General features: G+C 37.5%; 3 protein-coding genes, 1 long non-coding RNA gene, 1 other non-coding gene and 1 pseudogene across 13 annotated transcripts in view; 4 read left to right on the top strand and 2 right to left on the bottom strand.

Moving 5' to 3' along the window:
* Positions 1 to 41,633, bottom strand: part of EXOC1 (exocyst complex component 1) — a 68,281-nt gene extending 26,648 nt beyond the window's left edge. The window contains exons 1-13 of one of the 8 annotated variants that reach the window (XM_081795514.1): positions 41,492 to 41,633; positions 36,913 to 37,046; positions 30,337 to 30,467; positions 27,357 to 27,516; positions 24,469 to 24,489; positions 22,758 to 22,945; positions 20,019 to 20,246; positions 19,668 to 19,800; positions 18,703 to 18,812; positions 17,901 to 17,954; positions 10,430 to 10,579; positions 4,880 to 4,985; positions 512 to 556 (exon numbers count right to left, since the gene is read on the bottom strand). In XM_081795514.1, the coding sequence (XP_081651640.1) occupies positions 512 to 556; positions 4,880 to 4,985; positions 10,430 to 10,579; positions 17,901 to 17,954; positions 18,703 to 18,812; positions 19,668 to 19,800; positions 20,019 to 20,246; positions 22,758 to 22,945; positions 24,469 to 24,489; positions 27,357 to 27,516; positions 30,337 to 30,467; positions 36,913 to 37,036 (1,450 nt within the window). In that variant the 5' untranslated portion in view covers positions 37,037 to 37,046; positions 41,492 to 41,633. The other 7 variants (XM_081795515.1, XM_081795517.1, XM_081795518.1 and 4 more) reach the window with 7 other exon arrangements.
* A 13,648-nt stretch (positions 41,634 to 55,281) lies between these two features.
* LOC132692489 (large ribosomal subunit protein eL8 pseudogene) lies at positions 55,282 to 56,452 on the top strand (annotated as a pseudogene).
* Positions 56,453 to 64,077: 7,625 nt separating this feature from the next.
* On the bottom strand, positions 64,078 to 80,818 carry EXOC1L (exocyst complex component 1 like). Its single transcript, XM_078445130.1, has 3 exons — positions 80,279 to 80,818; positions 70,453 to 70,583; positions 64,078 to 64,344 (listed from the first exon to the last, which is right to left on the bottom strand). Exons 1-3 carry the CDS (start codon positions 80,397 to 80,399, stop codon positions 64,078 to 64,080), a joined length of 519 nt encoding a protein of 172 aa, XP_078301256.1. The 5' UTR covers positions 80,400 to 80,818.
* A 26,190-nt stretch (positions 80,819 to 107,008) lies between these two features.
* On the top strand, positions 107,009 to 249,546 carry LOC144616074 (uncharacterized). 2 transcript variants are annotated; one of them, XR_014137584.1, is made up of 8 exons: positions 107,009 to 107,178; positions 121,889 to 121,975; positions 174,817 to 174,877; positions 189,467 to 189,535; positions 190,264 to 190,310; positions 241,916 to 242,022; positions 245,906 to 246,023; positions 249,103 to 249,546. It is a non-coding gene; the product is annotated as an uncharacterized LOC144616074 (long non-coding RNA). The 2 variants fall into 2 exon arrangements; XR_014137583.1 differs by lacking the exon at positions 249,103 to 249,546 and adding an exon at positions 248,090 to 248,305.
* Positions 149,146 to 149,254, top strand: LOC132693418 (U6 spliceosomal RNA). The gene has a single exon (XR_009616803.1). It is a non-coding gene; the product is annotated as a U6 spliceosomal RNA (small nuclear RNA).
* A 42-nt stretch (positions 249,547 to 249,588) lies between the features above and the next one.
* On the top strand, positions 249,589 to 286,814 carry NMU (neuromedin U). Its single transcript, XM_060654988.3, has 10 exons — positions 249,589 to 249,955; positions 256,469 to 256,527; positions 270,065 to 270,112; positions 273,777 to 273,836; positions 275,333 to 275,362; positions 275,450 to 275,500; positions 277,084 to 277,158; positions 281,218 to 281,271; positions 282,578 to 282,617; positions 286,678 to 286,814. Exons 1-9 carry the CDS (start codon positions 249,844 to 249,846, stop codon positions 282,611 to 282,613), a joined length of 525 nt encoding a protein of 174 aa, XP_060510971.3. The 5' UTR covers positions 249,589 to 249,843; the 3' UTR covers positions 282,614 to 282,617; positions 286,678 to 286,814.
* Positions 286,815 to 288,358: the final 1,544 nt, after the last annotated feature.

Here is a 288,358-nt window from a genome sequence, read left to right as displayed (position 1 = left end):
ATGTGGCTGGACAACATTCTACATACATCGAGGCATTAAAGGCTTACATTTTTATAAGAAAATGTAATATTTTTATTCAGAATTGAATATAAATAAATAATTCTTTTTAATCTTCTAAAATATTTCTCAGTTAACCTGTATTATTTACTGATGGTCAGAAGGGACAGATAAAGATACAAAAAGGACAATTAAAGACATAAACTTCAGTTTCATTATGCAAAATCTGACCACATCTGTAAGAATTTTTATAGTTTTTAAACACAGCCTGAAAACAGAAGTTGAATGGTTAAGCCTTTCACAAATTCCTGACTGCCCACCATATATTTTTAACTATATTTCTTGAATGTAGCCATACCACTACCATCATGTTGTTTTTCTTTCACCAATCAATACCTGGCAACTCAGAGCAATTAATATTTTTGGTGTAACTTTTGTCAAGACAAAAAACTAATTTCTAGACATTAAACAACCATGCATTGAGAATACCTACTAATACACTAAGCATACTCACTCTCTGTTTCCTGTTTGACAGCACTTTCTTTTCGAGGCAGTGTAGCTGTGATGGATTAGGTTGCAAGCATCAAAGACAAAGACAAGTTAATAAACTGCAATTTGCACAAACCATGCACAAGAGGAAGTTAAAGCTCTAGTTTAAAAGACACATGCAAAGAACCATGAGCATCAAGTAACAAGAGGTGCAACATATGTTTAGTTGGGTCAGCTACTGGTTGACAAATTCTGAGAGAAAAAAACTTTACTAGTCTAATGTATTGTTCTTATTCAAATATTCAGGTAAAAAAAATCTGCATTTGTCAGCCCCCACTCCCAACACTTTTAAATGATTTTTTTTTTAAGTTTATGCAGCTAGTATATTTAAATTTAAAAGACTACATTTGTAAGTTTTGGTTTTAGGAAAAAAAAACACAGTTCAAGTAAAAGTGGGTTTTTTTTTTTATTTTGTAAAAATCATTTTATTTTATTTCATCATAGTAAGTATACTCTTTAATCCCCATCCCCTATTTCACCCATCCCCCTATCACCTCCCCTCTGGTAACCCATCAGTTTGTTCTCTTTAATCAAGAGTCTCTTTCTTGGTTTGTCTTTTTCCCTTGCTTGTTTGTTTTGTTTCTTAAATTCTACGTATGAGTGAGATCATATGGTTGGGTAAAAGTTTAATACAATGGAAATTTATTAGAATGAAGTTGCAGACTTAGACATTAAGAGCCTATCTTGCTCCCTGAAAACTCCTGAGTCTCCATGGTACTAAATAATGTTATACTACATCTGATAAAAAATTACCTGAGTGGGGCTTTAAAATTATTTGAAAATATAAAGCTGAACTACTTAGTAGCTGGCTTTGTGAACACCTAGGATGAAAAGTATTTATCAAAATACTAATTATCAGGAGATGGGAGGATGGAAAGGTAAAGCCAAAGGGACAGGTTTAATATAGGAATTTGAGTTCCTTTAGGGTCATTTGGCATTTCTTTTATTCTAAAACTTCTCTCTATATAATATTTATTATATCAGTTGTAGAGATCTTGTGAAAAATTCTAAACTCAAATTTGAAGTTAATGTGAAAGGCAAAGAAAGAAATTATAGAATGAAAGAGAAAATTAAAAGAATATAACTATAACCTAGAAATATTTCAAAAACAGAGAATAATGTGTCAACTGTCACTATCCCTGCCAAACTTCAAGGCAAAAGCCTGAGTAAAAACAACTACCTTGTCATACCAGGGATATATATATCGTTCCAGCCCTAGCTGCATAAGCTCAAGGGAGTATGAAATAACAAGGCTGGACACTAAAGTGGCAAGCAGGGGTTTTGCTGGAGCTGCTAGCTGGTCAATCAGAACAGTACCTTCTGGTGGCCTTAAGGTGTGACTATACTAAGTTCACCAGTTTCAGAGCAAAGCCTGACACTTCATACACTTTTTTTTTTGGTAGCCAATAAATTATGTAGTTACTAGTAAGGCCACTTAATTATAATTTGGGGTTCACAAAAGCCTACATTATTTATCAGCAAAAAAGCAACAATATTCAAGTAACCTTTTAAATATCTTTAAATAATCCCCACTAGACTGTAAACTTCACGAAGGTAGGGTCTTTGCTTATTGCTGCATTCTCAGTACCTAGCAGTGCTTATTACATAATGGGTAATTAATATTTATTATTTTCTAGCCAGCACTGAATTCAGCCTTGTATTCGAGACTCCTTTAGGAATCAACAAGATTCTTAGCTTAGTGGAGAAACAGAATGAAAAATAATTTTGACATACCACTTCTAAGATTTTGGAAGATTAAATACAAGGGAGGCAGTAATTATACAAATGTATATGTCCAATGGACTAAAATAATATGTATGTGTGTTATCTTAGCTATAGAAAAAAAAACCTGGTAATTTAAAAAATAATTACTAAATTTCCTTTGCCTGCCATTGCATTAAGTACATTTGTAGAATACAAAGGGGAGAAAACCCCACCAAAATATCATTCTTGGGGGAAAATTCCATGCGTCTGAGTTTTATCAAAGTAAACCTATTAATCAAAAAAGGCAATGACCTACATAAAAACCTATCACAAAGAAAAGATATTTACTGGTATTTTAACATTATTCTGAATTATCTGAATTAAAGTGATGTTAAAGTTGAGTTAAGAGTGGTTCAAAGAGTATTCCCCTGAATCTTTAGGACTATATTGACTATACTTTCCTCTTGTAAAGTACGTTCAGTCTTTCTATTCTGACCCAGCAGTTTCAGAACAAGTAAAAAACAAAAATATTTAAATTTTATTTATAATTACTTTTGATTCATGTAAAAGTTATCATTCCCAAACTACAGGTTTCTATTTTAATTATAATTACTATGAAAAATTGATTTAAACTGGGGCGCCTGGGTGGCTCAGTCGGTTAAGTGTCCGACTTCGGCTCGGGTCATGGTCTCACGATCCGTGAGTTCGAGCCCTGCGCCGGGCTCTGTGCTGACAGCTCGGAGCCTGGAGCCCATTTCAGATTCTGTGTCTCTCTCTCTCTCTGCCCCTCCCCTGTTCATGCTCTGTCTCTCGCTGTTTCAAAAATAAATAAACGTTAAAAAAAAAATTTAAAAAAAATTGATTTAAACATAATTTGAATCATTGAAAAGGCACTTTAAAAAATTTCATTCTACCTTATTTAGAATTTCTTAAGTCATCTGTATTTAACTTGTCATCTGAATTATTTATTATTTAGTTTATCTTCTCTTGTAGCTAATGATATCAAAATCACTGAAACTAATTTTCTGGTACCATCAACCATCACAAATTACTCTCCTGTTATAATTTGATACATAAGAAGAGATATAATTGTAATGATGTTTTAAAATTATAAAAGTGCCTTCTAAACTTCTAATTTAAAAATATTTTAAACAAGATAATTTAAGAACTTCTTAGGAGTAAAAAAAAATTAATTTTCAAGTTAATGCAATGAAACCATTAAGATACTATTATACTTGATTTAAATTATATTTTTATTATGTCATTTATTTCAGTGTGAATCTTAGGCTTTATAAACTATTATGATACTGGGATTAATGACCTCCTAAAGAGATAATTTTAGAAAGATTTCCCTTTTGCCTCCTGTTTTCATATAACTGTAGAAGAATTCTCTCAAAATAAAATGGTTCACTAACAAGTGGTGACAAATATACTAAATGAAAACATTAAACATGTAACTGAATTAATATGCTGCTTACTAAAAAAAAAAGCATAACATATCCACAGTGAAACATTAACAAGGATATAAACACACTGCTGTTTAAGAACAATTAACCTTTAGGATGAGTTAGCATTTCTGTTTCCAAAAGCCTATTGTCCCAAGATTCTCATCAGTATCTTTACCTAAGTATAACATATTTGTACACAGATTCAAAACATTTCAAAAGTCTGGACTAGTATAATCAATATATTAGTGTTAAAAACAACAACAATGAACTACCAGATAATTACCCACTAAAGACAGTCTTCTCTGTCCTAAAGAAAAGAATGGAAAGATGTGCTATCAATTTCAATCCTGTCTCCTGTTTACCAGAAGTTGCTTAGGGCATAGGCTCCTTTCAACAAGCAAATGCTAAACTCATTATTCTAAAGGGGAACTATGCAGACACACTGAGTACACATTGTAGCCATTTAAGGCCAGGTTTTGACTTGAATAGGCACAGAACTCCATCCAAAAGGAACTCCAGAGATGGGTACATGCAAGAGCAGAATGTGGCCTCAGCAAATCACCTTCCTCGCAACTTGATACTTTCACTGGTTATCCTTTCAAACATGTTTCTGTCCACTTAACATATTTAGAAGCAACAAAAAACAACATGCTTGAGAAATATCTCTTTGGGAAAATAAGGTATAACCATAGGAGAAATTTGAGTAAGGTTTTATAGCCCCTTGATGGGGGGAGAAAACAAACTTTCTTTTTGATTCAAAATAGCCAGTGAGAAGTAAGAAGCCAGGAATCACTTTCATTTCCCTGTAAAGAGCAATGACTTAGAGATCAATGATTTGCCCCAACTGTTACAAAAGGTCTTTTAGGAAGTAAGAAACTGAACTCTCAAGGTGTGTCTCTTAGCCTCCTACTTTCTCTACCAGATCACACTTCATTTTCTGGTCAACTGCTATCTATGAATAGAAGCTTTCATTTATGGCATGAATACACAAATGCTGTCAGTCATATACTACAGAATTTTAGTAAAAACCATATTTACAGATATAAATATTTGTTCTGTGAAATATCTATAAATCAAACCAACACATTAGACTTACTTTTTCGTCAATTCTACCATATCTTCTTTCACTATGCTCAAAAAGTCTTATAATTATTTGTCATAAATAAAACACTTTAGCTTACCAAACTTCTTGCTTTCTTTAGTTGTGCCAGTCATCTTGATCTTTGCAACTTCAAAGAAATCTTTAATTTCTCTCTCATACAGTCGTGATAAATAATCCATGTAATTCTTAAAATAAAAGTAACAGGTACTTCTTATTAAAAAAATATATGTATATACACATACATAATTAATTTAATTATAAATTAAAATATTTATAAATAATTTTTAATTATAATAATTATAATTATTATAATAAATTATAAATTATAAAAATTATAATAAGTATAAATTAAATATAACTAATTTAATTCTAATTAGCACATGTTATAGTTTTCACAAAAAATTTATTTTTTAAAAACAAATTTGATTTATTCTAGCTCAAATGGAAACATCTATAATTTAGCATTCAAACTCATTTCTTCATATCTGCTTATTAGGATATAAGAATATTTTAGGCTTTCAGGAAGGATTCTTCAACAGTGGGAGACCATATATTTTCCAAGTCCTAAATTAAATGCATATACAGTGGACTAAATTTAAATAAATCCATGGCAGAAAATCTATACTTGGCTATTCTTTTAAATTTATCAGGGAATCTAAGCTTCAGCTTCCTTTATTATTTCAAATTAATACATTCAGTTTTAGAGTAGGTTTACATTGCTTATAAAATATTATAAGCTTATATTATCCTTATAAAATAGTATTTGGATGAAACATAGTATATAGATCCTGCTTTTTTCAATTTGTAGGCCATATATATTTCTCACAAAGTCTCTGCACTAAAACTTAGTCAAATGGGCAAGTCTTTCCCATGATCTTTGCATAAATTTAAAAACAAATGTAAACTGGGGCACCTGGGTGGCTCTGTCAGTTAAGTGTCCAACTCTTGATTTCAGGTCATGATCCCAGCGTCACAGGATCAAGCCCCACATCAGCTCTGTGTTGCTGAGCATGGAGCCTGCCTGAGATTCTCTCTCTCCCTCTCCTCTGCCCATGCTCGCTCTCTCTCTCTCTCTCTCTCTCTCTCAAATAAATAAAGCTTTAAAAAATAAAAAAAAAATTAAAAATGTAAATTAAAATATACCTAAAATTAATTCCTATTTCATTGGGCTGTCACACTTTTTCAATGTCTCATTTTTTTCAATTTTAAATTCTCATAAAAATCTTGATCACTGCAAATCAGTAAATAGTTGACAAATGGGAAATTAGCTTCACACAATTTGTAAAATCTTCATCAGTGGCTTCTACTTAAATAACTCAACATAACAGACTGCATTCCAATATCCAAATTGCTTAAAGTACACATTACTACCCAAGCAATTTAAACAATTTCAAAACAGCTCCTCTGGTATCTAGAAAATAGTGACAAGAACAGACTATTGAAAATCATCCCCTTTCCTAATGCAACTCTAATGACTCGATACCTTTTTTCCAAGTATGTAACAGAACTCATTGGTGGGAAAGGCCACAGACAGGTGTGACCATCAGTTCATTCATTTACCAAATTCTGAAGGAAGTCTCTCGTGAGGTGCCTCTTAGCACCTTAAAGTTAACTGTCATGAGTTTAAATACTGTTGTCTCAGGCAGTCTCTTCAACTTTATGTTGTGCTGACTGTAGTCTTACAGAGGTCTCTATATTTTACCTTCTCTTTACACCAAAAGGTAAATTCCACAAATGTAGAACGGAGGTTGAGAGAAGATGTCTGAGGATCTTCAAGACTGACTGTGAACCCCAGGAGATTATTAGGAGAGCAGAGCTCATTTCCTACCCAAGCATGGATAGACCATCTCTAATATTAATCGCCCCACATGAATAACTCAGAGCCACAGATAGGGGCCAGAGTCCTGGGGAGGAAGGAATCCGAGCAGCTGAGATAGTTTCCATAAGCTCTAATTATGTATACCAAAAATCAGGGCTATCCTTAGACTCAGTCATAAGTAGAGCTGGGGCAGTGCCTTGTGATTCTTATCCCTTAAAGAATGTGAAACAGGCTTTTTTTGTTCCTGCCAAAAAGTGTGAGCTGCGGACACCCAACCAAGTGCAAACAGTATCTGGATTTAATTATTATTTCTTATTAAAGAAGCACTGGTTTGTCTGTTTCCTTCTTTCTCTCCCTCCTTCTTTCATTCCTCTCTTCCTTCTTCCTTTTTAATAAAATCCTGGTTGCGATAACCCTTCAGCAACCGAATTAGATTATGAGGTAAAATACAGTCTGTCAAAAGTTCAAACCACAGGATCAAATAACATTCCTGGGAAATAAGTCAATTTCATTTAAAAAAGCTCATTAATATTGTCAATCAAAAATATACTGTGAGGAGAGAATGATTCCATAAATCATTGCCAGGTTGGCTATTGTCTTGTTTCTTCATTTAAATTACATTCATGAATACTACATTATATATAAAGATAGGGCAATAATACTCACTGAGAACACAATTAGGCAAAAAGCTTATTGATTACTTTACTTATTTGAATATTGACTAGGGGACAAAGCACTTGTTGGCACAAAACTCTTAAGGAGATATAATAATGTTTAATTATTCAAAATATTAATCCTCCTAAAACTTCAAAAGGCAAAGAATTCCAGTACTGTAAATACTTTTCTTTAAGATATCTCCAAATCAGAATTCTGTTGAATGAAAACAAAACAAAACAAAATATAACACAACAGTAGAGTTGCAGAACACTTAAAAGACTAATTCTGAGGAACAAAAATAATCTTACCTAAAATAGCTAGCCAGATAAGATGTACATACATACCTTAGAATATTCATAGTCTCTTTGAAAAGCATTTTTAAAACTATAGTTTAAAAGTATTATTTTTTTTTTTTACCAAGGTTTATGTCCCCTTTCTTATGATCTCAGTTTAGAAGGGGAGTCAGATCTTACTTTAAATGAGCAAAGGCACTTTGAAGAGAAAATACATAAAGACTGATTTACAAGAATGTCCTATTGCCAAATGTGTTCATACTGATATACTGGTAGGACTGTACCAACTGCTTTTTTCTTATCATCATAGTTCTAATCAATTTTTACCTACTCCACTGCCTTCTCACAAAGCATGAACCTGAGACTAGAGGAAGTTGTAATAATTATTTCAGTAAGTAGGAAGATAAAATGGGTTTGTGTATAAATATTAATTTCCTAAGAAAGAATAAACTTCATTATAAAACACTCTAAAAGAGAGCACCACTTTTTGAATAAAACTAGGAAAAATTTCTGCAAGCAAAACTAGCAAAAATAAGATGATTTTGCTAGCTAACTTCTGTTAGGAAATGTTTGGTCGTAAGCACATGGGTTGAGGGGAAGAGACTTTATATGAACAATCTCAATATTTTTGTTTTCACTTCAAGAAACAACACATTACTCTTTCCAACTCAAGAACATCTTTTAAGATCATGTTGTCCACATAATTAAATTATTACTAACTATTAAAATAGCTTCTACCTTACTTAAATTTATTGTTTTGAACTCCAAATTCATAAAAACATATAAAATATTTTACTTGTTTTTCAAGGTATTTTTAGAATTTTAGGTAAACTGCTATTATATCTGACATATAAATATGGCTATTTATATATTTGAATTAGGTAGCAATTTTTTAGCTCCCTAAGTCACATGGTTAATTTCAATACTAAAGGTCACAGCAGAAATGCCAGAAAAGTATTGCATCCATGGCTTCCTGCCACAATGGCCATTTATTAAAGTTAAATTAGATCATGTATTTCTACTGCTCAAAGCCCACCCAAAGTCCCTCCCCCATCTCCTGCATAGTAAAAGCCAAATCCTTACCAATGTACACAGTCCCTTCCTGATCTGTCCCGTCTGTCCCACCCTGCTTTACCTCTCTCCATTCTTCTTCTAAGGTCCTGTCTCTGGCCCTTTGTACTCCAACTATACTGGCCTCCTCATTGCTCCTCCAGTATATCAGGCATGCTCTTACCATAGGATACCTGTACTGTGCCTGGAAAGCCTTCCTCAAGAAACTCCCACTATTCACCCCTGCTTATTTTTTTTTTAAAGAGTTTTAAAATAATCTCTACACCCAACACGGGGCTTGAACAACCCTGAGATCAATAGTCTTATGCTGCACTGACTGAGACAGCCAGGTGCCAGGCGCCCCTCACCCTTGCTTTTTTTTTTTTTAATTAAAAAAAAAAATTTTTTTTTAAAGTAGGCTCCATGCCTAGCGTCAAGCCCAATGTGGGGTTGAACTCATGAACCTGACATCAAGACCTGAGCTGACATCAAGAGTCAGACGCCTAATTGACTGAGCCACCCAGGTGCCACTCACCCTTGCTTATTTTTAAAATCTATGCTCAAATATCACCTTCTTGATGCCTTATTTAAAACTACACCTGCCCCAGTCCCGGCATTCCCTGCTTTATTTTCTCCAGAACACTCAACGGTACCTTCTAATATACAACTAGCTTTTTTGCCAGTCTTTCTCTACCAGAACATGCGCTATGAGAAGGCAAACATTTGCCTGGTTCCTTCAGTGCTGTATCTCTAGCACTTACTTAACAAAAAAGCAGGTGCTCAATTCATATGTGAATGAAGTGACTCATCTTCTCCAATTGCTGAGGTTAATAGTATTGTTCTTTCAGTTTCCAAACCTAGAAAAGTTTGGCATCATCCTGTTTCTTCCAACCTTGGAGTCTTTCTTTTGGTTTATATTCTCTATTCCTACCACTATCTTCCTGATTTGGATTTCATCTGAATTATTACATTAGGTTCTTAATTAATTTGCCTCACCTAGTCTTTCCCCATGTATGAGGAATGCTGTTAGGACTTATGTCTCATGGCTTATCTTTTTCAACATAATTTCTCTCTGCCCCAGAATATGAAATTTCTACTTCAGATGGGCTTGCATCCTCATTGCCCTAAAAAAGTCCTATTTTCCCACCTTTGTCTGCATGCTCCCTGTCCCTGGAATGCCCTTCCTCTTTTTTTTTGGTTTATCTAATTCCACTCACTATTTAAAAACTCAATTCAAATCCAGTATCTGCCGTGAAGTTTTCCTCCACGGCTTTAGGACACGGATTTCTCTTCTCTAAACTCATTTTCAGTTTGGCACTTAATTTTTGGCTGATTGTTTTAAGTATAATTGCTCTTCCCAGTCAGATACACGGTTCTTCAGAAGTAGGGCTTGCTGGTTAGGCCCTGTGTGCCTGGAATAGTGATACGCTTGCTTCATAAAGAGGCAACCTGCACTTGCTTAATCAAACACATTATCAACTCCTAGAGGGCAATGCCACACTTAGACATCTTCATATTCTCTATATTGCATATAAAGACACTCAGGAAATAATTACTGTATTTAACTAAACTGAAATTTAAGGCCACAGTACCACATACTACTATATTAAACTGGAGTTAGAAATTTAGCTCTTCTTTACCCAAGAAATGAAATAAATGTTCTGCCTTGTCAAATGAGCACTCAGAAATTCAATTATTTTCTGTTTCACGACTAATACTTCAAATGTCACGTGGGGAGCTGAATACATGACCTCTTGATTCTAGAAGATTATGCTCCCTAATCGGTGAGTAATTGATATCAAATTCATACCTTTGTTAGTCCCTCATATTTTCCATAATCTGTACTCTTCAGCCACTCCATCAACTTGGCGTATCGAAGCAAGTCTCTATGAAATGGATGATGATTGGGTAAAGCCAGTTCAACAGAGTGCTGAGCAAGAGTTGAACTCTGATCGTGACCCTAGAGTGAGTAAATAAGTAAATAAATATATTGGCAGTACAAAGAAACATATTGTAATTGAAAATTCTAAAAAATGACCAAATGTAGCCAAAGAAAAGCAAAGGAAGATAGAAAGCAAGATAAAAACCAAGTACTTACTTGTCTTTTATTATCATCCTGTGTAAGCTTACTGAACACTATCACCATAAATAGTCATAAACATGCAAGAATGGCACTCTGATAAACTACTCATGTCATCTTCTAAAGAATTGACAATAAATGTTTTAATCAAGCTCTTCTCTCCCATACCATCTCATTTTACAATTTACCAAGCAAATAAACTTCACAATACAACTGTATTGAGAAACACAATAAATAGGGAAGTCATTCAAAACAAATTGTCAACATCTATGGTATTTCTATTAGAAATATACAATATTAAAAACAGTAGTTAAAACATAGAGGATACAGAATTTTAGAACTAGGAAGCACCACAGATGATGATATCCTAGGCTTTCCTGGATAATCCTTAATAATAGTATAATTTTAATCTTTCTAGTAATTAAATAAATACACCATGATTTTATTTTAAGACCTTGACAACCCTTTTATATAAATAAATTAGTAAGCTATCAAACAGTCTTAGATGATGCATCCTGACTTTGTTTTGAAAAATACAGACCTGGAAGATAATCAGATCCAACAGCCTTATTTTCTAGAAGAGGAAATTGAAACTTAAAGAGTTACGTGATTTGCTCAGGTTGCAAGGAAGGAAAGCAAGAATTGGAACCTTAGTCATGTGAGTCTCACTTTCATTTTCTTTTAAAAACATATCTAAAAAATCATTTTAAGCAGACTCAAAAATTGCAAATGCCGATTATTTACTGGTATCTAAAATATAAAACAAAACAATAAAAATCTCTCCAGCCCTCTTTTGAAACAATCTAGCTCTCTTTCTCTATTATTGGATCAATATTTGTCATGGAATTCAAAGCCAGGGTCTAAGAGATGGGGAGCTGAAAGATTAAAGGAGTTGATTCCCCTTGAAAATATTAGTTCCCAAGAAAAAGGAAAGGGGAAAAAAAGACAGATTTATTTGACATCATTCTGACTTGATCTAATTTGCCTTGTTAGAAGTTATTTGTTATCATTCTGTTAAAATGACACAGTGACTGAGTTCTAGATTGGTTAACTCATTTCCTAGTAAAGTTACCTAAACCTAATTATGTGTGTTTTATACTAGCTGACATAAACTGGCTGAATTTAAATTCTTTTAAAAGAGATTTCTTCTATCTAATTTATTTCCTTTACTATATACATAAAATAAGAACTTAGTGGTTATGGACTTTTTAAAACAACTTCTTTTAAATACACAGTATCCAGAAAGAATTCCCGGATGAGGGAAACAAAGAATTCTCTAGTAATTGAGAAGTACCTTTAGAATAAGAAAGATAGGAGTATAAGACACATCAATAAAATATCATTATCTGAGTTCCTTCTTCATTAAAGCTTTCAAATCAGTCTGTTGGAGAATTTTCTTCTTGTGAGATTATATCCCCAACTTACAATGGAAATAAATATAAGGACCCATTATATAGAAATTACATATAAAACTACATAGATCAATATATTTCTTTAAAAATTTTTTTTAATGTTTATTTTTGAGAGAGAGAGAGGCAGAATGTGAGCGGGGGAAGGACAGAGACTGAGGGAGACACAGAATCCAAAGCAGGCTCCAGGCTCCGAGCTGTGAGCACAGTGCCTGATGCAGGGCTGGAACTCACCAACTGTGAGATCATGACCTGAGCGGAAGTTGGCTGCTTAACCAACTGAGCCACCCAGGTGCCCCTATGTATTTCTAAGATTAATCTTATTGATATCTACCTTAGGAAATTGGACCAGAGATAGCAGAAAAGTTATCAGAAAACTAGATGACCAATTCAAAATAAGAACCAGAAAGGGTGAGACAATACAAGTTCACAGCTATCACAGACATTATATACAAGGTATACTGTGTATATAGGTCCACGATCCCTTTCTGTAATTCTAAAATACAAAAAGCTTGGAAAACTCAGTGTAAATTTGGTGTCAAATCTATTTTGATGGCAAAACCTGACCTGAAATGACATGAGGCAGTTTATACTGTTTAGAATAACTATTCATATTTTTTGGTGTTGGACTATTGTGTCCCTAATCACAGAGCCCAGCTCCAGACCCTCCTGGAGTGGTTATGTAATATACAGTATATATACTATATTACTTTCCTAAAATCTGAAAAATTCTAAAAAAACAGTTGACCCCAATAGTTTTGGATAAGGGATCATGGACCTGTGTGAACCTTCTTTTTTGAATGGCTGACTGAATATAAAACAATCACATTTTCCAAAAGAATCATTGTGGACTAAGAGCTACAGTGTTGAAAAATGGAACTATTCTATATATTTGGAATGCCTGGTCATCTACATGTTTTCTGTGAAGTAAAGACTTAATAATAAATATGAACAAAATTAATAATATTAAATAAAATATACAGTTATTATCACTGGACTATACTTCATCTCTCATCACAGTTGCCATAGGTTTATTTTTAAAATTCTTTATTAATAACAATATTAGACATCTCTTATCATCCAAAACAATCTTTTTCATTAATTTTTCTCAGTGATTCAAGACTCAAAATTATTGTTTTTGTTTAAAAAAAATTTTTTTTAGTTTATTTTATTTTGAGGCAGTATGAGTCTGGGAGGGACAAAGACAAAGGGAGAGAAAGAGAATCCCAAGCATCCCAAGCAGGCTCCCTGCTGTCAGCGCAGCACCCAAGATAGGGCTTGAATTCACGAAACCATAAGATCATGACCTGAGCTGAAACCAAGAGTCAGAGACTTAACTGACTGAGCCACCAAGATGCCCCAAAACCATTGTTTACGTTCTCCTAAAACTGTTCACTTAGGCTATTACATGTTACATTATATTATCTAATCTAGAGTCAGGAAAAGTTCTTCAATTAAAAACCTTCTCCTCCCTGGGGCGCCTGGGTGGCTCAGTCAGTTAAGCATCCGTCTTTGGCCCAGGTCATGATCTTGTGGTTCATGGGTTTGAGCCCCATGTCAGGCTCAGTGATGACAGCTCAAAGCCTGGAGCCTGCTTCAGATTCTGTGTCTCCCTCTGTCTCTGCCCATCCCCACTCACCCTCAGTCTCTTTCTCAAAACTAAACATTAAAAAATATTTTTAAAAACCTTCCCCTCCCCTAAAAATGGAGAATTATTAATGTTTGTAGAGGATTTTACAGTTTACAAAGCTCTTTCACATATTACTATTCACAGCTTTCTTTTGCAAACAGCATTTTAAGATCACCATCACCTGAAAATTTCCCTTCTACTATGAAGACAACATCATTACCTTCAAAACTATTACTATTAAGATAGATTAAATGTGATTAGTGAGTGCTAATGGAAGATTTAACTTTAGAGAAAATGGTTCTAAAATAACTACAGAAAATAGGTAAATTAAAATTTTAAACTGTTCAATTCAATCAGTAATACAGGTAACTGTCACTTCTAGAACTCTCATGTGTGTACCACTTTATTCTTAAAACAAAAACAAAAACAAAAAAGAATGGGAGGTAGGAAGGCTCTGCTTTGCCCTATGCTTTTAGTGGTGCAGCATTTTGGATATTCCCATACAAATAAACCAGTGATTTATTTCTTAAAATATATAAATAAAAATACAATTTCAAACAAACAAAAAATATTCTTTATACAGTAAAAAATGAAGACAGTGTTAAAAATTGCTTATTTTAAGTAATAATAAGTTAGTAACAATAACAATTTATTGAATGCCTGTCACCACGCTAGTTTCTATCCCTCTCTCTCTCCCTGTCTCTCTCTCTACATATATATACACAAATTCTGATGTTCATAATAACCTTGCAAAGTACTTTTCTCCTCATTTAAAAATACCAAAACTCTATTATAAACAAAATTTTAAAATAATATGGTAGGCTTTATCCAAATTAATCTAAGACAAACATATTTTCTAAAAACCTAGCACATCATAAATTTTCATTAGTGTATATGTTACTGGAATTTGTGGCACAAAGAGGTTAATTTTTTTTTTTAAATTTTTTTTTTTTTCAACGTTTTTTTATTTATTTTTGGGACAGAGAGAGACAGAGCATGAACGGGGGAGGGTCAGAGAGAGAGGGAGACACAGAATCGGAAACAGGCTCCAGGCTCCGAGCCATCAGCCCAGAGCCTGACGCGGGGCTCGAACTCACGGACTGCGAGATCGTGACCTGGCTGAAGTCGGACGCTTAACCGACTGCGCCACCCAGGCGCCCCAACAAAGAGGTTAATTAACTTGCCCAAGGTCAGCCCACTAGGAGGTAGCAAAGTCAGGGTTTTGAATATAGAAAGTTTGGCTCCACCGTCCTCCTCTTAACCACTTACTATACTGACTTTCAAACAGAAATGATACACTCAAGTTAAGTGTTGAATAAATTTTCAAGATTTGGGAACTCTTTCTTTCTGTGTTATGGCATGTTTATTTTTGTTTTCTCAAAGAAAAAAAAATCTGAACAAAGTTCCAACAAATACCACAAAAACTGATCTTAAATAATCATAATTCTTTCTAAGCTTTTAACTATAGATCATTAACCCATGTTTAGAAAATTGAGAAGAAACATGTTTAAGGGAACAATTTTTATGAAATGAATTGAATATTGGTGATATATTTTACAGGCTTTATTTTAGCATTATGATGTTTCTAGAAATACATGTTGGAAGAAAAATTCCCAAACTTAAGCATATAGCAAACCCCTCACAACTTCAGTTTTTCTGGTTGTACTTATAAAATTTTTTTTTAAGTTTATTTATTTACTTTTAGAGAGGTGAGAGAGAGAGAGAGAGCACAAGCGGGAGAGAGGCAGAGAGAAAGAAAGAACCCCAACCAGGCTCCACACCGTCAGTGCAGAGCCCAATGCAGGGCTCAAACTCACGAACCATGAGATCATGATCTGAGCAGAGATCTGAGCCTAACCGACTGTGCCACCAGGAGCCTCTTTCCTGATTGTACTTTTAGTTCAGTGCATAATCATTTCTCACCCTATTGCAAAAGACAATGTACACAATTATGAGGTCTCTGTGGACCCAAAGGGGACAAAGAAGAGCAGAGAGCACTTATCCTTTCAAGCCAAATATTTCAAAAAACAACCAAAAGAATTTTTTAAAGGACATACATTTGATGCAACTATTTCCTCAATTTCACTAGCCTTAATTTGATTGCCTGTTTTTCAATATCAAAATCCTAATTAGTGTAACTGACCTAATTCGCTAGTTGAATATCTTAATACACAAATCCCTAGTAAATGTAAAAATTATGGGTAAGAGTCTATAATTTCAATGGAAGCTGAGTGTGTAAGATCTAGAAGAGCCAAAAGAATCTAGTTAGTTGTTAAAAATATGACTATATATGTATATATAGTAAGAAGAGAATAACATTTCAAGTTTCATTAAAATACAGCCATGTGGATAGTACTAATACGAAAGTTGCATCACAGATAGAATCCTCTGGATCAATGATTCCCAGATGCGCAGATGCTTTTCACTGGCCTACAACACTAAGAAACAAAAGGATAGAAGAGAGTTTCTCATAAAGGGAAATGTATTCATTTTAGAAGTCTGAAATCATAGTCTTTTTTTTAGTGCCAAGATAAAAAGATAGTGAAAGTGGGTGTCAGGATTTCTTTTTAAAAGTATTTACTTGGTAAAATTAAAAATCGGTGACTTGATAAATCTCCAAGTTTTATTTTTTTAAATTTTACTGATGCATGAATTTTAAAAAGACTGGAAATCAATGATCTTATATTACTGTCATGTGATCAACAGATTATTGTATTCTTCTGTACAGAAGTTACACATGTTGAATATATACACATTTGCCAAAAACTTCACTGCACAGACTCTGTTCAAGTGTTATCTTATCCATGATGTCATATCTGACTAAATTCTCAGTAACCTCACTTTTGATTAAACCTTTAGCACACGTATATATATATATATATGTATATATATATATATATGCACACACATATATACATATATATATACATATGTATATATACACACAGACACACACACATACACAAACTATGTATATGTAGTCATACAATTAGCAATTTAATATACGCATTGCTATAGAGCTTTAAGTACATTAGTCTTAATGACTCCTTATAAACATCTCGAGTTTAGGAGCCATTTCTTATTCTTACATGTGGACTTCAGCAAGTATTTAATAGGCACATAGTGAAAACCTGGTGATTGACAAAGAAATGTACTATAATATGGTAATCAAATTTTCCCAGTTAGTTTGTTCTACAACTAGGAATAGAGATACCCACTTCCCAACTCTTTTGCTAGGTGACCTGATGCACTGAATTCAACACACAGAAAGTCTCTTTTCTATACTTGGGACATCCTCCTCCTCCACTTTCTTCAGCATATCCCAGGTGGTTGCAACATTCTGTTTTTTTCAACATGCATCACTCACATATAACAATACACATTAGATTTTCAGAACTGGAAGCATTCATATTAAACAAAGCCATTAGTTTATAAGGCAAGGAGGCAAAATCATAAATAACTGCATGTTACAACAAACAATTAAGGGTGTAGAAAGGACTACTGTTTACCTACTGGTATTTCCAATACCATCTACAAATGTGGATAACATCACTATCAACAATGTCATTTTTAAAAACTATGGAATTGTGCAGAAATAGGTATTACTGAAATACTAATGTAAGAAAAATGTGATTAGTATTTACTATGTGACTTCTGGATTTACTTTTTTCTTGATACTTTTCAGGTCAAATGAAATGTTAAGAGAGTCTTCCCCAATATTTCCCTCACATGCTTAGCTAGGAGGTCTTCCTTTATGTTTGCATATGTTACTGCTATGAGGACATTTACCCTACCTGAGTATATGTGTATCTCCCTTCCCTAGACTGTGAGCTACTCTGGGACAGGATTAGCCTCTCGTCTATCCCAAGTAGATGCCTGGTATGCATCCCAATCACCTGGTAAATGATTTCTAAATAAATGAAGGAGTGAATGAGTGAAAGAATGACAGGAAGAAAGGCAAGCAGAATGAGATTAAATGCCTTTTTGGCCAAAATAAACTTTTGACTGTGGGACATGAAAAACCTGCTATAAATATGGTTAACAGGCAGCTTAAGTCAGTAAAGTTATAATCTATAAAGATTCTGCTGCTGTTAAGTTTAGCAAACTTTAGAGGAAAAAAAAAAAGAATCAGAGAAGCTTGAGCCAAATTTGATGTACTCACAGGCACCGAAAGAAAGTAGGACCTGTTATAGAGTTGAAGGAGGGCCTGAGTAAACTAAGTGGAAATAAAATATAGTAAATACAATTGTTTTAGAATACTGCAAAGTGAAAACAAAATAAGAATACAATGTTTCAGACAGCATTTCTTGACAAACAAAATTTCTCTAATTTTTTTTTTGTCTAATAACCCTAATAAGAGATGAAAAACATAAGAAACCTATTTTATTATGGCAGATTAAAATACCCTCTGTTCAAATCCCTTTAAGGTACTCTTAATATTATTAAAAGTAGTATTATTGCCACAACCTTAATTATAACCTCCTTTTTCATATAAAAATTATATCAAATGGAATTTACAACTGAGCTATAGTCATTTTCCTCATATATATAAATACATAGAGCCAATGAAACATTTAAACTACCAAATCAAGTCCTGGTTCTCACCTCAAAATATTGAAAAATAAAATAGGCCAAGCAGTAAACATATAAGTTTGGACTTATTTTTATAAATAAGAACATTTAAATGTATATGTAACAAGTAAGCATTGTCATTTGATTTCTAGAATCAGAAAGTTTTAGCTGAAGGAACTAGACTGTCTACCTAAGGAGGCAGTTGAGGCCCAATGTACTTCTATGAGCAAATACTTAAAAGTCTTATTTAAAAATCTTAAATCAAATAAAACTGTGAAGGATTATACTGTGATCCCAATTAAACACATTATATTTTTGTGGAAATTTAAGTTTAAGGTAATATATTAAGTAGCTACAGAAACATGCCAGTTTTAATAATAAAATAAAATTACCTGTTGAACAAAAACATTGTTGAGGTGACTGGCCAGTCTCCGGGCAAAATGCTCTCGCAAATCACTGAAACGCTGCTGTTGCTGTTTGACTGCCAGGAGCATGTCATGGCCTGAAATCAGAATATTTCTTGACTGATTTAATGTGTAAAAAGATTTCTCTGATCTTCAATGAATACATTTTTTAAAAATTTTCTTAAAAAATTTTTTTTTATTTTAGAGAGAGAGAAAGAGAGACAGCTCAAGTGTGAGCTGGGGAGAGGGGCAGAGGGAAAGAGAGAGAATCTTAGGTAGGCTCCATGCTTGGTGCAGAGCCCGACATGGGGCCTGATCTCATGACTCTGGAATCATGACATGAGCCCAAAGAGTGGGACGCTCAACCAACTGAGCCCCAGGTGCCCCATCAATGAACACATTTATAATAGTATCTGAATTGCAGTTTTGAAGAACCCAAAGTTTTATTGGTTTATTTGTATGCTTTATAAAGAAAAGCAAGAGAAAAAAATATAACACAGTGGTTCTCCAAGCATCATCGGGGAACTGTTGGAAATGTGGAATCTAGGGCTTTCGCCGAGACTTACTGAATCTGGGGGTGAGGCCTGGTAATATGTGTTTTAACAAGCCCTCTCCATGATTCTGAGGCAAACTGAAGTTTTGGAGCCACTGGTTTAGCAAAACCTCATGCTCTCTGGTCTAATCAAAGTATCTACTTTGTGCTAGCTTCTACAGACTGTACTAAAGAAAAATCATGTGTTAACTAGAGTCCTTGATGGTCAGAGGAACTGAAATGAAAAAGTTTTTCGTACCAACAGAAACATATTTGGAAATAAGGGAAGCTTGTTTGAGGAGCTAATACTAAAGTCACCCTAAACCACTTGCCTCGTGTATTTCTTGTCAAAACTTTATACCAAGTTACAGGCTTAGTCTCAGATTCTTGGTCAGATTTTGTCATTTCTAATGAACATTACCTGGTCGAAGAGCTACATTCATGCACTGTAGAAGGGCATCTGCGGCATTGGTGCAGGCCTCAATGCCTCTGGAGGAAGCAAGATCTCCTTCCTGAAGGGCCTTTATATGACCTTTGGCCAAGTCCATGTGGTTCTGGAATATATGTAAATGTACCATCTGCACATGTAATTTTGGGAAATTTATAGGTAAGATGCTATTCAATCCTATCATAAAGTCTTTGGAATTATTTTAAATCCTATTCTCATAAGGAAATTAGAAATTAGAAATTAGAAAATTTTTACAAATGGGTTTTATATATTATCATTAGATTTTTTGTTTTGTTGGTGGTGGCAATCTACAAACATACTTACCACCAGAAACTCTATTTCAGACAGGAGTTTTACATTATTAGTGTTACTAAGATGAATTAGGTGGTTGCTTTCAGAGATCTGATCCATTTGTTCTTTTACGCTTTGGAGCATTTCCTCATAACTGCTCAGTTTCAATTCAATCTGATCTACCTCCTTTAAAGCCTCATCCAGCAACTTCATCAGGATGTTCACTTGCTTTTCAGAGGCCATGATTGATTGGATGTTAGCCTACAAAGTGAAAAACAAAAGTAACTCTTATTATTTGAACGTATAAAAGAAGCGTTAAGATGAAATATTTCTAAATCCCTTTGACAACTGAGTAACACAGATTGGTATATATCTATGCATTTATTTTAGTTTATCACTTTAAGTTTATGTTCTACGTTTTACACAGTATTTCAAGAAGATACACTTGCCTCTCTATCAAGGTTAGGAACCATGCCTCAGTATTTTATATTTCCCCAGATTTCACAAGTAGGGTTCTGTCCCACAATGTATCATCAGTGCTGATATATTCCCAGTTCTGACACTTCTTCCAATTCCACTAGCTAAATTTTTTATACTTCTTAACATTTTTGTAAAATGCTAAAAAAAAAAAAGCATAATCACCTGTGTAATACCTTGGTCAAGAGGGTAGCAGTGGTATACCAGTCTTTGGAGGATACACAGAACTAATCTATAACTATAGTACAATTAGTACTTACAGAATGTGGAAGAGCCACAACCATAAGACCACATGACCAGAGACTATATATCCATAAGATAGCTCCTTCTATCGTCTTTCTTTTCTCTTTCTTTTTTTTTTTAATTTTTTAAAAATGTTTATTTATTTTTGAGAGAGACAGAGAGCCAGAGAGCAAGCAGGGGAGGGGCAGAGAGAGAGAGGGAGACACAGAATCGGAAGCAGGCTCCAGGCTCTGAGGTGTCAGCACAGAGCCCAACGTGGGGCTTGAACTCACGAGCCTTCGAGCTGTGAGATCATGACCTGAGCTGAAGTGGGCTGCTTGACTGACTGAGCCACCCAGGCGCCCCTCTTTTCTCTTTCATTTGCAACTACTGTATATTTTTTTCCCTGGGCAAAACAATAACAAACCACCATCCCCTTATCATTGTTTTCTAAGTGATTCTGACTAATCGATTCTAAATTTCTTGAAATATGGAAGCTGTCAAATCCAAAATAAAATTGGAAACAATATGATAACTTGGAACATATATGCAATATTAATTAGAAAATAAAACCCAGGGGCGCCTGGGTGGCTCTGTCAGTTTAAGCGTCCAACTTCGGCTCAGGTCATAATCTCACGGCTTGTGAGTTTGAGCCCTGCGTTGGGCTCTGTGCTGACAGCTCAGAGACTGGAGCCTGCTTCGGATTCTGTGTCTCCCTCTCTCTCTCTGCCCCTTCCCCACTCATGTTCTGTCTCTCAAAAATAAACAAACATTACAAAAAGAAAAAAAAAGAAAAAACATAAACCACCAAGCCACATTAAGAAAGCAGGTAACATGGTATGAGCAAAAAACTTGGACAAGGATGAAAAGAATTTCATTCCACAGTTGATATGTTGTAATTTCACACATATTATTTTATAAGCTATTCATAATAATTCAACTATAAGTACAGCCCAACTGTAAGAGTCAGCAGAGTACAGAGCCATCGAATATATCTCTTAAGTAGCAGACCTGGGGCTTGAACCTGTCCAGGACAATTTCCACTTTAACATCTTGAAGTTTCTTCTAGGCTTTGCTTCAAGTGAATTTTATAAACTTGGACTATTCATGTAATCTCATAAATTTTGTACCTTTCATATATAAAATGCCCAAATTCTTTAAGCTTTTAAAATATTCCTCATTCTCTGAGGGTTTTTCTTAAATGCTTACTTTGTGTACACAAAACAAAAAATACCACATGGTCTTCTGTTAGATTTTTCTCACATTAGTGGTGTTATTTTTAGCTATATCTTTTAGCTCCTTACTTTCTAAAGATGCGCATTTAGTTTATTGACTCAGAAACCATGCATGCAAATTAAAAAGAGCCATCCTAAAACATTTTAGCAGAGCAGCCAAACACCCTTTTTCCCTGGCTCTCTTGTTTTCACTACACTTATTCTGCTCCTTTTGGGTAAATGAAATGATTTATCTTAACCTAATTTTTCTATTTTTTTTTTAATGTTTATTTATTTTTGAGAGAGAACATGAGTGGCAGCAGAGACACAGAATCCAAAGCAGGCTCCATCCAGGCTCTGAGCTGTCAGCACAGAGCCTGATGCGAGGCTTGAACTCGTGAACTGTGAGATCATGACCTGAGCTGAAGTCCGATGCTCAACCGACTGAGCCACCCATGTGCCCCTAATTTTTCTATTTCTAATTTGTACCTATTTTTTTTCCAAACCACAAAAATGCTACTCTTTTGCACTGGACTGTTCTGTGGTGTTTCAGAGACTGGGGGGAAGCAACCCCCAAGTTGTTTCTGGTTGGCTACTTTTTACTTCCATCACTTCATGTCAAGAGCCACCCCCAAATCCTGAACCTCAGCCAACTACCTTCACTAGCCTGACTAATAGGAATGCTTCTGTCTTTTGAACAAGAACAGTGAGACACATGGCATCTGGTAATGGGCTTACAGAGAAAGATGGCAATAATCACATTATAAAGGCTTAAGTACTAAGGCAGTAGAATTTGAACATCCCCAGTCTTCTCAATCCACTACACATCATTCACTCACAGACTGTAAAAAAGTCTTACCCCATCTAGCACCTGTAGCTCTCTGGACAACCTTTCTGCAAAGGCCTCAGCATTAGAGATTGCACATTCACAGCCTTCCATCATTATTTCAATATCCTGCTCTTCTCTTGCATTTAACTCTTGGTAAACATCTACTACTTCTTCATCACCTCCTGTCACACTCTGATTTTCTCCACTTGGAACAGATTCTTTAAAAGGGTAAAAATAAAAAATTAAGTAGTAAAAAAGTAGGAAGGACAGTAACATGGTACTTATAGTCAGTTATAAGCACAGGTCACATTTAATGGCTGAAAAATAGGAAAAAATGATTTAGAATATTAAAAAAAAACCTCTTATTTTTATGAAAGACTGCATATGTTAATATAATGTTTACTATAACAATTATTATAACAAATACAAAGCATGCAGTCTAATTCACTCACTTGTAAGTGTTAGAACAGGCTTTAGTACAATTTCCCCAAATATAATTAAACTAAAAAAAATAAATACAAAACCAGAAACAAAACATGTGCCCAATCTATTTTTCCTATGTGAGGTGGTTGTTGCACTAATAAAACAATGATTATGAATATAGGACACATAAAAAAAAATTTTCCTTTCCTTTTTTTCCCCTGGGTAACATTTTTCTTCTGTTCTTTTTGTCCTTATTATGTTTTTTTTTTTTTCAAATAAATTTTAATTGAAATGAAAAATGCATTCACATTTTGGGTATTGAAAATATTAACTGAATTTTCCTTTTCTTTGTTTAAAAAATTTTCATATGCATTGATAAAATTTCTAAAGATCAGGTATAAAAACATTCTCAACAAGTCTGTAGGAACAAGAGCAACAATAATATGGCTATTTGAAATTACAAAAATTTAAATGGTCTTCATGTCTTAACAAAAGACCAAGAGGTGAAATGTGAGATGTCTTCTGGATAAATGTTCTAATTCAATTTTTTGACAAAATACAGTCAGCTAGTGGAATTTTATGTAAAGCTTGAGGTCAGGAGAGGTAAAGTGAAAAAAAATTTTTTTTTTACTTCTCAAATAAAACTCTAAATAAAGCTACTGATTTTCATAAACTTAACGGGACACAATTTAAATCACAACCTCTGGACACTTTAAATATTCATTATTTTGTATGAAAATGAATATTTATATTCAGCATGACTTGGCATATGTTAATTTGTTCTAGAAAAAAACAACCAATTCAAAGTAATAAATGATTTACTCCTAAGAAAAATAATTTGGCAGACTTAGATAATGTCCCAGAAAAAAAAAAAGGAGGGGAATAAAACTTTTGGTACAGGCAATTACAGATTACAGTATATAAGTTCTTCAGACAGGCATCACTTAGCTCCTTGTCCTCTGAACAAGTCCATTTTAGTTCACTGTAGAAATGCTAAATTGTCATATCTGACAGTTTATTAGCCACTAGGGGGCAGGAACTGCCCAAATCATTCTGTACAGCTCCTTACACAAGTGGATATTTAAAATAAACAAATATTTTAAGTGATCATAACGGCTTCAGAAGCATTTTTCTCTTCCATGAAATAGTCCTTTGGAGGTCAATAATGAATCCTATCATTAATTTTATTACTATATGGATTTTGTGGTAATAAACTTGTCCCTATGCACAATTTCATAAAATATGCAAACAACAGTACATAACAATGGCAAGTAGTAAAAATATATGGAATAGAATAAGAAGAAAAGGTGTTACGCACCTTCTGTAACTTTAGGCAGTTCTGGAGAGTAAAAAGGTATGAAAAAAGCAGAGGAAAGTAAGCAAAGAATATTAGCTGGGTAGAAAAGTATACAGGTTTAAAATTTTTAAATACTACCCATATTTCATTTGAACTTCTGATACCTTGAAGTTTAAAAGACAATGTCCAAATCAACTACAAAGTGAAAAGATCCATAGAAGCTAAATTTCCAGAGTTAATTCCCTCATTATTTTTCTGATATTGACTAAAAATAAATTTATCTTTCTATTTTCTCTCTTTTAAGACATAGCACTGACTAGTCCTTGGAGAAAACTGGGAAATAGATCATTTCCTGGGAATTATTTTTAGGTCAGCTGTGACTCATGCATTTAGTCTAGTTATTTTCACTCAAGGCCCAAAAACTTTACCCAGACATTCCCTCACAATAGATTAGTCATAAAACACTGTTAGAAAAGACGAGATTAGAACAATTTTTTAAAAAACCACATGAGATATCAGTTCAAACTGGCTTTTCAGGATTCAAGTCAAAGATTTTTTTAAAAAATCTGGTTATAATAATGAAAAAGAAAAAGCCAACAAAAACTTGACTCTACTTCAACTGCTAACAAAATCCTCCTTTAAAAACCTTCTGCTGAGAAGCCCCACTTACTAGCATAAACGTTCAATTGTCACCAATAAAAAAACCACTAAAGTCAACACTGCTAGAATTCACAATGAAATCTTACTTGGATGATTATTTATCTCTTAAAAGTAGATGGTGATAATTTCTTATTTGTTTTCTAATATCATCCAAAGCTTAGACACGTTTATTATTTTAATGGGAATCAACGGCTATGATTTAAAAATTCTTTAAAACATTAAAACAAGTGTGCAAACATTAATAAAAGATATTTTCTGAACTCCACTAAACCAAAGCAACAGTTAATTGGTTTACAGGAAATGATTTTCAAAATGAGATCCTTAAGGATCTTCACAGTATTCCTAAAACTGATCTGAATTAGGGATAACTTTTATAAATATGAAAATGTCTACACTGTTTTAGGCCCTAAAAAATTAAACGCCTTTTTTTTTTAAAAAGCTAGACACTTCGTTCTAAAAAACAGCAATATTCTTCTCACTGATTATGGTAATATTTCTTAATAAGGGAAACCAGGTAGCATACATATTTTCCCATACCATTGCCTCAATGAAATGTATTGGTTTAAAACACATCGTAGGCAATGAATAACTTCTGGAGATACACAACAATTAAAAACAGAATAGAAATCATTCCCTCATCAAATTGTTCAACCTGAAATGGCTAAATAAATAAATAAATGCCACTCAAAACAAATTAAACCACTATTCAAGGAATGAAAAATTACCATCTATTTCTTGATGGTCATTCCCTCAACATACTCAACTGCCAAGACACTGGGGTCTAATGTTGGTGAGATGCCAGCCCTGCCGGCTCCTACACAGGGGCCCTACTGGTGGGCGTAGCACAAGACCTAACAGATGTGACTTGCCTCTGCCAGTTTCAAGCATCAAACCTGAAACCAGTAACGGGCTTACTAATTACTAAGTGTTGGGAAAGAATACAGTACTATATTTCAGAGGAAATATCCACAGTCAAACAGAAAAGGAAGAAGTAAAACAGAATAGGGAAAAGACAGAGGCAAGTGGCTAAGTAAATGAACAGTTTGAAGCATCTGAAGCTGCTGTTTTTAATAGGTCAAAATGGTTGAATATTGGCTACTTCAGATGTTTCAACCAAACAGAATGAAGGTCCTATTTTAAAATGCTAATATATAGCTTAGGACAAATCTAAATATTCTTTCTAATATATATTATGCAGGACAAATCTGTTTTTTCATCAATAAAGAGGAGAAACAACTTTGACCTGCATACTGGCTGTTATTTCAACTGCTTTCTTTGAGATAAAGAATACAACACAAATTGTATCCCCAAAGCATAGAGAACCATGTTCTTACAATGTTTATGTCTTTATGAAAGAAATTTTAAAATAATAAAATCTTACTGTACACTTTTAATACGTAACAGTAGAGTTTTTGTCTTATAACACAAAATAATCCATAGTAACATCCCTGAAGAAACACTGATCAAAAATATCCTATTTAACTCATGTCTAAGAATTTTACCCTGATAATATAATAATAATAATAGCTACTATTTATTGAGCACTTACTATATACCTCACATTGTTCTCATCATGTTCATATGTTAAGTCACTCAGTCCTCACAACAACACTACAGGGAGGATACTATTACTATCTCTATTTCTGAGATAAAGAAAATTGAAACATAGAATAACCTAAGGTCACATAATTGGTAAGTAACAAAACCAGGATTTAAGCCCAGTCTGACTCAAGTTGTGTTCTTGATTACTATAAGTACACTCTGCACAAAAATACAGCTACAAGGATATTCATGTCAAAGCTGTTTAAAGTAAGCAAAATTTGGAAATTTTAAAATAAATGATTAAATAAATTATGGTATATCCATGAAATGGAATACTATGGTACCACTAAAAATAATGTATTTAATAACATGAAAAATGTTCATTATAAAAAAAAGTATGTTAGAAAACAGAATGTGAATTTCCTTATTTTAAAAGTGTTTTTAAACATGCATAGAAAAAACATTAGAAGACTAACAAAACGCTAACAGCAGTTATCTCTGAGGATTAAGTTTATAAGTGATTTTTATTTAGTTAATGTATCAATTTCTATAATGAATAAGTATCACTTATGCAATAAGAAAAGTTATTTTTCATTTCCTTCGCAATATAAGGTAAATCAGTGTTCTAATAATTTTGAGTAATGTCAAATTATATATACACTTGTAGATATACTTGATTTTACATATACATTTTTATTTCACTTTACCTTCCAAGAGCTGTGAGCTAACATTGACAAAATCAATTTTCTTCCGGAGATATCGCTGATTCAATTTCCAAATGCATGAAATAAATGCATTCTTTTCAGCAGTGCTGCTGGCAACCCATTTATATATTTTTTCAAAATGTAAATCAAATTCAGGATTTTCCTGAAATAAAAATATACAAAAGATATTGTTTTTTGGTCATATCCCTTTTTCATTATTATAAAATTGACATTCAATAAAATGAAAAGCTGAAGCTGTTCTTAAAGAAAAAAAATCACCATTAAAAATCAGCCAAATGACTTACAGAGAATGATTCAGAGAATTCAATTTATAGGAAAAACTTTGTTTACCTCCCAAAAGAAGCTGGATAAAAAAAACAACAGTGTTTTAGTAATTTCCTTCCTATGCCCCTGAAGTATATGAGTGGAAGTTTAAGATGGTAAAGCTCTGTGTCCCAGCTTCCTAGTCTATGAGGTGACAATGGTCTCCAATTTTGATGTGGTCATAATTTTTCTTTTTAAATTGCCTATGGGGTTTTAGAGTCATACCTATGCTTTGATAATGCACTATTATTCATAACTGTAATTTGACACTAAATCCTTCGTAAAGAAAGTATCTTCTATATACACAACATGTGAGAAAAAGTACAATCTACATCCCAGTGTGGTTTCCGAGAACAAATGAGATGAAAAGCATGGACTGATTCAGTTCTCAATTTTGAAAACAGAGAATAATTAAAGGTGCCTCAAAAATAGAAAGTTCTGGTTAGCCTGGAAGTTCTTTCGAATGACAAAGAAACTCAACTCTTGTGAGAGAAGTGCACCATGCTCTCTCTATTTCTTAAGCCTCATTGCAGCAGTGACTTCATACCAGCCTACTATTTCTCCCTTGAATGTAGAATCACCTGTCATATAAAAGATGAAAACATATGGATGTATGCTGTTCTTCACATCCAAGGAATTAAAAAATAGATTCAAATGTTCTTAATGTTCTACGAGAAGATAATAAAATATTCAATTAATTCAAAGTGTTACTTACGAAAGGACAAAATGTAAATAAATGCCTAAAAGGTAAGTGAAGTTATATCAGAGTTTCACTGTGAAAACTTGGGATAATTTAGGTATCAGGACTTGAGCTGGTACAACAATAGCATTATGGAAGCATGGAACTACTAATTAGATCAATAAGCAGAATTGGAGCATCAAAAGATAAAAAATTGGCATTTATAATGAAGAGGTAATTGCATTATTACTTATAAAAAAACCTAAGAGTATTGGCAACTAATCCAAAACTTGATGGGAAATGATCTCTTCCCTGGGAATATTTCCCATAATGCCATAAAAGAAGCTGAGTGCTCCAGTGGCAACACTCACACAAATCAATGTGTGACACTAAATGGCTAATGTTAGGCTATGTATAAAAATTTTATGTTTTATATCCATATATAGTGTACACACGCCAAGGTGCCTACATAAAATGAAAAAAAAAAAATCCATTAAGAAAGCGAGCAATGAGGCATCAGCTGTGAGAAAGCATTCAAATAAGCATCAGCAATGTTAGTGAATTATGCAAGTCAATGGGGTTATAAAGTGCAAAACTATTGAAGGAAAAAGCCTCTTTAATAAAGACGCATTTCTAAAAAGCCCTTACAGTATTTTCTCTTAACCAGAAACCTACCAAAAAAGTCTCTACTCTTGATCTTTTCCCATGGTAACAGAATTTATTAAATAGTTTATTGAAGTGTTTTGGGTGCCCCTTAGGGATAAAGCAATGGCCCACTGTGCCTAAAATACTTATAGAAAGGCATTCTCTACATATGTTAGAAATCTGAATTCTGAATTGCATATTTTAGATACATGAAGCTCCCCTGAAATTGTTTTTGCTTCATTTAAAAAGTATTTTGCACCTGACTCAACTGCCTGTCATTTTGTCCAGCTTTTAGTTCCCCAGAAGTCTGTCCCAGGATAAGGACAAAGTCAGACTTTTATTTTATTGGATTACTCTACGGAGGTAGCTTTTATATCTCTGGACCTTTTAAAAATAAATGTGTGAGACTGGAAGGGTTAAATCAAAGGGCATCTGAAATTACATTAATGTAAGCCTTGCTATCAGCCCATCACAAAACATTTCCCAGATCCCTGGAGGTGCCTTTGGTTGCAGAGGAAGATGAGGGGCAAGGTTAGAGAGGCTGAGGAGGAAGGAAAACCTAACTTAACCAGAAGAGCTCCGCTTGGTTTTTTTGAAAAAAGGGTATTGCTGTGAAAAGCCTTGACTTGTCGGAAATAAATGTGGTCCTTTCACATGACTGTCACCTTATTCAACTTTCTTAAAGTTTGAGTGTGGCTTAAGTGAGAAGTGTAATATTTACATTCTTATATCTTAGTCTTTAAGTTCCTTAAAATAAGGTGTTTAACTCACTATTGCTTCCTTTACTTGAGCCACAAATATGAAAACATGGTCTCAAAAGGCCAGCCTGGTTGCCTCAGATGATGATTTTACATTAATTTGTGAAGACTAAGAAAGATTCACTTTGGTTATAGTATTACACACCATTTTGAACTAAGTTTTACCAAAACAATGAAGGTTTTTAAAAACCCACTCACACGACACTTTAAAAGGTGTACTTATATATGGACTTTATACTAAATATATAATCTATATAAATCTATATAAATCTATAATCTAATCTAAATATAGAAACACCTAGTTATTTTGCTCCAGTTTACATAACTTGTGCACAAACATAATTGTAGCTCAAAAAAAGTAAAAACAATGAAACATACATACGTTTTTATTTAGTTGCTTGAGACTGAGGTGTGGGAAATGAAAGATTTAATGATACATTTTAAACTAATTCCGGCTTAGTTGGTAGAGCAGAGGGTCACAAAACAAGAAATGTAGGTCATCTTAGAAGACATAATACTATGTTATAAGATGAAAGACACTTTTTGAACACAGGTCAAAGAACTAAGAAAAACGTACTTTAATAGCATCCTTGGCATCTACCACAGCAAGGTCTCGAAGGGCCCAAGCAATCTGCCTTTTGTAGAAATCGCCTTTGTCAGATTTCTTGACTTTGACCATCTTCACCTGCACGGGGCGTTCAGTTGTCACTGTTGAGTAAAACATACTTTCACTAGAAATAGTCACTCACTTATTCTTCATCCATTCATTTACTCATTGCAAATACAGTTGTCAGGTGCCTGTACATGATACTAAACCAGTATTATATATTATGTTAAACGAGTTAGGAGTAGTATTTCCTAACACACGCTATGACTGAGGGATGCACAAAGTATCAAAGGAACATCTAAATCTCAGACGACAGGGTCAGAGAGAGGCAGATTCCTTGAGAAGTAAAGCTTCAGACCAGTTTTGAAGGAAGAGTATGAGGTAGATAAAAAGAGTCCTAGTGGTGCCTGGGTGGCTCAGTCAGTTAAGCATCCGACACTTGATTTCGGCTCAGGTCATGATCTCACAGTTTATGAGTTCGAGTCCCACATCGGGCTCCATGCTGATAGTGCAGAGCCTGCTTGGGATTCTCTCTCTTTCTCTCTCTCTTTCTGCCCCTCCTGAACACATGTGCTCACTCTCTCTCTTTCAAAATAAATGAATAAACTTTTTAAAGAAAAAAAGCTCTAAAGAATGACTGCCATACATAAAGCCAAAGGGGCTTGAAAGAGCATAACACCAATTCAGAGAACAATAAGTAGTTCATACGGATTATACATGTAATAAAGTGGATGGAAACAAAGTTACCAAAAAAGATGAAAGTTCAGATCACAAAGGACCTTTATCTGAGGTTGTAGGGGTGCTCTTAGAGGATTTTAATTGGGGAAATGACCTGCTCTAACTTGTTTCTAAAAATTACTCTAGCAGCAGAATACTGGATGGATTGGAGTGAATACCAATACATTAAAAAATTTAGATGAAGTGGTTAAATCTCTAAAAAATGTAAATTACCAAAAATGACTTAAGAATAGAAAATCTACAACCACTAAAGAAAGTGAAGTGAAAAATCTCTCCCCCAAAACTTAGTCTAACACAGTTTTACTGGTATCTTTTGCCAAGCTTTCCAAGGAAACATTCCAAATGCACATAACTATTCCACTGTACAAAAAACAAGGGAACACTCCCGACTTACCTTATGACTTTGGTTGCAAGGCCAAAGACAGTATACAAAAGAAAATTACAAGACCATGTCACTAATGAACATGGGTGAAAAATCTTATAACTACAAATGTACAAATAATTATGAATAAATACTGCATTGGCAAACTTAATCCAGGGGCATATACAAAAAATAATATTTTACCAAGTGTGAGATGTACATTTTTTCCCACATTTTAACATCTCTGAAATCAGAATATGTCTTAACAATCGAAGTAATATTGCAGCATTTTTTAGTGGTGCATAAAAAAATAATATATGCTATAATAGATGGCATATAGTACATCATCACTGAGTTAGGTTACTCCAATAACTCAATTTATTATTTGAAAAACCAAGTACCATTACTCACCACACTAACAAATTAAGGAAGAAAAGTATATGATAATCTCAATGATTTGAAAAAGCATTTGATAAAACTGAACATCCATTCATGATAAAAAATCAAAAAGAAAAAAAGTAAGAAGTCAGGAATAGAAGGGAACTTCCCTAGTACCGTCAAGGATAGCTACAAAAAAACCGCAATTATCATATATGATAATCCCTTTGAGATCACTGTATTGATGGTCCTAACCAGCAGACAAAAGTAACAAAAATAAATAAAAAATATAAAGACTATAGAGGAAGGAAGAAAATATCACTATTTACAAAGAGTCTATGGACAAATTATTAGAATTAATAAGAAAGTTTAGCAAGATTGATAGATATAGAAATCCACATAAAGAACCAATTATTTCTAGATGCTAACAATAAATGATTTTTAAAATGTATTAATGTTTGGGGCGCCTGGGTGGCTCAGTCGGTTGGGCGGCCGACTTCGGCTCAGGTCATGATCTCGCGGTCCGTGAGTTCGAGCCCCGCGTCGGGCTCCGTGCTGACAGCTCGGAGCCTGGAGCCTGTTTCAGATTCTGTGTCTCCCTCTCTCTGACCCTCCCCCGTTCATGCTCTGTCTCTCTCTGTCTCAAAAATAAATAAATGTTAAAAAAAAAAAAAATTAAAAAAATAAAAATAAAAATAAAATGTATTAATGTTCAATAAAATTAAAAGCTTCTGCTCTGCAAAAGACAACATCAAGATAATTAGAAGACAAGCCACAGACTGCAAAAAAAAAAAAAAAATTTGCCAAAGACACATCTAATAAAGGAATGTTATCCAAAATATACAAAGGAGTCTTAAAACTTGACAAGAAAACAAAACAAAAAACAGATTAAAAAATGGCCAAAGACCTTAACAGACACTTCCCCAAAGAAGATATACAGATAACTAATAAGCATATGAAAAGATACTCAACACCATATTTCATCAAGGCAATACAAATTAAAACAACGAGGTACCACTACACACCTATTAGTATGGCCAAATTCTAGAACCTGACAACACCAAATGCTGACAAAAATGTGGAACAACTTTCAAACATTGCTGGTGGGACTGCAAAACAGTACAGCCCCTTTGGTAGAGAGTTTGGTGGTTTCTTACAGAACTAAACACATTCTTACCATATGATCTAGCAATCATACTCCCTGGTATTTACCCAAAGGAGTTGAAAACTTAGGTCCATGCAAAAATCCACACATGGGTGTTTATAGTAGCTTTATTCATAATTGTCAAATTGACAGTCAAGATATCCTTCAGTAGGTGAGTAGATAAATAAACTGGTACACTCAGGAATGGAATATTATTCAGTGCTAAAAAGAAATGAGCTATCAAGCCATAAAAATACATGGAGGAAATGTAAATGCATACTACTAAGTAAAAGAAGCCAATCTGAGCAGGCTAAATAGTATCTGATTCCAACTATATGACATTCTAGAAAAGGCAAAGCCATGCAAACAGTAAAAAGAACAGTGGTTGGAAAGGGTAGGGGCTGGGGGAGAGATGACCAGGCAGAACACACAGGATTTTTAGGGCAGTGAAAATACTCTGTGACATTACAATGGTGGATACATGCCATTATACATTTGTCCAAACCCATACAATGTACATCAAGCGTGAACCCTAAGGGAAACTATGGTCTTTGAGTGATTATAATGTGTCAATGTAGCTTCATTCTTGGTAACAAATTATTGCCAATGTTGCCAGTGGTATTGATAAAGGGGGAAGCCAAACATATGTGGGGGCAGGGGGTATAGGGAAATGTGTGTACCTCCTTCCTCAATTTTGTTGTAAACCTAAAACTGCTCTAAAAAATTAAAGTCTTAAAAATGTATTAATGCTGGGGTGCCTGGGCGTCTCAGTCAGTTAAGAATCCAACTCTTGGATTTTGGCTCAGGTCATGGCCTCGTAGTTTGGGAGATCCAGCCCGGAGTTGGGGCTGACAGCATGGAGCATGCTTGGGATTCTCTCACCCTCTATCTGCCTCTTCCCTGCTCATATGTGCATGCTCACTCTCTCTCTCTCTTTCAAAATAAACTTCAAAAATATATTAATGCTAATAAATTATTATTTATGATCGTATCAAAAAATCTAGGAATAAATACAACATAGGTGAAAAACATTTAAAACTATACAACTTCTTGAAAGCCTTTTAAAACTCTAAAACTAGGGCGCCTGGGTGGCTCAGTCAGTTAAGCATCTCACTTCAGCTCAGGTCATGATCTTGCAGTTCGTGAGTTCGAGCCCTGCGTCAGGCTGTCAAGCTCAGAACCAGGAGCCTGCCTTAGATTCTGTGTCTCCCTCTCTCTGCCTCTCCCCTGTTTTCACTCTCTCTCCCTCTCAAAAATAAATAAACATTAAAAAAAGAATTTTTAAAACGCTAAAACTTATTGAAAGGCATTAAGAAGACCTAGATAAATGGAGAACTGCACCCTGTCCATTGACAAAATGACTCAATATTATGAAAGTGCAAGTTCTCTTCGAACTGAACAACATATTCAAAACAATTCTAATTACAATCCCAACAAAATCTGGAACTTATCAAATTGATTCTAAAATAAGTGGAAAAATAAACAATCAAAACAAGACAAAATAAAAACCAGATATAAAAGAGAACCCAGAAATAGGCACACTCACATTCATCACTACAAACACGGACACAGGTAAATTAAAAACTAAAACATGAGGGGCAAAATTATTAAAATTTTAATTTTTTTTTAATGTTTATGTTTGAGAGAGAGACAGAGTGTGAGCAGGGAGGGGCAGAGAGAGGGAGACACAGATCCAAAGCAGGATCCAGGCTCTGAGCTGTCAGTACAGAGCCCGACGCGGGGCTCGAACTCATCAACTGTGAAATCATGACCTAAGCTGAAGTCGGACGCTTAACCGACTGAGCCACCCAGGTGCCCCAAAATTATAAAAATCTTAAAATACAGTGTAGGAGAATACTTTTATTACTCCAGGGAAGTGTGTATGTATGTATATGTATGTATGTATGTGTATGTGTGTGTATATATACATACACACACATACACATACATACATACACACACATATATACATACACACACATACACATACATGTATATTTTAAACACTTATATTTGAGGGGCGCTTGGGTGGCTCAGTTGGTTAAGCATCCAACTTCAGCTCAGGTCATGATCTCACAGTTTCTGGGTTCAAGCCCCATGTTGGACTCTCTGCTGACAACTCAGAGCCTGGAGCCTGCTTTGGATTTTGTGTCTCCCTCTCTCTCCCCCTTCCCCCTGCCTGTGCTCTGTCTGTCTGTCTCTCTCTTTCAAAAACATTGAAAAAATTTTTAAACAAAAGCGGAAGCCATAAAGGATCAGATTGATTTGATTTTACTAAACTTAGAAATTTCATTAAAAGGCATCATAAAAGGCTAATACACAAAGCACAAACTGGAATGCATATAACCAACATAAAATCAGTAAATATATAGAACTTGTACAAATTAGTAAAAGGACAACCAACACAAGAGAGAAATGAGCAAAAGGCTTTAAGACAAATTTCTAAAACAAGGAAAGTAAGTGGCCAATAAACTCATGAAAAGATTTAATTCATCAATTCATTATTAACAGGGAAATGAAATTTCAAACCACAATGAGATATTTCACACGCTTAAGTCTGTCAAAGCCAAGTTTTGGCTAGGATGTGGGGAAAGAACACAAAATACACACTGCTTGTGGGATTGAAAGCCAGTGTAACTACTTTTGAAAAAAATCTGGTAGTACAGTAGTGTTGAGCATTCACATACCTATAATCCAACAATCACACATTTAGGTATCTACCCTAGAAACTTCTTGCCTGTATACACTAAGAGACAAGGACAAAGATGCTCACAGAAGGGCTGTCTAAACAGTAAAACCTGAAAACAAACCTAATGTTCATCACTAGTAGGATGTATAAATAAATGGTACTCTCATAGAGTAGAACACTCATAGGAGTGAAAATCAAAGAATTATGGTTATATGAAAGAACGGAAATAAAAGTCATGAACATGAACACAATGCTGAGTGGAAAAAGTCACAAAAGAATATATGCACTAGCATTCAATTCATGCAAATTTCAAAGAAACGCAAAACTAAACAATATGTTATCTGAGATTACAAACAAATACAGACAGATAGTAAAATGATAAAGAAAAGCAAGGAAAGACTAAACCAAAATTCAGGATACCAGTTACCTCTTAATAAGTGAGGAAAGGGAATGGGATTAGGAAAAGGCACACAGGGGATGCTTGGGTGGCTCAGTCGATTAAGCATTGGATTCTTAGTTTCAGCTCAGGTCATAATCTCATGGTTTCATGGGTTTGAGCCCCACATTGGGCTCTGCACTGACAGCTTGGAGCCTGCTTAGGATTCTCTCCCTCTCTCTCTCTGCCCCTCTCCAGCTCATGTGCTCTCTCTCTCTCTCTCTCTCTCTCAAAAAAAAACAAAAAACAAAAAACAACTTTTTTTTTTTTTTTTTTTTTATGGAAAGGGCACACAGGACACTTCAAAGGTAATGGTAATATTCTTCTTATACTGGGTAGTGAGCACACAAGTTCACTGTATGGCTAGTCTTCACACCTTATATATATGGCATAGATTTTTTGGTATCTACTCAATATTTAATTAAAGACAATTTTTTAAAAGTTATTTATTTATTTTGGGGGGGGGGGGCAGTGAGGGGCAGCGAGGGAGGGAGGAACAGAGAGAGAGGGAGAGAGAGAATCCCAACAGGCTTGGTGTTGTCAGTGCAGAGCCCGACTCAACTCGATCTCACGAAGTGTGAGGTCATGACATGGGCCGAAATCAAGAGTCAGATGTTTAACTGACTGAACCACCTAGGCGCCCCTTAATTAAAGACAATTTAAAAAAATGAGTTTGTTGGCCCAACAGTTTTTCCAATTATAGAGACAACGAGAATTTTAAAAACAAGGAGGAAAAGTCCCCTAGGGACTAAAACAATAAAAGAATGCCAAACAAGAGCTTTTTCTTACTAAATACCCACCTGTGGCACACAGAAAACAGTTCTTTTTCTTTTTTCCTGCTTTGCAGACATTGACAATACTCAGCAGGCGTTCATCATTTGGTGTAAAAATATCTCTTTGTAACGCATGCTTGATTGCTGTCATTTTTAATCAGCTAAAAAAATTGAGAGTATAGATATTAAGCTTATTCTCAAAATCATTCTGTCCTTCATTGTCCCATTTGTAATTTAAAAAATGATCTTATTTATAGCTAGTAAGCATAGGAAGAATGATTTAATACATCAACATACCTATACCATAAAAATAAAAAGCTTTATGTTTGGAAAGGAAATTAGAGAACCAGTGTTATCAAACTTTAAAATCTTTAGAAGTGCTTAGCAAATACTATGATACAAAAAAAATTTTTTTAAGAAAAAAACCCATGCTCAATTTTTGAATATAAATTTTCTATATAAAGAGCTCTTATAACTCAACAATAAAAAAAAATAACCCAATTAAAAACTGAGCAAAGGATCTGAATAGACATTTCTCCCAAGAAAATACACAAATGGCCAATAAGCACAGGAAAAGATGCTCAGCATCATTAACCACTAGGTAAATGCAAACCAAAATCAAATATGTATCTACCCACCACTTTATACCCACCAGAATGGCTAAAATTAAAAATACAAGTGTTGGTAAAGATGTGGAGAAAAAGGAACTCTTTCGTACATTGTTGGTGATTGTAAAATGGTGCAGCCACTTCGGAAAACAGTTTGGCAGTGCCTCAAAAAGTTAAATATAAAATTACGATATGATCCAGCAATTCCACTCCTAGGTATATACTCAAGAGAACTGAAAATATACATCCACACAAAATGTTGTACATATATGTTCATAGCAGTATTATTCGCAATAGACAAAACATAGAAACAACTCAAATATCCACCAACTAATGAACTGATACAACAAAATGAATATCTACACATTGGAATGTTATTTGGTCATTAAAAAGAAATGAAATACTGATACATGCTACAACGCTGATGAAACTTGAAAATATTATGCTAAGTGCAAGAAGCCAGTTAAAAGACCACATATTTTATGATTCTGTTTGCATGAAATGTTCAGAGTAGACAAACCCATAAAGACAGAATGATTTATGGTTGCTAGGGGTAGGAGCAAGGAGAAATGGGGAGTGACTGTTAATGAGAAAGGAGTTTCTTTTGGGTGATGAAAATGTTCTTGAATTAGTACTGATGGTTATATAACCTTGTGAATATACTAAAAACTACTGAATTATATGCTTAGGTGGGTAAATTTTATGGCATATGAATTATATCTCAATAAAGCTATCATAAAGAAATAGGTTTCCACTTACCTCCTTTTTCTCACTTAACTCAATGTCTTTTTTCAAATATCAACTTAAGTTAGATATTTTTAAAAATGTCTTTTCAACTTTATTTTGAAATATATATATTTGTGTATATATTACTATTTCCAATGTAAATGTGTAATACTTCATACAGGTAAGCTTGCTTAGGAAATTAACTTCTAACACCCTTTATATGGGAAAACGAAGAAATTATGAGTTTGAAATAAATGACACAGAATGAATTTTTACAATATGATGCCATTTTTGGAAGCTAGGTTATCACCTATACTTTACTCAATCTGTGAAACTTCGATCTCTGCTCCAACTCAGAAAATTGCTTTTCTCACAAAAAATCACATTTTCCAATTTTCATTCCTTTTTCACCTCATCTTAGCCTCTAGTCTTCTGACCTACCTCTCCTTCCTGTTATCATCTACCTGGCCTCTCCAAGCTTAATTTCTTTTCCACTTAGCCTGCAGGTAGCATTCACCCACACTGTCTCCTTCAATTATCTTACTCTGTGGACTTGTTTACCATGTTTTATCAATTTCCATGAACTGTATTTTTCTTCACTTCTCATGGGATACATATACCACTCAAGAAGGCCATATGTCCATGTTCACTGCATTCATTACAAGTATCTAAATCCAGTCAAAGCTAGACTTTCAGTGTTGCTCCGCAATCCTTTAACACTTCCTTTGAGGACCCCTTCCTACTCCCCATCAGTGTGCTGCAAATCTTTATTCACCTTCTTCAATTCTCAACTCTACTGTCAGCCTCCACCCTCTCTGCAAATGATGTCACCATCTACCCTGCAGAGGCTATAGAAGCCAATTTTCCCCAATTGTTTTCTTCTCCATCTCATTACATCTTCACCCATCCTAACCTCTATTCCACCTATTACAAAAAATTTGTGTCCATGTTACTAATCACTTAATATGTTCTAGGGCCTAGACACTGCATTAAAAGCTCTACTCCACCCGATGTCCAAGATACACTGCATAACGGCCACTTTACATTTCTATCTCTGGGCTTTGTTCGTGCAATTTCCTTTTCCTGGTATTCTTTTCCCCCTAAATATTTCAACCCATTCTTCCAAGATCCTGCTAAAATGTCACCTCTTCTGTGAAATAATCACACATACAAGAAGAATAATTCCTTTTATATTTCTCAAACACTTCCCCTCTACTCAGCTAACATAGCACTTACAAACCATAATTTCTAGTTAGTTGAATTCTCTCCCACATTAAAGGTAGCTCTTTGTAGGAAAAGATCATACCTTATTCATCTGTGTATTCTTAGAACTTGGCAAAGACCTAGCAGGCATTTCAAAATTAAGCAAAATGATAGCACCAAATAACATGACAACTATAGTTTTCCTAAGATTTCCCTTTCCAACTCACATTTGTGAGCAAATGTCCAGGTTCAAAATCTGTCATATTTGATTATCCTCCTCCATTGTCAGCACGAAATCTGCTGCCACGTTCTGCTGATTTCTCATCTATATATAATTTACCCTTCCTTTCTGTTCCCACTGCTAACACACTAATCCAGGTTCACATCAACCAAGTCCATTTAACAATTCAGTATCTGGTTATCTCTTTGCAAGCTCCCGCAATCTCCAAACCCTTGATAAACAAATAATATTAAAACATAGCTTTCATCACAACATGCCACCGCTCAACATTTTCCTAAGGTTCCCATATACAAATCTTCCACTCCAAGCCCTCTGCTCAGTGCAGTCTTTAAATCTTTGCTTAGGTGCTTTTCCATGCAGGGAATATCATCTAACCAAACCCTAATTACACTTCATGGTTTATATGAAATTGATTCAATAAACATCTTAATCCAAACTGATCTCTTCTTTCAATTGTTAAGGAACTTCCCTATTTACTAAACAATCAGGCACTTGCAGTCCAATTGGTCCATGAGATCATAAGCTTAGAGATCTCAAGAACTCTCTTGAAAGAGAGAGGAAGAGGTGCTCCAGCAAGGTTCTGTCTTCTTTCTTACGTAGTCAGCAAGTACCTCTTGAGATAACCTGAACTGAATAATAAAAACTGGTCAAATGAGTGGCTGATAGTGGCCAACGTTTACCACACCATCCCTCTTTGGACAAAATCAACAACTGAGTGTAAGGTAAGTGTAAAGCAAGAGAGGACTGGTTATACCTCATAAAGGAGCTAGGCATAATGAAAAGCACTATGGCACCCTTATTTATTCAGCAAATACTGATGCCTACGAAGGGCAATGCAGTGTTCCAGATTAGAAGCGAGTATGACAGGCATGTTCACGAAGACAAGAACAGCCGTGCCTTCGTGGCATTTACATCCTAAGGGTCCAGTCTTTAGAGTATTTTCGTGTAAGTCAGGGAATAAATCACTAGAAATCCTCTAAAGCTATTTTCCAGGTTTAAGAATCCACGTCTCAGGGCACCTGGTTGGCTCAGTCAGTTGAGCTTCTGACTTCAGCTCAGGTCATGATCTCACGGTTAGTGGGTTCAAGCTCCGCATCAGGCTCTGCGCTGACAGCTCGGAGCCTGGAGCCTGCTGCTTCTGATTCTGTGCCTCACTCTCTCTCTCTGCCCCTCCCCTGCTCACGCTGTCTCTGTCTCTCAAAAATAAATAAATGTAAAAAAAAAAAAAAAAAAAAAAAGAATCCACGTCTGATCACGTTCCAGAAGCAGTCAGCCACTGCTTACTGTGTTGGTTCTTGTTTCCTTAAACTCAGTTGGACCATTACACAGCGTGACAAAGAGTTTGTCAATGTGAGTGCCCGCGTGGGTTGCGCCCCGAACGCTATCGAGACAACACAGCAAACGGAGGCATTGTCATCCAGAAAACTGTGCATAGAGACAGGGGAATGCGTCTTAAAGATTTAGAAGAAATGTGTATTTGGACAAAGAAGACACTGTTACGCCCTCCTCTCCTGGTCCACGCCAAAACACAAACGATCACGGCCGTTTTGCACAAATGAAATCTGGTTCTTATGGATGAAACCAGGAAGGGATGTGTTGAGGATTGCGGTTAGCCCGCAGGGCAGCAGGGAGTTGGTGGATGCTCCTAGCGGGCTTTGCGCCTTACCCAGACACGGGGCGAAAGGCAGGCCAGAGGAGTGAGAGGTACCCGACCCCGGACGCGGAGCCAACAGCTGGGCTGAAACGCTGCCTCAGATCTTGGCGCCCGCCTGTCTGCTAGTCTCTCCGCGCCGACGGAACTACCGGGCAGCCGCGGCCCAGGGCTTACCACAAGGCTGGACCGAGCCCGGCTGTGCCGAGGCGGGTCCTCCAAGACGGAGACAGGACAAGGCCCCGACGGCCACCGCTACTAGGATGAGCCCGTCAATTTAGCCGTGACCAGGGAGCAGCCGTTCCGCCACCACTTCCCACTTCCGGGCACGTGACAAACCACGCCGGAAGTCGACCCCGTAGAGAAGGAAGGCCAGGCGATGATGGGCGTGGTGAGGCGGGGCAAAGTCTCGCTGGAGGGGCGTATCAAGGACTGGCAGGGGCGGGGTCTCTGTCGCTCGGAGACTGACGACACTTCGGAATTTGGGATTGTGTGACATTACTTTCCTTAAAAGAGTTATTCAGGTATTCTCCGCAACTTAATTTAAGAAGAGTTCTGATTGTTTTCCTTTTTGTATATGTAAAGCTCTGTTAACTCTAGATCCTTGCTACTTATAGCATGGAGACTGTAAATAAACTAAATCAGAATTTTTGAGGGGGGCCACCTGGGTGACTTAGTCGGTTAAGCGTCTGACTTTGGCTCAGGTCATGATCTCACGGCTGGTTCCTGAGTTCGAGCCCCGCGTTGGGCTCTGTGCTGACAGCTCGGAGCCTGGAGCCTGCTTCAAGTTCTGTTTCTCCCTCTCTCTGGACCCCCGCCCTCACTTCACGCTCTGCCTGTCTCACTCTCCCTCAAAAATAAATAAACATTAAAAAAATTAAAAAAAATAATTTTTGAGGGGTGAGACCCAGACTTCAGTACTTTTTTTTTTCAGTTTTTCTTTTTTCTTTTCCTTTTCTTTCTTTCTTTCTTTCTTTCTTTCTTTCTTTCTCTCTTTCTACTTTAAATATCTTCCAAAAAGGTCCTAATATGCAACTACGGTCCAGAACCATTGATGTAGTGAGATTAATAGTCAAAGTGTGGTCCTCAGACCAGCTGCTTGGGCATCAGCTGAGGGCTTTTTAGATACTGCAGCCTCTCTGGCTCACTTCAAATCTTTTAAATTCGGATCTGCATCTTAACAAGATGACACTTGTGCACATATAAGTTTGAGAAGCACAAATGATGCCAAGGTTGCTGGTTGCAAAGCAAGTAATTCATGTTCTATGTTCCTGGCACTTATTTTATGCCAGGCACCTTGATACAGGTGCAGAAGTGATTCAGACATGAATCCTACCCTGAAGAAGTTCACAGTTTGGTAGGTACAACAAATACATATAAAATAAGACACAAAATAAGTGACCAAAGAAATGTACAGGTCAGATAAGTGTGCTGAGAATTTAAAGGTGTGATTTCTTTGCTCCTGCTCAACACAGTCCTTTGCAAGTGTTCCACAGGAATCCATTCATGCCTACATTCATCTATTTGACAAACAGTGCCACCTCTATGCCAGGCACTGTGTCAGGTGCTGGAGATCCAAAAACAGGGATCCCATTCAGAAGAGGGCACACTTTCATTGGGAAAGCAGAATTAAATACATGGATAAAGTACAGTTTGGTGAGGTAAATCCCACAACAGAGATAGAAAAATGAGACTACCGTGGAACTACAAAAAAGTGATTCACTCTGTCGACTATGGATTCATTGAGAAAGGAACAAATAAGGTGCAAAGTATCTTTCAGTGTGTATCTGAATATATAATTTGGTGGAAAAAATCAGAATTAGTAATGACCTATTTGCTACTGACATTAATATGCTCAAGTTAATGCTACTTAGAATGCTTTTCAATTTCATTGAATGATTTTCCTTCTAAGAGCAGGATCTGTCTAGTCCTATCTTTATTTTTTATTTAAAAAATTTTAAGGTTTAATTAATTAATTAATTTAGAGAGAGAGAGAGAGAGGTAGAACATGAGCAGGAGAGGGGCAGAGAGAGAGGGAGAGACAGAATCCTAAGCAGGCTCCATGCCATCAGCGCAGAGCTGGATGCGGGGCTTGATCTCGAACCATGAGATCATGACCTGAGCCAAAATCAGATGGTCAAGAGTCAGATGTTTAACCGACTGAGCCACCTGGACACCCCTAGTCCTATCTTTAAAAAGATCCATTTGGCCCTTTGTGTTCAGTACTGGAACTCTTACTGTGGCCACTATTTATATGAGAATCACATGTACTATTTTGTCCTGCAAAATATGCTTTTTTTTTTTTTTACCTGTATGTTTATGGCCCTCTTGAAAGTTGGGGAGTGAACTGCATTTCAGAAGTCTGGACTTATTCCCTAAACTCCAGATTTATGTATACTGCTTCCCCAACATTTCTACTTGCATATCTGTCAAGCATTTCAAATTTCTGGGTCCAAAAATTAAATTCTCCTCTCTCCCCTCTTGGAGTTCCCCAAAGTAGAGGCTGAAACAAAGGCTTGTGTATAGTAGTTTATTTGGGGCTTTGACCCCAGGGAGCAAGACTAAGAGAAGAGGAGGGGTAAATAAAACAAGGAAGAGGGAGAGGCAATATAATGGTGTGTTATTTAATTGGTCATCACCATACTTGAATGTTTTCTTGATCTCTTAGGACCTTCTGAGAATTTTCATGAAATGAGTCTCAAACTGTCTACTGAAGGCAAGAATGGAGCCCAAAGTGACCCAGTAATAGTGAGAGTTTCAAGTTCACTCTATTCCATGTTATGTATTCTGGTGGAAATATCCCTCTCCCAACCCCTAGAGAACTAATTATTATTATCTAGCAAAACCTAAATTTGAGATTCAAGAAACATAAATCTGTAGGTGAGTCACTGATAAAATGGACCAATCCTGCTCCAGTTCCTGGGTTTCTGGAGCCATGTCTTTAGCTGTTAGGGATACTCCTTATCGGTTGGTTTTGAGCATTTACCACATCTTGTAGGACAACACCTCAATCCCAAAAAGAACATTAACTGGATTTGTAGCAAGCTATTCCACCATTTTTATGAGCCTGGCTTCTTCTGAGTGATGAGGGATATTGCAATATCAGTGGATTCCATGGTCATGTGTATATTGTCACTTGGCGGTTTTTTGTTTTTTGGGTTTTTGTTTTTGTTTTGTTTTCTTTTGTTTGTTTGTTTTTTGTTGTTTGAGGTTTTTTTGGCCATGAAATGGATTCTTTAGTTGACATAATGTTGATCAGGAATTTTTAATAATTCTGGTGATTGTGGAATGTTGGCAGAGTCACTGCAAGCAAGACAGAAAAACCTAGACATCTGTAAAGATTTGTATTTCAGGTCATTTCTCTATATAAAGCAAACAAGGAAGAACACTCTCCTAAGTTCTGGCAGCTGGGAAGATTCTTTTGTTCTTTTGTTCTTTAGATCCATCCCTGAGTGGAGCTGTAGTGCAACAGCAGTCCAATTTTGCCTACTTACCAACATAATATGCCAACCCATCTGCGAACCAAGTTTAATTTTTTAATTCCATGTTAGGTAGTCATAGGGAACTCCCAAAAGGCCATGGGCATGAGTTGATGAACAGATGTCAGTGCTGTAGAAGTAAGTGCCAGTAGTCTGAGTTACCTAGTCATGTAGGTTCCTCTTCTCTTGGATCTGCTCAGGCTCAATCCTATACCATTTCCATACTTCATAGATAGTTGCTGTGCCCATGTGCTTGTGATTTGGTGTATCTGATACTATTCAGCTCATGATATATAGCTCTAGTTTTCCCAGTGACTAGTTCTCTGCCTCAGAAGGCATGGCCTTGCAGAACATGAGGGACGTGTACTGCAACTCTCTTATTAGGGGCTTTACAGAAATTTCACCCAGTGTCTTTATCTATCATAGATCTCTATAGCACCATTAGATCTTCCAGAACAAATGACCTGAGAGTTAGGTAACTTGTATCACAGTCCTTGTGGGAACATATCCCAGTGATGGGTACTTTAGTTTTTCAACAAGTTTATTCTGATATCCTTACTTCTAAGAAAGGTATTTTAGTGATGGTTCTTTCGTCTCATGTGGTAAAGTCATATCTGATCTTTCTGTTTCTTTGTCCTCTGATTCCTTTCTCCATACACATTCAAAATTGTTATAACATCTCATTTAGCGCAGGCCATCATCATATCAAAGCTTTAAGGGAGACATCAAGGTTGTGTATTAGAACTGACTCTGGATGTCCTTGCCAAAACATTAAATCCAGAATCATAGGTGAATAGCCCAATGTCATACATTCTCCCATATACAGCCTTATAACCTGATCCCTCTGGCTTAGCACTCTAAATATTCACTCTCACAGATATGCCTCCAGTTCATATTGGTATGTGTTAGCAGTTCTGCAACTCCTTATAATGTAGTCTAGTTCAGTAGTTCTACACTGGGGTGATTTTGACCCCTAGGGGACATTCGGTAATGTCTGGAGAAATTTTTGGTTGTCATTACTGGGAGGATTCTACTAGCATCTAGTGGGTAGATGCCAGGGATGCTGTAAACAGTGTACAACACACAGAACAGTCCTCCACAACAAAGAATTGTCCAGCCCAAATGTCATAAATGCTGAGATTGAGAAAACCTGGTCTAGTTCTTCCTAGAGCAGAGACTGCAACCCCGTACAAAGGATGTGCTGAGATCTGACTGTGGTTACAGGCTTGAGGTAATGAGGGTAGTGGTGTGGATACTGAGGGAAATAAGGTTATATTAGGAGGCACTTGCATCAGATATATTCTTTGCAGCATTTCTGGACAAGGAAAGGCTTCTCTCCTTTATCAAGAGAAAGGAGACTTTTGGCACAGAGGATAACAAAAAATCTGAAGGTTTAAGAGTATAAAGCATATCCACACAAATGTCCTCATTCTAGATCTCAGGATTCCATTATTTTCTTATTAGGGCTTTGGCTTTGACATGAGTGATGTTTTAAGGCTGTGCATTAAGACTTCTTTGTAGCTCTGCCACCCTTATGATTATATGTGGGAGCTGATGTTTAGCACGTCTGCTTTGTGGCTACACTGCCCTTGGGGCCTTGTGGCTTTCACAGTGTGCCATGATTGACTGAATACTCCCTGTCATTTTCTTTTGTTAAGATCTCCAAAGCTGTTAGCAGACATCAGCCCATCTTATAATTAGTATTGCTTTCATAATGTTGAAATACCATATCTACCACATAATCCAATGCTTCATCTTCTGTCTGCACCTTATTCCAATCTACTACAGTTGAGAGTCTTGGTAATTGTGATGTTACTATATGCCAGGGGTTATCACCACTTTAAATTTACCACCAACCACTTACTACCAGCAGGGGCCCTTATTGTCTCGTGATCAGTGATGTAGGATCAGCCTCCAAAATCCCATACTGACAGTTTCCTTTCTAGAGCCAGTTGTAGTGCCCAGGCTTCCTCTGAAAGCAGAGACTAAGACAGAGGCATCCATGCTTGTGGTTTATTTGAGAATATGAGTTCAAGGAATAGAATGAGGGCACAAGGGAAATAAAATAGAGAAAGAGGAAAAAATAGTATTATTGAGGTGACCTATACCATGGACAACTTTGATTGATCCCATGGTACCTTCTGAGCAGCCAGAAGGCACTTATGGGATGTCTTTCAGAATTCCTCACAGGAATGAAGAAGAAAGAGGAAAACATTTATCCATCACTTCCTGTCTACCATTGGTCATGATTGCACTACATGCTTCTAGTTGCACGTGGGTGTGGAGGGCTGGTTTCTTCAGGTTTCCCATAGTATAAGCAAAGAGTGAGAGAGACAAGATGTTGTTATATTGCTCTCAAGAGAAGGTGGTTGATATCTGAATAGAACTGGTTACTGCCCAATACTTAGAATAGAGGGTGAGGCTGGAAGGATTTAAAGTGATACACAAAAGCTTTCTAAACACAACTTCTCTTGGGTGCCTGGGTAGGGTAGCTCAGTCAGTTAAGTGTCTGACTTCAGCTCACGTCGTGATCTCAAGGTTCATGGGTTGGAGCCCTGCGTCGGGTTCTGTGCTGACAGTTCAGACCCTGGAGTCTGCTTCGGATTCTGTGTCTCCCTCTCTCTCTGCCCCTCCCCTGCTCATTCTCTCTCTCTCTCTCTCTCAAAAATAAATAAAAGATTAAAAAAAAAATAAACACAGCTTCTCTCTCAGTTTTCTCTATTCGGGTTAAAGGTATCTCTGCCTTTGCAGCTGTTCAGGCCAGTCCTTGACTCCTCTCTTTCTCTCACATTCCACATCCAATCTTTCAAGAAATTGTATTGGTTCTACCTTCAAAGTACATCCAGAATCTGACCACTTCTCACCATCTCCATGGCTACTCTTTCCTTGATTATTGACAGTATCATGTCTCTCCTGAATTACTGCTGTCCAAACTGTCCCTTACAGCCTCCTGTGCTCTCTGTTTTTCTACCCTTATCTCCCTACAGTCTATTCTTAACACAGCCTCCAGAGTGATCCTTTTTAAAACATGAATCAAATTGTGTTACCCTTTGCTCAGGATCATCCAGTCACTCCAGAGTAAAAACCAAAGTTCTTACAATGACCTACAAGACCTTACACTATCTGCTCCTTTCTCTGTCCACTGGGACTACTCCAGTTGATCACTTGAGTTCAGTTCCTTAGACCTCCTTGTTCCATGAAAGGTCCAGGCAAACTGGACCTTTGCACTTGCCTTTCCCTCTGCTTAGAATGATCTTCCATTAAATATCTGCATGGCTCATTACTGCATCCTTTTCAAGTCTTTGCTTAGATGTTACCTCAATGAGGGCTTCCACAATAGCCCTATTTAAAATAGCATCCCAACTTAGCATTTTTTATCTTCTATTTTTGCTTTGTTTTTCTTCATGGTTCTTACTACATCCTGGAATACTATAACATTACATCCTGACATATATGTTATTTGTTTACTTTCTCTTTCTCTAGAATGAAGCTTTATGAGGGTGAGGACTTTTATTTATTTTTTTTTGTTCACTGATGTATTTCTAGTTCCTAGAACTCATACCAATGCACTTATTATGTTCTATGTACTATTCTAAGTGCCTTACGTGTATTGATTAATTTAGTCTTTACAACAGTCCTGTGAGGTAAGAATCTTTATTATCCTCATTTTAAGACTAGAAACTGGAGGCACAGATTCATTATTTAGCCTAAGACACATCGTAAGCATGTAGTAGTAGTATTTTAATGAATATCCCTTTATGTTACTATAATCCTCTGCATCAAGCAGACCTGAGACACAACATAAACTGATGGAAATACATCATCACTGGGTCATGCACAAGTAGGTTCAAGTCTGGTCTTTACTGGTTTAATGACCACAAGGTAAATTACTTAATTCTTCTGAGCCTCAGTTTCCTCATTTGTAAATTCAAAATAATAATCCCCATCTTTTGGGACTGTCATGAAATTTGCTGAGATATTTCTTATAAAGCACTTGGCATAGTGCTTGGCACATAGTAAGCACTCAATAACTGATAGCTGTTATTCATTGATTTAGAAGATTAAATTGGGTAGATTGATGTTCTTAAAAAATGTATAGTAGTCACTCAGGCTCCGAGATCTTGCTTCCTTTTCATAGACGGACACGCATACTGACATATATCACACATGAGGCAATCAGCAATCTCATGTTTGGATAGCATGAAATAATTTTTCTATCATTAAAAAGCTCCAAGGGAAAAGTTTCTTCTAAATGGCCAAGAGTAGTGAATATTGATGATAACAATATTGGCAGGATTACTGAAGTTAATTGTTTCCTCCCTTGATACCATGCTCCGATAAAGCAGAGGTGTGAAACTTGTGGATTCTTAATGATCTCAGAGCACTCAGAGTAAGCTGCACTTATTTTCCACATTTTGGAGGCAGGAGGGAATCCCTTTCTCCATGCCTAAAATCCCTGAGGGAGGAAGAACAGAAGTGTGCTGCTGTCTCCAGGGCTCTGCCTGATGAAACACCAATGAGTGGATAGCACAACTGGCTTTGTGGACTTTGTTTAGTGAGAAACCATAGATCTCACACAAGTGAACTTTTGCATGACCCACTTGTATGGCAGTCCACCTGTCCCTTAATTTAAATCTGATTGATTTTGATTAAGTATGAGGCCAAGAGGTCTTTATATGTTTGAAGAAATCCTATGAGTTTATATAATTTCATTTTTTCCTTATTTCTAAATTTGGGGACTTTTAGTATGTCAGTTACTTGGATTTTTCTCTTTTCTTTTTTCTTAGCATTGTTTTATTATGATTCAATTATGCACATTTCTGTCTAAGGAAGCAAGAACAATTTCTCAGAGCTGTCAGGCCATTAGTATGAACACAAAGAAATCCAAGTAATTTTTTTCTCTTTTTTGGAACAATGAGAATCACTGTGCTCCACTTTCCAGATTCTTTCTTTATAAATGGCTTTAGAAGTATCAGGATGACAGAATAGTGTCTACTATTATGCACATAGTAATTGGTGTTTGTTTTAGTTTTTATTAGAAGCAGATGTAAGTATCCTCTGATAATACTTTTCATTTTTTTGCAGCTCTTTAGGAGGAAGTCATGGAGCCACTAAATGAGAATGAGAACTACCTGTATCACCATTTATTAAATAAATATCAAAAATAAATATTAGCTAGATAACAGATACACATTTGAACAACATAGGAAAATAATGTATCTGTAAGACATACAGATACAAGGAAGGCAAAGATTGGCTTGCAGAATCACATTGTGTCTCAAGCTTTTTTTTTCTTTTTATAAAGGTTTTAACATTAATTTTTTAATATTAAATATAATTTATTGTCAAATTGGTTTCCATACAACACCCAGTGCTCATCCCAACAGGTGCCCTCCTCAATGCCCATCACCCACTTTCCCCTCTCCTCCACCCCCATCAACCCTTAGTTTGTTCTCAGTATTTAAGAGTCTCTTATGGTTTGACTCCTTCCCTCTCTGTAACTTTTTTTTCCCCCTTCCCCTCCCCGCTGGTCTTCTGTTGAGTTTCTCAGAATCCACATATGAGTGAAAACATATGGTATCTTTCTCTGCCTGACTTAGTTCACTTAGCATAACACTCTCCAGTTCCATCCACATTGCTACAAGTGGCCAGATTTCATTCTTTCTCATTGCCAAGTAGTATTCCATTGTATATATAAACCACATCTTCTTTATCCATTCGTCAGTTGATGGACATTTAGGCTGTTTCCATAATTTGGCTGTTGTTGAAAGTGCTGCTATAAACATTGGGGTACAAGTGCCCCTATGCATCAGCACTCCTGTATCCCTTCTCAAGCTTTTTTAAATACAGTTGCTTTATTCAATGCACATATTGTGGGGTGATATTACAATAAAGGGCGTGGTGCTAAGTTTCCTGTACACATTCAGAGAAATTCTCTCAGAAATGCAGAGATCATCTCATCTAATTCTGAATCTCTTCTGGGAATTGGCCACCATGGACCAAAATATACATATTTTGACTTGAAGTAGAGGTAAATAATTCTTAGCATGACTTTGTTAATATACTCAGATCAGGTAATGGACATAGGATTTTTCTTCTCTCTGCACTTGGGGAACTCAGAAACAATGCCACTGGCAAGCCTAGACCTGCACCCTAGAAGCATAAGCAAATTAAGGGAAATATGAATGAGTACATGGGCTTGACCATACTCATTTTTGCTAAAAATCAGTTTTAATGTTGAATACTCCATCTGTTTCAAACTTATATCCCTCCTTTATCCCAAGACATTATTAAATTGTTTATCATTTTTATGGATTAAATTCAAAGGAAATATATATTTTCATATATACTAAGTAATAAGGCTTTATTAAAAATAGTCAATAAGTAACTTTCTAGTAAGTAGCACTTAAACTATACAAAGGTAAGACTGTTGTTACTATCATTATTCAGGGGCAGGGAGTATAGATAATTAATTTTTACCATTAATCAAGTCCCTTGAGATCAAGGACTTCCTAGAAGAGGTATGAAATGAGTCCCCAAGACTTTTTTTCCTCTTAGAAATGTATATAAAATCCAGTATTTCTATAGTAAGTTTATTACCTATTTTTTCACATTAACTTCAGTCTTCCAGGCAGAATATTTAAAATTGGTAGTGAGCAAAAAAGGGATAGTCAAACCATGAAATAGGAAAGTACAACTGTCATGAGAGATTCAGTAAATGTGGCCTGCAGGGAATTGTCCAGCCTGGAATGGTTATACAAGAACAATGTACAAAAACTTGATATTAGGACCAGCCATCAATAAAAAGTTAGCCCACCTGAAATAAGTTTCCATCAGCATGGTTGAAATAAGGGATTTGTTTCTGAAATCTATGGATGCCTACAAAATGTATTTTATATTTTCTTGACAGTAAAACAAATGGAGCTTGTCAATATCAGTACTGGTGGAGAATTACAAGTGTTTTGTTTGACTTAATATTCTTATCAGTGTTAATTATCAGGGAAGTTTATGATTTTTAAATATACAGTATATATTTTTAGTGTTTGTTTTTGAGAGAGAGCACTAGTGTGTGAGCACTAGTCGGGGAGGGGCAGAGAGAAAGCGGGAGACAAAGGATCCAGAGTGGGCTCTGCGTTGACAGCAGAGAGCCGGTTTTGAGGCTCTAACTCATGAACCATGAGATATGACCTGAGCTGAAGTCAGAGTCTTAACCAACTGAGCCACTCAGGAGCCCCAGTACAGTTTATGATTTTTATATTGTCTGGTTATTCGTTTAAGAGTTGTTTAAGGTAGGAAAAATTTTGGAAGCATAGTGGATTATTCATTTTCTTAACATTTCCAATAATGTTTTTCTTTTTTCCCCAATTTTTAAAAATTGTGATAAACTGTACCTAACATAAAATTTACCATCTTAACTATTTTAAGTGTACAGTTCAGTGGTATGAAGTACATTCATATTGTTGTGCAACCAGCACCAAGGTTCATCTCCCTAACTTTTCATCTTGCAAAACTGAAACTCTGTACCCATTAAACAATAACTCCCCCTCACCCTCTTCCCCCAGCCCCTAGCAATCTTCATTATTCTTACTGATGTTTTCTTCTAATAGGATTTTTAAAAATAGAGAATTGGATGATTAAAAATTCTACATAAGACTGAAAAAATGTGTCCCTTTAAGCATTCATACATATAATATCTGAGAAATAATTATATTAATTAATAATCTCCTGGCTCAAACTTTCCCAAGAAGGGAAAAATGGCTGCTCTCATATCATGAATGAAATATTCTCAGAGTTTGTGGAAACAAGTAGCCAAAGTGTCCACCAGTTCTCTTTTATCAGGACTTGGCTCCACTTATTCAAGAACTGAAAGTTTCCAAGTTCTTCCCACAGCTAGCCTTCAAGGGTAACAAGTTAGTGGACTTGCAAGATCATAGACTTATTTGCTACTTGCTTAAGGATAAAAAAATGTGTATCACTTGCAAATGGGAAGTATGACAAAAATAAAAAAAAGTCAAAAAAAGAAATACCTTTAAAATTTAGGTCTCCTTGTTATAAAAAATAAATCTGGTTTTCAAAATGAAATCTAACTTTTTTATTTGTAAAACAGCTGTGGGGGCAGGCCCTGTATTATGTGCCATGAGGAACCCAAAGAGGAACAGCTTTTCATCATGTCTTAAAGGACCTTGGAATGAAAACTGATGACCACTGGGCGTATCCACCTTGTGAGGCTATCACTCTCTTGCCCATGCAATGCCTTGGTATGAACTTAATAAAGCACACCTTTTAATTTTTTTAAATAAAATTTTTTAATTTTAGGTAGTATATTATTACACAACCTGAATAACTCCTCCTGAGAGAGATTTCAAGAGCCCAGGCAGACATAATGCATTCTGTGCTTCCATCCAGCCTCCCTATATCCATCTAGGTGAGGAAACAAAGCCAGAAGGACTCAGGCTTCCAACAGAAGTTTGTTAGATTGTGATATTGGTATCTATTACTCCCCTGTATTCCTATTATATACATTTATATTCTTGATATGATCTCATGGTGAATGGAGTAGACTGGCCTGCAATTTGACTTTGGACTTGGCCTAATTACTTGCTTTGACTTGATTTGCTTGATTTGACTTGATTTGACATTATATGAGCAGAACTTTGAAATGTGCTTGTGCAATTGGACATGTCTTTAAAAAAATTTTCTTTCAAAGCTTGTCTGTCTCTGACCATAAGAAGAAAAATTTTTGGGTAGTCAGTGGTCAAAGGAGGAAGAGAGATGTTGAGCAATCCTGAACTCAACCTAAAGTTGGATGCCACCCCGGTCCCGTTTAGCCAAGCCCAGCCTAGATCAGCCAAATTTCAGTAAACCTAAAAATGCATGAGAAAGAGCTGGATATTTATTGTTTTTAGGCCATTCCAATTTATAGTTGTTTGTTATATGGCATCAGTGTGAAAATAGCTGTTACCTCCTGATGCTTAGAATGTAGTCAAGGGTAGAGTGTGTGCTAGGTAACTGATTTCCATGAGTGCACATGAGGGTTTATGGAGGAGGAGCCTCCCCCACTGCTCCAGAACTCAGCTGAGTGATCCAAAATTCCCCTTTAGATGTGGTGCTCTTGTGTGGTGTGCAACGTGAATGCCCATATGGGTGACTCTGCTGGTCTTGGCAACTATGCTGTGGGAGTTTCAAACTGCTTACGGTGGCTAAGGTAAAGAGGAGTACAAGAAAACATATTTAAGAACAGAGTATAGAGAGGGGTGCCTGGGTAGCTCAATCAGTTAAGTGTTTGACTCTTGAGTTTGGCTCAGGTCATGTCCTAGGATGATGAGTTCAAACCCCATGTCTAGCTCCACCCTGAGTGTGGAGACTGCTGGAGATTCTCTCTTCTTTTTCCCCCTCCCCCATTCTCTCTCTCCCTCTCTCTCTCTCACTGTCTAAAACAAAACAAAACAAAACAAAACAGAAGGTAGAGAAATAAGACATTTAGCTTGATGAGGAATTAAACTAAAAAAAGAGTGGAAAAAAGAACACAGAAAAAGCAAAGGGGAGAGAGAGGAAACAAAATAATGCTAATGTGATCAGCTTTTTAGTAAGTACCTAAAAAGTCAGATTCCTTTATAAGAATTACATGTCAAGAAAACAAATACATAGATCTTGAGTGCCTCCTGTGTATAATCCAAAGGTGAATAAGATACTATCTTTATTCTCTTCCATAAAGACATCACTCCAATATAGGAAGTGGTCACTTTTGTTAACCACAATCTGAACTCTTTACCTGAGAAGCAAACATGTGAGCTGTATGGATCGGTTTTTATTAGTTGGAAAGGACAACATAAGACTTGGCACGGGATATATGAGATTTTTTTCCAGCATATCATCATTTGAACTGCCTGTTTTGACTAAAAGGTGTACTCAAGGTTGTACTCAGCTAGACAGTATTTCCATTTTCAATGCAACTAGGCAAGTAAGTAACTTGGTTTCAGAGAATGAGACACTACTAACTCATTTTTCCACATTTTGATGCTGTCTGTATATGATGGCCTTGTTCATCTTTTAGCTACTTCATAGAAACCAACTTATATAGGGCTTTTAAAAATTTATTTTAGAAAACATTTAGCCTTCCTGAGAAATTGCAAAGATAGTACAGGGAGCTCCACATTTTTTATCCAGCTTCCCCCAATGCTATCATCTCATATAACCATATTACAATTCTCAGAACTAAGAAATGAACCTTAGGGGCACCTGGGTGGTGGCTCAGTCAGTTGAGCATCCATCTTCTGCTCAGATCATGATCTCATGTTTGGTGGGTTTGAGCCACGCATCGGGCTCTGTGCTGACAGTTCAGAGCCTGGAGCTTGCTTCAGGTTCTGTGTCTCCCTCTCTCTCTGCCCCATCCCTGCTCACACTCTGTCTCTCTCAAAAATAAATGAACGTTAAAAAAATTAAAAAAAAAAAAAGAAAGAAATTGACCTTAGCTCTCTCTTCCAGCCATCCAAGATGCCAAAAGGAAAGAATGTCAAGGGAAAGAAGGTAGCCCTGGCCCCTGCTGTTGTGAAGAAGCAGTAGGCCAAGAAGATGGTCAATCCCCTGTTTGAGAAAAGGAGAAAAAGCCCAATAATTTTGGCATCAGACAGGACATCCAGCCCAAAAGGGACCTCACCCGCTTTGTCAAATGGCCCCACTACATCCAGCTGCAGCGGCAGTGGGCTATTCTTTATAAATGCCTAAAAGTGCCTCCTGTGATTAACCAGTTTACTCAGGCCTTGGAATGCCAAACAGCTACTCAACTGCTTAAGCTGGCCCACAGGTACATACCAGAGACAAAGCAAGAGAAGAAGCAGAGATTGTTGGCCCAGGCTGAGAAGAAAGCTGCCAGCAAAGGGGATGTCCCCACCCAGAGGCTGCCTGTCCTTCGAGCTGGGGTTAAAACCATCACCAGCTTGGTGGGAAACAAGAAGGCTTAGCTAGTAGTGATTGTACATGATTGGATCCCATTGAGCTGGTTGTCTTTCTGCCTGCCTGTGTCATCAGATGGGTGTTCCCTACTGCATCATCAAGGGGAAGGCCAGGCTGGGGCGTCTGGTCCACAGGAAGACCTGCACCACTGTTGCCTTCATACAGGTAAACTCCAAAGACAAAAGAGCTCTGGCTAAGCTGGTGGAAGCATTAGGACCAATTACAATGACAGATATGATGAGATCCACCATTGCCGGGGAGGCAATATCCTGGGTCCAAAGTCAGTGGCTCGAATTGCTAAGTTGGAAAAGGCAAAGGCTAAAGTACTGGCCACCAAACTGGGCTAAGTGGGTGCTGTTGAATTGTCTGTACATAAAAGTAATAAAAAGTTCTCTTTCAAAAAAAATTAACCTTAGTATAATATCACTAACTAAATTAGAGATCTTATTCAGATTTTGCCAGTTTTTCCACCAATATCTCTTTTCTGTTCCAGGATCCATTCTAGGATCCCACAATGCACTGAGTTGTCACATCCCCTTAAGCCATCTGTTCATCAGTGTTAGGGGTTGAATTTGTGTCTCCCCTTATACAACAAATTCATTTGTTGAAGCTCTAAGCTCCAGGCACCTCAGAATATGACCTTATTTAGAAATAGGGCCTTTTTAGAGGTAATCAAGTTAAAATGAGGTCCTTAGAATGGGCCTTAATCCAATATGTTTATTTTTTATTTTTATTTATTTTTAAATTTTTTTTTAACATTTATTTACTTTTGAGACAGGGAGAGACAGAGCATGAACAGGGGAGGGTCAGAGAGAGGGAGACACAGAATCTGAAACAGGCTCCAGGCTCTGAGCTGTCAGCACAGACCCCGATGCGGGGCTTGAACTCACGGACCGCAAGATCATGACCTGAGCCAAAGTCGGCCACTTAACCGACTGAGCCACCCAGGCACCCCGGGCCTTAATCCAATATGACTGTTGTCCTCATGAAAAGAGGTCATGTAGCCCCAGATGTGTACAGAAGGAAGATGATGTGGAGGCCCCAGGAGAAGGTGGCCATCTACAAGCCAAGGAAAGAGACCTGGAACAAATCCCTCCTTCTCAGCTCTCAGAAGGAGCCTATCCTGATGACATTTTGACCTGAGACTTCTGGCCTCCAGACCTGTGAGACAATAAATTTCTGTTGCATAAGCCCTGCCAGTTTGTGGTACTTGGTTATGGCAACCCTAGCAAACTAGTACACTCAATCTTTCCTTATCTTTCATGACCTTGATACTTTTGAAGAGCGTTACCTTATAGAATGTCTCTCAGAGAATTTGGATTTGTCTGATGTTTTCTTGTGGTTATAATAATGTTATGGATTTGGGGGAAGAATAGTACAGAGGTGATGTGCCTTTCTCTGCAACATGTCGGGCACACAACACTGATATGTCCCATTATTACTATGGGTGATGTTAACCTTGATTCCCTGGCTAAGGGGGTGTCTATGGTATCTGCCACTGTAAAATTCTTATTTTTTCCCCTTTTTAGTCAATGAATATTTTAAGGGAAACACTCTGAGGCTGTGAAAACATCCTATTTCTCTTTAAACTTTCACTCACTAATTTTAGCATTCATCTGTTGGTCTTGCCCACAGCAATTATTATTGCATGTTTTAATGGTAATTTTCTACTTGTCTTATTTTTCTATATTTATTAGTTATATATTTATTAGTTTCCCTCATTCCTTCTGCTTTTATTATTTGGAATTATACTATAATGAAAAGTCCGTTCTCCCCTCATTCATTCATTTCTATCAGTATGTGCTCATGGATACTTACTTTACCCTTTTTTTTTTTTTTTATATTTACTTTATTCTTTGGGTTGTGTTCCAATACTTCCATTATTAGTTTTGTTCAAATTGTTCCAGCCCTGGCCATTGGGATCTATTTCAAGTCTCCTGAGGCTTTTTCCCTCATCCATGGTTTTTTTTTTGTTTTTGTTTTTTTTTTTTTTTTTTTTTTTTGAGTGCTTCTTGATCCTCTGGCACCATGCAAGATGTTCTGGATTCATCTGGTATTTTCCCTGCCCAGCCCTACTCAAGGAACTCTGCCTCCTTTTATAGGACAATGGTATTTCAAAGTGATCTTCAACCTTTGTTTCAGAATGATAGATGCAAGTATTTTTAAATGTTTTATTATGAAAAATTTTAAATGTACACAAAAGTAGAGAGACTGGTATAATAAACTCCCATGGATTCATAATCCAATTTCAGTAAGACTATGCCAATCCTATATATATTTTTTCTATTTTAGAGAGAGAGAGAGAGAGTGCAAGTGGGGAAGAGGGGAAGAAGGAGAGAGAATGAGAGAGAGGGAGGGAGAGAGAATGAGACTCTTAAGTAGGCTCCACATTCAATGTGGAGTCTGACATGGGGTTCTATCCCACAACCCGGGATCCTGACCTGAGCTAAACCTGGGGTATTTGAAAATAAATCCCCACTTCATGACATTTCACCAGTAAATCTCCTAGCATATAATTATCTTATCTAATTTATAAGGACTTTTTTTCCCCTGTCACTATTTAAAACTTAAATCCAAGTTAGTTAACATATAGTATAATAATGGTTTCAGGAGTAGAACTCAGTGATTCATCACTTACACTAACACCCAGTGTTTATCCCAACAAATGCCCTCCTTAATGCCCATCACCATTTAATCCATCCCTCCACCCACCTTCCCTCCAGCAGCCCTCAGTTTGTTCTCTGTATTTAAGAGTTTCTTAGTGTTTGCCTCCCTCTCTGTTTTTATCTTATTTTTCCTTCTCTTCCCCTATGCTCATCATATAAGGACTTTTTAATAAAACATACCCACCAGATCCTTATCAGACTTAACAAAATTAACATTAATTATTAATGTCATACTCTAAAAATTCATATTTCCCTGTTTAAAAACAGTCTTTTTATACTTGGTATATTCAAATCAGGTCCAAACCAGGTCCACGTGTATTTGGATATTATATTTCTTAAGTTTCTTTTAAGAAATAAGATAATCATAAACAGTGCTCCTCCCCACTCTCCACACTTAAAAAAAATTGATTTGTTAGAGAAACCATGTCACCGGTGCTACAGAATTTCACATTCTGTATTTGGGTGTCATTTAGCTTATGCCTTCCTTCTCCCTATTTCCTTAATCCAGTGGCTAGACCTAGAAGATTGATTGGATTCAGGTTCATTTTTTAAGTAGGACTCCTCCACTGGTGGTGCTGGGTACTTCGTACTTCATCACATCATGAGTACTTGAGGCTGGCTGACTCATTTGTAGTGATACTAAGATTGCTTATTGGGTTCAGGTGGTGTCACCTTGGTTCCTTCATTACAAAGTTCCCCATAAGCTTTCCCCTGATGGTTTTAATAGTCATTGAGAATTGTTGCCTAAATCCATTATTTCATTAGAGATTGTAAAATGGCAATTTTCTAGTTCCAGCAGTCCTACTGCATTTATTATTTGGAATTCTCTTTAAATCTTCTATCACATATTACCTGAAATACAGTTCCTACAGAAAAGTCTAAATATGTGCTTGAATCTTTCCTTTATCAATTTTAGATGTTCCAATGACAATAAATGAGGTTTTTTTAGTATTATGAAATTCATATATATTTGCTGTTTCATTCTGTTATAGTCATTTTCTTTGTTATGCTCAGATTTCTTCACCCTAGGCCAGTGGGAGCTACTTCAAATTGGCTCCTGTGTCCTTTGACTGACCCCAATCAACTCTGATAGCTTCCTTTCTTCCTGGTGTATCAGGATGTCCCATGTTCACCTTGTACATTTTTTGCCCCAGGCCTAGAATCAGTAATTTCTCTAAGCAGTCTTCATTCTTTTCAGTAGGAAATAGTATTTATAGGGCACCTGGGTGGCTTAGTGGGTTAAGGGTCTGACTCTTGCTTTTGGCTCGGATCATGTTCTCATGGTTCTTGAGTTCGAGCCCCATCTCTGTGCTGATAGTGTGGAGCCTGCTTGGTTGCCTCCCTCACTCTCTGCCCCTCCCCCTGCTTGTGCACATGCTCTCGCTCGCTCTCTCTCACTCAAAAAATAAATAAACATTAAAAAAAAAAAGGAATAGTATTTATAGATGACTCCTGAATGCTAAGATGCTCATTGCTCGTGATGTCTTTGTTTCAAGGTCTGAGTGGACAAATCTAGAAAATGCGTGCTTATTTTTTAAAAGATGAGTTTCTATTAATAAGTTTATATTAATATTTGCAGCTAAATTTATTCCTTCAGGGTTTTAATTTCTTTGATTTTTATTCTTGTGTATTCTCTCTCTTAAGCTTGAAATCTCAGTTTCTAATGACATTAACATAACATATGCTTTATCTTATAATACTGAATACTCTCATAATTGTGTCAAAATAACATTACCGATATTATGACTAACAATTTAAACTTCAGAATATGGTTTAGGTTTAGTGGATTTTGACAAGCATATATAGTCATGTGACTACCACCATAATTAAGATATTTCTGAATATGGGGTGCCCATGTGGCTCAGTTGGTTGGGCTTCCGACTTTGGCTCAGGTCATGATCCCATGGCTCATGGATTTAAGCCCTGCGTAGGGCCCTGTGCTGACAGCTCAGAGCCTGGAGCCTGCTTCGGATTTTATTTTCATTTCTCTCTGCCCCTCTCCCACTCATGCTCTGTCTCTGTCTCTGTCTCTCTCTCTCAAAAATAAATAAACATTAAAAACAAAAGATATTTCTGAATATGTAAATGGGCAATGGGCAATGGCCAGGCTACATGTGGAAATAGAACTCTGACTTGCAGCAACCATCTTAGGAAGCCAACCTAGTAAGTGCAATAACCCATCTAGGAAGTCAAACTACTGTTTGTAGCAGTCAGTCTAGAAAGTCAAATAATAACCCTGTAGCAATGGGCCCCAAATGGCCTGGACTTGATTAATAATTGACAACTTCCCTTATTTTGGCCTCCACTTCTAACTTAGGACCAACTGGAGAAAGCCAAATATGTGTCTTTAGTCAATCACCTAGGATACCCTACTTTTAATTAGCCCACCTACAGCTTCCCATGCAAACAGCCCACTCAGCATGCACCTGAAACGTTCACTATTTTCTACTTTGTACTGCTGCATGATACTGTATTGTGTGTTAGTGCCATAGTTTATGCAATTCATCTTCTAGTAATGGATATTTGAGTTATTTGAAAGTTTTGTTCTTATAAACAAGGTCACATGCCTTATGCATGTGTCATTCTATATCTTTGCTAAAATATCTTTGGGATAGAGTCCTGGAGAAAAAATTAATTTGTTGGGTCAAAGAGTAAATGTATATGTAACTTCGTAAAATATTGTCAAATTCCTTTCCTATAGGATTTGTACCCTTTTGCATTTCCAACAGCAATGAATGAGAGGAACTGTTTTCCCATTTCCAGCGAAATACTGTTAAAGTTTTGGGTTTTTGCCAATCTAATAGGTGAAAAACAAGATCACATTGTAGATTTAATTTAAATTTCTCTTTTCATGGGCAAGGTTAAGCATCTTTTCATATGGTTAAATATCATTTGCAATTCTTTTTTATGAAATGTCTGTTTGTATCATTTCCTAATTTTTTAAAGTTTATTTATTTATTTTGAGAGAGAGAGAAAGAGAGGGAGAGAGAGAATCCAAGCAGGCTCTGCCCTGTCAGTATGGAGCCCAACGTGGGGCTTGAACTCACAAACTGTGAGATCATGACCTGAGCCAAAATCAAGAGTCAGACACTTAACTGAGCCACGCAGGTGCCCCTCATTTCCTAATATTTTAGCAAATTGCATTGTTGGTCTTTTTAATCCCTCAAGTTAGGAGAACTCTATTTATGAAAAATATTAGTATATTGTTATAATTTGCATTTTTCCAAATTTGTCATTTGTTATTTGATTATTTATAGTTTTTTTCATGCAAAGTCTTCTTATATGTATGTAGTTAAATTAATCACTTTTTCTTTGTTATTTCTGGATGTGAGTGACAGCTAGCAGTTTTTCCCCACTCTCAGTTCATAAAAAATTCAATCATGTTTTCTTCTTTTTTTTTTTTTTTTTTTTAAATTTTTTTTTTTCAACGTTTTTTATTTATTTTTGGGACAGAGAGAGACAGAGCATGAACGGGGGAGGGGCAGAGAGAGAGGGAGACACAGAATCCGAAACAGGCTCCAGGCTCCGAGCCATCAGCCCAGAGCCCGACGCGGGGCTCGAACTCACGGACCGCGAGATCGTGACCTGGCTGAAGTCGGACGCTTAACCGACTACGCCACCCAGGCGCCCCAATCATGTTTTCTTCTAATAGACTAAAGGTAGTCCTTTTTTTTAACAGCTTTATTGAGATATAATTTATATACAATTCATCCATTTAAAGTGTACAATTCAATGACTTGTAGCATATTACATTATTATTTTTTAAATTATGGTAAAATATATATAACATTAAATTTACCTTCTTGACCATTTTGTAATTGTACAATTCAGCATAATTACATGCACAATGTTGTACAACCATCACCACCATCTATTTCCAAACCTTTTTCTTTATCCCAAACAGAAATTCTGTAACCATTCAGCAACAACTCCCCATTTTGGGCTCTGCCCAACCCCTGGTAACCTCCTACCTACTTTCTATTTCTAAATTCCCTACTCTAGGTATTTCATATAAGTAGAATCATACAATATTTGTTTTTTTGTGTGTGTCTGATATTTCACTTAGCACATTTTCAACATGTTCCGATGTACCAGAACATCAATGCTTTTTACGGCAGAATAACATTCCACTGTATGGGTAGACCACATTTAGTGTCTCTATTCATCTGCTGATAGATACTAGGGTTGTTTCCATCTTTTGGCTGTTGCAAATAATGCTGCAGTAAACACTGGTGTATAAACATCTATTCAAGCCCCTGCTTTCAATTCCTTTGGGTATATACCTAGGAGTGAAATTACTGGGTCATTTGGTAATTTTGTGTTTACCTTTTTGAGGAAGTATAAAACTGTTTTCTACAGGGGCTGTACCATTTTACATCCCCACAAACAATGTAAACATGTACCATTTTACATTGAGGGCACCATTCCTCCACATCTTTAACAATACTTGTTTTCTGTTTTTTGTTTTGAAAGTCATCCTAGTAGGTGCGAAGTGGTATCTCATTGTGGTTTTAATTTGTATTTCCCTGTAGCTAATGATGTTGAGTATCTTTTCTTATGCTTACTGTATATCTTCTTTGGAGAAATGTCTATTTGAGCCATTTTTAAGTTGGGTTGTTTGTCTTTTTGATACTGAGTTGCAGGAGTTATTTATATACTCTGGTTATTAAACTGTTATCAGGTATATGATTTGCAAATATTTTCTCCCATTTTTTGGTTTTTCGTTTTCTTGATAATGTCCTTTGGTAAAAAACAATTTTGATGAATCCAATCAATTTTTTTCTTCTGTTACTCATACTTTTGATAGTGTAAGACCTTGCCAAATCCAAGGTCCTGAAAATTTACTCCTATATTTTCTTCTAGGCATTTTATGGTGGCAGGTGTTACATTGAAGTCTTTAACCCATTTTAGGTTGACTTTTGTGTATGCTGTAAGATAGGGGCTTCATTCCTTGCTTGGGGATATCCAGTTATCTAGCACCATTTGTTGAAGAGATTCTTCTTTCCTCTTTGAATGAATTTGACACCCTTATCAAAAATCAGTTGACCATAGATGTTTGGATTATTTTTGAATTCTCAATTCTATCCCTTTGGTCTATATGGTTATCCTTATGCGAGTTCCATAATTTTTTATTACTGTAGCTTTGTAATAAGTTTTGAAATTAGGAGGTGTGAGTCCTTCAGCTTTGTACCTCTGTTTCAAGATTGTTTGACTATTCACACCCTCTTGCAATTCTATGATTTTGAGGACTGACTTGCCCATTTCTGCTAAAAAAAAAAGCTGTTGGAATTATAATAGAGATTGCACTGAATCTGTAGTTGCTTTGGGTAGTATAGACATCTTTACAATATTAATTTTTCCTATCCATGAACATGAATGTCTTTCCATTTATTTAGGCCTTTCAAGATACTTTGATGCTTTTAGTAAAATAGAGGTATAGACAAAATCATTCAACTCTTTCCAAAGTTACCAAGCAACACACAGGCAAAAGTCCCAAATGTTGAATGATTGCATTAAAACACATCCCACTGCAATTCACAAAGCATCACTTTATTTTCATATAAATAATAGTCACTGATGAAGGGAAAAGCAAAATCATGACTATCAGTATTTATCTAGGGAATCATTTTCATAGAATACAGATGAAGGAACATAGTATATATCTTCAGAGTGGCAGGGGACACAGGGATAAGCATACTAGATTGAAAGCATAAAAGCATATTCTCATAAGAACCAAGCAATCCTTATTGTTTGAGGACCAAATGGAATCATCATTAATGTAAGTAGAATCAAAGTTCACAATCTGCAAGTCCTTCTTAAGATATGCATGATTCAGCTTATTCACAGTTCGAGCAAAGGCATATTTAGAAGCACAACTATATGCTTCCAACCTGTACACTTTCTTGAAGTGCAGATCAAAAAATGGATTGTCCTAGAGGAAAAAGAGAGATGTGATTTTGTTTGTAGCCAGGAAAGTAGTTAGATTTCCCGGGGGATTCTCTCATGTTCTCTTGTACATGCTTATTGATCATAAAGTATCAGTATCAAACATATTTCTAAAATCTACAAATGAGATTTCCAAAGCTACCTGCTTTAAACATATTTCTTCTAAAAAGAACAACAATATGAAAGATTACTCTGGAAGCATCTGTGATTTTTCAATTTTCCAAACAAAACATGTCCAAGAATGCACAGTTATCATGTCTTCCCAGGGAAGATGAGAGGATGGATAGGGATGGAAAAAGAGAATAAATCCACTTACAGCCTTCTGGGGGAAGGTGGGGGGGGTGGAGAAAAAAATTCTCCTTTTCTTTACTAGGAGGTTGGTCCCTTGTGCCATTACAATGGTAGAAGGGGGAGGGGCACCTGGGTGGCTCAGTCGGTTAAGCGTCCGACTTCGGCTCAGGTCACAATCTCGCGGTATGTGAGTTCGAGCCCCGCGTCGGGCTCTGTGCTGACTGCTCAGAGCCTGGAGCCTGTTTCAGATTCTGTGTCTCCCTCTCTCTCTGACCCTCCCCCATTCATGCTCTGTCTCTCTCTGTCTCAAAAATAAACGTTAAAAAAAAAAAAATTTAAAAAAAAAAAAAAAAGACAATGGTAGAAGGGGGAAATACAAGATGGCAAGAGTAGCCTTTGGCATGCTACAAATCACCAACTTGCTGACTTTGAAGTTAATAGCAAGGAATTACCTTAGAAGTTAATAGCAAGGATCATTAAATCATTTGACTGAAACTGTGAAATTACTCAAGACTGCCTCTGTTGATTAACTGCCTCTAGACTGTTGCTCTACTTCTAGTGGAGGTGTTTTGAGAAAAAGTGGACATCAAACCTCATCTAAGTCCTATATGTTAAAATAATAATAATTGCCACTGTTACTAATATTAGTAACAACAATACCTTGCATTTATAATGTGCTTTTCAGTTTACTAAGTGCTTTCATATTCATTACCTGCCTAACCCTTCTTTTTGAGGGCAGACATTTTGAATTATTTATCTTTGTTTTCCTGGTGCTTGGCCATGGCAACTACTAAGTTCTCAACAAATGTGTGTTGAACTGATTTGAAGTAGTCGACAAAAAGAGAAGTGGAGGTAAACAATGCCTTGAATGACAAGAAGGCAGAAAGAGACCAAAGCAGACTACTAATAATTAGTTACCATCTAGTATCTAAATATTACATACAAACAGCTTATATTTTGGCAATTTCTTTTTTAAGTAGGAAAATTCTTGCAGGAGGCAGGAGAAAGAATATGAGTTTTGAAGTTAGATAACCATTTTGAATCTGTGATGTAACCATAGACAAAGTACTTATCTGATCTGACCTGACCTTCACTTTTTTGCTCATTTAAGAAAGGGTTGCTATAAATTTTACATAAGATTAATTATATAAATTACATAATAAGGACTTTCCCTTTCCCAAACCTGCTCCCCCCACCCCAAATTGTGATACTGGTGTTAATACCACCTTGCTTTATACCATTAATTTTTTAAAACAATTTTTTAACGTTTATTTTTGAGAGAGAGAAAGAGAGACAGAGTGTGAGTGTAGGATGGGCAGAGAGAGAGGGAGACACAAAATCCAAAGAAGCTCCAGGCTCTAGCTGTCAGCACAGAGCCCGACACGGGGCTTGAACCCGTGAACTATGAGATCATGACCTGAGCCAAAGTTGGATGCTTACCCAACTGAGCCACCCAGGCATCCCTATACCATTAATTAAAACAAAAAACAAAAAACAAAGAACAAAAACCAATGCTTTTAAAAAAGAATGTACAGAAGTGCTGTAATTTTAAATGCATTGTTCTCCTTAACCACACCTTGCAAAACTTTTCCTGGCTGTCATAATTGCAGCTTGAAAGACACTTCTGCAGGAAATCTCAATAAAAGAAAATCACACCCATTCCATTATCAGATACTAATCACACTCTTTATAGTTTTCTTACTGAATTGTTTGCTCCTTATCTTGTAGAAAATATCCGTTATGCTTTTAAGATACTCAGAGGAGATTACTTTTCTCCTTTAGCTTAATAAATGAAGCCTAAGCAGGCATGTACATAGAATATAGGTCCCTCCTTCCCTCTCTTTCTCTCTCCCTCCCTTCTCTTGTTCTTTCTTTCAATAGAATCCTAGAGTCAAAAGGGGGTCTCATAGACCACTCAGTGATCTCTTGTTTATAGCTGGGATAATAGTTTCCAGAGAAGTGAAGCCCAGGTCACATGTGTAGTTGTTGGCAGAGCCAGGATAAGAACCAAGATCTCAATCAACTCAGCCCCATGTTTTATTACACCATCCTCTCTCCTGTTATACCACATCACTCTCCAAATCCCCAGTCCTTTTGATTTCTGCTTTATAAATTGACTTCAATTTCAATTCCATTCCATTTTAAAGTTGACAACTCTCTGGCTCAAAATTGTTCTATTTAAAGCTGTACCATTGCTATTGAGAAAAATATAATAACTGCTGACTCCTGAGGATTCAATTCCAAGAGAGAGAAAGTAGAAATTCCCAGAACACCTGGGATATTTTCATTTCATCTTTAAAAGAATTGCACTGTGGATATTATAGTTTTTTTTTTTTTTTTTCTGGCAGTTCAGTAGTTTGAGGTCATAAAGGGTGAGAAAATTAGAAACACTCAGCTTCTCTTTTGTATCTAGTTCACTATCAAAGATGATGATCTTCAATGGGAAAGGGAAGAATCAACAAGATTGGGATGGAATTAAGGCCAGGACATGAGGAGAAAATAGAGCACAGTGAGCTGCTTCTATGGAATCTAAGTTGACAGCCTTGCTGAATGAAACCCCAGGCACTAACCAAGCTTGTAGAAAGTCATTATGACATCAGCAATATTTGAGAATTTGAGAGAAAGGAAAGAAAAATGGGCAAAAAAATGAGGTGGGGATGGTTAATTCCTGAAACTAGATTAGTGAATTTGACATTGATTTCTGATAAAATTCAATGCAGTATAGAAATTTTGGCAAGTACATAAAGTATAAAGAAGAAACAATAATTTTAAAAATATGTAATCCTATCACACAGAGATAATTATTATTAAAGCACTGGTGTCTTTCATATATACCTATACACACACACATACATATACCTGTATGTATTTTTTGCATTCAAATTTAAAGTTCAGATTTCAGTTTTCAATAATATGCAATATTTTAGGAGTGCTGGGTGGCTCAGTCGGTTAAACGTCTGACTTTGATTAAGGTCATGATTTCACGGTTTTTTAATTCGAGCCCTGCGTTGGGCTCTGTGTTCACAGCTCAGAGCCTGGAGCCTGCTTTGGATCCTGTGTTTCCTTTTCTCTCTGCCCCTGCCCCACTTGTGCTCTGTCTCTCTCTGTCTCTCAAAAATAAACAAATGTAAGAAAAAAAGCAATATTCTAAATATGCGAAATGAGATAATAATACAAAGAAGTTTTGTAATTGGCTGACTTTTAAAAAACGTATTCAGTGGTGAATAATTGTGTTCGGAAGCATTCTTGTGGAAACATGATTTTTAATGGCTGTGTGACATTCCAGCTATTGATATGCAATAATATACTTAACTATTTCCTAAGTATTGAACTTTTAGGTAGAATGTATTATCAGAAAAATGCTATGTAAGTACTTAGGAAAAAAAGCAGTGAAATCCAGCATGCTTTCGCCAAGAAGTTACGCCAAACACACCAAATTTTTAAAATACGATTGATTCCTAGGTGATGTCAAGGTAATAACAGATAGCATATATTGATTTCAGTAAAGATCATAAGGGCAAAATTCAGGAATTCAGACTAGATAATCAAAGTAAGGAAGACAGAATTAAGTGCTTATGTCTGTCTATTTCACCACTATCTTCAAAGCCTAGCAAAGCCTGGGATAAATACAAATTCTCCATGAATGAATGAATGAATGAATGAGTGAATGAATGAGTGAATATATGAATACATAGAGACATTAAACAAGCAGTTCAAAGAAGACATGTTAATAGATTTCTGGGTAAAGTCTGACTCCACCCACAAAACACTGAATAGCTTTGTGACCTTGGGCAAGTCAATTAATCTCTTTAAGTTTCATTTTCCTCATCTAAAAATTGGATGTAATAATAGAATCCAATTCATTGGGATTTTGAGATGATTATGTGAAATTATATATGAAAAGACCTTCATGTGGTTCCTGGCATCTGGTGAGTTTACTAAGCAGTACTACAAGTGTGGTAATAGTAACCTTTCAATTACCCAGAGGTTACCCAGATGGCACTTAGCTCTGCTTGCTTCATTGTATTTATTATTGACTTGAATGAAGTCCTAAATGTTGTGCTATTAAATCTGCATTAAAATAAAAAATAAAATTAAAAAAAAAAGAGCAGAGGGACACAAGAGTAAACAAACCATTCTAACCACCATAAATTCAACTTCCGTTAGAACATTTGTTTACCTAATGAAATTTAATTGTAATTGCTTTATGACAAAAATCCCATTTAAAAAAATCTGCATCATACTACAGTGAATATTAAAAAATAAAAATATTAAAAGATTTGATAGATGGGAACAATAGGCCAAACTAAGGATATGATATTTACTAGGATTAAGAATAAAAAAGCTTAAATTCTAACACAAACTCTTATTGAGTGCTTACTATCTATCAGGCAGAATGCTATGATAAAAGATAAAAAACCAAAAACAAAAGTGATGGTCTCAGTTTTTCAGGAGGTTTCCATCCAGAGGGGACATACAGTAAGTCAACAATTGCAGTTTGTAGAATTATGTCTATAACACATTTACATCCACAATGCAATGGGGGAAGGGAAGCATGAGTAGGACTTTACCCAATGGGGAATCTGGGAATGGGGTGAAAGATGGAGGTGACTGGGCATTATAAACCTCAAGAGTCAGTGGTTAAACACTGTGGATGTATACAGTTTAAGGGGAATGACCAGAAATAAAGGGGCCAGATCATCAAGGACCCTTATTTAAATTTTATTCTATGCAAGTAGAGGGTATGGCAGATCAGGTTAAATGGTAATTCATGCACAAAAGAACTGAGATTTTAGATTAGTGTTTAATAGAAGTAAAGAATTCAGATCAAAGGAAATACAAACTAGTCACACTAATTCTAAAGTATTGTATTTAATTCTGGAAAAGCTGAAGCATTCCAGAGGAGAGAAAATAGTGTAGTGAAGGGTGTTGAAGCAATGGCATGGGGGAGTAAAAATAACAATGCTATGACCTCTTAGCATTTGTATTGTCCTGTCATATTATCTTATTTGATTTTCATATGAAAGTTATTTAAAGAATAAAATGGGTACACTTAACCTAGAAAAGAGAAAACCTGAGGGAACATTATAGTTATCTTCAAATATTGGAAAGGCTGCTACGTAAAAAGAGGATCCGATTTTTTCTACGTGGCTCCAAATGGTAAAACTAGGACTGATGGATGGATGTTAGAGTGAAGTGGATGTTGGTTAAACATAGTAGGAGATTTAAAAACAAGTATGGCAATCAGAAATTGAATGGACTTCCTCAATGGTAACACATTCCCCATCAGTGGAAGAGTTTAAGGAGAGACTGATAGGAAACCACTTATTAAGTGGTCACATGGGGAGACGGGCACATACACCATTTTCCCCCTTTTGTCTCTAAGGTTGTAGGATTTCTAAGAGTTATTGGTTTTTCTGGAGGATGAAGTGGCTAACCGACAGCAGTTTCAAGAAGATGAGAAAGGAATTCCCAAAATTTAATGGAGAAACTTGGGGTGGGGAGAGAGTGGGGTGAAACCATCAAATATTTAAAGTTTCAGGATTGACTGGCAGATTGTGTTTAACCTGTTAACAAGCCCTTGGGAAAGATGTTTTTAAATTTAATAGACAAAAATTCAAGCTTAAACTCAGAAAAACAGAACAAAAAAACCCAGTAGATTATCCCAGCCAAATAACCCAGCCACTTAAAACAATATGTCATCTTAACACTTAGTACATGCCAAGAATATGAAAGAGGATATTGAACATAAAGATTTCTGGCATATTGATCCCACATCTCCCTTACAAAACATAACACTTACAGTATCTGCTTCTTTTCCATCAATCATCTGCAGATCGTTCAAAGACCACTTTTTTGTTACTTCATATTTTTCATCTAAGCCTATTCTGTAGTGTTTCACCATAATTATTTTTACTTCTTCATTTTTGGTCACTGTAGGACAGAAAAAAACACTCGGTTTACATAAACTCTTAGAAGACAATAAATTATTCATCAAGTTATACTTTTTATACTTTTTTGGTATTTATGTATCTCCTTTTCATATAATGAGTTTGAGCCTATGTTATATCTGCACCCCAATTATGAACCCTGATGTATCTGAGCCTTCATGAGTATGCCCAATTTGTTCCATATGTTAATTTAATTTTTGCTACAATTGTGGCTACAGACTGCTGTGACTGCCAGTGGTAATATCTGTCAGATGGAGCACTGAGCTATGTGCTTTCAGCTCTGAGCTTTGTGGTGGACAATGGGGTTCGACTCCTGGCAGGAAATAAGAGGCTTTGCTTTAGCATACAGTCAGTGCCAAAGTATTTACCAGAACAAATTGGAATTTTAATTTATGACAATATGAGAGAGTGGGGAGGTCGGGAAAGCAAACAGTTCTGCTCACACAGCAACGCAGTGTTGAAGAGTGACCGTACGAGTACTACTTTGTATCTTCTCTTTTAAAGTTACAGTGAAAAAAAATGAAAAAAAAAATTGATGTGAGACTTGTGATGGAGAAGTGTGGGCATCACAGCTACCGTTGACCTGTTTGGAATTGTTTGAGATTAAAAAAAATTTTTTTTAACGTTTGTTTATTATTGACAGATAGAGACACAGCATGAGCATGGGAGGGGCAAAGAAAGAAGGAGACACAGAATCTGAAGTAGGCTCCAGGCTCTGAGCTGTCAGCACAGAGCCCAACGCAGGGCTCAAACTTGCAGGGCTCAAACTCACAAACCGCGAGATCATGACCCGAGCCGAAGTCAGATGCTTAACTGACTGAGCCACCCAGGTGCCCGTATTGTTTGAGATTTTTAGTCTTCTCTAGCATGTCTCCAAATGTTAGCATTCAAAATGTGCCATTAAGACAGAAAGTTTGAGTATTATACCTTGAAAGGTATGGGAAAGTCATTGCTTATTTAATTGTGGAAAAAAAATGAGGGAAATCCTTTCTTGGCCTTACAAACATTGTCTTTGGTCTCATAACAATATATTAGAAGAATCAACATTTGATGTTAGAACTCCTGAATTGAAAATTATCAATGAGTTAAGAAAGGAGTATTTACTGAGTACCTGCTATTTACTTGATAGAGTTATTACAGATGCCAGAGGGATACAAGTATGAGATATGGTTCCTGCCCTCTAGACTGCTAACACACATGAGGCACATAAAATATATATTATAATGGTATACAGGTATATTATTTTTTAAACTTTTTAAAAGTTTATTTATTTATTTTGAGAGATAGAGAAAGCGAGCAGGGAAGAGGCAGAGGGGGCGGGGGGAGAATCCCAAGCAGGCTCCACGCTGTCAATGCAGAGCCCAATGCCAGGCTGGAACTCATGAACTGTGAGATTATGACCTGAGCCAAAATCAAGAGTCAGACGCTTAGCCAACTGAGCCACATGAGCACCCCAAGTATACAGGTATATTACAAAGAAGTAGCTGTGGGAAATGAGTATCTATGAACTTCTTTCAAGACGGATGTCACTTAGACATCTTAGAAAGTTGCAAGCTGGTTCTGTCCTCTAAGAGTGAGACTGGAGTTTGTATTTAAGGAACTCTCTTTTGGTTCTGGAAAGTGCCACTTTGGCATGCCCTCCTAGTTAAGAAGATATAAAGCAATACATTGTGATATAATCATAATGATAGATAAGCAATGTACAGCAGACTATATATGTTCAGCAGGAGTTCTGAGAAGGGGGAGGATTGGAATAGTTAAGGGAGAAACTATAACTATATAACTATATAGTTATATAACTATATACTATATATACTATATAATTATAGTTATGGTTTATATACAAACAATAACTATAGTTATGGGAGATATAGAATTTGATACAGGATTTAAAATTGGTCCTATTTGGGAAGGCAGAGATGATACTTGAAGGTGTTTATAGGTGAAGGACAGCATGAGGAAATGAATGGACAATAGAAACTAAACATCACCAGGTAGGATTAGAGAAAGTGGAGTGTATAGATTGGTTGGTATTAGGATATGGTAAGCAATAGGATTAACTAGTCTGAGAAGATTGTGAAAATGTTTTGAAAATCTATGGATTTGAAAAGGGACAGAAACCACTGAGGACTTGCGGTATCTGAATCCTCTGCCTGGTGGAAGTGTTGTGATGCTGGCCTAGGCAGCGAGGGCTCCAGAACTGGGGCTGGGGAAGGGGGTAGTCATCCTCTGAAGGTGCAAATGATACTGAAATTAAGGGAACCAGTTGAGCTTAGAGCTGCTGAGTGAGTTCAGTCCTCTAGAGAGGGGAGTCTGAGCAGGTTAACAAATCTAAGAAGAGGGCACTCTGTCAGGTTTTCAGTGAAAGCTCATACAGTTATACACATTCATAAGTCTCTTTTCTCCTTGAACAGGAGGCTAGTACAGTGGTGCCCCCATTAAAGGAATATTTTCTGGAAGCAGCAATGCACAAGATACATTGAAGAAGAAAAGAAGGAGGGACTAGAGGTCCCTGGAAAAGGCATCAAGACTTAGTGGGCTCTGGCTTTAGATATTTTTGATGCAAATCATGATGCCACTCTTTACAGTGTGGTCTGAGTAAATGACTTCATGTCTGGAGACTGGAGAGATTAAACCTCCATTGCTCATGTTGGAAAGTAGACATCAGAGTTCTACAAACTCACAGGGTGTAACAATTTAAGATAAAGTATATAAAGGACATAGATGGATGGACATAGATGGTTTGCAGTAATTGTAATTGTTAAAAGTGCTTCATTTCATGTAAGAGACTGTTGTTGTAATCCAGGCACAGGATGTGGGTAATGGAAATAGACATGGCACACCCGAGTAAGATTTCAAACGAGGCACTGACAACACCTGATGGAAACCAAAACAGGGAAGTATGGAGAGTGAGCTGGTTGGGCAGAATAATAAGTTTAGTTTTTGACATACAGATGAGGTGTCCATAAACTATCTCAGAAAAGAAGGAGATGGAAGTTTATAGTTTAGGCAGCATATTTATTATTATTTTTTTATTTAACTTTATTTATTTTTGAGAGTGAGAGAGAGCATGCACATGAGCAGGGGAAGGGCAGAGAGAGAGGGAGAGAGAGGGAATCTCAAGCAGGCTCAGCACTGTCAGTGCAGAGCCTGACGTGGGGCTCAAACTCATGAACCCTAAGATCATGACCTGAGCTGAAATCAAGAGTCAGATGGTTAACTGACTGAGCCACCCAGGTGCTCTGGAAGTTTGTAGTTTAGGAATGGAGATACAGACTTGGAATTTTTCTGTGTGGACAGGTTTCCAAGACCAAGTTCATAGGGAAAAGAGCAAAGAAGGGAGACAGAGCAGAGAAGAAAAACGTGCCAGCAGAGAGGTCTGAGGAGATGATGTGGGAAGAGACAAGCCCAACAATGCAATGCTATGAAAATCATAAGGACAGAGAATTTAAAAAATTGGAGATCATCCCGTGAAGTCATTTTGTTGGGTAAAGCAGAGTTCAGACCTGACACAGAATCTGGTGTGGGGAATGCCATTGACTTCTTTCCTGAAGGCAGTTTCTTTGGTGAAGGCAGAGACAACTTGCAGGAATCTCCATCATGCACTAATACTAAGAGCTTACTGTGTGCCAGTTCCAGGGTTAGGTAGGATTAAAACAAGAAACAGGAAGAGACTAAAGGTTATGATTTAGGTCATATATTCCAAGAGTTTGGAAGAGTAGGGATCGTGTATTTTGGGGGACAAAGGGAGTGATTGAGGGGCATGTCCCGGAAAGGATCCAGAACAGAAGACCTGAACCTGGCATCAAAAAAACAAATGGTGTGCAAAAATTTGTGGGTTCCTGCCCATGTACATTTATCCAGCTCTAGAAAGGTCCCTTTCCACTGATCTAGACGTTAGCTTTTGGAAGAGGAAAGGCTTAGAAAAGAAGCCATTAGCATGGTGCGTTGCAGTGGAGGCAGAGTTGATTCTGTCATACTTACTAAGGACAAGATGATGGAGGCAGTTCCTTCCACCAGGAAGACATTGTGTCTTTTCAGACAAAGGCTGCACTTCAGAACCAAAGGACAATGTTCTTGTTCTGGCTAGCTGTCTCACTTGCTATTTAGAGTGTGGGAGAGGATGCTTATGTGGAGAAATAACTGGATACTATATGAAAATGTAATTTGAAGCAAATTCCGCTGCCTCATCTACATGTTTTGATAACTAGCCAATTGCCTATAGGGTCACTGATTCATCTCATTATTTTGATAAATATTTGAGTGCCCCTTTTGTGCAAAGCCCTGTGCTAGGCATGGAAAAAATGAATTCCCATAAGGCACCGTTCCTGCTGTCCCTGACATCACAGAGAGTAGGGGCTTAGAAAGAAAACACATTATCACAGTGCCGTGAATGAGACACGGACCAGGTAATACAGGAAAATCAAGAAGGGACATCTTCATCGGACTGGTGGGGTCAGGGAGAGCTTTTTGAAGGGGGTAATCTGAGTTGTACAGGGCAGTGGGAGTTAACAGAATGAAGAAAGGGGTAGAGGAAGTTTTAGAACAGTATGTGTACAAAAGCATGAAATACTTGACCCTTTTGAGTCATGGTAGATATCCAGTATGTTGGCATGAAGTGTGAGGGTGGATAGGTGGTAGGAAGCAGGTTAGGCAGGAGGGAGTTCCAGAAGGGTCTAGACTGCTAAGCTAAGGCATTCAAATGTTAATGAGAGCTCTGTGTGTGGAGGGGAAACTTGGGGGGAGGGACGTCACTGAAGGATTTTAGGTAAATAGGCTGAGCTTTAAATTCTAGAAAGTTTTCTTGGGCAGTTCTGTAAAGGATGAAAAGAGATGTTGAGAAGGTAGAATCTGTTGGTTATTAAGTTTTCTTACATTAACGGTTACTGTCCCACTAACAACAAACTAAGAAAATAAGCATCTTTAAAAGTTAACCTTTTGATACAATGATGCAGCAGAGAGACAGTACAGACTACTTAATTTGGCAAAAGTAGCCTCCTCTGGAGTCAAGGAGGCTCCAGGAACTGTGTTCAGCCAAGAGTCAAAGAAGTCTACTCAGGCTGGAGTGGACCCAATCCTTAATTTCCATACTTGTGCTCTGCTGCTGGCTAAAATTAAATGGCCATATCCACATTAATGCAGTGGCAAAGTGGAAACTTATCACATTGTCTTAAAACAGAAATGTGTTTATATAGTCAAAATGTTACAGAGTTGGTTTTAATAACATCAGAGGTGCCATTTTGTAATTATGATTTAGTGAGTAATAGCTAGAGACCAGGAGAACTTCAGAATAACTTGTTTCAATATTAATATTTTAGTTTAGCATTTTCAGAATTACGATCTTAACTTCATGCCAATCATTTATTTTCACTGTTAATTTCAAAATAAACACTTCCATGAATAACTGCCTCTATTACTATGGTAAAATAGTCACTATCATTTATAAGGCTAAATGGAAAGAACGTTGGCTAATTGAACCAATATTATTTTACAGGATAGAAGAAAAACAGTAGCTCATGATTAAGCTGCACAGAAACGCTTTAAATAAACAAATGACTGTTATTTTACAATCCTAGTATCACATAATTGTTTCCATCATTGAAATTAAGTAATACGAAAAAACTACCACAAGATAAAAGATAGAAAGTCTCAGTGAAAATGTCTCAATATATTGATGATGTCTTGGGGTTGTTGAGAATACTATTATTGATTTCATTAAAAAAGCAACTTTCAAATAATATTTTTCCTAGAAATATTTTAATAAAATCATTTTTGGGGCTCTACTGAGTACTATAGATTGAAAGTTTGTGTTCCCCCAAATTCATTTTTGAAATCCTAACCCCCAGGATGACGGTATTAGGAGACAGAAACGTTGGGAGGTGATTTGGCACTAGAACCCTTACAAAAAGACTTCAGAAAGATCCCTTGCCCTGTCCACCATGTAAGGCTACGGGGAAGATGGTGGTCTCTGAGGAAGGAGTTCCTCACCAGACACTGAATCTACTGGTGCCATGATCTTAGACTTCCCAGTTTCTAGAATTGTGAGAAATAAATGTTGTTTATATGCCACCCAGTCTCTAATATTTTGGTTTTTTTGTTAATTTATTCTTATTTAACACTCTAATTGTCACTATTCTTGTTGTCAATGGCTTGACAAAATTGTTAGATTCTCTGGTTCACAGAGAAGTTCTGTTCTAACATTAAAATGTAATATGTATAGGGAACTTATATGCACTGTTTTCATATCTAGAAAATGACATTTATTTTCAAATTAGTATTTATGAATGAAAATGTTTTTCTAAGTATATAGGAATACTTGAAATAACTTGTATCTGAATATGTATGTAATTTTTATTTATAAAATATATAATATATATTCTTCATTATATATTAAATACAATACTTATACGTGTTTAGTATGTATTTTATTTTTATTAAAGTATTTATTTATAGTATAGACTATTTATATAACTATATCTCAGCATACATTTTCACAGTAAATATATTTTTCTGTATATTTTAAAAATTTAACCTTACCTTATATTTTGTTTCTTTGGAGCATAATTTATCACGTTTGTTTTTTCCTAGTTAGGATTTAATAAGAGAGCACTATGTGCATATGTAGGTGTTATTATTTCCATTTCAGAGATGTCAACACTGAGACCAGGGAGGTTAATTATATTGCCCCGAATTTCACAGCTGGCAGGTGGGCAAAGTAGAGTCAGGTTTTATACCAGATCTGACTGACTCCAAGCATTCCAGGATCCATTCTACCACGCCCTTCCCATTCAATTATGGCAAAAGCTCTATATACTCTTTCAAGTCCTTCAGAAGTTCTTTAATTCATTTGCACTCACCATTGCACAAGTGACTTATCCCTTTCTAGTGCCTGCATATTATAGGCTCCTCCCTCCTCCATAAGAAGTGCTGCTTTTAACTGATGTGGATAATGATGTTCTAGGCTAGGGGAAGCTAATCCCAAGGAGAAATGACCTTACAAACTCTGAGGTGCCAGTAAATCCTCAATGTGAATCCTGACAAAATACAGAGAGGGAGATTTGGTTCATGACATCTGATTTTTTACACCAATTAGGTAAAAGATCAAGATAACAGTAAATCACAATCATCTGGTTGTAAGACCCCTCCAAAAGACAGATTCTGATCAGATATATAGAAAATGTAACTTTTTGGGGCGCCTGGGTGGCTCAGTCGGTTAAGCGTCCGACTTCAGCTCAGGTCATGATCTCACAGTCCGTGAGTTCGAGCCCCGCGTCAGGCTCTGTGCTGCCAGCTCAGAGGCTGGAGCCTGCTTCAGATTCTGTGTCTCCCTCTCTCTCTGACCCTCCCCCGTTCATGCTCTGTCTCTCTCTGTCTCAAAAATAAATAAACATTAAAAAAAATTAAAAAAAAGAAAATGTAACTTTTTGAAACATATCTTCTTTAGTTTGAAAAATGCATGATGGAATTCAGCTACTCTAGCCTTTGATTCTTGCAAATTTAGAACTGCTAGATTATAGGATGTAAAGAGAAAATTATAACTATAAGTGTTTCTACTCTGTGAAGGTGGCCAAGATCTGGACTTACCTGCCTCAATAATTGTGATATGACCTGTTTGATTCATATCGATAGAAATTTTCTGAGTAAAGCAGGGTCAAAGATTAAAGTCTATCAATCATCACATTGGTCTTCACTTTAAATTACCATTCCTCCTGTATGTATTTGAAATGGTCATAAATAGATATTATACTTAAGGAAAATGCTCTCAGATTGATGGATGTGATATAGAGGAGAGTTATGAAAAACTAGTGAACAAATATGACTAATAATCTTAACTTTTATGTGAAATATCACAATATTGTTTCTCTTCACATCTGAGAGGAACTTGTGGTGGGGTTTTTTTTTTTTTTCTTCTTACACAGGAGAGTCATTGAATTTTACTAATAAAAGTGATCACCTCCTCTACTTGGTCATTTGCCCGATGAGAAAATTGAACCCTAAAGAGGGTGCCTTCACCCATGTTAACAATGCTAATCCCTTGACCTTCTGATCCTTGCTAAAAGGATTCATGTCACTTATGGAGAAAAAAACAAAAAACACAAAAACCAGCAGTTAACCCCAGCCCACGGTATTTTTCCTAGAACTCAATGACAACAGAAAGAAAAGACATTATCCATTTTCAAAAGTTTAATTCTAGGGAATTTTTTTTTTCATGCCAGATTGAATAAGTTCAGTTTATTATATGGTTGCAGGGAGGAATTAAGATATATCTGGTAAGTTAGATATGTTGTTATGATTATTTTATTTTTATAAGTTTGCTTTAAAAATACGTGTATGCTAATGATACGTGATGGGTAATTAACTTTATAAAGAAGATCATAGTAGGAATACAATTACTAAATATTAATGTTGGAATAAGCATCTTCTCTAATATAGTAAGTCAAAATGCTTTAAGATATAGTGATTTCATGGGTACAATACAGTTTCTAAAATTATTTCACTTGACTTTTCTTCCATAATTTGATTTCTTTCTTTTTCCTGGCCAATTAAGTTTTTTACCTGGCTGATATGCCAAGTCCCCAAACTTTGTATTTATACAGCAAACTATGCTAAGTAAAGTGTTAGATAAATATTAGTATTCTTATTATTGAGTAAATATTGTTCTTATTAGGAATGATAGAATTAAAAAAAATTCTTAGCACTTCATTTACATCTGTTCTACTTCCCTCACAGTACTCCGTCTTGACAACTTTAGAGAGTCCTTCTGAGGCAATTATCAGGAAAAGAATTATAAGTTGTTTTCTGAAAATACTGAGGTGTGTGCCTTAAAAAAAGAAAGCCCATAATGAACACTTAGAGTTTCTGAGCTCTTTCCTCCTAAGCCCCTGAAAAGTATTAAAAGACGTGGACTGGGAAAAGGGAATGCTGTATATTAAGTTTGATAATGGCACAAGCATTTCTGTCTAAATTCAGCATAATCATTACAGGTTAAGTAATCATAATTAAGTGCAAAAGCCTATTCCCACATTTGGACAATTTTTGTGAATTTTAAAAACACAGGGGAAAAATCCATATTTTAAATAGTTAGAGAGCAGCCCCTTATCCTTACAGTTCCATCTTCATGAACTAATTTCTACGATTATTGTTTCTGTGAGCATACTTCCTAGAAGAGAAAGGATTTTTAAAAATCCTTTCAAAATAAACTACCAGGAAGAAAAATTAAGGTCTTTTTCTTTTCCTAGCATGAAAAAGGAGAATCCTAGTTGTCCAGACTGGTTGGAAATATAGCTGAATAACTCAATTCTCCAGTGTATTTAAAAATATACAGAAAGCTCTCTGTTGAATTTTTTAAGATGAGCTCTTACACATTAAGATTGCATACCATGCAAGTGAATTAAATAAAAGATTGGAGACAAAATAATCAAATCAAACCACTTTCATTCTGAACAATTAATCAAAATATTCTTGATACGATATTATTTTTCTGTCTTCCATTTTAGCACTGAAAACAAAATTCTGTGGCATCCAAATTCCTAAACTTGGCATAGTTAGTTAAGCTCTATCATCAGAAGATACACGTGCTGTTAATTTACAGGAAAACAAACACAGAAATGTCCCTCTACCACCCAGGCACCTTGGGGTTATTTACATTTTGAAGTGATCACAGAAAGAATAGATTACCTGACACACAGAGGTAATACCTGTCCTGGACGGAGAACTCTATTTCAATAAACTCGTACAGATTCTGGGAGAGTGGCTTAAACAGTTTCTTCTCCAAGTCCTCCTTTACCAATGATGACATTGCCTCCAGTTCCACTTGGCCTGATGTCTTGGCTCGAGATCACCCTTTCTCTCCTTTTGCTCCCTAGATTTCTTGTTTGGGTTTGCTCCTCCCAGCCCTCGCCCTTTAACTTCTCATTCCTGGCCAGACCCAGGCTCCACAGAACAGTCTGTGCGGTCAGACCCCTCACTGCGGTGCGTGCCCAACGACAGCGGCAGCGGCAGCTGCAGCCAAAATCCAGCAGCAACACTCGCCCCACCGTCCCTCCACAGCATCCAGGCTGAAGTAGGCTGCTCTCTGGAGCTCTCCTGTGGTTTGCTGATGGGGAACACATTTCTGAACACCAGCAGCTGTACTTGTGGAGTCCCTTGGTTATTCTCGTCTAGTAGCCTTTTCCCTTTCACATCACTCTGCAGAGGAAGACCACTGCTTCAGCTTGATTCCATTATATAAATCAGCTGTCTGGCCCTATTGATTGGGATCATCTTCCATTAAGAACTTTGCTGTCATCGGCAGGAGACAAAGCATCAGTGCTTGCTCCTGACACTTCCAACAAGTCCCTTGCCCTCCTCTCCCCTCCTGCAATTCATCCAGACCTTTGCTTCCGCGAAAGTCAGCACCAACTCCTGGGTCCAAATTATTTTTTCAATGGGCTCACTTTAATGTTGTTCATTCTCCTACTCACAAAGAAAAATGTACTAGGTATCTGCCGGGACAAAGCTTTATGTTTGTTTCTTGGGGAGGTGGATTTTCTGTCCCCAAGGAGCTCATAATCTAATTGAGATGAGTACACCAAATAATTATCATGAATGTTTAAAAGTGATAAATGGCACAGAAGAAAAAGGAACATAGAAAAGATATCTGTACCTGGAAAGTATCAGAGGAAGCTCTATGGGAGAAGATCTGGAGCTTGAAGGATGAGAGAAAAGTATTGAAATGTAGGAGGGGGAGGAGCCTATTCCACAGACTGGCCACTGTGAGCCACAGCCCTGCATCAGAATGCTCAGGGTGTGTTTGGGAGGAGGAGAAGTAGTCCAGTTTTCCTGAGAGGTAGCATGTATGAAAGTAAAAGACAAGGCTGGAAAGATAGATCGAGGCCAGATCAGGAAGGGCCTTGATTAATCCTTTGGACTTTATTCTATAGAAATAGCCTGTGAAGATTTTTTTTTAGACATTCATTCGTTCAACAAATATTTTTCAAGTGTTGATATTATGCCAGGCTCTGTTCTAGGAACTGGGAATATACAATGAAAAAAATAGGTCATTTCCTTGCTCCTGTAGAGCTTAGAGGGTTAGTTGGAATATAAAGAAATAAAGCAGTGACCATCCAGGGTGCACTCAGCTGCAAGTAACAGAACACATAACATGGAGATATAAGTAGGAAAGACTTCAAAAAATCTCTCATAATAAGAGGTCTGCAAGTAGGCAGGTTCAAGGCAAGCTCAGTGCTTATAGATGAGGGTCCCAAGTGCTTTGTGTCCTTCTAATTCTCAGCTGTTGGCTTTTTATCCTTAGGCTGCTGTTGTTCAGCTCCAAGAACAGGAAGAAAGGGGGTCAGGGGTTGGTAGCTCTTCTTGATTTCTCTTTATGTCAGAAGCAAATCTCAAAAACCAGACAGAGACTTCCCTTTACATCTTGATGGCCATAGCTGTGTCACCTGGCCATCCTTAGCAAGCAAGTATTTGTCATTTTTGTTCCTATTATGGGAAAGGGGAGTTTCTAACAAGGAAGAAGAGTCTGGGAATGACTGTAAGCATGCAGTGAATAGTGTTCCATGGCTTCCATATTTGCTGCTCTAAAGAAAAATTAATGACATGGCTGTGGCTAGGCTGAATTGTGGGATCTTGGGTGAGACACTTGTCTTTCTGAGCCTCCGTTTTCCCATCTGAAGAACAATCTCTAGGGTCCTTTCCTACTTTAATATCTCCTATTCTGTTTGTGATTTTGGAGTCTAGTAAAACACTTTGGGTAGAGTACTGAAGAACTAGTACTATGTTTTTAGATATAGAAATGGAGAAGAGGGCATGAATATAGAGACATAAGATATATTTGGATGATAATATCAATAAGCTGTGGCACCTAATTGGATATGAAAGGTGGAAGGTAGAGTCAATAGGATACAACTACTTTCCACTTCCACCTAGAGAATGAGATAATGGGCCCACATCACAGAAGGGGACTTTCAGAGAAGACATCATTTCCCTCTTTTGCACTTGAAAAATTATTTCCTGGGTGTTTTAGTCCCCTTATGGAGAACAATGACAATAACAAAAAACAAAATAAAAAAACCCCAAAAAACTGGTATGACAACCAGAACACTCATCAACAGCATTGTCATTGAAATTCAATTAGATATTTATTTATTTATGTGATTTTTAAAAATGTTTTTCTCTCCTGCTAGACTGTAAGTTTTATGAGATCAGGAACCATGTTCTTCCTGCTTGCCATACATCCAGGATATGTGATATGCAGTGTCTAGCATGTTATAGACATCCTTGCATTTATTTATTCACTCAATTTATCTGTAAATATTTACTAAAAGAACAAATAATTGTATCAGTCTTTTGTTTAAAATTTTTTAACATTTATTCATTTTTGAGAGAGAGAGAGACAGAGTGCAAGCAGAAGAGGGGCAGAGAGAGAGAGGGACACAGAATCTGAAGCAGGCTCCAGGCTCTGCGCTGTCAGTACAGAGCCCAACACAGGGCTTGAACCCACAAACCATGAGATCACGACTTGAGCTGAAGTCAGATTCTTAACCAACTGAGCCATCCAGGTGGCCCAGTTGCCCCTTCCTTCCTTCCTTCCTTCCTTCCCTCCCTCCCTCCCTCCCTCCTTCCTTCCTTCCTTCCTTCCTTCCTTTTTTGCCTAGCTGGTTTTGCAGTTATATATCCTCATAGCTGGAGTAGACAGCTATTAGTTTTACCAGTGATTTATCCTGTGTCAATATCCCTTTGTTCTTGTTGCCATGAATGCATGGACATTAGTTGTGAGAGGCTCAACTGCACTTCTGAAGGAAATACTACAACTTTCTCTGAAAGTTCTTAAAAAAAGAGTGGCTATGTTTTCCAGCATGGTTTTAAGTAATGTTGAAATTAGAGGTTCAGGAACTGACATAGTGACCTTTTAGTTCCAAACTGAAATGTTTGCTATCAGTAAGTGTGTTCAGGAATGATTTGCCATTGGTGTGAATATTCTTATTGTATTGATTTGACAGTCATAGGGAAAAATTCATACTAAAGTGCTAATAAATGTCTTTTTTAAGGTTCTAAATCATCCTATAAGACCAATCTATCAAAACATTATCTAAGTTATAAAGAATCAGAGGATTCAACCTTCAAAGAATTACAAATGGCAATTCACCAACAATGGAAATGAGGAAAATCTTTAAAGACCCTAAGTTCTTTGTCAGTTCAGAGGAATAGAGTACTAAACTTTTGGAAACTAGCATCAACAGAAGATGTTATAGAAAAGTAACAAATACAACCCCAAATGTGTTCATTATGATATTTAAGGGAGCTATAATGGGTTCCTGGCTGGCTTAGTTGGTAGAGCATGTGACTCTTGATCTCAGGGTTATGAGTTCAAGTCTCACGTTGGTCATAGGGATTACTTAAAAAAAATTTTTTTTTTTTAGATATTTAATAGAGCTGGGGCACCTGGGTGGCTCAGTCGGTTAAGGGTTCAACTTCGGCTCAGGTCATGACCTCACAGTTTGTGAGTTCAGACCCTGTGGGCCTGCCTCAGATTCTGTGTCTCCCTCTCTCTCTGCCCCTCCCCTACTCATGCTCTGTCTCTCTCTCAAAAAGAAATAAACATTAAAAAATAATTTTTAAAGACATATTTAATAGAGCTACAAAAACATTCTTTCCTCATGGTCAAAGACTATTCTAGTCTGTAAATTTATTTTCTGAAATGCTATGAAATTGTCAATGGGGATGATGATGAAGAAACCATTGGGAAAAATGGCATTTTTCTGGGAACACTTATTTTTTTTAACTCCAATATCTCCTAAATATATTTCCTACAGAGAAGGAATTTTTAGTAGCTACTGTTTCACTAATGAGGCCCAGCCAGTCCACCATCCTGGGTAAAGTAATGAAGCTTATGTCTATATAGAGATAGTCCAGTTGGTGTACAGGGAGACAGATTATTCAGAAGAAAAGGCCTTCTTGCATATAAGACTCACAGAGGAACAGAAACCTGGTTTCTACACGACCCACAACTAGAAGAGTAGACTATAAAATCTAATCTGTAAATAGTCCAGATCTATTTTATTCTTACTATTTTTTTTCCCAGAAACTAAAGAACTATTTTGCTTTCAATTTTCAGTTTTGGAATTTTGCTTTAATCACTTTCTAACCTAGTCTTTAAAATTATACATTCCCTTGCAACCATAGAATTATTTATTTGCTTAAAATAGCTAGGAGTAAGTGTTCTACCTGTCTACCTGCCCATAAGTTACAGGATAATAATGTGCACAAATGATAATATTAGTCTCCCTTTTGCATATTCACAAATTATAGGAGTGTCGGTTTGCACAGAGCTCAGGGCTCAAGTAGTTAATTGGCCCTCTGGAATTACAGAGTTTGCCGAGTTGGGAGTTTGTTTGCCAAAGTTCTGCTCTTCTCAAGGCTGCTCTCTAAGTACACGATGAAGTGGTGGTAAACACCGTGAATACAGGCTGGGCCCCAACTCTGTGTCTTCTTTCTAGACCCGTATTTCAAATCTCTTTTGCTTAAGCACAAGGCTGTGGTTGTGTATGCCCTCATATCACTAAGTCCTGGACTGCCCTCCAGGAGAGGAGGGAAAATACTATTTATCAGCACTAATCAATGCCAGACTCTGAATGTTGGCCTTTGCAATATACATTGTTTAATTTAGTCTTCCAGCAAAGCTAAGAGGTAGGCATATGATTGTCCCCATTTTCCCCATGAAGAAACAGTGTTCTGTGGAAGCATTTTAGCTCTCCTTAATGTTTGACAAAGAGGGTAATGCATCTCTGTCCCATATTTATTATTTCTACCTTTGGTAAGAATGTCATTAGTAATAAAATGTTACTATAACTGAATCTTCTCCATTATGAGAGTCTTGAACATGATGCTTTTTTATGTTTGTTTATATACAGATTGAAAAATGCCAGTTCTGGAGGGTATTATGCTAAGTGAAATAAGTCAGGCAGAGAAAGACAGATACCATATGTTTTCACTCATATGTGGATTTTGAGAAACTTAACAGAAGGCCATGGGGGAAAGGAAGGGGAAAAAATCGTTACAAACATAGAAGGAGGGAGGCAAACCACAAGAGACTCTTAAATACAGAGAACAAACAGGGTGGATAGGGGTGTGGAGGAGAGGGGAAAGTGGGTGATGGGCAGGAAGGAGGGCACTTGTTGGGATGAGCACTGGGTGTCGTATGGAAACCAATCTGGCAATAAATTAGATTTTAAAAAAAGAAAAATGCCAGTTCTAGGTTAGATTTCTTAAACTTTTATTTGTAGGAAACAGGACAATATTAGTATCAAAATATTTAATCTTTTTTACACAAAAAATTCTATTACGGTATCATATCATATCTTACTTAATCCAAGAAATATTTGTTCTTCAATCAAAGTACTTCTTGGCAATTCTAGTTTAGGAATATTTGTGTGTGTGTGTGTGTGTGTGTGTGTGTGTGTGTGTGTGTGTATACAATGGACTAGAATGTATTGAAATTCATGTGTTGAGATCCTAACTCCCCATGTGATGAAATTAAGAGGTAAGGCCTTTGAGAGTTGATTAGGTCATGGATTGAAGTCCTCATGAATGGGGTTATCTTTATAAAAGATACACTAGAGAACTCCCTTGTTCCCTCCCTGAGGAGGACACTGGGAAAAGAACCAGGAAGCAAGCCCTTACCAGACACCAAATCTGCTAGCGCCTTGATCTTGGACTTCCCAAGACTACAGAATTGTGAGAAATAAGTGTTTGGTGTTTGAGCCACCCAGTCTATGGTATTCTGTTATAGTTGCCCAAATGGACTAAGACAGTATGTGTGTGTGTGTGTGTGTGTGTGTGTGTGCGTGCGTGTACACACACACACACACACACACACACACACACACTGATAATTTAGGATACATTCCAAATAGATGTACTTTGTCTGGCATTTTGTCTTGTTTCCATTTGTTTTCTTCCAGTTATGGATGCTCCACATGGTCCCATAGCTCTGTTGTAAGAGTTATCAGAGAATACAGCCCTATCCCTGAAAGGAAAAGAAATGCAATTCCTTCTTGGGGCGCCTGGGTGGCGCAGTCGGTTAAGTGTCCGACTTCAGCCATGTCACGATCTCGCGGTCCGTGAGTTCGAGCCCCGCGTCAGGCTCTGGGCTGATGGCTCGGAGCCTGGAGCCTGTTTCTGATTCTGTGTCTCCCTCTCTCTCTGCCCCTCCCCCGTTCATGCTCTGTCTCTCTCTGTCCCAAAAATAAATAAAAAACGTTGAAAAAAAAATTAAAAAAAAAAAAAAAAAAAAAAAGAAATGCAATTCCTTCTTTTTGTGCCCATCCTTCCCCGACATTCTAACATTCACTGATGAGGATTTGCTGAGATACTTGATCCCTCAGACTTCAGTTTATCACTAATATTGCAGAATATGTCACAATAGGAAAGCTTCAGTGGTTCACAGTCAGTGCCAGAGTCCTCATTAAGGAGAGGGTTTCTCTGACTCAGCCAGAGATGGAGTACATTTCTTGCTCGGAATGTTCTAGTGTCATTTAAAAACAATGGATTTATAGAAGCAGTTTCCTTTTAAAAGCAAAAAAGAAAAGGAAATTCCAAAAGTACTCTTATAAAAAATATTATTTTGACAAGATATATACAAAAATTTATTTTCAGGGAAGAACTTGTCTTTTCATACAATTTCACAAACATTTAAAGAACAGTTATAAAGAAAATGTTTCTATTTTCATCTGTATGCTACAGAATAACACAAAGAGCAAGTTTTTGTTTGGTTTTATTTGGCTCCATAGAATATATGATTTATGTTCATAAAGAGAATGCCTCAATGTCATAAGGTAGTGAAAATAATAAAACTATTTCTATAGAATGGATGCTAATATACATATAGTAGTTAAGAAGTTTTCAAGCAAGGTTTTTTCTAATTTTGGAGATAAGGGGACTTCAAATTAGTTGAGAGAAATCACATTATACGATATCTAACTAATAATAGCCAATTCATAATAAATGCATAATAGTTGTATAGAGTTTACTATATGCCAGGTGCTGTTCTAAGGGCTTCACAGATGTTAGCTTATTTAATCTTCCCAGTACTCCGATGAGGTGGGTCTTATTGTTATACCAGTTTTACATATGAGAAAACTTTCACACAAGTTGGCAATTCCTTGCCCAATCTTACACTATAGTGGAGCTGGATGTGAATGGAGGCAGTCTTGCTCTACAATTTGTGCTCTGAACCACTGGGCAATACTGCCTTGTTCCAACTCAACCAGGAGTAGTATTTAAAAACTTTGCTACACAGTTGTAGATATATTTCTTAGGACATTTTAACCTGTAAACAAAGGTATTGTTTTCTTGTCTCAACCTTTTTTAACTGCCTTTTCATTTTTAGGCCTTTTAATTCAACCCATGTCCACAAAGATGCCAGTAGTTTGGGACTGGTAAGATGAGCTCCTCTCATAGAAGGTGCTTAATAAATGTCTCTTAAATGAATTAAAATGTAGCTATCAGTCCTAGGGAAAGGCCTTGGTTTTCCCTTTCCTATATCAACAACTCCAAATGTAACTGGACATATATAGGTCAACATACAACATACAAAGGGTATCTATTTTTTTCTCTCTGCCTAGCACTCTCCTTTCTTCTGGTAGAAGAATCCATCTTTTCCATGGAGAAGTCATTCCCTGTGTGGCAGTGGGCCTGCTCCCGCTGCCATTTGCTCGACCACTGCACAGGTATGACCACGTGACCCTGGCTTAGTTTTAGCTAATGAAAGTCTTCATTCACAGTGATTGGTTCAGGGTTGTACATATAATCCAAGCAGGAAAGTGCCTAACCATTGTCTGTCAGTTCCAAATCCATCCTTCTTTGCCTTGCTTTGTGATCTTAGAGTTGGGTTCTGTAAACATTTCTCTTCCACCCACTAGTGGAATGTTCAAGTTCATCAGTAGAGGGCAATGGAGTGACCCTGCAAGGCAATAGTAGCAGGAAGCTAATTCCCTTCCAGGTCCTAATCCTCCATTATTACTGTTATTTAGGGTGGAAGCCTAGTGGCTAGCAGGGCAATTCTACCTATATCCTCAGGCCATGCTCTCCTCCTCCGCAGCCACCCACACCCTCTGGCAACAGTTGATTTTTTTAACAGACCAGTTGCAGCTGCACTACACCCTCCCACAATGGCAAGCTGCTTCCATTGTTTGGCCCTGGCCAGCACCTGTGGCAAGTTTCTTTGACCACCAGTAAGCTTCTGGTTCCCATGCTAGCCATGCCCTCTCCAAAGAGACCTGAATCTCATTTATGATGAGGAGGGGACTCCTTTAGTCCTTAGTCTTTCACTGTTCACCCATCCTTAGTTTAAAGTTAGTAACTGCTATTTTGTACCTGCTCTCTGTTCAAGTAACCAGTGTGGCTTCTATCTCCAGACAGGATTCGGCAGTTTCGTCTGAAACTTACATAGAGATTCTGGAAAAAAAGATGGTTTCTCTCCTCTTGCTGGATCAAGCGCTGTAAGTATAAGGTAAGCTGGAGCTGCTTGAGGCCATTGTCCCCAAACAGAGAGAGGCTATTTTCAGTTGGAAAAAAAAAAAAACAAAAAACAAAGATGAGGTCATACATAGAGATAAATAGATAAGAGAGACAAATGAAGGTGGAGAGCTGCAATGACTGAAGATAGTTTTCCAGTCATATTACCAATAAATCCCCCCCACCTTTTTTTTCTTAAGCAAGTTTGAGTTGGATTTCTGTCTCTTGAAATTGAAAGGACACTAACTAGGATATAAAGTAGATTTACCACAAAAGAAATATTATTTACTTTTCATTTTTAGTTTTTAATAGTATCTTTAATTTTTAAAAGCATCATTTATTTATTTAACTTTTATTCACAATCTCCCAAGGGCAGTCTCTGAAGGCTGTCTGCCGTCCGCTCTCCTATGCTGGAAGGGGATCCGGGAGATGCATTGCAGTAAGTATCCACTGCAGGGGTGCCCAGCTTGGTCTGAGGAATCTGAACAGATCTCCCAAACAAAGTGACTACGGAGCTGATGCCCAAGGGTGTGTTAGAGCTGTCCAACTCTCATGAAGTTAGGATATGTTAACCTGATCATTAAACAGATATTTATGAAGTCTTTCCATATTGTGTGCAAAGTATTGTGGTGGATGCCAGGGATACAAAACTAAATAAACTCCCCTATTTTTAAGGAGATTGTATTAATCATGTGTTTTATTTTCTGTATTCTGATGCTTTGACATCTGGAGCCTTATTGACCCTTCAGGGGTCATACCCTCACTACCTTCCTTATCAGGCTCTCTCTTACATAGGGCCACCTGCCATAATCAACCCAAGGCCAAGTACCAGGCATCTGGGGACAGCTCCTAAATCCCAGAGCCCACTGAAATTAATCAAATGAGCCAATCCCAAACCTGCTTACCCTGCCTCATTCATTTCTCCCCATGGAAACCACAGTAAAGACTCTTGCCCATGCTTCCCCCCTCTTCCTCTGCCTCTTGACAGACCCAGGGGGGCTTCCCTGCGTGGCCCCCTGTGGTGTGGCATGCTTGGCCCTTCCCCTTGGGATCTGTGAATATAACAAACCATCTTTTTAATGGCAATTGTTTCCTGGTCTGTCAGCCTTACCGAACCTCCAATTTTTCTATGTCTAAACTATATTTTAAAACAGAGACCATATTAGGGGAACTTTAAAAAATTTTACTATTCTTAATCAATCTATAGGTCCTTGAAAACAGCAGCCACACTCACCTTATTCATGGTTGTATCCTTGTCCATAACTCTCAGTTACTATTATAATTTTCCCATGTGGATTTCCAAGCATTGTTCATCTAATATCACTTATATTTATTCCTTCTGTCTGATTTCTACCATCTCCACTCCACTTCAGGCTCTTATGACCCCTAACTAGGCTCACCCTTCGGGTCATTCCCTTCATCTTTTCTTCTTTTAGGTTTTTGTTCATGGTCAGTTCAAATGGCACGAGATCCACAAAGCCTCTCCTGACCTTTTCAACTAGGTGTAGGTTTCTATTCCTTTAAATGTCACACTGACTTGTTTCAACCTTTCATTGCACACTCTGCCTCTTGTTCTTGTTATCTCTCCCTTTATTTTATCTATCAGGTTCTCAGCCCCTTGAAGACATCTCTGTATTCTTAGCTCCTAGCATGGTGCTGGTAGGAAGTATTTTACAAGTGTTTGTTGAATGATAGAAAAATACTGGATTATAAACTTGAGGGCAGGGTACATGTTTTACTTGTCTCTGTACATCATGGAATGCCTACCATAAGATCTTGCTTATAGGTGATCTCTAAATATTTAGGAAATCGAGTAAGCCTATAGAGTAAGTAAAATAACTAGTATTAATAATCCTATTTGGCAGATAAAGAAACTGAAGCTCAGAGAAGTTAATGCTTTTCCCAAGGTTACCAATTCAGGTTACCAAGTCTATGCCCAGTATAGCTGGGTTAGAACCCAAGCACTTAGCCACCTACTCCAGAGTACATGTTTCCCCTATCTGCAAGTAGAACATTCCTGTGAAACCTTTTTTAAGCCAAATTGGTGAAAAGCAAAGAGGCAATTTTTAACTTATATGAGCACGCCCAGACCCCCAAAATAACCTCTCTTAGGCTTTCTTATACTTTGAGGCACAACTTGCTGATGGATACACAAAATAAATCAAGATAAAATATGGATGTTCACAGGCATAGTTTAAAGCCATGGAGGCTTGATGCTGAGATGCTGAGTGTACTTCCTGGGGAAGGACTTTGGTGGTTCTACTTTTGTTTCTTGGGGTGCACATTGCCTACATAATGGCTTGCTGGGAAACAAATGCTGAATGCTATTTTTTTCACCCCTTTTCATAAAAGTGAAAATATTCTTTGGATTTCTTTCAGTTAGCAAAAACAGGTAATAATGTAGGTCCTTCATAAAAAGCAAAGTGGCTTCATGCAAATTTTTGATAACCTGGGGATAACTGTATTTCCCATTACCCATTATCACAATAATAGGTGGCATGTAATACAGGTTGTTGTGGACTGAATGTTTATGTTCCAAATTTATATGTTAAATCCTAACTCTCAATGTGATGGTATTTAGAAGTGTATTTAAGTCATGAGGGTAGAGCCCTCCTGATGGGAATAGTGCCCCTACAAGGAGAGGCAAGACAGATAGCTTACTGTCTTCGCTCCATGTGAGGATACAAAGAGAAGTCTGCAATCTGCAATCTAGAAGAGGGCTCTCACCAGGACCTGACTACTGGTGCCCTGATCTCAGACTTCCAGCCTCCAGAACTGTGCAAAGTAAGTGTTTGTTGATAAGCCAACCCATTTATAGTATTTTGTTATAGTGGCCCAACTGACAAAGACATACGTTTTTGAAATCCTCTTGATTTTCATAGGATTAGAAATGTATCATGACCTTTATTGACAATAGAGACTTGGATATGTCTCCTGTATTGATTTAATAAAAGGTGAAGATTTATAATATCGTAGCTGCATAAGATGAGGAATTGGCAAGTATGAGAAATTTAGCATTATTTTCTTGAGAATGACACATCAAAAGTTGATCTGGATCTCTTTGATTTCCCAGAATTTTTACTGGCTGGGTTTATTCCACACACCTCCCCCCTACCTTGGCAATATCTCATGAGCTATTGATAAATTATTAAGCTCTGATGCAAACCCAAGTGCCAGGATTAACCATAAAATTGTGTATTCATCAGGGTCTAGTCAAGAGACAGAAAACATAACAGTTATTTTGACAGAGAAAGTTTACTATGAAGAGCTGTTGACTAGGGGAAAAGAATCTTTAACTGAAAAAGTAAAAGAAGCACTGTGTCATAGATGTAGCAGCTGCGAAAGGAAGTACCACCCTCTAGTTGTGGGGAAGTGAAGGAAAGAGGTTGAAATTATTAAAACTTAGAAACTTAGAGAAGAGGCCCCATGCAGCTGAAAGTCAGGTCTCTGAGGAGGAATGCTATTTGGCTGATGTCTTGAAAAATGTACTTGGGGATACAGGAGTGCTGATGCATAGGGGCACTTGTACCCCAATGTTTATAGGAGCACTTTCAACAATAGCCAAATTATGGAAAGAGCCTAAATGTCCATCAACTGATGAATGGATAAAGAAGTTGTGGTTTATATATACAATAGAATACTACTTGGCAATGAGAAAGAATGAAATATGGCCTTTTGTAGCAACGTGGATGGAACTGGAAAGTATTATGCTAAGTGAAATGATTCATACAGAGAAAGACAGATACTATATGTTTTCACTCTTATGTGGATCCTGAGAAACTTAACAGAAGACCATGGGGGAGGGGAAGGGAAAAAAAAGTTAGAGAGGGAGAGAGCCTAACCATAAGAGACTATTAAAGACTGAGAATAAACTGAGGGTTGATGGCGGGGGGGGGGGGGGAGGGAGGGGAGGGGGGTGGGTGATGGGCATTGAGGAGGGCACCTGTTGGAATGAGGACTGGGTGTTGTATGGAAACCAATTTGACAATAAAATTCATATTAAAAAAAAGAAAAATGTACTTAGGATTGTTTTTAATCAGACATGGTAAAACACACAGATGTATACATGATTCTCATGAAGGAAGAAAAGTTCATTTTCATAGGTCTCTGGAAAAAGGAGACAGCATTCTATGCAGGGCAACATGGGAAGCATCAGGGTGGGTCAGGAGGTGGAAGAAGGAGGAGAAAGCCTGAGTACAAGCCTTTATTGTGGTGTCTTTGAGAAAGGCAAGGCAGGGCATGTTATTAGGATTGGGTGGTTTGGGTGGTTTCTACAGGCTCTGGGCTATAGAAGCTATCTAGTACCTGGACCTGGAGTGATTTAGGGCAGGAGGAATATTGGCTTGGTGAGTGAGGGTTTGGTAAAGGAAATGATTGGGCTTTGGGCTTTGCAGTTGGTTGGTTTGCTCATGGGCTAGTTGTTTACTATCTTTAGAAATTAGCTAACCCAGGGGCATCTTGCTGGCTTAGCTGGTGGAGTGTGTGACTCTTGATCTCAGGGTTGTGAGTTTGAGCTCCATGTTGGATATAGAGATTATTTAAAAATAAAATCTTAAAAAAAAAAAAACAGTCCATAGAAATTAGCTAACCCTAGGAGGGGTAGTGTTCAAGGCCTCCGCAATGTTTAAACATTATAAAATATAGAAGATAAAAACTATGATTAATACAGGTAGGCTGGTGTTTTTGAGTTCTGACAGTTGCCAGCTGCTTCCCTGGAACTTTCTTCCCATAAGTTAAACTTTCTTTATTCTCCAGGATCAGAGGGGGTAGCTAACATTTAACTTTCAAAGGGAAGGGAGTTTCTGGCCCTTGTCATTGAACTTACCAGCAATCTGAAGAGTTCACACTAGCAATGATTGCCTAGATAGATATTCTAGATATTTTGGAAGAATATATATACCCATTTCCTCATCTCACTTGAGGACTTCAAGGTTCTCGGTTCATTAATAAATATCAAATATCTACTGACAGCAGAGACGTTTAACTGTTTTTAAACTGGAGAGAAAAGTGAGACCTGAGATGAGCATTGCCTCTACCTTCTACCTCTTCTGCTTCCTCCTGTATATCTCCTGTCCCCATTGCCAGGACTCGGAGATTTCAGAAAAAAGTGTTCATGTAAATAATTGCCAGCTGAATTTGTGAAAGGGTATTTTTAGTTTGTAAGAGTTTTACTCCTCCTCAAATTAAGCTTTTATGATATGAGTTGGATAGAAAACAGAACCTGAAACAAAGGTTCATGAGAATGTTTTATTGGGGAATGCAATCCCAGGGCAGCACAAGAGAGGGGGAAAAGAGTTTGAGGCAGAGAGGGAGGGTGGAACATTACTGCACTGGCCAAAGCTTCAAAAGAAATACAGCTTCTACTTGGTCAAATAGGGTGTCTTCATATAGGCTTAATGGAACCACTGTAAAAAGGGACAATTCATTGTAGGAAAGAAATAAAATAAATTTATCTGTTGATTGTAGGAAAGAAAGAAAGCGAATTTATCTGTTGGTTCCTTCTTGCCTTATGACTCTCACCAGTAAAAGTATGCCCCATTTTTGTTGTGTTAATTGATCCCTTTGGACAGCTGATAGGAAATCCATATTCTATGCGTCCCAGCACAGTTTCTCTTTGGATCTGTAAGACTGGATTTGGTATTGGACCTGCCATAGCTGCTGCCATTCCAAGCATGATGAAGGCCATGCCGGCCTCCAGCCTGCCCCCTTGGAGGAAGGAGAACTTCAGCAGTGTTAGGAGGAGAGGCAATGGTGAAGGTAGCCACAACTTTCCACTGAGCAAGAGGCAAGTGGCAAAGAACTAATGTGAGGTTGAGCATAAATTAGATCTGATACAGAGAGTAATGGGTAAGGAGTAAATCAGAGATCGGAAATATTTATAAAAGTGAATATCATTGGAAAAATGGAAAGTTCCAGAAGGATATGTCTGGAATATGGATTTATAGATCATGGGAGACAGAGATCTCCATCAGCACATGGAACCACAATGTGTGTGAGGTGCAGCTCTGCCTCAGGAGGCAGAAGCCCTGGTCCCACTTCCCTGTCTTCCCTTAGCTGTGGCATTTTGACATGGTCTTGGATTAGTTTCTTTTTTTAACTTTTTTTTTTAATGTTTTTTAAATTTATTTTTGAGAGAGACAGAGCATGATCAGGGGAGGGGCAGAGAGAGATGGAGACACAGAATCTGAAGCAGGCTCCAGGCTCCAAGCTGTCAGCACAGAGCCCTACGCAGGGCTCAAACTCGTGAATGGTGAGATCATGACCTGAGCCGAAATCAGACACTTAACCGACTGAGCCACCCAGCAGCCCCCAGAAGCTCAGTTTTAACCTAATATATGCACCAGTGGATCTGACAATGAGCTACTGCATCAGGCAGTCAGCCAATCTGAAGTCTAGGCCTGACTGTCAGCAGCCAGCCACATGATCATGTGTAAATCAGTTAACATCTATATCTACGTTTCATCAAAGCAGAAACTCTGGTCTCCAATCACCTTGGTTGGAGTCCCAGTGTTAGCACTGACCAGGTGTGTGATCCTGGTCACATTACTTGAACTTCTGATTCCTTTTCCTTATATGTCCAGTGGGGCTGCTGTGAGCAAATTCACATGAAATGTCTGACCTAAGTGCCCACTCAAATGTTCATTAGTATTTCCTTAATTATAAAATGAGGTAGTTAGACCCATAGATCCTTAGGACCCATTTCAGCTTTAACATTCCATGATTCCATACTCTGATCATTACTTAGCTATTATAGATGCTTAATGAGCATTTATTATGTATGTAGTCCTGTGCTATCTTGACCTCAGAAGCACACAACCTTCTTGAGACAGTCACATAGATTAGAAATTAGAAGCCATACATAGTAATCTGCAATATTGTGATAGGGAGTGCTATCTTAAAAGCATAATAAATCTCATTTAGAGTTCTAAGATTGATGGCTTGTCAAGCACATTATTCTGGGAAAATCCACTTTGTCAGTGTTGAAGAATATGCTTATGACAGGTCCTTACAGTTCTTTAAAACATTTTATAGATGCCCAGTATATGTTCAACTGATAACTAATGGAGTATTGTTGGAAGAAGTGTTCACATAGGGTTTTACTCTAAAGTCGGAAGCATGGTAAATTACATGTCATTGCTTAGTCTAACTGCTCTCTATAATGATATATTTCCAAAGGAAAAAGTAACATTAAAATTAATATTCAACTGGTGATTTGAGTTGAATTGAAATGCTTTCTGTTGCCATAAAGGTTAGGGTTGCCATGGTTAGGGTTTTAGGTTCAGTACAAAATACTGCAGACAAGAAATAAAGGACAGTGTCTTATTCATCAACAGGAAAGACTCTCCAACTGTTCAGGGAGCAACATTAAATGCCTGACTCAAAAATTCCATTCAATTGAATTAAGAAGATAGAAAAGAAAATTTGGAAAAGTATGTTACTTAAGAAGTGTGTTTGGATTAAAAAAAAGTTCATTTTTAATGAATAGTGCTAGGCAAAATGGAAACATCTGTAGTATTATTAGGCATTTAATAAAACATGAAGAAAAGTATTTAAGAGGGCTTAAGGCAGGACTCCCAGAAGTTTATTTTAGGACACTCAGGAAGATGCTATTATGGGGTGCAAGACGCTGTGGTAAGATGCTGAACTTTGATTTTAGAACATGTTAGTTCAACCTCTTAATCTGCTACTTACTGTTTTAGATCACGTTGGCCAGAGATCCTATCCACTCCATGATTTGGTTATCTATAAAATTGAGAGGCTGAAACAAAATTATTTCAAATTTATTTTGACTGTTTATAGTGTTATCAAAGTTTTACATGCACATAATTCAAAGAGATAAGTAATTTAACAAAGCTTGCTTGAAAAACAGCATCCCTTCCCCCACCATTTTCCTATGATCAGAAGAAAACACTTCAACTCTTAGAGTTACTCCTTTTAATATTTGCTTCTGTATCTCTAGGCTAAATGCTTGCATTATTAATTTAAAAATTGAACTAAAATATACATAAACATAAAATTTACCATTTTAACCATCTTAAGTATACAGTGAAGTGGTATTAAGTATATTCACTTTTTTGTGGAATCATCATTACTACCTGTCTCCAGAACTTTTTCATCATCCCAAACTGAAACTCTGTGCTCATTAAACGTTAACTCCTTATTACCACCCATCTTTAGCCCTTGGTAACCTCCATTCTGCTTTCTGTCTTTATGTATTTGACTACCCTAGGTACCTCATCTAAGTGTAGTCATACAGTATTTGTCCTTTTTGTCTGGCTTATTTCACTTAGTATCATGTTGTAGCATGTGCCAGATTGTCCTGCCTTTTTAAGGCTGAATAATATTTCGTTGCGTGTACATACAGCATTTTATTTGTCATTTGTCCATGAAGGGCATTTGGGGTGCTTTTACATTTTGACTAGAGTGAATAAAGCTGCTATAAACATGGGTGTACAAACACCTGTTTGAGTCTTTGCTTTCAAATCTTTTGGATATATACCCAGGGGTGGAATTGCTGGATCATATGGTAACTCTGTGTTTAATTTTTTGAGGAAATGCCAGACTATTTTCCCTAGTGGCTGCACCATTTTAAATTTCTACCAGCTGTGCACACATGTTCCAATTTCTCCACCTCTTCACCAGTACTTGTAGTTGTTGTTGTTGATATTGTTACTGTTATTATTATTATTTGGAATGCTTCATAAATTTGTGTGTTGTCCTTGTGAGGGGCCATGCTGATGTTCCCTGTATTTACCTATAAACACATTTAATACATGTGTTGCTGAAGGGAGCACTCTATGTGTTTTTGCTTTATACTTTGTAGAAGGTTTCTTTAATTTTATCTCCTAACACTTCTATTGAGTTTTAATTTCTACTCTTACACATGTAATTTCCAAGAACATTTGATTTTTCTGAATGTTCCTTAAAAAAATTTTTTTTAATGTTTATTTATTTTTGAGAGACAGAGCACAAGTGGGGGAGGGGCAGAGAGAGAGACACAGAATGAGAAGCAGGCTCTAGGTTCTAAGCCGTCAGCACAGAGCCCGACACGGGGCTCAAACCCATGAACCATGAGATCATGACCTGAGGTAAAGTCAGCCACTTAACCAGCTGAGCCACCCAGGGGCCCCTGAATGTTCCTTTTTTAAAAGAACATCTTATTCTTTTCTTTTTAAATGTAATTTAGTTTAATTTTTTGATAGAGAGAACATGTGAGCAGGGGAGGGAGGAAGAGGGAGACAGAAAGAGAGAGAGAGAGAGAGACAGAGAGAGAGAGAGACAGAGAGAGAGAGAGACAGACAGACAGACAGACAGAGAGTCTTAAGCAGGCTCCATGTTCATCACAGAGCCTGAGGCAGGGCTCAATCCCATGACCCTAGGATCATGACCTGAGCCAAAATCAAGAGTTGAAGCTCAACCAACTGAGCTACCCAGGTGCCCTTTATTCTTTTTTTTTTTTTTTTAAAGATTTCTTTTTTAAAATATTTTATTTTGGGGGCACCTGGGTGGCTCAGTTGGCTAATTATCCGACTATAACTCAGGTCACGATCTCACAGTTCGTGAGTTTGAGCTCCATATCGGGCTTTCCACTCTCAGTGCAGAGCCCACTTCAGATTCTCTGTCCTCCCTTTCTCTCTGCCCCTCCCCCACTCATGCTCTCTTTCTTTTGCTCTCAAAAATAAATATTTTTAAAAAAATAAAAGATTTTATTTTTTAGAGGAGTTTTAGGTCTACAACAAAATTGGGAGGGAGGTACAGACATTTCCCATATGACTCCTGCCCCCACACATGCATAGCTTTTCTCGTTATCAATACTACTCACCACAATGATACCTTTTTTTCTTTTTTACCGCAGGCGGCCCTACATGGACACATCATAATCACCTAAAGTCCATAGGTTACCTTAGAATTCACTCTGGCTGTGGTGCATTCTGTTGGTCAGAACAAATATATAATGACATATATCCATCATCATAATATCATATACAGTATTTTCACTGTATTTCACTGTTTTTAAGTATTTCACAGTATTTTCCCCCACACAGTGGGGGAAGGGCAGAGAGAAGGAGAGACAGAATTCCAAGCAAGCTCCACATCATCAGAGCAGAACCTGATGCGGAGCTTGAACTCATGAACCGTGAGACCATGACCTGAGCTGAAATCAAGAGTCAGATGCTTAACCAACTGCACCACCCAAGCAACCCATGAGATGTGTCTTTTGCAAATATTTTTGTCACAGTCTGTGGCTTGACTTTTCTTTCTCTTGATGCTGTCTTTCACAGAGCAGAAGTTTTTTTTTTTTTTTTTTTTTTTTTTTTTTTTCAACGTTTATTTATTTTTGGGACAGAGAGAGACAGAGCATGAACGGGGGAGGGACAGAGAGAGAGGGAGACACAGAATCGGAAACAGGCTCCAGGCTCTGAGCCATCAGCCCAGAGCCTGACGCGGGGCTCGAACTCACGGACCGCGAGATCGTGACCTGGCTGAAGTCGGACGCTTAACCGACTGCGCCACCCAGGCGCCCCAGAAGTTTTTAATTTTAATGAAGTCCAGCTTATCAATTATTTCTTTCATGGATTATGTCTTTGGTGATATACCTAAAAAAGCCTCTCCTTACTCAAGGTCATCTGGGTTTTCTCCAATGTTATCTTCTAGGAGTTTCACAGTTTTGTCTTTTACATTTAAGCCTATGATCAAATTTTGAATTAATTTTTGTGAAGGGTGTAAGGTCTGTATCTAGATTCCTTTTTTTTTTTTTTTTTGCATATGAATGTCCAGTTGTTGTAGACCATTGAATGACCATTTGTTGTAGAGACTATCATTGTTCCACTGTATTATCTTTGCTTCTTTGTAAAAAATCAGTTGATTGTCTATATGGGGGTCTATTTCTGGGCTCTCTGTCTTGTTTATTCTTATGCCAGTAACATATTGTCTTGATTATTATAACTTTATAGTAAGTCTTGAAGTTGGATAGTATCCTATTCTTTTTTTATGGGTAAAATAACTTTCACTATCTGAGTACATTAATTATTTAAAAATTTTTAATTTACTTTTTAGACAGAGATACAGAGAGAGATCAGGGGAGAGGCAGAGAGAGAGGGAGTGAGAATCCCAAACAGGCTCCACACTGTCAGCACGGAGCCTGATGTGCTGACAAACCGCGATATCATGACCTGTGCCAAAACCAACAGTGGGACACTTAACCGACTGAGCCACCTGGGCACCCAACATTAATAATTATTTAAGGCATTATTTTGCCTACATGGTCCTACTTCTCCAAGTTGTCTCCCCTTTCTTTGTTTTAGACAGATTCTTATGCTATGGGCTTTCTTTTAGATATCTGGTGATCCTTGGGCATCTGCTCATATTTGAGAGCTCTGAACTGATGGGAGCTCTGGGCTTTTGACTATGGGATTCACTGAAAGGTGACTTGTGAGGGAAATTTTGTGGTTATCTTTAGATATATTGATTTGGACTACTCATATTTGCTAAAGAAATATTTTCTAATTCCCTGCTTGAAAGGTATAGCCCTGGCTCACTTCATTCCAGTGCTCATTTAAAAAAAAAAAAAAGAGATTGGACAGGGGTGTGTGGAGTACAATATTCAGTATATAAATTTTCTATTAGTAGTTCTGGTTTCAGTACAATACTACGGTCCTCATCTGTGCTTAATGTTGCCTAGTTCAGAAACGCTGTTTTTTTTTTATCTCCAGAGAGTAAACTTCTAGTATTTGGAAGGGGTGGTGGAGGAACATTGGATCTGCTGTGCAGAGTGGGAGAGAGTGATCTGAGGATCTAACCACTTCTTTTTATTTATTTTGAGAGAGAGAGAGAGAGGGCGCACGAAGAGTGCATGCTCAAGCAGGGGAGTGGCAGAGAAAGAAGGAGAGAGAGAGAATCCCAAGCAGGCTCCCCACTGTCAGCACAGAGTTGGACACAGAGCTTGAACTCACGAACCAGGAGATCATGACCTGAGCAGAAACCAAGAGTCAGACACTTAACCAACTGAGCCACCCAGGTGCCTCAGGATCTAACTCCTTCTTAAATAGACATTAGTCAGTCCTTCAGTAGCTCTATGCTTGCCCCTGCTTTCTGAGGTAGATAGTGCTACTAATTCTAGATCTTTCTAGGATTCTGTAGTGGAACTGGATTGCTTCTGAGTTTCCTCTCTGCAGGGTTAGTATTTAGGTATAAGTCAACTCTGAATCAATTACCACTCATTCACTGTTCTCTACCTGCTTCTCATATCTTGTTTGCAATGTTTTCTGTCTCATTCTTTTTATCCTGTGTGTTTTAAAACAAGCTTTTCACTCTTTTCACTATTGCTTTTATAGAAATTAGTAAAATTAGATATGTGTTGGAGCTCCTGGGTGGCTCAGTTGGTTAAGTGTCTGACTCTTGATTTTGGCTCATGTCATGATCTCATGGTTCAAGGGATTGAGCCTTGAGTCAGGCTCTGAGCTGACAGCACAGAGCCTTCTTGGAATTCTCTCTCTCTCCCTTTCTCTGCCTCACTCTCTCTCAAAATAAATAAATAAACTTAAAAAATTAGATACATGTTTGCTCAACTTGCTCTTTTTCTCCAGAATGCTAATGTATTTTCTACTTCTAATAGTTTGTCTAAGGTGGATGATAAATTGTAAAAAATAAATCTAATCTCTATTATCCAAGGCTGTGTTGTGCAGGATATAGAATTTTCTTGACTATTGAGCCTTCCTATACTTGCTGCTCACTTGTTTGGCTTATGTCGCTACTATCTTGGTAGGTGAAGGCAGAAAGTGTGAAGTTCCCAATATCTTGTTTTACAACTTTTCTTGTCTTCTCTGTTTTTTTCCATTTCTTCCAGTTTATTGATATATAATTGACATATAGCATTGTATTAGTTTAAGGTGTATAACATAATGATTTGATACAAGTATTTATTGGAAATGATTACCACAATAAGTTTAGTTAACATCCATCACTTCCTCCCCTTCTTCTTCTTCTTCTTCTTCTTCTTCTTCTTCTTCTTCTTCTTCTTCTTCTTTTTTAATTTACCCTTATTTTATTTGATCCTATTTTCTGGGAATTTTTTCTTTGGAGATATTCTATTCCTTGTTTTGCTACTCCAAAGAAATGTTGCGATTTTTTTTCATTAAAAAGGAAACTTGTATCAGTTGATTCTAATTCTAGTTCTCCTTAGAAAAAGGATTTCTTTTTAACAAAGTTAAATTTTAAACAGATATTTTTGACAATAGTCAATACTTGAAAAATAATTTTGGTCCTTTCAAAATTACTAATATCTGAAACCAAAAAATGTGGTGAAATGAGTGGTTATTTTTAAAGAAACAATTTAATTGTACTGCTTAGGCCATTTATTGTTTGGACAAAAGTTTGTTATGGAAAACTCAGTATATAAAGATTGAAATTTTCCAAAATAAATATTCATTAATTTAGAAAAAATTCTCAGAGGATAGATAGCATATGTTTTCACTTATATGTGGATCTTGAGAAACTTAACAGAAGTCCATGGGGGAAGGGAAGGGGAAAAAAAAAAAGTTACAAATAGAGAGGGAGGGAGGCAAACCAGAAGAGACTCTTAAATACAGAGGACAAACTGAGAGTGGATGGGGAGGTGGGGGAAAGGGAAAATGGGTGATGGGCATTGAGGAGGGCACTTGTTGGGATGAGCACTGGGTGTTGTATGTAAGCCAAGTTGACAATAAATTGTATTTTAAAAATAAATAAACATTTAAAAATTAATAAAAAATTCTCAATATTATTTAAATAGCAATATTCGATAATGTGTTTAAAATATGAATATTTCATATTAATGAACTTATCTGTAGCAGTCAATATAGGGCTTTAGATGGATTAAAACTAGGTTGGAATTACTATAACTTCTTTTTTTTCATTTAAATCGAAGTTAGTTAACATATAGTGTATTAATAATTTCAGGAATAGAATTTAGTGATTCATCACTTACATATAACACCCAGTGTTCATCCCAACCAGTGTCCTCCTTAATGCCCTTCACCCCTTTAGTGCTTCCCCAACCCAACACCCCACCAACAACCTTCAGTTTGTTCTCTGTATCTAAGAGTCTCTTACGGTTAGTCTCCCTCTCTGTCTTTATCTTATTTTTGCTGTCCTTCCCTTACGTTCATCTGTTTTGTGTCTTTTTTGTTGTTAAATTTTTTATTCATTTTTGAGAGACAGAGAGAGATAGAGTGCAAGTGGGGGAGGGGCAGAGAGAGAGGGAGACACAGAATTCGAAGCAGGCTCCAGGTTCTGAGCTGTCAGCACAGAGCCCGGCATGGGGCTCAAGCCCATGAGCCGCAATATCATGACCTGAGCCAAAGTCGGCTGCTTAACCGACTGAGCCACCCAGGCGCCCCATCTGTTTTGTATCTTAAATTCTACATATGAGTGAAATCATTTTGCTTAGCATAATATACTCTAGTTTCATCCACATTGTTGCAAATGGCATGAGTTCAATCTTTTTGATCGCTGAGTAATATTCCATTATATATACCCCATCTTCTTTATCCATTCATCAGTCGAACATCTACCACTTCACACACAGTTGTGGTATATACATTTTCATTTTTAAAAATTTATTTATTTAAATCCAAGTTAGTTCACATATGGTGTAATATTGGTTTCAGCAGAACACAGTGATTCATCACTTGCATGCAACACACAGTGCTCATCCCAACAAGTGCCCCCCTTAATGCCCATCACCCATTTAGCCCATCCCCTATCCATCTCCCCTCCAGCAACCCTCAGTTTATTTTCTGTATTATTCTCTTATGGTTTGCTGCCCTCTGTTTTTATCTTATTTTTGTTTCCCTTCCCCTATGTTCATCTGTTGTGTTTCTTAAATTCCACATGTAAGTCAAATCATATGATATTTGTCTTTCTCTGACTTATTTTGTTTCGTAAGACACTCTAATTCTATCCATGTTGTTGCATACGGTGAGATTTCATTCTTTTTCATTGCCAAGTAGTTTTCATTGTCTTATCTAGTAAAAAGAATGCAGGAAGGAAAATGATAAGAGTCATAGCTAAAAGTGAGAGTTTGCTGTTTTACAGCTTCTGGCTTCGGCTCAGGTCATGATCTCACAGTCTGTGAGTTCAGGTCCCATGTTGTGCTCTGTGCTGACAGCTCAGAGCCTGAAGCCTGCTTCAGATTGTATGTCTCTGTCTCTCTCTGCCCCTCCCCCATTTGCACTCTGTCTGTCTCTCAAAAATAAACATTAAAAAAAATTTTTTTTAATGCTGTATCTGTTCAAAATACTTTCATGGCTATCCTATGATGATACTACTTATGCAAGTTCAGATCGAGAAACTGAGGGCTGAAAGACTAAATAACCTCCTCAAGTATATACAGCTAACGAGTATTTTGGAGGTCAGGGAAATTATAGTTTTTTCTTCCTCTCTCCACTTGATGGTGATAAGAACTCTTTTGAGAGGAGTTCAGTCTAGGGAAGACACTTTGGGACAGAATTGTTACCATTTATAACTACTATTTAGTGAGCATCTACAAATCGCTTAGCTACATACAAACGCTTTACATGCCTTGTCTTAGTAATCTTTATAGTGATCCTCTTTCTTTACAGATAGGAAACTAAGACCCAGACAGGTTAAGAAACTTGCTGAAGTACACACAACTCATAAAGGCAGGAACTGGGATTGGTACCAGGCTCGGGTTATTTATTTATTTATTTTTTACTTCTTAATTTATTTTTTAATGTTTATTTGTTTTTGAGAGAGAGAGAGAGAGAGCGCATGTGTAGGGGAGGGGCAGAGAGAGAGAGAGAGGGAGCTCCAACTCACCGTCTATAAGAGCATGACCTGAGCCAAAGTAGGATGCTCAACTGACTGAGCCACCCAGGTGCCCCTAGGGCCAGGTTCTTTACATTTGCAGCTTCCTTTTGGGCACAGGTTAATAGCTCAGTCTGGTGGTGAAATAGGGGGAAATGGGCAATTACAATACTGTATGATAGGTGCTGTGGTGAGGTTATAGTGTGATTATAAGAGCCTGTGGAGGGGAAACTACCCTGGACAAAATCATCTAATCAGAGACCTGATGGAACAGTAGAAGCCAGCCAGGGAAAAGAAGGCCAAAGACATTTCAGCCTGAGTGATTAAAGATGCATTCCTGTACCTAGAAGAAATCAGAGTGTTTTAACAAGAGCCATTGGGAAAGCGGTGTGGCAGGAGACGGAGAGGCAGGGAGGCTAAAAAGATGTGAGGCTAAAGAAGAAAGTGGAAGGAATGAGGCTAACTAAAAAGAGTCTTTAAAATCTAATGAGAGTTAGGAGTTTATCCTCACGACAATGAGGAACCATTCCTGATACAGGGCTCATAAAAGCCCTGTCAATTCTTAATGTTAAGAGCGTTAGAAGCATCTTTTTTTCTATGGAGGCGATGCTTAATAGGCTCCTACATGGCTCCTGGATGAGGGGGGGGGGTCCCCAGAAAGATGAAGCCATAATTAGAAGCTTGGAAATTTTGGGTCTGCCCACCCCCCCACCTTCTCCAGAGAAGGAGTTGATGATAATTGATTGTGCCTACATGAAGAAGCCTCCATAAAAATGCCAATAGCATGGGGTTTGGAGAGCTTCCAGAGAAGATGATGCACCCCGACTCCATGGGAACAGACTCTCCTGAGGTCAGCACCCTCCCAGTCCTCCCTCTATGTACTTCTTCATCTGGTTGTTTATCTGTATCCTTTATCATATCCTTTAGTAAGCTGGTAAACATAAGTAAGTTTTCCCTTGAGTTCTGTGAACTGTTCTAGCAGATAATCAAATCCAAGGAAGAAGATGGTGGGAATCTCCAATCTGTAGCCAAATTGGACAGAAGTTGTTGGTCACCTACTACTTGCAATTGACATCTGAAGTAGGGTGGGAGGAGTCTTGAGGGACTGAGCCCTTATCTGACACTCCGTCCACACTGACAGTGTTCAAATCAAGTGAAATTGTAGGTCTCCCAGCTAGTGTCACAGAGAATTGCTTGATGTAGAGAAAACCTTCATAAGTAAAGTGTATTTAACTTCGTTTCCTATGAAACTGAAAGCAAATGGGTTTTTTTTTTGTTGTTGTTCGTTTGTTTGCTTGTTTAAGTTGTCCCACCAAAATTATAAGCAATAACTTATAAATCGGCCCAGGAAAAGAATTTTCAGGGCCCCTTGAGCCATCAGTACCGTTTACCCTGGAGCCAAAGTACAGACCATGGCTTTCACGACAACTTCCCTCAAGTTCTGCTTATGGCTTTTTATCCCCCAAGATTTCAGTGTTTTCCATGGGGGCCCAGATACGAGATTCAGACTTTCCTGATCCAGGAGGTTGACTAGGGCCGGTCCCCGGTCCTCTGCCCACCTGCACTGGGGAGGTGGGGTAGGGTTGGCTCCAAGCGTAGGACAGGTCGAGGGCGTGTACTAGAGCCGGACCCTGAGCCCGGCCAGCCAGGCGGGAGCTCACGTTTCCAGAAAGAAGCACCCACGTACACAGAGCGCTTCTCAAACTTGCACCTCAGGGCATCTCCCTGCCAGTCACCACCCCGGACTGGAGTGGGAGTGGGGGGTCTCCCTTACTCCCGCTAAATTTATTCACAGTCACATATTATTTTAAGAACGACTGTAAATGTTACATCTACCTGTATAGCTTATCCTTAGTAATTTCCTAATAAAAATAAAAGTTCAAATTTCCCCACCTCCATGCCTGCGGCTCCTTTCCCAGCTATAGCGCCACGCTAGCGCCTCCCTCGCTATCCCCGGCTAACCCGTGGGCCTCCTATTTTGAGACGCCCAAAAAGGAGGAACCCAAAGGGTGGTTCAGCCCGGGGGCGGGGCCAGAGGCGGGTCCTCCGGCACCCTCCCCGCCCCCATCTTCGGCACCGCCCCCGCGTTTCGCCACCTAGCTGGAGTGAAGCGCCTTGCGTCCCCGGGGAGGACGACCCCCCCCGCCAGGCTCCTGGGTGGCCCTGGCCCAGTCCCCAGGCAGCGGGAGAGGGGAAGGCTCCAGCGGGCGGGCGTCGGGGATCCTGGCGCTCCCTTGTGGACTGACCCCGAGCACGAAAAGGTAACAGCCGCCCAGGCGTCTGCTCGCGGCTGCCAGGGCTGTGTCTCCCGCGCGGCTCCCTTTGGTGTGCCGGTTCCGAAAGGTAGCCGCACCGCGGGGCTCCTTCGCCAGGACCTGGGGTGAAGAAGCCTTCGCAGCGAAGCCCGCCCCCTCCTCGAATTTGCTGGCATTCCTAGACGGGCAAAATCGCTGCCATCTCTCGGCTGGGAACCCTATCCACTGGCCACTGATCATCCCACTCTCTTTAGTCAACTGTGACTAAGAGGTCAACTTAGTTTCCAACAGGAGATAGAAGAGGAGGAGGAGTCTAAATTTTCTGTATTTGCCTCTGGAGAATGCAAGGGTCAGAGATTTGGCTCCTGGGGCTGATTTTAACAGTGTCGCTCCAAGTATGGGGTGTATCTTTGTGGGAACTCTTGAGGAAAACTCTGGTCTCTCCTGATTGGGGTCACACATCTTAGATGAGAGAGGGGTTTATTTTTAGTTTTGGTTTTCCTATCAAGAACTAGACGAAGAATCCATCTAGTGAGGGTCTGCCACAGAACCAAATCTCAGCCAACATTTAGATAGTTCCCATCCCCACTCTTTTTTTTTTCCAGCTACCCCCCCCCTTTTTAAAATTGAAATGTAATTAACTTAGTGTTATATTAGTTTCAGATTCACAATATAATGATTCAACAATTCTGTACCTTACTCAGTGCTCATCAAGATAAGTGTATTCTTAATCCCTTTCACCTATTTCATTCATACCCCCCTCCTGCCTCCCCTCTGGAAACCACTAGTTTGTTCTCTGTAATTAAGAGCCTAATTTTTTGTTTGTTTGTTTGTTTGTTTGGTCTTCTTTAACTGTTCATTTTATTTCTCAAATTACACATATGAGTGAAATCATCTGGCATTATCTTTGATTCATTTCACTTAGCATTATACCCTCTTGGTCCATGCATGTTGTTGCAAAAGGCAAGATCTAATTTTTTATGGCTGAGTAATACTCTATTATATATATATATACACACACCACATCTTTATCCATTCATCATTGGATGAACACTTGGGTTGCTTCCATATCTTGGCTATTGTGAATAATGCTGCAATAAACTTAGGGGTGCATATAACTTTTGAAATTCGTGGTTTTTCCCATTTGGGTAAATATCCAGTAATGAGGTTACTGGATCATATGGTAATTCTATTTTTAAGGGTTTGAGGAACTTCCATACTATTTTTCTACAATGGCTGCACCCATTTGCATTCCTACCAACAGTGCACAAGGGTTGCTTTTCCTCCACATCCTTGCTGACATTTATTATTTCTTGTGTTTTTGATTCTACCCATTTGACAGGTGTAAGGTGATAATGCAGTGTGGTTTTGATTTTCATTTCCCTGATGATGCTGAGCATCTTTTTATGTGTCTATCGGTCATCTGTACATCTTATTTAGAAAAATGTCTGTTCAGGTCCTTTGCTCATTTTTAAAATTAGATTTGGAGGGATGTTGAGTTGTATAAGTTCTTTATATATTCTTGCAAATAACCATTCAGTAGGTTGCCTTTTTGTTTTGTTGATGGTTTCCTTTGCTATGTGAAGGCTTTTTATTTTGGTGTATTTCCAATAGTTCATTTTTGTTGTTTCCCTTGCCTGAGAAGATACGTCTAGAGAAATATTTCTATGGCCTACATCAAAGAAATGTCTGCCTATATCCTTTTCTAGGAGTTTTATGGATTCAGGTCTCACATTTAGGTCTTTAACCCATTTTGAGTTCATCTTTGTGTGTATGTAAGAAAGTGGTTCATTTCATTCCTTTGCGTACAGCTGTCCACTTATCCCATCACCATTTGTTGAACAGACTGTTTTTTCCTATTGTATGTTCTTGCCTCCTTTGTCATGGATTAATAGACCATATATGTGTGGGTTTATTTCTGGGCTGTCTATTGTGCTCCATTGTTCTCTGTTTATTTTTGTGCCAGTACCATACTGTTTTGATTACTATAGCTTTGTAGTGTATTTTGAAATCTAGGATTGTGATACCTTCAGCTTTGTTCTTTCTCAAAATTGCTTTGGCTATTTAGGTCTTTTGGGATTTCATACAAATTTTAGTATTGTTTGTTCTAGCTCTGTGAAAAATGCTGTTGATGTTTTGATAGGGGTTTCATTAAATCTGTAGATTGCTTTGAGTAGTAGTGACGTTTTAACAATATTTGTTCTCTCAATCCATGAGCATGGAATATTTTTCCATTTGTTTCTATCCTCTTCAATTTCTTTCATCAATATTTTATAATTTTGGAATATAGGTCTTTTACCTCATTAGCTAAGTTTATTCCTAGATATTTGGTTCTTTTTGGGGAAATTGTAAAGGGGATTATTTTCTTAGTTTCTTTTTCTCCCACTTTCTGCTATATTACTATATAGAAATGCAACAGATTTTGGCTTATTTGTTTTGTGTCCTGTAACTTTACTGAATTTATCAGTTCTAGTCGTTTTTTGGTGGAGTCTTTAGGATTTTCTATATATATAGCATCATATTGTCTGCAAATAGTGACACTTTTACCTACTCCTTATCAACTTGGATACCATTTATTTCTTCTTGTCTGATTGCTACAGCTAGGATTTCCAGTATTGTGTTGAATAAAAGTAGTGAAAGTAGACACCCTAGTCTTTTTCTTGATTTTAGAAGAAAAGCTGTTTTTCATACCCATCCCTACTCTTTAAAGAGAAACACAGAAAAGTTACCCTTACTTGATTATGAACTCAGAGAAAATGTCAGATAAAATTGATATGTGTATCCATCTAGAGCTGAAATCTTTAGATTGCTTTTAACTAATGTTTGAGGAAAAATCTTACTCCTGGGCACATGGATGGCACTTGGGCAATGAGGCACTTGGTGTGGGTAATTCTGAGGATACAACAACAGCAACAACAGTAACATAACATTTATTGAGCATTTACTATTTGCTATGTGTGATTCTAAGTGAATTACATATACTGTGTAATGTAAAATGTTATTCTGAGTGCTTTCACCCATTATTACTTAGTTTTGAAAAGCATGTGAAATAGCAGCTATCATTAGTTCCACTTCATGGAAGAGGAAACTGAAGCAGAGTATTTCAGGTGAGTAGGTGCCCCCATTCTTCAGCTGCTATGAATATAGGCTGCCAACAGCTCACAGCTGCACCTTCTTTCAAGAATTGCCTGAAGGGATGCCTGGGTGGCTCGGTCAGTTGGGCGTCCCACTTCGGCTCAGGTCATGATCTCACAGTTTGTGGCTTCTAGCCCCACGTCAGGCTCTGTGCTGACAGCTCAAGGCCTGGAGCCTGCTTCAGATTCTGTGTCTCCTTCTCTCTCTGCCCCTCCCCACACTGTGCACGCGTGCTCTCTCTCTCTCTCTCTCTCTGTCTCTCAGAAATAAATAAATGTAAAAAAAAAAAATTAAAAAAAAAAAAAAAAAAAAGAATTGCCTGTTAAGGAAAGTTGCTCTGCCAAGAATGCCCAGGAGGTTACATCCCAAGACTCTCAAATGTGGCCTGTAGCTAAGGGATGACTGGTACTGGGGTACCTCCTGCCTTAAGGAGGAATCCCCCCCTGCCATGTATTCCTGGTTTGCAGCTCCCTGTGGATCAGGCTGGGCTGGACTGCAGTGAGACCCACATCTTTGCCTTGCTTTTTCCCTTTCCCTTTGCTGCTTATCCCAATTATCGTTTTATTTTGGGCACACTGAGTTGGGGGTACTAGTAAGCATTCCTGTGGACGATAACAGTGGGCTTTTGGAAGTGCAGCTCTAGGGTAGCAAGACAGAGCATTTTCCAACTTCATTTGTCAGAGCAACATATAATTGTCTTCACAGTAAGTTACACATTTCACCTGGTTTTTTGAATCCATACCTTAGAGTTCTTCCCCAGATCCTAACTTGCACATGAGCCTGTATTTGTTCTACTCCAGTCAATTTATTTCCCTATGAGATTGTTTTCTTACACATTTACTCTATCAGGTAAGTACTTACACATATTTTTCTACATACTTGTATTGTCTCCTCTATCAGTACTTTGAAGAAAGTTGAACAGAAGAATGGGCACTATTTTACTTAAATAGAGAATCAATCAGCTAATAAACTACTATTCAGCATGAGCAATCATTCATTCTAAAATATAGTTTGGTTAGTTTTTTTTATCTGCACCTTAATAGCTTTGTAGTTTTAAGAATAGCAAAATCTGTAATATATTAATTTTTTTTTCTAATATAATAGTAGTGGATAGTAATCTCTCCTTTGGAAATGTGTGTGTTTTTTGTCTTTTGTTGTTAAGGTGGTAACACTCAGTGTTTCAAGGATATGAGGAAATGGACACTTTCCCATTGTTGGTGGGAATGTAAATTTCTCCAGGGATTATGGAGGGCAATTTGACAATGTATATTCAAATTCAGAATGTGCAGAGCTTTGTTTTTGCAACTCTACTTTTAGAAATTTACCCTGTAAGAGTAATTGGATAAGTGCAAACATTTGTATGTGCAGGAATGTTGATCCTATTGCAGTTTATAATTTTTAAGGGAAAGGACTTCTATTTCAACAACTATTTATTGGGTGCCTGTGTCTGCTGGGCATTGTAGTAAGTACAGGGCTTTAACAATCAGCTATAGTTGTTCCCTGCCTTCGTGTAGCTTATGGTAAAGGAAAGAAGACAGCCAATTAAACATTCATTAGCATTAGCACTGCAGTGCTAATGGTGTAGACAGTGGTTGAAATGCCTATAAAGGGAGCTGAACCCAGACTTGGTGAGGCAGTGAATAAACAGAATTTCAATAGATTTTCAGTTTTATTTATTTCTTTTTTCTTTTTTTTCTTTTTTTTTTTTGCTCAGAGTTTCGACTGCATGGGGGATTGGCAGTCCTTTTTTTTTTTTTTTTTAAACATTTATTTATTTTTGAGACAGAGACAGAGCATGAACAGGGGAGGGGCAGAGAGAGAGGGAGACACAGAATCCGAAGCAGGCTCCAGGCTCTGAGCCATCAGCCCAGAGCCCAACGCGGGGCTCGAACTCACGGACTGTGAGATCGTGACCTGAGCTAAAGTCGGACGCTCAACCCACTGAGCCACCCAGGCGCCCCAGATTTTCAGTTTTAAATGTAAATGTATCACTGATATAATCAGAAAAAAATGTTGCTTTTTAAAATTTTGGAATAAAATAAAATAATACACGTTAAGTGTAAGAAATTTGGCAGTTATAGAAAGATTATAAAGAAGAAAATAAAAATGACTAAAAATTCCATCCCTAAGATGATCAGTTGTAACAATTTGGTATATTTCCCTCCATTCTTTATATGCATATGAATGTACTGGCTGTTTTCACAATGACACCTGTTTTGTAGATCTGTTTGAAATTTTAATATAGTTAATATTAAAATAATTTGAGCTTACTATCTATATATATTCTATCACAGAGTAAAATTGAATTCTGAAAATTACAGTTTATTATGCTTCATCGAGCTAAATTCCTATATGTATTTGGAGAATATATTGACATCAAATAAAGCAATTCACTTTGTGTTTTTTAAAAAATTTGGCTCAATTAAATTGTTATATATTAATCATATCAATAATAATATTCTTCTGGTTGCTGGCATTCACATAAGATTATAGGGTTAAACCAATTAAAAGTTCCTTTTTCATGAACTTATATGAGTAAATTACTCAATTCCATTAGAACAGTGCCAGCCAAGATGGGAGTGTTAATTTGCTTCCCAATGTAGGCAGGAGGTATAGTGGAGCAAAGTTCCTTGACTTAAAGATTATGTATTGCATTATCTCTGCCATATTGCTTTGGTAGACTATGGTGCTGTTGTCACTGATTCCTTTTTTTAAAATAGCTGCCAAAAACCAGAAGAATTAAGTCAGCAAATTTTGTATGTCAGTCATAGTTATGTTAAATAACCAGGAGAGTTTCTTCCTTACATAGGAAGCCTGAAAATGTAAACTGCTTTCATGAGTTAATATATGCAAAGTGCTTGCAATATTGCCTGAAACATACTAAAGGCTCAATAAATTACTATTATTATTGTTACTATTAATAAGAGCAAACAAGTTATCAGAATAAGTCTAGGGGTATCTTAGATCTGTGTTCAGATTCTCATCATCAGGTATGGGATGTGAAGAGTAAATTGTTATCAAGATATTGGATGGAGGTCATACTTTTTTGTGTTGAGGCCTAAGACCTGGAATAAAATCTTAAAGAAACATATTCTATGGGATATTCTATTGGGATAAATAAACATATCCTATTGGGATAAATAAACTCAACCAAACTGAGTTGTATTTCACTTTCTAGCATAACTCTTAAGTCTATAACACTATTTTGAAATTGAATTCCCTAGATGAAAAAGACTGTTGATGCTCTTGTATAGGTCCATGGAGTCTTTTTGGTGAATGTGATCTCTATTTAATTGAGTTGACATGAGATTGAACTACATTCATGGGGTGACTCATAGCCATAAATCAAGAAATAGCTTGTCATCATGCAAGAAATTCTCAATTTGCTGTAATGGTTTTATTGTCTTGGTTGTAATCAAACTTGCCTATCTATAACATGACCACTGAATTCCATACTTTGTACTTCAATTCTTCTAAGTAAATCTGTTTCTTAAAGTTATTTCAATGGAGTTTATCTGTAAACTCTGTAAAGTTAAAAGTCAGGATCACATAAACATAACATGTTCCCTATGCTATAAATCTAGTCCAAATTTTTAGAAGAAATTGTGTGTGTGGGGACAGGTAGAATGTATTCCATGTAAATACACTTTGTTTTACAGAGCAAAGATTTTGAAAAGCTGAAAACACTAAGCACTTAGGTTCATTTAACCCAAGCAAAGAATCCAAGAAAATCTCAGAGAGGTAAAGAAATTAAAAAAGATTTTTTTCCTGATATATGATTATTCCAATATATGAAATATGTCATTCCAATATATTATCTGTTATGCTTTTCTATCATTTTAAGCAAATATAGGTTAACACCATAAAACATAAAGCTAAATTATTTTTCCTGTATTTCTACTCTCCTAATCCTTGTCTTAATTTTAGGGTTTTAGAAAACAAAATGGGATTAAATAAAGAGGGTTGGAGTATTTACATTTTCGTTTGGTTTGGTGAAGCTATTCTCTTCTTTCATTTATTTCATCGATTGATTAAAGAAATATTTATGATTGGGGTGCTAGTATATACTACATTTGAGCTATATATTTGAGATAATTGATTTTGAATGTAAATCAATTCGTTTAAGCCTATTAAAATGTTTTCTGTAATTTTAATTTACTAATCTTTAAACAAACTTCAGTGATCTGTTATATAGATATGGATTTCTGCCTCTAAGATTAGGTGAAACTTCTCTGCTTCTATTAAAATTTTAATAATCTCAGGTAAATTGGATTTACATTTGTCATTTTTTAGCCTTTAAAGGATGTTTTGTAAACCAGCTATAAAGTAAAAAGAGGTATTGATTTTTAAACATTTTAAGATATGAAACATTCCGGAGTATCCTAAAAAATAAAGTGCCGTATTACCAGTATTCATCATCTTTGGCATCAGACAGTTCCAAAAGTCAGTATTTTCCGTGCTTGTCAAATTGTCTTGAATCTACCTTATGCCATTTTAGCCTGGGAGGGCCTAACCCTGGTAAATATTACAGCCATGTAAATCCTTGTTACTAAGAGCTGATATTCTTGTGTAAGTACAGATAGTCCTCAACTGTGAATTTATAACTTGGAAAAAGTATAAACAAACATGATGGAAGTTAAATTTATCTTTCTCATGGAACCTATTTTAAGTAGAGAATTATGTTCCTGAAGGTATAAAAATAGACACTATATTTACTCAACTCTTTATGAATCATGTATACTATGAAGTATATAGTTTCTTGAGGATGCATACAGCAATCAAGATAGCATTAAGTTACCAAGCACTTGTAAGGTACTGGCAGAGATCACCAGAAAAGGTTTTCCAGGGTAGGAAGAAGTGCTGGGCAGATAGAGGCTGAGGATTCTGATGGCAGAGTGGCTTTTAGGGTCAAGAGCTGAGTGCAGAGTATTTTATGCAGTAAGTAACACACTGGCTTTTAGTCATTGCTGCCCCATTGAAACCCCTGTTTTCAAAGGTCTTTGCCTACTAACAAAAGTCATTTATTAATAGTTAATTTATCTCTCTGCTTTTCCAAATCAAAAATATATCTTACTATCAGTTAGCACTTTTGTTCATGCCAATTTGCCATGATTCCAGCTAAAGCAAATAAAAGTTATGGTATTCTGGGGTTGCCTGGGTGGCTCAGTTGGTTAAGGATCCAACTCTTGATCTTAGCTCCGGTCTCGATCTCAGGGTTGTGAGTTCAAGCCCTGTGCTGGGCTCCATGCTGGGTGTGGAGCCTACTTAAAAAAAAAAAAAAAAAAAGTTAGAAGTTATATTATTCTGGGCAGCTTTATAACAGGTAAATTAATGATCTCATTAAGTTTTTGGAAATATTCGAAGTTCAAAAATCCCTGCCCACCCAGAGACCCCTTTTAATTCTTTAAGTAGCTCTAGAAGTGACACATTGGAAATCCCCATTCTGGATGTTGTCAAAAAGAGACTGGTAGGGATGAACAGTTTGTACGTAATCAGATAGGAGTAACTCGGAATAAAAGGACTGTAAACCAGAGAATTTCCTCTGCATTGTCATAAAGGTAGATGTGTAAATGAATGTTATGTACATTTTAGGTAAGAAGAAAGCACTGAGGTGAACATAACTACATTCCTTATGCTTTAACCACCTTTCTACGAAGTGCCAATTACCAATTTCCATTTGCTTCATCTCACCTCAGCCACCCACCCACCAGTACTAATCTCTAGCCGTGATGCAGTGACTAGAAGAAAGGGATTCATTCTCCTCATGTACTCTGTATCTGCAGCCAGGTGTGTTGAAAAAGGACCACCTCACAGAGCAACAGTCAAACAGCTACCTCAGCCACACTCCTGGGAGATTTTAGTTTGGAGAACTTGCACATTCAAATGCACCGGTGATTAGTAATAATTGGTTACTACTGATATGTTTTTTATTTTTGGTTTGAGTCCTCTGAGATTGAGACCCACTAATTCCAAGTTACTGAGTGTAAGCCCTGTGTTTAGCTAAGGCTAAAAAATTTGTAAACTTTTTTTCTATAATTTTAGATTTATAGAAGAGCTTTGAAGATAGTACTGATAGCTCCTGTATACTTTCTACCCAACTTCCCCTAATGTTAATATCTCATGTAGTCATGGTACAATGATCAAAACTAATAAATTAAGATTGGTTCAACAAATGCGATTCACTACAGACTATGTAGATTTCCCTGGTATTCTTTCTCTTCCACGATTCAGGTCAGGATACCACACTGTCTTTAGTTGTCATGTCATGTCTCCTTTGTCTCCTGAATCTGTGACAGTTCCTTTAATTACCTTGACACTTTTGAAGAGTACAGGTTAGATGTTCTTCAGGTTGGGTTTGCCTTTTTACCACATGATTAGACTGAGGTTGTGGATTTGAGGTACATGATATCTGTCTTAGTAATGGTGATCTTACCCCTGATCGCTTGGCTTAGGTGGTGTGTTCCAGGTCTCTCCATGGTAAAGTTACAATTTTCCTCTTTCCATATTCTGTGCTGTGGGAAATAAGTTACTAAGTCTATCTAAACCACTGGAATTATAAAGTCCAGTCGAGGGGATCTATCTCCTGGAGGGAGTATTTAAGAATTGTAGACATATGTTAAAAGCACCAGAGTTATTAATATTTGATGAGAGATACTATGAGGCAGTGTGGGGTACCTTTAAAGTTTCACTCACTAATTTTAGTTCATCAGTGGATGTTGCCTGCAGGAATTGTTACTTTGGTACTGTGAAAACAAATAACAGAAACCTCATTCAAGATGGAGTCCAGAAATCCTGAAGGGGAAGCTCTCACACACTATCACTCAGACCCTCAACAGGAGAAAACTTACTTTACATATCCGAGTAGGAAGAAGGAGAATTTCTCCTTGTCCAGAAACAGCCCAGCCATTGAGAAACTGCCACACTATGCCAATGAGAAGCCATGAATTCATCTGTGAAATAGCCGCTTTCCAACTTCTTCCTTTTCACCATAAAAACAAACCCCTCTCTTCTATTCTCTGGACTTGCCTGTGGTTCTCCAAAGTTTGCTTGTCCTGTATTGCAATTCTCTGTTTTTGAATAAACTCATTTTGCTGGTAAAATGGCTGGCTTTTTAAAAAAAATTTTAAAAATGTTTATTTATTTTTGAGAGAGCTAGAGTGATAGAGTGTGAACAGGGGAGGGGCAAAGAAACACAGAATCTGAAGCAGGCTCCAGGCTCTGAGCTGTCAGCACAGAGCCCAATGCTGGGCTCAAACTCACAAACCTCGAGATCATAACCTGAGCCAAAGTCCAACACTTAACCAACTGAGCCACCCAGGTGCCACTGGTTTTTTTTGTTTTGTTTTTTAAGTCAGCAGTACTCTGCTGATGGCTTTCCATTTTCCTCATTCTTCCTGTAATTATAGTTCTTCTATAGAAAGAATAGCCTTTTTTTTTTCATTTATTCATTCATTCGTGTATTTATATCAGTGTGAACTCATGGATATTTATTGACTTATGGATATTTATTTTATTCTTTGGCTTGTAATTAGCTACTATCCGTGTTTATTGTATTGTTCAAATTATCCCAGCTCTGGCCATCGGGAGCTTTTAAGAGTTGTTTCCTGTGTTCTTTCCACAAACCCATATCTTTTTCTTTTCTTTTTTTAAGTGCTAACTTACTTTCTGGCACTGTAAGATGCTTCTTCTGGCTTATCTTGTATTTTCTGTACCCTAGCCTAAGAATCAGTAATTTTTTAAGAATCATGGATCCTTAATGGAAAATGTAAATGTAAATGTAAATATTTATTACATATAAAATGTATAAGTCTTTATTACATTTTGAGTTGATGATTGTGTATGGTGTGAGATAAAGGTCCAATTTCATTCTTTTACGTATGGATATCCAATTTTCCCAGCACTATTTGTTGAAGAGACTATTCTTTCCTCATTATATATTCTTAGTGCCCTTGCTGAGGATCAGTTGATCATATATGCATGGATTTATTTCTGGGTTTCTATTCTGTTCCACTGGTCTGTATGTCTGTCTCTATGCCAGTACCATACTATTTTAATTTCTGTAACTTTGTAATATATTTGTAAACCAGGAAGTGTGATGCCTCCAGCTCTGTTTTTCTTTGTCAAGATTGTTTTAGCTATAGAGGATCCTTTGTGGTTCCATATTTTAAGGTTGGCTTTTTTTTTTTGTTTTGTTTTAATATCTGTAAAGAATGCCTTTGGGATTTTGATAGGGATTGCATTGAATCTGTGGATCGCTTTGGGTAGTGTGGACATTTTAACAATATTAAATCTTCCAATCCATGAACATGAGATGTCTTTTCATTTGTATATATCTTCTTTAATTTCTTTCATTAATGTTTTGTAGTTTTCAGTGTACACATATTTTACTTCCTTGCTTAAGTGTATTTCTAAGTATTTAATTCTTTTTGATGCTATTGTGAATGGGATATATTCCATCATGGCATTGATCTTGGCAATTATTTCAGGTATAGGACACCAAAAGTACAGGCAACAAAAGCAAAAATAGATAGACAGGACTATATCAATCTAAAGAGCTTTTGTGTATCAAAGGAAACAATCAACAAAATAAAAAAGACAATCTATGAAATGGAAAAAAATATTTGCAAATCATTTATCTGGTAAGGGATTAATATCTAAAGTACAGAAGAAACTGTTACAATTCAATAGCAAAAAACCCAAATAACCCAATTGAAAACTGGGCAAAAACTAAACAGACATTTCTCCAAAAGCATACAAATGGCCACCAGGTATATGAGAAGATGCTTAAGCTCAGTAATTATCAGGGAAATGCAAATCAAAAGCACAATAAAATATCACTTCATACCTGTTAGAATGACTATTATCATAAAATCAAAAGACCATGAGTGTTGCTGGGGATGTGGAGAAATTAGAACTCTTGTACATTGTTCATGAGACTGTAAAATGGTACCACTGCTGTGGGAAACAGTATAAAGTCTTCTCAAAAAAATTCAAAATAGGGGCGCCTGGGTGGCTTAGTCGGTTGGGCGTCTGACTTCGGCTCAGGTCATGATCTCGCAGTCCGTGAGTTCGAGCCCCGCGTCGGGCTCTGTGCTGACAGCTCAGAGCCTGGAGCCTGTTTCAGATTCTGTGTCTCCCTCTCTCTCTGCCCCTCCCCTGTTCATGCTCTGTCTCTCTCTGTCTCAAAAATAAATAAACGTTAAAAATTTTTTTTAAAAAAATTCGAAATAGAACTACCATGTGATCCAACAATTCCACTTATGGTATTTATTTAAAAGAATTGAAATTAGTATCTTCAAGAGATGTTTGCACTCCCATGTCCATTGCAGCACTATTTACAATCATTGAGATGGGGAATAACCTAAATGTCTATGAACAGACGAATGGATAAAGCAAATGTGGCCTATCTGTACAATGTAATATTATTTAGCCTTCAAAAAGAATGAAGTTCTGATACCTGTGACAATATGGATAAAACTTGAGGATATTATGCTAAATGAAATAAGCCCATCACAGAACAATAAATATCATCTTTCCACTTATATGAAGGATCCTAAAATAGTCAAACTCATAGGAGCAGAGAATATAGTGGTTGTTGTCAGGGCCTACAGGAAAGAGAGGATGGGGGATTATTAATGGTCACAGAGTTGCTATATGGGATGATGGAAAATATTTGGAAACAGAGTGAATGATGGTTGCACAATGATATGAATGTAATTAATGCCACTGAATTGTACACTTAAAAATGGTTAAAATGGCATTAAAAAGATATGCTCATGACATGTAGCCGTTGTTACTTAAGTGTTTAAGCACCTTAACATTTCAAATCATTTAATCTAGTAGCCATTACAGAAAACTGTTACCTAGCAGGTCAGAAAATGAGAGCTTTTAGTTAGTTAAGCCTTCTTATAAATAATAAAGTCTGTACATCATAAATATTTCACAGAATTAAAATAAATTATCAACGCAAAAAACTATGCTTGTTTAGTAATTAAATGGAGTTTTAATTCTTTAGTAATGAAAAGGAAAATTTGAGGATAGTCCTTATAAATATTTTTCAACAGGTGAGTTGATAAACTGATACATGTATGCAATGAAATACAGCTGGACAATTAAAAGAAACTGTTGATTCACATGAGACAGGGAGATCTTTAAATGCATTTTGCTAAGTCAGACACAAAAAGCAATGTATTGTATGATTCTACTTACATGATAGTGTGGAAGGCACAACCAAAGGAAAGAAAACAAATGATTTTCAGTGGTTGCCAGAATTGGTAGCTGGGGAATGGATCACCTGGAAGTGGAATTTCTGGGTCATATGATCATTCTATAGCTTTTTGAGTAACTACCAAGCTGTTTTCCAAAGCAGCTGTACCATTTTATACCCCCACTAGCAATGCCCAAGGGTTCCAATTGTTCTAATTTTTCACATACTTACCAACACTTGTTGTTTTTCCCTTTTCTCTTTTTTAAATTAGAGCCATCCTGGTAGGTGTGATGTGGTAACTCCTTGTGGTTTTAATTTGCATTTCCAAAGTGACTAAGAATATTAAGCATCTTTTCAAGTATTTATTGGTCATTTGTTTACATTCTTTGGAGAAATATCTATTTAAGTCCTTCGCCCATTTTTAAATTGGCTTGTTTGTCTTGTTATTGTGTTGTAGGAATTCTTTGTCTTCTGGATATTAAACCCTTGTCAGATATATGGTTTGCAAATATTTTTTCCCACTGTATATGTCTTTTCATTTTCTTGATAATGTCCTTTGATGCAAAAAGTTTGTAATTGTGATGAAGCTCCATTTATTTTTTGTCTTGCTGCTTGTGCTTTTGGTATTCTATCTAATAGTCCATTACTACACCCAAGGTCATGAAGGTTTATCCCTATGTTTTCTGGTTTAATAGTGTTTACATCTTATATTTAGGTCATTGATCCATTTTGAGTTAATCTTTGTATATGGTATGAAGTGGTATAAGCATATCTTTGTTTTTAACCTTTTGAAAATGAAAATATTTTAAAGATTTAGTACCACATCATAGTTTTTCTTAACTATAGAAGACAGATGCAATATTTATGTATATTATAACCTAATACTTTAGAAGAGGGGAAAAATTCACCTTTGAATTTCTCACTTCTAACATCTTCCAATGAAAGACTCCCAGGCACCAATAGATTTAATTTTTTCTGGCCAATGGTTTATCCTGATTGCTCTGCTGAGCAAGCTAAGTCCTGGTGGGATTCTTACAATTCTGTCATAGAGGTGGGGTGTCTAACACTATGGAATGTTGGGGAAGACCATCTCCTACGTCTCCTATCAACTATCAACGTCTCCTACTCCTTCCCTTCCATAGGAGAAGTTTTGCTCTATTAGAATCATACCAAATTCTTATTAATCCAGATAAAGAAGATTACAACTGCCAACATCTACCACATAAAAAATGGCCAGACTTTGGAGAACACATAAAATCGACTCTTTTTTTGGTTATCAGAAACGTGAAAGGGAGCTGAGCTGATATAGAACCTCATAATCATTTAACTTTAGCCCTTCTGTAAGCTATTGTTTGTTTTCTTTCTTTTTTTAAGATTCAACTACGTCAAAAGAAGAATGTCATTTCATAGTTTTCCAAATGAAGTACAGCTCCAACTCTGCCAGACCACAATCTATCGAGAGTAAGTGACACAGAAATGTTCTATCTAGGTCTTAGCCGTCCCCTAAGGAAAACAGTGGCAGGTGGTATGTAGAGTTTAACAGAACTTCAGAGACAAAAGACATGTTACAAATTGAATATTGGCCAAAAGAAATATATAATAGTTTGGGGTTTGTGCTTTGAACTCTGTAATGTAATAATGAGTTTTCAAACCAATCTAGAGGAAACTAAAACTGAAAATAGGATGAAGACCAAAATTTATTATAAGCAAAATAAGAAAACAATAAAAAATGACTGGACTGCTAAGACACTCCATTTACTTATCTAGAATGAGAAAAAACATGGAAAATGTATTAAGTAAAGTACCCTAAATTTTGTGATAAAAATCTGAAGTTGACATTTGCAATTTGAGGTTACCCACAATCTTTTGAACACGGCTGCATTTTGAAATGGCTACATTTTTTATAGTTCTCAATAATGTAAACCCCACCATCTCAATGTAGAACATAAAACCAAACCAAAGCAATAAAACAAAACCTACCTTTTCCAGCCCCTCCCCCCCACTTGTCTTTTAGGATATGGGTTCATGATTTAGATTCTGACGGATATATTTTTATGACATTAATATGCAGAAAAGGTAGGATGGGGGCATCCATTTTGGTGGTACAGGAATTGGCAAAAACCGCATGACTCTTTGCTCAGATGTGGTGGCTCTAATTTCCTGACTGTGGTGGAAACAGTGTAGTTCTGGGGTCTGCTCAGCATCTTCACCAAGTTGTTCCTGGAAGTTTGGCCTAGAAATGATTTCACTAACCTTTCCAAAGATTCTATAAACTACCTAATACCTGTAGTAAATCCTTTCTTTCTTAAATCAATCACAGTGGATTCTGTTGTCTGCAACCCAGATCTCTGTTTAATATAAGATCCGTTGTGTATATGAGTCTTTCTTGGAAAAAGTTAAATAATGTAGCATTAATAGAAAATCTCATTTTATAAATCATGAATATGTAGACATTTTTATGGAAAGTTACTTTCATTTAGCACCAGTTCATTCAATGGAGATTGATATTAATATTTATTCAGATTTCTCCTTTTAAATGGAGAATAAAACGAATCAATGTATCTATAACTAATTAATGATGTTCATAGACTCTTCTTAGAATTCAATATACAATATACATATATAGCCGTGTGTATATTTTTGTAATCATTTTAATTTCTGAATGTGGAGGTATTAAATTTTTTTTTTCTATTCCTAACAAAAATACTCTAATTTTTGTTATTTGTTGGATTGGAGCAGTTGTATGTATAGGCTTAACAAGAAAAGTCTTAAGGAAGATGATGATTCTAGTCAAACTGTAAATATTCTCAAATGCTTCAAGTATATGCTCCGGAAGTATAAAATTAAATGTCTTTGGGGCGCCTGGGTGGCGCAGTCGGTTAAGCGTCCGACTTCAGCCAGGTCACGATCTCGCTGTCCGTGAGTTCGAGCCCCGCGTCAGGCTCTGGGCTGATGGCTTGGAGCCTGGAGCCTGTTTCCGATTCTGTGTCTCCCTCTCTCTCTGCCCCTCCCCCGTTCATGCTCTGTCTCTCTCTGTCCCAAAAATAAATAAAAAACGTTGAAAAAAAAATTAAAAAAAAAAATTAAATGTCTTAGCATGAGAAACCTATTTAGTATTGGCATTCCTTCACATCACTCAAGTAGGCTACTGAAGAATCATTCTGGAGTTACAGTATAATACAAAAGTGGAGTATAGGCCGATGTGAATATTTTATAGTTTATTGTATGCGTGGGTATTCTTAAATTTTAATGCTGCAAAAGAAATCGGTAGCCCTGGAATCCTTGTGTCAATGAGACATAGAGGAGGCTAGTGATCCAATTAGTATAATGGGCATCTGGCAGCCAAATGATGCACTTCAAAACCTGGCTGAGAATGACTGGCCCTCATCCATACTTTCACAATATAAAGGAGAGAAAACAGGATGTGGAACCCTCCTGCTCTTTCTGTGCTGCTTTAAATCCAACTGAATCTTGAAAACCAGACTTGCTATCCATATATTATTTCTCCGTTCCCCATGCCTTCTTCCTCTTCCATCACATACTTATTATTGGCTTCACTTTCATGATTCCATGGTAGTCCTAGTGACTATTCTCCTATTCTCAGTTCATAGAAACCAACCATTATTTTGAGGATATTTCTGTGATGAGGCAGTTACTTCAGGAGTTTTTCGTCATTTTTCAAGTCTACAGATTAAAGTAGTGGCTTTTAAAATGGTTATCTGTTAACAGGAACAATAGAAAGTTAGGAGTCTTCACATTTTAGTCTTGTGATCTTCTTTCCAAAGACAATGGAACGTAGAGCATGGTAAAACTTCCTTCATGCATTTTTTTCCCTTGGAATTAGAATCATAATTCTTTTATTTTTTTTATTGTATTTTACTTATTTAATTTTTTTTAAAGTAGGCTTCACGCCCAGCATGGAGCCCACTGTGGGGCTTGAACTCACAACTCTGATATCAAGATTTGAGCTGAGATCAAGAGTCTGACACTAAGGGGTGCCTGGGTGGCTCAGTTGGTTGGGTGACTGACTTCAGCTCAGGTCATGATCTCATGGTCTGTGGGTTTGAGTCCCCTGTTGGGCTCTGTGCTGACAGCTCAGAGCCTGGAGCCTGCTTCAGATTCTGTGTCTCCCTCTTTTTTTCCCCTCCCCCTTGTGTTCTGTCTATCAAAAATAAATAAACATTAAAAAAAAAAGAATCAGATGCTTAACCAACTGAGCCACCAGGCACCCCTAGAATCATATTTCTTTAAGAAAACATATAACCTTATTTAAAATTTTTCTTTATTTGTATTATTATGCCCTATATGTTGAGATACAGTCAGATATGAGCTTCTTGTGCCCTTACGTGTCTTGCTGAATGTGCCAAAATCCTGGGGCTTTGACTTTTCTCTTACCTGGGCCACTTCTCAGGATTGATAATGTAGCTGGCAATCCTGAGAAGATAATACATTGCGGTTCTTGTATTGCACCTGGTCTCCTTTCAGACAAACAGGCTTGCTTACTGCTTTTTATAAAAGCTGCAGATTCCCTAAGCTTTGGCTCTCCTCTGAGTGACTCACTCCACTGCATATGCAGGCTCCACTGGGCTCTCAACATTGCCTTGTGGGACTTGGGCACTGGTACAACCATACTGATACTCCTGTTATCCCTTTTGCTGCAACTAGTAACTTTCTTTGTCTCTGACTCAAGAGTCTCATATCTTCTGCCAGCATCCACAAAACTGTGGCAGGCTTACTTAGTTTGAATAGTTATTTCGGTGGGAGCTTTCCTGCTTCTAACTTTCTTTCGCAGCATCAAACTTATTGAAGTAGAGCAACATCCCAATATTTTATTTATAAAATATCTTCCTTTTGAACGGTTCAAATCACTGTTATATAATATGTTTTTCCCCTAAAAAGTTTTTTTTAATTTTTTTTTAATGTTTATTTATTTTTGAGAGAGACAGAGACAGGATGCAAGTGGGTTGGGGCAGAGAGAGAGGGAGGCACAGAATCTGAAGCAGGCTCCAGGCTCCAAGCTGTCAGCACAGAGCCTGATGTGGGACTCAAACTCACAAGCTGTGAGATCATGACCTGAGCCGAAGTCGGACGCTCAACCGACTGAAGCCACCCAGGTGCCCCTTCCCCTAGAAAGTTTTTATGAAGTATGTAGGTACGGGTTAATCCCATTTTATAAATGAGGAATTGGAGGTAGAGATTAAGCGATTTTCTCAAGATCATTTAATTAATTCATAGCACACAAGTGCTAGAATTCAGGTGCCTACTTCTCACTGATAACACAGGGATGGGGTGTCTGTAATATATAATACTGCCATCTTCCTTCTCACTAACATTCTCTGTAATGATACTTGTCTAATTCAGACCATAGAATTTATAACTGGTATTCTTCCAGGAAGGAAGAACTCTTGGTAGTATAATTACTAACTGAAAATCTGAAATTATTTAGACTTCCTAATATTTCGTAAAGCATGTTCTGTTCCAACATTCACAAACATTACTCATATATTAAAAAAACAAATAATGTTTGCTCTTAGCCTCAAATATAGTGTTTCTTACAGAGTAGTCCTCATCAAAATAATCTGGAGAGCTTTTTAGGAATATAGGTTGCACCCCAGACCTTTCAAATTAGAATTTCTAGAGTATAAAGAAATCTTGAGTTTTTTTTAAATCAAATGCCCAGGTAATTAAAAAAAATTTTATTAATGTTTATTTATTTTTGAGAGAGACAGACAGACAGAATGTGAGCTGGGGAAGGGCAGAGAGAGAGGGAGACACAGAATCCAAAGCAGGTTCCAGGATATGAGCTGTAAGGACAGAGCCCAATGTGGGGCTCGAACTCACAAACTGCAAGATCATGACCTGAGCTGAAGTCAGACACTTAACCAACTGAGCCACCCAGCCGCCCCATCCCAGGTAATTTTTTATGTCCATTAAAGTTTGCCATGCATTACTAACAGGGAGAGGTTGTTTCTCTAAAACAGGTGTGTGCAAACTACCTTCCTTTGGCTAAATACCTACAAATAGGGGAAAGTAGCAGATTTACAAAACCATTTCTGAATATAGTACTTATGAAAGGTCTTGATGAAAGGAATGCAAATCAACACCAAATGTATGTCTTTCAGAAAGCCAAAACTCTTTCCTTACATCATGAATTTAGCAGTAGTGGATTAAAAAATGCCTATATTTGGTGAAATAGCACACTTTAAGGAATTCATTTATATGGAGACCTTCTGTTTTGTGGTTGTGCAACACCTCCTTTTGCCTATTCATAAATCCACTTGATATGTTTTCATTGAGTGCCTACTTTCTGAGCCAAGCGCCATTCTAGGCACTGATGCTACAGTAGCGGACAAGTTGGCTGGGATCCCTGCCTTCAAGGTCTATACCAGAAGAGGATGACAATTGCTTCTTAACAAAAAGTAAGATTCTTTACAGATGAAGATAAAAGGATTTTGTTTGCCACCAAGGACTCCAAACTTGCCATTTTGCAGAAGAAATGTTTTTTTAATATTTTTTCTTTACAGATTTGAAACTGAAAGTATGGTTATAAGATAGACATATATCAAAGGAATCCTGTTTGATTCTTGCTGGACATTTAAAGGTCACGTCAACTAATACGAGCAGGAACAAAAATACCAACTCTGAAATTTTAAGTCAGTTTGAAAGAAGGTGACATCAAAGAGGTAAATATTGCCTCAATTTCTTGGTCTCCCACCATGATTTTTTATGAAAAAAAAATTTTAATTATGTGTGTCATTACATTAAAATAATTTACATAGCATGCTGTAGTATTGACCTCAAGTATGAAATATTTGAGTAATTGAAATGCTTAGAAAAAACACATTATTCCCTAGGGTAGAGCCAACAGATAGCCTAATATATATTTCATCAAATATAGGACACACAAGATTCATAAATGATTGTTATATGAATGATTAACCAGTTAAATGAGTTACAAACCATATAAATTTGGAGGCTGAGTGGCATTAAAAAATAAAGTGTACCCAAAATAGTTACTGATTACAGGAGCTCCTTTTGATTCTTTAAAGAAATTCTATCCTTGCAAAAAATCTTATGCAAAAGGGATAGGATTTAGGGCAAGAGAGCAGCTTGTGTGTAGTAATAAAATTTATTTCATAACTTTATTTAGTTGAGGACAGATTGGATTTGGAGATTCTTGAATCCAAAAGTCCCTAAGAGTAAAGGTCTTGGGAGGTGAGAACAGTTGTTAGAGTTGATTTGGGGAATGTCATTTGAGGTCAGATATGATATTGGAAACAGTGCTGAAGAATCTGGACTTCGAGCTCTTTGATAGTCTTTAAGTAGGAAGGAGATGGATCAGATTAACATTTAGATAGGTGACTGGTGTAATGATGTGGGGGCTGTATTAGCAGAGAAAGGACAACATGGATTTGGAGAACAGTTGGGAGATCAATGAGCAGATCTTGGACCAAGGCACCAGCCATGGGCATACCAATTAACAGATGGATTCAATATATTTTACTTGTAAGAAATTCAATGAGAAGGGCAAAGGAAAAAGAATAGATGTATTTCTAACAATTTTCAATAAAAATCAATCCTTATTTTTGCATGGCATTCCCACTGATGAATTAGTTATGAATCATTGTTGGGTCGAAAATTTCTTGATAGACTGAGCATTGGTCAAGGAGCTAATCAACCTGTGACTGGCTGAATATTCTCATGCTGGAGGTGTTTTGGAGGCACTCTTGGAACCTATGACTCACTGTGGACTCCAAGATCTTCCCCAGGACCAGTAACTGTTAGTGATAGATGGAGCCTTGGAGGTCAGCTAATGGATTGCTTATGTTGATACAGATGGTTAGTAGCCAAAGTGGGAGTAGAAACCTGAATTTAGTGTTCTGTTCACCATGCTGCCTCAACTATGTGTGGATCAAATAGAGTCGTTGGTTTTATCAACTAAAGGGAAGAAACTTAGATCATCTGGACTGGTGTTTCTCAAAAAGTCTGTATTCATTACGATTCTCCAGAGAAACGGAACCAATGGGAGATATATATATATATATATATGGAGTATATATATATATGGAGTATATATATATATATATATATATGGAGTATATATATATGGAGTATATATATATATGGAGTATATATATATGGAGTATATATATGTATATATATGGAGTATATATATGTACATATATGGAGTATATATATGTATATGGAGTATATATATGTATATGGAGTATATATATGTATGGAGTCTATATATATGGAGTCTATATATATGGAGTCTCTCTATGTATATGTGGAGTATATATATGGAGTATATATATTATATGGAGTGTATATATATATATGGAGTGTATATATGTATATGGAGTGTATATATGTATATGGAGTGTATATATATATATGGAGTGTGTGTATATATATATATATGGAGTGTGTATATATATATATATGGAGTATATATATAGAGAGAGTGTATATATATATATATACATATACTCCATATATATATATATATATATATATATATACATATACTCCATATATATATATATATATATATATATATATATATATGGAGAGAGAGAGAGAGATGAGAATTGACTTACACTATTATGGAGATCAAGAAGTCCCACACTCTGAATCTGCTGCTTTCAAGCTGGAGAACCAGGAAAGCCAGTGGTGTAATTCAGTCCAAGTCTAAAGGCCTAAGAACCAAGGGAGCCAATGGTATAAGTGCCAGTTGGAATCCAAAGGCCCAAGAATTGAGGGCCTGACAGTGTAAGGCCCTGTCCAAATCCAAAGGCCTGAGAATTAGGAGTGCCAAAGTCCAAGGACAGGGGAAGACGGATGTCCTGGCTCAAGCAAAGAGAGATTTTAAATTTAAAGTCATACCACCCTCCCTTCTCTAAGATAACCTCACCTTGACTTCTATTGCTACATCTTTTTCAATACCATAGTCATAAAACAGTGCTATAATTTTGTACATAGTTACACTAACACCATCCCTCCTCATTGAGCATCATGGATCTAGGTCAGCGTCTCCACTCCGAGTGGAGCCTTTGTCTTGAGAACAAAGCATCCTTTTTTCTTAGTGGTAAGTTGTTGAATGGAGCTAGGGCACAGCCCTATGCATGGTTACAGATCATGCAGCTGTTTAAGCACTTGAAATAGTCTGGACTAAAGACTTGTTTGACCTGGAGTTCTGGTTTTATACCAGAGTTGGTATAAATTAATCCTACTGGAGTTGATAGATTATCTGAATGGAAAGTCCAGGCCAATCCTTATTTATCAATTGTATAAGTTTAAGATTTATATTTTTTAATCATTTGGTTAAAATGATGCATACTTATAACTCTACAAGTTCCTAGAATTTCATTGTAAGAATAATGTCAGAACTAAAATAATTCTAAAAGAGGTGCATTTGTTTTAGTTTTCAGGAAATCTGCCTTTTAACTAATGGCAATCAGCCTACTTTGATTTTATGTAAAACAGATGTATAATTTCTGGTGCTGAGTAAAGGAGTATTTGATGATATTCATAAAAATGATTAATATTTAAAAAAAATCTTTTTGGGAAGCCTACATAAATTTCAAAGTCCCAAATATTTACATTGAGAATGAATACTAAGGAAAATTAAGTGTCTCTATTTAAATGTTAGATCTTAACACTTTGTGCTGATGGGTCATTAGTGTTAATTAGATAACAAACCATCACAGATGTAGGAGAGGCAAAATTTTCCCTCTACCCTTCTAGGATTTTTCATCTGGGGTAGAAAATGTAACTGATATATATAGCAGATTACCCAGAGAAAAGCATACACATTTATGTAAGTTTTATGTGATGTAGGAGCGCTCACCGTGACATGAAGACCCAAAGAAATAGCAAAATTGTAGAAAGTACTTTTATATGAGGTGGAACAGAGGTTAATTGTGGGAAAGTCACTAGAATATATGGGGAGGCTAAAGGAAGATAAGAAGTATTTTAACAAGTTCTGTTTGTACAGAATCTCTCAGCTTTGACTCCCTGTTGAAGCATGGTTCTTTTTTCCTGGTACAGGGAGGGCATCTTTCACATGGCAGCGTTTTTTTTTTTTTAATATTTATTTTATTTATTTTGAGAAACCGAGAGAGAGACAGAATCATAAGTAGGCTCTGTGCTGTCAGCACAGAGCCTGATGTGGGGCTTGAACCCATGAATCGTGAGATCATGACCTGAACCAGTATCAAGAGTCAGATGCTTTAACCGACTGAGTCTTCTAGGCATCCTTCACATGAGAGTTTTTAATCACGTATTTTCAGGAAGAAAAGTAGGACATTAGAATGCCCTTCTTGCACCTGCTGTTTTTTAAGTGTCCCTAGCTCGAAATAATCCTTATGCCAAAGTGGCATATTTTGGGGTGCTATGCAACCTGTCACCCACTCACAGACCATAGGGATTTTTCAAGGATTAAATTAGAAAACCCTTATAAAACTATCAGACCCATGCCTGGCAGAACAACACCCACTACACGGTAGTCTTTACTTTTGTTGCTGCTAATTATAATTAAAAATAATTACGTGCTGTTGACAGATACATACCCTTCAAATCAACTTTAAAAAATTGTGACTTTAAATGCTGTATTGCTTAGGAAAACAGTTGGCTGCTTCATTGTTATGTTTATAATTTGAAGTTAAAGTCCCTATTCTCAGGGGTGTTCTGTGATGCTCCTGAAGTTCTTGATGAGGTGGGAGCTCTGTGTACTGCTGGTTGGCAACTGAGGTATATTTTGTCACACAAGCCAGTGTCAGGTGGAAAGCAGAGTTTTTCATTTTCATTATTTTGGGGGAATGTGATTTACAAGTGTTTAACAGGGCTTATAGCAAGCTCAGGTATATATTATAATTTCCTTGTTACTTAAAACATTTCTTAGGTTAATCTGAGGAGTCACATAGCCTTAGTTACGGGGTGATGGTGATCTAACATTTGTGGCTCTAAGGTTTTTGTTTTTTTCTCAAAACAAATGGCTTTCCAAAGCTATTTAGGCCATGTGTTCCTACTCTGCCTTATAAATCTTGATGTGCCAGGTACTGGAGCGATTGCTTAGTTGATCCCTTGGGAAGCCTGAAGTGAAAGCATTGATTAGGCTCTTTTGGGCTGAGAGCCCTATTCAGCTATTCAGCTGGCAGAAAGTCTTTGTTTTTTCATTAGGCAAACTAGTGGCAGCAGAATCTTGCCTAGAGATATTCTTATTAGCATGGTCATGAGCACTGCCTACTGCCCACTCACAAGTCCTGTTGGTAAGCCATTCTGGAAGCAGAGGAATGTGCTCCAATCTGTATTTATTTAGAATTTTTAAAATGGATACATTTGTCAATGCTTATCGGATAAAGCTCATGAGATTTTCTGTGTATTTGCTAGGATAAATCATTCTGTGATATGCTGCTCAAATTCAGAGTGGAATGTACTGTAATCTGATTTGAAAGTGTCATGGGAAATTTCTTCAACGTTTTAGTATTGATGAATATCAACTTAATAGATGCATGCTGTGTACTTCTTTACTGAACTGGTGCTGTGGGAACTTGATGGACAGCAACGATTATGGCCATTGTAAGTGCCATATACTCAAATGTCCTATGAAAAAGAGCATCAGAAATACAGTGGTATGCAGGATGTGGTTTTCTTTTTAAATATTATATTTTATTTATTATTTATGGACTAAAAAAGAGAGGTGAGCTCCATTAACCCAGTGACCCTTATTTTTTCCCAAGAAGGATAATTGCATTCTAATGGATATATAGGAACAGTAGGTATTGTAAATACAACTCTCTGAAAGAGTGGGGCTGCTTTGCTTCAGTCTCTCTCTGAAAGCATCCATTGGGGCCCAGCATAAATTTATAAGCAACTCAAATTCTTTACCAAAATAGAAAAATACTGCCAAATGTGTTAGCATTGGGAAAATCGAATAATGTTCTGGTGTTAATCTTCTATTTTCTTCAAACATATCATGTTCTTTTAAAAGTCATAGTCATTGGTTTCATTCAGGACTGGAATTATAGCCTTACAGTAAGTGTCACCATGGTGTATTTTGGAGAGTGCAGTGATGTGCTCCTATTTGTGAGGGCTGTGTGCATCTTGCATGAAAATCATAAATTGAGGGCTCCCACTGGTCATTTTCCATTGACCTTCTGCGTTTTCTGACCTGATCAAGTCTTCTGGTCCTTAAGAGACTTAATTTTGAAACCTTCCTGAGATCTAGCCAGGAGAAGGATGGAGTCTCAGTTCTGCTTTTGGGCTCATGCTGTGATAGGGTCACAGAGACTCCACAGAGATGTTGTCAAGGAATCTTGAATGCCAGTTCATGCACCACTGATATTCTGTGACTGTTCTTGCCAGAGGCAAATGAGAAAGATATAGATGGTGTACATTTCTTTTCACAAAACTGAATTTATTCAGAATTTAAAAACAAGATCCTTTAGGGGTACCTGGTTGGCTCTGTAGTTTAGGCATCCAACTCTTAATTTCAGCTCAGGTCATGATCTCATGGTTTGTGAGCTCGAGCCCTTGTTGGGCTCCGTGCTGTCAGTGCTGATTCTGTCTCTCTGTCTCTCAAAATAAATAAACTTTAAAACAAACAAATAAACAAACAAAAAATAAGGTCCTTTATGTTTTAGATTATGCTTTTTTTTTTTTTTTTTTTTTTTGGTGCTTAAGTGTCATGTATTCATGAAATGATGTCCACTATCCTTGGTACTTGTTTTAATGTTCTTACTTGGCACACACAAACAAAAAAGTTGTCAGCTGTACATCATATTCCTTCACCCTTAAAATGAAAAACAATTTTTTTTGTTTTGATCTGGGACATCCTCAAATCTGGAAATCAATTACTTTGTCAAAGACTATTTGGTCTTTTTGAAGGCTCAGATCTTCGTGTTAGGAAATGCTTCCTCTAAACTTATTGTTTTATGTTGTCTCTCAAAACAACATAGCTTATTCCTTAAGACCCCAGGCGATGAACCCAAACAACTAGGATTCCAGTGTCTCTAATGCCATTTATTTTAACTTTCAGAGCCTCAGTTTTCCATCTGTGTAAATGGCAACAAAACACCAAATTATAGAAGTGCTATGACCATTAAGTGGGTTAATACATATCAAATGCTTAGCACAGTGGCTGGCATAAAAGACATATTTTGGCATATATGAATTTTGCAATTGATCGTATTTTTCTTCTTTGTTTTGCTAACAGGATATTTATAGCCAGATTTGCCTATATGTATCCCACGGTTGTCTGAGACTTGATTAGGTGAAATTCTATGGCTGGCCTGCTATTTCCCTACCTATATTCTCTCTTCCCTTTGACTTCCTCAGCTGTTTATCTTTCTCCATTGATTATATGTGCTTAAAAAACTTTTTTTTTTTTTACCAGAGGCACCTGGGTGGCTCAGTTGATTGAGCATCTGACTCTTGATTTCAGCTCAAGTTACCATCCCAGGGTTGTGGGATTGAGCCCTCCATTGGGCTCTGCACTGAGCATGGAATCTGCTTAAGATTCTCTCTCTTTCTCCCTCTGCCCCTCTCCCCAGCTTGTGCACATTCTCTCTCCCTCTAAAAAAAAAATAAAGTAATAAAAAAAATCCCATCAAGTACTAATACAGCCTCTCCTCAGAGTACAGATATGAGGATATACAAACTCAGAATTTCTGGGTTTGGGATTCAGAAATCTACTGTATAATAAGCATTCCAGGAAATACTTAGGCACACTCAAACTTGAAGATCGCTGGCTGAATAGAATATATGTAATATTTTATATTGTGAGAAATTTTTGTATAAAATACTATAAAATAAATCAGTAAGCCAAAAGTAAAAATAAATAAATAAAAATCCCATCAGTATTTGGGATTGGGGTAAGATACAAATAAATGAGTTAAATTTAGCCAATTCATGCACCAGGCCTTCACATGCCACTCCCAGCAAAGTGACTTCACAGTCTTCTGACTTCAGAACTTCTTTGATTATACAACTCACTTGGCCACTCATAGACTCCTAGAATATTGCAGCGGGAATGTAGAGGAGGTGGCTGTGACCGTGAAGCACTAGGGGACTCCAGGGAGCTGGCTGCCGAAGAGGCCATCCATTGAGCCAAGACCAAGCAAGATAGAATTAGAGGAACCAACACCATTATCGCTCATAATATCAAACTCTACCATTTAATAACACCTCTTTTTTAAAAAGTTTATTTATTTATTTTGAGAGAGGGGGAGGAGGGGCAGAAAGAGGGAGAGAATCTCAAGTAGGCTCTGCACCATTAGCGTGGAGCCCAATGCAGGGCTTGAACTCATGAACCCCAAGAGATCATGACCTAAGATGAAACCAAGAGTCAGAAGCTCAATTGACTGAGCCACCCAGATGTCCCTACCGAACACCTTTTAAAAAAAAACAAAACTGGATTTGTACTAAGTATTTTCCTTGCAGTATTTCATTTGATTATCACAATATCCATTAGTTACTATTTTATTCCCCCTTCATAGATGGAAGAAACAAACCTAGAAGATGTTAAACAAGATATTTCAGGTACCAAGACTAATATGCAGTTGAACTGGCTCTCACACCCAGAGTACCTGACTTTATAACTTCCGCTCCTGACTGCCATGGTTTCCAATCTGCTGTTATTCCCACAGAGCGAAGCAAGGAAAGGCAGAGGCCTCCTATAAAGTTCCAAAAGATTGTACTGGCATGGTTGGCAGGCTTCCTGACTTCCAGGATCATAAAAAAGGGCACTTTAGTCATTTGTGCTGAGATTTACTGTAGAGTGTCCCATCCTGTAATATGCCGTGAGAACATTTGTACAAACCCAGCCTTGGGGCCCGGCTCACCATCTTCATCACAGACTTGTGCACTCGGTGCTTACCATCTGGTTGAATCGTGGGTAGAAGTGTTTACTTGCTATTGTACATCCTTCAAATTTTCCATAGTAATAAGTGGCGCTGGGTACTGAGAAGTAAGCAGTTGGCACTCCTATGCCACCTGGCACTTGGCAGCCAAGCTCCTCTCCTGAGCGGTAAGGGAAACCTGAGGAGTGAAGGTTCATCTCAGGACAGCATCAAGCCTCACAAGCCAACAAGTGCTGTTTGTTATTCCATGGGTGCATCTGGACCCATGATGGGTGCTCTGGTCTAGCCAGGCAGTGGAGTGGTCCCAGCAGTGTTTGCCTTTTGGAGAAAACAGATACCGTGACAGAGAATGAGCAACCACGGGAAACTTGATGTCCTCATTTTGCATTTTGAGCATATGCATTACAGGCTGGCCCTCAGATGGAGCAGCAGTTCCTGGTGTGGTTGCCTGAGAAAGTTGCAGTGGACATTACAACTTCAGTTTTCTTTCACTGGGTTTGTTTTGTTTGTTGTTTGCTGGGAAACTAGGTATGTTAAAACCATTTCAGGTTTGATTGGATCGGAGTCCTAGAAAAAAAAGGGTTCTAATCAGTGAAAAATAGATGTTCCTCTGAGAAAGGTGATTAAGCCTCTCCAGCAGCACACTGCTGATTGTTCATCAAACTTGTCTCCAACAAGTTTAGCAAACTGAGCGATTGTTGGATGTATTTTATGCAGTTATTCACAGTATACTTAGAGTTTCCAGTTTTGCCCTTTTTTTTTAAATGTTTTTATTTATTTTTGAAGGAGAGAGAGAGAGAGAGAGAGAGAGAGAGAGAGAGCATGAGCAGGGGAGGGGCAGAGAGAGAGGGAGACACAGAATCCGAAGCAGGCTCCAGGCTCTAAGCTGGCAGCACAGAGCTGGATGTGGGGCTCGAACTCACAAACTGTGAGATCATAACCTGAGCCAAAGTCAGACACTCAATTGACTGAGCCACCCAGGTGCCCCGACAAGTTTTGCCTTTATTTCTTACTTGCTCAGCAGGAACAACTCATTTAATATGAGCAACTTATTCAAGAAGTTTGAAGGCACTGTAGCGTAGTAAATAGAGTTTTGCAGTCAGAAAGAGCAAAGTTCTGATCTGGCTCTGCCATTCACTTGCTGTGGACTCTGAGTAAGTGACTAAGCCTCTCTAAGCCTCAGTGGGCTCATTTTCAAATTATCATGTGGAGTGGGTGCAGTATCAATTTCAGAAAGCAACTCAATGTGATTATTGAATGCTTACATGTGCCAGGCACTGTTCTAGGTTATATGGATACAGTGGTGAACTTGAACTTTCCCTCAAGGAGCTTGTGTTCAAAAGGGAGGGCCAAGCTAACAACTTATTACAACAAATTAAGATGCAGGCTAAGACAGTGAGAAGCTTGAAGGGCCTTGGGTGTGTAAGGGGGAAAGTAAATAATTCAGTTTAGGTCAGCAGTTCTCTGCCTTGACTGTTCACTAGGATCCCCTGGAGAGTTTTGTTTTTTTTTTTTAAACTACCAATATCCTGGTCACATCATAGACTAGTTAAAATCAGAATTTCTAGGGGTAAAACTTGAGGACCAGTAATGTTTAAGTCCCCCAGGTGATTTTAATGTGAAGCCAGGTTTGAGAAACTTTAGTTTTGGCTGTGATCAGAGGGGTTATTGGAGGGAGCTGGGATCTTGAGGCTTAAGCCTAGGGCATGATCCAAAGTTGGCTACATGTAGAGAGGAGGGAACCACACGTAGAACAAGAAAAAGGGCATGTGTGTGTTTGTTTGTGTGTCTGTGTCTGTACGTGTGAAGAGCTGCAGGGGCGGAAGAATGTGATACATCCTGGGGAAATGCAGATAATTCTGTATAGATTGAACATGGAACCCAAGAGGTGTAGGGCTGGAGAGGTAAGCTGTGGCCAGAACACAAAGGTCTTTGAATTACCTTCTAAAGAAATGGCATCAGTGCTGGCACGTGATAGGCCTTCAGTAAATGATAATGATTGTTATTAGTAGTAGATGCTTGAGTTCTTGGAATCATTAACTGCTAGGGTGGCAAGGGTCATTCTAACTAGCCTTCTCAAGGGTCTCAATGGAAGATTGATCTTCAGAACATTTCAATATACCAGCCATGTGAATGGGAAGAGGAGATTGATGTGTCTGGGTTGTTAGCTTCTCTCCATTCAAGTTGTGACTTCAGAGTCTAGTGAGTAATTAATTTCTCACTGAATTTTTTTTTATTGTGGTGAAATATATATAACATAAAATTTACCACTGTAACCATTTTTAACTATACAGTTGAGTAGCATTAAGTATATTCATATTGTTGTGCAAACATCACCACTATCCATCTCCAGAACTTTTTCATCATCCCCAGATGAAACTCTGTACCCATTAAATACTAACTCCCCATTCCCTCTTCCCTCCCCTGGTCCTGGCCCCCTCTATCCTACTTTCTGTCTCAATGAATTTGATTGTTCTAGGTACCTCATATAAGTGGAATCATACAATAGTTGTCCTTTTGTATCTAGTTTATTTCACTTAGCATAATGTCCTCACTAGATTTTTAAAGTCTTAGTTTTTTTCCCTTAAGGGCTTAGGTCTTTGCTTGGACCTTAAACTCTGACATTTTAAAAGCACAGAAATAACTTTGATGTTAGGGAGTTCTTAATATGTCAACACAGTGTAATATAAGATGACAAAGTAGCATACGGTGTGTGCAAATGTCCTGCCCAGTTTCCCTGATGAAGGCATGAACATCCTGGATTATCTGTTGTGGTTTATCATGCTCTGTTCCCTCCGATAACACAAAGACAATATAAAGGTAGTTGTTCATCCACCTTTTCATGGGTTGTTGTTCTCTCTTTCTTTTCATTCAGAGACCTTCAGATGTCTCTTTTCTTCAAACTGGATAGTAAATATAAATAGGAAATTATTTTTAAATAATCTCATATATTAAACATGTTGGTTTGCAAGCTTCTTGGGAGATTCTTGGGGGTAATCGGAAACTAGCCACCATACACGAGGGCAAGGAGACTGAAGAAAAAGGCCACTCCAGATTGTCAGTTGGCAAAGGAACTTACATACAAGGCTTGTCTTGGGCGGCCACCAAATGAGATCGCCATACCTGCTTGCCAAGTGTTAAGAATTTACATAAAGGCCTTCACTGGGTTCAGTCACATAAACTCAACACCATATCATTGTCTCAAGGCTGTACCGTTGGGGCAGCTTCTGGAAGCGGGAAAGGCAAGCAGGATGCACATTCTGAAGACAGGGGACAGGTGAGGAGCCTCTGATTGCTATAGTCCAGCTCGTGGGTCATATCCTCTTAATGACCTCCCCCAACAGGGCAGGAACAACTTGAATCTTCACAGCCTCATATTATAGTAAACAGACTAGTTGCATGACTGCCATATAGTCACAGTTCTCTCTGCCTCCAAAAATTTTTATGAATAGCTTCTCAAAAAGATGGAAACCACTTGGCACAACAGTCATATGAAAAGTCATCACATCTCACTTAGTAGCTTAAACTGGAAAGAACCTGAATTCTTCCCTTGCTCCCTTTATTTCCCTTCCTTTCTTAAATTGTATTTATTAAAAAAAAAATCTCTTGAGTTCCTAATATATGTCAGGCAGTGCATTAGGGCCCACAACAAACAATAGATATGGTGTCTACTCTTATACAAACTAATGGGTTTAATATTGGTTATTGATTTATATAGTTAATTTCTGAAGCACATAATCACTAGTGCTAAATTCACAGGATATTAAGTGGATCATGTATTCTCATGTTTATTTTTACATGTTGGGGTAGAACCACTTAATGAGGGGCTAACCAACTGGCTGCCAACTTCTCCCACAAAGTGGGGTAAAATTCCTGTTGTCCAGGTCTGATGTTTGATTTGCAGTTCTAGAAATTTACATGTCAGTGCTTCATGAGCTGTCTCCTGAGACGAGAAGAGAGGACAGACTGATGTTAACTTACAGAAGAATGGTATATATCTGAGTGTCGAGTTATTTATTTTTTAAATAAATAAATTTTTAATAATTTATATATATACATATATATATTTTAAATATATAAATTATTTAATAAATAATTAATTATTTATTAATTAATATATTATATATTATATATTATATATTATGACATAATATATAATATATTATATAATATATTATATATTATATATTATGACATAATATATAATATTATGACATAATATATAATATATTATATATTATATAATAATATATTATAATTAATATATAAATTTTTAATAAATAATTTTTAATAATTTATATATATACATATAGATACATATATATATTTAATTTTTATTTATTTTTGAGAGAGGGAGAGAGAGAGAGAGAGCAAGCTGGAGAGAGGCAGAGAGAGAGGGAGACACAGAATCCGAAGCCGGCTCCAGGCTCTGAGCTGTCAGCACAGAGCCTGACGCGGGGCTCAAACTCACAAACCGTGAGATCATGACCTGAGCCGAAGTTGGATGTTTAACTGACTGAACCACCCAGGCACCCCTAATTTATTAATTTTGATGGGCAATATCACTTTTCATTCACTAAAATATTCATTTTTATCATTTCATGAATCCTTCCTGTATCAGGGTGCCTGAAAGGCTGAATTCACAGTCAAAAGGATGCTAAGTGAAGACAAAATTGAAGTAATATTATGTAAATCGTCTCAAGGGATCCTTGAGGCCGAGGAGATGCCTGGTATAAATCCGAGTCCTGTGGCAGAGAACATCTCCAGAATAAACCAGTAGTATCCCACAGATTCTGTGTTCTGAGTGATATAATCTTTCATCATATATGCCAGTATCATCAAGATTGAGTTACAGTCAGATCATGCTCTTAGCTATTCTGTCTCTTTAAAGTGATTTTGCTTATCTCTGATCTCATCCGTAATAGATTATGATGACTGGCCAAACTCTTAGTGTCCTAGGACTTTTCCTGTATCCCCGTCTAATCAAATTGTTCTCTTTGCCTCCATCTATCTATTATTGCATTCCAAAAAGTGCTCTATTTCAAAAAAAGAAACATTATCGTTAAAAAAGTCTGTGGGTTTTTCTTCAGTTAGGCCTTTCTGTTTCTTCATCCATTTAATCCATGTCTATTATATTTGTTGACTAAGTTTTGGGGATGTGCTTTGAACTGAATTCAGACCCAAGCTTTCAGAGAAAGAAAATCTAGCTATTAATCATGACCTAGACTCCAACAGGTTAGTTTGGAATAATATCCAGAGCACCTATTTTTCACTCTTTCTTTGGTTTCTCAGGGATCTCACTGTGCTCTGTGACAGGGTCTGTTTCTCCAGTTCTGGATTCTAGTATCCTGCCTTTTCACATGGGCCCATTCTAGAAGCATCTCAACTTGGCCTTTTTGAGTTGTAACCATTTTGGGCTTATGTGCCCTTTTTACGAGAGTCTTTGAAATGTGATAAGGTAAGCAGCTACCTGCTTTATCTGTACTAAGCCTTGGCCTTTGCTCAGATATATTTTTAAAATAATGCCTATTTAAACTTTCTACTTTTATATTATATCCCCAATAATCTTATATATTTTTCATAGCTGCACAGAATTGAAATTCTTTTGTTCATAGACCTCTAACGGTGACTCCATGCCCCTGGACTTCATCATTCATTTGCCACTGTGTGTTGGTAAATGTAAACTATGGACTTGAACTGTTCACACTTCCTTGCCAGGAACCTAGTTGTGTTGTTATCAACTTTGTCATCATTTTTACTATTGCTTACTTCAGGGAAATTAATGTGCTGGCTAGTGACATTTTCACTTCCCATTTTAGGACTTTTGGGTGTGATGTGTTTTTTAAAAGCCTATCCAGTATATTAATAATGGACAAGAAATGGCGTCATACAAGCACACAGGGCCTTGAAGATCAAGGTCTCGGGAGATTCAGAAGAGCAAATTATAGAGTACATTTTATGTCTTGGAAAGGGAACAGATACTATAATGAATTTTTAAGTTAGCAATTTGTTTAGTCTCCTGAGGCCCTGGCAGCTTGCTGAGGTTATAGGGGTAAAAAGCACCTGCAGAGAGGAATTTCTCAGTCAGAACCAACATTTAAAGTAGTGGTGTGTTAATGCTTAAAAAGAAGTCCTGCATACATTTTTTATAGCTTCTAGCTTTTTCAGTTGGATCTAACGGATGATGCTCTGAGAGGATGAGCCAGCTTGCCATTTTCCAGGCTCCAGTTTCCATTATTTATGTTCTTTCCAATAGAGCCTATGGCACATTCTTAAATTGAAGACAGCTTTGCTGAAAGTACAGCCTAGTGCCTGAATGGAGGCATATGGCAAATGCCATTGAGTCTCTACATTTTCTTTTTAATCCTGCTATTCTTATTTAGGAATATTCAGTGACTTAACTTAAAATTAAGTGCATTTTCAAGGATTCTGAGTTCCTGGGGCTGTTCTTTGAATAGTGAACGCTTATGTGATTAGTGTTTGATTAAATGTTCAAAGAGGACAGTTTTCATCACAATGTCAAGTGGAGATGTGTCATAAAAAATTAGATCAGAACTCAAAGGCAAATGGAAGATTCCATGAATTTTTATGATCTGAGCACAGAGTAATTTGAGTTGAAAAAGAGAAACTAAATATTTTGGCAGTCTTCAGCAAAGAAATTGTGACCTAAATTCAGATGTAGTCCTGGAGGCGATAATTTTCTATGGCACCAGAAGTGTGGAATAAGAAACATATCCTGGAGCTCCTGTGGGGCTTGAGTGCAGATCCTGTTAGCACTGTAGCCCAAATCATGGGAAATCTTGGCTCCTATTTTATCCCCTTCCTGAAACGCTTCTCCTTATCTCAGGCATCCCCAAAGTGGTGTCTGCTTGTGTTCAGAAATTTATCCACTCAGATTCTTCTCTTGTCTCCTCACCAAGCTCCTGCTGCTGCCCTGGGGATGTCGCTGGGCACAGTGCCAGTTCTATACCGCAGTCTCTCAGTCTGTTGCAGGATGGGGAGGACTTCCTCTCTGCCTCTTCAGGTTCATGGTTAGGCCTTCTCTTCATCACAATCTGAAACCAGAGACTTGATATGAAGGGTCAGACTCCATCTCATTTCATTCATCTCCTTGTCTTCCTCTTCTAGGCACCTCTGCTAATCTGGAAAAAAACCCTGCTTTTTCTTCACTCAAAAAATGATCCTTTTTGATTACAGATTCCTGCTGATCGATTTCCACAAAGATCTCTAAGTTACCGATTCTGCAAACTAGATTGCAGACAATCTAGTTTGGATACAGACACGCTTCTGCAAATGCAGTTTTACCTAAAAGACAGGAAATGTACGGAGCTACAGAAGAACCCTGGTCAGTGCAATAGTGAGTTTTCAGACGAGCTTAAATGACAAACAGGATTCATCCAAGGGACAAGAGTCCCTTTTGATTGACCTTTGAGATTTTCTAATGGCCGTGATGGATAGACCCTGATTTATTTATTTATTCCCTGTTCCTCTGTTCCACAACTGAACATGTAAAAACGATAAAGATGGAAGAAACTTAAAAGTGAAACATTCCCCTCTCAAGAAGGAATCCCTAAAAAAATTACCTATCATATGTAACTCTCTTTTTCCTGTGTGTATTTTCTTTCTGTCTCTCTCTGTACGCACACATATAATCATTCTGTATGTTTTGTACTGTATCTTTCTATTTCTCACTTTATTGGCATATATAGATATACCTCACTTTTTAACAGGTATATGGTATGATATATTACGTAGTTGTATTATAATCTCATCAACTAGCCACTGATTTGTGGACATTGGAATTACAAAATATTATATTTAGAAACAAAACAATATGCCACAAGATTATCTGTCATAAACAACAACAATGCCTGCCAATGTCATGATGCATTTCTCAACAGAAGCAAATCTGAATACTTTCTGTTCTGATAATGCTAATCAATGTTTACAGCAGAAAAGAACCCTGAATAAGTATCTTGTTTATGCTTATTCCTTCTAAGAAAATCATTTGTGTACTTTAATTCTGGATTCAGTAAGTCATTAGTGTTGAAGTATAGTCAAGAGCATAAGTTCCTTTCAAAAGCATGCTTGGGATTTTGCAATTTTACAATTCATAGCAAGAAAGACCAATTCAGTACTTTCTAATCACTAATATTTTAAATCGCTGTCCATTTAAGCAGATAAATGATTATTCTTTGTTATACAATAGAGGCAGAACTGTGATGAATTAATTTTCTAATTTTTTTATCACTCTGTTGGGCCTGTACTGCTAGCCCCTGGCTATCTGTGGACAGATGAGAAAGGCCTCAGAATCTGGCTTCCAATGCAGGCCATCACCGCTGTAGTCAGCAGGAGAGGAACGTGGTGGCCCTGTAGACCCATACTGTTTGGCATGATGTGGACACCAGGCCTCCCCAGGGCTTGTCAGAACTAATCCCATCGTGCCTCTCACATACCCACCAGAAGGCCACCTCCTTCAGGCTTCCACATCATCTGTACCCTCTGCTACTGTTCTCTACCTCCACTCATCTGACCCAATTTCCTCCTCTTCCTCAACCTCCCAAACTCTTCCCTGTGCCATTTGGACTTTATGGGCAATCACAGCAAACCCCTCACATCTGCAGCTGCTGCTTTGAATGTCCTCACCACTTGTTTGACCTAACTGAAACCCCGGTGCTGGCTATGGACATCACCTCCCCTGCAGTCTTCTCCAGTGGAAGCAGCTTAGTATCGATGTTCTGTCATCATCATTGTTATTATTCATGGTGCAAGTACCACAGGCCTTGGAGATTGTGGTGTCTTTCCAACATCAAGTTCATATCTCTTGCTTCTTCCTTCAAACACCCAGCTCCTTTGGATTTTGTGCCTTCAGACTTTACCACCCCTCTCTGTTGCTCTATCTACTGCCCCAAGACCTTCCCATTCATGGCTGGCCAGCCTGCCTCACTGTCTTCCTGTCGCACGTCCCTGGCATCTCCCGGCACCTTGGCTTCTTTGATCCAGGATTGCTCTTTCTACCTCAGCCACCACTTTGGCAGTCTTAACTTTGACCTTTCTGTTGCCCATAACTGGACTATGTCCATATCTTTACTTCAAGCATCCATTTCTCTCTCTTTTTTAAACTTTTTAGAAACATTTATTTATTTTTGAGAGAGAGAAGCAGAAAGAGGTAGACAGAGGATCTGAAGCAGGCTCCATGCTGTGAGCACAGAGCCAGATGTGGGGCTTGAACTCATGAACTGTGAGATTATGACCTGAGCTGAAATCAAGAGCTGGCTGCTTAACCGACTGAGCCACTCAGGTGCCCCAAGCATCCATCTCTTGACCAGCATCTCCCATGCTTCCAGTCCTCCCCACCCATTGGGACACCCCCATCATTGTCACCTTCCCAGCAGACAGCTTCTCTCCATGTGTAACCATTCTTTCCATTTCACTCCTGTTTCCATGGATGCAGCATTCCTCAGCCTATTGAACACCAGCCTCACCTCTTGTACTGTGGTGCCATCCCCTCTCACTTCTTGGGGACAGGGCTCATGCAGTAGTTTGCTTTAGTGGCTAAGTACACAGGCTATGAGTCAGATTTCCTGGTGTGAATCTTGGTTATGCCACCTACTAGGTGTATGACCTTAAAAGAATTATGTACCATCTCTGTGCCTCTGTTGCCCCATCTGTAAAATGTGGTGTTAATGTTGTCTACTTCACAGAGTCATGGAGACTAAAAGGGGGGATTCAGTGAACCACTTAGGACAGGGCGAGGCTCACAGTGAGGGCTGTGTCTGCATTAGCGTTGGCCCCTCCCTTCCCTGGATCCTTCCCTTGCGCATGCAGACATGCTCTAGTAATCTCATGTCTTGAAAACCAGATAGACAAAACCTTTCCTTCTCTTCACATTTCCCCAGCCCCATAACTCCCTCTTTGTTTCTCTTCTCTAAACCACAAAGCTCCTTGATTCCATCCACTTCTCTTTTCCTTCAGTTGTCTTACTTTAGTCCAAGCCTCTCTTGCCTGGATGGCTACAATGATTTTATGATCCATTCATTGTAAATCGGATAATGCCATTGAACTCTTTAAAAACCTCTCCCAGGGGAGGCTGGGTGGCTCAGTTGGTTAAGCGTCCGACTTTGGCTCAGGTCATGATCTCACGGTTTGTGAGTTCGAGCCCCACATCAGGCTGTGTGCTGACAGCTCAGAGCCTGGAGCCTGCTTCAGATCCTGTGTCTCCTTCTCTCTTTACCCCCCTCCTGCTCGCACTCGGTCTCTCTCTGTCTCTCAAAAATAAATAAACATTAAAAATAAATAAATAAATAAATAAATAAATAAATAAATAAAAATAAAAACCTCTCCCGGGAATAAAACTAATGCTTACCCTGGTGTACAAAGCCTTACAAGATTGGTATTGGTTAGATATTTCACAGTGATGCTAAGGAACAAATGACTCTAAAAAAATCTGGCTTAAAACAACCCTTTTCCTCAGGGATCTGCTAGTCAGCCAGGGCAGCTCTCCGATCCCAGCGTATTTGCTCACATGAGTGCAGCTTGGCTGGGGGATGGCTGGTGTAGGCTGCATGGACAGGGCAGTTCTGCTTCACGCTGCATATTTACATGGGGCCAGTCTGCTCCAGGGACCTCTCATTCTCCTGTTGGCACAGTCACCAACAGGCTATGGCGGCACAAGAGGGCAATTCCAAGCACTTGAGCATGCTGATATCCCATGAACCAAAGACAATTTCAGGGCAAAGTCCAGGAGTAAGGAAATCTACTTCCTCTTTGAAAGGAATTACAGAGACATGTCAAAGGAAAAAACATGGGTGTGTGTGTGTGTGTGTGTGAGAGAGAGAGACAGAGACAGAGACAGAGAGAGACAGAGAGAGAGAGAGAGAGAGAGAGAGAGAGAGAGAGAGAGAAAGGAGAGGGAGGGAGACATTGGGGCTAATAACTCAACTTACCATATCAAATCTGACATCTCACACCAGTGACCTCCTCATCCATGGTGCTCCAGCTGTATGGGGTCTTTTCTGTTCCTTGAACACAACAGATTTCTCCCCATTCTGGAGCTGTGTGTACTACATTACACTGTGCTATAAATTTACTGGCTGTTTTAGCATTAAAGTTTGCTTTCCTTTTACTCATTTTTTTATCCCTTAATTTTATTTTTGATGATGTATATACCCTTAGAGCATTCATTGACGTGAAGATAGATCTGAAAGCCTTTCAGATTCACTATCAAGTCAATAAAATACTTTTATTTTCCTCTAATACTGTGAAACTTGCCAAAAGATGAAAAACAAATTAATTTCTTCTCAATTTGCTCAACAGGAGTAATGGGTAGTAGGCAGAACTGAGGAAGAAGCAGATTCAGTGGAACTTTAGAATTGGGAAGTTGAGGTGATCCAGATTTTGTGAGCCTCTGAATTTAATAGGTGCAGTTTTCTCAGCATTTGTAAGCTAATTTTGTTTTACTTTATTCATATTACCACATATTTAGTGGTCCATTGGATGCTAGTTTGCCTAGTGCATACCAGGGCAGCTTCTTGAATGTTCCATGACTCTGGGGAGCAGAGTCCACAAGAATGGAAGGAGTGGGGTTGGGGGCTGGCCCATGAGGTGCTTCTGTAGGAGTTTCCTGGACAGAAAGGACTGTTGGAGGCAGAATTCAAGGTGTTTTACTTTATTCTTCTGAGAGAAGAAGGAAAGAGAGGGGTTTGGGCCCTTAGGGAAAGCAGCCACTTTCCTGGTGAAGAAAAAGAGAGGATTTACAGCAGTGCTTGGTGGATCCAGGCTCAATGGCAGGGTGTGTGTGTGTGTGTGTGTGTGTGTGTGTGTGTGTGTGTGTTACCTGTACAGCTGAGAAGCACATTATCATCACAATCATGATGAACATAATAGTTGCTAGCATAATTACAGGCTTTCTATAGGTCAGATAATATGATAGATGCTTTATACCTGAACCCATTTGACCCATACAATAATAATTCTTGGCAATAAATAATATTATCATTTCTATTTTATTTTACTTTTAAATGTTTGTTGATAGAGAAAGAGAGCATGAGTGGGGGAGGGACAGACAGAGATGGGGACAAAGGATCTGAAGTGGGCTCTGCACTGTCAGCACAGAGCTTGATATGGGGCTCAAACCCACAAATCATGAGATCATAACCTGAGCTGAAGTTGAACGCTCAACCAACTGAGCCATCCAGGGGCCCCTATCGCTTCTATTTAAAAAAAAAATGTTTAATGTTTATTTTTGAGAGAGAAGGAGGGAGGGGCAGAGAGAGAGGGAGACACAGAATCGGAAAGAGGCTCCAGATTCTGAGCTGTCAGCACAGAGCCCAACGCGGGACTCAAACTCATGGACCACGAGATCATGACCTGAGCCAAAGTTGGATGCCCAACCAACTGAGCCACCCAGGCACCCTGATTTCTACTTTAAAGATAAGTGAATGGAGGAGCAGAGTTTTTAAAGGACATTCGACTGTGGCAAATGATACAGTCAGATTTATGCTCAGGTCTGTCTGATGGTGGCACCTGTGTGCTTAACTACAACGGTACCACACTGCCCAGAGCAGAGGGGTGAAGAGTCCAGGACTGGGACTCACTACTGCATCATGGACAGGGAATGCAGTGTAGCACGTGCAGCTCCAGGGTGGTGGAAGCAGCCCAGTAGGAACAAAGGGACTCCATCTACAAGCTGCTAATGTCTGCCTTTCAGCCACTCGAGGAGGGAAAAGTCTTATGACCATAGTCACCAGAAGCGAGGAATCTACCTATGATTGTGGCAGAAGCAGTGAGCATGTTGACATCTGGGTCAGGAACAACCTCTGGGTCACCCAGAGCCCCTCTTGGAGACCAAAGAGCTTACAACTCTTGAAAGCCCTTGACTGAGTTTTATCAACTAGGAAGCTCTTGTCTACTACTCCTATTACCTATCACAGCATATTATTTATTAGCATTTATCCTGAAGATTTCACCTGGAACAGGCACCCTGCATTCTCACCGTATAATACATCCATCAGTCTCCAGGGACATAGCTGCACTCTGTTGGTGGCTCCGTGTCTTCAGATTGGATGACCAGGCTTCACTACCCTGGTGCCTCCTTATGTCCCCTGGCAGCTCTGTCCTGTTGGTCATTGCCCCTCTAGCCTGACCCACCCACTCAATTCCAAGGAATAGCAGAGAGTACAAGGAATTGGGAGCACTCCAAAGGTAGGCAGTAGGATGCATGAAGCTGGTGGGCATCAGAGCAATTTGGAAAGAGCCTTGATCTGGCCTTGTCCCACCCTTTGTGCTCATCCGATTGGCTGATGTTGAAGACGAGAAATTGCAGAAGCAACGAACATTGGTGGGTTGGTTCTGCTGAAATGTTTTGCAGCACACCCCCCACCTTTCCTGCACTTTGTATCACAAGGGGGTGTCATCAGGACCAAATGAAATGATGCACATGGTATTTTTAGAGCTTGTGGATGACTGTATTATTTATAAACATTCAAGGTGGAAGAATTGTTCATCTCTACCCTGTTGATACAGGCTTGGTCATGTGATTTGCTTTGGTCAATTACCTGTAAGCAGAAGTGATGTATGTCCTTTCTGGGCAGAGGCCTTAAGAATCAGTACGTAGTTCTCCATGCTCTTCTCCCCTCCTCTGACTCTGTTGGGATGGAGCCTCTGTCCGCTTAGGTTGCCAGTGATTCCAAGAGTGGGCAAAGATCATTGCTGACCCAGGATGGATATGCACGTGAGCGAGAAATAAACATTGTTGTAAACTGCTGGGAGTGCCCACTTCGGCCACACATATACTGAAATTGGAATGATACAGAGAAGATTAGTGCGGCTCCTGCGCAAAGATGACACACAAATTCGCGAAACATTCCATATTAAAAAAATCACACAATAAAAAACTGAGAGTTTTCAGGTTACTTGATACTGCAGAATATCCTGGGCTTGCCTGACAGGTACACAGCTAAACCCTGGAAGTCTCAGGGTGTTTCTGGAAATTAGCACTCAGCTGTGAAATGCAAATGCTACTATTAATAACCAAGATTGAAACACTGATAAAAAAAAGCTGAGGAAAAAACCCTTGATTTCAGTTTGAACAGAAGAGAAAGACTCCTTTTTACTCATTGTTATATTTTTTTTATTTTATTCATATCTTGTGCTTTGGTCTTTAGCTGGAATTCAGTTTTTAACTGGCATATACACATCCCAGTGTGCAAAAAATACTATATGTACAGTATATTTCTTTACCTTCAGTGCACAAATTTGGCTTTATTCCAGTGTTAGGAGATATGATAAAACTGATTATTGCCTTAAAAAAATCATTTTATACATTTGTACTCCACTGCCTTTTTATGTAGCATGGTGCAGCTTGTTGAAAAATATCATCTATGAAATAGAATAGCTTATTTGAAGGGAACTTAATAATGTCACCACTGTTTATATGACAAAAATTGTATAATTTAAAAATTAAGAAATGGTCTTTTTTAAAGTTTTTTTTTAATTAAAACTACCTGAACTATCATTTATTTTTAAGTGAAAATGGAAATAATACTTTAAAAATATTATTGCCATTGGGGTGCCTGGGTGGCTCAGTTGGTTGAACACCCAACTTTTTTTTTCTCAAGTTAGTTAACATTCAGTGTAGTGTTGGCTTCGGAGTAGATTCTAGTGATTCATCACTTACATACAACACCACGTGCTCATCCCAACAAATGCCCTCCTCAATGCCCATCACCCATTTTCCCCACCTCCCCAAACTCCCAACCCCCCACCCCACCACCCCCATCAACTCTCAGTTTGTTCTCTGTATTTAAGAGTCTCTTATTGGTTACCTGACTCTTGAATTCAGCTCAGGTCATGATCCCACAGTCTTGGGATTGAGTCCTGCATTGAGCTGTGCACTGTAAGTGCAGAGACTGCTTGGGATTCTCTCTCTCCCTCTCTCTCTCTGCCCCTCCCTGGCGCATGTACGCATGCACGTGTGCTCTACCTTTCTCTCTCAAAATAAATAAATAAACTTTAAGAAATTATTACTGCCGTGAAATTTATTTCATGAAATAAATAATGAACTATTTTTAAATAAATGTTTATTCCAGGAGAAGTATATGATATTAAAAAAAAATTAAAGGGGCGCCTGGGTGGCTCAGTCGGTTGGGCGTCCGACTTCAGCTCGGGTCACGATCTCGTGGTCCGTGGGTTCGAGCCCCGCGTCGGGCTCTGGGTGGATGGCTCAGAGCCTGGAGCCTGCTTCCGATTCTGTGTCTCCCTCTCTCTCTGCCCCTCCCCTGTTCATGTTCTGTCTCTCTCTGTCTCAAAAATAAATGAAACGTTAAAAAAAATTAAAAAAAAATAAACCTAAGGGTTTCTAACCTGCAAAATGGAAAAAAAAAAAAATTTTCCCTTGACCAGGGAAAAGCAGAACAAATGACTTTACAAGGTTGCTTCGTAAATGTGTATGTATAGTCTTCCCTGTGTGTGTATGTATAGTATATATATGTGTGTGTGTGGAAAGACTTATTCTTTTAAATTTTGTTTTTAGGCTTTTTACTGTATTCTTGCGCAGAGTACAAAAACAATATCAAGAAACATGCAGTTCTTGGGGCACCTGGGTGGCTCAGTCGGTTAAGCATCCGAATTCAGCTCAGGTCATGATCTCACAGTTTGTGGATTTGAGCCCACATTGAGCTCTGTGCTGACAGCTCAGAGCCCGGAGTCTGTTTCGGATTCTGTGTCTCCCTCTCTCTGCCCCTCCCCTGCTCACACTCTTTCTCTCTCTCAAAAATCAACATAAAAAAAAAAAAAAAAAAAGGAAACATGCAGTTCTCTAAGGTACACATTTTCTGTAGACAGTTCTTACAGTTTAAAGGAAAGTCATTAACAGATTCATTTGATATTTTTGATTTGAAATTCAGGGCAGTCTCCTATAAATGCTTACTGGGATGGAAATTAGCAGCAGTTGAAAAATACATGGGCCTTAAAGACATACAGACGTGGATCTAAATCCTAATATTATCTCTTACTACTTATATGTATTTGGGCAAGAACATATATCCCTTTTACCCTTAGTTCTTCATATATAAATGGACATATTAGTGCAGTCCTCTGTGTCATAGATTAAGACATAAGACATAAGACAATTCTGTCTTATCTCTTTTTGTTGCATCTTTTTGTTTTAATCAATACTTAAAACAGTGCCCGATACCACATATTCAAGAAATATTTGTTGAATGAATGAATGATTGAATGAATGAACAGCATAGGTCAAAATACTAAAATAGGTACATAAACTCTGTGAGTTTGCATCAATTTCTGGATCTCTTATTCTCTCTACTGCTCTGTCCATTCCTAGAATACCACCAAATCAGGCAGTGCAGTCATCTATCAAAAACTAGTAGCAGAGCATCTGGGTGGCTCAGTTTGTTAAGTGTCTGACTCTTGATTTTGGCTCAGGTCATGATCTCATGGTTTGTGAGTTTGAGCCCCATGTTGGGCTTTTTGCTGGCAGCATGGAGCCTGCTTGGGATTCTCTCTCTTCCTCTCTTCCCCTCCCCTACTCACACACTCTCTCAAAATAAATAGACATTTAAATAAATTAAAAAGAAACAGTAATGTATTTTTGTGTGCGTGCACATGTACATATGTGCTCTTTAGAATACTGTTCATTTTAAGATTTCATGATGCAAATGCATCCAATGAGGCAAAAAAATCATCATGCTTTTAATTTACATATGATTCATGTATTTACCACAACTGATATAAGTCATATGTTACATTACCTACGATTAAGTGCCTGAATTAAGCTAGGCTGTAAGACAAAAGGTAGAAACGTTTTTAAAATCAAAGATAGTAGTCACCAATGGAGAGCCATATAGCTTAGAAGCGGCTCGATTGATTTTTAAATTTCATTTGTTTTCCGTTTTGTTATAGTAATATTCTGATAGCTCATTTATGCCCATGCCTTCTTCTTATAGCCCAGACATTTATATGGGGAATAAAGGCTCAGAAGAAGAGAAGAAAAGGAAATTTGGGATACTTTGCCAGTAGGAAGTTTGTCATCTAAAAGGGGAGACCAGCCACAAAAAATGTATTGTCCAATCAGTGTTCCAAAAAGGCACTATGTAAAGGCTCAAGATGTGTAGCACAGAGAATGGGAGCATGAGAATAGAGAGCAAGGGACATAATGTGTCTAAGTGCACCAGATTCAGAAGTCAGTGTGGGGAAAATCAAGGTGAAAGGGCATTTTTAGCAGTGGCTTCACCTATCAATCTTGAGGTAAGGGCTATTGATTCTACAATGGCATACTTAGATCACAGTCTTAATAGTATCTTAGAAACAGGAAAACCACTATGTCTCTTTGCAAAAGACTATCCATACCATGATATGTAATATCAATTCCAAATGACAGAAGTGAAAAGTAAGCCATTGATGTTCTGGGTGAGTGTGAATTCTGTGTTCTTGCTTAAAGGGAACAGTGCTGTTTTAGCTTGGAAGTTTGCTCCCCAAAGTGATAGTTCTTTCCCCTTCCAGGAACTTCTTTGTGTGGGGTTCTGCTTTTGCTACTGTGGAGTCTGGGTCCCACACCTCATATTATCTTGCAAAGAGACTGGAGACCCCGGTCCAGCTGCAAGTTTAATGAAGGCGTGACAGAAGCAGTGTGGCATGTATGCAGGGAACTTGCCTTATTTCATCCTGGTGTTGCCTCTAATTAGCCCTGCAACTTGGGACTAGTTCCTGAACCTATTTAAGAGCATGTTTGGATGTAAGTGTATTAACCATGTTTCTAGTTTCTGTAAATTTGATGCTTTAACATCTGTCTGGTCTACATGCATGTGCTGAACATACCTTGTCCTGGGCAACCCAATAATAAGCCTCGGTCACCTTGTCTGGGCCTCCTGCATCCCTCATTCCCTCTCCAGCCTCCTTAGGAGGAGTCCTCCCTCTAGGGGCATGTTTTCCCAATACAGACCAACCAATGCAGAGTCCACACTCCAACCATCCCCTTTATCAGGCTTTTACACTCTGCGCCATTCACACTTGCCCTCAAGAGCCCAGGGCCAAATACCAGACAACGAGGGACAGCTCCTGTGCCCCACAGCCCGATGAAATTATTCAAATAATCCTGTGCTCATTTACCTGCCTCAACAATTCCTTCCCATGGAAGCCCACAATAGAGGCTCTTGTCCACAGTTCCTCCTTTCTGACTTCACGACCAACCCCAGTGCTTCCTCATGTGGCCCCCTCCTCTTGGGAACTGTGAGTAACAAACTATCTTCCCCGCAGCAGTTGTCTCTTGATCTGCTAGCTTCAGGTTTTCTATTAATGCACTGTATTGTTAAATCAGTAAAGAACTGATTCCACACTAAGTCTGCCTAAACTACAGTGGAGACTCAAGAGGATAAGAACTGGGAATAATGGAAAAGTCTTCCTAGGTTGCAGGAGCCTCTTGTCTTTGCTTTGCTCTGAACACCTGCTCCATTCTCCTTACTTTCTGAGGGCTGGCTTCTTTTGCTGTCTTGAATATAATTCGTCCGAGTCGCCCTCAGTGGTGCCTTGGAATGACAAGTCTGTTTAAATCCAACATCCATATCTTAATTGCCTTAGGCTTTCTCTGTCTCTCCTCTGAATTCTCGTGAGGAAAAAAAAAATCTGATGAGGCCAGTATAACCTTGAATAAGCAGCCCGTGAATCAGCTGCAGCCAGCGGGTAAGACAGACAAGGCTGCAAGTCTTGGAAGCGGGAGGAACAGGACCACTGACTAACGTCCAGCACCTGAGGGCATTTCTCAGTATTGTTTCAAAAAAGTAAAGAAAGGGATTCCATTTTAAAAACTACAACTAACTGAAAATATTACAAGTTATTCCTCAAAACCAGATTTGTTTCGTCAGGGAGCCCATTTCCCAAAGAACAAAGATACATCGAGAGGTCTGGAATGTTACTGAGCCCAGTCTCCAAGTAGAAATTATAAATTGAAGACTTCTCAGATTTCTAAAGCCATACCTGTTGTTTACATTGTAAGTAATGCCCTGGAGTTCTGTGGAAAGCTAAAACTTGGGAATTATTTAACAATAAAGGGATAATTGTTTCAGAGACTAAGTCGAGATGTTATGAGAAGCTAGTAAATATAAAAATTAAACACTGAGTGTGCTTATTAGAGTTTAAAAGGACTGTAGGTCAGGGGAAGAGGCTTAAGTAATTTGGCTAAAATAAAAAATCTCAGGTGCCTGGGGGGCTCAGTCAGTTAAGCGTCTGACTCAATTTTGGCTCAGGTCCTGATCTCACAGTTTGTGGGTTCGAGCCCAGCGTCACTCTCTGTGCGCGCATTCTCTCTCTCTCTCTCTCTCTCTCCCTCTGCTCCCCTCAATCTCTCTCTCTCTCTCAAAATAAAGTTTTTTAAAATCCAACATTAGAACTTATCATTTTTAAAAAGGAGACGTTTTACTTATTTTAGTTTCAAGATACAATGCAAATGATACAGACATACAGTACAGCTTCTTTGTTACGGTCTGAATGCTTGTGTATCTCCCACCAAATTTATATGTTGGTCCTAACCCCCAGTGCACCTGTATTTGAAGATGGGGCTTTGCAGGAAGTAAAGTTAAATCAGTTCATAAGGGTGAGGCCCTGATCCAATAGGAATAATGTCTTCCAAGAAATGACAGCAGAGGGCTTGCTTGCGCCCCCTCTCTCTCCACATGCATGCAATGAGGAAAGACCACGTAAGGGCATGGTGAGATGGTGGCTGTCCGCAAGCCAGGATGAGAGTCCTCACTGGACCCTGAATCAGCCGGCACCTTGATCTTGGACTTCTAATTTCTGACACAGTGGTGAAATAAATTTCTTTTGTTTAAGCCGCCCCATCTATGGTAGTCTGTCATGAAAGCCTGAGCAGATAGACAGACATTCTCCAAGTCTTTTTGGCCATGAAGTTTGTTATTAAAATATCACTGTTACATCCTCTGAGTTTTTCCATGTCAAAACAAAACAAAACAAAACAACAACAAAACCCTGCACTGTTTCCCAGAGAACTCTGGGAAGGAAGGTCATATTTTTCTCTTTAAAATGTGTAAATGCTGTCAGCATCTTTTCTAAGTCAATTAGCAGTAAAGTGCCTCTGGTTGCCCCAGTAGGTGTGTAGATGACGAAGCTTTGTTGTAAGGTAAGATGGCCAAAATTGGACTTAAGGTATTTTTAACTTACATATATTTTTAAATTTACACATGAATTTGTTTGCAAATGCAGTGCAAACTTCAAGCCCATAAGCCTCACAGCTGTTCTTCCCAGCTCTACTACACTGTTTCTAGTTGGAGCCCAAGTCTGAACCTCAGGTTATTTCAAGGCACACGGACAGTCATAGGGATGAAAGGCCATTTCCGGGACATCCAAACTCTCCACGAACCTGTAATCTGACTGTGTGAAGTAACAGGGGCACATGGCATGGGCTTGCTGATTGAGAGGTGGCAGCAGTGCTTAGGCATCGTAAAAGCGATTTGTTTAGGGTGTGGGGTAGATTTCAGTAAGTAAGCAGACTGCTTACTTATTCATATTCTGTCATCAAGTGAATGAAGTCCAAATTCCCAAACCTTTTTTTTTTTTTTTTTTTAATATATCTTTAGGGACATCTGGGTGGCTCAGTCAGTTAAGCGTCTGACTCTTGATTTCTGCTCAAGTCATGATCTCACGGTTTGTGGGATCAAGCCCCGAGATGGGCTCTGTGCTGACAGCATGGAGCCTGCGTGGGAGTCTCTCTCTCCTTCTCTCTGCCCCTCCCCCATTCTTGCATGCATGCTCTTTCTCTCTCTCTTAAAATAAATCAATAAACATTTAACAAATAAAATTTGTTCTAACATTCAGGTATAATCAATCTACAGTATGGTGTTAGTTTTGGGTGTACACTACAATGCTTCAACAATTCCTTAAATTACTCAGTGCTCATTGCAATAAGTGTATTCTTAATCTCCCCGCTGTCCCCTGGCCACTTCCCCTCTGGCAGCCATCAGTTTGTTCTCTGTATTTAAGGGTCTCTTTTTTGTCTCTTTTTCCTTTGTTCATTTTATTTATTCCTTAAGTTACATGTGTGAGTGAAATAATATGGTATTCTCTTTCTCTGACTTATTTCACTTAGCATTATACCCTCTAGCTCTATCCATGTTGTTGCCAACGGCAAGATTCATTCTTTCTTTATGGCTGAGTAATTGTCCTCTGTGTGTGTGTATCGCATCTTCTTTATCCATTCATCAAAGAAAATGAAAACACTAATTTGGAAAGGTATATGTACCTCCATGTTTATTGAAGCATTATTTGCAAATTCCCACAACTTTTTTTAAGGCTTCATTTTATTTATTTTGAGAGAGAGAGAGTACGTGCACATGACCAGGGAAGGGGCAGAGAGAGAGGGAGAGACAGAATTCCAAGGAAGCTCCGTGCTGTGAGCACAGAGCGCAATGTGGGGCTTGATCCCAGAAACTGAGATCATGATCTGAGCTGAAATCCAGAGTTGGACGCTTAACTGACTGATCCACCCAGGCACCCTATTGGCTTATTTTTAAAAACTGGAAGAACTGGTTGCATTAGAATAATGTATATCCTTATGGATAAGTTATGAGGTTTCCAGGTCCCCAGTCTATGACTCCTTGGTATCTCTGACCTGTCTTGTTCCACTCATTCATATTGTGGGTCATTTGAGATCAGAGACCTTTAAGAAGGTTGCTCTACACCAGTCTTCTCTTTCTCAGAAGCCATTGGCTGCTGGATCAGAATAACAGGCTAACATACTCTAAATGAGTCAACTTTTGTCATTATGTACACATAAATTATGAAAGAGGGGTTTCATTAGAATGATTGTTTCTGTGTAGATCAGTCAAACAAAAACCCCTCCTTTGGAGAAACACAAACCCCTGGGTAGAAAGATACAGTCTCTGGAAGAAAGTCCAATTTTGCAACTTCAAATATATTTGCCTTTCTACTGGAATTTTAGAAACTTCTTAGATTTTATTAAATCAAGAATAAGTAAGCAAGCTTCTTAGCCACTTGGAGGACTCAGCAATACAGAGAGGTGGCATGGACAAGCTTAAAGTGTAAACAGAGGCAGGCGAGATTGAATAGGAAATGAAAAGAAGAAGAGGGGAAAAAAAAGAATGAGAGCCAAAGCTTTTCTTTTTTTTTTTTTTTTTTTTTATTTATTTTTTTATTTTTTTTTTTTATTTATTTTTTTTATTTTTTAATATATGAAATTTACTATCAAATTGGTTTCCATACAACACCCAGTGCTCATCCCAAAAGGTGCCCTCCTTAATACCCATCACCCACCCTGCCCTCCCTCCCACCCTGCCCTCCCTCCCACCCCCCATCAACCCTCAGTTTGTTCTCAGTTTTTAACAGTCTCTAATGCTTTGGCTCTCTCCCACTCTAACCTCTTTTTTTTTTTTTTTTTTTTTTTCCTTCCCCTCCCCCATGGGTTTCTGTTATGTTTCTCAGGATCCACATAAGAGTGAAACCATATGGTATCTGTCTTTCTCTGTATGGCTTATTTCACTTAGCATCACACTCTCCAGTTCCATCCATGTTGCTACAAAAGGCCATATTTCATTTTTTCTCATTGCCACGTAGTATTCCATTGTGTATATAAACCACAATTTCTTTATCCATTCATCAGTTGATGGACATTTAGGCTCTTTCCATAATTTGAGCCAAAGCTTTTCTACAAGAAAAGAGAAGGAATGAGCATCATAGGTTCCATTACCCTTTGTTTCAGAGCCATTTTGACGGACTTTTGTTTTGGGCTGCTATTGTTAATTAATCCACCAGGTGGTGCTCTGAAATACCAAATAAACTTCAGCCTTAAATTAAAAATTTATGTTGCCTAGACCTTCCAGTGTTGACCTTTATCAAAACTGAAATGATATATGTCTGATTATTCCTTCTTGAAAATATTTCTATTATATAAATACATAAAGTATTCTTATTATAAAGATGAAATTTAGGAGAAAAATTGGAGATTCATTTAAATTATGTTATTTTCATTTTTCTTAAAAGTGTCCTTATACTTTATAAAGTATAAATTTAAAAAATCAAGAGAATTGCAATGGATATTTGTACCCCAAAATACATATGTTTACATATTCTCCTCCCAGTTTCTTAGGGTTGAAGCTGGCCCCTGTTAGAGCCATCTGTCTCTGTTATGTGTCTGTAGATACTATGGGATGCTGAGAAAAGTTCATTGAGGAGTCCAATTTCCTGAACTCCACCTGGAATCACCAAACACATTGGCTCCATGCTTCAAGTTTTGGTCTTTGCTTTTGGTCTACCTCTGTCCTCTGGGGACACCCCAGAAGCTGAGGTCTCTTTTCCTCTTGGCTACCTCCAAACACAAATTCCCAGACAGGTCTGACTCTCCTCCCCTTCTCATAGCCACTGGAGGTGAATTTAGACGATTTTTTTTTGAAGTCTCTAATTTATGGCACAATATTATTTAAAGAGGAAAAAATAAATGACAGGAGATCTGCATAGGGGGCTGTGTTCTCAAATGTTTCACATTAAATAATAATAATTATGACAAATGACAGTGTGAATATAGCAACAATATCTTTGGAGTCAGGTTGTCCAGAGTTCAGATCCTGACTACTGCCCCCTCCATGTCACCACATGATTACGACAAAACTAGTTAGCGTCTTTGAACCTCATTTTTTTCTTCTGTATAATGGAAATTATGACTCCTACTTTGGTTGATGTGGGAGTAAGTGAGATCTCAATCTTAAAGCACCTAGTTCAGTAGGCTATCAATTTCAATGCCATTTCCTTTCTCTTCCTTAGGTTATTCCTGTGTTCCAACTCAAAATTTGCTCAGTACCAATAATAGGGGCACTGCTTCACTCCCTTACTGCAGCTTGGTAATCTTTCCAAATTTTCCTGATGTAACCACTGCCTCGATCTCCACCATGTTGCTATTTCCAGTTCCTCATTGCCTCAAGCTCTGTGCTGCTGGAACTACCACCCCATGTGGCTTACTGTACCTCTTTGTGGCCTGCCTTCCTTCTAGAATGGCAGTTATCCCTAACAGCCTGCCCTCTGGGTACATCCTTCACTTCCATAGCCCAGTGAGATCCCCATTCCTGCTGCGGGGTTGACCCCCTGAATATCTGCCCTGTTGTTGAGGCCTCCTTTAAATCACTGGGCTTGATGATTTAGGAAAGGAGTTGCCCAGCTGCACTGTGCAGAGCATCTTTGCCACCTGGGCATGTGCAGAAAGGTGGTGATTTATAAATTGGACTTGGAAGATGGTCTGTCTGTCCTGACAGAAAGCGCTGGCCTCTGCTAGTACAGCTTGAGGGTCTGTAAAAGTTCCACCTGAGGTGTTGTATCATCATAAAGCCTGGGTCCTTTCAAGGCAGGAGTCCACTTAGGGGAGCCCCAGACATCAATGCCAAGGTTGTAACAGGAAGTCTGAAAGACAAAGTGAGGTCATCAACAGAAGACCAGGTAAAGAGCTCAGAAGCTGTGCATCCTCAGAACAGGTGGTTCAGGCCCAAGGCCAAATATACTGACAGAATGAGTTACAGGAGCCTATGAAACTCAAAGCTGCCCTCTGGTGCTATAGTGGCTTAGCAGGACACTCCTATTTACATATATTTAAATACCAATCCAGTTGTTCCTAGATATAACTTTCTGTCATACTTGTGAAACTGTTTTGATGCTAAAAAGTACCCTTTAGAAAGTCCATTTATCTGAATTGTTTTTTACTCTGCAAACTTGTATAATGACCACAAATACTTTTTCTGCTATGAGGAATTGACTCAACTTATATAAAATTTAGCCTCATGCAGATTTTTACATTTAACACTTAAAATCCAAGCATTTAAAATTCAGAGAGAAGTAATAAACATATTTTAATAGAAACTCTGCAGACGTGCCACTTTATTAATTGTGGAAATGGTTGTGAAAATCTGCTACTTTTCATGGGGTTCCTAATTACAGACACAGAAATATTCTAGTAATTGGTATTTGGTCAAGCTCAGGATTCTGTGAAATTAGTTCTCAATGCAAATTTTATCTCCAAAACTTTGGTCTGCTCTCCACACACAGTAACACTGTTTGAGCAAATACCGAAAATGCATGTATAGTCCCAGTGATCTGAATGTCATAGTTTTAGGGAGGCCAAAGTAAGGTGCTTCAAGTCTCCAGAGCCCTTTCTTCTTTATCTGCTCTGAAAAGTAACGCCATTGACAGGTCTGCAGTCCATTCCATGCAACCATGCTGTCTCTTTAAAACAAAACACTGATTATTCTGAATGCCCACTCCCCACTGATCCCCAGTTTTGATCATAAGGTATGTTGGTTTTATTTTAAGTTTTGCTTAACATGGAGCGCCTCAGGGGTTCAGTCAGTTAAGTGTCTGACTTCAGCTCAGGTCATGATCTTGCTGTTTGTGGGTTCCAGCCTGACGTTGGAGTCTGTGTTGACAGCTCAGAGCCTGGAGTCTGCTTCAGATTCTCTGTCTCCCTCTCTCTCTGCCCCTCCCCCACTTGTGCATACATGCATGCTCTCTCTCTCTCTCTCTCTCAAAAAAAATAAATTTTTTTAAATTAAAAAAATAGTTTTGCTTAACAGGAGCTTTAAAAATCAACGTAAAGGATAGATCTTAAGGACATGTTCAAAAAGCCAATCTCAAAGGGTTATATATTGTGTGATTATATAACATCCTCCAAATGAGAACAGACTGGTAGTTGCCTGGGGTTGCGGCTGGAGGAAGGGTGTGACATTTACGGATGGAAGTTTCTCTGTAATGATGGAACCATTCTAGATCCTGATTGAAGTGTTGATTATCTGAATCTACACATGTGATAAAACTTCATAGGCCAGAAAAAGAAAAGGAAAGGAAAAAAAGAAAAAAGTGTACATAAAATCTGTGAAATCTGAATAAGATCTATACCTGAGTTAATAATATTGAACAACATCAATATCCTGGTTTTGAAAATGTGCTAAGGTCACATAACATCTTATTGTTGGGGAAGCTGGGTGGAGGGTACATGGGTAGCTCTACGAGTTTTATAGTTTTTTATGACCCTTAAACTGTTTCAGAGATAAAGATTTTTTTTTAAATCAATGGAAAGAAGTACTTAGGTATGTGAAGGTTTTCTTTTTCTTTTTGTAATTTTTAAATGCCAGCATGTAAGTTCTTAGAATAATTGTATAAGACAGTGATACTAAATGCTTCAAGGAAAAGGAAAGGTTTGGAATAATTCATTTCAGTTTCCCAATAATGATTTCCTAAACAGTGTTTCCTTCTAGTGATAGTTTCTTCTCTCCCTCCTGTTCGTCCAATTTCTGTCCATCTCCCGTGTTCTTTTGTAACATATGAAAACTCTGTGCCTCCCTTTCTCCCATTGTCTTCTATTTTTTGTGCATAATGTAGTCTCCTAATAACCCTACAAAACCAAGACTAGGTCAATAACTTCCATTTATAGTTATGACTTTGGTCCCTAGTCTGTGTGTACTTCTGAGTATTTCTGGGGAGAGGATGAGTTATTGAAAGAATCTTGACTAGCTGGGATAGTGGGACAGAGAAGAGAATTTCTTTTTATTTAACATTTACTAAGGGTAAGAACTTCAACATTTAAACCTCTGAATTTTTTTTTTTTTTTTGCATGGCAAGAATGTGTCTAGACTAAAAAAAATATTTATTAAAACTACAAGTGAGTAAAGGTACTTCCGGCTGCCCCCAAATCTCCATGTGGTTCACTTTTAGAAATGTTCTTTAGGAGGCACCTGGGAAGGGACTGGAACAAACAAGAAATAAGATGGTAATATTTTCTGTAACATTGGTCTTGGTCAAAATGTTGACAATATAAGGTCACACTCAAAATTGCTAATTTTCTCATTCCAATGCAAAGACTTCTCCTTATTGCTGAGGTCAAAGTAGATCCAAAATTGTTTTAGGGTTCATGTTTACCTGAATCTTTAGGTCAACGTGATACCAAATCTCAAGACAATCTCTGGTATATTTTTATTCTGTCTTTAAAGGGAAAAATTGTGGATGCAGAAGTTTTCTGTTGGATATTCAAGAATGATTTTACATTGCTCAACTATATAAACAAACTTTGGAGATTCTTGGAAATGAGTTGCTAAATTCAATTTTCTTCTCCAAAGAAGTCTAAATTCTTCTCCAAAGGCTTTAGAAATTTGGGGGTCAAAGAAGGGCCAGGATAAGAATTGCAATTGCAGCTACATGGAGTGTCTGTGTGAAATGGAGAATATGACTTCTTTTATTAAATATGACACAAGAAATAATTACCAAACTGCACCCTGGTGTCTCCTGGTATATAATACAGTTTGGCATTGTGGAGTAATAGTAGTAGCAGATGAATCATGAAATTAACATCTATGAAATATCAATCAGATCCTTTCAAATATCATCAGTGTCTGCATATCCTCTCTGCCCTTCATTGATTTTGAAATAAAGGAAAAAAGTTACTCTGGTTCTAGAGAGCCCTATAAAAATGAATACACGGACCCCTGGGTGGCTCAGTCAGTTGAGTGTCTGGCTCTTGATTTCAGCTCAGGTCATGATCCCAGGGTCGTGGGATCGAGTCCCGTGTTGGGCTCTGTGCTGAGGGTAGAGCCTACTTAAGATTCTCTCTTTCCCTCTGCCCCTTCCCTCATCTCTAAAATAAAATTTAAAAATTTTTTAAAATGAAAAAAAAAATCTCTGGATGGAGTTCTGATTGACTTAAAACTTGGATAGCATTGTCATTCCTTTCTCAGAGTCTCTCTAGACATTCTAGAGATATCTTAAATGATCCTAAATATCCTGAATGATGATTTGGGAATCCCTAGAATGTAGACTTTTCAAAGACAGTGACTTTGTGTTCCATGCCATGTTTCTGGTGCTGGAACAGTGCTGGACACAAGAGCTCAATAGCTGTTTGTTGAGTTGGATTGGTAACTTAATATTGGGAAGAGAACTTTGTCTCTCTGCTCAGACTGACCTTGGTTAGGAGCCTGACATAGCCACTGGGTGACTTGGGGCAAGTTATTTCACTTCCCAGAACTTCAACTTTCTTGTGTATAAGGTGCTGTCCAGACTAGTTGCGATAGCATGCACAAAGTACAGAGCACAGAAGTTGAGAATTACTTGGTGCTTAGTGAATGATTGTTCCCTCATTAACTCACATTCATCCCATCCTTTTTCTGTTACAGCTTTCTATTTTTCAAAATGCAATTGATTCAAAAGGAAGTATTTTCAGAGAAGACTATCATGACTTCTAAGAGGAGTCTCTAGAAACCAAATTCTGAGCAGGGGAACTGATTCCTTCCTGATTTCCTTAGCTTTACTAATCCTAAATCAACTAACCACTTCCGCATTGGGTCTATGTCAATGTAAACATGGAAAACATCACATTCTAGATTTCCACCATCCTTCACATATGTTATTTTCAGGCAGGAGGGGAAATTTGGGTTTACTTATTTGTTTTATTTTATTTTCTACATATCAAGTAGATTGATACATGGACCTCTTGGAGGTCTAGGGTGACCCAAGGAGCTAAAAAATGAAGACCTTTTTTCCCTTTGACATTTCGTGGTTGATTTATTAAATTCCTCAAACAGGTCATTTCCAAGCATTCTAGTCTTTTAGGTTGATCATGAGTTCTCACTATCATTTGCTTGTGGTAAACCTTAAATCCCTCATTTACTTTATTAACTAATATTGTAATGAATTATTGATTGCTCACTGTGTATCTGTGCATTCTAGTGCTGTGAGGCATAACTAAAAATAAGAAACAAATTGAGGTTATGGGATTAGTTCTCAGGCAGAAAATAACCTTAAAATTTTTAACATGTATTTATTGTATTGTATGTTTACAAAGTGCCTTGTGTAAATACAGGTATTAAATAAGTAGTTATTAATATAATTACTAGATGTAACTAAACTGAAAAGACAAATCCTATATACATCAGACAACTAGGAAAAATTATTTGGGAATATAAGCATATGCTTGACAGTGTGGTAGACTATATTTGCATATTATTTCAAAACTTTTTATTACTGAAGTACAGTTCACACACACACACATGTATATATATATACACACACATACACACACACACACACACACACACACACACACATATATAGTTTTGAGCGTACAACATAGTGATTTGACAATTCTGTATGTTATGCAATGCTCACTACAGTAAATGCAGTTATCAGTTGTCACCATACAACATTACTACAATGTCACTGACTATATTCCCTATGCTGTACTTTTCATCTCCATGACTTACTTATTTTATAACTGAAAGTTTATACCTCTTCTCCTTTACCTATTTAGCACATCCCCCCTGCCACCTTCTCCCCTCTGGCAGCACCAGTTTGCTCTCTGTATTTATGAGTCTCTTTCTGTTTATTTATTCATTTGTTCTATTTTTGAGATTCCATATGTAAGTGCAATCATATGGTATTTGTCTTTCTCTGACTTATTTCATTTAGCATAATACTCTCTAGGTCCATTCATGTTGTCACAAATGCCAAGATCTCATTCTTTTTTACAGTTAATATTACATCATATATATATATATATATATATATATATATATATATATATATATCTCCATGTGGTCACAAATGGAAAGATCTCATTCTCTTTTTACTTTATTTATTTTATTTTTTAATGTTTATTTATTTTTGAAAGAATGAGAGAGACAGAGCATGAGTAGGGGCAGGGCAGAGAGAGAGAGGGAGACACAGAATCTGAAGCAGGCTTTAGTCTCTGAGCTGTCAGCACAGAGCCCTATGCAGGGCTTAAACTCACGAACTACAAGATCATAACCTGAGCTGAAGTCGGGCACTTAACCTACTGAGACAGCCAGGCATCCCAAGATCTCATTATTTTTTATGGCTGAGTAATATTCCATAATATATATATATAATACACACATTTTCTTTATCCATTCATCTATCAATGGACACTGGGCTGCATCCATAATTTAGCTATTGCAAATAATACTGCAGTAAACACAGGGGAATATACATCTTTTCAAATTAATGTTTTCATATTCTTTGGGTAAATTCCCAATAGTGGAATTACTGGATCATATGGTAGTTCTACTTATAAGTTTTTGAGGAACCTATATACTGTTTTGTACAGTGGCTGCACCAGTTTGTTTTCTCACCAACAGTGCCAGAGGGTTCCCTTTTCTCCACATCCTTGCCAACACCTATTGTTTCTTGGGTTGTTGATTTTAACCATTCTGACAGGTGTCAGGTGATATCTTGTTGTGGTTTTGATTTCCATTTCCTTGATGATGAGTAATGTTGAACATCTTTTCATGTGTCTGTTGGCCATCTGTCTTGTTTGGAGAAATATCTATTTATGTCTTCTGCCCATTTTTGATTGGGTTATTTGTTTTTGGATGTTGAGTTTTATATGTTCTTTATATATTTTGGATACCAGCCCCTTATCAAATATGTCATTTGCAAATGTCCTCTCCTATTCGGTAGATTTTTAGCTTTGTTGGTTGTTTACCTTTGCTGTGAAGAAGGTTTTTATTTTGATGTAGTCCCAATGGTTTATCTTTGCTTTTGTTTCCCTTGTCTGTGGAGATATATCTAGAAAAATGTTTTTATGGCTAATGTCAGAGAAATTACTACCTGTTCTCTCTTCTAGGCTTTTTGTGGTCTCACATTTAGGTCCTTAAACCATTGAGTTATTTTTTCATATGGTGTAAGAAAGTGGTCCAGTTTCATTCTTTTGCTTGTAACTGTTCCATTTTCCCAACACCATTTGTTGAAGAGATTGTCTTTTCCCATTGCATATTCTTGATACCTTTGTTGAAAATAAACTACCATATAATTGTGGGTTTATTTCTGGGCTCTCTATTCTGTTCTGTTGATCTGTGTGTTTGTTTTTGTGCCAGTACCAAACTGTTTTTGACTACTACAGCTTTGTAGTATGTCTTGAAATCTAGGTTTCTGATACCTCCATTGTTGTTCTTTTTTAAGATTGCTTTAGCTACTCAGGATTTGTGGCTCCATTCAAATTTTAATATTATTTCTTCTAGTTCTATAAAAAATGCTGTTAGTATTTTGATAGGAGTTTCATCAAATGTGTAGATTGCTTTGGGTAGTGTGGACATTTTAACAATATTTGTTCTCCCAGTCAATGAGCATGTAATGTCTTTCAATTTCTTTCATTAATGTTTTATAGTTTTCAGAATACAGGTCTTTTACCTCCTTGGTTAAGTTTATTCCTAGGTTTTTAATTATTTTTTGGTGCAGTAAAAATGGGACTGCTTTCTTAATTTCTTTTACTGGTACTTCGTTATTAGTGTATAGAAATGCAATGGATTTCTGTATATTGATTTTGTATCCTACAACCTTATTGAATTCATTTATCAGTTCTAGTAGTTTTTTGGGTGGGTCTTTAGGGTGTTCTATATATAGTATCATGTCATCTGCAAATAACTAAAGTTTTGCTTCTTCCTTACCAAATTGAATACCTTTTATTTCTTCTTCTTGGCTGATTGCTGTGGCTAGGATGTCCAGTACTATATTGAATAAAAGTGGTGAGTGGACATTCTTGTCTTTTTCCTGATTTTAGGGGAAAAGCTCTCAGGTTTTCCCCATTGGATATGATGTTAGCTGTGGGTTTTTCATACATGGCCTTTATTATATTTAGTTATGGTCCCTCTAAACCTACTTTATTGTGGGTTTTTTATGACGAATGGATGTTGTACTTTGCCAAATGCTTTTTCTGCATGTACTGAAATGATCATATGGTTTTTATCCTTTCTCTTACTGATGTGATGTATCACGTGGATTGATTTGTGAGTATTGAACCACATTTGCATCCTGGGAATAAATCCCACTTGATCATAGTGAATGATTTTTCATATATATATTGTTGGATTTGGCTTGCTAATATTTCATTGAAGATTTTTGCATCTATGTTCATCAGAGATATTGTCCTGTAGTTACCTTTTTTGATGGTATCTTTATTTGGTTTTGGTATCAGGGTAAATGCTGGCACCAAAGAATGAATTTGGAAGCTTTCCTTCCTCTTGTATTTTTTGGAATAGTTTGAGAAGAATAGGTATTAACTCTTCTTTAAATGTTTTGTAGATTAAAAAAATAATAAACGTTTTGTAGAATTCCCCTGTGAAGCCATTTGGTACTTGACCTTGTTTGTTGGGAGTTTTTTGATTACTGATTCCATTTCTTTGCTGGTAATTGGTCTGTTCAGATTTTCTATTTCTTCATGATTCAGTTTTGGGAGGTTATAAGTTTCTAGGTATTTATCCATTACTTCTAGATTATTCAATTTGCTGGCATATAATTTTTCATAGTACTGTTTTATAATCCTTTGTATTTCTGTGGTGTCAGTTGTATTTCTCCTCTTTCATTTCTGATTTTGCTTATTTGAATACTGCCTCTTTTTTTTTTCCTGATGAATCTGGCTAAAGGTTTGTCAATTTTGCTGATCTCTTCAAAGAACCAGCTCCTGGTTTCATCGATCTGTTCTTTTTTTTTTTTTTTTAGTTTCTTTTTTTAAGTTTTATTCAAATTCCATTAGTTAACATCAAGTATAATATTAGTTTCAGGTGTAAAATTTAGTGATTCAACATTTCCATACAGCATCTGGTGTTCATCACAACACGTGCATACCTTAATGCCCATCACCTATTTAACCCATTGCCCTACACACATTGCCTCTGGTAACTCTCAGGTTGTTCTCTATAGTTAAGAGTCTGTTTCTTGGTTTGTTTCTCTCTCTCCCTTTTTTCCCCTGTGCTTATTTGTTTTGTGTCTTAAATTCCATGTATAAGTGAAATTATATGGCATTTGTCTTTTTTTGACTGTCTTATTTTGTTTAGCATAATACTCTCTAGCTCTATTCACATCATTACAAATGCTAAGATTTCATTCTTTTTTAGGACTAAGTAATATTCTGTTATATATATGTGTGTGTGTGTGTGTGTGTGTGTGTGTGATATAATATATATTCTGTTATATAGAATATATATATCACATCTTCTTTATCCATTCATCAATTAATGGATGCTTGGGCTGTTTCCATAGTTTGGCTATTATAGATAATGCTGCTATAAACATTGGGGTGCATGTATTCCTTCAAATTTATTTTTGTATTCTTTGAGTAAATACCTAGTAGTGCAATTGCTGGGCTGTAGGCTAGTTCTATTTTTAACTTTTTGCAGAATCTCTGTACTGTCTTCCAGAATGGCTCTATTAGTTTGCATTCCTACCAACAGTCTTCACATCCCCACCAACACTAGTTGTTTCTTGTGTTATTAATTTTAGCCATTCTGATATGTGTGACGTGATACCTCATTGTGTTTTTTAAATATTTATTTATTTATTTTGAGAGAAAAAGAGAGAGTGGGGAAGAGGCAGAGCGAGAGGGAGAGAGAGAATCCCAAGCAGGCTCCATGCTGTCAGCACAGAGCCTGACATGGGGTTTGATCCCAAGAACCATAAAATCATGACCTGAGCTGAAATCAAGAGTCAGACACTTAACCAACTGAGCCATCCAGGTGCCCTGTCTCATTGTAGTTTTGATTTGTATTTCCCTGATGCTGGGTGAAGGTGAGCATCTTTTCATGTGTCTGTTAGCCAGCTGTATGTCTTCTTTGGAAAAGTGTCTATTCATTGGAACAAAAGTGTTGATAAGCCCTGTAGAAAGGTACTAGAAATTACCAGGTCTACAAAAGCATAGCAAACTCTAATTCAGTATTTTCCTAAATGTCAAAAATTCCTAGGGATCATCAAGGGTACTTGTTAAAAATGCATTTCCAGGCCTAACCCCAGATGTCCTGAACCAGAGCTTCCAGGAGAATGGCTTGAATTCTACATTTTTAATGAGTGCACCTGATGACTCTTTATGACTAAGTAATTTTGGAAAAGGCTGCTTTTGTGCAACCCAGTCTGGAACCAGAATTCAAATTCTCTTACCCAAGAGGTGAGACAAGGCTGGGAAACAGGGCTTTAAGATTCAGGGGGCGCTATATAAAAAGTATATCAGGAAGGGATCCTGGAAGCAAGATACAGCCTTGAGAAATAAGACTGCCATGTTCTAGATATGAGAATTAGGGCTCCAGTGAACCACACCATTAAAGGCAAGACTAGTGCTTGTGAAATCTTGAGAGACAAGCACCCTGGTCAGATAAATGTGGTCATGGCTAAAACTCCTAACCTCTTTTTAAATTTTTTTTTTAACGTTTATTTATTTTTGAGACAGAGAGAGACAGAGCATGAACAGGGGAGGGGCAGAGAGAGAGACACACACAGAATCTGAAACAGGCTCCAGGCTCTGAGCTGTCAGCACAGAGCCCGACGCGGGGCTCGAACTCACGGACCGCGAGATCATGACCTGAGCTGAAGTCGGACGCTTAACCGACTGAGCCACCCAGGTGCCCCTAAAACTCCTAACCTCTTAATGCAAATGAAAGATTCAGGCTCCTGTGGTATGCCTGTCTGACAGCCTGTGGGAGTTGTGGGTATGGCCATACCCTTGTGGATAAGCAGCAGATGATGTCTCTCTTGAGAAGGATCTTGTACTGCATGGCAGCCACTGGGGCAAATGGATGGTCCTCAGGAAACTAAAATTCACCAAGGAGTCTGCACAGGCAGTGAAGTCACTGCAGTTTTTCCTCAAGGCTTTATTCTTTGGGTCTACATGTAAAAGGGTCTGGTGAAGCTTCTTGTGAAGGTCCTTGAAGCTTCACCCTCCGGAGTTCATCAGGGTCATGGTGGCTATAAGCATGTGCCAGATCTCTGTAAGGTGTAGGCAGATCTCAGAGGACTTTGAATAGTGCTGTGAAGCCTAGGAGATCCTTCTCATAAGACGGATTTAGTTTTCTTCAGCCTCAGAGGATATCCTGAAAATGCACATTACTCTCAGGTGAGGTTTGAGTGGTCAGGTGGAGGTAAACATGAGATGTAAGGAGATGATTAATGGTTTCTATTGGACCAAGAGTAGAAACTTTTATATTGGTAAGTAGTACATTTTGACTTTTATCATTTTTATAGACTGAATGTTTGTGTCTCTCCCCTCTCTTCAAATTCATATGTTGAAACCTAATCCCTGATGTGATGGTGTGTAGAGGCCTTTGGGAAGTGATTAAGTCACGAGGGTAGAGACGTCATGGATAGAATTGGCACCCCTATAAGGTGCTCAAGAGATCAGAGTTCCCCATTCCACGCAGCAAAAACATGGCCTATGTGAACAAGGTAGTGAGTCCTCACCAAACACTGAATCTACTGGCACCTCGACCTTAGACTTTCCAGTCTCCAGAACTGTGAGAAATAATTTGTGCTGTTTATAAGGCACCCAGTCTATGATATTCTGTTATAGCAGCCTGAATAGACTAAGAAAAATCATAAGATAAATAATAGAAATTACACCCTCTTTTTAAAAATTCTCAGTCTGTTAAGTGTCTGACTTTAGCTCAGGTCACGATCTCACAGTTTGTGAGCTTAAGCCCTGCGTCAGGCTCTGTGCTGACAGCTCAGAGCCTGGAGCCTGCTTTGGATTCTGTGTGTGTGTGTGTGTGTCTCTCTCAAAAATAAATAAATAAGAAAACATTTTTTTTAATTAAAAAAAAGGAAATTCAAATAATAGGGGTGCCTGGGTGGCTCAGTCAGCTAAGTGTCCAACTCTTGGTATTGGCTCAGGTCATGATCTCACAGTTTGTGAGATCAAGCCCCGCCATGGGCTCTGTACTGATAGCACGGAGCCTGCTTGGGATTCTCTCTCCTTCTCTGGCCCTCTCCCACCCTCTCTCACAATAAATAAATAAACTTAAAAATTTTTCAAATAATAGCCTGATGTATCTTTCTAAATTGTGATAAATTTGTTTGCCTCTCTCAACAGGAATCTCTCATTATCCTCTTCTTGGCCAAAAGACAAGATAGAATTTCTGGTTCACTGTTTCTTATGCTGATACTACAGGTTATATTATGTTTTGCATCCTAAGCTTCCCTTTTAGAATCAGTAAATAACTATTTGAGTAAAATTGATTGAATGAATTAGAAGACTTGGTTCTCTTCGTCTTTCGGAATACTCTCTCTGCCAGTCACACTCCTTTGTATTCCTTATAACCATGTAAAAATCGCTTCCTCTATGAAATCTCAGACGATTCCTCTCTCTGTGTGTGACCTCTGCATCCTTTGAGACCCCATAGCACGTTGGTTTATAAGTCTTTTGTGGCACTTTGCTATTTACATTCCTCCTTTTACTTTTCAACATTTAACATGTCTCTATGTAATATTTATTGATAATCCTCCTGTCCCTTCCACAAAGGAAGCCTGTAGAAGAAATATAAGTCAGAAAATGATAATGAAAGCAAAATAAAGATAGGACTATAAGATAAAGCCAACTGTTACAAACATTTAGTGGATACTTGCCATGTCCCACATGCCAGATGGTCTCTGCTCTCCTGGAACACAGAATTGAGTCAGGGCAAGCCTGTGACTTATGGACCAGTTCAACCCTCAGAAGTACTCAGAGACTAGCTTCAAACCATTATTAGAAGTTTGGTATTAGTAGTTTAGCTCCCTACCCACCTATCTTCTCACTAATTTACCCACTCTTACTAGTGTTGTTGCTAGAAGATGAGCAACAGTGTATTCTCAACCATGCTAGGATTTTTCATTAAAGGACTTCCTTTCTAACTTCACAGATATCTCGGTAGCTCTTTACCAAGATTTCTTCAAGGTTTAAGGGTTTCTGTGCCAAGACTATAAGACCACTCATATAATTACGCTAGGAAGACGGGGTATCCCTCAATTTTTCCATGGAATTTCCATTCCAGCTTGTGAGTACTTAATATACATTATCTGGTAAAATCCCTAATGTTCTTCATTAGTTACAGCTGCCTCTGTAAAAGAAACCTCATTTATAAGCTGTTTTCTCTACATTGGCTAAATGGCAGTAAATAAGATAATGATCATCATTTTCCAAATGTCATAAGAGCAGCTGATGGCACCAACCTAGTCATTTATGGCTCCAGGGCAAACTATGGGTGGAATGTTATGACTGTACAAATATGTGAAAATGTAGATTATTACCATAGCAATGTAAAAAGCTACAGATTTTCCCCTAACTGGTACCTAGTTTCTGTATTTTAACCAAAATAATTATGGAGGAAAGTCCCTTTTAGACCGTTTTAAAGGCAAAGCATTTGCATTAGGAGCTTTTTTTAAACATAAAAATATTTACTTTAATTTTCAATTGATATCTTTATGTATGAAGCAAGAATAAGGAAAAGTATAATTTCAGTATAATTTTGTTTCTAATAGACCTTTTAAAATAGTATTTTTATTATAATAACTATCACCTCAGATAATAACTAGTAATTAGGATTTTTTCTCACAGGACTTATTTCTTCAAAAATGCTGAATTTTTGCTGCTCTACTTTCAAAATTTGGCTAAGTTGCTAATTTAAGATCATGAGTTTAAGTGCTCTTCCATGAATTAGAATTTTACTCCCAGGCAACTCTAAGCAATGTTAATTTCCTGAGTCTTTTTCCCCCTTAGGTAGTAAAGTCAGTTACTTTAACATAGCAAGAAGGTATTAGATGCTACCCCTAAAAGAGGCAGGTATATGCATTTACGTATACTAGGATATTTGCCATCATCATTTTTGGGCTTTTTCCTGAGGCCAGGGGGCATCTGGTACAGTGTGGGGTGGAAGAATGTCAAGAGGCATCCAGGCAGGCTGGGTTGATGTGGACAGCAGTGTGCAGGGTCAGCCTATGATCCAAAGGTCAGGCAGAGTCGAATCCAAGAGGTCATTAGGTGATGCTTGGAACAAATAAGGGAAACCACCAGCAAATCCAAAGGGAAATAAGTCAGGAACCTGGGAGTGACTGCTAGAGGGATCCAAATAAATTTGCAAAAAAGTTTTAGGCAAATACTGAGTAAACACCTGGCCATGTTTCCCAAGGTGTTCTGACCACAACTTAGTAAGAGCTACATTTTATATCACAGCCTAACACACATTGACACACAGCCCTCACTGTGTCAGAGTTTTACCAAGATCCTTACCCTCACCTTGGGTAGAGGCACTCAGAAATTTTCCATTTTCTTAGGTTCTATTCTATTTCATTTGAAGATGTTGATAGGAGACTTACAAAATTGCTTTCATGATCTGTTAATTGATAGAAAACCATAGCTTAAAATGTACTGTCTTGGGGACCGGGGGGGATAGAATAAAGAGAGTAAAAAAAAAAAAGGACTAAAAGGCTGGAGTACATGGTTTCTGGTTTCAAGGAGATGGAAAGTTCCTTAGGAAGTTACAATGTAACAGGTGAAACAACAAAATGACACATTTAAAGTAGAAAAAATGGAAGCAAGCAAATTAACAGGAAAATTAATATTAGTACAAGTTAGTTATAGCAGTGTCGGCTTGAGATGTGCATAGCTAAGGTCAGCAATGAGGCCCTTCATAGACGGAGTTAACATCTTACTCATCTCCATAGCCCTTTACTGCTTAACATTCTACCTTACATTGATGTTGTAAATAACTTAGCACAATGAAGATACAAGGCATTGTTGTTATTCCAGGTGTCCCTATAGGGCTGAAGTTAAAATTCTAATTTTTTTATTTAGTAGAATAGCCCTAAATTATTTCCCATGACACTTTGGTAGAAATTAGTTTATGAAATTACTGTAGTTATTTGGCCTTGGATTGGCTCCAAGGCTACGGATGGTGAATATCAAGGGGAAACCTTAGCAAAGTGCCAGGGAGCTTCAGAGACACCCAAAGAAAGGAAATACATATCAGAGCACTGAAGTCAAACTCATCTACTTAAATAATCTTACCTCAAGTTATTCTGCCTACACCACTCACTGCACATTTACTGAAATTGTATCTGGTAGTTGTCTCCTTTCATTTTTTAAATGGTGTTGTTTCCTCAATATCTCCAACACAAATAGATTTTATTGTTACTTTTCTTTTTTTTTTTAATTTTTTTAATGTTTATTTATTTTTGAGAGAGAGAAAGAGAGAGACAGAGCATGAGCAGGGGAGGAGCAGAGAGAGAGGGAGACACAGAATCTGAAACAGGTTCCAGGCTCTGAGCTGTCAGCACAGAGCCCAACACGGGGCTCAAACTCACAAACTGTGAGATCATGACCTGAGCCGAAGACAGACGCTCAACCGACTGAGCCACCCAGGCGCCCCTTATTGTTACTTTTCAAGACTAGGCACAATGGGTTCCTTCCACTTTCCCACCACCACCAAATCTACAATGTTGATACATAGACAATGTGCAAGAATTACTTGTGAGTGAAAAATACATAAAACTCTATACAATTAGAAGTTATCTCTGTCTTGCTCATTTTATCTTTAGCCTAGCACATAATAATCATTTTATATGAGTAAATAAAATTATTTTAGCAGTCTCTGAATTCCACACCCCCTTTTCTTTCAGGGCTGGAAAAACCACCATCTCTGACAACTTAAATTCTCATTTCCTTGTATTCATCACATTTGTAAGTACACAACAGAAGCATTAACTTTTTCAGTTAAAGTTCTGGCAGGGAGGGCGCCTGGGTGGCTCAGTCGGTTAAAGGTTGGACTCTTAGTTTCTGCTCAGGTCATGATCTCACAGCCTTTTGTGGGTTCGTGTCCCACGTCGGGCTCTGCACTGACAGTGCAGAGCTTGCTTGGGATTCTCTCTCTCTCGGCTTCTCCCCTACTTGCACTGTCTCTCTCTCAAATAAATAAGTACACTTAAAAAAAAATCTGTCAGGGAGCTACAATCAATGATTATACACCATAAGTGACTTTGATATTTGTGATCAGCTCTAGGGGACTAGTTGAACCTGACCACAAATTACCCAATGACATGAGATGGTTCGTAGTATCAACTCCTTTTTTGAAGTTATAAGTTAAATAATCTCTATATGTCAGTATAGAAGATGATGTATTTAAGAACTCCAAGTGTCTTTCATACTCAGTTATCCATAGTCTTTATTCAGGGTTGTTGTCAGTAATTGCTCAGATGAACTATGAGGAAATATTCATATGTTCCTGTGGTAATTTAGACAGGTTCTTCCACGCTGAAAAATGTCTATACTGTTCTTCCACCAAGTAGAACTCTTGATGTAGCTGGGAAGAAGTTTGGAAAGGAAAAATCTTTCTGTGTAATAATGTTGCACCAACACTGGAATGTATTTCTGAATTGCAACCCACCAATTCTGGGTTTCTATCCACCACATTATATTTATTTTTATTAATTACATAAAATGTTTTTCAATATACCATGAAAAAGAAAAAAAATTAAAATAGCACTTCCTTTTTAATTTACTGTCCTCCTAAAACATCATTTTAAGAAGTCCCTAGTATTCCACCTAAGGAACAGATTATAATGTAAATAAGTTTAAAATAGAATTTGCAACAACAATATATCTTATTCAAGCATCCATAGTTTTTGCCAAGATTTCATTCTCGGCTGCTAGGAAAATAACTCTCCACACAAAGAAATGTCAACTGCAGATAAGATAAATGGTTTAAATATGATCTCATTGAAAGTCTGAGTCTTTTCTAAAATATCAAGGATCTTTGTGCCGGGGAGTATAAAGACAGAGGAAGGTCTTTGTCATCTTGGCACTCACCAAGGGAGTAGCCCAAACTACTGTGTTAATTTCTTTAAGGCTTAGGTGGTACCTAGATGTCAAACTGATAATTTACTCTTTCAGGAAGTTTTTAAGACTGAGAAATCTACTCTGTGATATAAGGTACCTTAGCAAGCTAGATAAGAAAAATAGCAAGACTTTGTAGGATCTTTCTAGATTATATTTAATAACACTATTATACTTAATTTATAACTATAAATCATACTTATAAATAAATTTGTAAGTATAAATCCAGTCATTTTTAAGCAGCTACTCTTTGCTGGAATTGGGGCACAAGTATGAGTAAGACCTAATTTTCTAAGGAAGAGAGCTTTTAATCTTAATTGACAAAGTGAATCATCATTTGTAAATGCTTCTGAAGAGTATAAATTATTACAAATAACATTTGTGGGTTTTTAATTCATTGTTATACACATCTGTGGCACAGATGGCCTGGGCTGCTTCTTGCAGAGTATTATACTTCTTCTGTCTTGAGGTCCCAATTCTTGGAACTTTGGGTTGATTCCATATTTGCAAGTCCTTAGTAATAAATTATCAAAAAGAAATGTTTAATAACTATATACAGACAGTTGTATTTGATGTCCACATTGATCATCACCAGGTTTGTGCCATTTCTTAAGGTCCCATAAAAACACATGCTCTTTCAGATAAGGATTCTACCATTATATCACACTCCATAACCCACTGATAGATGTCCTATCACCTGCTCCTAAGGTTGATGGCTCCCTGTTCAAGAGAGTCTTTTGTCTTCCTGGGAGCATTAGCTACTTCTTTTTTCTTTCAATGATTTGTCAGATGTTTATTAAACACCTACTCTATGGCACTGCTGCTCTCTGCTATAATACTACATGTCTTGTGCCCAAGGCATTACCCTGCCTTTTTCAAAGTCACTGTTTTGATCATTGTTCCAGCACATGTCCTAAATACACTGGGGATTTTTCCTGGGACTTGGACTAATGGTAAAGTAAGGTAACTCAGATTTAAATGAATATAGTATGTTTTACTTGATGGAACCAATGAAAATTACAAGCATTTAAAAATTTGAATTACTTTAATAAGGGCAGAGTAACTTCCTAAATTAATTAATATATCATTTATTAACTTCCATTAAACCTTGTTAATTAAATGGAGTGGTAAAGTTAAATAAAAAGATGGATAATTTCCTAAAGGAGATGAAATTGTGATTTAAATATCTTTCTTAATTGGCTTAATAGGCAAGCACACTACCATATAATTCATCCAGGATTTGGAACTGCAGCATGATGAAAGACTCCACACAGGTAGAGCATTATGAGAGCAGGAGACACCGAGGATTATTTCCAGAGAATGACTCTACTCTGTTTTACTCTATTTCAGTGGTTATAAACTTTTTCTTGGTCAAGAACTCAATATACATACGTCAACTAATGTTTACCAATTATCTCTTGTATGCCAGGCATTGAGGGAATGGGAGCTACGGATTTATTTGAACAAAAATAGATCTCTTTGAAATTTTGGTGAAAGCTAGGGATGCCTTTCAACAGAAAAAAAAAAAAAAACATATACATGCATATTCACGCAAGATTTTGCACAGACTCTCAGGAGGAATATAGACCTTAGAAGTTCATCCATGGGCCCCCTGAGATCTGTGGATTTAATTTAAGGACTACTGCCCTGTTTGAAATTATCCAAGCTAGAAATGATGTATGTGTGTCTTCGGACAAGGCACTTAACCTCTCTAGGCTTCTTTTTTTTGTTCGTTTGTTTGTTAAGTGAGGGCTGTAGATGAGTCTTCCATTTCTAAAAATCTGTTTGTGAACAGGTGCTGCAAATATGCTTGTCTATCGATGTCATTTACCTCTCTGTTGCTCATATTTGTCTGGGGATAGGAAAGAATAATACAAAACAGAGCGTAACAAGATAGAATAGGAATCAGAGAATCTTCTGGAATTTAGAGACCATATAAACTTTTTGATGAGAAGAGGCAGTAGCAGTCCAGATGGTAAATGGCCCGTGGTGAGTGAATGTCAGAGTTAGGACCTGGCTCTGTATTTCCTGACCTCAATAATGCCACAGCTGTTTCCATAATGCCATAGCACGTATAAAGATTTATCCCCCACCAATGCCCATAAAGTGGTTACACTAGATTAATAATTGTCTTCTTAAATTAATATGCTAAATCCCAGTTGTTTGCATGCTGAATTAAGATATTTATCTTTAAGTAGAGGTAGTACTAATGGAAATATTTTATAGACTTGGCATGAAAGACACTTGGTATCAAAGACACTTATGAAATTCAAGGATATTTAGGACATCCAAAAAGCTGTATTAGTGGCAATAACCCTAGTGTTGTTGGTTGGGTTGTGTTCCCCCCAAATTTATACATTGAAGTCTTAACCCCCAGTACCTCCGAATATGACCTTATTGGGATATAGGGTCATTACAGAGGTAAGTTAAAATGAAATTTTTAGAGTGGACCCTAATCCAATATGACTGGTGTCCTTATAAAAAGGGAAAATTTAGGGTCACCTGGGTGGCTCAGTCGGTTAAGCATACGTCTTCGGCTCAGGTCATGATCTCGTGGTCCATGAGTTCGAGCCCCACATCAGGCTCTGTGCTGACAGCTCAGAGCCTGGAGCCTGTTTCAGATTCTGTGTCTCCCTCTCTCTCTGACCCTCCCCTGTTGATGCTCTGCCTCTCTCTGTCTCAAAAATAAATAAACATTAAAAAAATTTTTTTAAAAATAAAAAGGGAAATTTTAGAGACAGGCACTAACACAGGGAGAACACTATGTAAACATGAAGGCAGAGATCCAGATGATAGGTCTATGCACGAGTAAATATTTGCAGAAGGTGATAGTTGAGCCTGTTATAAAAGACTAACATGTAAGTAACTTATCCCTATCACTCATTCAATCTCACCATTGGAAATGTTGACAGTCATATAGTAATGTGATTTTATTTTATTTTATTTTATTTTATTTTTTTAACGTTTATTTATTTTTGAGACAGGGAGAGACAGCATGAATGGGGGAGGGTCAGAGAGAGAGGGAGACACAGAATCTGAAACAGGCTCCAGGCTCTGAGCTGTCAGCACAGAGCCTGATGTGGGGCTTGAACTCATGGACCGCGAGATCATGACCTGAGCCGAAGACGTATGCTTAACCGACTGAGCCACCCAGGCTCCCCGAGTAATGTGATTTTAAAAAGGTTCCATTTATTAAGTGTTACAATGTGCCAAATATTATGAGGCATACAAGTACACTATAAGCTACTTTGTTTAAATTTGTATCTTTCTGAAATTTGTTAATAATTCAATAATGATAAGTGCTATACCTTTTTTATTCCATTTAATGACTCATGCACTTACTGATGCCAACAGTATTTGAGTTAAAGCTGTTGTTCCAACATTAAATCATTCTACCACATTTCACAATGAATATTTTTAGCAAATAACTATTTTTGTAGAAAATATGTTCCAGTAACTATTTTTGTAGAAAAATAGTAAAAAAATTTCTACTCTCTGTCCTGATTTTAAAACTATTTCTGGCATCTACGGTTACATATTTTGACAGTCATCTGAATCTAATATGAACAAAACAAACTATCAGGAACAAGGGAAGATACCACAGAAAGAGATAAAATAATTGCTTTGAAGTAAATTATTATTTACTACATGGCATAATTTAAATGCATAAAATGAAAGCCTTTTCAGAACAATTATAATATCTTTTGTAAGTGTATTTTAAAAATAATTATCATTATAAATTAATGGAGAATATTCCTAGCAATGTTATAAAGTGAATTGAATATTTTAAGCTTGATATTTTTGTGGTGTGGGGTGGGGTCAAAACAGCAATTTCGGATTCTGAGGAATGGTCACTTGTGTAAATTAGTTTAACCAACACTTTTAAATTGATAAAAATAACCTATCTTATTTTCACATTCCAAATGTGTAATAATGTTTACATGTGATTCACATTTTATTACATTTAATTAAATAAAATTATTCATACAAAGCACCAAGGTCATTACCTGGCACAAAGAAAAATGTACAGGATATTAGTTGCAACCCCTCACCTCCTAATTAAATTTAACAAAGCTATTAGTTGCATACTACTATGCCCAACATTAGGCTAGATTGTCTGATTAAGAAAATATGTTTTTTGTTTAAGATATAAATGTATCACATGGTTTGAGAAAAACTTTGAATTTTTAAAAATGTTAATTTATTTATTTTGAGACAGAGAGAGAGAGAGAGAGAGAGAGAGAACGAGTATGGGAAGGGCAGAGAGAGAGGGAGACACAGAATCTGAAGCAGTCTCCAGACTCTGAGCTGGCAGCACAGAGCCCAAAGCGGGGCTCCAGCCCACAAACCACAAGTTCACAACCTGAGCCAAAATCAGACCAACTGAGCCACTCAGGTGCCCTAGTTTGAGAAAAACTTAAAAGACTATTATTCAATCCAACAAATGTAGATTGAATGTTCAAGCTAAAGCAAGTAGGGAAAAAAAAAAAAAGAAAGATTATGGCATTGTCTCTATCCTTGAGAAGTTTTGCTGCCACAATTGGAGAATAAAACCATATTTACTTATTTACATAAGTAATGTACATAATGTGCCTAATGTACATAAACGGTAGAGAGGTAGCTGTTTAGGGAAGGGCAGTAATGTGACCTGGAGCGGCCAGATAGAATGTGAACTGAATCTTAACGAATGGAGAAGGGTTGGATAGGCAGTGAAGAAAGAGAGCTTCCCGGAAGAGTACATGTTTGCTCATTCATAAACAGAGCAAGTAGTTTGTAAAACTATTTTAAAATATACTATACACATTGTGGTGTTTGCTGATGTCCTGTTAGGTTTGAGGTTATATGACCATTCCTTAATAGGTGCTTTGCTTAAGTTGTTTTCAAAATATCCTTGAGAAATTCCAAGGACTCAGAATAGCCAAAACAATCTTGAAAAAGGACAGAGTTGGTCAAAGTTTGTGCTTAAGCCTTCAAAGCCACTTAGAGGTTTAGCTTTTACCATTGGATGTGTGTGTGGCTTGGAGGCCGCTCTACTGCTCAAATTCAGGGAGTTAACTTTTGTTGTCGTTGTACCTTTTCAGCCAGGAGCTGGTAGCTTGGAGCTTCCCTCCCTGATTGCTCCTGAAAGCGGGTAGGGCAATATAATTAAAAACAAAATCTCTCAACTGAGAAAACTTCTCCACAGGTATAGTAGAGAGAGAAAATAAGTTTTGTTATATTTTTTTATGTTTATTTTATTTTTTAATGTTTATTTTTATTTTTATTTTAATGTTTAGAGAGAGAGACAGCATGAACAGGGGAGGGACAGAGAGAGAGAGAGACACAGAATCTGAAGCAGGCTCCAGGCTCTGAGCTGTCAGCACAGAGTTCAACACGGAGCTTGAACTCACAAACCGTGAGATCATGACCTGAGCCAAAGTCGGACACTTAACCAACTGAGACAGCGAGGCACCCCAACAGTTTTATTATTGAATAAGCATTAAGCCAGACTGTGATGTACATCACAGGCAATCCATTAAGGGATTGCAAAAGGCTGAAAGAGATCTCACCCTTATATGTAGTCAAGAAGATACCACAATGCACGTCTTGTCAAGTAAGAGGACTCCACAGCACCTTTAGCGCACATAATTCATACTCGTTTTAGCTGGTAATTGGAGTGACCATTTGTGTTGACTAATGGGTTTTATCCAGGAGGAAAACAAACTTCTTATCTCTTTATGACAGGATGTAGTTTTGCAACGTGGAACGAGGCCCCCCTGAATTTAGGCTCCTACTTGCCCACAGAAGCTGGGAGACAGGAGTGTTCTCTCCCTTGATATGTACATTTCAGAGATGGCTCCCATCTTGAGAAAAGACATTCTTGGGTCACAGAGTAGAAAAGGCTGATCTAGTCTCCAAAAGGATTTATATACATTTCAAAGAGAGGAGAAAGTACTCACAGTTGTAAGTTTTCTAAAGTAAATGACCTTAAAAAAAAAAAAAAGAGGAAGAAGAAGCAAGAGAGATCTCTTCCCTTGGTTTCGACAAGGAGAATTAAGCTTCTTATTTCTAGTTGTATTTGCTCTTACCGAGGATAGAACCTTTGGCAAGTACAACCTGTCAGACTGCCAAGGGATGACTGTGGTGTTATATTTAAGCCTGTTTTCCTAGGAGTTGCCCCTAAAAGCAGCTCATTGTTCAGTCTGTTTGGTCAGAGGTTATGTTGAAGACCCTTGTGCCAGTGATTTCTGCCCTGTGTTGATGAATCTGTGTCCAACTTGGGGAATGCTTTCAAGTTTGCCCTATGTCCTGATGGCTCGGAGTGGGGGGAGCCTAGTGTATATGCACAGCCTTCCCAACCCCCAGAGTTGACTCTGACCCAGGACACCTCTTGTTGGCTGCCTCTTTCCTTGATTCTCTCCATTAAACATCTAGCTGCTCTGCTGTTTTGCTACATCAAGGAGCTGCCAGCCACTTCTTAATTGCCCTCCACTAAGATCTGTATTGTTTTTCTACAATGCCCTTAGGCATGGAGTTCTTTGCTCTTAGTTCCAAATAAAGTCAGTCTTTTGAGACAGAGCTGCACAGCTCTTTGTCAACATGGCCTGCCTTTCCTCCAGGGCAGAACCCCTGTACCACTCTACCATAATTGGATGTGAGACCCTGCTTTCCCTAGAAGGACACCCTTGCTCTATGAGTATGCACTGAGATGGCAGAGGGAGAAGTTGGCAGCCTTGGTCTTCTTGGTGTGCCCCTCAAAGCATGGAACCTCCACCCTATGAGTGAACTGGGGTGGGAGTGATTGGGGACCCAGTATATTTGGCCTTCTGTGTCTGGGGTGGAGCTTCTGCCTTATGAATGGGGAGCTGGGTGGAGGAGGAGAGACCTGAACCTCTTAGCCACACCTGCCTAGAATAGAGCTTCCTAGAATAGATGAGAGACATCTGCACCCTGCCCATCCTGGGATGGAACTGTAGTTCCAGACTGGGAGCTGGCAGGGAGATGAAACTACCATTTTCTTGGCTGCACCGAATAGAGCTTCTGTAATGAAGAGCTGGGGGAATAGCAAAGTAGCCTATGGTTAAAATACTACTATTTTTACTGATATTTAGCAGATTTCCTTGAAAGAATGTTTCTCCATTTGCTGTATGCTCTTATGACAATTTCTAGAGTCTTTAAATAAATGAAAATTATTTTTCACCAGTCGAATCGTTTTGCCAGACAGTTGAGGTCCTTACTCCATCATTCCAGAAGTCCCATTTCTCACCTTCATTTTGAAATATATTTTAACTGGATATAGATTTCTGGAATTACAGGTTAACTTTAAGTTATTGTTTCTTTAAATATTTTGAAGATGTTTCTATATTGCATTTTGATTTACATAGTTTCTGACAGTCTGCGGTCATTCATATCTTTGTTCCCTGTATGTAATGCTTTTTTTTTTCTTCCTGTCTTCAATATTTTTTTTCCTTTGGCTTTTGGCCTTTTGGCTGTAATTTGATCCAGTATATTTTTTTTCCAGTTTTTCTCACTTGGAGTTCTCTGAACTTTTTGGATTTGTGTTTGTTGTTGTTATTAGTTTTGGAAAAATTCTCAGCCATTACCCCTTCAAATATTTCTGTTGAACATCCATTACATGCATATTAGACCATTCAATATCATCCCCAGAACTCCTGGATGTCCAGGGTTCTGGGTTTTTTTGTTGTTTTTGTTATTGCTGTTTGTTTTCTCCCCCATTTTGTTTTCACCTTGTGTTTAAATTGGGATAATTTCTGCTGATTTATCTTCAAGTTCACTGATTCTTTCATCTCTGCTACATTCACTTGCCTACTGGTCCACTGAAAGAATTTTTCAACTCAGATACTGTGCTTTTTTTATTTCTAGAATTTCTATTTGTTTTATATATATTCCCTCTTTGCTAAAATTCTCCATCTATTATTCAAGCTGGCTACTGTTTCTACTAGAAAATTTAACATATTAACCATAATTATTTCAGTCTCTATCCATTAGTTTTAACCTCGGTGGCATCTCTGTTTCTGCCTCTGTTGCCTGCTTTAGCTCTTGGCAATGACTTGGTTTTAGTTGCTTTTTGTGTAAAACAACATCAGAGACAAAGGTAAGAGGTAGTTACATCTGGAAATGGATGTGTTCCTTCTTCTGTCAGGTTAGTCAGTAGTTTAGCTGGGTTTATTGTTGCTGTACTTATCTTAAGTACAACATAGACTTCAAATTCCTCCATCAGAGAATTAGTGATACTTGTGGTTGGTATGGAACCTGACATGAAAAAAGGGTTGTTTTCTTAATTTTCCTGCTCTACCCTCAGCCTTCAGAGGGCCCTCCATACTTGTGCTGCAAAGAGTTCTTCTCTTCTTGCTCTTGTGCCCCCATTTCCCATAAAGTGGCATACTGTTATGGCTTGTTACTTAGTGCAATAATTATGGTGCGGACATGGGCTTTCTCAGTTCTCCTGCTCTGTTTTCAGTGATGGATAAGTGCTGTGTGCCTGGGCCTAGGCGCTAAGATTTTCTTAGCCTTTCTGCATTTTCATGGCAATACACTTTGCTTTGTGTTGGTGGGGAAGTCTGGCAGGAGCAAGTTTCTCACCTCACCTCCAACAGTTGAAGACCTTTTCTTTATATCAGCATAGGATCCTAGACCTGAGTAGGTTTTCTTCCCTGTTTCCAGCAGTATATAGCCTTTATTTCTATATCTTCCTTAGTGGTAAAGAACATGCTCCTGCAGTGTGGGAGGTTGGAAGTTTTCCTATTTCTCTTCCAAAGGCATCAGGTCTTTGTCTGGAACCATGAGGTGGAATGTTTCCTTTTCTTCTGCTGGAAGCTAATGTTTTTGCTTTTTATGAGACAAAGGTCTTTGAAGTAGATGAGTTTTGATGTAGATGCCCATGGAAATAGCTGGTGAGAAAGTTCAGACGCCTTTTGTGTATGGGGTTCCTAGAGATTCTTAAGTGTTAAGCTAGTCCACACTCAGACTTTATGAATTCTTTGAAATTTCAGCTGTTTTCTTTTTACCTGCTTTTTGGACAGCTACCTCATCCTCCCACACTCTGTCAGCTCATCTGTCTTTGGAGGGGATCTTTACCTTTTAGAATTAAGCTTACCTGGTTATCATATGACCTCAGCTCTCTAATAATGGTATATCGATCTATTGCAGTCATCACTCTTTTGGTGCCTAATTGTAACCCCTGAAATAAAATCACTTTAACTCCATATTGGTTCCTATGCCTTTGGGGATAACCCAGTAGTTTTGAAATGTTTCCTTTCTTTCTGACATAATAAGATGTCCCAGCCTCATTTTGTATCTTTCCTCCTCCAGACCTGGAGCTAGATATTTCTTCCTTTAATATATCTAGTTCCATTTGGTAAGAAATAATACCTAGAAATCACAATCTGAGAACTAAGGGTGCTCTTTGATATTGATTTATCATTGCTTCTAGGCCTTTACAGTGTAGAGAGCTAGAAAATATGTGCTTTCCTTTAACAGGAAACAATCCCATAGTTCATACTGGTATCTCTAGTTCAAGGCTAAGATTACTTAACATGTTTGATTTTATTCTTGTATTATTTTATATTACAATCAACATCTTGGTTCCTAATGACACTAACAAGATATTTATTTGTTTTATCCTACAGTATATGGAATACTTTCAAAATAATGATGCCATTATTATTACTAACAATAAGATTCCTGAATGCAATTTAAGATTACTTTGCAATTCTTTTTGTCATTAGGATATATACTAGTGAAGTACTAGGGTCCAACTCAAAATCTATTTCCTCTGTGAGGCCTTTATGCTGACCCACACTGCCCCATGCCGTTTTTCCCCTCTGAACTTTTATTATTCCAGTCTTAAATCTCACATTCTGCACCTGATTCAGATGGCCTTGAATTGCCTTTTGCTTGTTTAGATACTTAAAATATGAAAGTTGAGAATAATGCAATTAGGTCAATCCTCCTGAGAGGTCTATGGAGTTAATTTAATTTATTATCCCCACAGTAAACTCTGAAGGGTAGGTGCATGTCTTCTTTTATATATCAGAAGGAAACAGTTTCCCTTACTACATAATCAAAGTTTAATTAAATTCTTTTGGGAACTTGTTTCAGAATGACACAGACTGAACAGTTAGACCATCTTCCAGGATCACGAAGCCAGACAGGTCTCCAATATCCAATGCCAAATGACAGGTGGGATTTGGGTCCAACAAAAGCTGGGCAAGATATTTGAGGATCTGTGCCAGTCCACTGAGCCTGGATAAATGAGCATGGATGGATCTCATATTCAGAAACCTATAAATTGGAAGTCTATTTTCCTCTTGACATTTAGTAACCTATTCCTTTAAAAATGTTTACTCATCTCATATAAGGGCAGGAGTGTTTGCCAAAGAGAAACAAGGGCAGGAGTATTTCTTTGTCCATGTATGGAACACCACACTTCAGGGACTTAGACAAGATGGGAGTGATAGAAATCAGAGCAAGAGAGCCCCAGGGGTGCCTGGGTGGCTCAGTCAGTTAAGCGTCTGACTCGATTTCAGCTCAGGTCATGATCTCCAAACTCACATGGAGCCTGTTTGGGATTCTCTCTCTTCCTCTCTCTCTCTCTCTCTCTCTCAAAATAAATAAATAAACTTAAAAAGGAAAGAAAAGAAAAGGAAAGGAAAGAAAAGAAAAGAAAAGAAAAGAAAAGAAAAGAAAAGAAAAGAAAAAAGAAAAGGAAAAGAAAAAGAGAACCCCAGGAAGCAGCCACATCCAGGAAGGCAGAGTGAGAGATGTGATGTGGTCACCTCTTCCATGCTTTCAGAGCTTGGTCAGCTTGTGTTTTATGTGGGTGAGTGGCAATTCTCTCCCATGCTCCCCACTGAACCAGAGTGAAGAACAAAGGGACTATAAGATCCAAGCTCTGACTGACTCTTACTGCTTACGTAGCATCAGAATAATCCCTAGAGCCCAGCACGATACAGCAGCTGCCTCCCTTGCCAACTTCATCCCCCACTCACTTGGCCCACTCCCTGTGCTCACTGGCCAGTTTATTCTTGCCTCCACGCTGACCACTGTACTTGCTGTGTGCTCTGCCTGGATGCTCTTCCCACACACTTCATGCTGGCAGGCCCTTTCTCATTGTTCCCATCTCAGGCTCATATACCGCCTCTCAGACAGGCCCTCCCATCAAAATGACCTCTTTCCACCCAGTCTGCCACATGACTTTATCAAACCTTTCAGAGATTTTATTACTTTCTGACATTACTTGCATATCTGTTGGTTTTCTTACCATTGTCTGTGTTCCTCCCTCTGGGTTATCAGCTTCACAAGGCCAGCAACCTGGTATGTTTTGCTGGCTCCTATGTTACACTAGGCCTGGCACTTGGTAGGCACTCAATAAATATTTATTTTTAAGTTTATTTATTTATTTTTAGAGAGAGAGAAAGCAAGTGGGGGAGAGGCAGAGACAGACAGACAGATAGAGAGTCCCAAGCAGACTCCACACTGTTAATGCAGGCCTGACACAGGGCTCAAACTCATGAAATATGAGATCATGACCTGAGCCAAAGTCCAATGCTTAACTGACTAAGCCACCCAGGCACCCCCAAGAAATATTTGTTGAGTGAATTGAATGAAGGATCATGAAATGAAAGAGAAAAAGTTATATATACATGTATGAATGAGTATGTGTGTGCATGCATTTATTTATGTTTTGATTTATTTCATGAAAGGGTATGAGTGGCTTACAAGAAGCACCCAGCCTTGAATCTAGGAATCAATTAATTTTTAATTTTATTGATACTTATGCCATTTTCATTGTGATCTGCTTATTCAATTGCAAAAAGAGCATAGATTTCATTTTCTGGTCCTTGACTATATAAAATGGCTGCTGCTTTTCTTCCTGTCAGACTGTTATCATTGCTACAATTGGTAGTTATTTATCAAATCAGCCACTGATTGAAACAGCCACTGATTGAAACAGTATAAAAACCTAGGAGCAATGAAAAACAAATGGTATACTTTATCAACAAAAAGATCAATGAGTTTCCTTCAAATGTGAGAGTATTTGTCACCATTTTGTTGTTGTTCACCTACCAGGCTTATTTCCATAACATGTGAAATTTTAGTAAATTTGCATCTCTGTCATTATTCATGACCAGTGAAGACATAGAAAAAAAGAGGTTAGTTTAAAATTTTAAATAACATAATTGTCAGGCAGATTGCTGGATCCTTGTGAGAATTCCTTTTGCCATTCATGCAATATAAAAGATGTATATAATTGGTTTACTCCTTGTGTATAATTGTGTTTGGAAGGATAGCAGTCCAACATTATAGAAGGAATTAAAAGGGTGATACTGGGGTGCCTGGATGGCATCTGACTCTTGATTTTGGCTCAGGTCATGATCCCAGGGTCACAGGATCGAGCCCCACATCAGGCTCTGTGCTGAGCGTAGAGCCTGCTTGGAATTCGCTCTCTCTCTCCCTCTGCCCCTCTCTTCTACTCTCTCTCTAAAATAAAATAAAATAAAATAAAATAAAATAAAATAAAATAAAATAAAATAAAGTATGAGACTATTATTTGAGGTAGGGTCCAGGAAAACCCACTAATGTGGTTTTCAGTAAGTTGCTTATATTTTTGCTTACTTTTTGCTGCCTGTTTTCTTATCTGTAAATTTAGAGGGTTAGACCTCTAACCCTAAGCATCAACTTTGAGCTCTAAAATTCATTGACAGGTCTGCCTTCTTTCCTTCATATCCTTTGGTCATTTCAGAGGACACAGCAGACATACCCAAACTAACTTAAATTTCTTAAAATGATCTGTTATGGATATGGGGAGAGTAGAGAAGTTTCAAGCAAAAGAGCTAATGGGCAACACTGCTGACTGCTGGGAATCTTCAAGTTCATGTCACAGACTCAGCCATCTAAGCCCTCAAGTCTGACCTGCGACTCATGATCAATTTGTTGGAGACCTTGTTTAGAAGATAAATATCACAAGATATGGATTTTCCTTTTGATACTAAAAAGAATCTTCTTATTAAATTGACCATTTAGCAGCTGTATCTGGACATTCAAGCTACATGTGGGATAGTTATTTTTACTTAAATCATTTGCAATGCAGTTTATCTCAAAGTATGGTCTGTGAACTTCAAGCATCAGAACCTCCCCCTGCAGGCTTATGTGGATGGCTCAGCTGGTTGAGCTTCCCACTTCGGCTCAGGTCATGATCTCTTGGTTTGTGGGTTCTGCCCTGTGTCGGGTTCTGCACTGACAGCTCAGACAGAGCCTGGAGCCTGCTTCGGATTCTGTGTCTCCCTGTCTCTCTGCCCCTCCCCCACTTGTGTACGCTCTCTCTCTCTGTCTCTGTCTCTCTCAAAAATAAATAATTAAACATAAAAAAAAAAAAGAATCTCCCCCTGTTGACTGTAGTGTGGCTAAAATGCAAATTCCTCTGCCTCACTTTAGACCTGCTGAATCAGAATCTGGTGGAAGGAGAGGGTGCCCAGAGATGTGCAAGTTTCACAAATTCTCCAGGTGATTCTTGTTCACACTCAGGTCTGTCATGTTGTTAAGTTCGAAATAATTCCTCTCTAACTATCCTGCTGAAAAGTATAGAAGCAAGGTAGACCTAAGCAACCTAGTAGGGCAAATCCTACATCATTATACTGAAAGTAAATGAGCTTGACCTCTGTAACAGGTAGATTAGCCTTGTAATGTATAATCCTTACATAACTTCATTTGAATATTTTTCTCCTTGATTTCTATTCTTGAATTTACTTTTGAGTGATTGTGAAAACACAAAGGATTTGTGTTATTTCTGCTTATTTAAGGCTGCTATTTAATTAATGGCAATATATAAAAGAATTTTATTCCCTTCTTAATGTTCCAAAAGTACCTACTAGGTTAATTTAATGCAATGTCAAGGGGCGATATTGTATATAATATTTTCTTTATAAGCCACTACCTCCCCCCAACCAAAAAATATAGAAAAAGAAACCCTTCACACTATAAATGTTTTTACATTAATTCATTCATATGATGATCATTATTCATGTATCTCTCTACTCTATTAATTATCATCATATATTTTCTAATTGTGGTAAATATGCTTAACATAAAACTTACCATCTTAACCATTTTTAAGTGTACAGTTGTTGTAAATATATTCACATTGTTGTATAGCCAATCTCCAGAATGTTTTCATGTTATAAAACTAAGATTCTATACCCATTAAACAATTCTCCATTTCTTCCTCCCCATAGCTCCTGTGTTTCTGTTTCTCTGAATTTGACTTCTCTATATACCTCATGTAAGTGGATTTATACAGTGTTTGTCTTTTTGCAACTGCCTTATTTCACTTAAGATAATGCCCTCAAGGTTTACCCATGTTGTAGCATGTGTCAAAATTTCCTTTTTTAATAAAGGAAATGAATAATAGTTTATTGTATGGATATACCACACTTTATCTGTTCACCAATCATTGGATACTTTGACTTCTTCTACCTTTTGGCTCTTGTGAATAATGCTGCCATGGCTATGCATGTACAGCTATCTCTACAAGACCCTGCTTTCAAATTCTTTGGATGTATATCAAGAAGCAGAATTGCTGGATTATATGGTTATTATATTTTAAATTTTCTGCGGAACCACCATACTGTTTTCCACAGTGGCTGCACCATTTTACCTTCCTACCAGCATTACTCAAGGGTTCCAATTTCTCCACATCCTCAACAACACGTGTTATTTTCAAAGACCATCAATATCATCAATAAGAGTTCTGGAACAAGGTAGAATTTTTGTAATTTTCCTTAGTTGTTTATTTCAAATTCATTTCTGATTAAAGAAAAATACTTTGTATCATAGCTTTATTTATTTGAATAAATACATAGTTACATATGTTTTATCAATCACACATAGTCTATAGTAAGACTCTTTTTTTTTTTAGAGAGAGAGAGAGCAAGTGTAGGGAGGGGCAGAGGGAGAGAGGAAGAATCTCAAGCAGACTCCAAGCTAAGCGGAGAGCCAGACACTGGGCTTGATCCCATGACTCTGGAATCATGTCCTTAGCTGAAATCAAGAGTCAGACTCTCAACCTACTCAGCCATCCAGGTGCCCCTGACTTTTATTGAACTAAGAATAAAGTCAAGTATTTACATGGTGATTTATATAGTGATCTGTAGTTTACAATGGGTTTTCATATCTTTTCTTATAAAAGATTTCATTAAAATTCAGTAAAGGCACTATGTAATTTTGTTAATAAAGTCTGGATATTAATATCATCCATATCTAAGCAGTAATAATCATTTGTAAACTTTTCTTTCAAAGTTATCTCACAATTTCTTTTCTTCCATTTTTCCTATGACCATCTCAGTGGTAATGAAAATAGCATGGACATTGGACCCAGAGACATTGGCCCACTTGGCTTCTTGGGATTGACCCATCCTAGTTATATGACCTTATTCAAGTCATCTTGCCAAGTGAGCCTCAGTTTCCTTACCTATAAAATGAGAATAATGATATCCACTTCATAGCATTGCTGTGAAGGTTAAGGGAGATAATATATGCCAAGTGCCTGGCACAAGTGAGGTATACAAAACATGTCCATCCCCTCCTTACATGAATTTAGTTCATTTAAAAAAAAATAGGTCATTGTGTTTTTCAGAATGCAATGAGATCAATTCAAACAGCAAGTCTTGTCTTCCAAAGCAAACTGAAGTTCTTCCAAGGCAAAGATTCCATCTCATTCATCTTTCCTATAGTCTCTCACACATGCTAAATAAGTATTCCCCAATTGCTAATCATTTTCACCAGGCATATATATTTATAAAGTACTTTTCAGTAATTTCTATGGATTATCATTCACTCTATGCCTCAAAAGAAGAAATGCCTTTTTCTACAATGTCACCAGTGGTCACCAGGGAAGGTAGATGACTAATTATGGCCTTCCTATGATGTCACTATGCTATGTTTTTCTGGATGAGGCTAGGCAGAGAATCAGAAACAAAACTCTTTTGGCCTGACATTATAAACTCTGGGGGAATGAGGCTTACGATTAAATTATAGTTTTTTCAGAGCCTGCTATTAGAAGTCTAATATATACTGTATTTAATTTTTAGTTTGCATATATGTAATTGAAACAGTCATTCTCAAATGAATATTTACATGTTCCCTCATAGTCTAGACAGTTGTTAATTTTTAGATTGAGGATATCTGTGCTACCTCATACAAAAGGAACATCTCCCATTCATTGAGTGGCTAATACAAGGACACTACGTTAGAAGTTTCACATATGTTTTCTCATTTGGTCTTTAACAATGGCCCTATAAGTTAATTATTATACTCATTTTACAAATTAAAAACAAACAAACAAACAAACAAACGGGGCTCCATGAAGTTAAGGATTTGGCCCAGGGTCTCTTACATAGCAAATTGCAAAATTGAAAGTAAGATCTATCGATCTGATTCTAAAACTCCTACTCTTATAATGATACCAGTATTTTCCAATGAAGAGACAAAAGATAATACAGAAGCAAATAAGCTTGAATGATGTACATAAACATAAAAAAGAAAAAGGGCCATCATAGACACAGGTAGTGTGAAACATCACTGAACAAATTCAGTTATACAGTTCAGAAAAATACAATGTTTTTTTGTGAAAGAGAATTATTATAAAATTTTCTTTTTAGTGAAACCTGTATTTTGTCAGAAAAATATTTTTTAATAATTTGAAATTGTTGAAGAAGGCCAAGATATTTTAACTAATAGCTACATTAGACAAGCCAAACTGTTGTATAATGACATATACTCACACATGGAGAGGTTCTATTTTTTTCCCTCCACAAACATTTCCTTCAGAGACATTTGGAATACTTAGCTTCTGGGGGCTGGCTCTTCAAACTGGCTTGAAGATTCCTACTTATTTCAGGTATTTACTTTCCTAGGGGAAAATAGAAGCTCAGTGCTGATCAGATGTTTACCAATAAATTGTCTTGTTCTGGGTTCCATAAATTAAAAGGAATATGTAAAAATGTCTCATGCATTAAGGGATGAGAATCATGTATGGGTGGTAAATAAGACTTATGCCTATTGGTTATTAGGTAAATGGGAATTAATTTAGATCATCTTCTCTTGTGAGCAAAAACTATTCTGACCCACAAGTTCTAGCTCAAGTGTCATTATCCCCAAAGGTAATAATCATTCATTTTTGCCATTAGGAAGAATTTCTTAAAGTTACCAAAGATAGATTATCTATCTGCCTTTGATATGTTCGGTTTTAATTGGTGGCATGGCCCATTTCTTGCGAACATACGATTCTCAGCTCTATATGAATTTTAGAGTACTGTAAACATAGTTTAGATTCTCATTTTATTTGACTCCTGGAGAACCATGTGCAAGTCTATTGCTACAGTAGAATTAATACAAAATCCATGTTTCTGATTTGACTCTCCTTGTCTCCTGCTTAATTTAATTGATACAGATATGCCTTTAATTTTAGTGACTTGGGTTCTCTTACAAACTGGGGGCATGGCAGGAACAGTGGACAATTCATGGCATCTTCACTTGTTCTTGGTGAGACCATGTCTTTTTCCAAAGGGGTCTCTGAATCATTCTTACAAAAATCATATGCTTTGTCCATGTGGTCAGTTCATAGGAGCTCACAGACAAGACCGAGTTCCTAGTGACATTCCACAATGTAGAAATTCTACGAGGAGGATGAGCTCATGGGAATAAAAAACTTCAGTTTCAGAATTATTGAAGCAATTTAAGTAGAATAAAAAATTTTTTTAAATTTGCCTTGGAATTTTATTTGGTCTTGTCTTTTTTTCTTTTGTCAAGAGTAAATACCCTTTTTCATCTGCCATTTTCCATATTCTATACATATTTAGGATTTATCCTGTGTTAACTGAAGCCTTAAAAAGTCTCAGAGTTTTTTCTTACTTTGTGAGATCCACAAAAGTTTCCAAACAGTATAAAGTGAGAGCATTCAAGAAAGTTTTGAAACTCACATAACCAGAGCCTTGCGTATAGAATCCGTATAGAGTTAGTCTGCCGAACTGTTCGCTATGAGGTTGACCTCTGTCCTCTAGAGTAGGCAGTTGCAATGGAAGCATTTGTATTGTATGTAACAAAGGGAAAACTCTAGAGGAAAAGTCACTTAAATAGAGACTGCATTCCAGGCATGTCCAACCTAGAATATTCTCTTTACGTCTTTTAAAATCTTAGAGGATTGTAATTCACTCTACCATGCTACAGAAAGTATTTAAGAGGCTCTAAATTCTGATACATGGGCATTGGGCAATATTAATAATATTATTATAATATATATTATATATAATAATATATAATATAATATATTAATAATTACATTAATAATTATTTTGAGAAACACAAATTTTAAAACCAAAGGAAATAACCCTGATGGACCTTGAGGGAGACAGAAATTCTGGATAATTGAAGAGAATGAAGTCTAATTTATGAAAGTTTCTTATACACAGCACTATCCCTGGCATATATGGACCCATCTAGAACATGGAAGTGTACAATAGAAGTCAGAGGCATAGAACCTGACTCAAGAGAAAAAGGAGAAGATCTGAATTTGGACCAGAACAAAAGCACAGAGCACTATGTCCTACTGAGGAAAAATCAATAGTTAACATCAGACCCATACTCTATGCTGTTTAAAAATTGTCATTTAACTATTTATCTTATACGTGAGTTGTTTATGGTCTGTCCCATTTAGAGTTGATATTTTCTTAATTAATCATTTTATAAATAGTTCTTATACAGAATCCCTTAAGATACTGGTAAGTTGGGATATCAGGACTAGAAGGACCCAAATGACTTTTCCACCTGCCATCTAGATTCCCGGATTGGGTAGGCCAGTCATACACAGCATATCCATGTTGATTGATTAGACCCTTGGATTGAGGAGCACATTAACCCTTTAAAATGACTTTTGATCCTCAAATACATTTCCTTTGTGAATTAAACAACTAAACATCCCTCTTCTAGATTAGTGGAGTAGAATGCATTTTATTCCCCCAAATTTGTTTCTAGTGGAAGCCAGCACTGAATTCAGGAGAACTGCTTTAGATCTGTTATGTGCCTGTCCTACAGAGGAGGTCATTAAGGAGCACCTAGTCAAGCAGCAAGTATGGAGTGAGTATCAGGCCAGACTTGCAGCTCAGTAGATGAAGATAGGAAGCTGACCCACTGGCTCAGGTTACTTTAGTGATTGAAAAACACAATTAGAAGGCATTTCAGCATGCACTTAGAAGTGCCTCCGTAGAGTGCAAGGCGTGGGTTTATTTAATGTTTGCTTAAATAAATGATGCCACACCTTAACTTGCTCAAAGCTCCAACTGGTAACTTCCTCATACTGGAAAACATAATTGAAACTTGATAAGATAGATTGTTGTTTTTCATTGAATTGTGTATTTAAGAGTTAGTTAGTAAAATGGTATCACTTCACATTGGAAATTGTTCTCAGTATATTTGCTAGTGATAAAAGCAGTCTATAAAACTATGATTGATATGGTTTCAATACAGATGTACATGAATTTTTACAGCATAGTGAATGGCACAAAATTTTAATGATAATCTATGAGTGTTGTCTTTTTTTAGTGTTTTAGTTTTATTCTTTGTGTATTCTTGTATTTTCAAAAATATTTTACGTAACAGATTACTTTTTTAATCAGAAAAAAAAAATCTTTAAAAATTCCAGTTCTGCCTAGATTGATGTTTCTGTAAGATGAACTTTGCAGATTTTAAAAGACTAACCTAGTAAATTAAGAAGGGAAAGTTCCTAAAGAGAGCTTCAAGTTACATGAAACCTGGCAAAGTTAAAAATGTCACTATCATAAGACACTTGAGTAGATGCTTATTGGTGCCCCCACTTCTCATACCCTCAGCCCACCTCCAATTTCAGCAGTTAGCTCTGGCATGATGATGGCTTTCCACCTCCAGTGCCCGCTCTGGGATTGGGATTTTGTAGATAAATGCCTCAGCCTCCCAATCTTTGGTGGAAGTTTCTTGAGGTGTTCCTTAAAGGGTCTTGTGTTAGTTACATGTTGCTGTGTGATTAGTTACCAAATTGCCTCAAACTTGATTTAAAATAACAAACATTTCTTGTTTCACGGTTTCTGTAGGTTGGGAATCAGAGAGCAGCTTAGCTGGGTGGTTCTGACTCAGGATCTCTCACGAGGCTGCAATCAGCCTGTCAGCCAAGGCTGCAGTCATCTGAGGCAGGATTGACTTCCGACACATTCATGTGGCTGTTGGCAGGAGGCTTCCCTTTGCCGTGTGGACCTGTTCCTGGGTTCCTCACCACATAGCTTCCTCCAGTGTGAGTGGTCTGAAAGAATGAGGGCCAGTGCCCAAAATGGAAGCCATAGTCTTTTTTATGACCTAATCTCAGAAGTGACATACCATCACTTCTTGTGTTTGCTATTGGTTACTCAGATCAACCCTGGTAGAGTTTGGGAGGACACACACACACAGCTGTGACTATAAAGAGGTAGGTATCACCATGCATTGTTGGGCTTTTCTTCTTCCGTATGTCACCCTTCTTGTTACCTCCCTTCTGTTTCCTGAGATCACCCTCCCCCCAACCCAGACCCATCCAAAACTGACTGAAACCTAAGTCTGACTAAGATTCTCATTTTAGAGGAGCCCTACATAAGAGAAATCCTGGTCCATTATACAAAATGTCAGTCAAGGTCTTCCTTGAATTTTGTTAGTTTAGAAAAAAATGACCTCACTGCAATTTTTTAACTTTTTGTTTGGAAAGAATTTAAAACATCAAGTTGCAATGATAGTATAATGAGCCCCCATACACCTTCACCCAGATTCACCAATTTTTAATGTTTTGCCACCTTTACTTTTATTCTCAATGGCCAATATTTTAAATCTAAGTAAAATATCAAGTATCATTCATGCTTTGCTTTTATTCTATATTCAAAATGTAATTTAATTTAATTTCATTTTTATTTAATTTGTACTTTTCTCAGGGGACGCCCCTTAATCTCCTTCCATTTGGTTTTCTTGTCTGAAGTGTGAAGATAACATTTATGGGTTAGGGTTGTTATAAGGGTTGAGTGAGTCAGTACGCACAAGGCGTTCAGCACAGGGCCTGGCACACAGTAAGCATTCAACAAACACTAACCTTACATTCATTCATTTTTATTAACAAATATTTATTGAGAAAGTTGTTGCTATTGTTCTTATTATGTGTCTTTGATGACTGATAAATAATTCAATCCCAGGCAGTAAGCACCAGTAGGAGTTAAAATTGTAATATGTTGACACAGATGAAATAAACTAATGTTGGAGTTTTGCTTCAAAATAATTTGCATGAGAAGTGGGTAGGGATGTAGATGAAACAAGATTTTGAAGCTGATTGATGGGTACATGAAGTTTCATTATATTATCTTCTTTTTTGTGTATGTTTGAAATCTTCCATAATACAAAGTTAGAAAAAAAAGTACAAAGACACAGATGTACATATCAAATTAACCACTCTCAAATGCCTAGTAAATGTCACATTTTCTCCGAGTTGGGTCATTTAATGGGCTTGAAAAATAGTCAAATGAGACAATGAATCTTAAGCTTCTGTCAGCCACAGAAGTCGGCTTCCTATACCTGCACCATTAATTTGGCAGCCACTTTTCCACCTTATTTTAGTATTGAGCTTTGACACAAATTATGTCCAGACATTTTACCCATAGGCTATGAACAATAAATTGTTTATTTATGTCAGGTTTATTTCATTATATAGGCATTCATGAAATTATATTTATAAATTTATAGATTTATATGTCTTAAATCTAATCAGTGTAAGCCTTAATTAATGGGAGCCCAAACATTTTCTATGCAATGAAGCTGGTATAGTTTAAATTTGTATTAAGAATGGCTGGCTATATTCTGAGAGCCAAACAGCAAAATTTTCTTGAATTATTATTTTACTTTATTACTTTGATAGGAAGAAAGAAATATAAACAATAGAAAAGTGCTAAACTTGTATAGTTTCCAAGATAGAGGACCCTGAGCTTTTTTAGGTAACCTCTTGAATGTGGTCTTAAAATGACTTTTCAGATGAACACACATGTGTTCCACTCTTCCCACCTTCTCCAAAATCACTCCATTAACTATCTCCTCCCCAAACTGATTCTTCAATCTCCCTCCACATTCTTGCTTATTGTGGTTTTGTGGACTAATCTGATCTGGTATTTCTTATCTGAAAATACAACAACTCTCCCCAGGCACCAAAATCTTGCTGATGCACAGGAAGAGGACAAGAGTATATGGTGTAGGTAGTAAGACATTGTGGACAGAGAAAACAGTGGCTGCTCAATGTCCCAAAGGCAGAGGACATGAATAGAGGCACTGGTTTCCTTCAAGCTCCTCCTCACAAGGCCATCTTTGGGCAACATGTTCCAGGGTAAATGAGACCAGATATATGTTTAATAATAATAGAGGAGGCCCCCAAGCAACTCTGAATAGGCCAGCAAGTAAAGAATAAAATAACAAATTACACAAAGAAATATCAGCCAAGGGTTTGATTGATCCCCTTTAAGCCCAGAACCAGCTCTAGCCTCATTCTTCATGATCCGTTCTGCCTACCCCTGCTTACAGAAGAAGCTGAGAGTCTGACTTTATTCTTTCATCAGAAATACATGGTTTCAGGGTCGCCTGAGTGGCTCAGCTGGTTAAGCCTCTGACTTCAGCTCAGGTCATGATCTCCCCGTTCGTTAGTTACAGCCTGGTTATGGGCTCTGTGCTTACAGCTCAGAGCCTGGAGCCTGCTTTCAGATTCTGTGTCTCCCTCTCTCTCTCCCCATCCCCCCCTCTAAAAACTAGATAAACATTTAAAAAAATACATGGTTTCAGAACATGGAAGTGACATTTTAAGAAGCAATGGAAAAAAATAAAGACATTCTTTTTCATGGAAAAAAGCAATAGATTCTAAATGAAGGCCTTTACTGCTGGTAACATCTGGAAAAAGGGGAATTCAAATTTTTCTCATCTCCGTCCTTACATATATGAACTCTTTGGAAGGACTCAGTGAAAACAAACTCAGTTGGGTTTTTTTTCGTTTTAAAAATTTTTTGTGTGTGTGGTTTATATATACAATGGAATACTACTTGGCAGTGAGAAAGAATGAAATCTGGCCATTTGCAGCAACATGGATGGAACTGGAGGGTATTATGCTAAGTGAAATGAGTCAGGCAGAGAAAGACAGATACCATATGTTTTCACTTTTATGTGGATCCTGAGAAACTTAACAGAAGACCATGGGGGAGGGGAAGGGGGGAAAAAAGTTACAGAGAGGGAGGGAGGCAAACTGTAAGAGACTCTTAAATACTGAGAACAAACTGAGGGTTGATGGGGGGGTGGAAGAGAGGGGAAAGTGGGTAACGGGCATTGAGGAGGGCACCTGTTGGGATGAGCACTGGGTTTTGTATGGAAACCAATTTGACAATAAATTATATTTAAAAAGACAAACAAATAAAGTTTAAGATCAACTCATCAATTTTTACAAAAAAGACAGTTGTGGGGCACCTGAGTGGCTCAGTTGGTTGGGCGTCGACTTCGACTCAGGTCATGGTTTCATGGTTTGTGGGTTCAAGCCCAATCTGGCTCGGAGCTTGGAGCCTGCTTTGGTTCTGTGTCTCCCTCTCTCTCTGCCCATCCCCCACTCACTTTGGTTCTGTGTCTCCCTCTCTCTCTGCCCATCCCCCATTCAAAAATAAATGAACTTAAAAACTTTTTTTTTTTTTGACAAAAAAGCCACTTGGGATTTGACTAAGGATTATATTGACTCTGTAGATCGATTAGGGAAATATTGCTATCTTACTAGTTGTCTTCTAATCCACGAAATGAGATGTTTTCTACTTATGTAGATTAATTTCTTTCAATAGTGTGTTATAGTCTCAGAGTATATGTATTTAATTTCTTTTGTTAAATCTGTTATTTTGTGTGTATGATGCTATTGTTAATGGAATTGTTTACTCAATTTTGTTTTTGAATTGTTCATTGTTAATGTATAGAATTCCAAATGATTAAAAAAAATTTTTTTTGATGTTTGTTATTTAGAGAAAGAGAGAGAGACACAGTGTGAGTGTGTGTGTGGTGGGGGGGGGAGGGAGGACAGAGAGAGAGGTGGGCACAGAGTCCGGGACCGGCTTCAGGCTCAGAGCCTGAAGTGGGGCTCCAGCTCACAGACTGTGGGATCATGACCTGAGCCGAAGTCGGACGCTTAATTGTCTCCACCACCCAGGCACCCCCCCAAATGATTTTTTAATATTGATCTTATGTTCTCCAATTTTGCTCAACTTGTTTATTAATCCTATTTTTGTGTGTGTGTGGATTCTTCATGATTATCTATAATACAAGGTCATATGATTTGCAGAACAGAGATGGCTTTGCTGCTTCCGTTCTAATCTGAAAGTTTTTTGTTTTACTTGTCTGTTCACCCTGGATAAAACTTCCAGTGTTGAATAGAAGTTGTGAGAGCAGATATCCTTTGTGTTGTTTCTTATTTTATGGGGGAAAGCATTCAGGTTTTCACTATTAAGTATGATGTTAGCTATGGGTTTTCTGTAGATGTCCCTCAAAAGGTTCATGAAATTTCATGTATTCCTAGTTTAAGTGTTTTTTCTCAGGAAAGTAGTTGGGTTTTATCAATTGTTTTTCCTCTCTCTATTGTGGTGATCATGTGGTTTTGTTCTTCATTTTATTAATCTTATGTATTAGACTGATTTTTGGATGTTAAACCAACTTTGCATTCCTGGAATAAATCTTACTTGGCCAAAAATAATAATAATAATAATAATAATAATAATAATAATAATAAATTAATTCAAAAAATTTTTTTCAGTTTATTTGAGAGAGAAAGAGAGAGAGCAAGTGGGGGAGGGGCAGAGAGAAAGGGAGAGAGAGAGAATCCAAGCAGATTCTGCACTGTCTGTGCAGAGCCCTACACGGGGCTCGAACTCACAAACTGAGAGTTCCTGACCTGAGCTGAAACCAAAAGTCCGATGCTTAACCAACTGAGCCACCCAGGTGCCCCAGGAGGTCTTTTTTTCAAATGTGTACTCAGAAAGGTTGAATCCTTGGGATGGTTCCTCATTTTCGTTCTCACAGTTGCTTTCCACAAGATATTAGCTGAATTCTTCTTCTCTCATTCTCTGTTCATGATAGCTATGGCTTGCCAGAAATAAGTACTTCCAGTATTCGAAGTCGATAATATGCATTTTTATGAAATTATATATGACTATAGTTTGGGATGGAAACCTCGTGCTGAATGCTATTACATTTTCATTTTTTTCTGGCTTTTTTCCATTTTACTGTACTAAATGGATTTGCTTCATTTGATCACCAGACCTTAGAATCAAATGCTCCTTATACATCAGCGTAAGGATTGATTCAGTACTCTATCATGTGCACCTAACATCTGGAACAGCATATGTGCCTAGCAAATATTTGCTGAATAGCTCTATCTGGGTCCATCTTCCCACTCAGTCAGTGCAGGAATATTTTCAACCTTTTTCCTGAAGGATGGTCCTTTGTATATTCTGCTTGAACCTTTCTAGTTCCAGGGAGTCTCTTTCTTCCTCCTTCTTTCCTGCTTCCTCTCCCTCCTATTTTGGTAGATCTATGTTAAGTAAATCTATGCTGGGCACTGTGCTTGGCTCTTGAATATTAACTGAAAATATGCTACCTGCCCCTATGGAATTCACAGATGAGTAGGGGAGATACACATTTATTAAAGGGTCAAGCAAGAAAAGTAAAGATAAATGCTAAGAAGGAGAGCACAGAGAGCAAAGTGGCATCCTCCAGGAGGTCAGGAAAGATCCCATGAAGATGGGAGAACTGCGATCTGAAGGATGAATGGGAGTTTGCTTGTTCAAGACTTGGAGGTAGGGAGGAGCTTGTTGTGCCCCAGGGACTGAAAGAAGGTCAGTGTGGCTATAGCAGCTGAGAAAGCGGGGGAGTGGGAATAAGCTGGGGCTGGGACCCAAAAGGAGGGCCTTCCACAAAGGGTCTTATAAACTCTGCTAATGAACTTGGACTTCATCCTAAAAGCGCTGGGAAACCCTCCAGTGGTTTTTACAAGGGAGTGACATGATCGAGTTGACATCCCGCTCACTGCTGGATGGTGTGTGTGTGTGTGTGTGTGTGTGTGTGTGTGTGTGTGTGTTACAAAGTTCTTCCATCTATTAACTTAAAACTGCCTTCATATGACTTTATCTCACTGGGCTTTGTTCTGTCTCTTTTCTGGAGCTGTACAGAAATAAATCCACTGCCTTTTCTCAAGGATGCCTTTTCAAACTGCATTTCTGTTTCAACTTCTTACTATCCTGATCACATTCTTCTGTACTTTACAATTTTATCAATCTTCCTAATAAAATGTGGCTCATGGAGTTGAGTACAATCCTTCAGAAAGTTTTGGAGAATAAAAGATACGTTATTTTCTGTGCTCTGGCCACTATCCACCAACAGTTTTATATTATGTTTGTCATTTATCAAGCAACCTTAAGCCCCAACCTTTTGAAGTGCAAAGCTAATAAATCAGGGGGTCTCTCTCCTTCTGTTTTTTGCTCCATTTTTATAGCACAAATAAATATAATAGCTCTGGGGTTCAGCCCTGACACTGCCACCAACTTGCTGTAGAATCTTGGAAACGTCATAGATTCTCTCTGGGGCTCTGTGCTTTACAGAGGGGAGAACTTCTTTTCCCATTCCTGATGTATCTCTTTGTGTAGTAGGAACCCCATTTCTCAATGAGTCTTGGGCTCCATCCCTCTCACTCAGTTTCCCCAGAAGAGGAGTGACTTAATCTAATGGTTGAGTTTGGAAGGAGAATATGGACATCCGTAACTCCTGCCTTACACTCTCCTCTTTCTTTGGGAGCAAACTGGTCCACAAAAAGGATGTGCCCTGGCCTGTTCCCCTGTGCTGAAAGTTTTGCAAGGGATTTGAGCCCCCAGGGAGGCCTGCAGGAAGTCCAGTGGGGTTCCCTATTGGAGGCCCACTTGCCTGCAGACATAAGCCAGTTATTTCATTATCAACTTTATCAGTAATAAAGTGATAATTCTATCCCCAACTGCCTTATGTTATTATCCTATTTCTCAGTTGGTTCAGATACAGTACTATTTATTGGGCTCTCCCAAACAGTGAAAGGGTAACCAATGTTCATTTTCTAAAAGTCCTTGTCTCTAAAAACAGGACTTTGCATTTTATTCTATTAAGTGTTTTTAGGCTGGTTCCAGTCTGTTCATTACAGCCAAAATTAGCACTAATTGGTACCCAGTAGTCTGGAGGAGTTAACTCACGTCCTTAACCTATTAGCTAACTCCAACAAAGTGATGTTGACCCTGGAGTACATGCTAGAAAAAGAATGCAGCAGGCTGAAATATTGCCATAGCATTATTCTCAATGCCATATTATAATTATATGGAAGCTCCCATTAGTAAAATGCTATTTCTTTGAAAGGCTCAAAATCAGATCTGCTTTGCATTTAATTCCATTCTATTGTAACTAATGTCACAGAAGGTCCTATGCTACACATATGACATATCCTCTGAAAAGTTTGTCCATGGTTCCTGTCATGCAACAAAAGCAGAACTAATCATACACATTGGTGATGGTACTGTGTCAAATTGTTAGTAATAGTAGTTTATATTTGCCTACTTCTTTATGTAATTCAAAGAACTTTCAGCTACAGTAGTTCAGTTGGGCTTCCCAGCAGCCCTGTGCAATAGACAGGGTAAGAATTATTGTCTTCATTTTACAAATGAGGAAACAGGCTCAGAAGCATTCAATAATATGTCCCAAACTGCACAGTATATTTAGTAATGGAGTCAGAACAGAACACAGGCTTGCAAATGTTGTCTAAAATTTGCCTCTAAATCCTATGGCCACTCCAATTATGTATTATCTTCCACCCTGAAGGGGCTCTTATTTATGACCCTCATGTAGGTATGAATATCACACGTTCATCACTGGACCCACTGTTCCTAGTAAATTGCCTCTTCATGTGGTTCACTAGTGTCCATAACACAGGGCTTGCCTGCATTAGATCCAGCTCCCCCCAACTCCATCGCCCCCAGGTGCTGCTCTTTCAGCACCACGTTTAATGTGGAACGGCAAAAGCATTTTTGATTTTTTAAAGAGCATGGAGAAAATGTGTTTGATATCCACCTTCTTTGTTTCTCTTTTGACTTGGTCTTATAGATATTAATGCATAGTGGGAATGACTCTAAGACCATAGGTGTTAATAGTCTAAACAGACTATTTAGCTTCCATTCCTGGCTCTGCCAATTGCTCTTTGGTTTAGAGCAAGTTACTCAATCTACTTGCCTTATTTTGGGTTCTCCTGAAAGCAGAGACTGAAATAGGAACTTGCGTGAAGATGATTTACTTCAGAAGTGATCCCAGGAAGCAGAGGTGGGAACATTGACATTTGAAAGGAAGAAAAGCCAATAAGAAGTATATTAATGATTTGGTTGCTCTTGTGTGCAAAATGAGACCCACTTGTGCTGGGGACCTTCTGGGGACCTGTATAGAACTGTCTCATCACAAGATGGGGATACTGGTGTATTTACCCACTGATTCCTACATCCATTGGTTGAGAGTAGACCCTTAGGTCATTGTCTTCACCACCCCCCTTCTAGATTGCTGCATGGCTGAGCAGCTTCCCAAGACTTCAAGGAAACTCCTGTGGCAGCAAAGCAGAGAAATGCTGAGGCCCAGAATTGATGTGGGATCCAGCAATATGCATGGAACTCTACATCCAAGATGTGCTGAAATGAAACATACTAGGGCATGAAACATGGTCTTTCACAAGCATCTGTTACTACCCTTAGGTCTTGATTATTGTATCTATGATGAGGGGCTGCAAGATACTTCTTCATAGAGTGATAAGATGATTAAATGAGATAGTGAACAGTACCTGGCAAAGTTGATTTGTTACATATTAGTGATAATGATAATGAGATAAGTTATTTATCTTATACTAAATCTATAGTAATTAAGGTCAATAGGCAGTTCATATATTTGCCATTTGTGTGATTATATTATTGGTCAGACTATAACTAATCTGAAACTATATAGAACTAGCTATATGTGTATATATATATGTATATATGTGTATATATATATGTACACATATATACATATATATAGTTGCATTAAAGATAATTTTAGTGTGTTCTTTTAAGTTAAATAATTACGAAAAAGTAAAAATAGCAAATGATAATCCTGAATGTCTGTCACCATATAACTAAAAGGATTAAATTTATAGGAGTACAGGAATGCAAGAGGTGTGTGTGTGTGTGTGTGTGTGTGTGTGTGTGTGTGTGTGTGCTTGTGTACACATGCACACACACTTAATTTTAGTAATTCATTTAAGATTTAATCCATATTATCTTCATATTTCTTGGGTTTTATATTTCAGATCCCCAGTTATGTTAGTCTGCAGTTTGGCATTTTCTTTTTTTCTCCAACATTATTACAACAATATTGATTATATTCTCCATGCTGCACTTTTCATCCTAGTGATTTATTTATTTTATAACTGGAAGTTTGTACCACTTATACCCCTTCACCTATTTCTCCCATATTCCCAACCACCTCCCCTTTAGCAACCACCAGTTTGTTCTCTGTATTTGTTATTCTGTTTCTGTTTTGTTTGTTTGTTTGTTCTGTTTTTTAGATTCATGTAAGAGTGAAATCATATGGTATTTGTCTTTGACTGACTTATTTCACTTAGCATTATACTCTGTAGATCTATTCATGTTGTTGCAAATGGCAAGATCTCATTCTTTTTATGGCTGAATAATATTCCACTGTGTACACACACACACACACCCTACATCCTTATCCATTCTATCGATTTTGACACTTGGCTTGCTTCCATATTTTGGCTCTGATGAATAACACTGCAATAAATGTTGGGATACATATGTTTTTGAATTAGTGTTTTCATTTTCTTTGGATAAATACCTAGTCCTGGAATTACTGGATCATATGGTAATTCTATTTTTAAGTGTTTAAGGAGCATTTTCCAGAATGGCTGCACCAATTCACATTCCTACCAACAATGGACAGGGGTTCCCTTTTCTCCACATCCTCACCAATGCTTGTTATTTCTTGTCTTTTTAATATTGGCCATCCTGACAGGTATGAGGTGATATCTCATTGTGGTTTTGATTTCCATTTCCCTGGGGATGAGTGATGTTGAGCATCTTTTCATGTGTCTGTTGGCCCTCTGGATGTCTTTAGAGTATCTATTCAGGTCCTCTGCCCATTTTTTAATCAGATTGGGGTTTGGTTTTTTGTTGTAGTTGTTGTTGTTGTTGTTGGTGGTGGTGGTGGTGGTGGTGGTGGTGTGTGTGTGTGTGTGTGTGTGTGTGTTGAGTTGTATATATCCTTTATATATTTTACTTTTTTAATGAATATAATTTATTGTCAAATTGGCTTACAGACAACAGCCAGTGCTCACCCCAACAAGTGCCCTCCTCAATGCCCACCATCCATTTTCCCTCTCCCTCATCCCCCCAATCCACCCTTAGTTTGTTCTCTATATTTAATAGTCTCTTGTGGCTTATCATTTGAGGATATCTTCTCTAATTCAGTAGGGTGCCTTTTAGTTTTATTGATTGTTTCCTTCACTGTGCAGAAGCTTTTTATTTTGATGTAGTCCATGTAGTTTATTTTTGCTTTTGTTTCCCTTGCATGAGAAGACATAGAAAAATGTTGCTTAAGACTGACATCCAAAAGATTACTGCTTATGTTTTATTTAAAGAGTTTTGTGGTTCAGGTCTCACATATTAAGTGTTTAATTCATTTTGAGTTTATTTTTGTGTGGTTTAAGAAAGTGGTCAAGGGGCACCTGGGTGGCTCATTCGGTTGAGCGACCAACTTCGGCTCAGGTCATGATCTCACGGTTTGTGACTTCAAGCCCCACATCGGGCTCTGTGCTGACAGCTCAGAGCCTGGAGCCTGCTTGTAATTCTGTGTCTCCCTCTCTCTCTGACCCTCCCCTGTTCATGCTCTGCCTCTCTCTGTCTCAAAAATAAATAAACATTAAAAAATTTTTTTAAAAATCCGTGTGTATAAAAAGAAAGCCACGAGGTGCCTGTTTGCTGCCCCCACTCATGCTCTGTCTCTGTCTCAGAAATAAATAAATAAACATTAAAAAACATTAAAAAAAAGAAAGTGGTCAAGTTTCATTATTTTACATGTAACTGTCCAGTTTTCTCAATACCACTTTTTGAAGAGACTGTCTTTTTACTATTGGATATTCTTTCCTCCTTTGCCATAGATTAATTGATCATGTAAGTGTGGATTTATTTCTGGGTTTTCTATCCTGTTCCATTGATCTATGTCTCAATTTTTGTCAGTATAATACTGTTTTGATTACCAGAGCTTTGCAGTATATCTTCAGATTTGGGATTGTTATACCTCCTACTGTATTCTTTTTTCTCAAGATTTCCTTAGAAATCTTTCACTAATGCTTTATAATTTTCAGACTATAGGTCTTTCATCTCCTTGGTTAAGTTTAATCCTACGTATTAAGGAATACCTAGGTATTTTATTCTTTTGGGTGCAATTGTAAATAGAATTGTTTTCTTAATTTCTCTTTCTACTACTTTGTTATTAGTGTATAGAAATGTAGCATATTTCTGTATATTACTTTTGTATCCTGTGACTTTATTGAATTAATTTATTAGTTTGTTCTAATAAATTTAGGTGGAGTCATTAGGGTCTTCTGCATATGGTATCATATCATGTGCAAATAGTGACAATTTTACTGATTTCTTGACAATTTAGATTTTTTTTTTTTCTTTTTGTTGCCTAATTGCTTTGGCTAGGACTTCCAGTACTATGTTGAATAAAAGAGGCAAGAACAGACATCCTTGTCTTGCTCTTGATCTTAGAGGAACACCTTTTAGCTTTTCTCCATTGGGTATGATGTTAGCTTGTGAGTTTGTCATATGTCATATGTGGCCTTAATTATGTTGAGATAGGTTCTCTCTAAACCAACTTTGTTGAGATTTTTTTTATCATATCAGATACCGAATTTTGTCAAATGCTTTTTCTCCATCTATTGAGATGATCATTTTTTTTGATGTGATATATCATATTGATTGATTTGCAGATAATGAACCATTCTTACATCCCTAGAATAAATACCACTTGATCACAGTGAATGATCCTTTTAATGTATTGTTAAATTCAGTTTGCTAATGCTTCGTCGAAAATTTTTTCATCTATGTTCATCGTTTAGCCTGTCATTTTATTTTTTTATAGTGTCTTTGGATGGTTTAGAATCAGGGTAATGCTGTCATTATGGGATGAATTTGGAAGTTTTCCTTTCTCTTCTATTTTTTGGAATAGTTTGAGAATGGGTATTAACTCTTCTTTAAATGTTTGGTAGAATTAGGGGCATCTGAGTAGCTCAGTTGGTTAAGCAGCCAACTCTTGATTTCAGCTCAGGTCATGATCTCATGGTTTGTGAGTTTGAGCCCCACATTGGGTTCTGTGCTGACAGTGTGGAACCTGATTGGGATTCTCTCTGCCCCACCCCACCCCCTTGCATGCTCTCTCTCTCTCTCTTTCAAAAAAAAAATATATGTACACATTTATATATATATATATATATATATATATATATATATATAAAAGTGTGTGTGTGTGTGTGTGTGTATATATATATATATAAATGTTTGGTAGAATTCATCTGTGAGTCCATCTGATCCTGGGTGTTTGAGGGAGTTTTTTGATTACCCATTCAATTTTATAACTAGTAATCAATCTTGTTCAGATTTTTTATTTCTTCCTTCCTGATTCAGGTTTGAAAGATTGTATGTTTTTAGAAGTTTATTCATTTCTTCTAGGTTTTCAACAATTTTCTGGCATGTAATTTTTTGTAGTAGCCTCTGACAACCCTTTGTATTTCTGTGGTCTCACTTGTTACTTCTTCTCTTTCATTTCTGATTATATTTATATGAGTCTTCTCTTTTTTTTTTCTTGAATCCAGCTAAAGGTTTATCAATTTTGTTTATCTTTTCAAAGAATCAGCTCTTGGTTTCATTGATTTTTTTTTTTAGTCTCTATTTCATATATTTCTGCTCTGATTTTCTTACTCCCTTGTTTCTATTGGTTTTGGGTTTTGTTTGTTCTTCTTTTCCTAGTTTCTTTAGGCATACAGTTAGCTTGTTTATTTGTGATTTTTCTTGTTTTGTGAGGTAGGCCTGTATTACTATAAACTTCTATCTTAGAACTGCTTTTGCTGTGTCCCAAAGATTTTATGCTGTTGTGTTTTCATTTTTAATAACCTCTATGTATTTCTTCATTGGTCCATTGGTTGTTTAGTAGCATGTTGTTTAGCCTCCATATGTTTGTGTTTTTACTGTTTTTTTTTTCTTTCTTGTAATTGATTTCTACTTTCATACTGTTGTGGTCAGAAAAGATGCTTGATATGATTTCAATCTTCTTAAATTTATCAGGATTAAAAAACATTATTTTAATGTTTTATTTTATTTTTGAGAGAGAGAGAGACAGAGCGTGAGCAGGGGAGGGGCAGAGAGAGAGGAAAACACAGTATCCAAAGCAGCCTCCCAGCTCTGAGCTGTCAGCACAGATCATGATCCAAGCCAAAGTCAGACACTTAACCAACTGAGCCACCCAGGCACCCCTAAATTTATCAAGATTTATTTTGTGGCCTAACATGTGGACTATCCTGGAAAACATTCCATGTGTACTTGAAATGAATGTGTATTCTGGTTTTTTTTTTAAGTTTATTTATTTATTTTGAGAGACAGAGAGACAGCATGAGCAGGGGAGGGCAGGGGGGCGGGGGAGAATCCCAAGCAGGCTCCATATTGTCAGTGCAGAGCCTGCTGTGGGGCTCAAACTCACAAACCATGAGATCATGACCTGAACTGAAACCAAGTCAGCTGCTCAACCAACTGAGCTCCACCCAGGTGCCCCTATTCTGTTGGTTTTGGATGGAATGTTCTATATATATCTGTTAAGTCCATCTGATCCAGTGTGTCATTTAAAGCCACTGTTTCCTTATTCATTTTCTCACTGGATGATCTATTCATTGATATAAGTGGAGTGTTACATTATCCTACTATTATTGTATTACTGTCAGTTTCTCCCTTTATGTCTGTTAATATTTGCTTTATATATTTAGGTGCTCCAATGTTGGGTGCATAGATATTTATAATTTTTATATCCTTCTGTTGGATTGATCCCTTTATCATTATGTAATGCCCTTCTGTGTCTCCTCTTACAGTCTTTATTTTAAAGTTTATTTTGTCTGATATAAGTATTGCTACCTAGCTTTTTTTCCACTTCCATTTACATGGTAAATGTTTTTCCATCCCTTCACTTTCAGTCTGTATGTGTCTTTAAGTTTGAAATGAGTCTGTTGTAGGCAGCATATAGATGGGTCTTATTTTATTAACCATTCCATTACCCATGTCTTTTGATTGGAGCATTCAGACCATTTACATTTAAAGTATTTATTTATTTACTTATTTATGTAATGTTTATTTATTTTTGAGAGAGAGAGAGAGAGAGAGAGAGAGAGAGAGAGAGAGAGAGTGTGTGTGTGTGTTTGAGCAGGGGAGGGGCAGAGAGAGAGGGAGACACAGAATCTGAAGCAGGTTCCAGGCTCTGAGTTGTCAGCATAGAGCCTGACGTGGGAAATCACGAGCTTTGAGATCATGACCTGAGCTGAAGTCAGATGCCTAACTGACTTAGCCCCCCAGGTGCCCCTAAAGTAATTATTGATGGCATGTACTTACTGCCATTTTGTTCATTGTTTTCTGGTTGTTTTGTAGTTCTTCTTGCTTTCTTTCCTTGTGACTGATGCCTTTCTTTAGTTTTATGCTTGGATTCCTTTCTCTTTGGTTTTTTGTTTGTTTGTTTGTTTTGTCCATCTATTATAGATTTTTGCTACGTGGTTACTTTGAGGTTCATGTATAACATCTTAAGTATTTAGCAGTCTCTATTAAATCGATGGTCACTTAAATTTGAACACATTCTAAAAGAACTTAATTTTTTACTTCCCCCTCCATGTTTTATGTATATATTGTCATATGTTGCATCTTTTTTGATCTGTGAGTTCTCTTAACTAATTTTCTGAAGTATAACTGATTTTACAACTTTTGTCTTTTAACCTTCATACTAGCATTATAAGTGATTTACCTTTACTGTATGCTTGATTTTACTTATGAAATTTTTTCCTTCCATAATTTTCTTTTAATATAGCCTTTTCTTATCTGCTTAAAGAGGTCCCTTTAATATTGTCAGGCCAGTTTAGTGGTGATGAACTCCTTTAAACTTTTATTTGTGTGGGAAACTTTATCTCTCCTTTAATTCTGAATGAGAGCCTTGCTTGGTAGAACATTCCTGTTTGTAGATTTTTTTCCATTCAGCATATTTTGAATATATCATGCCCCCTCTTCTGGCTTGAAAAGTTTCTGCTGAAAAATCAGTTGATAGCCTTATGGGGTTTCCCTTGTATGTAACTGGTTACTCCTTTTTTACTGCTTTTAAGATTCTATCTTTATCTTTAATCTCTATATGTTAATTATTATGTGTCTTGATGTGGACCTAACTGTTAATTGTTAATTGTTTTAGAACCTAGATGTCTGAACCTAGATGTCTGTTTGCTTTCCCAGGTTAAGAAAGTTTTCAGCTATTATTTCTTCAAATAAGTTTTCTACAACTTTCTCTCTTTCTTTTACTTCTGGGACCCCAAATAAATGGGTTAAGAAGTGGGAATTAGAATGAGATCCATATTCTTAATGATGGCAGCACACTTAAGTTATAATATGCCCCTTTTTGCACTAGAAGTACTCATCCTAATTTTGGTTCTGAGATGTTGAGGGGAAGAGGGAGAGAAAGGATGTTTTCTCTCTTTTATCTGAACAATAAAGTACAAAGTTCTTACCTGTATTTTGCCTCTGACTCCTTTTTTTCTGATGCATCTCCTCCCCAGTCCTATTATGTTCTACTTCTGCCCTGTTGAAGGATCTAAGCCTACATACCCACACTTCACAGTAATCTGAGGATGACTAACATGACTTTAACAATCCCCATAGTATTTGGATTTTTTAACAGATACTTGTGAACCCAAAGGAACTGCTAATTGATAGAATTCCTGGTTAGATGACAAAGCAAATTTTACAGATCCAGATAGTGAGGGAGAAACAGTTAAGGTTTTTTAGACTTCCCTGTTGGCAGCTCCTCACTCTGTCACTGCTTGTCCCTGCTCCTTCTTTTTCTCTCCTTCCAGCCCCATAGTTTCTTAATATTGCTAAGATTTTCCCAGTTGCTTTTTGGCAACCACAGAAGAGATGTTTGGATGAGGAACAGAGGGCAGAACACAGCAATGTGGCTGCTTGTGTGGATTGGAAGTGAACTGTGTCATATTTCTGTGTATATACATGCATTTTTAAAGGCTCAAAACTGCTATCTTCAGAAGAAATTTTTCTTGCAGTCTAATTTATAATACTAATTTGCTTAGCAAATGTATCTCCTTCCCTCTGTCCCTTCCTTTCTTTTTAAAAGATGGACCCAAGTTAAATTTTACCCAGCAATTATCTTCATTACAAATGCTGAGCTAGTCTAAAATAATGAGTAATCACAGAACATGTGCAAGTTGGATAAAATTCATAATCTGCAGTTTGTTAGGTGCTATGCTTAAAGAATACGTAACAAACTGAGTCTAAGGACATGGATGGGCAAATATGCACACACTCCTGAGTGCTATTCCTTTTCTCTCCCATTTTGTCATCATACTCTCTGAATAATAAGGCCACTAGGTTCTGTTAGACTGTCTCTCATATACATCTCCTCTTCTCCAAGCCCACTGCCTGAATCAGCCCAGCAGCCCCTATCTCTGGGCTCACTTTTCTCCCATTCAGCCTCCCACACTACATTAGAGTACTCTTTCTAAAACATAGATCTTACCATGGCATCAACCCACTTGAAATTCTTGATGGCTTCACATCGCCCTCTGAATGAAGTCTGTACATCTTAGCACAGAAAGGAAAATAAAAACCAACAATAACAACTAAAAACAAAAAACAAATAACCCTCCTCCAAACCCACCCTTTATAATTTCACTGAGCTCATCTCTCCAGACTTGCCTTCACCCATTCTTCCCTGAAAATTTCTCACTGTCATTTACCTGGACATCCTGTGCACATTCTCATCATTATACTGTCTCTCCTGCTTTTTCCTCTGCTTGAAATTCCTCTTTTACTTTGCTCTCCTGAACTGATTGCACTAAGGCAGAAATAATCATTCCCTTAATTCCCTTGTACTTTATATAATTCAAAACATTAAAATCTGTTGTAACATCTAACTTACTGTGTTTATTTTTGTTTGTTTCTCTGAAAATGGGCACAATACCTGAATGATCTAGTGAACAGGGTATTGAGTCTTTCTACAAGAGAATCAGGTCGGATCCCAGCTCTGATGCTAGGATGCTTTCTAGCATCCAGCTCTGATGCTAGGATGCTCTGATGCTTTCTAGTTTCTGAAAGTGCAAGTCCAAGAAATATTTTTTAGTTTATTTGCAAAAAAATTTCCTATGCAGAGGCATGTATATAATACTCTTCAGCCTAAAAAACTTACATTGAGCACCTGCTTTGCACAAGGCAGAGTGTTGGGGGCATGGAGAATAAATGAAGTATTAATAGTAGAGGTAAGGCTTATGATGGTCTTGAAAAGCCAGAAAAATGGGATAATAGCTTTTTAGGAAGAGGCACAAGGATGAGCAAACTCAAAGGGCATTAAGTTGAATTTATGAGGAATAAGAAAAAGTCAGGCATGACCAGATTGTAAGATAAAGGGACAAAAAAGCTAAGGTGAATGACTAGGCTGGGAAAGGAGACACCAACATTAAAAAATGTTAATGTAGTGAATGTGGATCTAGAGAAGTTTTTTTAAAGTTTTTTTTAAGTCATCTCTTTTAAGTCATCTTTTAAGTCATCTCTTTTAAGTCATTGCCCATCCATGCCCATACCAAATGTGGGGCTCAAACTCACAATCCTGAGACCAAGAGTTGCATGCTACACTGACTGAGCCAGCCAGGTGCCCTGAGAAATTTTTAATCAGAGAAATTATGTTATTGGAATTGCAGGCGCCAGTATAGGTGCTAAGGAAGTTAGATTTTCTAGTACCAACCCTAGCTCCACCATTATTTTTTTTTAAGTTTATTTATTTTGAGAGAGAGAGAGAGAGAGAGAAGGAGGGAGGGAGGGAGGGGGAGTGGGAGGGAGGGAAGGAGAGAGTGTACATGGGGGAGGGACAGAGAGAGAGAGAATCCCAGGCAGGTTCTGTGCTATCAGAAGGAACTGGGCTCCATCTCAGGAACATGAGATCATGACCTGAGCCAAAATCAGGAGTCAGATACTTAACCAAGTTATCCAGGTGCCCCTCTACCATTCTTTAGGTGTAGGCTCTTAAGCAAGTTACTTTAACTTCCAAGGTCTCATTTTCCTCATTTGTGCAATGGAGTGATAATAGGGCCTAGCTTTTAACACTGCTCTAAAGATTTTATGAGTTAATGCTTACATGGAATTGAACTGAATTGTCTGATACTCAGTGTTCACTATTATGATGATTATTATGGTTATGATTTTTATTTTAGGAAGAATTTCGGGTTGAGAATGGTAAGAAGGGTGGATTGGAAATGAAAAAGCAAAGACAAAGAAAACAATATCCAGATGAGAGTTGAGGAGATCTTGAGCCACACAAATGTATTTTATGTGAGTCGTTTCCCACACAACTCTCTGCCAAGTAAATGGTGTCCCTGAGAGCTGAATAGCACTATGAAAGGAGCAGAAAGGTAATATGTCAGATTGCAGTTTTTGAGATGGTGGTGACAAGATGAGTCATACATGCTCTTCTTAGAATGTGATGGTGATGCTTCTCCCATCCAAAAGTAGGTCCCGTGTTCCCTCCCCTTAGAATTTGGTTGGGCCTGTAAATACCAGAGGTGACACTATCTGACTTCTGAACCTAGGTGATAAAGGGGATATAGCTTCCACCTGGTTCTCTTTGGACACTGATTCTTGTCGAAAGTCACCAAGCTGTGAAGAAGAGTCATCACATGGAGAGGCCACATGTAGATGATATAGTCGGTAGCCCTGGCTGAGGTATGGGTAGAGAGATGAGACAATATGTTTAGATTTTGACACATGGTATTTGAAACATCTAAGGACAGCTGCACTTAGATGTCCTGCAAGCTGTTGACTCTCAAACCCAGAGGAGTTAGAGCTACAGAGATTGTTTCAAGAGGCAACTATGTTAAGCCACAGGATGCCTAAATATTCCCTGGGAAAGAATATAAAATGAGAAGAGACCCAAAGCCAGAACTCTGGGAAGGAATGCATCTAAGAAAAAAGAATCAAAACAGACCAAAGTGTAAACAGAGAAACAGGAGGAAAACCAGAAGGAATGATTGGCATAGATACCAAGAAAGGTGTGTCAAGAGGGGCCAGTCATTGGAGCAAATGCTCTAGAGATGCAGAATGAGGTGTGACAAGAAGCTGTTGGGTTTAGCTTTTAGAAAGCCATTGGTGAACTTTGACAAAGGAATTTAGTAGAGTAGAGGAATTGGAAGTCAGGTTGCAGATAATGAGTAGTTAAGGAAGGATAACAAAAGAGAAATGCAAACTACTCTTTCCAGGGTTTGTGGCAGTGTAAAGATACAGAGCTAGAGCTAAGTGCAACAAAGTCCAGAGAATCTAGCCATGCTTGTGGGCTGTGGAAAAGGAGCCATGAGTTGGGGAGATTCATGTTGCAGTTATAAACCGTACAAAGTTGTCACTTAAGCATAGTATGATGGCCAAAGTGGGTGACTAAATAGGGAAAGGTTATTTCTTACTGCAAACTGAGGTAGAATCCTGGTAATTGTGACAGAGTTTGTTTTGTAGCCTGGAAAATGGTTCTGAGGGAAATTCCTAGGCTAAAGTTCCAAAAAAGTATTTTGAACAGGAACTTTTTTTTTTTTTTTGAAAAGAATATATAGATTTTTAGGATGAACTTGGAAGACAATGTTTATTTGTCTCTATAAGTTCTGGTGCCATGGCAGGAGCAGATACTGTAATTATTTCCTTCTGCAATGAAGGCAGAGATATGGAGTATCCTGGTATCCTCTCTCCAAAATCTGGACTCTTCATACTGTACTGGCCCTCTTTGCCTCTGTGTTTTCAGAGGTTTTTTGTATTTTTTTTCCACATTTACTGCTAATATGGGTAATACTGTCCAGTTGTCCAGTTTAAAGGTATGGAGGTCATCTGTGTGGGGGTTGATTGGCTGGTTTTCCCATCTATTGACCCTACTTCGGTGATATCACCAGCCTTCAGAGTCTGCCACTTAGCATTGTGACCCAGGAGCTTCACTTTTCCAGCCTACTAAAAAAGCCAGCTGACTCAAGTGATCTGACTTAGACTAAGAACAACACATATCAAATTATCAGTTTATGCTGGGGGCTATTCTATTACAACATGTTCACATCTCTCCTCCAGGAAGCTCTTCCTGGTTTCAAGATATCTTAAAGCCCGTGTGGACATAAATCAGTTGGTTGCTTTGGGAGCACAAAGTCAGAACAAAGGGAGGTTTATAGTATGGCCAGATATATCAGGAAGCTGGATGATTCATTTCTGACTCAGAGCAGGGTATACTTCCCTTTAGTAAGCATATCTACTTTCCTTGTGGTCACTGTTGTCTCCCCTGGACAATGTTGTTAGAAAGACACTGCCACCGTTAGCTGTTCTGATCCCCATTTTCATATTTTCATGTTATGAAATATGCTGCCACATTCTTTATTATGAGATATTAATATCACATATATCCTGTTTGGGGAATAGAATTCTTTTTCTTTTTTAATTTGGCTACCTTTTACATGTGTCGATGTTTTCAATCAACTCAGTTCTTTATTTACACTACCTGCCTATGCTGTACTGCCTATACAGATATGGCATGCTCTGAATGGAGTAAACCTGACAGCTCCATGCAAGAACTTATTTTTAAAACTCACATTTTGTTTAGTAAAATACCTGTAAGAACACTGCTGGGGAACATTAAAGAAATAACATAGCACTACTATTCCCCATAAGCTGTTATCATAGATTCCAGCCATTTATAGTTTGCTCTTATATTGGTTTGTTCTCCATAAAACTCCCTTATGAAAATCCAGAAAGATATTTAGACCACAAGCACAGTTGTGTCAGATGGTTATTCAAGTTCTTAATACTTTTTCCTTTGGAGTGTACTCTCCCAGAATCCTATCTGCTAACTCCTTTATTAACTTGATCTTTAAATGTCTTTATATTCATTTGGCTTCTATCCATGAGTAAAGGCCATGCTTTCTAGTTGCAATTTGTGCTCATTTAACTAAAGCTTTTTTTAAAAAAACATTGTGATTTATAGTGGATATTCACCTGTTCCTTGAAGTTATAACCTCATCTATAATGCAGACCTAATGCCAGTACCAATTTATATTAGATTCTACCCACTGGTTCAGCTTCATATTACTTTTAGTCTTCTAACCACCTATACTCTTTAGCTCCAAAGACAGGGAATTTGTGTTATGTTTTAGGAGTTAAGAAACCCTGCTATCAAGTGAGAATGACATGAAGCCTTCCAAAATTCTAACTCACGTTTCTCCTCCACAACCCTGGGAATTTCAGAGTGGCATTGTAGCACATGCTGTCAGTGTCTTGCCCAGATTCCTCCTTCTGCCACTTAAGCACGCTCTAGCCTGCTTCCAGCAGCTGGTATCTCCACCTCTTTGCTTGAGGGCTTTTCTGAAACAAAGTGCTCTGCCCAGATACAAAGGGGATAGGCTAGAAGGAAGGAATGGGGAATTAAAACACCTGAGCTCTGTCAACCAAGGACTGATAGGACATGGTGTACAAATACTCAACATAATCCTTCCTCTAGGGTGTACAACTTTGAAGTGTATACATTACACTATTTCCCGAAGTTCCTAGCAGCACTACGCTCCAGTTGCCCATAATGATAGGTAGTTTGATAACAGACACGTTGTTGCTCCCTTCCTTTCTTTGTCTCACTTCCTCATCTCCTACCCGGGGCTTCCTGCACTTTACATAAAAACTGCTTTCACTTGAATCATTGTCTCAGAGTTTGCTTCTGAGCCCAAACTGAGGCATGATAGAATGGAGAAAGGAGAACCCTTTAGCTGGAGGATCACTCAAATTAACTCAAATTAATATTCATAAGTCATAGCTGATGAAGTATAATGAACATAGTGCCTGGTATATAATAATAATTGTCTTATGCATACTTTTCAAACAAGTATTGCTTGTGGTCCTCCTTTCAAGGAATGTCCAATCCTTTCAGAGAGGCTCACATAAAAAGTATGAGGCTTTAATACAGTGTAGTTAGTGCTATAATGGAGATGTGAGAAACTTCCTGTGGGAGAATAGAGATGAACCAACAGTTCAGCAGGATGGAATTGGGACTGGAAGAGGGCTTTCCGAGAAAGTTTTATTGTTGGGGTGACATTAGGTAGGGAAGTTGGAAAATAGCATTTCAAGGGGAAGAACATGAACAAAGAGAGATTTGAACAAGCTGGGAGTGCTGCTATGGTGAAGGGAGTATTAGGCTGGATTTTGGGGTGTTTGGAGAACAGTGACTGGGATGAGATGGTGAGAGACCTCAAATTTCATGTTAAGGGAAGTTGGCCTCTTTATGAAGGTGATCGTGAGACATCAAAGGTTATGAAGCAAAAAGGAGCACTATCAGATCTTTGCATTAGAAAGTCTTATTTCCAGATATCTACAGAGTAACTATGGGGCTTAAGACTGTTCTTGATGCTCAGTTTACATATATGGGACAGTAGGAGGTAAGTGGTTAAACACGTGGGATGCTTTTGTTTGAATCCCAGCCCCACCATTTGCTAATAGTGTGATAAAAATAACTAACGTTTATTGATTCCACTGTATGCCTGGCACACATAGCTTTGCTAAGTTCCCTGTATGTGAGTTCAGACATTACTGAACAGCATCCCTTGTAGGCACCTGTCCCACTTGAAGACCAGGTGGGAGGATGATATGATGCAATGTCATACAGCCTTACTTTCCTTATACAGTTCTAAGAATTTTGTCCACTGAGAAAGCAGCATTCCTCCTAGACCGGTGCCTTTGGAGAGCTGTCCATTAGTGGAGGTGCTGAAGGAATGAGAAAAAGCTTTTCATTAGCCAAGGCACCTAAGCAGTGTTCTAGGTCTTGAAATCTAGATGATAAGAGAAGCATGAAATTGGAAGTGAGTTCCAGGATCAGAATCTGGAGCAGTGTCTGGTGTGTCTGAATCCAAGGAGCTTCTGCTCTATCATCTATGGAGCTGTCTGTAGACAGCTAGTGAGCAAATAGTAAGTGACCCAGCCCACGCAGAGGATTCACATGGCTTTGATTGTGAAAAGGGCTGCAGAGTTTCCTTCTGGAAGTCCTTACTCCTGAAGCTTCAAGTTCTGGTTCTAAATGTGCCAAATGAATCAGGCATGGCATCTTGAGGGACTATGGAGTGACAAATTATGAAGCTTCTTACCCAGACATCTTATGAAATTTGAAATTTCATTCATTATGAATGTGGGCTGTAGGTACTCATGACAATTTTGGATTTTAACTTGACTTTCAAATTTCTAAAGCAAATAAGATTTGCAAAAAGAGAGGTGCACTGATACAGAGATTTAATTTTTATATATTTATAAGTGGAAATAATTTCGACTTTCTTAGAAAAGCATTGCATGACCATGTTGCTTGCTTGTATGTCCTTCCTAATTTTGTCCTTTTCACTAAAAACTCTTCCACTCTGAGGCAGTAGAAGAGGTGGAACTCAACTTTCTTAATTAAACATGATGAACTTGAATCTTAAGAAATTTCATGTTCACAAGGAACTGCTGGGCCATTCCCTGGTTTCTTTAAACAATGGGAGAAAACTATCTACCCTTGATTAGGCCATTTATCTATTTTATTGGATGTGTTTATACCAATGTTTCGTTAATTTAGAACAAGGAATAATTTTATTGTTGTATCCTACTTCCTCCACATGGATTCCATGTTTTGAAAGATTTTGCCTACAAGACAAACTGCTTCTACTGAGAAAAAACAATTGTTGGATCATGAGAATTATAGTAAGGGATCCCCAAGAATTTAGAAATAGGTAAAATTAAGTTGAAATCAATGCCTAATGGATTGGAGGAAAGAGATCTAAAATGAATGAGACAAAACTGATACAATTTCAGCCAAAAGCAAATACACTTGCTATCTCATTATGGTGTATAACCCAATTGTAGGTGACGGCATAAATTCTGTAATGGAGCCCAATTGGCTAACTCACCATTCATTCTGACTTCTTTTTGTCTCTTCCCACCCTGAAGAGGCTCAGAAATTATGAACTACATTTCTAAGAGTTCCTTGCATCTAAGGATTTGGATGTGAGTTAGATTCTACCATGCAGATGCACTTTCAATACTTGAATTGGAATAGAGATAAGTAGGGAGAGAGGCAGGGTGCAGTTGTGTCCATTGGCTGGAGTGTACTGTACTAGAGAAGCATGGATCAAGCTGCCCAATTTAACAGGCAGCTCCCTGATTGTGTCAGGGCATCAGCTGCCTTGACAGCCCAGTTCCTGTGATGTGCCTTTAGGAAATGACCCAGGAATGATACTGAAGTCTGTTATTTCAGCTCTGCCAACAATTCCATGAGCCACTGAATATCCTGCTTAAACTAGCTAGAGTTGATTCTGTCTCTACAAATGGACTCTGACCTATGCAGTTTTCACTAAGAATATTGAAGTATTGAAAAGAGATCAAGAACACATGACCACCTTTTTGGATAAATCTAGGCTTTTTCCAGTTTTCAAAAAAAAAAAATAACAAAGTGGAACCCTCATTTAATCAATTTAAAATGTTTAGCACGCACACACAGGGCTAATGCTTATTTCCATATGTATGTAAAAAGTATTTATTTTATATTGGCTTCAAAATCCTTACTCTCACAAGGAAGAAAGTTGGTCATAAATATTTTCTATCTGATGTTCATGCCTCTCTCTTAGAAAGTAAAGAAGTTAATCAGCTAACAGTTTGTGTCTGTGTTGATACATTCCCCCCCCCTCCCCAGGGAATATTAAAGTATTAATTAGGGAATTTTTAAGCTTCAGAATAAAAGAAAAACATGGCAGTATAGAATTAACTGTTGGGAATTTGAAAATAATTTTGAGGTGCTAAGAGTTTGCAAAGAAGAACAATTTAAAAATCTTTAGCTTGATGACAAATGAGTTATTGTTGGGGGGAAACCCTACTACTGATTTGCTGGTGTTAACTAAGTCAGCCTTGTTGGCCAGAATATACAAATTTTTCTTGGCTTGCTAAAATAAAAAGATTACAGATCACACTATTTTCTTTAAAGTTAAATATAATATTTTCCCTTGATTATATGTTCATTGTAGAAAAAAGTTTCCACAAATTACATTATAGAAATACACAATCCCTAATCCTACCATCCATGTATAACTATTGATAATCTCAGTACATATCCTTGTCTCTTTCTTCTGTGTGTACGTTGGTATCATTTTATACATGCTGGTGTGAAACTGTTCACTTTCTTTTTTTAACAAAACATCAGATTACAAAAATACCTTTGATGTTCACCCAACTTTTAAAAAGGATATTATTTTGCAATTTTGCTTCCTTATGCCATGTAGGTAATAAATAGGATTTAATCTACATGCTGGGGGTGCCTGGGTGGCTCAGTTGGTTAAGCATCTGACTCTTGATTTCAGCTCAGGTCATGATCTCACTGTTGTAGGATTGGACCCTGAGTCAGGCTCCACACTGGGCTTGGAGGCTGCTTGGGATTCTCTCTCTCTCCCTCTATTGCTCGTTTGTTCACTCTCTCTCCCAAAATAAGTAAACTTAAAAAAATCTACATGCTGTAGTCCTACTTTTTAAATCTAAACTTTAGCATATTTTCAAAATAATGTTATAAAACACTGTTATTATTGTTTGTTTTCCTTATAACAGAGTGTAATAAAATTTACTTTTATCTACAGTGAAATTAAATCACTGTTCTTTACTATCCATTTGGTTAACATGTTTATTATTTTAGGTAAAGTCTGAAACGTTAAGCAAGTTAGGTACCAACTAAGGAAATAATATTAGCAACTTTTATCATCAATGAGGTAAGAAACATACTTTGGAATGCCTCCATCCTAAACATATCAGTGATACTAAATTACAAGAATAAAAAAGATTCCAATTATCACCACATAGCATCAGAAACCATCTGACTCTCCCTCTGCCCATCTGGAGAGCATTTTTAAATCCTATGAACAATTAGATAGAAGCAGCCTCAAAGGCCTCTAGATTAAATGCTTCTTACAAAATCTATTTAACAAGAGGTGAGCCTATGAGTTTATGCATTAAAAAAATATATTTGTGCATCCTATGACCTTGCTACTCAAAGTGTGGATTCTGGACCATTAGCATCAGTATTACCTGGGAGCTTGTTAGAAATGTAGAATCTTGGGCTCTACTCTAGATCTTCAAGTCCAAATCTGCATTTTAACAAGATCTCTGACTCATTTGTATGCACATTAAAGTTCTAAAGGCATTGCATTGGGAGGTAAAATATATACTAAAGGAATATTTTTCTCCCATCTAATTGTAGAACTTACAAATGCTCCCCAGATGGGCAAAAGAGAGAGTCAGATGGTCTCTTTTCCTTTGCCATATTGATTCTCTATGCAATGAAGTTTATACTGTCTTATGTAGAAGATATCAGACAACCTTGGGTTGAATCCTGCCTTTACCATTTGTATAACCTCTCTGTATCTCAGTCTTCCTACCTGTATAAAAGGAATAATAATAGTATCTCAAACAATTGTGAGGATTAAATGAATTGATACTTTTAAAACTCTTAGAACAATGCTTAGCACATAGTATGTGTGCTAAGATTCATTAGCAGCCTTATCAAAGTCTGAGTTTTGTAAGCCATTATCTTAAAACCGCAAGTCCTACTTTAAGGCTGTTGCGGGTGGAATAGCCCAGAGGTTGGTCAGCTCAGAGAACCTGAGATGGGCAGATTTTTCTGTAACTGAGACCACCATTTAATAGTTTAGTGCCCAAGTGTCATGACCATGGGATTTTAATTACTGACCTTTTATTCCCCCTAACTTCCATTCATTAAAAGCCACAGAAGATTTTTTAGCCAATTCCCTGAAACCTTATTTCTTACTTTGTAAGAAAATAAGCTTTTTGAGCATCATGAGAAGCCACTATTAATATATCTTATTATGTAAATTGATGTCATTGATAGAATCAATTCTGGCACCTCTCCATTCCTCTCTTTACCCCCTGCAAATAACTTAAGTAAAGATGATAGACTGAGTGAAATGAAAATGGCAGGAACCTGATTCCATCCTTCACGAAATCATCTACAAGAAAGAAATATGCCAGGCCAAGGAATACTTAACAACTGGAGATTTGGTCTCTAACCTTCATATGGAGCCCTAGAGTACTAGGAGGAATTCTATTGCCTAGGTCACAGCTTCTGAAAATATGCAAATAAGTCACCTAAATATCTTGTTAAAATGTGGGTTCTGAATAGGGGCTGAGATAGCTGGGTATGGCCTGAGATTCTGCATTTCTAACAAGCTCCCAGGTGAAGTCAATGTTGCTGGTCCATGGACCACACTTTGAGTGAGGCCTAGGCTGTAACAGGTTACATCTAAGTAAAGTCAAAAGGATTCTTATCACCTGGGATCTTGGTGTCCGCCTCCAGATGTTCTGACTTAATTGGTTTGGGGTTCATGGATGGAAGGAAGAGTCAAAAAGAGATGATTCTGAGAAAGGTTGGACTTTTTACCCTTCTGCATTAACAGTGAAATTCTCCCTTGGTACTGTAATCTAATAAAATATTCTTGCCCTTGACCCTGATCCAGATTTGAAGCAGAGAGTCAACAAGAGTGGGAACCCTTGAGCTTTTCTCAGTGAATAGTAACTGCATGCAGTCGACATGGATGTCAAACCATCTTAATACCACAACCCCAGAGTGTTTTTAAAACATGTTCTTGGGAGAAAACTAGGTTCAGGTATTCAGGAATGCTCATTTGTTTTGACTCTGGCAAAGGGACAACAAATTATGTATTCACTTGGGGGAACTGTGTGTGTGTATATATATATATATATATATATATATATATATATATATATATATATATACTTCTTTTCTTTCAGGACCTTATCCTCTAGATAGGAAATAAAGACTACATGTGTGCATTAAAGGATTAAGTCAGCAGGTTGGGTTGCTCAAACCCTGTACATTCCAAAGAAAGCCTATCTTTATAGGACTGGCCCTGGGCTAGCTCCTGGGTGACAATTTCTGAGCCTTTAGAATATCCTGCCTGTTAAGCATGTTTTTGTATGCCTGAGGCCCTGGATCATGTTGTATCAGTTTGACCTCTGAGGAGTTGGAGTCTGAGTAGTTAAGATTCATCCTATGAGCATTTCCTGCCTACCTGACTGATTTGCAGTAATAATCCTGGATACCAAGGCTTGAGTGAGTTTCTATATCTGGCAATATTTCATGTGTGTTGTCACATATCATTGTATAGAGTATGAAGTGCATCCCTATGCAACTCCATTAGGAAGAAACACCTGAAAACTTGTGCCTGATTTCTCCTCGACTTTGTCCCATGCATCATTCTCATTTACTGATTTGAATCTGGATCGTCTCACTGTAGTAACCCATAATCAGTTTTTCTGAGTTCTGTTGAGTCTTTCTTGCAAATCATCAAGCCTGAGTGTAGTCTTAGGAGCCATTGATAAACCATGTAATGGACAAGACTAATCCTGGATCTCCCCATGAGGGAGTTTATTTGGGAAGTGATCCAAAAAACAGAAGAGAAAGAAGGAAATAAAGTACATGTTATCAAGCTGATCATCTTTGTAGGTGCCTGTGGCTTGATATTCCTGGGACATTCTGAGGAGCTATAAAATATCTCTCAGAACTGTCTTCCTAAAGCATGGTGGGAGCATTTATCCACCCCACTCCTCATCAATAATACTGTTTTCAGAAGGATATTAGCTCCTTTAAATTGTGAGCATTTAGATTGTAAACTCCTGTGTATGTCTCACCCTGAGGTATCACAGAGGCTCCAGGGCAGAAAGCAAGAAGTAATTGGCAGAGCCTAGGCAGGGTGGTGTCAGAGCTGGGCAAAGCTGGTTGCCATGGTAATGGCTGGAATGAAAGATGAATGAAAGCATGTAAGGCTGAGCACAAGAAATGTTTATTATAGTCCACCCCTTGTACCACAAGATCCATTTGTTGCCCTGCATTAAGTCCAGTCCAGGACCCTCAAGATAGTGGCTGGCCACAATCTCTACAAAAGACTCAATTCAGGAAGGTTAATGGGACAAACTACAGTCACTACTGCTGCACATAGTCTCAAGGCTATAGCTGATATTTATTATCTATCTCTTCTGTCCATTCTAGATTCCTTTCACCCTAGGCCTGCAATGTAGGCCAGCAAAGTGCAAGCTGTAGGAAGTAAGCATCCAGAACATGTAAAAGGAAATATATTAAATGTGTTGGATGATTGTTAAAACTCAAACTGTCTGGCTCTGCTGGACCCCAGGCATGGGAATGGTTGCTGGTTGTACAAATAATAATTTATTTTGTTATTTGCTGTTACTGAAGGGAATAAGCTCTATCCTCAATGGGTTTTGAGGTGGAAAAAGGAGATTGAAAACTACTGAGCTAGAAAACAACTAATATTTGAAAACTTGATTTAAATTTAAAATTTTCTAGGAAGTAATCTCTTGATTAAATATGTACAACTGATCATCTGTAATTTATGAGACAAAAAAACATTTTTATGCTTACATGAGAATTATACCCTTTTCATTTTCTTAGTATCTGCTGGAATCCTAAGCAGTTTCATAACACTGGTCACTAAGACCCTTAATTTATTACAGTTGTCTAAATATATTAACAGAACAAAGTAAAAATGTAATGCCATCCCTATTTAAATAAAATCACCAGAGAGGCTTAGATTTAAGAAAAGCTCAGAAAAAAGAAACACACACACACACACACATACATGTACCCATGTATACAAAATAGCATTCTCTATTTCTAGTTGAAGTAATTTCCTATTTAAGAAGTTAAAACTCAGTTTGATGTCTAATATGCATTTATCCAAAAAATTTCATGAAGTCAAGAGTTCAGTCACATTTTCCCTGCCTTATAAATAGATAATGAGGGCAAACCTATTTAAAGAAGTTAGGAAGTATTTATATATATATATATTTTGTATATATATAATTATTTTGTAAACATTATTTTATAAAAAAGTACAATGTGAGGGGCACCTGACTGCCTCAGTTAATGGAGCATGTGACTCTTGATCTCAGGGTTGTGACTTCAAGTTCCGTGTTGGGTGTAGAGTTTACATAAAATAAATAAAATAAAATAAAATAAAATAAAATAAAATAAAATAAAATAAAATAAAATAAAATAAAATAAAATAAGTAAAATAAAATCTTAAGGAAAAAATAAGATAGGATAAACTATAGAACTCAACCTTTACTATCATTGTTATTGTTATTGTTATCCTTATTATTATTCATTATTCAGGTCTATAATTCCTTGTCTAAAACCCTTGGAACTAGATGTATATCAGTTCAGAATTTTTTAGGTTTTTATTTATTTTTTTATTTTATTTTTATTTTTTGAGGATGTGTGATTTTTATTTATTTTTTTAATTTATTTTTTTATTATGAAATTTATTGTCAAATTGGTTTCCATACAACACCCAGTGCTTATCCCAACAGGTGCCCTCCTCAGTACCCATCACACACACCCCCTCCCTCCCACCCCCCATCAACCCTCAGTTTGTTCTCAGTTTTTAAGAGTGTCTTATGTTTTGGCTCCCTCCCTCTCTAACCTTTTTTTTTTTCCTTCCCCTACCCCATGGTCTTCTGTTAAGTTTCTCAGGATCCACATGAATGAAAACATATGGTATCTGTCTTTCTCTGAATGACTTATTTCACTTAGCGTAACATTCTCCAGTTCCATCCACGTTGCTACAAAGGGCCATATTTCATTCTTTCTCATTGCCACATAGTATTCCATTGTGTATATAAACCACACTTCTTTATCCATTCATCAGTTGATGGACATTTAGGCTCTTTCCATAATTTGGCTATTGTTAAAGTGCTGCTATAAATATTGGGGTACAAGTACCCCTCTGCATCAGCACTCCTGTATCCCTTGGGTAAATTCCTAGTAGTGCTATTGCTGGGTCATAGGGTAGATTTATTTTTAATTTTTTGAGGAACCTCCACACTGTTTTCCAGAGCAGCTGCACCAGTTTGCATTCCCACCAACAGCGCAAGAGGATTCCCGTTTCTCCACATCCTCACCAGCATCTATAGTGTTCTGATTTGTTCATTTTAGCCACTCTGACTGGCATGAGGTGGTATCTGAGTGTGGTTTTGATTTGTATTTCCCTGATGAGGACCCTGATGAGCATCTTTTCATGTACCTGTTGGCCATCTGGATGTCTTCTTTAGAGAAGTGTCTATTCATGTTTTCTGCCCATTTCTTCACTGGATTATTTGTTTTTTTGGTTGTGGAGTTTGGTGAGCTCTTTATAGATTTTGGATACTAGCCCTTTGATTGTCATTTGCAAATATCTTTTCCCATTCCATTGGTTGTCTTTTAGTTTCGTTGATTGTTTCCTTTGCAGTGCAGAACCTTTTCATCTTCAAGAAGTCCCAGTAGTTCATTTTTGCTTTTAATTCCCTTGCCTTTGGGGATGTGTCAAGTAAGAAATTGCTGCAACTGAAGTCAGAGAGGTTTTTTCCTGCTTTCTCCTCTAGGGTTTTGATGGTTTCCTGTCTCACATTCAGGTTCTTTATCCATTTTTAGTTTATTTTTGTGAATGGTGTAAGAAAGTGGTCTAGTTTCATTCTTCTGCATGTTGCTATCCAGTTCTCCCAGCACCATTTGTTAAAGGGACTGTCTTTTTTCCATTGGATATTCTTTCCTGCTTTGTCAAAGATTACTTGGCCATACTTTTGTGGGTCCAATTCTGGAGTCTCTATTCTGTTCCATTGGTCTATGTGTCTGTTTTTGTGCCAATACCATGCTGTTTTGATGATGACAGCTTTGTAGTAGAGGCTAAAGTCTGGGATTGTGATGCCTTCCGCTTTGGTCTTCTTCAAAATTACTTTGGCTATTCAGGGCCTTTTGTGGTTCCATATGAATTTTAGGATTGCTTGTTCTAGCTTCGAGAAGAATGCTGGTGCAATTTTGATTGGGATTGCATTGAATGTGTAGATAGCTTTGGGTAGTATTGACATTTTAACAATATTTATTCTTCCAATCCATGAGCACAGAATATTTTTCCATTTCTTTATATCTTCTTCAATTTCCTTCATAAGCTTTCTATAGTTTTCAGCATACAGATCTTTTACATCTTTGGTTAGGTTTATTTCCTAGGTATTTTATGCTTCTTGGTGCAATTGTGAATGGGATCAGTTTCTTTATTTGTATTTCTGTTGCTTCATTATTAGTGTATAAGAATGCAACTGATTTCTGTACATTGATTTTGTATCCTGTGACTTTGCTGAATTCATGTATCAGTTCTAGCAGACTTTTGGTGGAGTCTGTCGGGTTTTCCATGTATAATATCATGTCATCTGCAAAAGTGAAAGCTTGACTTCATCTTTGCCAATTTTGATGCCTTTGATTTCCTTTTGTTGTCTGATTGCTGATGCTAGCACTTCCAACACTATGTTAAACAACAGCGGCGAGAGTGGACATCCCTGTCGTGTTCCTGATCTCAGGGGGAAAGCTCTCAGTTTTTCTCCATTGAGGATGATGTTAGCTGTGGGCTTTTCATAAGTGGCTTTTATGTTTAAGTATGTTCCTTCTATCCCGACTTTCCAGAGGGTTTTTATTAAAAAAGGATGCTGAATTTTGTCAAATGCTTTTTCTGCATGGATTGACAGGATCATGTGGTTCTTATCTTTTATTTTATTAATGTGATGTCTCACGCTGATTGATTTGCGAATGTTGAACCAGCCCTGCATCCCAGGAATGAATCCCACTTGATCATGGTGAATAATTCTTTTTATACGCTGTTGAGTTCGATTTGCTAGTATCTTATTGAGAATTTTTGCATCCATATTCATCAGGGATATTGGCCTATAGTTTGCTTTTTTTGCTGGGTCTCTGTCTGGTTTAGGAATCAAAGTAATGCTGGCTTCATAGAATGAGTCTGGAAGTTTTCCTTCCCTTTCTATTTCTTGGAATAGCTTGAGAAGGATAGGTATTATCTCTGTTTTAAATGTCTGATAGAATTCCCCTGGGAAGCCATCTGGTCCTGGACTGTTATTTGTTGGGAGATTTTTGATAGCTGATTCAATTTCTTTGCTGGTTATGGGTCTATTCAAGTTTTCTATTTCTTCCTGTTTGAGTTTTGGAAGTGTGTGGGTGCTTAGGAATTTGTCCATTTCTTCCAGGTTGTCCAGTTTGTTGGCATATAATTTTTCATAGTGTTCCCTGATATTGCTTTATTTCTGAGGGATTGGTTGTAATAATTCCATTTTCATTCATGATTTTATCTATTTGGGTCATCTCCCTTTTCTTTTGAGAACCCTGGCTAGAGATTTATCAATTTTGTTTATTTTTTCAAAAAATCAACTCTTGGTTTCCTTGATCTGCTCTACAGTTTTTTTAGATTCTATATTGTTTATTTCTGCTCTGATCTTTATTATTTCTCTTCTTCTGCTGGGTTTAGGCTGTCTTTGCTGTTCTGCTTCTATTTCCGTTAGGTGTGCTGTTAGATTTTGTATTTGGGATTTTTCTTGTTTCTTGAGATAGGCCTGGATTGCAATGTATTTTCCTCTCAGGACTGCCTTCGCTGCATCCCAAGGCATTTGGATTATTGTATTTTCATTGTCATTTGTTTCCATATATTTTTAAATTTCTTCTCTGATTGTCTGGTTGACCTATTCATTCTTTAGTAGGGTGTTCTTTAACCTCCATGCTTTTGGAGGTTTTCCAGACTTTTTCCTGTAGTTGATTTCAAGCTTCATAGCATTGTGGTCTGAAAGTGTGCATGGTATGATCTCAATTCTTTTATACTTATGAAGGGCTGTTTTGTGACCCAGTATGTGATCTCTCTTGGAGAATGTTCCATGTGCACTCGAGAAAAAAGTATATTCTGTTGCTTTGGGATGCAGAGTTCTAAATAATATCTGTCAATTCCATCTGTTCCAATGTATCATTCAGGGCCCTTGTTTCTTTATTGATCCTGTGTCTAGATGATCTATCCATTGTTGTCAGTGGAGTATTAAAGTCCCCTGCAATTACCAGATTCTTATCAATAAGGTTGCTTATGTTTGTGATTAATTGTTTTATATATTTGGGGACTTCCATGTTTGGTGCATAGACATTTATAATTGTTAGCTCTTCCTGATGGATAGACCCTGTAATTATAATAAAATGCCCTTCTTCATCTCTTGTTACAGCCTTTAATTTAAAGTCTAGTTTGTCTGGTATAGGTATGGCTATTCCAGCTTTCTTTTGACTTCCAGTAGCATGATAAATAGTTCTCCATCCCCTCACTTTCAATCTGAAGGTGTCCTCAGGTCTAAAATGAGTCTCTTGTAGACAGAAGATAGATGAGTCTTGTTTTTTATCCATTCTGATACCCTATGTCTTTTGGTTGGAGCGGTTAGTCCATTTGCATTCAGTGTTATTATTGAAAGATATGGGTTTAGAGTCATTGTGATGTCTGTAGGTTTCATGCTTGTAGTGATGTCTCTGGTACTTTGTGGTCCTTGCAGCATTTTACTCACAGAATCCCCCTTAGGATCTCTTGTAGGGCTGGTTTAGTGGTGATGAATTCCTTCAGTTTTTGTTTGTTTGGGAAGACCTTTATCTCTCTTTCTATTCTGAATGACAGACTTGCTGGATAAAGGATTCTTGGCTGCATATTTTTTTCTGTTCATCACATTGACGATTTCCTGTCATTCCTCTGGCCTGCCAAGTTTCAGTAGATAAGCCTGTCACTAGTCTTATGGGTCTCCCTTTGTATGTTAGAGCATGTTTATCCCTAGCTGCTTTCACAATTTTCTCTTTATCCTTGTATTTTGCCAGTGTCACTATATGTCGTGAAGAAAATCAATTCGAGGTATGTCTGAAGGGAGTTCTCTGTGCCTCTTGGATTTCAATGCCTTTTCCTTCCCCAGATCAAGGAAGTTCTCAGCTATGATTTGTTCAAGTACATCTTTAGCCCCTTTCTCTCTCTCTTCCTCTTCTGGAATTCCTATTATACAGATATTATTGTGTTTCATAACATCACTTAGTTCTCTAATTCTCCCCTCATACTCCTGGATTTTTTTTATCTCTTTCTCAACTTCCTCTTTTTCCATAATTTTATCTTCTAATTCACCTATTCTCTCCCCTGCCTCTTCAATCCAAACTGTGGTCGCCTCCATTTTATTTTGCACCTCATTTATAGCATTTTTTAGCCCCTCCTGACTATTTCTTAGTCCCTTGATCTCTGTAGCAATAGATTCTCTGCTGTCATCTATACTTTTTTCAAGCCCAGTGATTAATTTTATGACTATTATTCTAAATTCTTGCTCCGTTATATTGCTTAAATAGTTTTTGACCAATTTGTTAGCTGTCGCTACTTCCTGGCATTTCTTTTGAGGAGAATTCTTCCATTTCGTCATTTTGGATAGTCCCTGGGGTGGCACGGAACTACAGGGCACTTCCCCTGTGCTGTCTGGAGTAACTTGTGTTGGTGGGCAGTGCCACAGTCAGACCTGATGCCTGTCCCCAGCCCGCCGTTGGGGCCACAGTCAGACTGGTGTGTACCTTATCTTCCCCTCTCCCAGGGGCAGGACTCACTGTGGAGTGGTGTGGCCCCCGTCTGGTCTACTTGCACACTGCCAGGCTTGTGGTGCTGCTTTGATGGGATCTGCCATATTAGTCGAGGTGGATCCACAGGGTGCCTAGGGGTGGGAGGGGCAGGCTTAGCTCTCTTTGCCTCGCTTTGCCCCTGCAAGAGGGGCCCTGCAGCACCAGGAGGGAGACAGACCCGTTAGAAGGATGGATCCTCAGAAGCACTGCGTTGGGTGTTTGCCCGGTGCTAGCAAGTTCGGTGACAGGAACTGGTTCCCTTTGGGATTTTGACTGGGGGGATGGGGGAGGGAGATGGCACTTGCCAGTGCCTTTGTTTCCTGCAGAGCTGAGCTCTGTCTTCCGGGGCTCAACAACTCTCCCTCCCGTTGTCCTCTAGCCCTCCCACTCTCCGAGCAGAGCTGTTGACTTTTAACATTCCAGATGTTAAGTCCCGCTGTTTGTCAGAACTCACTCCGTCTGGCCCCTCCGCCTTTGCAAGTCAGACTCGGGGGCTCTGCCTTGCTGGGCAGGCTGCCCCTCCACCGCCCTGGCTCCCTCCCGCCAGTCCATGTAGCGCGCACCACCTCTCCGTCCTTCCTACCCTCTTCCCTGGGCCTCTTGTCTAGCTTGGCTCTGGAGAGTCTGTTCTACTAGTCTTCTGGCAGTTCTGGGTTATTTAGGCAGATGTGGGTGGAATCTAAGTGATCAGCAGGATGAGGTGAGCCCAGTGTCCTCCTATGCTGCCATCTTCCCTCAGCACCTTATCTTTTTTAGGTTTTTAAAAGTAATACCACATATTTACAATGTATTACACAACAACTGCCATTTGGTCTGGGAAAGAATCCTACAATGAATAAATAAATATTTACACCACAAAATGTTGGAAATTCACACTAAATGGTATAAATGATATAAATAAATGGCTATGAGTAGTCTTTACATTTCAGGCCAAATTTTGCTACCAAATTAATTTAGCTTATGTCAGGTTTCACTGCCAAATGAGTTATGAAAACTATCTTGAGGCTTTTTGGATTTTAAAATTGTAGTTATGAGTTTATGGACTCTTATTATTTTCATTTTATAGCTCAAGCTTGTATTAAAAAGGGCAACTATCACCCATGCCCAGAATGTTTGCTCAGTGTCAGTGCTGAAAGGCCCCACATATGGTGGAAAGGAAATGTTTTCTTCTTAGATCTGGTTTGAATCAGATTAGAGAAAGTCACCTACCTTCCCTGAACTTCACTTTTCTCATCTATAAAATAGGTATAGTAATTCTGCGGACCCTTGACATTCCACAGGATGGATTTTTGAGATCTTATAAAAACTAAAAACTTGTGAATCTCACTAGATAAAATAATTCCCTCACAAAATTTAATATGTTTTTAGTGAACCCAGTTACTTATCTACTAGCTAATCTGTTGCCACTTACAAGTAGTGAGACTGTCTAAATAGAGCTTATAAAAAAATGAATATTCAAAAAGCAGTTGGAACAAATTACCATTGTTGGTTTGTTTCACTGTCTCACAACATCTCTTAATCACTTATGTGGAGACATGCTTTATTCTTTATATGCAGCTGAATCTTGCCTTGGGCATGACACATCCGTGAGAAAAGTCCAAATACAAAAATAAAATATGAAGCTTAGCTAGGACTTTTGATGTCATGAAAAAACAGTGTTTTTGAAGGTCTCTACTTGAAAAAAAAATCTATGGAAAGTTTTGAAAAGAGTAGTCATTAAATGTAGTAATTCAATAATTTGAACTTAAAATTTTCCCAAGATATTGAGGAAAATAGTAAATAATTTTTAGATAATGACTACTGAAACAAGGGAAAGTTAAATACTTAAATCTGCAGAAAACTCATTCATAAAGCAAACTTTTAAAAACTTAACATTTGGAGGCATCTGAGTGACTCAGTGATTGAGTGTCCAACTCCTAATCTCAGTTCAGATCTTAATCTCAGGGTTGTGAGGCTCCATGCCAGGCCTGAAGCTTACTTAAAGAATAAATAATTAAATAACTAAATGAGAACTTAAAATTTTCATGTCTAAGTTATTTGTATTTCTTGTACAAAAAAGGCACTTAGAAATAGACATGTCACTGATGTTATTTTTAATATAATGCATGACAGGCAGGTAATTTCAGGTACTTTTGAGATATTTAAGAGTCCTTCATTTAAGGAGTTACAGGATTTGGGGACTGTCTAGAGCCATTTACATTTACCATAATCACTTAAAATTCAGCCAAGCTTAAGTTCAGTTCATGAATCTAGAGTTGTACAGGATAAAGTTAAATAGTTAGGAGGCCCGGAGAATGTCATTTTTGGTATATAAGATTCAAAAAGGAGTCAAGTGAATTTTAAGATTTTGCAATTAATAACGAAAAAGGCAGCACTTCAATTCTATTTCAGACTTAGGGAATTAAAATGACTCTCATGAAATCATATCCTCATGAAGTAGAAAGTCACAGAATTAATCAATCAAACCCTGGGAAGAAAAGAGACACTATCCACTTGATATCTTTATAAGTTTGAAATGAGTACTCTGTGTACCTGGAAATGAAAGTCTGGCTGTCAAACATACTAAGAGGCGACAGGACCCTTCTCTGTCCCAAGAGAATGTTAATAATTCTTAGAGATGATACTTAGAATGAATTATTTTCTCTGAGCTGTCCTCTGACATAATAAGAAAGATCAGTTATCTTGTATGACTAGGTCTAGATGATATCCTTTTTGGACTGTCCTTACTGTGGTTTTTAAAAATGGCAACCATTATAGATGAGAATGCTAATAGTTGACAGTTGTGGTATGACTAATAAATATAAAAACTAACTTCTAGCAAATAATTATAAAAACAATACTTTAGAAGTCTGTATCCAAAGATAATGTTTCTTTCTCATTTACTCATCTATTATGTGAGCAAGTTATTTAGTCTCCTTAAGAGATTGAAAATACTGCTAATGATTTAATAAAATTTGATTACAATGTCTTTACGTAGTTTTCCATATTCCTGGGATAATCAAAGTGCTCAGAGGAAAAGAAAAGTTGAGTTGTTTATGAATTCTATTTTCTCTCTGGTAGATTCTCCATTTTTTTTTAAACAGTACTACTGATAACATCAAAATCTCATAAGAATTAGTCTGGGGGCACCTGAGTGGCTCAGTCAGTTAAGCCTCCAACTTCAGCTCAGGTCATGATTTCACTGTCCGTGAGTTTGAGCCCCAAGTCAGGCTCTGTGCTGGCAGCTCAGAACCTGGAGCCTGCTTCAGATTCTGTGTCTCCCTCTCTGTCTGCCCCTTCCGCACTCCCACTCTGTCTCTCTCTCTCTCTCAAAAATAAAATAAAAACATTTAAAAAATGAATTAATCTGTATCAGAATTACCTGAGTTAGTAAATTAAAAAAAAAAGCTCTAAATGGCTAACATTTCCTCACTCTTAAGACTTATTTCTCTCTGGGATAATCAAATTATGGGACAATAAGAGAGTTATATTAGTGAGTTTAACAATGATATTCTCTACTACAAGAAGGATAGTGTTTTGTTTGCTTGTTTTTATACCACATGCATCAAGGATAGTTTTTAAGGAGAAATTGTGTATAAGACATTGATACTTTGTTATCTTTTAGGGCTGTGAGGCAGTTATTTGCTAAGTAATACCTAAGAAAGAGATTATAGTTGTGCCATAATGAAATACAATGACTGGTTCAACAGCTTAAATATTTGGTTCATTTAAAAAAAATGTACACATACATTTTTTCAACTCTTAACTTTTTTTTCCATTTTATAATGAATATTTCAAGCACACAGGATTAGAGAAAAAGTTCAATGAGCACTCAGATATTCATTTCCCAGCTACAAAACCATCAACTCATGGCCTCTTGTTTCATCTAATTCAACCTTAATTCCTGTCCCTCCCACTAACTGGATTATTATGAATTAAATTCCAGATAGTATTTAATTTCATTTATAAAAATATCTAAATATCTCTAAAATATAAGCACATTAAAAAACATATGACTCCAATGCCATTATCATCTTCATGAATAATAATTTTAGGGAAGCTAAAACAAAGAAAGATTGATACCAAAAGCTGGTGAGTGTATGGAGAACTAGAACTTTCATACATTGATGTTAGGATTATAAAATAGCATAATGACTTTGCACCTTCTTATAAAGTTAAATATATATCTACACTATAACCTAGCAAATTCATTCCCAGGAATTTACCCCCAAGAAAACAAAAACATATATGCACAAAAAAACTTGTGCAAATTCATAAGTTCTCAAACTCGAAACCATTCAACTATCCATAAACAGAAGAATAATTTTTTTAGAAAGTAGAATATTCATACAATATAATGCTACTGAGACACAAATGGGAATGAAATACTAATATACGCAACAATATTGTTGGAGTTCAACAACGTTTTGATATATGCCCATTAGAATAACTGTAATCAAAAAGACAATAACAAATGTTGGCAAGGATATGAAAAAACTAAAATCCTCATACATTGCTCGTGGGAATGTAAAATCATGTACCACTTTGGAAAATAGTTTGACTGTTTTTTTTTTTTTGTTTGTTTAATTTATTTTGAGAGGGGGGAGAGTAGAGTTGGGGAGAGGGGCAGAGAGAGAGGAGAGAGAGAATCCCCTCACAAACCATGAGATCATGACCTGAGCCAAAATCCAGTTGGGCACTTAACCAACTTAGCCACCCAGGTGCCCCAGTTTGACTGTTTCTTAAAAAGTGAAACATAAATATATCATATGATAAAGTAATTCATCTTCTACTTATCTACTCAAGATAAATGAAAACATAAGTGAAAACAAAGTCTCAAGTGTAAGTGTTCATAGCAGCATTTTTCCTGCTAGTCAAAAAATAGAAACAACCCCAAATGCTCATCAACAAATGAATGGATTGAAGAAATGAATGGATAAAATAAGGTATGTCCACACAATGGAATATTATCTAGCCAAAAAGGGAATGAGGTACAGATCTATGCTACTATATTAATGAAACTCAAAAATATTGTGCTAAGTGAAAGAAGCCAGACACAAAGGACCACATACTGTATGATTCAATTTACATTTTTTGGATTTTCGAGAAAAGGCAAATGTGTGAGATGAAAATAGATCAGTAGTTGCCTGTATCAGGTGTGGGTGTGGGAATTATATGAAAATGAGCATGAAGGATCTTATTCAGCTGATGAAAATATACTAAAACTAGATTAATGTAATTGCACATCTAGGAAAATTTACTAAAAGTCATTCAACTGTATACTCAGAGTGGGTGAATGTAATGATACGTAAAAGAAGTCATATACAAAAGAGCATTTTCATGTACGTCAAAGTCCACACAAAGTCCAAGAATAGGCAAAATTAATCAATGGTGCCAGAAGTGAGAAATTGGTTGCCCTGAGGTAAGAGTGGGGGATTATTGTCTGCAAAGGAATAGGAGGAAACTTTATGGGATGATGAGAATGTCCTACATCTACATCTACATCTACATCTACATGTTGTTTTGGGTGGTAGATATCCAAATTGTTAAAGGAGATACAATTGTTAAAATTTGACATACTGAACACTTGAGATCTATGTGTTTTGTTGTAAGTAAATTATATATTCACTAAAAATATAATAATTCCTTAATACTACCAAATATTCAGTTCTGAACCCCCTAATTGTTTATTTATATGTAAGTGATTTGGGGGTGCCTGGGTGGTTCAGTCGGTCGAGCGTCTGACTTTGTCTCAGGTCATGATCTCGCAGTCTGTGAGTTCAAGCCCCGCATCAGGCTCTGTGCTGACAGCTCAGAGACTGGAGCCTCCTTCAGATTCTGTGTCTCCTTCTCTCTCTGCCCCCACCCCTCTGCTCTCTGTCTCTGTCTCTGTCTCTCTCTCTCTCAATAAGTAAATAAATAAATAAATAAATAAATAAACATTAAAAAAGTTTAAAGGTAAGTGATTTGTTTAAATTGGTATCTAAACGGGGTGCCTGGGTGGCTCAGTTGGTTGAGCATCCAACTTCAGCTCAGGTCATGATCTCACAGCTTGTGAGTTCGAGCCCCACGTCAGGCTCTGTGCTGACGGCTCAGAGCCTGAAGCCTGCTTCAGATTCTGTGCCTCCCTCTCTCTCTGCCCCAGCCCACTCACATTCTGTCTCTGTCTCTTTCAAAAATAAACATTAAATTGGTATTTAAACAAATTCCACACATTGCCCTTAATTGGTATGTCTCTCAAGTCTTTTTTTTTTTTTTTTTTGCCTCAAAAAAAACCTAACAAAACTGATTTATTGGTAGTGTGTTTTGTACATGCATTTCATTTACTCTGTCTTTAGTACCTTTCTGAGAAATAATTTATGTATATAATAAAATGCAAAGTATTCAACATATAGCTTGATGATCTTATAATATGTACATGTATTTCCAATTATAAGAGTAATTTAACCACATTGTACAATACATGAAAGTGAGAGAAAATAAAGTAAAAACAACCAAAATCACCATTTTGGTGTATTTTATGCGACTGCCTCTTCTTCAGTGAAATAATATATGTAAAATACATTATCTAGTATTAGTGTTCGTATTCGTATTCGTATTCCACAGGCATATAATCCTGAGGAAATGGTCAAATTTGTAGCTATAAATCTTAGTAATACAACCATATTGAATTTTGAAGCCCCAAGCATACCATCTGATTCTACTCTGTCCTGGTCATACCTAAGACATAATTAGGAAAAGCATACACATGTGAGCAGGAGCTTTTGTGTACTATCACTTGTCTTCTGAGGGATTGACTTCTTTCTCTAGGGTATATGCAAACCTGCTCAAATTTTCCTGAGGACTGCAAAAATCTTTGTGTCGGTTTCACGGGGAAAGATACTTAATTATTCCACACACAGATCCATACTCACTTTCCAGTAATTTTCCAGTTAACAGAAGGATTGTACAGGTCTCTCCTTTGACATTTTCAGGTTGTAAACTGAGTATGTTTTCTTGAAAATGAAGTCATGTCCCAGCATATGTTTTGACCTACTCTTGTTGCAAGCTGACTTACTCCATGGGAGGGTTTTTTGAAAACAGTTTCCATGTACCACTTGAGGCATTGATCTTTCTGCAATCTCATTAACGCCCATGTAAATGCCAGGTCTTGCTGAGGAAGAAGAAACTATGTTAAATAATGGGAACCTTGAGGTTTGGGTATTACTTTTACAAGCAGCAATTTTTCCTGGTTTGGAAAAGGTCAGAGAATTTCTAAGTGTGCTCTTGTGGGCGGGGTGGGTTAGGACACTGCTGTTCCTTTTCCTGAAATGTAATGAGATGCAATTGATCTGTCAACAAAAATGACTTTCAGAGGCTACAAATACAATAAAATCAAATCAACACAAACCAGATTATCCTAAAGTGACTTTTGAATAAAAGTGGTTATCCTACTTTCTAAATAGCTTTGAAAATAATACCAAAAGGATGAAAACACAATCAAAGGTAACTTAATGTTCTTAAAGTTTATGAGAGCCTTTTCAAAAAATGGTGCAGGAGCAATTGGACATCCATCCATCCATCCATCCATCCAACTGGACAAAACCTTGACTTAAACCTTACACCTTATGTAAAATTTAGCTTAAAATTAATCACAGACTCAAATATAAAATATAAAACTACAAAAGTTTTAGGAAAAAACATAGGAGAAATATTCAGAACTTAGAGCTAAATGAAAACTTCCTTTCAGATGTGATACCAAAAGCATGATCCATAAAAGGAAAAATGTGATAAGTTGGACCTCATCAAAATTAAAACAAAATTAAAATTCTGTGGGGTTCCTGGCTGGCACCAGTAGAGCATGCAACTCTTGACTTTGGGGCTGTGAGTTCAAGCCCCATGTGTGGCATGGAGTTTACTTAAAATAAAATTTTTTTTTAAAAATTAAAACTTTTCCTCCATGAAAGGTCTTGTGAAGAGGATGGAAAGCCAAGCTACAGACTGAAAGGAAATATTTGTGAATTACATATTCAACATAAGACCCTGTATCTAGAATATATAAAGAACTTTTAAAACCCAACAGTAAAAAAAAAAAATCTAACTGGAAAAATGGACAAAAGACATGAATACACATTTCATTGAAGAAGATATACAGATGGCAAATAGACAAATGAAAAGATGCCCAACATCAATAGCTATTAGGGAGGTGTACGTTAAAACCACAAGAAGATATCGCTATACACCCATTAGAAATAAAAGCTAAAATAAAAGATATTGATAACACTAAATACTAGAAAAGATACAGAGAAACTATCACTCATTGCTCATGGGAAAGTAATATGGTACAGCACTTTAGAAAATAGTTTGTTAATCTCTTACAAAAATTAAAGAAGCGCTTAACAATTCTTGGGCATTCCAGAGAAGTGAAAAGTTATGTCAACACAAAAACTTGCACACAAATGTCCATAGCAGCTTTATTCATAATAATCCTAAACTGGATGTCCTTCAACAGTTGAATGGTTAAATAGAATATCATAAAAGGAACAAACTAATGATATATACACAGCTTGGATGGATCTCAAGAAAATTATTGTGTTTAAAAGATGCCATTATCCAAAGTAACATGCTATATAATTCCAATTATGTAACATGTTTAAAATAACAATATAGAGGATGAACAGATGGTTGCTAGGGTTCACAATGAGACTAAGGGATGGGTATGGCTATAAAAGTGTAGCATAGGGAGGCTTGTGGTGATGGAATTGTTCTGTTTCAATTCTGGTGGTGGTTAGATGAGTCCATGTCAAACTGGCAATATCTGAATAAGCCCTATGGATTGTACTAATGTCACTTTCCTGATTTAATATTTTACAATAGTTATGCAAGATGCTGCCTTTGGGGGAAACTAAACAAAGGACACGTAGGACTTTTGTATACTTTTTTTGTGAAAACTTGTTAATCTATAATTATTTCAAAATAAGAAGTTAAAAAAAGTTATGGGTGCTAGAGCCATGCGTTTATTGAGAAGTCTGGATGGCAAAAGACCGTTGTATTAGTTTGTCCCACATCCTTCTTCTGCCTTCCCAAAGAATTGGTGGGTCTAGGTCTTGAAAGTTTCATGGAAGGAAATGAATTCTCCTTTTTTTAAAAAAATGTCCGTTCTTCCCATTCTCAACATTGCCACCCTTCATTGTGAATTTTTTAAAAAATGGAACAAAACTTTAGAAGTTTTCAAAACCCTCTCTTCTATTTGAAGACGTCTTTTCCTCCTCTATTTGTTTATCATCACCAACACAGTAAAACTTTATTGTGCACCTATTTTGTGCCAGTCACTACTGAAATTTTTAGAAACCCAACTTAAACAAAATAAAAATGGAAAATTTTGATTTTCCTAATTCTGAACTCCAAGGGATGGACCTGGCTTCAGGTACAACTGAATGCCAGCATGTGTAACAATTCAGTCTCTTCTCTTTTTTTTCTCTCTCTCCATTTCTCATCACTACTTGGTATCATTCTAAGATAGCCTCTCTCCATGTAACTCACATGGTCTTTATATGTCAGACTCACAGAAAAAGAGGAAGCTTTTGCCGTAGACCCTGTGCTAATCCAGGGATTGACCCTTGAATTGTGAGAGATTCTCGCAGAAGAGGGAAAGGTTGGTTTTTCAAAGGAGGTGATGTTGTGCGGGCAAAAAAATTATACGCTCTTACGAATAATAAAAACTCGACCTTTCAAAGGTCAGTTGTTATCCCAGGTCTTCCAGCCAGCAGGTGGTGCTGCCGTGACTCAAAGCCAGTTTATCCACTTCACTGCTCAAGCTCTCAGTCCTGAGATCATGCTGCCTCCAAGAATTCTTGCTCTCCTGGTTAGGAATTCCGGTTCCAAACAAGATTTCTACATTTATTTTTATTTTCTACCATGTTTATTGAATTTTTTTTTTAATTCTAGGTTCTGAAGTCTCCCAAACTGAATAGAACAGAATAGGGAATAGAACCCAGGATGATTCTAAGCAATGCTTTATACAGTGCAAGATCTCTTCATCATTTCCATATAAGGTAAGGGTGTATCACCATTTACATAGTAAATATATGCTTAAAGTTGTATAATATTATAAATAAAAGTTTTATAAATCAGATTATTTCCTTTATTCATTTATATATATTTTTAGTGCCCACTATGTGCCAAGCACTCTTAACAACACCAAGAACTAGAGACAATAGAACAATATGAAAGTGAATATAAAATAAATGTTCTTCAAATGATAAAGGAGATTAAAAATCCTGACTTGGGACTCTCTTTCTTATAAAGGGAGATAACTGTAATCAAACCAGCAGCTATGCTAACAGATTATCTAGTATGGTCTGTCAGGTGGTAGTATGGTAGTAAGTGCTAAGGAGAAAAAGTAAAGCTGTGTCAAGGAGATAGGAAGTGCTGAGAGGAAGAAGAGTGCTGTTTATCATCAAGTGATCAGGGAAGGAAGACATCATCGATAAGGCAGCATCTTATCTGCCTCCAATGCTTTGCCCAGTATAGAATTAATGATGTGGAAGGACAGGACAGGAGTTGGAGGCAAGTCCTTGATATATTTTAAGAGAAAGAAAGTACAAGGGGATAGAAGAGTGAGAAAAAGAAGTTCAAGTAGGTTTTAATTGACCAATGACAATTGCCACAAATCAACCGTTGGCAATTGAGCCAATAGACATTAAACATATAGATGTCATGACAGAGAATACCAGGGGTGACCTGCTTGGAAACCTACTCAGTTAAGGTAGTGATTGCCTTACCTTTATTTTTCAGTTTTCTCTAAGAAGCAAATATATTATCTTGTCTACTGCTTTGTCCCTGTAAGCTGTTTTAAAATTCTTAAATTAGGGTTGAAACTCAGGAAGATTGAACATAGCTTCTATCTGAAATCATATTAATGGGTGACAACATAGAAAAAGGACCCATGACTAATTTTTGAGAAAAAGGGGATTTGATTACAAATGAACAAAGATGCGACATTGGCTAATTTTATTCTTTCCAGAAATGTCTTAAAATAATATCAACTAGTATTTAATGTAGAGCAGTATGATATACATATATATACAACTTTCAGCATTTCATATGTGCATGGCCCACTTAAAAATCAGAGCTAAAATTATTAGAGACACTACAGATAAAACAAGTAGTGATTACTCCTTTATGATACTGAAAGGTCACTTATTTTTATATTCAGAAACTCACTCCAGGTCTCTTATGATTATTTTAACATTTTTTAAAAGATTAAATTATACCATTTTTCCCTCTTTATTTCTTTCAATTATCTTTGACCAAATGCAATAAGATTTTTTATTTGAACATGCCTATGTAAGGAAATTGTGTATCTTTTCATAAAAGCCAGGTATCTTTAGAAAATACAATAATGGTTTGATTCATTTTTAAATAGATTGGAAACCAATCCAGTGATTCAAAAATGGTTATACAATTTGCTATGTAGAAATAATAAAATTTACTTTATCTGCCCTTTTATTTTTATAGCTATCATTTAATTTTAGGTTCTGTTTTTATAAAACCTCATATGTCTGGAAGTGTTTGTTTTTCTGCCAGCTTTGCCCTGATGTGATTCATAAATATGCCAAGAAAATCTAATAAATCTTTCATTAGTACGTATTCATATTTTAATTGCAACTTAAAGAACAAAGAAAAGATTCTGCCTTCAACTGATTGAAATTTTTGTATCATCATGTTTCAAATTACCAATAACAGTGGTGCTTTTCTGTAATGGCTTTACCTTCAGAACATCTATCATGTGAAAAATCTAGCCCGGTGGGCATTGATGTAAGTGCAAAAAGTTATTGACTTTTGCCTTTTAAAAAATTCTCTTATTACTTTTCTTGAAAGGAATTTATCTTTAAAGGCTTTAAGATAAACCTGTGCTGCTTTCAGTCTGCATGTCAACCTTCCCTGGACTGTGCTGAGAGAATTCACAGACAATATTTCCACCCACAAGTGCCTCCTGACTTCAAGAGATTGAAGAGATGAAGCTTAGCGCCTTTTGCAAAACAAAACAAAACAACTTTAAATCAATAAAACCCCAAAACATTAGCAAGAATGTTAGACATACAAAATTTTTATTGGCCATCAGTCTACATCACAGTCACCGTGGGCATTAGAAAATACCCTTAATGGGAAGGACTTTTAATAATGTTGCTTATCATTCCTGAAACTGCTCAAAATTAATTTCATCAAGTAATTAGAGAAAATAAGAAAAGCTTCCTTCTCTTATAAAAGATGTTGTATTTCTTAAAATTATGTGAGCTGCTGTGTCATTATCAAGGCAGTTAATTATCCTACAACAGAAATTCTTAAGAAATGTAGATATACTTGGTCTCTGGTCCTTTATTTCTTATATTCATTGTTCTTCTGTTGTCTTCTAGAAGAGTTTTTCCTAGAGTGGTTCCTCAGAGCAACATGGTTCATCCAAAAGTCCTTCTGAGTCAAGAGATTTTCCTGGAGGCAGAGAGGTTGATATCTACATAATTTGAAGAGATAGGTGGGTAAAGGAATAATTAGGATTATTGGAGTTACTCTAAAACTTGTGAAATATTAGTGGTCAAAGGGAAGACAAACTTGGTTATAAAATGGGAATTTGATCCAGATGCCAAAAATGTTTGTGGAGAGAGCTGAAAGTTATCCTTGTCACTAAATAATAGATGCTATCTTCTGAACCAAAAGACCACAGTCATTTGGTCACTTTTCTGCCACAAGTAGCCATCTCCTCTTGAGCCTCAGTCTGCAGCACTACAACTGGCTTCTACCCTGAATCTTACTTGGAGACCATAGGCTAAATTGGGTCTTTGGAGTCGTTGGCGTTTTTTTTCTTAATTTTTTATTTTATTTTTTTTAGTGAACTTCTCTTTTTACCTTTTAAAATTAATTAATTAATTAGCTAATTAATTAATTATTTATTTTTAAGTCAGCTCTAATGCCCAACATGGGGCTTGAACTCACCACCCCAAGATCAAGAGTCGCATGCTTTACTGACTGAGCCAGCCAGGTGATCCAGGAATTGTTGGCTTTCAGCTTCTATAACCTCAGTGGAACTTTGACTCTTGTGGTTTTAGAAACCTTTAAGCAGAACTCTTCTCTACAATTCAAATTTAAAATTAGGATGGTATTTCTAAAAAGTTCATCCCAATGAGCATAGGCAGTAAATAACAGGAGGTAAAGATGTATGACTGGATGCAGGTGGTCTTAGAAAAGACAAAACAGGACAGAGACTTCTCAGCATTTTGTGAGTCTGTAACTCTTACAGCTGACACTGGATGAATGAATGAATGAGCTCACTGAATGAATGAATGAATGAATGAGCATCCTGTAAAGCATGTAGACACAATGGGTTATCATTATTTCACAAATAGTATCCACTTTCTATGTTTTAGAAAATGATGATATTCATAGGTAACAATTGTATCAAAGTGACCATAAAGACCAAGGTTCTCCATCTGGGTGTAATGATGTATTTTCTGACCTGAAAAAAAGTAAAGCTAGTGACTATAGCATAGTCACTGATGCGACATGGCTTAGGTGAGTGTCTTCACAAAGCGGGAGAAGAGGACTTCATAGTTGACAAGAACATCCAGGAATTAAATAGCAAAACTGGGATATTTCATGCCAAAAAGAGATGAAATTTCCCTGTGCCAGATTGTAAAGACTGCCACCATGTAGTCCAACAGGTCACCGTCATCATATATGACCTGGACTACTTTCTTGTTTGAAAATTGAGATATAATTCACATACCATAAAATTAATCCTTTTAAATTAAGTAAGGAGTTCAGTGGTTTTTAGTATTTACAAGATTTTGCAACCATCACAAATGTCTAATTCCAGAACATTTTCATCACCCTGAAACAAAACCTCCTTACTTATTAGCCATCACTCCTGTCTCTCCCCAGGCCCTGGAAACCACTCGTCTATTTTCTGTCTCTATGGAGTTGCCTCATCCAATATGTAGCCTTTTGTGACAGGCTTGTATGATGTAGCAAAACGTTTTCAAGGTTCATCCAGGTTGTGGTAAGTATCAGTCCTTCATCCCTGGTCGTGGCTCTGGTGTAGACTTCTGCATGTCCTCCCACCTGGTCTCCCTGCATCTACTAGGGTCCCCGAGAGCCTGCTCACTATGGAAGCCAGAATAATCTTTTTCAAATGTAAATCACATCACCTTACTTCTTTACTCAAAATCCTCCACAGGCTTTTCATTTTACTTAGAGAAAAATTTCATCTCCTTGCCATGGCCTCTAAGAGCCTTCAATGATCAGGATTGTACCCTGTCTACTTCTCTGACCTCAACTTCCCACACTCCAGTCACCCTTTGCCAATTACTTCTGCTCCTTTAATTTTCCTGGCTTGTTTCTGCCTCAGGACCTTTGCACTTGATGATCCCTTTGCCTGGGGCTCTTCTTTCATAGTTCTTCCCATGACCATGACCACGACCATGACCAGTTTCTTCTCATCTTTAAGGCCTCCTATAGCATCTCCTCAGAGAGGGAAGCCTAGATAAACCTGTCTCAAGTGTCGTTTCCCCAACTCCCAGTCACTTTCTATTATTGCATTACCCTGTTTTAATTTCTTTATAGCATTTATTACTATCTGAAATTGTTTTGTTTTGTTTTACTGATTATTATCTGCATCTCCTTGAAAATCTGTCAACTCCATGAAGCCAGAGGCTAACTGACTTGGTCACTGCTGTATCCCAAGCTTCTACAATGGAGCCTAGAAGGTGCTCAATTAATATTTGAAGGATTGCATGACTATCTTGCCTAGAACTCCTAAGTCTTCTAGATCTTGCCCCTATTCTCAATTCCTAAAGCTTGCTCTCTTCACCTATTACTAGACTTTGCTATTGCCACCTACTGCTTGACGGATTTCTCTCTGTGGTTGACTCTTTCATTAACTGACATTCAACCCTTCCTTAATGTCCTTGATGACAACTCTTCCAGACATCTCTATCACAGGCTAGCAGGTCTTTGCTAATCTGCAGGTTCATGATCAAACTGAGCCTTCATTCCTATAGGTTGTAGGCAAAAAAAACAAAGTTCAGCTGCTCATTTGCAGTCAAGAATGCAAGAGATAATGGGTGAGAGGAATCAGCATGGTACACAGAATCAAACTTTCAGTCTTGAACACAGAAAGTAGGAATGCTTTAGATGCTGTATGTACTACACGTGGTGATATATGCTGATGTATAAGCTCAGTTTAAATGAATATGAACTTCTAGGTACAGATTGGAATTCAGTTTGTAACTGAATTGTTCAGCCTCCTCTGCAGAGATCTGGAATCTAACTTCTTTGAAATACTTGGATGAAAGGAGACCTTTGGAATCAGTTTCATTTTACTTAGTTAATTGTGGAATCCCCAATCTTTGCTCCTGGTTAAATGAAGTGCCTTTCTCCCCACATTCTCCCATCCATCTTCTCCTATCATCCAAGTCATATAATGCCTGACCATTAGGGTGCACATCTTTCCTGAAACATTTTTTCAAAAATAACTCCTATACAGAGAGTAAAGGACAAGCCACAAATAAAGAGAAAATATTTGCCAAACATTTAACCAACGAAAGTTCTAGAATACATAAAGCATTCCTATAATGGATAATAAAAAAAAAAAAAACAAAACTAACAACTCAGGAAAAATGAGAAAAAGAGACAAATGGGTATTGCACTAAAAACAATAATGGTCAATACATTTGTGTAAAGATGCTCTCATTAGTACTGGAAATTGTAAATTAAATCCACAATGAGATGCCACGCCTACCAGATTAGCAAAGCTTTTTGCAAGGAAGTACAGCAATGGAAACTTCATGCACTGCTGGTGGAATATAAATGGATTTAACACATCGGAAAACAATTTAAAGTAGAGTTTAACTAGATTTTCTCCCCTGCTGACTCTACTAAGTGTATACCTCAAAAAACTCTTGTCAACAAGGGACATGTACAAGAACATTCAGAGCAGCTAGGTTCATGCAGAAAAACACGTATAATGCATGAGTTGTTCCTTTACTGATCTGCGGGGGGTATAAGAAACATTGAGCCCACTATTTTCAGGCATCTCTGTTCTCAATGACATCTCACCCCACACAGGCTGCTGAGACCAGAGATTTTTCAGTGTGCCTCCAGCAAACACAAGGAAGACCATGGAGAATCAGAGCCACCCTTATCGGCCTACATCCTCCGTACTACCTTTTCACTACTTTGGGGATAAATCAAAGTATAAGCAATCTTGAATCAAATCTATTCTCATCAATCCTTGAATCTGAACCAGACTCTAATCTGACCTTGCTCACATGCTACCTGAATATAAAGAACTGAAAAAAGGTAGTGGTTATTTTGTTTCCGCTTCACCTGTCAGAATTGCAGTCCTGCCTCACTGTTTCTGACTATCCCAGTCTGCCTGGTAATACAGCTATTTGAATAGGAATTGGGGTCCTTTACCAAGTTCTCATTTTCTTCGGGCAAGTTCCACCTGTTTCTAAATGTCGTACTCTTTAAGGCCATGCCTTGTCTATAGTGGGTTGCACAGTGCGTGTCTAATACATTGAAGTCCCCGACTTAGAGGAAGAAACATCTTCACAGAGCGGCCTCCCTCACAGGCTGGTATTCTTGGGCAGACTGTTTAATATCTCCGAGCATCAGCAAATGAGAGTCATAATACTTTTATATCCCAGAGATGCTATGAGTGTTAAATTAAACAGCATGGGAAGATGTCCCTTAAGAAATGTTCATGTACTTCCTTTCTACCCTTCCCTCTGTGTTCCTTTCAAAAGGACCTCAAAAGGAGGCCAAATGAGATCAGTCTTTCCTCTTTCTGTAGAAGGAAATTAAAGCAGTGTCAGCCAGTGTCCTGGAGGATGCTTCCTGGACTTTTCCACTTAGGAAGTAAAGGAAAGTATATACGGAGGGGCATAGTAGCGGAGGTCCAATCACCCTAGAAACCAAAAAGCAACCGCTAGGGAGTGACAGCAGGAAAAATGCATAGAAAAAGGAGTAACCTTAGGCTTGGAAATCCATAGGACAGCCAGAGACCTTCCAGACCTATTGGAAATGTATGTGTGGTCAAATCCCAGCAATCCTTTCTTCTTGATCTTCTTTAACAGGTAACTGCATTTCCCTAAATGGTCTCAGACCTCGCAGGAGTTTGGGGAACGCCAACATCACCACTGAACCAGTATTGCTCTTTATGCACGGGGGCATTGTGCTGGAAGCTGGGGATGTCCTAGTGAGCAGGACAGAGGTGTTTCTACAGAAATGGCCCCTGGGGCTCTGGGAAAGGAGGCACGCACAGTCACAGTCGATTGGGGCAGAGAAGGCTTCCCGGGGAGAAGAAGGGGCGTCCCAGGCAGACGTGAGAAACGAGAGAGCGTCGTCACCAGCAAGCTTGAAAACCCGGATCCCATCCTCTTGGAGCCTCTTGGTTTGCCATATTCCTCTGGCTCCCACTCAAATCCTTGCCAGAAGGGAACGGACCTGCACCGCTTTCTTTCCCTGTTCCTCCCAGAGGTCCGAGGGCGGGCAGAGCGAAAATGCGCACTGTCCTGAGTCAGAACTCTGGCCGGGGGCGGGTCCCGCTACGGCTGGGGGCGTCGGGGGCGGGCAGCGGGTGGCCAGTGACGCGACGGAGGCCGGGGGCGGCGGGCTGCGAGGTGACGCGCGTGGGGACCGCGCTGGCCCAGCCCACGTGTCCGCGAGATTTAAAAGTTGGCGGCGCGCGGGGAGGTCAGCTTGGCGGCGGAGCCCCGCGAGCAGCGCGCCCGGGACGCAGAGGCACTGCCAGGGCCCCGCGTGGAGTGCTGACCCGCGCAGCTCAGGCTCCGAGCTCCGAGCCGCCAAGCGCCGAGATGCCGCGAGCAGCGAACCGCCGCCCCGGGCCGCCCGCCGGACAGGTGGCCGCCGCGTCCCGGCCCCTGCTGCTGCTGCTGCTGCTCGCCTGTTGCGCGGGCACCTGCCTTGGTAAGCGCGCCCCGCGCCTCCCGGGCTCCCCGCGCCCGCCGCTTCCCGCGCCTTTCCCCTGCCCACTCGCCGCACTCTCTTCCCTCCGTTTCTCGCCTCCACTGTTGGCTTCTGGGACTCTCTTTCCCCTCGTGCGGCGGGGCTCCCTAGCTTCTCGCCTTTGACGACCGGCGCGCGTCTCGGCCACCGGGCAGCCAGGGCGCCGGTGCCTGTGGCCCGGCTGGAGCGCGGTCCCCGCTCGTCCGAAATCCCCAGACCCCGGGCAGCCTGCAGTTGGTGGAAATCTGTAGGGCCCCCTAGCCCTGTGGATGTCCGTGGCCGGTGAAAACGTAAATAAATTAACACAGTGAAAAATGAAAATGCGTTCCCTTTCATTGCAATAACTAGAGGGACTGATGGCTGAAGCAAAAGTAGAGTTTGATACTTGACCTTCTGATGCCGGGTAAACTTGGAGCGTGCTCATCATCTTTGGTGAGTGAGCTACTGTTGTGTTCAGATAATCCTGAGCAGTGAAACAGGCCCCCTTCTAGCCGTTTAGAAGGGAAAATTAGTGGGGTTTTGTGCCTTCTAGATTTTGACGCACCAGATCAGGAAAAAGAATAGTGAAAAAAAGTGGCTTAGGAAAAAGAAGTGGGAAAAGCAAAAGCAAAGGCAGGGAGGGATGTCTGAAGCTTGGAAGACAAGATAGGGCTGAGCCCAGCGTGTTCCAATGGGGAGATCACTTCCCTATCTCCTAAAAGTTACTGTTTCCAAGTACATTGATAGATCCATCCTTTATCTCCCAGCTCCCAGAGTCCCCTCCAGGGCTAGTAAGTATCCTGCAAAACCATGAATTTTCTAACTCTGCAGCAGGTTCTTTTAGCTTCCCTCTGCTCTCCTGTCAGTGAGGTGAAGGTGGGCAGACCATCTCATCATTGTTCATAATACTGGGGACTTGAAACCATAACTGCAGGGACCTTTCAGAGTATACAGGGCAGCCCTCAATTAGAGGTGGAGAAACGGAAGCTATTCTTGCTTTCCAATGTATTTATTTTTATTGCTGACCTTTCATTGGTTTGTTTTTTTCCTTTCTTGGGGGCATTGAAGAAGGGGGTAGGGGAGGGGGTTCTCCTGCATGAAAAACGAGGGCATTTGGCTATGAAATCTAAGCAGTCAGAGGCTAGACCTGAACTTTTTCCATCATCACACAGCCAGCAATGATACAGCATAATTCATGCAAAGTACTGTTAATATTTTTTATTTTTAGAATTAGTAGTAGAATTAGTGGTAGAATTTGGATGGCAATCTTTATCTACTTTATTAGGGAAGCAGATAATTATAGTTTTAAAAGTGTCTTTTTCTCTGTAAAGCAAATGTACTTGCCATGCATGTTGCATGTTATGTGCCTGCAGTGATCTTTGCATCAGTTGGAGATAACTGCTTTTTGGGGAGGCAGGGAGTTTTCAGGCTGCTGGTGATTAAGCAGAAACTGTGGAAGGCTGCTTTCTAAAAAAGACAAGTCTTGGGTTTTATTTCCACAAAGAGTGTATCTGCTGGCTGGTCAATCATCTCAAAAACATCCCCAGTATTTCTCAATAGGGACAAGATGCCTTTTTCACTGTACAGAGACCCCCTACACTACCATTTTGTATCTTTTTTCCCCTTTAACCTGCTCTTGATATTTAAAAATGTGATGGAGGGGGGAGAGGGTAAACATAGTGTGATCTTCCCTAGTCCCAAGACCCTAAAAATGACACAGGAGGGGAAGCGTGACGTACATAACCAAAACCGAGAGATAATCTACCAAGATTAATCATTATGCAGAGAGCAAGATGATGTATCTAAAAACAACAAAACAGATGTCACAAAGCCAGAGGAAAATAAAATAGTGCCAATAAGTGGAGCATCCTTGGCAAAATGAGTTAGCAGAGCATGCAACAGCAGTGAGAATATAAAGAGCCAGCCACAGATTTGGTGGATGGAAACAGTTCGCTATTCAGAGAACATTATTAAAATCAGGAAGATTTCCTAAAGGGGGGCACATTTTGGATAACTGCATCAAACCTCGATTCGGCCTGTGACTATAAGTGATCAAAGTGCCTGAGACTAAAGAAAAAAGTGGGAGCTGGGTGGCTCAGTCAGTTAAGCATTTAACTCTTCCTTTCCGCTCAGGTCATGATCTCACGTTTCATGAGTTCGAGCCCCACATCGGGCTCCAAGCTGACAGTGTGGAGCCTGCTTGGGATTCTCTCTCTACTTCTCTCTCTGCCCCTCCCCTGCTAGCTCTCTGTCTCTCTCAAAAATGAATAAATAAACTTACCCAAAAAAAAAAAAAAAGATGTGTTTTTTCCTACTCAGATCCCTACTTATTGAATAATCCTTAAAATTAAGTCAGCAGTAACAATTTCTCACTTCAAAACCCTACGCTAGTTAAGTGCTAGCAATGAGAAAAGAAAATTAGCACCACTTTTATAATAGAGTCTATTTTTCAGAGAAAGACAAATACTGTATGATCTCACATAGATGTGGAATCTAAAATACAAAACCAAAAAACGCCAACAAAACAAAATCAAACCAAGCATGTGGATACTGAGACCAGATTGGTGGTTCACAGAGATGGGAGGTGGAGATGTATGAAATGGGTAAAGGGGGTTGAAAGGTACAAACTTCCACTTATAAAATAAGTCATGGGGATGTAATGTACAGCATGGTGACTATATGGCATATTTGAAAGTTGCTAAGAGACTAAGTCTTAAAAGTTCTCATCACAAGAAAAAAAATTCTGCAAGTATATATAGTGATGGATGTTAACTAGACTTATTGTAGTGATCATCTGACAATATATACAAATTTAGGATCATCATGTTGTACACCTGAAACTAATATGATGTTGTATGTCAGTTATACTCCAATAAAAAGGTCTGTTTTTCTTTCTCTTACAGATGCTGTATTTTACAGATGCAAAAGTTGTCTATACACACTATTTGCATTAGATTGTATAAGACTAAAGGTTTCACTTTACTAGCAGTACTTTAGTATAAATATCTCAAGGGGTGCTTGAGTGGCTCAGTCAATTAAGCATCTGACTCTTGATTTCAGCTCAGGTTATGATCTCAGGATTCGTGGGATCAAGCCCCCTATTGGGCTGTGCACAGAGAGCACAGAGCCTACTTGGGATTCTCTTCCTCTGTCTCTGCCTCTCCCCTGCTTGCACTGTCTCTCAAAATAAACAAACTTTAAAAAAGTATGAATATCTCAAAACTGATTGACTGAAAACAGTGCAGTTTTCATGATATAGAAGATAATGGCACTCTTAGTATATTTGAGAAAGTATCTAGTACTGCTATTTGACAATATAAAGCCCACATCTAGGGTATCTTGGGGAGAAAAAAAATCACTCAACTTGGGTTAGCAAACACACAAAGGGAAGAAAAATAATTCTCCCTTATGTATGGGTTTGGTAATAGGATATTAGTGGATTTCTATAAGTTAAAAACACTTTAAAATTTTGGCTTCTCTAGCCTTTTTACCCTGAGACTGTATTTACATGTTTTGTGTAAGAGCCACAAAGTACCCCTTTTTGATTATGTAAGTGCTTGGGACAAAGTTAGATATAATGGCAATTCCTGTGGGACCCATGCAAGCTTGGGGGCACAGAAGCAGGCAAGCTCTCGATTGCTGGTAAGGCAGTGTGGAGGTGGGAGTTTCCACTTCTATCGGAGGTTGGGAGACAGACAGGCGTGGAAAGGATACAAAATTGTATTCTTTAAACAGGAACACCGTGTCAAACAGAGAGGAACAGTGGTATAATGAGTGGAGAAATCAGAAGTACCTGCAGGTGACGGCTGAATCTAAAGAGTGAAAATCTCTGTGTTCTTCTCTCGCATCAAATCCATCCTGCTCTCTCCTTCCATTCCTCTTCCTTTTACCTTCCTCTTATTCAGTCTTGGTAACAGTACATAAGCCGCACATCCCAGTTGCAAGGAAAGGGCTGATGGCCTTTTAGATGGTTTTCATGAGAATATCCATATCTCCCTTTTGGAAATTTTCAGACTTGTTAAAAAGAATCTTAGACCTAAAATGTTTGTTTGAGCTGCTTATTTCTGTTGAATAAAGAGGCATCTTCTGTTTTCTTTCTACAATGCAATGCTGTATCCCCCTTGGATATTCGGTGTTGTCCATGGACCAGCAGCATCATTGTCACCAGGGAGCTTGCTATAAATGCAGACTCTTGGGCCTGTCCCTGACTGACTGAATTAGAATCTCATTTAGTAAGATCTCCAGGTGTTGTGTACGAAAAGTAGAGAAGCACAGCTTTCTCCCTTCCTGAAAACAGAATCAGCTCAGAGTAATATACACCAGACAACAGAAACTTTGAGATAAACATGTGTGCTAGGGTGAGAGCTATACAGTTGAGAAGCATGTAAGACCATTTGCCCACCTTGAACAGTTGTTCTGTGAAAGGGAATTCAATGAGGTTCTGAGATAAATCAACTATTATGGGCCACATGACCTCTGTAAGTTATTTCTAATGCTTGGTAGCACAGAAAATGTAGCTAAATTTGTACTATTATTTACATTCTAATAAAGTTAATATTATTAGAATGTAAATAATAGTATAAATTTGTATGAACTCAAGGGAAGACTTAACTTCCTACTATCTTTTTAAAAAATTATTTTCTTTAAGCTTATTTTTTTTAAGTATTTAATTTTGTTATATTTGAGATCTTAGAAAAATTTAGTCTTTTACTAACAGGATGTATTGTTGATTTTGTTAAACAAAAATGTATACATTTAAGAAAATGAGTAGTAATTACATTTAATATTAATAGATATTATCTCAAGGGGTGCCTGGGTGGCTCAGTCGGTTAAGCATCCGACTTCAGTTCAGGTCATGATCTCAGGGTTCATGAGTTCAACCCCTGCGTTGGGCTCTGTGCTGACAGCTCAGAGCCTGGAGCCTGCTTCGGATTCTGTGTCTCCCTCTCTCTCTGCACCTCCCGTGCTGGTGCTGTCTCTGTCTCTCATTAAAAATTTTTTTTGAATAATAAATATTATCTCAGTGTTTTTACAGAGATAATTTACATAGCATGAATTAGATAATTGAATCTATGAAGAAAATATTACCTTAGAGAGTGGAAGCTAATTGACATTTTACTTCAGTAATAATTAAGGGCCTAACAAGTAATTCTTTTTTTTTAATATGAAATTTATTGTCAAATTGGTTTCCATACAACACCCAGTGCTCATCCCAAAAGGTGCCCTCCTCAATACCCATCACCCACCCTACCCTCCCTCCCACCCCCCCTCAACCCTCAGTTTGTTCTCAGTTTTTAACAGTCTCTTATGCTTTGGCTCTCTCCCACTCTAACCTCTTTTTTTTTTTTTCCTTCCCCTCCCCCATGGGTTTCTGTTACGTTTCTCAAGATCCACATAAGAGTGAAACCATATGGAATCTGTCTTTCTCTGTATGACTTATTTCACTTAGCATCACACTCTCCAGTTCCATCCACGTTGCTACAAAGGGCCATATTTCATTCTTTCTCATTGCCACATAGTATTCCATTGAGTATATAAACCACAATTTCTTTATCCATTTGTCAGTTGATGGACATTTAGGCTCTTTCCATAATTTGGCTATTGTTGAAAGTGCTGCTATAAGCATTGGGGTACAAGTGCCCCTATGCATCAGCACTCCTGTATCCTTTGGGTAAATTCCTAGCAGTGCTATTGCTGGGTCATAGGGTAGATCTATTTTTAATTTTTTGAGGAACCTCCACACTGTTTTCCAGAGCAGCTGCACCAGTTTGCATTCCCACAAGTAATTCTTGTTTAAAAGACCTTCACTGAAATATACTTTATATACCACAAAATTTATGTTTTAAGTGTGCAACTCAGTGGGTTTTAAGTAGATTTCAAGACCTATGCTGCTGTCCCAACAATACAGTTTTCCATGACCCCTCCCAAAAATCTGTTATGTCTTTGCAGTCAATCTCTGTTCTTACCCCTAGCCCCAGGCAGCCACTAATCTTTCTATGATTACAGATTTGCCTTTTCTGGACATTCTATATAAATGGAATCATATATTTGGTCTTTTGCCTCTGGCTTATTTGATTTAGTGTAATATGTCTGAGATTCATCTTTGATGCAGCATGTATCAGTAGTTCATTTCTTTTTATTGCCAAATAGTATTCCATTGTGTGCAGGTACCACATTTTGCTTATCTATTCTCAGAGAATGGACATTTGGATTGTTTCCACTTGGGGGCTATTATGATAGTGCTACTATGCACATTCATGTACATGTTTTGGTGTAAACATATAAGGAATTCATTCTTAAGAGTAATGTCTTTGAAAGGCTGTTTAATAATTATGTATCCTCATACTAAGTCAAATGCTGAAATATCTAGTTGAAATAGGAGGGTAATGATGTATGGCAAAATGAAAAATATCATCCAAAAATGAGTTATATATACATGTTTAATTTTAGAAGAAATATAATAAAAATAACATGCAAGTATAACTTTAATTTCAGGTGCTCCAATATTATCTCAAGGACTACGGCCTGAACAAGAACTACAGCTGTGGAATGAGGTAAAGAATTGTCCTTATACAAATTAGTGGAAACTTTAACCCTCTTTGAAAATATCAAATGAAATAATATAATTGAGTTTTGGGACAACTATGATTTTATTAACATTCTGATATCATAATATTCAGAATTCTTTTGAAGTGAAAAAAGGAAAGATTAAAAAAATAAAACAATTACAGTAAATGACAAAGCAAGATGGCAAAATGAGCCCTAATAATAGAGTAATTACAATAATGTGAATATACTAGAATATGCCATTTAAAGACAGAAATTCTCAGATTGAATTTTTTTTAAAGATCCAGCAATATGCTGTCTATAAAAGTCTCACTTAAGACGAAAAACAAAAGAAGGCTAAGCAACAAGTATGGAAAAGGACGTACCAAAGAGCCCCAAACACCACGTGGTATAGTTTTATTTTATATATTTTTTACTTCTTTGTCTCCCATATATGGTAACATACAAACATGCAGTCTGATTAAGTGGTCTCATGTTACAGGGTCGTGAGGGATGTTATCACATACATACCTGTATAGCCAGGTTGCCTTGAAGTTTTTTTTTTCTTTCCTTAGGGAGGGGACCCTACCATATTCCCCCCTTGCTTGGGGGAATATGCTTGGACCCCAAGCATGCTTGGACCCCTCTATTTAGGGTCAAAGAGCATCATCTTGGTTTAGAGGTTTATATAGGCCATCCTCCCACATATCTAGTATAGTCCACCTGAGGCCTGCTATTTGATAGCTGCGTTGACATTGTCCCAGGTCTCTCAGAGATGAGAGAAGTTAGACAAGGGGTGAGGATCTGGCTCAAGGTGAGATGAAAGGTGAAACCCCCAACATTCGGTTTTCCAGACAGTTGAGTTATAAAATCTTTGGCTTAGGCATGTTAAGTTTTTAACAGAGACGACGATGAACTTTTTCCCCAGTAGACAAGAGAGTTTTTCCCAATAAATGCACTTTTGAAGAACCAAACCCCAGTAGTAGGACTGAGGCACTTTGTTTTACTATAAGGTTTGTGGAGATCTAATTTTCTAGTCTCTTCTGGCCATTGTTTTCCCATGTTAGTACCAATGAAGTATCCTATCCACAAAAGGAAGGTGAGTGTTCATAGAAACCTCTCATCACATTTCCAGCCGGCCAGGGAGGCCTTGGCCAATCCTGTGGCTAAGAGTAGAGCACGAATCACAATAATAGTGAGAAACTAGGTGTGACAGTGCATCACAGTAAGGAAACATATAGAAAATAAGGACAGTCTTTTGTTCCACTGGACCATCGATTCTTCCAGCTTCTGCCATGTGTAGATTAGTCAGCTTCCGGAGTGACTAAAGCAGGGCTGCAGTCTCCCAGAGCCTCTGGAGTTGCAGATTGCTTCTTCCATATGGTCAGCTTGCATGGCATTGATGGATCAGGAATGCACTCCCAGTTTCGAGATGCTGGCTTCACTCTGCTGTAGTGCATCCAGAGACCCACTTTGCCTACCTTACTGCAGTAGGGGTGGACAAAATGACAGTGAACGGGCCCCTCCAAGGAGCTTTTAGGGGGTGGACAGTTTATTTCTTTATCCATATTGCATCTCCTGGTTTAAAGGGGTGAGCCTCTGTGGTCAGATTCACAGGTAATCGCTCCCTGACCCAGTGGTGTAAGGTGGTTAGGGTAGAGCCAAGGGCCTGCATCTGTAGTCTTAGGGTTAGATTGTCTGTCTCATTTAGATCCCCCCTTATGCGCTGGATAATGGGAAGAGGGCACCCATAAAGGATTTTATAAAGGGAGAACCCCATCTGCTTCTTCAGCCTCCCACTTGCAGCTGCCTCCCTGAAGGTCCCTATCTCTCCCTGTCTAATGTTAACCCTTTCCCTATTTATTTCTCCCCTGGAGCAGGGCCTGTAACTGCTCTTAGGGAACAAGATTGATGACCACTCTGGCTTCTTCAAGCTGATAAGGACGGTGTGGGAGTACAGCAGTTAGAGTCTACCCAAGGGTCGGTCGAGTGGCCCACAGTATGGTTTTACAGGAAGGCTGGCAGGCATGAGGTGGCATAAACATTAGCAGATACAAAGAGAAAAACACAAAGTAAAGATTATACTGACCAACAAGATGCCATCTGAAGATAATGTCTACAGTTTCCAAACCTGTCAAATAATCTAGGAGAGACTCTGACTTTGTAAACAACGTATGTCAGGGGATCTTTCATAACCCAGGTGATGGAGAAGCAGGAGCAGTAAGTAATCAATGGTGGCTCTATTTCCAAGAGTTTGGCCCTAACTTAATTAAAAACACTTTTTTTTTTTTAAATCATCTAATGCTTGTGAGGTATTATTTAGAGTTTTGCTGAGTATAAGCAGACAGTTTGTTTTATTTTGAGGTGTAAAATTTTTCTAAGAGCCAGGAGTTCTACTAGAGAAAGAGTCAAGGCAGCCATTTACCATTATTAATTTGCAATTTTTTAGGTAAGCCAGATCTGGGTATTATTTCATAAAGCAGAATTTTTATTACTTTTTGTGCCTTCTCTGTCTTGTAGGGGAAGGCCTTTACCCAGTTGGTAAAAGTATTAACCCATACCAACAAATGTTGGAATTTCTTTGACCTTGGCATGAGTGAAACCTAATTGTCAGTCTTTTCTGGATAGCCTCCAGTTCGTTGATTGCCTGAGAATGAAAGTTTGTGGTTGAAAGGATTGTTTCTAAGACATACTTCACAGGCTGATACTACTTGCAGAACGGTCCTTGACAAATTTTTTTTTCCAGTAAACATCCTTTGGGCCATTTGGTAAGTTTGGTCCCTCCCTAAATGAAAGGCATGATGCTGTGTTTTAATGACCTTTTAGCTCTGTGTGCTTGATAATAGGAATTTCCCTGCTCTATTTGTAACCATCCCAAGGGCTGGAGACAGTGTCTAAGAGTAAGACCCCAGTTGTTTGTTTGTTTGTTTGTTTGTTTGTTTTGAGAGGTGGGAGGAGAGTAAATGGGATTGAGTCTCCTTTAATAATTGGTATAGTGGGCAAACTATTTTCCTGAACCCTGTTATCTATAGCCTACAATATCCAGTAATTTTCAAAAACTCACATAATTGTTTATCTGCCCTAGAGTTAGTACCACCATAGTCTCTAATTTAGTTATAATGTCTCTTTCTAACAAGGGAGTAAGGTTTTCTGGTATTATCAGGAAAGAATGAGAAAAAATTAGGTTTTCCCACATACATCCCAGGGGCTGAAAGAAAAATTTAGTTAGTTTTCTGGAGATGCCTCTAATTGTCATGCTGCGTTTGGATAGTTGGCCTGGAGTGGAAAGGAGGACAGAAAAGATAGCTCTGGTGTTAAGAAGGAAATCAACCAGTTTTCCTTCTATATTCAGAGTTACCTGAGGTTCTGGGTTTCTGATAGACAGTTGGTTTAGGGGAGCCACCATGAAGAGCCCCAGGACCTGGTTAGTCCCTTCCAGGGACACTGTTTATCTGAGCCCTCACAGATAGAGGTCCCCGAGGGCATTCAGATCTCCAGTGATTGTTTCCATACAAGGGGCATGGCTTATGGGGTTTTCATTTTGGTTGTCCCCTCTGAGGATGGTCTCATTTTAGTGCTCTGAACGGCCATATAAATGGCACTTGGTGCCAGGACCTTGGGAAGTCCAGTCTGACATAATATGTAAGGCCACAACTAAGGCCTCAGATTTCTTTTTTAAGCCTGCTTTTCTGTTTTGTTTGTAATGTACCCAATTGGCAACTAGTAAGAGCTCCTCCAGGGTCCCTTCAAGGCTAACAGCCAATTTTCACATTTTTTTTTAATATCTAGGGCTGATTGAGTGACAGATTTGTCCTTTAAAATCATCTCAGCCTTAGGGGTGTCAGGGAGATAGCCATATATTTAATGAGAGCCCCCCTCAACATCTCCAGGAAGCCCATTGGGCTCTCATTTTGTGTTTGTAAAATAGTGGCTAAGTTAGGATAGTTTAAGGGCTAAATCTTAGATTTCCTTACATTTTTAAAAAAACCATCTGTCTCATTAAGAGTCTGATTTAACAAAAGCATTATATCTTTCTAGGTCAACTCAAAAACATATGTAATACTCTGCAAAGCCTTTATATACTTATCTGATCAGAAAATTTATCTACATCTCCTTTTATCTGTCTTACACTTTGTAAAAGTTTTTTCCTTCTGGTATCCTAGCTTCTTGTAAGGGAAACATGCCTGATACATTACAGGGAGGGCCTGGATAAGGTGGGTAGCAGGGAGCAGAATTGTTTTTTGGTTGGTTTTTTTTTTTAATATATAGATTGAGGACCCTAGGAGGAGGAGGTTGAGGTAGGAGACTTCCCTTCCTCCTTCTCTAGGTCTGTTTTGGATACAGGTAAAGGGCCCTTAATTGTTTCCTCTCCTGATTGCTGGACTTTAGAAAGGGCTGCCATTAAATTAAGATCCACCTTACATTGTTTACATATATCTTGATTTTTTTTCTTAAGGCCCAAAAACAATGAACATGGGGGAATTCGCCCCATTTCCTTTCACATTTGCAAAACAAGTCCACTTGTAGGGTAGTATTGTCACTGATATTTCCCTCTGGAGGCCAGGTTCCCTCTTCCAGTTTGCACTGGGGCCAAGCCTTTGGGCAAAAGAAAATGAATCATAATGCATTCCAAAGGTGTAATGGCCTTGGTAGGGGAATTACCCATCTATAGGAAAAAGGAAGAAAGTTGTCCCTTATCTCAATTTCCTATAGCTAGCCAGGAGAAACCTCATTTCCTGGCTCTGCATTTTGGTTGGCTATGCGACTGACAGCCAAAAGCCCTGTCAGTCTCGCTGAGGTGCTGGGAGTAGTCATTTTTACCCAGGCTTGACTCTACCCCTGAGAGCGGACCTGGTCTTTACTTTTTTTTTTTTTTTTCCTTACCCCTCCATTTCCCATCTGTAGGACCTTGGGGGTATGGACGGTGACCAAGCAAAACTTTACTGGTTGTCATAGGATGCACTAATTTTGTTTTGGCCCAACAGTAACTTACATATTGATCATTGGCCATTGAGGGAGGGGTTAAAGGGCCAAGGTCAAGGTCAATTCCCCTGCCTTTTTCATCAATGCCCACATAAATATGTTTCAGCCATGTGGATATCCATTTTTGGCAAACAGTGGGCTAAGTTTAGTAAAATGGCTCTCATGTATCTTAGTAAAAGCCCTTCAGATATCATCCATTCTTCATATGGCATAGACTTCCATTCCTCTGCTAAACAGGAACAACACAAATGGGGAAGATTTGGAGACTGACACCAAGAGTATTGCCATCATTTTCCCAGCCTTTGGATCAAAGGAGGAGGAATTTTAATCTTAACCCTGGGTGCTTTTAAAATCCATTTATTTTAACCTTAGTCTGTCCTGACCATATGTAAAATTTCTTTTTAAAGATTTTCCTTCACAAACCTTCTACAACTTTTCTTTGCATTTAGATTTTGTCCCAAGCCATTTCTCTCCAAATAACCAGGCTCATTTAGGACAAACTTACTTTCTTTTACCTTCAACAAAAATATATTTCCATTTCTTATATCTTTCTTTCATATCTTTTACTTTTCTACATACAGAGTTGCTTTTCATATTGTTATTAGTTTTAACTACATTTAGCAGAATTTTAACTCTTAGAAACCTTAGTCTCTAGTGAAAAGTAAGTAGTAACCAATTGTGAACTCTATGTTACATCAGAACTTTTTAAATGGCAAATTTATGAATCCATTAAGCACAAAACATGTTTTTCTACAGTTCCAAATATCCTTCGCTTTTTTTTGCAACAAGTCAAAAGCACAGACCTGCATCTAGTAGTTAGTGCTTTAGCTTCTTATCTCGTTATATATCCAATGAATTCAATCTCAATTTATCATGCAAGCAAAACTTTAACATTCTAGATTACCAGAAGACTTTGAAAGCTATCTTAACAATTACCCATGAAAACTTTGAGACTGACAAAATTAACCATCACTTTAAGTCATCCTTTTGTTAACAAATTGGAACAGATATAACATGAGCATATTTGATCTGCAGCAAATCTAGGTAGAATAAAAGTTTGTTTTTTAATGTTGATAAACATTGTCTATCTCAAACCAACAAACTTAAATTAGCTTAAACACTGAATACATTTCATTTGGGTCCATGTAAGACAATTTGTTCCCCAGTGTTAACTTTTACCCGGACCTTTGGTGGGGAAATCTGACATCAGTGGTCTTCACTCCTCGAGCCTCAAGGGTGGGAGGAGGAGCTGATGGTGAGGCATTGAGGAGCCAGTGATGCAGGCCACCCCCCAGGTGGTGCAGAAAAGGAGGGGGAAAGGGAAGGCTGAAGAGGAGAGGTGCCAGCAGAAGGCAGAGAAAGAGATTTCCTAATTCTAAGTCTTGTCAGCTCAGACAGAGGAGCAGTCTCCAGGTTTCTTTTGTTTTGTTTTCCACCAGTGGAATTAGTCAGTCAATGTCAGTACGGAGAAGGCAAGGGATTTCCCCAAAACAAAGGAGTTTTGGCAGCTGCCTGGGAATATTCTAAGGTAGACTAACCAGAGACTGTTGGCTCTAATTATCATAGTCATTGACCCAGGAAACGAAGGAGACACAAGTCCCCATACATAGTCACATGGTGACTCCAACCTGCCGCCCAGCGCCCAACGCCTTAGAGTTGCAGCTTCATTCCTCTTCCCTTGCGGAACTACTAGGGCAACTCTGGGAGGTGATCAGGCTCCCCTTCTGCCTCTTAGGGACAGGTCTGCCAAAATAAACCCCAGGTTCTTACCAGTCTGACGGGCGCTCCCCGAGCTGGTTCCTGGGCCTCACAGGTTCTGTTGGCACACATGGGGTCCTTGCCCTGGCACACCAGGAGGGCTAATCTCCTTCCAATCAAGCGGTCCACTGGCATCAGGAGAGGCTGCTTTTCCCGGTGCCTCAAGGTTCACATCCCCGGTGGCAAAGGAGGTGGAAATGCACTATCTCTGAATCCTAGACGCAAGCCCCCAAGTAATGTAGCAGGATTCTCACACAGAGAGTTGTGACACCCAGGTTTTTCTTTCCAGGAAACAACTTTATTCCTGCCGGCACCACTCAGTTGGGTTCATATGCAAAGAACTGAGCCCCAAATGCCACGTGGTGTAGTTTTTGAAATATTTTTTACTTCTTTGTCTCCCATATATGGTAACACACAAACATTCAGTCTGGTTAAGTGGTCTCATGTTACAAGGTCGTGAGGGATGTTGTCACGTATGCTTATAGCCAGGTTGCCTTGAGGGTTTTGTTTTTTGTTTTTTGTTTTTTCCTTAAGGAGCGGACTCTACCACAGGTTTAGCATCTGACTCTTAGTCTCTGCTTGGGTCATGGTATCATGGCTCATGGGATTGAGCCCCTTGTGGGGCTCTGTGCTGACAGCAGGGAGCCTGCTTGGGATTCTTCTCTCCCTCTGTCTCTGCCCCTCTCCCCATGCGCTCTCTCTCTCTCTGTCTCAAAAATAAATAAATAAACTTTAAAAATTAAAAAAAAAAAAGAAAAATTAACAACAAAAGTATAACTTCAATATCCCATCTGTTTTGAAAATAAGTAGCATTTTGGTAAATAACCCTAGGCTAAAGAGGAAATTCCAAGATGGTTAGAATTAAATGACATAAAAATATTATAAGTCAAAATTTGGGGGTGCCTGGGTCAGGCGGTAGAGCATGTGACTCTTGATCTCGGGGTCATGAGTTCAAACCCCATGTTGAGTATCGTTGGACTGTGCTCAGGGCAGACCAGAAGTGCCTGGGAGTAAATGCACCCACCACTGAGAATACCCCTCAGTTGGTGACCCAAGGGAATTGGTGGATCAATACCTTAGCTGCTGGATCAATCCCTCAGTTGGGATACTCTGAGGTCTGTTCTGCATTGGTTCCCAGAATTCCCTAGATAGACTGATTCCAGTTACCCATGGTGGTAATCTGCTTGATGACATACACTTTATCAAATTCCTTCTCTTCCCTGTTTGTCTCCTCCACTCTTCTATGAGTGTTTTTTGGGTCATCTCCCAAATAACCTACTTGTATCCACATCCCTATCTCAAGGTCTGTTTCCAGGAAAAGCCAAACTAAGACAGAAATGCACATACACATAAATAACTCTCAATAAAAGTAACATTAAAATTCACAGGGAAAAGGACAGATTATTTGGCAAATGGAGGTTGAGAAGCTTGCTTGCTGTATGGAGAAAAATAAAACTAACACCCCATTGTACTGTATATAAATGTAATGATATACATTTTGTAATGTATATAAATATCAAACCACTGTGTTGTGCACCTGAAACTAATATAATATTTTATGTCAATTATTCATCAATTAAAAAACACCTAAGAGGTGGGCTCCAAGTGGATTAAAGATCTAAATATAAAGTGTAAAATTATAGAGTTAATAGAATCTATCTTTTCTATTAGGAAAATATCTTTGTGAACTAGGAGCCAGGAATGCCTTCTAAAACAAAATTTCAGGGGCACCTGGGTGGCTCAGTTGGTTAAGCATTCAGCTCTTAGTTTTGGCTTAGGTCATGATCTCACAGATTTGCATTAACAGTGTAGAGCCTGCTTGAGATTCTCTCTCTGCACTTCCCCCATTTACACTGTCTCTTTCTCTCTCAAATAAATAAATAAACTTTAAAAAAAACCCACAAAATTTCCAATATAAATCATAAGGCCAAAAATATGATAGTAAAGATTTCTTTCAAAAGGACTACATTTAAAAAGGAAGAACCTTTGAATGATGTTGGCTATGTCTAAAACTGACAAAGGATTAATTTCTAGACTATCTAAGAAACTCTATCAAACCAATTGGATAAAGATAAGGGTCTAAGGTAAAAGTTGTCAAAGGATAGAACAGACAATTTACAAAGAAGAAACCTAAAAGGCCAATAACCATGTAAAGAGATGCTCAGATTCACTAGTAACAATGAAATGAAAATCAAGACAACAACAAAGTGTTACTCTCTACCCATTTAGATTGGCAAAAAAAATTGAAATCTAGATAATGGCAAGTGTTAGCAAGGATGTGGGTTGTACAAACCTCATGCATTATTGGTGAGAGTATCAATTGGTGGAGACATCTGGAAAGCAACGTAGATATCCCCATGATCTAGCATTCCCTCTCCTGGGTAGATAGCCCAAAGATAACTTCAGTAGATTCATAAGTGGAGGATAAATACAAGGAGGTTGATTACAGCTTTGCTTGAATAGAATTGGAGGAAACCCAGCTGTCTATCACTGGGGAGCGGGATAGGCAATAAGCGTGTTGTAGATGCATGTGTAGATGCACATTGTAGAGTATTCTACAGCAGCTAGGAGCAACATACTAGATGTCCCCAGTAACATGGATAGATCTCAAAGTATAGTGTTAAATGGAAAAAATAAGGAAACACCATACATGCACACCAAATAGTAATACAGATTTTTCAAGAACATAAACAAATGAAGGATACACATCAAATACATAAGAAGAGTTGCCCACGAGTGGATGAAATAGGGGTAGGAAATTGAAATATAAAAGAATAAATAAATAAATAAATAAATAAAGCAGGTTCAATGATGATTGTGAACTAAGAGCTGAGGAGAATATTCTGTTCACCTAAGCCACCACTAACAAAATACATAAAGGAAGAGATAAGATGGATAGTAAGTGCCAAGTACTAAGTAATCTCTAATAGCATAAAAATTCATAAAGTCAATTATAATGTTCTCTGCCTTAGTGTATCAAAATACATGCTAGAGGCATATAAACAAGATGAAGAATAATTTTGACAACAGACATTAATGTATAATACAGAAACATTTATTTTAGCTTGGAATTATCTATATTTCTGTGGAAAATCTTTGAAAAAATATTTTAGATGAGAAAGCTGGGGGAAACCTCAAATAGAGTTGTAAAAGCACTATAGATTCTTTTATAGAAAAGATATTTAAAGAAATTAAGATGCTAAAACTTGTACTTTTCTTCTGGAGGTTTTAAAAATTACTGAGCTCTTCAGACACTAGAAACACATCCTTTTCAAACCATTTACAGAGACCTAGCCATTTTCAAACAGATTCATCAATGGATTTTGCAGAGTTCTCAAAAGCAATTAGTGGCACTTAAAACCATTAGGGCCACAAGCTGAGTAAAATGAATAAATGCTTATCCAAATGGAAAGTGGGTGAGCAATGTTGCTGTGCCTTTTAAAGAAAAGAGAACAAAGATTGAAAAGCTTTGCAATTATCTCCCAATTTGATTAATTGGTGTTTTCTTTTTCTTATTCGGATATTTTTATGCAAACAACATTGATGCACTGATTCATTAGCCCTTAGGTTCAAGAGTTTGCTGTTTTGGGACGCGGGCACCTCACCCACGCAGCAGCCTGGTCTGCGGGTGGACAGCTTTGCCTTTGAGCATGTGATATCTGCAGCTAAGTATCACAAAAATGTTACTGGAGGAACCCGTTCCTCCTACCCTCTAAGTAACTAAGCAAACTTAGCAAACTAAGTAACATTTGGAAGCGATATATTAAAGCATTGGTCACAATTCAAAGCTTTAAAAAAGGGATCTTTTTGCCTTTCCCCTTTTTGCCTTTCTCCTCAGTTGACTTCTCTTTTTATTTTGTTTTCTTTCTATAGGTTCAATGCAATTTAATTAAAGAATATTTATCAAACACTTATTCTGGGCAAGTTAGATATAGCATAACCTCCGCCCTCAAGAAGTTTATCACTGTGTGTGTGTGTTTGTAATCATGATTCCGGATTTGTATGGCATGGAAGAGGGAGGAGGTGGGTGGGCACAAGGAATGACTGGAATAGAACAATTTCCTAAATATTTGTGACATCTAGAGAAGATAGCAGGCTCTGTGAGGATAAAAGGAGAGAGACATTAAGCCTTTGCTCTTATATGATATTGTATGCCTTTGTTATTCTCTAAATTAGAGAATCATATATTTAAGTACATGTTCACTTGGAAGCAGTAAGGAGCATGAGGAATTATGACCAAAGAGTATGATTATTCCCCCTTCAGTATAGTATAATGATGGAAATTAAATTAAACTGATCAGCAAAGAATTCTGAGATGTTGACCATAAATAGGACTCAACCTAAATCATCCCAGACAGACACAAATCAGTACTGTTTTTTTCCAGTCCCATTTTAAAAGGCCAGCAAAGAAATAAATGCCATAAACTACTCCAGACATCCAGCTTAGTGTTTAACTTTTGCAGCACAGTTAGTTTAGTGATTAATATAAAGCTCTTATAGTACAGTTTAAAGTCTTTCAGTTTTTCTCTTAGAAAAAGAGATAAAGGCTGAGAACAACTGTCAACTGTAGTTCAATAAACCTTTTTTTTAATCTGTAAAGATTTCTTTATTGCGACCACAACAACTAATATTCTCTACTTCTAACTATTACTATTACAAAAATACAGCAGTATTTTATTGTATTGCCACCTCTTTTTTTCATAAAGACCATTTGATATCAGATTTTATTTATAAAATTCAAAATGTCCCTTAGTTATACAAAACACAGATGATTGTGTGGAACATCCATTTCATGGTAACTTCCATCAATGCTAGAAGTCAACTACAAACAGTATCTCCATTTAGATTTTCCTCATATATATTATATTGTCATTAATCTTCAAAGGAAAAACAGATATGCATGAATCCCACCACATGAAGAAGAGTGTCACATTATCTTTCATGCAGCAACAATCATCACATGATTTCCCACACCCACTAGGGAAAACAGGTATTTCAATGAAGTGATTTGAGAGTAGAAATACATTAAAATTTGCTAGTTACAAATGTCAAATAAGGTCAATATAAAAAAGCATGTTGTAATTAATTATACCTGTCCAAAAATCCATCCCCTTTATCTTTTGAAGCATGCTAGCAAATACAGTATCTAAGCATTTAACTTATATTCCTTCTCATACTCTGGCTTAAAGTAATGTCTGAAAGGAGTCACTGACTTACTGCTTTCTACTGTCAATCGTGACATTTATTGATATTTGATGTTCAACTAAATACTTTTCTAAATTTTTATATCTCTAAAGTTATATTCCTTTATGCACTCTGGTGTTTTCTAAGCTGTGTATTTACAACAAAGGTCTTTCCTCTTTCATCACATTTCCAGGGTTTGAATCTAGTGTGCCTTTGGGGATACCGAATAATGACTAAATTCCAGTTAAAGGCTTTGTCATTTTCTTTACATTTTATGGTTTCTCTCCTGTATGGTATCTATGATGGAGAATAAGTTGTGAATTCCAGCTAAAGACTTGCCACATTCTTTATATTTGTAAGATTTCTCCTCAGTGTGAACTCTGAAATGGTGAGTAAGGGTTGAAAAGTCCTTAAAGGTTTTACCACATTCTTTACATTTGTAAGGTTTCTCTCTAGTATGAATTCCGTAGTATTAAATAAGGTTTGAGCACTGATTAAAGGGTTTTCAAAATCTATTTTCTTTTTGAGAGAGAGAGAGAGAGAGAGAGAGAGCGTGCATGAGGGGGAGGGACAGATGGAGGGGGGGGCAGGGCGGGGGGTGGGGAGAGAGAATTCCCAAGCAGGCTCCGCACTGAGCCTAATGCGAGGCTCGATCCCACAACCCTGGGATCATGACCTGAGCTGAAATCAAGAGTCAGATGCTTAACAGACTGAGTCACCCAGGGACCCCAAGGCTCAAATAATGTTAATAAACACCTGAGGAGTCACTTTCCAGAGAACCATGATAAATGTAATAAGTGCGAGGAGATCTTTTCTGAAAGCTCAGACCTTATCATACATGAGAGTATCCATATTGGAGATAATCCTTATAAATGTAATGAATGTGGGAAAGCTTTTAATGAGTCCCCCAATCTTGCTGAACATCAGAGAATCCATGTTGGAAAAACCCATATAGATGTAATGAATCTGGAAAAGTCTTCAGTCAGTCGTCAATTCTAAATAGACATAAGACAGTCTGTACTGGAGAGACACCTTACAGATGTAAAGAATGTGGTGAAACCTTTACTGATTCCCCAATAAACCTTGATTGCAAATAGAATCCTTTCCTGATGCTGGCTTCTTGGTAGAGAACTAGTAGATTGCTGTTGTGTAAGAGTTTTTTCTGGGTGCTATGTATCAAGCTACTTTTCATTTAGCACTTCTATTATCATGTTAATTTAGATGATGTGATTAGACTTACGTGATAAAGAACCACATGATAACAGGGTGCTCCTTAATTTTGAGGCCATTCTTTCTTCATCACTCGTGTTTCTCAGGCTGAATACCCAAAGTGTGTTTCTCTCAGTATTTGAAGCATCTGTATACTCTCTGGCGATCCCTATCAACTGTCCTTGGGGACCATTTAGCCCTGTGGCTGGAGGTAAATCTTGGGGAGATCCCAATTCCAGGACTTCCTTAGAAAGTTTAAGAGGCTCTTCCTGCCCAAATCCACAGTCCTGAACTGTCTCAGAACTTAAATTAATGGTACCTAGGTAACTTGACTTTGTAAAATCTACTTCCCATTTTCTGCTCTTTTCTGTCTATTTCCAAGATGTAACTGGCATTTTTTATTTTCTACAGATAGATGATGCCTGTTCGTCTTTCCTGTCCCTTGATTCTCAGCCTCAGGTAATTCCAATTGAAGATGTTTTATAGTAACATAAGCAGTTGTCACTCCATTTCTCCCTTTGGGCCCGTCATTACTTTATGGACTTATTAAACATGTCAACACTTTAGAAATTATTACATTATCCGCAGGCAATAATCAGTTCTATGAGTTTATGTTATAAGGTCATGCTGGGGCATTTGTCTCTAAGTAAAATAGATTTGCAGATAATATGCACATATTTTGGAAATCAAAATGCTAATTTCAAAATCAAATTCTGTGTTAGATTAAAAATAATGTGCCTCTGGTTGCATTTGGAGGCTCATATCCCAACTGTCCCTCAGTTGAGTTTGAAACCCAGGCAGAGAGGAACGTGAAGTCAGACTTGGGGAGTTCAAAATAGTCAATTTGTGAATGTGGCCTCAGATCTGATGCCCAGAGTGTTTGCTAAGAATTCCCAGACTTTAACTCCAGAATTTAATTCCCAGAATTAAACTGGGGTTAGACAGTGACCTGAGGCCTCCCCACCAGTCAGGTTTTCTGGCACCGGGCAGAGACTCGACCAAAACAGCTGGCCAGACAGCTGGCTCTTTAAGAGGAGAGGGCTGAATGTGCCCAGTTTGCTCCACTCAGTCACCTCTCAGGTAACTCTGTCCCCTTCCCACAGCAAAGAGTTCAGAGAGGGTTGGGGAGTGAGGAGTGCTAGTCTAGCTCCTGCACGCGAAGCGTGAGGAGTTGAAAATAAGCGTGTCCTCCTTACACAGCATCCACTGGACTGGACACTGCTGTTCTGTCTGCAGCTCTGCTTCCAGCACAGGTGTAGCAGAGTTAGCCTCAGTGTTGGCTCTCTCTTCATCAGTGTCAACAGTTTCCTGGATGGAGAGGAGGGCTCAGGAGAGGCTCTTGGCTCATCCTCTTTCAGAACAATCAGCAATGTGCCTGGGGCATAACACCAACATGGTCTGGCTAAGGTGCCATGCTTTGTCCTTCCAGAATGTCATCACGGCCCAGGTAGAGAAATGCTGTATTTCTCCTTCCTCAATCCATTTCTCAGTTTGCAGAGGGTCACTTGCAGGGAGTTAGTGGCATTAGATGAAAAAGCAAGACCAGGATCACAAGAGATGACATTTATGGATAATTCAAATTATAGGAGAAGCACTGATGGACATATAACATATGATGGGTGTTAATTAGCATGTAAGCTTTTGCATTGTATTTAAAATTCAAGAACACCCTCAGAATCATTTCTATTTCTGCAGTACTAAAAGGATGAATTAAAAGCTCTCACTCATCTAGACACCATGAAGCTAAATGAAGCTTCTACTGGATTTGGAGACTGTGTACCTTTTGAAGAGAGCTTGGTCAATTTACTATGACATCATTTACATTCACTAATACAATTTTTTAAAAATCACTACTTTTCGGGGTACCCGGTCAGTTAAACGTCTGGCTCTTGGTTTCGGCTCAGGTCATGATCTCATGGTTTGTGGGATTGAGCCCCACATCAGACTCTGCTGACAGTGTGGAACTGCTTGGGATTCTCTCTCTCCCTCTCTCTCTGCCCCTCTACCCCTCCCCCGCTCCTGCTCTCTCTTGTCTCTCTCTCTCTCTCAAAATAAATAAACTAAAAAAAATTTAAAAATCACTTCTTTTCACATTAGTTATAATTTTATTATTTATATGATTTTCTGAACAGTGCTTCAAAACATTTTTACCAAATGGAAAATAAAGGTTCACAAATAAAAAATAAAGTATTAAAAATTTAGTGTAAGAAAAACTCTTAAAGAATAGTTGTAGCTCCAGGAATAATGGTTTCATGAGAAGGGTGGCTGGAAAAAATACAGTTTGTTTTAAAACTTTTCCCGTCAAACTTCGGTCTTGTTGCGAAGCCTCATCCGGCTTCAAAGCTGTGTTCTTGGGAGACGCTGCCTTTATTCTTTTGTGTGTTAAGAGACACATGACACCACCAGATATATATTTTTTTATTGTTTTGTATTTTATAGCATTTCTAAATGGGCCATAAAAGGAAGTTTCAGGAATCTGTTTCCGTATTTTTTATGGGGTGACCTATGTACCCAACGCTGAAGGGAAAATGTGGGAAAGAGTGTATCAGTGTTTGTACTCTTTCTCTCATCCAACTCCCCAGTCACAGGCTTCACAGTCATTGCCAGTGAAACACGGGAATACTTGCAGGTCCGACGACCCAGCTCCCAGGCCACACTCGACCAACGATTAGCCACGTGTGGTATCGAGGAAATGATAGTCTCTTAGAACCTCACTTCCTTTACATACGAGAAGAACGATTCCTGTCCTTCATAACACACAGATGCATTTTAAGGACAAAATGTGAATTAGGTGTATGAAAGTGTTTTGTAAGCTAGTGAAGCACTACAGAAATAGGAGCCATTTCATATTATTAGTAAACATCCCAACAATCTGCATGGCAGACAAGCAAATGGAAGAGAACAAAGCAGGCCTCTGATGTGCTGGGGAGGATGTTCAGAGAAGCTGATCCATGACTCCATCTGTATCCCTAACTTCAGCCCACCATGTTAAACATGCACTGTTGTTCAAAGGGTGAGAATATGGGTGACCCCAAATAATCCTTTCTGACGTATCTCCTACATGAAGAGTAACTTCAGTTGTAAATCCAGCTTTACAGGCCACACATTCTTTAATGCTATTATTGTTAACTAATTGCTATGTACCTGGCACTGTGCTAAGAGCTCTACCTACATTTAATCCTTCCAAGAACTCTCTGCTTAATGTTGTCATCCCCGATTTATAGCTGAAGATACTGAAGTTTAGAGAGGTTAGGTAACCAGCCCAAGGTGACACAGCTAATGAGTAGAAATGGAACTTGCACTGCCTTTGAGCAGTGACAGGCTGCTCAACTCCACAGCCCACGTTTTTAACTATGAATTAAATTGCTCCCCCCAACACTGTTCCAGCTCCTTGTTACTTCTAACATGCATTTATTAAGTAATCAATTGTTCATGGTTCTAGTGTGCTAAATTCTGTGCAAAGCAGGTTTCGCCCCTGCTTGTCCATTTGTGTTAGTCCTCACCACACCCAGCCGGCTCCTAACCACAGGGAGCCCTGCCCTACTTCTGTGCTCAGATGCTTTGAAAAACCTGATCCTGGGGTGTGCAGTCAGCAGCCTGGAAGGGTGGTAACTCCGATGAGGTGCACCATGTGCGGCTTCTTTCTCTCCAACTCCCATTGTTTGCAAGCACTTGCAGGATTTTCAAATTAGCCACTAATGAGTAATATTCAGTGAAGCTCACAGCTTTGGCATGTAGATTCAAACTTTGCTACAAGCTGGGAGGAATAATCCCTCTTTTGGCACTGTTCTAGTTTCTCTCAGTCATACAATTTCACGGACTCTTAGAAAGTATGAGAGAACTATGTATCTGGACCACCGTGGAAGCCTTAATCAGTGCATATATACAGTACATAACATTCCCCCCCCCCCCACCCCTGGTTAGAAGGAAGGTTTTACTTGTAGGAGCCAAGTTTTTGTCATGAAAGAAACCAAGGGATTTCTACAGAGTTTTGATGGGACACGAGAAGGAATCTATTCTGGGTGTTTGGAATATCCTTGCACTCCTAATATTCTACAGTTATATATTCTATGCAAATATTGTTAAAGCACAAGGTTGGCCTATATATCTTCATTTCCATTAGGCATCCAATGCACTGGAGGAGCTTTGCATCACAATTAGGAGGACTCTACCAAAGCCCCAGGTAAGGTTGGAATAGTGTTTTAGTTGTAGGCAAAAAAAAAAAAAAAAAAAAAGAATTGCTCAGTGATACCTTGGTATTCCTTCTGGAGGAAAATATACCCGATTTAGGAAACATTTCATGAAGAGCCAAGAAGGTCATGAGTTGGTTTTCGATAAGAAACAAAAACTTAAGTTTCTCAGGTGTCTGAGAATTTAGTGTTCACATTAATGGGGTTTACAATCATCTAATTGGAAAATCATATAGCCCTCTCATAAGATGTGCTCTAGTTCTCATGAAAGAAATTTGGGGTCATTTTGACTCCTTTTCTCATACTAGAATGGGAGAGCAGATGTATCTCAGCTTGGAGGTCAGGGCATTGTACTTTGCTAGAGAGAAGGACATTAAGAATTTATATATATAGACAGTATCAGTTTGAAAATTATATTCTTACTGTGATGTCTTGGTTTCTTATTAAAATTATTTGATTCATCTAGAAGAACTTTTTGGTCTGAAACAAGGGGAGCTGGGAACTTGAAAAATAGCTTAAGTATACCATACTTCAGATTATATTCTATATATTATAGATGAATTTATTTTAAAACTACTTTATAAGGATAAGAGAGGCAGGTCTAGAATTAGATTTTTCATTAGCAATCCTAATTTAACTATGATCATTGGTACATTCTTACTTATATACCTTTCACATACAATAATTCAAAGAAACCTTGTTATTTTGAAAGCATAAATGTTTCCTGTATATATATATATATATATATATATATATATATACACACACACACACACGTATATATATGTGTGTGTATATAGATATATATTTTGGTGTTTTTAGTGGTGTTATTTCCCAAAACATTTCATTGACTTTTCTTCCTGATTAGGATAAAAGAAGTGACAATGGTGTTTATCCATGAGTTTCTTTTCGTATTAAAAGCAAATGAGAACAAAAAGGAACAACAAAAAGGAATATGACTCATTCTTAAAAAAATAGATTTTTGAAGGGAGAGAGGACTATAGAAAAGTTTATGGAAAAAAACCCAAAAATAACTCATAATCTTATTACAAGTATTGTATTTTGATATGACTCCTTAGAGTCTTTTTCTCTGAGTACTCTATCATGAGATTGATCATACCATAATTTTCCGTTTCACCATTGTTGAACTATTAGGATGTTTCTGGTTTTTTAGTCTTATGAATAATGCTGTAGTAGAGAACTTTGTTCACACCTTTATTTGTAAACAATATCTAATTAATTTCCCATTTATTTTTAGAGCAATATATGTTTAACCAATTTCAGTATTATAGTTTATATATAGCGTGTCACATATTTTTAAAAATTATGTGATATAATTTTATAATGTTACAAATTTTATACTACATATATTATAGTATACTATAATATACTATAGTGTAGTGTAATATAATAATATAGTATTTTATGTATAATTGTATAATATGTTACATATAATAGAATGATATTTATTTCTCTCTTTTCTCAACAGGAAACAGATGAAAAAGATAATGCCAAAAGGGTAAGGTGATTTCCATAAATATATACACCAAAAAATAAAAGAAACCAGTAACCGTCTATAGTAAATCTCACTACTTTTTTTTAACAGTTCTTATTTCATTATTCGAAGACACGGAAGTTGGGCAATGCAAATGTTGTGGTAAGTTGTAGAATTACTTCATATTAGTAATCATTAGTATTTTTTAATCTGTTTTTACAGTTTATCTAATAAGCTAGATCAAAATTCATGTTTTTTACTTTAGAATTTTATATGTGGATAAACAAATGGAATTTAATATTTATTACACATTAATTTATTTTATATCTTAACTACATGTGTTTTAAATGTATTTATTCATTCATTAAATAATTATTTACTGAGTATCTATTATGTGCCAAGCACAACTCTAGGTACTAGAAATATAGCAGTGAATACAATAGAAAATTAAAAAAGAATCCCCTCCTGTCATGAAATCTACATTCTAGAGGCAAAAAAAAAAAAAAAAAAAAAAGTGCAAATGATTAAGAAAAACATATTGCTTTAGGTATCAATTAGTGCAAGGATAAAACAGATTTATTCAAAGTCATTTTAAGAATTATTTTAGAAGATGATTGCCGAAAATGTCATTAAATATAACTAGAAATACCCACTTCTATTCCTCAGGTCTCCTTATTTGTAACTAGGCTTTTAATGTGAGAATTTACTAAGATTAGCTGGATACCAGTAACTTGAATTCAGTTTACTTCTAAATTGTGCAGTTTTAGTAGTAGCTTTTCTTTTTATATGAATGGATTTTAAAAATGCTATTCTGGTGTTTTAATCTAGAGTGCTTAATAATAATTGTTTGACTATAGTATTCCTTCTGTGATTGTGACTCACTATCATGGACCAATTTAGGGAATGAGGAGCTGTGGAAAGATAACTGTAATATAAACTCAGTTTTAAATATCATATGGAATATTCTTATGTATGAGGAGTTGAAACTTAGGTTATACTGGCTTTAGGCCAAATACAGATTGAATTGATTAACAAATAACCATTATATAGGGTTTAAAGTAATCCATTTGAAAAATGAATTTAATATTTGTGAGAAGGTTCAATTCAAGCCATGCCCTTAAAATGAAACTGTTACAGGTAACTACATGTCTCGGATGTACTTTCATTTTCTTCCACTTGGCATCTTTACATTTTGAGAAAATGTATCTTAGTCACGTTTCTCACTCTCGATGACACATTTGTCACCTTTTGTGTCCCCTGTTGTCTTGTTCCGTATGTTCACTTTTAAACAAAATATATGTTTTGTAAAGGAGATGACCAGATGTGTGTACAGGAGAATCTTCCAGATGTACATTTTCATAGTGGAAAACTGATTCTCACAGAGTAGGTTTCCTCCGTCCAAATCATTTTTGCGTGAAGTCTGGAAGCAGGCAGACTCTGAGAACTGCAGGTTCTCAGAATGGTCTCCTTGCTGGCAGCTGGTGATGGAGCTGACACCCTAAGAACAGTGTTCTTCAACGTAGCATAGAGCTACCATATTTCATTCAGTGTCTTAGCTTACTCTCCAGGTTCTTTGAAGTGCTCTCCAAGGGCTGTATTACCTAACACCTTTCTCGTTCTTTTTTGGTCTGGAGCAAGTACAGTGGGTAAAAGCAAAACCAAAACCAAACAAGTAGGAAACTGTCTTTATGCTCAATGCTGAGAAGCTTTTGTGCTCATCATGTGTGTGTGTTCATGTCTCTCAGTCGTCTGTCGTGCATCCGTTACTGCAGCTTGTTCCTCACCTGCATGAGAGAAGAACGAAGAGATTCAGACTGGACGTATGTAACACAGACCGCATGCTTGCCTTGCCGCTCTTTGTGGGACCAGTAATTCCCAGTCGTGGTGGTTTGTAAGGTCCTCCTTTTCAGGCTAAGCCCAACATAAACACCCAGTTGGCCTGTGGAAGAGCGTCTGTTGGCAGAACCATTTTCACTCAGGAAGAAGAGAACTGTTCCCCCTCTCCATGTTATGTCCCTTTGGGTTCAAGCTGGGGGCCAATGAGGAAAACTGGGGTTAGATTCCCTTCCGGGGCTGTGACCCTCCCAGGGAGGAGACCTATTCTTGGTTGAAGGGAGGACACAGCAGCATGCCTAGTCGCTAGGTAGGAAATAGGAGAAAAGATGAAGGACAATTCATTGCCCTCCGTGTGTGGTTGGCAACTGGCTAGGACAGTAAGCTTTCTACCCAAGTCTTAAAATGTTAGGAAGAGTAAGGCTCGTGAAGTAAATATATCAGAAATTAAATGCAGGCACTTTGGTTTTTCAAATTAAAAATATGGCCCAAATCCAGTATCTATGTTTAAGATGAATGCAACTGACTTTTAACACATTTTTAACTAGAAATTGTGGCATTTTTATTGTCATTGAAAAGGAATCCTAACTCTCTCGATGATAAAAGTTTCTAGGTATTATTTTAAGTGATGCCTTACTTTTTTGTGATGCATTACAGTTTTAAGTCTTATATTACCTCAGTTTATTCTTTTCGCAACTCTGTTAATACACAACTCTTGTCCCCAGTTTACTAAAGGGGAAACAACTCAGAATAAAGATCTTTCCCAAGACGATGCTAGTAAGTGAGTTTAGAGATTACAGCAGAACTTTCTGACTCCTGGTCTAGGCAAATATTTTTTTTCATTATGCTGTTCTTTTTATTGTCTAATCTTGGATACTTCTTGTTTTTTTTTTTAAGATTTTATTTTAGGGGCGCCTGGGTGGCTCAGTCGGTTAAATGTCTGACTTCAGCTTAGGCCATGATCTTGTGGTTTGTGAATTTGAGACCCGCGTCTGGCTCTTACTGTCAGCGCTGAGCCTGCTTTGGATCCTCTGTCTCCCTCTCTCTTTGTCCCTCCCTCTCTCTCTCTCTGTGTCTCTCAAAAATAAATAAACATTAAAAAAATTATTAGAAAAATAAAAGACCTTATTTTTAAGTAATGTCCACACCCAACATGGGGCTCAAACTTGCAACCCCACAATCAACAATCAAAATGCTCTTTTGACAGGGCCAGCCAGGCACCCCAGATACTTCTATTATTTTATTGTTAGGTTTTCCCTTAATTTAAGTATCATGTTAATTTTATTCTTAAAATCCTACCAAAAGTCTTCAAATACTTTTAAAAATGCATATGGTTTAGGCAAAGAAATTCCTCAAAATTTATTTTTATGGTCACTACTTCCCTCCTAAATCTTCACATTCTTAAACTAAGCTTCCATCAAGGAAGACAATGCTGTTGCCAATTTGAATAAGAAATGTCAGAGGAACTCCAGCCTCTTAAAATTTTGGGATTTCCAGTATGAAAAAAAAAAATGTTGTCAACAAACTTTCTAGAAATAATACACGCTTTTTTGAATTAACTTTTACTTTCTGAAGACTTTGCTTGACTTATGAATAGTGTAAGATTCCAATTTAAAGATCCAGTTTCTTAAAATACACCAGCAAATGATTAGTTTACTATATCGCTTCAGTGTCATTGTTTACCAAAGCTAAACACTCAGTACTGTGGCCAATTAGGTACTTTGTCTGGATGTTCCACGTTGAGTGAGACTCTGTTTCCAGAAAACTAGCTGCATAAGTGACCTCTTAACTTAGCAGAATATCCTGTTGGACAAATCACTCCTGAAAGTATTTTGCAACAAGCCAAGTTTCACAGGAACCGATGAAAGAAAAGAGTGTAAGACATGAATAGAAAAAAAAATTACAGTAGGGTGTCAGCTTTCTGGGCCTATATCACCTAATTTTAAAACAGATTTTTGGTAGTGAAATGTTTTGTGTTCTTAAAGAAAAGGAGTTTTCAGATCTTAGTGTATTCAAACACTTTTCTTAAATGTTCTTTGCTAGACATCCTCACTTCCAAACCTACATCTTTTTTATTCCTACTTCCCAAATTCTTTTATATGCAGTTCTATCTCTAAATAATAAGACTAAAAAGACCTGTGTGTTTGGGCTTGAAGATTTTAAATTTTGCCACTATTTAAGTTACATTTTTCCCTGCCTTTTTTTTTCTTATATAATATATATATATATTTCTAATATGTAGAATATATAAATATATATATAGATATATATATATCTGTATAGAATCTTGTATGAAATATAATATGTCTTATATAGAATATATAAATATATATATTTTTAATATATATAACTTTTCTTATATAAACATATAAATATATAGTTTCTTTGTGAACATTTAAAAAATAAAGTTTCTTCATTTAGTATTTCTGAGAGAGAGAGAGAGAGAGAGAGAGAGAACGCACAAGAGGGGAAGGGGCAGAGAGAGGGAGACACAGAATTGGGAAGCAGGCTCCAAGCTTTGAGCTGTAGCACAGAGCCTGATGGGGGCTCAAACTCACGAACTACAAGTTCATGACCTGAGCTAAAGTCGGTGGCTTAACTGACTGAGCCACCCAGGTGCTCCTCTATAAGTATATTTTAAATATTAAGTAATTTGGAGAGTTTATAGTCAGGATGAGAATTAGATACAAAATATTGAGAATTTAAGATCTATTTGTTGTAAAGCAACTATTGCAGAATTTATTTTTATTTTCTTTTAAGTTTATTGATTTATTTGAATAATCTCTACACCCAGCGTAGGGCTCGAACTCATGACCCCAAGATCAAGGGTCACATTCTCTTCTGACTGAGCCATCCAGGTACCCCAAATCAATAAGGGATTTCAGAATATTAACAGATGTCAGGGCTGTTTCTTAGAATTTAAATATATGATTATACTTATATTACAGAATAATTTTAAAAGGTCTTGATGACAGATTTCATAGTGATTGCCATCCTGACACTTTTATAATAAATTGTTGAAAATAGGAAGCTATAATAACCAATTTTATGAAAACCATAAAATATTAAATATTTTTGCCATTGTTTACAATGCAATTAAAAAAATTTTTTTAATGTTTATTTATTTTTGAGACAGAGAGAGAGACAGAGCTTGAGCGGGGGAGGGACAGAGAGAGAGGGAGACATAGAATCTGAAGCAGGCTCCAGGCTCTGAGCTGTCAGCACAGAGCCGGATGCGGAGCTCGAACTTGTGAAACAGGAGATCATGACCGGAGCTGAAGTCGGCTGCCCCTAAAAATGAAGTGTTTTAAGAAAAGAAGTACTTCAAAATATACCCATTTTGAATAATTTGTTTGTTTCCATTTGGTATTTTTTTCATTATAATATCTGTGAATATGTTATATTGGGAAAATCTCTACTCAAGTCTCATTGAATAAATATGGTTTACCAAAGTTGTCCCTCAATTTTAATTTCAATTCCTTATAGAAATATAGTGTATTTTAGCTCTGACACAATTCCATTTTATATTTTCCCTGTTCAAGTGTTAGCACATACAGTATGTATTTTAAAGGAAATATTTCATTCAAACAAAATTAGATATAGTTAATTATCTATGAACTGTCATTTCTCATTCTACTTACCGATGAATATACATACAACTGATGAACTTCCTAGAAGCTGTTATGTTGATAAGGAAATTATTTTATTAGTTTTTTAAAAAAATTTTTTAAAGTAAACTCTATTCCCAACATGGGGCTCAAACTCATGACCCTGAGATCAAGAGTGGCACGTTCTATCAATTGAGCCAGCCACCCCTAGGAAATTATTTTAAAATATAACATCCTGGCGATTTTGCTAGTTGAAAATTCTTCAGGTATACATACAAAGATTACTTATTGGTATGAATTATGTACTCAAGCCCTTGATTCCCTCTTTGTTTAATTATGATACCTGAAAATACCTTTGAGCTTCACTATACTCTCAAGAAGAATTTTCACTTATTTTTACTGTTAGTTGATTTGTAATGCCCTCATTTTCTCTTCCAGGAAGAATTCCAAGGTCCTATTGCAAGCCAAGTTCGGAGACAGTTTTTATTCAGGGTATGCAAATACTGTATTTAAAAAAAATCATTCAATATTAAAATTGAAAAATACCCTGTGCATTTATTTACACTAAGTTGAAGTTTGTTTATAGATGTCTGACATCAGGTATTATAGTCTGAGGTTAACTTCTTCCACCACCGTATTGTTTTAATGTTATGGTACCTCTGATCTTTTCTTTAATCCACTCTACATGTTTGTAAATACCCCAAATTTCACCCATTAAACAGTTTAGTTCTAAAATTTCGTGTGCAGAAAATGAGTATCTTAAAGATGCATTATTCCTTAAGTTCCAAAGAAATATTTACTAAATATTTGATTCAGGAGATACTGGAAGAATTATGACTGTTTTCATGTTTTTAAAAGTAAAACAATCAACTATACTAGAGGTTGTAAGTAGAAAAACTTTGTAATTGCATTTAGTGTTTTGTATGTCCAAATTGTCTGTGAAATGTGAGTTTCTTTCTAAGTAGTTACACTTGCCAAAAAAATGTTTGCATCCTTACTACATTACCAGAGATTTTTTTTATTCATTTATTTAGCAACTATTTTTTGAATTTCTACTGGGTGCTGGGCAATGTTCCAAAGGTTAGAAGTATGCAGATAGATAGGATTCCATTCTTATACTCTAAGAGTTTACAGCTTAATACAGGAAACTGATAAATAAACAAATACAAATTACTATGTTAAATGCACCTTCAATTCAGGGGCTGTGGGTTCTTTTTCTTTTCCTTCATATCCTTTTCTTTTCTTTTCTTTTCTTTTCTTTTTTAATCAATTAATTTGTTTTGAGAGAGAGAGAGACAGAGCCAGAGACAGAGAAAGGGAGAGACAATCCCAAGAAGGCTCTGTGCTGTCAGTGTAGAGACCAGCTCAGGGTTCAAACTCATTAACCATGCCTTGAGATCATGACCTGAGCCAACATCAAGAGTTGGATGCTTAACCTACTGAGCCCACAGGTGCCCACAGGGCTGTGGTTTCTAAAAGAAATGCACTTAACCCAGGTCAGAGAGTGGAGGAGGTACAGAGAAGGTTTTAAGAGCTGAATTTGAAGAATCAACATGAATTAACTAGTGAAATAATTAACTAAGGAATTTCAACTTTATTATTAAGTTAAGAAGAGCTATATGGTAAGATTTGCATTTTGGAAACTAACTCTAACAATGAAGTGGAGAACGGATGGAAAGATGAGCAAACTAGATAAAAGAAGAAATAATAATACCCGTCGAAATCATTAGGTTGCTTTGTATGAAAATTAACTTCATTCCTTAGTTTACTGATTTATTTCTAATTTATTATTTTCTAGCCACGCAATGGAAGAAGGTCAGAAGGTTACATTTAAAATGGTATGTGCTTCTGGGTGTTGTATGGAAACCAATCTGACAATAAATTTCATATATTGAAAAAAAAAAAGATAAAATAAAAAAAAAATGGTATGTGCTTCACAATTCAACCCAGTTTGAAAATTTCTGTCATTTTCAGATATTCACAAATTAAGCTTTGCTCAGTATATTTCTATTACTTGATTGTGTGTGCACATAAACATTAATAATATTAATATTAATAATGCACATACCATTATAGGGGCCGTGGGGGCTTTATATGATGGAAAATGTCCGTATTTGAGGGACAGATGTGCTGCCATGTGTTCCTCAGACTGATGTGGGGAACAAAGGCAAAAGACAAAGTTAAATTTCCTTACAACTTACAGCCCACTGACAAGTCCTTGAGACAGGCAGAGTGACCTTCTTCTAGGAACTCAACTGCCTCAATGTCAATACTTTGCTAAAGGCAAAAGAGAATCTTAGCTTAACATTAACCTCACTTCTAGGATCCTGTAAGTCTCCTTTAACATAAAAAAATTCCTTTAGAAATTTTCTTCATCTCTACCCCCTCCAGACATATATGTTAGCGACCATACTCCAAGCATATGGCCCCCTGATATACATCTGAAGGGTCTCATGATTAAGGTTTTACTAGACAGTAATAAATGACCTTTTCCTAACAACAGCTAGCCCCTCAAGGTCCTGGAAATCTTGCTTCCGAATTCCTTAGAGACTTACACTACCCCAGCCCCCTCCCAATTTGAAAGTATATAATCAGCCACTCCTCACATCTGCAATGCAGCCTTTTCTGCTCACGGGTCCTGTCGGTGTTTGAATGAAACCCCATTTTTTGCACAAAAGATGCCTCAAGAATTTTTTTTCCTGATCATTCCCCCCTGAACCCCAACATTTTCATATGAAGACTATACCACAATAGTCCTCACTGTTTCAGAGACATTGACCTTATCATCATTTATTGGGCAAGTAATATGTCAGAGGTTGTCTCTTATTGTGATGATCAGTGTCCACCATAATAGGCCAGAACTTACAGACTGAATGCATTTCTGTCTTCCAAGTGACCTGTATTCAAAGATTCTTTATAAAAGCTGTAATTTACCATTTCTAGAGAACTAAGAAAACGTGGGAAGACATGAGAGCATGACTTCTACTTTGGGACTCAGTTTTCCACATCAATGTTGGAGATAGTAGACATCTCCAACATGGATAGCCCTACATATTTAATAAATTTGTTAATCCTAGTATCTTATTAGGCTGTGAATTTTGAAATTAAACCCAATGCAGGTTGATAAATTTACACCATGCAAATAAAAGTATATTCTATTAACTTTATATAATCTTAAATGCAGATTTTGTGCTTAGCATGTTTTTGCAAATATATTTTTCATATCACCATCTCAACCCTTAAATACATAGTTAGCTTAAGAATATTAAATTTCTTAATACTTTCTCATGAAAACAAAAATCAAAATGTACTATTTCTAACTAATGAAGATAATACCAAAAAATTTACAATATCTAGAAAATAAAGAGATAATAAAAATACTGCATGTTAAAACTTATGGGGCTCTGCCAAAGCCATATTCAGTAGAAAATACAAGGCTTTAAATACTGTCAAGCAAGAAAGAATGAGTGAATTAAGGATTTACTTTAAAAAGTTAAAAAACAACAACAAGGTGAACCTCAGGAGAGCAAAAGGAAGAAAATTATAAAATGAAAAATGAAATTAATAAATTATAAAATAGTAAAACAGAATAATTGGTAAAGCAAAATCTGATTATTTGCAAAAAATAAAATAAAATAAACTAGCCTAACTGGCCCACCCTAATCAAGAAAAAAAAGGAGAAACCATAAACATGCAAAAATACAAATGAAAGTAAGGACATTAAAACAGATACAGAGGAAATGGAAACCATAAGAGAGTATTTTGTAAATCTTGTGCCTACCCATTTGAAAACCTGAATAAAATGGAGGATTGTCTGGTAAGGTAGATACTACCAAAATTGTCTTCAGAAGAAAGAAAAAAAATCTGAACAGACTAATGGCCATTGGAAAAAATTGAAAACGTTATCTAGAAACTCCCTGCTCAAAAGTACTAGACCAATGGATTTTGAACTTTTACAGCTCAGCGATGGAAGAAAATCTCAAAATATTTTTTATGAAGCCAGCAAATACTAATACCAAAACCTTATAAAAGTAGTATATAAAAAGAAACTATAGGTCAATTCTATTTATAAATATCAATGCAAAAATGTTAAAGAAATACTAGTAAATTGCATTCAGCCGTATATTTTAAAAATTATATAACTCCAAAAAAGTGAAGTTTGTTCCAACAACTCAGGATGGTTCAACATCAGGAATTCTTTTACAATATGTTCACCATTAGAAGAAAAATTATTTAATCATCTCAAAATTCCACATCAATTTCTGATGTTTTATTTTATTTTTGTCCATTTTTTTTTTAACTTTAGAGAGATGGAGAGAGAGAGCTCGTGCACAAGCTGGGAGAGGACAGAGAGAGAGAGAGAGAGAGAGAGACAGAGACAGAATCTTAAGCAGGCTTCACGCTTAGCATGGAGCCCAATCCCACAACCCTGGGATCATAACCTGAGCCAAAATCAAGAGTCAGACGCTCAACCAACTGAGCCATTCAGGCGTTCCCAATTTCTGATGTTTTAAAAGAACATCTTCTAGAAAGAGATGAATCTTTATTAACGTTATTTATATAATGGTCTCAAAGTCAGTAGCAGTCTTAATAGTAAAACACTTTGAAGAATTTCTGTTGAAATGTCAGGAACAAAACAGGGATGCTCTGTTACCTCTTATTTAATGTAGTTCTTATGCATTAGCCAATTCAGTAGACAAGAAAGAAATAAAAGAGACAAATATTGAAAAAGTGAAGAAAATTTTAATGTGCTCATGGGGCAAAATTAGGAACTTAAATTTTTGGACTATATTTGGCATTAATTCCTATTTTAGCAAAGGCCTGTTATATTCACATCAGAAATATGAACAAATATATTCTTTTAAAAAAAATTTTTAAGGTTTATTTTTGAGAGAGAGAGAGAAAGAGAGAGAGAGTATTTGTGTGAGCAGGGGAGGGGCAGAGAGAGAAAGGAAGACACAGAATCCGAAGCAGGCTCCAGGCTCTGAACTGTCAGCACAGAGCCTGACATGGGGCTCGAACTCAGAACTATAAGATCATGACCTGAGCTGAAGTCAGATGCTTAACCGACTGAGCCACCCAGGTGCCCCTGAGCAAATATATTCTTAATTTTTTATTTTTTTAAGGAGCTAAGACCAAAGGGTCAATGGAAAAGAAGCTATGCTTTATAATATTACAAAGATAGAGATATTTATAAAATGTGGACAAAAAATAGTTTAATACTAATTGAAAAAAATGTCTGTGATTGTAACACCAAACCAAGTGGTAGAGTCTTCACAAATGTGAAATGGAGATTAATCTATGATTTGGTTAATTTAGTTAAAAATTCTCTCTGAATTTGACAAAAATTGCTTTATTTGGATTGTTTTCAAGATTAGGGTTTACACAGACTAACTTAAGATTTCGTTATATTGTGTCATAAACAGCTCAATAATCATTTTTTGTTTTTTTTCATCTGATTATATGAGATCTTTCTCTGTCTTGATGACTTCTATTTACTTAGAAAATGGTTAGACATTTTAAAAAATGGTTAGACATAAAATGGAATTTGATTTAATTGCACATACAAAAGGAAATAAATAAATGAGGAATAACTGTGCAAATTTTAAAATATTTTATTCTTAGATCTTACTGGCATCAATGAGCTTTAGGAAACCACTTTTATATAGTTAAATACTGTATAAAGTTTTGGGAAATACACATAGAACGAGTGTTCTATCAGAGAGAGATTAATAACTAAAACTATACAGACTGAAGAATAGCTGAGAAATGGCCCTGATGTCAATTTTATCATACATGAAGAAATATTTATAGAAATGTCTGTATGCTAACATTGCCTACCCTCCTTCACAGACTCATTTATACTTGACTCTAAACTTAATTTTTGTTTTTATACAGGACCAACAATTTTCCACAGAAGCAGCAAAATGTTGACATTTTGTTTTCTTCTCAAAAACAATCCTTGCTAAACTTACTGTATTTGACAATCCGTGTGTTGTAAACATATTCAATAAAAGTTGGTTGAGATTATAAAATGTTTAATTTGTCAAAAATTTTAAAAACCTTAAAATATTTTTTTCTTAGATAATAAAGCTGTACATAATGATGTTCCTTAGATCCCTGCAGCTTTTGACAGTACAGTTGACCCTTGAACAACATGGGTTTGAATTGCAAGGTCCACTTATACAAGGACTTTTTCAAAAAATACAGTACAGTAATGTAAATGTATTTTCTCTTATTATTTTGTTAATAACACTTTCTTTTCTGTAGTTCACTTTATTGTAAGAATACAGCATACATTACATATAACATACAAAATATGTGTTAATCGATTATGTTATTGGTAAGGCATCTGGTCAACAGTAGGCTATTAGTAGTTAAGTTTGGGGAGGGTCAAAAGTTGTGCTAGGATTTTGATGCATGGGAGGACCCTCCTAACCCCTGTGTTATTCAGAGTCAACTGTACTGATACACATGCTTTTTTGTTATTTTTATTAAAGGCACTCAGAAGAGAGCTGACTTTTAATGAGCTGTTTTAGTTTATCCTATTTGGATTTCATCAGTGACAAAGTAACCAACTCTTATAATACCATAGTGTCCAGTAACTTACTCTCTTAGAATGTGAATACCAACTAAAACTACACTAGTTGAAGTTGGCCATGATCCATCAAATAGTCCAATAAGTAAGTTCTGATTTATCTGCTGTACAATAAATATCTGATTACTACAAACATATCAGGGGGTTAGCTTTTTCTACCAACAAGTAGTGTTCAACTTATCTCAAAATAAGCCATTTCACTCTGCAACATCTGAAAGGCAACCAGTGTCATCCATTACCAGAAAGAAAACAGTGTCACCAGTAGAGGATCATGAACACACTTGGAAAACATTTTACATCAAATTAGTGCTTATTGGACACAGAATTAACCTCAGATGGATGTTGAGATTATTTCCATTCAGGTTCCCCTGGGTTTTTCCCTTCTCACTTCCCTCTTGGATAACCTCCTCCACCACAAAGCAGGCTGGCTGGTTAGAGGAGGGTGACTCTAGAATAGGGAGGATTAGTAACTCAACTAGCTAGGGTTTTGGATGGTCAAAATAAAACCAGTTGAATATTAATTTAAGCAGCAGTTCCTCAGGCCTCTCAGAAATACAGAGAGACTTAGGTTATTTACATTTTAGGGTTCCCAGGATATAAAGAAAAAGGAAGAAGAAGAAAAAATACCAAAACATGGTTACAAAAATTGTGGGATGTTCTACAATATTTTATATTTAACAAATTAATATTTTATATACAAACACAACATGTAGGCTACCAGGAGTATAAGATTTTCATTAAATATTAACTGGGCACTACAGGTGGAACGGTCTAATAGTGAACCCGAGTTTAAAATTGTGTCACTAAAAACTTTTTTTTCTTCTTTTCCAAATCCTACCAGTATATCTCTGTGACCATGTATATAACCTTATTTGGTGATAATATCAAATATTTTCCTCACGTTCCTGGCAGCTACCAGTAAACATCCTTTCCTTAACCTAACCACCAAGGAATCCACCTGTGTAGGCTTTCTACGTAAAG

Source organism: Panthera onca, chromosome B1 (genome assembly GCF_046562875.1).
Source record: "Panthera onca isolate mPanOnc1 chromosome B1, mPanOnc1 haplotype 2, whole genome shotgun sequence".
Classification (NCBI taxonomy): Eukaryota; Metazoa; Chordata; class Mammalia; order Carnivora; family Felidae; genus Panthera; species Panthera onca.
Note: the sequence above shows the minus strand (reverse complement) of the source record. Positions and strands in the feature narration are given on the sequence as shown.

Excerpts from the sequence above, each read along its gene's own strand:
- EXOC1L (XM_078445130.1), bottom strand. The coding sequence starts at position 80,399 with ATGTCATCATTGGTAAAGGAGGACTTGGAGAAGAAACTGTTTAAGCCA. Across the intron at positions 70,584-80,278 it reads GTATTACCTCTGTGTGTCAG|TGACCAAAAATGAAGAAGTA; the intron begins GTAATCTATTCT and ends TCTGTCCTACAG. Across the intron at positions 64,345-70,452 it reads ATGGAAAAGAAGCAGATACT|GACAATCCATTTTTTGATCT; the intron begins GTAAGTGTTATG and ends TTTTTCCTCTAG.
- NMU (XM_060654988.3), top strand. The coding sequence starts at position 249,844 with ATGCCGCGAGCAGCGAACCGCCGCCCCGGGCCGCCCGCCGGACAGGTG. Across the intron at positions 273,837-275,332 it reads GGACTCTACCAAAGCCCCAG|GAAACAGATGAAAAAGATAA; the intron begins GTAAGGTTGGAA and ends TTTTCTCAACAG. Across the intron at positions 275,501-277,083 it reads TGGGCAATGCAAATGTTGTG|TCGTCTGTCGTGCATCCGTT; the intron begins GTAAGTTGTAGA and ends CATGTCTCTCAG.